Raw genomic sequence first — 288,358 nt, forward strand, 5'->3', positions numbered from 1 at the left:
GGCCAGGGTGGCCGAGCGTTTCTAGGCGCTACAGTACGGAACCGCGCGACCGCTACGGTCGCAGGTTCGAATCCTGCCTCGGGCATGGATTTGTGTGATGTCCTTAGCTTAGTTAGGTTTAAGTAGTTCTAAGTTCTGGGGGACTGATGACCTTAGAAGTTAAGTCCCTAGTGCTCAGAGTCATTTGAACAATTTTTTTGTTACCAACTGTCAATCACAATGGAAGCTGATAGATGGATACCAATGGAAAAAGTCGCTCATACTGTCACAGTAAGGACAGAATTCATTTTTGGCCCCAAAAAAGGCCACATAAACAATACTCGTGGCTATATATTAAAATGTGGTCCATCTTCTTGTCACAGAGCCAGTACCTAGCATTACGCTATGAAATAGTCATGTAATCTCCTGTGCCCCATCCGAAGATGAGCCTGAAAAGGTTCTAAAACCCGTTTATGGAATAAAAATATATTTCAAAGAACCTTTGATAAAGGTCGGATTGTAGCCCATAGCGATTGCGGTTTATCGTATCGCGACATTGCTGCTCGCGTTGGTCGAGATCCAATGACTGTTAGCAGAATATGGAATCGGTGGGTTCAGGAGGGTAATACGGAACGCCGTGCTGGATCCCAACGGCCTCGTATCACTAGCAGTCGAGATGACAGGCATCTTATCCGCATGGCTGTAACGGATCGTGCAGCCACGTTTCGATCCCTGAGTCATCAGATGGGGACGTTTGCAAGACAACAACCATCTGCACGAACAGTTCGACGACGTTTGCAGCAGCATGGATTATCAGCTCTCAGACCATGGCCGCGGTTACCCTTGACGCTGCATCACAGACAGGAGCGCCTGTGATGGTGTACTCAGCGACGAACCTGGGTGCACGAATGGCAAAACGTCATTTTTTCGGATGAATCCAGGTTCTGTTTACAGCATCATGATGGTCGCATTTGTGTTTGGCGACATCGCGGTGAACGCACATTGGAAGCGTGTATTCATCATCGCCATACTGGCATATTACTCGGCGTGATGGTATGGGGTGCCATTGGTTACACGTCTCGGTCACCTCTTGTTCGCATTGACGGCACTTTGAACAGTGGGCGTTACATTTCAGATGTGTTACGACCCGTGGCTCTACCCTTCATTCGATCCCTGCGAAACCCTACATTTCAGCAGGATAATGCACTACCTCATGTTGCAGGTCCTGTACGAGCCTTTCTGGATACAGAAAATGTTCGGCTGCTGCCGTGACCAGCACGTTCTCCAGATCTCTCATCAATTGAAAACGTCTGGTCAATGGTGGCCGAGCAACTGGCTCATCACAATACGCCAGTCAGTACTGTTGATGAACTGTGGTATCGTGTTGAAGCTGCATGGGCAGCTGTACCTGTACACGCCATCCAAGCTCTGTTTGACTCAATGCCCAGGCGTATCAAGGCCGTTATTACGGCCAGAGGTGGTTGTTCCGGGTACTGATGTCTCAGGATCTATGCACCCAAATTGCATGAAAATGTAATCACATGTCAGTTCTAGTATAATATATTTGTCCAATGAATACCCGTTTATCATCTGCATTTCTTCTTGGCGTAGCAATATTAATTGCCAATGTGGAACAACGAAAAGCACCCTCTTCCATGCTCTTTACAACGGTTTGCACAATATATATGTAGATGTAGATCTATTCCGCTGCTTGTAGCTAACCCGAAGAGTCACACTTTATATCCGAGATGGTAAAGTTCAGAGGTCGGTGTTGCACCATACCTTCAGTTGTTCATTGCCATTGTATGGATACGTCAATGTCACATCTTGACTTAAGAGTGTCCTGCGCAATTCCTGAACGTTAATTCATTCTTACACTTACCGTTTGCATGATGTTGTGTCCCCCAGTATCCTGTAGAAAGTAGTTTCCTATTGTCTATTCTTTGACATGCAAAAATTGTATCGTTATGATTCTGTGAATCGAGGTACATGATCCAGTCACATTAATATGACCACCACCTATGTTTGACGTCAACGTGCAAGAACCACTCACAGACAACAGGTGCAGCACTAGCAGTGGCTGTCGTTGTCAGAGCCATTTATCTGACGTCAAGAAGGGCATGATCATTGGCTTTCGGGCCAAGGGCAGAAGCATTTCCGACGTGGCTAAGTTTGTAAACTGTCTGCTTGCTGCTGTGGTTAATGTAAATTATACCTTGCATGAAAAAACAGCGCTACAGGAAAGCGGCGCCGAGGGAATTGTGGTCATAGATGACAGGATTGAAAGATGGCTGCGAAGACGTGTACAGCCGAATAGACTTGCAACTGTTGAGGATCTGACCGCCAAAATTAAACAAGGAACTACCAATAGTGTCACCTCCACGACCGTTCAGCAAACGTTGTTGCGGATGGGTTTCCACAGTATCCGTCTGTTTCATGCATCCATGCTGACTGCTGTTCGTCGACGACAAAGGCTGGAATTTGCTTTCCAGTATTGCAAATGGACGCGCACTGAGTGGCGACAGGTGGCCTTTTCAGATGGATCACGTTTTGTGCTCCATCGGACAGATGGCTGTTGCTGTTTTCGGCGTAAGACGTCTGAAAGCACACAAGGTTGGACCGCTATAGTCTGAGAAATGTTTTCGTGGCATTCCGTGAGTGGTCTTGCCATTCTGGAAGGCACAATCGGTCAACACAGGTATGCTTCTGTCCTTGGGGACCATGTTCAGCCGTACATGCAGTTCGTTTTTCCTCTGCCGATGGCATCTATCAGCAGGACAATGTAATGTGTCACGCAACTCACCGTGTCCTTACATGGTTGAAGGGGCACCAAGATGAGTTTACCGTACCCCCCAGGCCACCAGACTTCCCGCATTTAAACCCAAAAAATGGCTCTGAGCACTATGGGACTTAATATCTGTGGTCATCAGTCCCCTAGAACTCAGAACTACTTAAACCTAACTAACCTAAGTACATCACACACATCCATGCCCGAGGCAGGATTCGAACCTCCGACCGTAGCAGTCGCGCGGTTCCGTAGCGCCTAGAACATCTTGGCCACCGCGGCCGGCCATTTGAACCCAACTCATAATGTATAGGACCACCCCGATTGGGCTGATCGCGCCACGAATCCTCAGCCGAGAAACGTGGCGCAACTGGTCACGGCACTGGAATCAGCATGGCTCCACATCCCTGTCGGTACCTTCCAGTACTTTGCTGACTCTCTCCCTATACATCTCACAGCGTTCCGTGCTGCAAAAGGTGGTTATTCAAGTTTTTGACAGGTGGTCTCATTAATGTGACTGCATAGTGCAACTACTCATATAGGTTTCGCTTTTGTAGTGGAACTGATTTCTGACATAAACACATCAACAAAAGTTCCGCATCACCGTTTTACTTCGAAATTCAAAGCACAGGAAACAAAAATTGGGATTGGATTGGACTGTTTGGGGGAAGAGACCAAACAGCGAGGTCATCGGTCTCATCGGATTAGGGAAGGAAGTCGGCCGTGCCCTTTCAAAGGAACCATCCCGGCGTTTGCCTGGAGCGATTTAGGGAAATCACGGGAAACCTAAATCAGGATGGCCGGACGCGGGATTGAACCGCCCCCCCCCCCCCCCCACAAAATTGGGTCTGAGACGTGTGTATATATTAATATACAATGAATTCAGGTCACCAAATCAAAAGTACAAACATTTGTGTAATGACAAAATCGTCTGTTTCCCATGTGATTTTTTCACAGCACTCGTGAATAACATCAGTGCTTGGCATAACGTCCCTTTGCTCCGATGCAGGTTTAAATCTCTCATGGCATACCATCGATAAAATCATGAAGCTAGCAGAGGTCCAAACTGTCCCACTCTTCAAAGAAGAATCTGCGTAATCCGCCCAGAGTTCGTGGTCGTTGACGATGACCAAAAATAGCTTGTTTCAATAGCCCCACACATGTTCGATTGGGTTCAGGTGCAGGGAACAGGCAGGCCACTCCATTCTGGAGATTCTAGCATGCTAAGGAAAATTGTTCACAGGAACAACACGCTGAGTACGCGAGTTATCATCTATCAAGATGAAATTGTTACCAAAATGTTGGCGGTACAGTTCCCGGTCTTGTAGAGCAGTGAGACTGCCCTCAACAACCACGAGAGATGACAGTGAACCCACGTAATGCCACCGCAGCTCTGCTCCACGACCACCATGTTGCACACGCGGGACACCGTGTTTGAGGTCTTAAATATTACCGGGTTGTCTCCGAACACATTGTCTACGATTATCAGGGTGCAAATAGCTGTGAATTTCATTCGTAAACAACACCCGACGCTAATCCATTCGGCATGATTTCTTACCCATCTATAATGGAGCCCATTGTGTCGTGGTGCTCACCATGGTCGTCGAGAATGGAGGTTCGCATCATGCAGTTTGATGGTATACATGACGTCTTGTAACCCCTTCGAACGCCGAATTCAGTTCTGGAGCACTGACCCTACGGTTTCTTTGAATCAAAAGTTGTAGATATAGATCATTCTGAGCACCTGTCGGACGTGGACAGTCTGTACCATCTAAGTCTTCAGCACCACCTGTGAATTGGAAGCGATTGCATGTCCTCATCACGTCATGTTGACTCCGATACACACGTTGAGCAACTTCTCTGGTTGCCAAGTCTTCTGCACGCAACGTGGTGATGGGGATCCGATCACTGGTAGCGATTGTCCTTCGTGGCATGACGGATGTTCGCTCTACTGTTCCACAGACGTCTCTGATGCGGCCCTGTGAATCTTTACTTTCCACTGTAATGCTGCAATCCGATCGAGTGTACTGTTCTACTCGTAGACTGCGCTCATAGTAACTGTGTGTAGCCGGCCGAAGTGGCCGTGCGGTTAAAGGCGCTCCAGTCTGGAACCGCAAGACCGCTACGGTCGCAGGTTCGAATCCTGCCTCGGGCTTGGATGTTTGTGATGTCCTTAGGTTAGTTAGGTTTAAGTAGTTCTACGTTCTAGGGGACTAATGACCTCAGCAGTTGTGTCCCATAGTGCTCAGAGCCATTTGAACCATTTTTTTGAACTGTGTGTATGTTTATAAACAACGTCATGTGTGTCTTTCCGACCGGTACAGGAACAGTTGCAATAGCAATACACCTGCAAGGCATATAGGGATGATGCAAAACTTTTGTTGACGTGCGTAAATACTACGATCCATCTCCGAAGCACCTCAAAAATTCACTCTAACACTTGTTGGGTACAGAAAACGGGCCTCATTCGCCGAGTAGACTTTCAGTTAGTGTGGTACATTTTATCAGCATAATGTCTTATTATATCCAGAAAACAGCGTTTGACGTGGTCTGCTGAACCTCCTCTCTATGAATGTGTTACGTCAACATCCTGGCTAAGTTATATGCCATTGGGAATCATAACAGATCTCTTAGCAACAGCTATCATGTCCAACGAACTGCAACCCCGTAAGCTATAGCTAGACCTGTGTGTGCGGCCACTCCGACCTATCTGCATCAGGAGTGAGCACAACCGAATTGAAGAAAGCGATAGCATGGAGTTGTTACTCGAATCTCTCAACGCAGCAGGAGGCGAAATGGCATACAGGCTGTATTTATAGATGAAGCGAATTTATTGCTCATTTTGTAAAGTAACTTAATTTTTTTGTTCTGCAACAACAGTATTATTGTTAGCAGTGTGTGTACAAATTGAACAGAGATAATATTGAAAACTAACTATTGCAATGCTTCTAAATTAAGGATGAGTGTATGGTTATGAAACCAAATGACAATAAAAACGACAAAACAAAGTTCTAGCTGCAAAATCAACCACTAAAGTGCAACCAACATTAGTTCCGTTATACTAGCGAAGCGATATCGCTCAATGCCTAAACTACAAATTTGTAGAGAACTTCTAAAGCCTTTTTTGCACACGAATACTTACCTGGGCGATTATAAATCCAATTTCCCATTGCGTAATATCTCTCTGTCACCTCATATCGCCGGTTCAGTTGTCACTTCCCGTGCGACATAAGGGAAATAACAATTATGACAGTCATAAATATTAGGTCGAGAGTTTGTTTTCGTCTTTTGCGAGTTCATTTGGTGTGGCTGAATCTGAGTTACAGTATATACAGACTCTCTTATCTTTTGCAAGGATAATAATTGTGCTCCAGAACGTCTAGCATTTTTTGAAACGTAGGCTGAAAGAGGCTATCTGTAAATAAAACAATAAAGCCAAAATTCGGTAATGAGCCTAGTAGTCGAGCATAAACTAGCTGAAAACAGCTCAAATAGCATTCGGAGACTAAATAACGTATCATATGTTGAGAATCTTAGCTGAGGAATTAATTATTTTTTCTCTTGATTTGATATTTGTCACATTGCTTATTCATTTTGGAAACAAATGATGCTAACGCAAAAGGTAGTAAGTCAGTGGAAAACTGGGGACAGGACATGAAGTACAAATGTCTTAGAGGTACATGATGCAAAAAATTTAAACTGGGAGACTGTAGCTAATACCCAAAAAATGAGGATGAAAGGTCAATAAGCTAACGTATTCAGGGGTGGGTCTAACAGTACTTTAGGCAAATTGTACCTTCGCACGAAAAAGTAAGTATAATCTGAGTTTTAAAACTTCGCCTTCAGCAAAACACAATGTTTTCTCTTTCCCAAATTAAATACGCAAACATGGAAAAGTGGCAACTTGAACTTTCAACCTTAAATTATGTGTGGAGTTGACGTCTTGTACCTCATTGTTAGAACAGTTGGGGATGAAAATTACCAGCTCCCAGTACATTTACTTTGTCTTTAAATTTATCCTCAACAATCCATTCGAGTTTAAAACTAGGAGTGATATTTGCAAATACAATACCAGAAGGAAACATGATCTAAGGCGATTTGTAATTTTGTTACAGCGTAGAAAATATATGATTCCGTTGGCAGTATCCATGCAGCTAGCTACAAGGAACTGAATAAATGGTTAATGGAAAAATACGCACTAAAACTGGAAAGTAATTGAAGATATACCATAGTCAACAAATAACCTTATCAATTTCTTATGAGAATGATTTCGAAGGCTACTGGGCATATTGCCACTTCACGGTACTGTACAGATAAAATAATTTTCAACATAAATGTGTAGTAATTGTGGTAATAGGTTTACTGTAATAACACATTATCCTCGAGACCACTGTGAATTTTTCATGACCATACTAGTTATGCAAATACTTACCCACAAGAACGTAGGTGTGTTTGGCGGGACGCTGGTTCATCGAGCTTGAAAAAACTCAGCGACTGTGTTGTTCCTATAGTGTAGCTCGAACTCGCTTGTGTATGTGAAAGATGTTTGGGTGTTCGCATTATGCAGAAATTTTACTTTGCTGAAGAATTAACGCCTTCAAGTCACTAGTAACTTTTAGTCCAAAGAAGTTCGAAGTAATAACTCAAGGTACCCTCTGTCATGCACTTTACAGTAGTATGTAAAGGAAATGTAGATAACATTGGCGTTTTAGTTGGGATCAAGGAAGGTATATAGCAGTTTTTGAATGGAAAAATAGATTAATTATTAATCAATTAACATCAGAGTAAACAAAATGAGGGAGAAAGTTATGCAATACCACATAAATGTGAATAATAGGTTATTTGATTCTAATACTGAGGCATTACTGTAGAAAATAAAAGAGAATTATATTATTTAAGAAGTAAAACCACACTAAATGTTCAAATTCAAGTACCAGGATTTACTTTGTATTTTACTTTTCAGAGTAAATTTTGAATCCCATTTCCCCAATGAAGTTGGATGTAAACGTGTAAGAACAAGAACGCTGAAAGCATCTGAGGAGTGATCTCACAGAACAAAGTTTAAAATTGGATGCCCTGATGAGGCATAATCTGAGTCATCCAGGAATGGGTGAGAGGAGTGGATGTGAAATTGCCTTAAGGTAGCAAACATAAAAATGAGTGGAGGAAACTGTTTTGGATATAGGGTTGAGACAGGAAGGCGTAAGTTAATGGAAACGGTAAACTGTAAAAGTATAGATACAAGGCTGACAACTAAAAGGAAATGATACTGGTGCTAGGAATTGAAAATTTCGTGTTTGTCGTGTGTGTCTTGTGACACTTTCACTTTAGGCTCAGAACATACCTTTGAAGACAGTGATCACATTTATTTCAGTTTTTCAATTTTTTAATATTGTCATTGCTTGAAGGCCAAACAACTTCCGTTAAAACGATGAAAACATCATGCATTTGAGCGACAGCAGTCGTTAATATTTGTAAAAATTCATAACTCAGTCTGAAAGAATGGCAATTAATTTATTAATAACAATATGCAGAATATGATTCCTTACAAAAGCGAACTTACAAGTAACAAAATTTTCATAGTATAACCATGTGCCAGAACAATAAAAAACATTTGGACTTGATGATGGGCATAAAGGTACATATTATGTCTCCTCAGGATAGCAGGCATCCCATTTACAAATGCATTATGCACGATATTGCTTTAGTAATGAAGACCACTCAGTGGCATCCCCTAAACTCTATAGAATGATAAAAAAGCATCTCTTTTTATACAGTTCACACACACACACACTGAATAACTGGTTGGGGAAGCTTGTACCATCATCCATAACAGCTTCGATTTCTGGTGAATTTCCAGTTAATTGCGAACTCATACTTCTGTTGTATAAAAGTACATCAAAAAATTTGTGATTGTTATATTATATTGCGGAAGGAATTACATCACGACCTGAGATTGGAAATATAGATGTGTACAATATAGAAAGAAATACACATTCTTGAACAAAATAAAACTGGGCTTTACACTAGTTTGTTTTATATGTTTAAATGAGCAGCCTCTGAAGTAGCAAGGAAACAAAATTAATTTTCATGATAAAGTAGTCACTTCCAAATTAGAATACGTTCTCACATATAATGTATGAAAATAAAAGCTAAGTTGCAGTTACATAGTTTTCTATCGAAAACAATTCAAAAAAGAAATTCAAGATTAATCGGAGATATTGTACCTTTCTGCAGCATTCTGGTGTTAAATACATAAATGATACCATACAATCTTCCGGTGTTAAGAATCACATGCAAAGAGATCCAGATACATTGTGGACTAGTCTGGAGTTGCAGTTTATCAAACTGATTATTATGTACATTCCATTTTATCAAGAAACCAAAAGTTAAATCATGACATGAACGCATAACTGCAGATACACCAGAAGTCGTTACAGAAGTATACATTCTCATTAAAAATATTTCAGTGAGGTACTGAACGTAGCTACATAGTTAACAATTCTGTAATGTATGTTAAGCTCCAGTTCCGAAATTGACTGAAGCTGGAAATTGACCTCAACAGCAAAAATGACTCAGCTGTAGTGGTGTGTGGAATGCATTAGCAGAAGAGATTATATCATACAAAAGACTCCACTTCAGTTCCAAATATCAAAAGATATATTAAAAATAAAGGTAGCAAAATTCAACCAACAATGCAAGCGTCAACAACTTCATCAGAAGTATAATAATGTATTGCATTAGCCACATCACTTCCACGTCGTCATCCTTACATGTGCATAGCTACTACCATTCGCAAAATTCAGTGAAAATTTAACGTTCTTCTATTGAAATAGTGAGTATTATTTGCATTCTGTGAGTTTAAATAGACAAGATTTATTGCACTGAATCTGTCACGTTGGCATTCAAGAAGCGGTAGTCACAACACTAATACCACAAACTGGACCACATGTTTATTTAGTTCATAGAATACATTTTTCAGCCTTCTCTTGTGTGGTATAAACATTTTTTGTCGAAAGCTCCACGTACGTTGAATATTGTTCATTAATTTATATAATATGAGTTATAAAAAGCTAATATAATATATTTCACCCGCAAATTCTATGGCTTGAATCCAGAGATAATAATGACCTGTAATCATTTTCCAAACTTCTTTAAATGTCACTCCTGACAGGTATAAATAGTGTTTTCTGACACATGACTCACTTTTGTTCTACTATTATTACTGTTTTCTGGGTCATATATGCTCTATGAAGTTCTAAAATTCTAGGGTACTTAGCTTATTTCACAGCCAGCTGGGTGTGTTTCGATGCACAATTTTTACAGCTATAATAAGGTAGAGATAGTTACAAAAAATTTTTGAATCCATTCCCAGTTTAAGAACGCTTCCATAGAAACAAAGATACGCTCCCATATTTGTGATAAATTATTTTTTCGGAATGGTTAAAAGTTATTAAAAATGAAAACGTTTACAAAAATATATCATGCAACAATGCCACACAGTTTAAGGCTTTCTCAACACAAGTACGTTTCTTAATTTAGAAACAGCATAGCTAGTTGAGATAATTACATGAGAAATGAATTTCAAATTGATTTGCCTGTTACTATTAAGTGCACAAAAATGAGTGAGATGTGACACTACCTGTTTACATTTAATTAATGAGAGCTGTTCTAAAACGGATTTCCGGTATATTTTTAATGTCTATTACTTATATAACTATAGAACAACGTTTGCAAAAGCCTATTGCTTCTATTAGCAGCACAACTAGATGAGATTCAGTTAACTGTTTATATTCATCCAACTATTCTGTCACATTTCTTACTTTGTACAGCAACAAATCCTTGCCACTGTTTTGAAGAGATTTGTAGGATGCAGCTCTGGACGGAATTAAATTTGTATTTAATTAAATGCTTTGAAATGAAGCCTTCATTGCAATTCAACAGGAATTATAGAACGATTAAACCTCTATCATAAGCTAAAATTTCTACTTCTAAGATTGCTTTACACAGTGAATTAGATTTTATTTATGCAAAACATTTATCATTGGAGAACGTTACCAGTGGGCGGTGTCAGTCACATAATAATTTCTAGCTGCTAGTTGGAGATCTGCATAATATACTAGTTTACCATTATTTGCTTACCATTTTTCTAATAGTCACACAGAGTATTTTAAACTGTTTCTAGATCACAGACTTTTTTGTCCTTACTCGATTCAGTGATGAGTAGTTTAATCTTATTTGGTGCTTAAGTTTACACTGAACAAGAGCTACTTATCTAAACGTTCCATCGAGATTGTCAGAGATAACTTCATTTCACTTAATGAAAATGATAAACAACAGATTCATATAAAAAATTTGTTGTTGGGCAGGCTTTGTTTTATGTTACTATAGGAAAACTGTAAATATTTGTTACTAAATCATACATTGCATCAAAAAGCACTAACTGTTACATTACACTTATTACAACAGCATCACTCAGTTTCATCATTCGACTTGTAATTAGTTTTATGTCAAAGCACTTTCATGTTGCTTGATACATATGCAGTATTGCAAGAGTTCGTTGGTTGCATCGATACTAAAAAGCTACAAACTCATTGCATAAAATTATTGTTTCAGTTGTTGATTTTAAAACATTTGTGATATTTACCATTTATGGAACAGTTTCAACAATTAACAAACCAGCACTCTTCTTATAAAGTACCAAAGTTAAAGATTCTGAACGACAGCAACATAATACATCACTCATTAGAATATGTGTTTATGGATAAAATATTTCACTATAAATCATGAACGTTGTGGGTTTTTCTCTCCACTCTTACGACAGAATATGTTCAACAACATTGTAACAGATGTTTCTTTGAAAAACATTACTTCAGAAACCACTCAACTTGTTTGTTTCCACACAAATATTACAAATACAATTGCTAACTTTAGCATGAAAGACATTTTGAAAATATAACAATATGTCCATTATTTAGCAAGATAGCACCTATAGCAGTATCATCCGACAAAGTGACCAAACATGATTCACATTACATTCCTTACTGTGCCGAGAAAAATTATTGTATTTGGAAAGATAAACTGATTACTTATGGTCAGTAACGGAGAATATGGTCTTCAAAACCACTTCCCCCCCTAAAAAATAGAAACATGCAAAAGTGTGTCAAAAATTGTGTATTAGAACTCCTTAAAATTAACCGAATGAAATAGGTATGAAAGACGTGTCAATGAAAGAAAATTACTGTGCTTTCAGCAAGAACCTTCCTTCTCAATCGTTTAGTCTCTTCTGTGGTGTCTCACTCATTTTGGAGTGCTTGTCCTATACATCTGCGATGGGGCCGCCTGGAGTTGGAATACTAGTCGCCATCGTCTTTCCAAGGCTCCTGTAACCAAAATAGTAGTAAATCAATAAAAAAGTCTTAACTCAGAGAACAAGGTCATGATTGTGTAGTATACACAAAAAATTATAATTTTTTGTACTGGATGAAGCCGCCAAAATACAGTGTCTCAATTGCTTAGCACATACTATCTATTATTCTCATCAGATCACATCAAGACCTCCATCTTCATGGAACAGAGATAGCACTTACAGAATAAGGTAAGTAATCCATAGATTTAATGAGCGGACACTCTCCCTTGGCGTTAGTAAGCATACAACATATCTGATAGTTGAGGACAAAACCCACTGGGTTACTGCCAATACCTTGAGTTTTGACAGGTCAACCTCCAAAAGTCGAAAGTGCTTCTGTTGCAAGTAGCACCCGCATGTACACACGAAACACATACGTATATGTATAGGTATTAATCAGGAAAATAAACGGTCAGTTTGGGTGGCACAGAGAAAAGCAGTAATACTGCGACGTATTAATTACAGTGTGTCTATGTAGGCTAGGTGCAATTCTCTGATGGTTTACCATTAAGGTTGGCAATGTTGTGATGAAGGAAGTTGTAAATCGTGCGAGACCTTCTATAATCAGCATTTTCTCTGGTGTTGTGGGTAAGGTCAATTGAGGCACTGACATGGCAAAGGTAGTAACAGCCTTAAAGAAAACTTTTCAGGGAAACCAAACAACAAATGGTTCAAATGGCTCTGAGCACTATGGGACTTAACATCTGAGGTCGTCAGTCCCCTAGAACTTAGAACTACTTAAACCTAACTAACCTAAGGACATCACACACATCCATGCCCGAGGCAGGATTCGAACCTGCGACCGTAGCGGTCGCGCGGTTCCAGACTGAAGAGCTTAGAACCGCTACGCCACTACGGCCAGCTCCAAACAACAAATTTATGGTTTCGTTTCCACTAACATTATTACAGACTGCTTGGAATGGGAGGCATAGACTCATGCTCCGTGCTATAAATAACATCTGGAAAATTTGGCGTGTTTTTGTCTATGAAATCCGCTTTCTGTATATTAAACATTCAGAGCCACTCCTTATCCAAAGTCAGAATTAAGGTTATTTGAATTTTATGGACAAATTTTCTGGTAAAATGCGTGACACTTCTCATCAAGGAAGTTCAACGCAGATAATAAGGGTTTTTACCCCGGTGATTTTCAGATATTTGCGCTCCCTTTTTCTTCTTCTCTGTCACAATGTACAGACATTCGTCTGATAGCCCCAACATATTTTTAAAAGATCTACTGCAAACTTGCTAATGGCCACTGTCGGAGGGTAAGCAGTATGTGACAAAAACTTGCCTCCTACTTAAGGTTCGATCATCGTATTTTCCTTCTCTGAATATTCACGATATGAATGAGACTCATTCCTTCTCTGTACATTAGCTGTCTCTTTCCAAAATTCTGTACGAATTTTCATACACTCTCTCAAGTTAATTCACGACACTTGTACTGGCACTTATACTGTATAGTGCCTAGTAAAGAATTTTTTGTATAAACGAACTTGCTTAAACACACACTACACAGTAAATTAAGAGTAAAGAGTCAGTAATTTCAATTTACCATTCTAAATGGGGGAGGTTTTGGGGGCATACTGATGTAGCAAAACAGATCTGTATCACAACTACTTGTTACCAATACGTCTAGACGCGCTCTGTTGCCGAGACATACTACCTTGTCTGCGCCAACAGCTCTGCACATAACTACTTACGCTATCTATCAATTACGTTTTCAACTAAGTTTGATTATATCTAGACATACTACCTTCTCCGTGCCACTGGCAGGCCCACATACTATCTTCGCGATACAAAACCTGAATATTGGAATTTTTGTCAGCTACGACTATTCATATGTCAATGCCTCAGTTGTTGGATAGGATAACATGGCAGCGGATGTGGGAACTTTTAAATTGCAGATGTGCTTGCTGCTTGTAAGGTGACGAATGATGAGGATGGTGTACATCAGATGTGTTTACTATAATGTTCAAATGGCTCTGAGCACTATGGGACTTAACATCTGCGGTCATCAGTCCCTTAGAACTTAGAACTACTTAAACCTAACTAACCTAAGGAGCCGGCCGCGGTGGTCTAGCGGTTCTAGGCGCTCAGTCCGGAGCCGCGCGACTGCTACGGTCGCAGGTTCGAATCCTGCCTCGGGCATGGATGTGTGTGATGTCCTTAGGTTAGTTAGGTTTAAGTAGTTCTAAGTTCTAGGGGACTGATGACCACAGATGTTAAGTCCCATAGTGCTCAGAGCCATTTGAACCATTTTTTTAACCTAAGGACATCACACACATCCATGCCCGAGGCAGGATTCGAACTTGCGACCGTAGCAGTCGCGCGGTTCCGGACTGAAGCGCCTAGAACCGCTCGTCCACCGCGGCCGGCTACTAAAATGTGGACAGGGTTTTAGGAACAGTACGAGGGCTACAAAATTTTACAATGGAGGTTTGGACAGAATTTCAGAAAGAAGATTTCGCGTATGAGGTCATGTTTGATACGAATAGTCGTCTTGGCTATTTACTCTCTTATGACGTTTATGTCGTTAGAAAAGGAACCTTAGCTCTAAAATGTCAAGAACGGCTAATAGTCCATAGCTTTATTGAATGAAAAATACGCTACAAATGCTGTAGGGAACCTACAGAAAACCTAGAGCAGTGTGATCGGACAGAGATTTATGGCCCCTCCACGCGAATACAAGCTCATTGTCTTAACACGTCGATCGCTGCGAGGCCACCGCCGTCCGCATGCTCCACTCTGGGAGTACAGCATATCGTTCGATATTGTGTAGAGTTGCGAAACAGTAAGTTCAAAACGTTGAACAAGGTATGTACCTGATTTCCTGTAGACCTCGGCAAGAAGTACAAATTAATGCACAGTGCTGCACTATATCTCGTGTTGAACAGTGCGTAGCGTGTGGCTACCGGTGGGCACACGGCGTAGGCGTGAACCTCAGCGTGTTTGCCGGCGGTCTCACGGGAGTCAACGTGTTAACCATTATATCCCGCTCCGTATATTCGTGACGATTCACCAAACAGCATGCACGTACTGCGTCTCCGACGTCCTTTGCAACTTCATGCGTGGAAACGACCTGCTTGGTGTAAGTACCGGGTGGTTATAATCGAAGTTCAGCTACTCACAGACGTCCAGTGTGGGATGTAATTATCGTACGGCAGCGAAACTTGGTAGGTATTCTAATGCGTTAATGCTGAAACAATTTGCGCTGGAAAACAATTAGTTCCAATTTTGGCCACCACGCGCAAATCTGGCGCTGTGAATGCAAGGAAGACGCGTAGGACTGTTTCCATATGTAATGGACTAGGGATGGGACATGGGCAAGAAGGTCAAACAAGTGAGAAACGCATAATGTTAATTTTGTTATTAGCCAACGTTTGCACAGTTTGTTCAATACGAGCACCGGAGACGTCGACGAGATGCCGTACAGCACCAGATTTGCAGTTGGTGGCCAAAATTGGAACTAACTTCTTTCCAGCGTAAATCTGTTCCTCACCGACGCATTAGCGTATCTACCAAGTTTCGCTGCCATAAGATAATTACAGACCACACTGGACCTCCGTGATTAGTTGCACTTGAATTATAACCACCTGGTATTATTTCAGTTGCATGGCTAAAGACTCTGGAAATGTCCGATAGACTGACAATTCACGGACTGGACCTCATTCTGTGAATGGGATGAGAGTGTATGGCGCCTGTGGCATTGCATAAGCGTTGTATCGTCCATGGTTTCCACGGTATAGGCCGAGCGGCATAATTCAGTGAACACGGAGCAGAAAAACATCAGTGAAATCGTGGGTGCGTAGTCCAAAGAGTTAGATAGGTTTGACCAACAATACCACATTACTTAAGAGATGACGTCTGATGTAGAATGTACAGTTATCATTGTTTTTAGGCGAACATGTTTTGGACCAAGGTTCTCAGGCAGTGTTTTGTGAGGAAACAAGAAAATAAAATGTTGATTAATGGAATTGCACAACTGAAGAACTAGCGGAAGTTTTTAAAGTCTTGGAGGTTTAAATCAAAGTACAATATGCGAACGACACTCTCCTACTGCGGATGTTATGATATATCTCCAGAGATTACTGCTAAAAGTGAGTTCTGCTAGCCAACAATACAGATTGAAGATAAATTTAAAAAAAAATTAATACTAATAACAGAACTCAAGGGCATCGCTAAGAGAAGAAAAACGTTGCTGTTGGGGGGGATACAGTGGCACAGGTATATAGGAACATGAATAAATCGTGCGTTTCGTGCTACAGTCGTAGAAATTAAACAGTTTTTCAGAATTAATAACTGGTTGATAATAAACCCACCAAAACGCAAATTCTGTTGAACGATATAGAAACATTACACTTAGAAGACGAAATTTTTTTAAAGACTGAAACTTAAAAACGTGGATATATTGAAACAATCCTGCTAAAAGTTTTGGAAGAGAAGGTCCATGAAAGCGACTGTCCTAAACGTATGTGAAGGAAGTGGAGGTTACAGAAAATCGATGCAAATAAGAAAACTAATAGTCTAGTTCACAGCATGAGAAGAAATCTTTCGTTTTGTACTTGTAAATTATAGATTGCAGCGATCAGTCGTACTTTTTAAATTTTATTGTGCAGATCTAGATTTTGGCTAGAAGCTAGCCATTCTCAATGATATTATTTTCGCTCAATGCATGTAATTCCCTGTTGGTCGGGCTTCATCCACAGTTCAACTGTGGATGAAGCCCGACCAACAGGGAATTACATGCATTGAGCGAAAATAATAACGAAATTTAAAAAGGACGACTGATCGCTGCAATCTATAATTTACAAGACAATATAACAGTCGCTGAGTGCAACAGCTTTCTGAATGGAAGGTAACCTGATGAAATCTTTCGTTAGTTTTAGAGACGATGGAACGCAACTAGTGTTTTCTTCGGTAATAATTTTTATTCTTACAACAACTGATCGATACATTGTACGCATAGGAACAGTGTAAACAGAGGTAATGTAAGCTGAACAAACAAATCACACCTCATTTAGGACAACTGGTAACAACCATTCTGGATGCATCCCATCGAGATAACACAGTGATACGCTCAGGAGTCATGTATGGTTCAGAAACCTGGAGCATGAGTAAACGAGAAAACGGAAAACTGTTAACATTTGAAAGAAGAATAATGAGGGAGATATGAGGCCGATCTTAGATGAAGGCGAATGGAGGGGTAGAAAGAGTAAGGAAATCTACCTCTTGATACAACAACGAACAATCCTACAGAATGCAGGGGGCGGGCCATGTAGCCCGTATGCCAGAAGGAAGACAAGTGAAGAAAGCACTTGAGGTGAAACCAAACAACAGATGTCCCATAGGACGACCAAAGTAGCGCTGGATGTACGACCTGACCAAGGACCTGCCAACTCTGGGGACTGAAGACACCTGGAGGAACCGAACACAAAACAGAAAGGAATATAGGCAGTCTGGGGAAGCAGCGCGTAGTCTTCAGAACCTGTGACTGCTGAATATGTGTGTATGTATGTGTGGAAAATTTGGAAATTTGTGGTAAATTCCTATGGAACCAAACTGCTGTGGTCATCGGTCCCTAGGCTTACACACTACTTAATAAAGCTTAAACTAACTTACGCTAAGGACAACACACACACACACACCCATGCCCGAGGCAGGACGCGAGCATACGACGGGGGGAGCCGCGCGAACCGCGGCTATGTATGTGTGTGTGGTAGGTATCCTCAGATGTCAACTAGCCCGCCCGGTTAGCCGTGCGGTCTAACGCACTGCTTTCCGGGCGGGAAGGTGTGCCGGTCCCCGGCACGAATCCGCCCGGCGGATTAGCGTCGTGGTAAGGTGTGCCGCCCAGTCTGTGGATAGTTTTCAAGGCGGTTTTCCATCTACGTCAACGAATGCCGGCTGGTTCCCCTTATTCCGCCTCAGTTACACTATGTCGGCGATTGCTGCCCAAAACTGTCTCCACGTACGCGTACACCATAATCTCTCTATCACGCAAACATTTGGGGTTATACTCGTCTGGTGTGAGACATTCCCCGGGGGGATCCACTGGGGACTGAACCGCACAATAACCCTGGGTTCGGTGTGTGGCGGCGGTGGGGTGAGTGGACTGCTGTCGCCTATTGTGGGGCTGTGTACCACTGAGGGCTACGGCGGGGATGAAGCCTCTCCGTCGTTTCTAGGTCCTCAGTTCAATACAATACAATACAATACAGATGTCAACTAAATCGCTGTTATATCTATAGAATTTTTCGATAAGTTACAGCATATTACTAGGTGAGGTATGCTGCATGGTCAATACTTGAACCTTCCTTATGTATCAGGTATTAGGCAATTACGGCTTTTTAATTGGAATTATGCACTTATTTTTTACGGGATTCGAGGAAAGAGTACTACAGCAATATTACGCTTGTTACTGTTTCCAATGCAACCTTTCACAAGAAGATGCAAGCAGGTGGAAATATCCCCAAATCAGCACTGTTCTGCAAACTAACGGGTGGATACAGACGTAGAAGAAGACCTTTTAATACCTGGAAACGTTCTCTCTGCAGGGATCTTCAGTATATGGATATAAACTGAGAGGAAACTGAAAACCAGGCAGCTGATTGGGTTCGCTGGAGGAAATTAGTTGCTTGATATCCAACACGGCATTGGAGAAACTACGTTTAGGCCCATGTGTGCTAAAAGTGAAGGCTAGGAATATGAGCGCGGATCAGTCCGGGAACTTAATTTCTTTGCTCTTTCCCCAGACGAAATCTGACTTGTTGTTGGGATTAGCGAGAGATGATTTCGTCTACGAAGGGCAGTCACATATCTTTTAAGCGAGTTTCACCTTCGGTATGAATTCTCAAATCACGTTTATTTACTGTAGTATTTAACATTTAGACACTATTTGCTTTTCAAAGAGGGAAGAGCGTGGTATTTCTCAAGTAGAATCACCTAATCGAAAAGTCACATCTTTTTAGTGGCATATTAAGACAACAGTTTATAAAGTGAAGATCACAAGCATCTATTTCTGTTATCAGCTAAGGAGTGTAAAGGACGAAAACAGATCTTCACTGTGCGACAGCTACGAAGCTTAAGCGAAATGTGCTAGAGAAGAAAATTTGTGGTAAGATCTTATGGGACCAAACTGTTGAGGTCATCGGTCCCTAGGCCTAAACACTACTTAAAGTAACGTACCCTATGGACAACACACACACCCATGCCCGTGGGAGGACTCGAACCTCCTACGGGGGGAGCCGCATGGACCATGACAACGCGCCCCAGACCGCGCGGCTATTCCACGCGGCCAGCTAGACAAGGATATATATTGTGTAGTTACTTAACATTAGAGCCCAGCAACAATAATATCTCATATCTGCATGAATGACCCCACGGAGATTTTGTTAATTCTCATAATTGTAGGAATGTAATTCCTAAATTTCTGGGTACACTTTAAGGAGAAAAATGAAATCGAATAATCTTACCGAACGAGGTGACGCAGCAGTTAAGAATCCTGGCTAACACGAGAAAGGACTTGGTGCCCAAATACTCGACCGGTCATATTAATTCAGGTTTACCGTGGTTTTCCTAAATTTTTGCGACTGAATTGTTTCGTTCAAAAGTGCGCATCGAGCGTCCTGCCTCATCCCTACTCCAACCAGAGGTTATGATCCGTCTCGACATACTTTATCGACAACGTTACTCTAACACTCCAATTTTCCTTCCTTTTTCGTATTACGGTGAAAATAGGCGTAAAAATTGTATTTTCCGCTAAAATACCCTTTTTCGATAACACGCCAGGCTTGTACTCATAGAATCCCTCCTGAGACTGAGATTCATTTATTGTTGATCTCTGAATTGTGACCGAGCGGTGTGGCGCAGTTGTTAGCACACTGGACTCACATACGGGAGAAGGACGGTTCAGACCTGTGTCCGTCCATCCTGATTTAGGTTTTCCGTAAATGTTGTGTGACTAGGGCCTACCGACAGGCAGACCGTTCGCCAGGTGCAAGTCTTTCGATTTGACGCCACTTCGTCGACTTACGCGTCCATGGGGATGAAATGATGATGATTAGGACCCAGTCCCTGAGCGGAGAAAATCTCTGACCCAGCCGGGAATCGAACCCGGGCCCGCGTTGACCATTCAGCTACCGGGGGCGGACCTTTAGGTTTTCCGTGATTTCCCTAAAGCGCTTCAGGCAGACGCTGGGATGTTTCCTTTGAAAGGGCGCGGCCGGTTTCCTTCCCCATCTTTCCCGAATCTGAGCTTGTGATACGTCTCAAATGACCTCGTTGTCGACGGGACGTTAATCCTAATCTCCTCCGAATTGTGATATCAGACGTGGAGGTAACTGAGTGATAAATATATATATGTTATTGTTTTGCTCATGTTATTTTCATCACAGGGTGTACTGCTTGTAACTCCGTGGCTCCTGTGCTAAATGTGGTGCCTTGTGGACTGCAGTGTTTCAGTATGATAACATATGAATACGCATTCCACATCTAGGAATTTACTGTATTTTAAAGTGATCACAACCCGTAATAAACTTATACACTTTACTTAAATAACTGTGTAGTAGTCTGGCTTTTGTATAAGAAATAGCAACAATAACATGTTCTGTAACATTGCTGTTCACTGCTGTTCATCAAGAAAGGTAGATGACGTCGTACTGTCAAAGATTTATACCAAACAATTACGAAAAAAAAAAGTTGTAATAACAGCACAGGCGACCCAGTACATTATTAATAAAAATAAATGTCTGTTTTTCTAATGGTGAATTGTGTGTGTGTGTGTGTGTGTGTATGTACGTGCGTGGGTGGTGTGTGTGAATGTGTGTGCTTTAGAGACAAAGAGGCAGACAGTGAGGGAAAAAAAAGAGAAAGGAAGAAGCGACATATACATTAACTTTAAGCTGCCTACGACAAATCTCAGCAAAGCGCTAGAACTGAGCAACTACAGTTACTTACAGTACGGGGATGCGACTGAGCTCACGTTTACAGCATTGTTGCTCAGCGATCGTTTATCACGCTGCAAAAGTTGTATCTGGCACAACGACAGACACAAACAATACAAAATGTACAATCATGCGCACATTTAACACATAGCTCTCCTAACGTGCTTCATAGGTTAGTTAAGAACAGCTCTTGCGGGACACAGAACAGAAGAACGTACACTATACTATAACGAAAACGATAATACAAAAAAATACTGGGAATAGTAGCTGAACATCTTAAAATAACATAGTTGCGTTTATCTTTGAGGTTCTGACTTTGTTTAGTGTGTGAGTGATACATTTAAACACTAGTAGCTAAAAAGAATAAATTTTGTACTTACGAGGTTATCTGTAATAATAAAAAAGCGACATTACTTATAAAGACTCAAAAATAAAAAATAAATCTACAAAAGTGTTTACATAATTTCGGACATACTTAAGATGACACAGCAGAGAAAGAGATAACAGGTAACTATCTAATACACTGAAACCACACAACAAGCATAAAAATCAAGCTACGACATCAAGCTTGCATACACGTTACAATTCTTAATAGAAGAAAAGAAAGATATAGGTTAGAAGTGACAGCCGACTGGAAGTCACAACAGAAAATGTAGTAACAACTGGAATTACGAATTAACTAAAGATCAGCTACGAAGTCCGACGTGGAAAGATGCTGTCTTTCGTACAGTTGCGATCACGACCTACTGTGTGAGCATGACAAACAGAAATAACTACAGTCTGTACACTGGTCTAACGCTCAGCGTTATTTATCTGCAACATCCACCTTTACTACTGAATACAATTCTTTTAAATATTGGCCAGAAGTGTTTCGGCTCATTTATTTTTGAAGTAACCTCTGTCTTAGGTGTGTGTGTGTGTGTGTGTGTGTGTGTGTGTGTGTGTATGTGAATTCCTAAGGGACCAAGCTGCTGAGGTCATCGGTTCCTAGACTTACACACTAGTTAGACTAACTTACGCTAAGGACAACGCACAAACACATGCCCGAGGGAGGATTCGAACATCCGGCGGGAGGGACCGCGCAATCTGTGACATGGCACCTCAAACCTCGCGGCGACTCCGCGCGGCAGTGTATTAGGTAATACACCATTAGAATGAATACACTGAACAGAAAAATTAAATATTCGTTTTGTAAATAAAAACCACATTTTCTTGCTGCAGTGTATTTTATTTCTTTCAGCTGTGTTTCGCCTTTTACTTTAAGGTCTCTTCTGTGGACTTTAGAATGATATAATTTTATTCTAATATGCGAGATTTGTAGATTATGAAACAAAACGAATTTACGAAACGAATATTTGTGTGCTTGCTCCGGATGATGGCCACACAAACAAACTTATTAAGTTACAGATTTTTTGACATAGTATTTAGATTGGGTTTTCGGCGTTTGCTTCGGTTTTTTGTTGTAAATAACTTTTGAACTTTTTCAAGTTTTTCTAATTTCAGTTATACTGATGATACGTATTTTTATTCAACGAAGATTTGCTCAAAAGATGCACCGGCGCCAATAAGCAAAAAGACAACGAGAGCTTGAACGCTGTATCGAATCTGTTTATATTTATGGCGGTTTTCAGCACCTTTATGTGCACGTATACGAACATTTCATTTTTTATAACTTCACATATGACAGAGACATTAATCTCTTAGCGTTTGCAGTCAAGTAGTCTGTCTTAACTGTGTTTTGGTGTCAACATACACTGCTGAGTAATCTTTTATATGTCATAGCTACAACATGTTTCAGCAGGGACGGAGATGACAGGAACATTAAAAGTTTCTAAATATTAAGTTTTGTTAAATGGCTTTATTTTGTCATTTAGTTTTGTGTACTGGTTATTATTTATTTACCGGGTGAAATTTACAACTCTCAATAAATCATCAACACTTTGAAATAAATTGACAATAGTAAATACATTTTAGGTGGTCCAGTATTAAGTTACTGCAGATCATACCAAATTTTCTAAAACATTCAGCGTTAATTTCAGTTTATTTTAGTATCTTTTGGGAACATGTTTCGTTGTTCGTTTCGCATGGAACTATCCAACTAAAACCGAATAAATATAATTTTAAAATACGGATATGTGGCTGTTCTATTACTCATCAAGTTCGATTATCTATGAAAGTCTGCATTTGTCTAAAATCGATGTTTCAAGATTAAGGGGAAGTTGCGATCGAGGCAGATCAAAAAATGGAATTGTTTCACATAATTTGCATCCCTGAAGTATATGCTTGCCGTACGATTTTTTTATTGTGAAAACGCTTTGGAAGTTACAGCGTGTTGAATGGAACCGTGCGCCGACAGAAATAGGAGCAGCTGTAGGCGCTCGATGAATTGGCTCAAGAAAAGATTCGACCAGTATATATATTTTTGTCCAATGAAGATATGCTTAAAAGATGCACCAGTGCCAATACGCTAAATCACGAGAGTTTCAACGCGTGAATTTCCAAACTGGTACTGAAACATCTTCATTGTGGGGCAAAGACTGTTGAAATAGCAGCATACATAACTGCAGATGTATTAACGAAAGTTATTCATCTGTTCTGAAGATCATAAATGTGTTAGGAATCGTCATGGGGACGAACAGCAATGCCTCAGCGGAGTTATTTGACAAGAAGTCTGCCTCCAGACCTGAGTGTTCAGCACGGCAGAATGCAATGCAAGGGGCCCGGGTTCGATTACAGGCCGGGTCGGAGATTTTCTCCATACGGGACTGAGTGTTGTGTTGCCTTCATCATCATTTCATCCTCATCGACATGCTGGACACCGAAGTGGCCTCATGTAATAGGACTTGCACCAGGCGACTGGTCTATCCGACGGAAGCCCTAGTTACATGCACATTCCATTTCTGACACGAAACGTGTGGCCGCCGAGGAGCAAGAAATGTCTCTTTGTTAAAAGAGCCCGCATGAAAAAATACAGAATCAAATTCAAAACAAGAGCAGGTCTGAAGAACAGGAAGAATGCCTATATGGTACAGCGGTAGCAGATTAACTGTAAGTTTTAAAACAACGTATTTTGTTACTCCAAACTTTAAAAGCGTTTTTCTCGAAACAGCATTTTTCAAAGCCTCGACAGATTAACAGATTCATTTCATTACTTTTTAAGTGAAAGATAATTAAATACAGGAGATCTTCCCGAGAGCTTTTTTGTATTCGAATTTTAGATATATTTTTTTAAACATTTGAACTTATGAAATGTGTTCACATATTGTGAATGTATATTAGCATCAGCTACTTGTGAAAAATGAAAATTTCTGCCAGACCGGAATTCGAAGACCGATTTCCCACTTGCCATGAGCCGTTGACTCAACCACTTTGGCTATCCGAGCACGCCCCCAGTGCCAGTCCAAGCCTCCATACGTCACGCAGTTACAATCCAAATGCTTGCCCATTCGTGAAACTAAGCATAGGAAGACCAATACTATTTTGTTAAAAAAAATGGTTCAAATGGCTCTGAGCACTATGGGACTTAACATCTTAGGTCATCAGTCCCCTAGAACTTAGAACTAGTTAAACCTAACTAACCTAAGGACATCACACACATCCATGCCCGAGGCAGGATTCGAACCTGCGACCGTAGCAGTCCCGCGGTTCCGGACTGCAGCGCCTAGAACCGCACGGCCACCGCGGCCGGCTACTATTTTGTATCGTCATTTTAGCCCCGCCAAGTGTGAGTATATAATTAATGGTTAAAGTGTCTTGTTTACGGAATAACTGCATTTATTGCAGTACAGTGTCATACAGGCATGCATGCATGCATTGCTGCATAAACACTGTCGCCATTAATGACATTTGAACTTAGAAAAAATGCCAAGAAGTTATCATGATTTTGAAATAGCTGCAATTTTACTTTATCGAGGTAGTTTTAAAAACTACATCATGATGCACTATCCCCACAGATTCATTTTATTTTAAGAATTTTCTGTTTTTATGGGTTTCAGAAATAGCCATGAGTATGTACAACGCTTCGCGCAAACCAGTCGCATACTTTCACAAAGGCTGCAGCCACCATTTTTAACCTTTTACAACGTAACAAATTTCCTTTTCACACACATATATATGTATAGTAAATTGGTAAAGCTCCCATTTTAATATAAACAATTCTCGTATGAAAAAATTCTGAACATCACCCATTTTTCATGCCTCTCGACCATAACCTCCCCTTAACGAACCTAACTACGTCAGAAGAACAAATGGCTGGAGACTCAATACCACGTAACATGTATGACCAACAGATTCACAAGACCCATACATGAGGCAGTATTTGGCATAAAGCTAATCGTTTGTCTGAATTATATATATATCTTAATACACACGGTACTTGCAGAGTCATATTTGCCAGTGAAGAAGTTGTTGACCTGACATGTGTTCTTCCCTTACACGTCATCAACTTGCAAATGAAAAGTTTCAATAAAGAGATGAAAATGTGGACCGGAGCAACTCGCGGTAAATGTCTGGATAAGGTGATTAGTGTGGCTTTTGCTATAGAGCTACTGCAGTGTGGACGTATGAGAAATGATCTGGCATATTTACATGTAGTCCTTCTCAAGTTTGCATATTGTTTCATTTCACTGCTTTAAATTATTTAATTGAAACTCTAAATTTGCACTTCGATGACGAATAAGGGAAGCAAGTACCACAACACAGCAACTTCTTCTTTGGGAAATATGAGTCCGTAAGCAATGCATGTTCAAATGTGTGTGAATTCCTAAGGGACCAAATTGCTGAGGTCACCGGTCCCTAGACTTACACACTACTTAAACCAACTGATGCTAAGAACAACACACACACCCATGCCCGAGGGATGACTCGAATCTCTGGCGGGAGGGCCGCGTAATCCGTGACATGGCGCCTTAAACCGCGGCCGCACTGCATGTCTCAAGATGTTTAGCCTTTTAGGAAATACTAGCTCATTTATCAGTCTTGTGTAACTGCTGGTGATAACTGTCTGTTACATGACATTCGACTTGTGCTTCTGCAGTCTTTAAAATGGTTAATCTTCAGACATAGATTTCATACAAATACCGAGCTATACACATAAACGATCTTGATGGGTGGCAGAACAGAAACAACTCTGTGTTTTAAAATCATTTTTGTTTGGTTTTAGCCGTTCGAGCTAAGTACTTCACTTGTCGGATAGACTGACAAATCTTGAGCAGCAAACAGTCGAAGAAAGAAGAAATATATTTCGCAGAAATTTACTTGTAAACATCAAGAAACGATTTATAGAGAAGACTGTACAGGGTGTCACATATTCCTACAGAAGGCAGTATTGGTCAAAACTAGAACTAACTCTTGAGTTATGGGCCATTTCACTTTTGACGAGTAATGTGTAATATTCGATGGTCGATGCTGTAGGCCGTCTTAGTGTCGTAGCTCATTGCGCACTGGCATAGTAAATTACTACAATATATACGTGTGGGCAAGTGCAAATCCTCGAACAATCGTGGAGTCAAGACATCAGGATTGCTTCAGCTTCAGTGTATGGGCAGAAATTGTAGGTGACAGACTCATAAGGTCATACACTTTACCAAGCAGTTTAACAGATGTATCACCTGTTTTTGAACGATGAACTACCAGCCGCATTGGAGAAAGTTACCCTTGAGAAAAAACAACGCACGCAGTTTATGCGCGATGGGTCACCCAGCCATTTTATACGGATCGTAAGACAGAACCCACCGCAACATTTCATGGGCGATGGACTGGACGAGGACGTCCGGTAGCTTAGCCTCCCCGTTCACCGGACCTGAATCGCTTGGATTTCTGGCTATGGAGACATTTAAAGGTATTGTTGTAATTCCAGAGACAGGTGCAGTTGAAAGAGTACACGATTTACTGTGAAGATGGGCTGAATGATGTGTCAGGATGCATCGACAGAGTATGCATGTATAGTCACCTAGTCTCAAATTGCTGCATAAATATCTCCGATGAAATTTTAGTAGCTTCTGTAAAATATTTCAGTATACTTCTTTTCTATTGCCCCTACCTAGTCATTCTTTCTGCTCCTAATATTTGACCCATTTTCTTAGGTATTTAGGTATGTACAAAAAGATCAACATAGGGTCTCCCTTGTTCGCTCAGTGTAGCTCGACGAATATACTGGGTGTCCCTCCTACGAATCATCAGGCTCATTTTCTCTAGTATTTCGGCGCATATTTACAATTTCGCATTTGTGGTGTATATTTGGAAAACCCCAAACAAATACTGGTCATCATGTCTTTCATGCGACGCCTAGTGTCGACGGAAAGCGTCGGTCAACTTGTCGTTACGGTCAAAATGATTTTTAATGCGGGATTTTACGAACCCATTCCATGGACCGGTCAAAAATTAGTCTAGCGCGGTATTCGTTTTGTCGGTGCGTATTAACAGGGACAGTAAAACTGGAAGAATAGCCAGTACTCCAACAGCGGCTGGGTAGAGCCCTGGCCAGCACTGACTACTACCACCACGCAGCAGCGCGTTCAGTCGCTGCTGGTGATCTGGTTATTCTTCGTGTTCTAATATCACTGTTAATATACATCGATAAAACGAATATCGCACTAGACTAATTCTGGACCAAATTCCGCTTAAAGTATCATTTTATTTATAACGGGCACAACCCTGCGCTTTCTGTCGACACTGGGCAACGCACCAAAGAAGTGATAAGCAGTATTTGTTTGGTGTGACTCCAGTTACACATTACAAAAACTGAATTGCAAAAATCTGTCGAAACACAAGAGAAAATGAGCCTGACGATAGGAGGGACACGCTGTGTATATATATTACCTGGGTGACTGATGACTAGACAAGTTTAGTGCTACTTGGAATGGACAAAGTCTTGAAACGGGGCTATAAATTTAACGTCAACAAAGATAAAACTAGGATAATGGAATGTGGCCGAATTAATCAGCTGATGCGGACGGGATTAGATTAGGAAATGGGGCATTAAAAGTAGTCTATCAGTTTCGATAAAAGGATTGCAAAATAATTAATATAAATACAGAAAACTGCAACCAGCCACTTTTTTGAAATATATGTTTATTCCATAAACGGGTTTTAGAACCTTTTCAGGCTCATCTTCGGATGGTGCACAGGAGATTACATGACCATTTCATAGTGTAACGCTAGGTGCTGGCTCTGTGACAAGAAGATGGACCATGTTTTTATATATCGCCACGAGTATTGTTTATGTGGCATTTTCGGGTCCAAAAATGAATTCTGTACTTGTATTGTATTGTATGTTAACCGGGGGCCTAGAAACGACGGAGAGGCTCCGTCCCCGCCGCAGCCCCGGTGGACCACAACCCCACGACGACTACCGCAGTCCACTTCACCCCTCCGCCGCCCCACACCGAACCACTCTTTCAGGGTTATTGTGCTGTTCGGCCCCCGGTGGACCCTCCCAGGGAACGTCTCACACCAGACGAGTGTAACCCTTATGTTTGCGTGGTAGAGTAATGGTGGTGTACGCGGACGTGGAGAACTTGTTCGCGCAGCAATCGCCGACATAGTGTAGCTGAGGTGGAATAAGGGGAACCAGCCCGTATTCGCCGAGGCAGATGGAAAACCGCCTAAAAACCATCCATCCACAGACTGGCCGGCTCACCGGACCTCGACACAAGTCTGCCAGGCGGATTCGTGCCGGGGACCAGGTGTTCCTTCCCAATCCGGAAGGCCGTGCGTTAGACTGAACGGCTAACCGGGCGGGGATTCTGTACTTACTGTGACGATATGGGTGACTTTTTCCATTAGTATCCATCTATTAGCTTCCATTGTGATTGACAGTTGGTAACACATCACTCGCTTTTCACAGTGTATGTATACAAATACCCATAGCTACGAAACTTAGCAAGCATCCAGCATGTGCTGTACAACTGGTGCTTGTTACAAAGTTCTTCATACGAAGATATAATGTACTTTGCTCAGAGACATTATTAGTTTTTGTTTGCGTATAATGCAGTCGATGTATATGGTTGTGTTGGGTGAATGCCCAAAAATAAAATAAAATAAAGTTTTATATATTTGCAGAGAATTGCAGCAATTTATATGTACAAGAATTTTGACTAAAATTTTTGCCCATACATAGACTGTATTATATGCAAACAAAAACTAATAATATTCCTGAGCAAAGTACGTTATGTCTTCGTATGAAGATCTTTGAAGGAAGCGCCAGTGCCGGATGCCGGCTAGGTTTCGTAACTATTGGGATTTATATGCATATCCCGTAAAAAGCGAGTGACTTGTTACCAACCGTCAATCACAATGGAAGCTGAAAGATGGATACTAATAATAAAGCCGCCCACAATGTTGCAATAAGTAAAGAATTCATTTTTGGATCAAAAATGCCATATAAACTCTACTAATGGTGGTACATTAAAACACGTTCCATCTTCTTGTCCGAGAGCCAGCACTCAGCATTATGCTATCAAATGTTAACGTAACTTGCTGTGGACTATATGAAGATGAACCTGAAAAAGGCTCGAAAACCGGTTTGTGGAGTAAACAAGTATTTTAAAAAAGTGACTGGTTACAGTTATATGTATTGAGACAATACGCAGTCACGGGTTCTTACGGTATTAAAATATATTATAAGCTTAATCCGCAAAATAACCGACGATGGCCAAAGTAGAAAGGGTATAAAATAGAGACTGGCAAAAGCAAAAAAAAAAAAAAAGAGCAAAAAGAGTGTTCCCGAAAAAGAGAAATTTGCTGACACCGAATGTAATTGTTGAAGGTATTTTAAATACGTCTTTGCAACAACAAGAAAGTGCGTATTTTGTCGCCAAACGTGTTCCGTTTTATTGATATCAGACAGCATCAACAGTCTGGAATGAAACGTGTTTACAGTTTGGTTTGCTTTCCAGATCGAAAAGCAGTTCATTACAAAACATGTTGATTTTACTTCCGGTATTTTATGTCCAATTTTCGTTCATATCAGGAAGTGTCGTCCGACTGCGCATTTTGCAGGTATTCCCTCGTTTGTCACTGCTACATTATTGCCTAATCCAACATTTCTTTATGTGAAACTCCACACAATGTCGCATCACTATCATCTGTTTACGTACTTGTGGCTAAAAGCTCCTTTGCGTGCCTTTGTGTGGGTACATGTTGCTCACATAACAACTAGTTTTGGCTTCCAATTGATCTAAAAATATTCTCTTCATCTGCCATTTGTCATTTTTATATTATGTCGTTTAATTATGTTATCATATATTTATTTAATATCTAAGTGGAATGAAGGAGTAGTGGCAGAGTAGAAAATATGGAAAGTAGGGGAAAGGGATACTTGAGAAATGTGCAAGCAAATGACACTTCCTGATGCGAGCGAAAATCGGACGAAAAATACCGTAAGTGAAATCAACAGCTTTTGTAACAAACTGTTTTTAGATCTAGAAAACAAGCAAATTGTAAATGTACTTCATTAGAGATCACTGATGATATTTTCTGTCAATAAAATTGATGTATCATTGGTTTACGCCTATTTAGTCAGCAACACACATTACATCCAAGTTATGCGGTCAGCCGGCTTCCTAGCAGACGATACTCGAGGGCTGCCATTGTGCACTCGGCCACCAGATGGCAACCGAATCGCCACCAGAGGGCGCTTGCCCCGTGGGCCTCTTTCTTACGCCGACCACATGACAGGAAGCAAGACAGATTGTATTTTGCCGCCGAGGGCTGTACTTACAGTGGCGCAAGGGACCTGAGAGGCTAGATCACTCAGAGTGAGTCCCGTGGGCCAGGTGCCGAATGCTGCTGCATTTCAACAATCAGGAGATGACTCCAGAGCCATCACCACGTTGGCACCGCCATTAATGCCAGCCTTCGTTTCCTGGAACCTCCACTTGGCCTTCCTTAAAAAAACGTAGCCCCACTCTGGTGACAGGGAAACGGACTTTTAGTATTTCTGTCTCTGTTTTTAAAATCAGCTTCGCTGGACGTTACAAATTTATCGTTCTAAACTTTGACGTTGACTAATCCCATCTCGACTTTGATTCGGCACTAAGTCTGCAAAGACTTCAATTCAGAACTCTTTGTTTTTCACCAATAAAAGGACTTCTGCCTGAAGTACTGTTTTGTTTCCAAATCAGAAGTTTTTACTTTGTTCATGTCTATTTTAAAATTGATTTTCGAGAGGGAAGGCTGTGTTCTCTTATCTCAAAAAACTTTGTGTTCATCTATAACTGAACCTTAACTTATTTACCACCTGCAGAGGATACTTTAAAAACGAAGTGCATTTAGTGACAAAAATACATACTGCCATGAAGCTGTACAGACGGATTTTAAAATACTTTCAGTAATTAATTATACATCCAGCGCAAACGCTATTGCCATAGAAATAAAGAATTTAAATTGAAGTGTTAGGAGTCTTTTATGAAGGTACCGTCTCGACCGTAGCCTTGTAGGAAGGAAAACGTGCAAAATACAGAGTTCGGACACGAAGAGAATGGAAGCTTCTGGAATATGGTGCTCCAAAAAATGCTGTAAATTAGATGGTTAATTCGAATAACTAATGAAGAGGTCTGAATTATTGAGGAAATCAACTTGTAGCAAAACTTAGTCACTCTAAAGAAACTTCTAAAGAAAGAGAGATTATTGCATAACAGGTGTAAAACATAACATACGGCTAGGTATAACGAGGTGAGCACGTTTGGCTGTCAAGGTGGAAATGCATTAAGCCTTCAACGAATACCGTAACAGAATATTATCGAAGCATCTCACACGAAACCCAAAGAAATTCTGATTACCTGTAAAGGCTGTTAGTGGTACCAAGGTTAGTGTCCATACACTCATGGAAGAGACAGGAACCGAAATTAGGTGTAGCAAACAAAAAGCAAAAACGCTGAAGTTGGTCTTCAGATATTCCTCTACAAGCGAAAATCCAGGAGTATTGCGCCAATTTATTTCTCCTACTAGTGCAAAGAGGAGTGATAAACAGTTGAAATAGCTAAATTTGGTCAAAACTCCAGGGATCAATGGAACCCCTATGAGATTCTATACCGAATTTGCGCATGGGCTACCCCTCTTTTAACTAAAATCCACAGCAGATCCCACGAATTAAAATCTGTTCCCAGTTGTTTGAAGAGAGCGCAGGTCACACCAGACTACAAGAAGAGTAAAAGAAGTGATGCACAGAGCTACTGACCAATATCCTCGACAATCACTTGCTGTAGAATCTTAGGTCGTATTCTGAACTCAAATGTAATGCCTTTCTCCATGCCAACCAGAATGGATTCTGAAAACATTTATCTCATGAATCCTAACTCACAATTCTCTCACATGACATCTTGAAAGCATACATCAAGGCAATGAGGTCATTTCTCAGTTTCCGAAAATAATTTCTCTCAGTACCACACTTACGTTTACTATCAATCTTACGATCAAATGGGGTATCATGTGAAATTTGTGTCGAGATTGAGGATTCATTGGTAGGGAGGACGCAATATGTTATTTTGAATGGAGAATCATCGACAGAAGTAGAAGTAACTTCGGGTTTGCCCCAGGGAAATGTGGTTTGGACACTAGCTGTTCATTTTTTGTATCAATGACCTTGAGGAAAATACTAATAGTAACGTCAGACTTTCCACAGATGGTGCATTTATTTATAATGAAGTATAGTCTGAAAAAAGTTGCACAAGTAGGCAATCATATATCGATAACTTTCTAAAGTGGTGAAAAACAGGCAACTTGCTTTAAATATTCAGAAATGTAAAACTGTGCACTTCAAAAAAGAAAAAAAAAATTACGTAGTATCCTACGATTACAAAATCACTGAGTCACAGTTGGAATTGGTGAACTTATACAAGTAGCTGGGTGTAGTATTTTGTAGCTATATCAAATGATACGATTATGTATATTCAGTCTAAGTAAAGCAGGCGGCCCACTTCAGCTTACTGGCAGAATTCTAGGGAAATGCGATCAATCTATAAAGGTGATTGCTTACCAACACTCGTGCGACCCATCCTAGGACAACAATGTTTATAACTGAAGACAGTAATCAGCTACAACTAAGGTTTAAAAAATTTACTTAAATCAAACCATTACCATTTACAGTTTGATTACAGATCCATCTTCAGATGGCTTTTACAGGTTTCCTTACTTTCCTGCGGGGTCCCCGTTTTGTAGTTGTTGTTAGTTTTGTGCAATGGCGTATATTTTTGTACGACAAATTTGTTGTGTATTTGTGTTATACATCGTAAAGCTAACACATTTTTGTACATGCACTATTTGAGTACTGGTAAATAGAATGGTGTGTGTTCAAGCAATTCTGAGTGAATTTGTAATAAATGCGAAACCTGTAGTGATTTACCTTAAATAAACGTCTTAAATCATGCTTGTGGTTGATTGTTGTCATAAATGATAAACCTTTAATTGTACTGCACTAACGGTTCTCAGAATACCTACTTTAGACAAGTTAGCGCCATCCTAGAATATTGCATGAGTGTGTGTAACCTGTATCAAATAGTACTAACAGAGGATATTGAACATATACAGAGAAGGGCACCACAAATGGTGACAGGTTTGTTTGACTTATGGAAGAGTGTCACAGAGATAAGAAAGTGAACTGGAGAGTGTTGAGGCGTGACCCAAACTATCCCGAGAAAGCATACTTAGTTTTCAAGAGCCATCTTTAAATGATGACTCTAGGAATGATCTGCAGCCCCCTATGTAACGCTCCTCCAGGGACCGTACGAAGAAGATTAGATTAATTAAAGCACGCACAAGTTAAACAGTCGTTCTTCCCGCGCTCCATACGTCAATAGAACGAAAAGAAGCTCTAATAAATGGTACAGTGGGACGTACCCTCTGCCATGCACTTCACAGTAATTTGCGGATTCTGAAGTATATGTAGATGTAGACTAAAAGAAGAGATCTGGTGCTCATCCTGAAGCATCGAGGATTCGTCAGTTAATGGAGGGATGTGTGTTTGCGGTAGTGTGGGGGAGGGGGTGGCTGTGTCAAACAGCACACCACTAATACTGTATTCCAGTCTTAAAGGATTCACTGTGTCCTATTCATCTGCGTAAACTTACATTTTTACTGCTTTTACTGTTCTGGTTTTACTGTTCTGTTTTTACTGTCCTGATTTTAATGTTCTGTAAAACATTGCACCAGCCACAACGCAGTCCCATTGTGAATGCTGTTCTCGAATACGTGATGAGTTAGTTGACGTTCGTGAGCAGCTGCAAATCCCCCTGACTACTGTCACACGATTGGAAGCTGCTGCGAAAGGGTTTGTCTGGAGGACCCCCGAGAGTGGAGTACCAGAGATACCAAAGGTACCCAAGTACTATCCTCTCCTGTGGGCCCTGTCTCCCTTACAGGTATTGGTGATGTATCACTAATTTTCCACTTGACTGTAAGTGTGTGTTAGCACAGGGCCATGTGCCATTACGCTGGAGACTGGAACCAGAAGTTACTCAGTGTGTTATACACGTCCCCCTAACAAACAAGCTCGAAGGGCTGACTTCCACTGAAACTGAAACTGGACCAGTGAGGCTCACGTCACCTATCAGAAAACCTGTCGTTCTTGTGTCCAGAGGAGGCAAACGTAAAAGTGTAGGACCTATTAATCTCCGTCAGTTGAAACGTACGGCTAATAATGTTGAATTACTTAAATTAGATTTATATGGTAATTTAAACAATGTTACATGCATTCTTTTCAAAATACAGTATGTCGCATGTAAGAATCATTGCCCATAGTTGACGCATGGGCGTTGCAATATAAAATACTACAATGTTGTTCGTGTGAGAGAAGAATGATTGGTTTTTTCAAGTGGAATGCTCTAAAACAGTTCCTTTTGGCACGAAGCACATTTAACAGTCTAATTGCCCTGAGGGCAAAACTTTCACATTCCCTTTGACCCATACTCTAGCCAGTGGCCAAAACTGTCATATCGAACATCATTCACTGGCACAGAAGCTACTATTTTCTTCTTCTTCTGGATTTGTTGTCCGCCTTCTCTTCCCAGAAAACATCAGTCAATTTGCAACGTCACAGGTAAGAATTAGTTAACAGTCGAGTAGTAATTCACCTCCAAGATTTCATCTTTACGTTTATCAAAGAAATTTTGGTGCACAGTATAAAACATCTCCGCAAGATCGAAAGAAATTACTACACCAGTAACTGATGCTGACCTGGCACGGTGCCTGCCAAAGATGTAAGTTATCCAGAAACCTCGTGCCAGAGAGAAAAGAATATATCTAGATCAGAGATCTTGAACGTTGCTTGGAAGCATCATTGTCCATCCAAGAACGAGCCTGAAACATGTCGAAAAAACAACGTGCAATTTTAACGTTGCTTGAGACCAATACTGTCCAATAACAGACTAAAGGATAGGAAGAAACACCAAGTACACTCATTGTGTATCTTTGGGGGCGTCATTAAACATGTTGAAGATGCTATTCCTGCAGCCACTGAGGAAGCAGGGTGCAATCAACTACAGATTGTGGCCCATGTCGGAACAGCCGATGCCTGTAGTGAATGACAGAACTGTAGGGTCTCCCTAAGTAGGTCAAATGTGCATTACACATTAGGGGCTGTTACCCAGGTAGCTGACGGTGTGTGGGGTGCACACATGGCTCCTTTTTTAGATTAGGTGACTCTCCATCCACACGAGATAACAACAACTGTAGGGAACACCGAATTATAAGCATTAGATCCAAACAAATGCCCACTACAGACGAGGGAATTAAAATTATAGTGATTAACTACCGAAGCATTCATACGAAAGTACCATAGTTGAAGCCCTCCTAAAAAGCAGTGGAATTCACATAATACTAGATACAGAAAGCTGGGTAAAACACGAAACTGATAGCAGTGAGATTTTTGGGACATTTTAAGTGTGTTAATGTTAAACAGGAGTGATGTATTTGTCATAGTAAACGCGAATTCAGCGAGACGGGGATTGAAAGTTCGTGCGAGATTGTCTAGGCAAGGCTCCCCATAAGGTTTGGCTGAACTTACAGTAGGAACCTCCTATCGACCACCAGACTCACCTCCAGATGTAACCGAAAACTTTAGAGAAAACGTAAGTTCACTCTAGTAGGTAAGTACCTTAGTCATACTGTCGGTATTGGAGGAGACTTTAGTCATTCAACAATCAACCGAGAAAATTACAATTATGTAAGTGGAGGGCGTGACAAGTGGTACTGCGAAACATTACTAAATGCTTTACATGAGAACTACATAAAACAGATTTTTCGGAAGCCCATGAGCAATGGAAATATATTTAGATCTAATGGCAACACATGGACATGACCTCTTTGAGGATATCCACATATATACTGGGATGAGTGACCATGAGACAGTTGTAGAAACAATGATTAGCAAATTAGGAAGGGCAATTAAAACAAGTAGAAGGATTTACATGTTCATCAAACTTGATAAAGAGGTAGTAGTATCGTTTCTCAATAAGGACCACGAAATATTTAGCTCTGAAGAGGGACATGCAGAAGAACTGTGGCTCAGATTTAGAAGAATAGTTGACCAAGCGCTTGATAGGTATGTACCTAGTAGAACAGTTCCTAATGGGAGGGACCTCCGTGGTGTACATTCACTGTAAAGAAACTTCTAAAGAAACAGAGACTACTGTATAACAGATGTAAGACAAAGCATAGGGCCATAGATATGGAGATGCTGAATGAACACGTTTGGCTCTGAAAAGGGCAATGCGTGAAGCCCTTAACAACTACCGTAGCAGAATTTCATCGAAAGGTCTCTCACAAAACGAAAAAAATCTTGGTCACAAGTTAAGGCTGTTGGCAGCGAAAGTTAGTGTCCAGACAGTCATTTACGAGACAGGGACTGAATCGAGGGTAGAAAAGCAAAAGTAGAAACGTTGAATTTCGTTTTCAAATGTTCCCTTAAAAATTAAAATCCAGAGGTATCGTCTAATTCAATTCTCGCAATTCTGAAAAGATGAACGATATAGATATTACTCTTAGTGGCGTTGAGAAACAAATGAAACCACTAAACCTGCACAAAACTACAGGACCAGATGGTATCCCCATCAGATTCTATACCAAATTTGGGGCTGAGTTAACCGCTCTTTTAACCGCAGTTCTTCGTCCCAACGAAGAACAGTGCCCAACAGTTGGAAGAAAGCGCAGGTCACACTCATCTATAAAAATGGTTGCAAAAATGATCCACGAAACTACAGTTCAAACTCTCACATGACATTCTGAAAGTTATGGATGAAGGTAGTCAGGTAGATACAGTATTTCTTGATTTTCAAAAAGTATTTGACTCAGTACTACATTTACCCTTATAATCAAAAGTACGATCGTGTGGTGTATCAAACGAAATTTGTAATTAGATTGAAGAGGACGTAGCATGTTATCTTCTATGGAGAGTCGGTGCCGGCGTAGAAGTAGCTTCGATTGTTTATGAAATAATTTCTTGTGTTTCAGGAACTTTTAATTAATATTTAATTGGTACGACGCGTTTCGGCAGCATTCTGCCATTATCTGGTGCATTCCTGTTGCATGTTCATTAAATTAGTCTGAAGTTTGATTAGGTTCATTAGCCGTGTGTGCCTGTGACATTATGTGTCGAAACTGTTGAGCAGCGATGTGTTGGTTACTGTCCTTTGTGTGCCAGGCAACTAAATTTCCAACAAAAATGGTTGTATTTCGACACATAACCTCATTGGAACACACAGAAAGTGAACCTAATCACACTTCAGATTAATGTAAAGTACTTGTAACTGGAATGCATCTGATGATGGCAGCATGCTGCCGAAACGCGTCGTGCTAATCAAATATTAGTAAAAAGTGGCTGAAACAGTAGAACTTATTTCATAAATTTACAATACAGTCTCAGCCCTCATAACATTCCGTATAATATGGTAAACTTAAATTTAGCTTCAGGTATACCCCTCGGATGGGTGTTCGGACCCTTCCTGTTCATGTTGTGTATTAACGATATTACAGACAATATTAATAGTAACCTCAGACTTTCCGCAATTGGTACATTTATCTATAATGAAGTACTGTATGAGAAAAGCTGCATAAATATTCAATCGTATATCGATAACAGAGTGGTACTAAGCTTGACAACTTGTTTTTATGGGAGCACATGACTACAGAGTCAGCAAAGCATAACTGAAAACTATGAACCCATACAGATGCCAGAGTATAACAATTTGTCGGGATATGAAATGGGACTATCACATAGGCTCAGTCGTAGATAAAACAAGTGGCGGAATTCTTTTCATTGATAAAATCAGTCTACAGAGGAGACTGCTTACAAGTCATTCGTCCGAAACACCCCACAACATTGCTCACGTGCGTGGGAACCGCAGGAAATAGGATTAATACGGAATATTCAACGTTTACAGTGAAGGATAGCACGAATGGTGACAGGTTTGTTTGACCAGTGGGAGATGCTCACAGAGATGCTGAAGAAATTGGCAGATACTTGAAGATAAATGCAAACTATCCCGAGAGAACCTACTTACAAAGTTTCAAGAACCGGATTTAAATGTCGACTGTAGGAATATAGTACAATTCCCTAAATATCGCTCCCGTTGGGATCATGAGAACAAGATTATGTTAAATATAGCGGATACAGAGCCACTTAAACAGCCATTCTTTCCGCACACCAAACGCGAATGAAACGGGAAGAAGCCTTAAGAACTGGTACAAGGGAAGCAACTTCCGCCATGATCTTCACAGTGACTTGTAGGGTAGGAATGTAGATGAAGACATACAAGTATGACTGTAACTGGCTTTAGTATCATTTACCTAAAAACAAGTGACTTGTCTAATGGTTCAAATGGCTCTGAACACTATGGGACTTAGCATTTGAGGTCATCAGGCACCTAGAACTTAGAACTACTTAAACCTAACTAACCTAAGAACATCACACACATCCATGCTCGAGGCAAGATTCGAACCTGCGACGGTAGCGGTCGCACGGTTTCACACTGAAGCGCCTACAACCGCTCGGCCACAGCGGCCGGCTGACTTGTCTAACGTTTGTTTCCTGTAATGATAGCAATTTGTTAAAGTAACGTTCATAAGTGAATTTATTATTATGTACTAGCTGTACCTGGCCACGCGTTGCTCTGTCTCAGTCTGATTAAATGGGAAATAAGATAAAGAGAAAGCACACATTTCTAATGCGTTTGGGAATTGGATATAGGTCCTAATCTCCTTCTCCCCCTTATCGCTGTCCATTTCCTCCTCCTCCCCCCCTCTCCCCGCCCATCATCTCCTCCCCCCCTCTCTGTGTCCATCTTATCCTCCTTGCTCCTCTCTCTGTCCCTCGTCTCCTCCCACCCTCTCTCTGCACATCTCCTCCTCCTTCCTCCTCTCTCTGTCCCTCATCTCCCCCACCCTCTCTCAGTCCATCTTCTTCTCCTTCCTCGTCTCTCTGTCGCTCATCTCCTTCACCCTGCCTCTTTTCATCTTCTCCTCCTTCCTCTTCTCTCTCTGTCCCTCATCTCCTGCCCTTCTCTCTGTCCATCTTTTCATCTTCTCCTCCTTCCTCCTCTCTCTCTGTTCCTCATCTCCCCCCTCTCTCTGTCCCTCATTTCCTCCCCCTCTCTCTGTCCATCTCCTTCTCCTCCTCTCTCTCACCATCCACTTGTGGTCCCTCTCTCTGTCCACCTCTCCCTTTCCACTCTAATTCATTTCCTCGCACCCCTCTGTCCCTTTCCTCTTCCACCCCCCTTCCACCTTGAGTCTCGTTTATTGCTATTGCATATTCAGATTTTACAGCAGTTTTGCAATGATAAGCCGATAAGCCACAAATGCAGTTTTCCTCTTTTCTGTTAGAACCGTCTGTGAGGAAGAAAACAAAGCAGCACAGCGTTGGCTGTACAGCTTGGGTTTAAAAATATATGTAATGAGATAGAACATACACTGATGAGCCAAAGAAACTGGTATATGCATGCGTATTCAACTACAGAGATATGTAAACAGGCAGAATACGGCGCTGTCGTCGGCAACGCCTATATAAAACAACAAGTGGCTGGCAGAGTTGGTAGAGCAGTTACTGCTGCTACGATGGATTTAAGTGAGTCTGAACGTCCTATTATACTGGGCACACGAGCATCGTCGAAGTAGCGATGAAGTGCGGATTTTCCCGTACGACCATTTCACGGGTGTACTGTGAATATCAGGAATCCGGTAAAACATCAAATCTCCGACATCGCTGCGACCGATAAAAGATCCTGCAAGAGCGGGACCAACGACGACTGAAGAGAATCGATCAATGTGACAGAAGTGCAACCTTTCCGCAAATTGCTGCAGATTTCAGTCCTGGGGCATCAAGAAGTGTCAGCGTGCGAACCATTCAATCAAACATAATCGATATGGGCTTTTGGAGCCGAAGGCCCACACATGAAGCCTTGATGATTACACGACACAAAGCTTTACGCCTCGCTTTGGCCCGTCAACATCGACGTTGACAGCCAGCCGGAGTGACCGAGCGGTTCTAGGGCGCTTCAGTCTGGAACCCTGCGACCGCTACGGTCGCAGGTTCGAATCCTGCCTCGGGCATGGATGTGTGTGATGTCCTTAGGTTAGTTTGGTTTAAGTAGTTCTAAGTTCTAGGCCACTGATGACCTTAGAAGTTAAGTCCCATAGTGCTCAGAGCCATTAGAACCATTTTTGAACCGACGTTGGACAGCTGATAACTGGAAACATATTGCCTGGTCCGATGAGTCTCGTTTCAAATAATATCGAGTGGATGGACGTGTCGGGTATGGAGATAACCTCATGAATCCATGGACCCCGCATGTCAGTAGCGGACTGTTGAAGCTGGTGGAGGCGCTGTAATGGCGTGGGGCGTGTGAAGTTGGAGTGATGTTAGGTCCTGATACGTCTATATATGATTCTGGCAGGTGAAACGTGCGTAAGCACCCTGTCTGATGACCTGCATCCAATCATGTTCATTGTGCCTTCCGACAGACTTGGGAAATTCGAGGAACGCAATGCGACGCCCCACACGTCCAGAATTGGACAAAGTGGGTCGAGGAACACTCTTCTTGACTTAAACACTTCCGCCACACACCAAACTCCCCAGACATGAACATTATTGAGCGTATACGGGATGCTTTGCAACGTACTGTGCAGAAGAGATCTTCAGCCACTCGTAGTCTTATGGATCTATGTACAGCCCTGCAGGATGCATGGTGTCAATTCCCTCCAGCAGTACTTCAGACATTATTCGAGTCCATGCCACGTCGTGTTGCGGCACTTCTTCGTGCTCGCGGGGCCCCTATACAATATTAGGCAGGTGTACTAGTTTCTTCGGCTCTCCAGTGTATATCGGAGAAACAATCTGTTTAATGGTTTAAATGCTCCACTATCGTAGCTAAAACTGTCTGCAACAGAGGAAACAAAATCGCACATTTTCACAGCAGAGCATTTTCTTTCTCGCAGTCAGTGTTAACATAAAAAGTGAACATTATCGTTTTTAAAAAATGCAGGTTGTGGCAATCTGAATGCTTAAATCAGTAACCTTTAAAAGTTGAAATAAATCGGTCAAGAATTTTTTGAGATTTTTGCTCACAATTTCACTTTTATATTTTTTATGTATATATTTGCGTATTATGTAAATTAAAAACACATATCCTACATTCGTCCAAACATTTATTAGAGTGACGTGAAAAAATTTGCAGTAAATGGCTCAAGTACTTTTTGAGATTGTTTGATAACAATATTATTTATTTATTTATATATTACATTGATTTAAAAGGAAGTATATAAAACATGTGCATATTCGAGTGGAACGTTGTGTCAAAATTTCAAGTCAGTCGACCGACCTCTTTTCGAGTCTCGCGTGCACAAACACACACGGGCTGAAGTTTTATGTATAAAGAAGATGATGTCATTTGAATACGAAGTCGGACTATATGTGGCTGTGAGAATGTATCATCAGGCGGAAGAAATAATATAAAAATGCTCTACCGGCGTAAAAGTAGTGACAATAGATCAATAAAATTCTGTCAAACTGGAACAGAACGGAAATAAAAATCTAATCATTTTACAACCAATCAGATATGTTAGTAATGTATTCACATGTTCGGGACGTGGGTATAGCGTGTCGCATGTCAGCAAGGACGTTTTTTGTTGCCACGACGACGACCTAACACGCGAAAGGATCAATACCCGTCCACATAAGTTTGTTGGATCTTTTTATGACGAAGGCCATGACTCATTTTATAGGGGGAAGATATTCGACACAAGAGAAGAATATTTGTTATTTGTGACCACTGACAAATGCAAAAGTAGAAACATTACAAATAAAAAAATAGTTTGAAGATTCTATAACAACCAAAGCAGTGCAGAGTGAAATTTGAGAAGCAGTAGACGAATTAACAGGCTGATAGAAGTAGTCGAAGATGTAGAACGCATTGAGAAGGCCAAGACACTATACATAATTTAACAGGCGGAGACCTACAGAAAATAACACAGGCAGCAAAGTCCCAGTGCGATATTTTAACAACAGAATCCACAATGGATATTTATTTGTACATAAAACCACCAATTTATGAAACATGTAGTTCTTGATACTTTCGTGATGAAAGAATGCAACCGAACGTCAACAGCAAGCGAATGTAGCAGTGTGGAAACTTGATCAAAAGTTAGCGTGAAGAAAAATGCGGAAAAGCTGCCACTGTATTAAAAAAAAGTGCGTGGGTATGTTAAATGAAAGTCTGAGACACGATTTATTTTATTAGTTAAATTGACCTAAAACATTATTGTATTTCAACGTTGTATATAATGCCAAACTACGACGTCTTATTAAGTTCATGAATTCCTGCGGAGGAAAGAAGGATATTTTCTTAGTCTGAAAAGAAATAAATAAACTCATGTGAGGTGTGGTATATGTTTTCATTTTTTTCTCTCAATGGTCCTTTGAGCTGATCAAAGTAGCACTGATAGACGGAAGTAGATGGGAACACAGACCCATGTGATTCGTGGATGAAAATGACGACCAAACCTCAATTACTCTACAGCCGCATCTATTGCATCGGTAGTACAGAATATTCCGTCATTGTTGTAAAATGACAGCCGACCACAATAATCAGTCCCGCTCCGATTCCACTGCAATACAACGCAAGTATGTTCGGAGATGTGAGTGTAGTGTCCAGTCTATATCTGTACTAATATACAGGGTTAGTCACTAACTATTGCCACCAAGAATAACTCTGAAAGTATGATAGGAGCTGAAAAGTTTGTGGGACAAAAGTTGCATGGGACAACGGGGGACATAATATGACGTTGGTTTTTTGTTGCTAGGTGGGGTCGCTTCAGAGATATGAAGGTCAACTTTGTTTTTTTTAAATGGGATGCTATAGTTTGGTACTTATATTCTGATAGCGGCTATCGAGACGAATCCAATGATGTATAACAGTAAGGTCTTTGAAGGTCAACGAAGGTCAAAAACGTGGCATGAACGTCCATTTACAGAAGGTATTCGAAGTGATGATCATTGGTATCAATGCAGTGTTGCAATCTTCTTATCATGGATTCAGTGGCATTGCTTATCACATCGGCACTTATCGAAGTACATGCTTTGACAATTCTCACTCGCATATCTTCAGGTGTAGTTGGAACGTCTTTATAAACAATGTCTTTTACGAATCCCCACAAGGAAAAAAAAAAAAAAAAACAGAGGCGTCAAGTCTGGCGAACGGGCCAGCCACGACACATCTCCTCCGCGTCCAATCCAATGATTTGGGAATTGTCACTGCAGCTCATTTCTGACCATCAGCGAAAAATGTGCCAGACAGCCGTCGTGTTCGTACCACATTCTGTCCCTTGTTCCTTAGGTATTTCTTCCAATAACAGACCTAATGTTTCTTGCAGGAATGTGTTGTACTTCCTATCACTGTGATTTCCTTCGATGAAATAGGGGCCTATAATTCTGTCCTCCAGAATCCCACACCATATATTCACCGACCACGGTTTTTTGTTTGCAACTTGCCGCAGCCAACATGGATTTTCAGTTGCCCAATAATGCGTGTCATGCAAATTAACATTTCCATGATTCATGAATGAAACGTTGTCAGTAAATAAAATCTGAAGTTGAGCCCATGGACAGAATACTATGCGACGCATACAATCCGTACCAGTTAATTCTTGGTGGAGACTGATATGGTAAGGATGATATTTATGGCGATGCAGAACACGGACAACACTACCTTAGCTCATGCCAGATTCCCTTGCGATTTGACGCGAACTAACACAAGGATCTCGGACAACAGTGGCAAGAGTACCAACTTCCGTTTCCTCGTTAGTAACTTTACTTTGCCGGATATGTTTCCCATGCGTTAAAGATCCAGTTGTTCTCAATTTATCATACACATATTTAAATGTACGACGCTCTCACCGAATTTCGCTGGCATTCTCCGTAAATGAGAAGCACATTGACTTGTTCTTCGAGGGAATACCTCATTCACATTCGCTTGATTCGACGATACTAGTCTTACCGTTCCTATTAGTGTTGTATTGTGAAACCGTCGGATGGTGTTTACATGTCAATGGAACGTTAGATGGATACGCCGTATTCAGCTAATTTTTACTATTTGCACGATTTACGAGAGAAAATTGTGGAAGCATGTGCTTCGATAAGTGCCGAAGTGCTAAGGAATACCACTCAATCCATGATAAGAAGATTTCAGCACTGCATTGATACCAATGGTCATCACTTCGAAGCCCTTCTGTAAATGGACGTTCATGCCACCATTGTGACCTTCGTTGACCTCCAAAGACCTTACTGTTACACATCATTGGATTCGTCTCGATAGCCGCTATCAGAAAATAAGTACCAAACTAAAGCATCACATTTAAAGAAACAAAGTTGATCTCCATATCTCTGACGCGACCCCACCTAGCAACAAAAAACCAACGTCATATTATGTCCCCCGTTGTCCCATGCAACATTTGTCCCACAAACGTTTCAGCTACTATCATACTTTCCGAGTTATTCTAGGTGGCAATAGTTCGTCACTCACCTTGTATATAGACAAGTCGTTGTTTGTTGTTCTTGCCACAAAAATCGAAAAGCAGTTGACCAATTAACTTTATATTTTTGCACGACACTCTAACAAACGTTCGGAAGGACATAGGCTAAACATATTTTTAATATACTTGGTGCCGGCCGCGGTGGTCTAGCGGTTCTAGGCGCTCAGTCCGGAACCGCGCGACTGCTACGGTCGCAGGTTCGAATGCTGCCTCGGGCATGGATGTGTGTGATGTCCTTAGGTTAGTTAGGTTTAAGTAGTTCTAAGTTCTAGGGGACTGATGACCACAGATGTTAAGGCCGATAGTGCTCAGAGCCACTTGAACCACTTTAATATACTTGGTATACAAGTACACGACTGGCGATTAAAATTGCTACACCAGGAAGAAATGCAGATGATAAACGGGTATTAATTGGACAAATATATTATACTAGAACTGACATGTCATTACATTTTTACGAAATTTGGGTGCATAGATCCTGAGAAATCAGTACCCAGAACAACCACCTCTGGCCGTAATAACGGCCTTGATACCACTGGACATTGAGTCATACAGAGCTTGGATGGCGTGTACAGGTACAGCTGCCCATGCAGCTTTAACACAGTATGACAGTTCATCAAGAGTAGTGACTGGCGTATTGTGGCGAGCCAATTGCTCGGCCTCCATTGACCAGACGTTTTCAATTGGTGAGAGATCTGGAGAATGTGCTGGCCAGGGCAGCAGTCGAACATTTTCTGTATCCAGAAAGGCTCGTACAGGACTTGCAACATGCGGTAGTGCATTATCGTGCTGAAATGTAGGGTTTCGCAGGGATCGAATGAAGGGTAGAGCCACGGGTCGTAACACATCTGAAATGTAACGCCCACTGTTCAAAGTGCCGTCAATGCGAACAAGACGTGTAACCAATGGCACCCCATACCATCACGCCAGGTCATACGCCAGTATGGCGATGACGAATACACGCTTCCAATGTGCGTTCACCACGATGTCGCCAAACACGGATGCGACCATCATGATGCTGTAAACAGAACCTGGATTCATCCGAAAAAATGACGATTTGCCATTCGTGCACCCAGGTTCGTCTTTGAGCACACCATCGTTGGCGCTTCTGTCTGCGATGCAGCGTCAAGGGTAACCGCAGCCATGGTTTGCCAGCTGATAGTCCATGCTGCTGCAAACGTCGTCGAACTGTTTGTGCAGATGGTTGTTGTCTTGCAAACGGCCCCATCTGTTGGCTCAGGGATCGAGACGTGGCAGCACGATCCGTTACAGCCATGCGGATAAAATGCCTATCGCGATAGGCTACAATCCGACCTTTATCAAAGTCGGATACGTGATGGTACGCATTTCTCCTCTTTGCACGAGGCATCACAACAACGTTTCACCAGGCAACGCCGGTGAACTGCTGTTTGTGTATGAGAAATCGATTGGAAACTTTCCTCATGTCAGCACGTTGTAGGTATCGCCACCGGCGCCACCCTTGTGTGAATGCCCTGAAAAGCTAATCATTTGGGGGTTTGGTTGTTTGGGGGAAGAGACCAAACAGCGAGGTCATTGGTCTCATCGGATTAGGGAAGGATGGGGAAGGAAGTCGGCCGTGCCCTTTCAAAGGAACCATCCCGGCATTTGCCTGGAGCGATTTAGGGAAATCACGGAAAACGTAAATCAGGATGGCCGGTCGAGGGATTGAACCGTCGTCCTCCCGAATGCGAGTCCAGTGTGCTAACCACTGCGCCACCTCGTTTGGTGCTAATCATTTGCATATCACAGCATCTTCTTCCTGTCGGTTAAATTTCGCGTCTGTAGCACGTCATCTTTGTGGTGTAGCAATTTTAATGGCCAGTAGTGTATATACTCCTATGTAATATATAAAAGGGAAATGTGTTATAAAAATCTGGAACAGTTCTACGATTTATTCCAAAACTATACGTGATACTCTAATGAGCATTCGGACAGACATAGGTTATATATACTTTTAAGTATATGTGATACATAAATACAGATGTAATGTGCAAACAGGAAATGTAGCTCGAAAAGTTCTGGGATGATTTACTTCAGAGTTTTACGCAATAATAAAATTATAAACAGCCGACCAGTTCAATGGATAAAGAAATTCTTTACCTAGGTTTCGACAAATATAAATTTGTCTTCTTCAGAGGGTAACAATTTTACATTAGTAAGGTCTAATGTACCATCGCCGTTTTTACAACTGTCGGCATAGATCCATGTGACAAAAATATAATATATCCCTGGAATTAGGGTTTGTCACGTTAATATAAAATAGCTCATGGATCTTGCAGAGCTCACAACCGAGTCGGTTGCGCTTAAGAAAACATTAAATGTGAAAGGATATGATCACACTATATGGCATTGTGTAGTGCGCGAAGTAGAGAAACAGTTTGGGGACGATGGTTGTTTGTAACAGCCTGCAGTGCACATTGTCGTCTATGAGGCAATGGTTTGTAGACAACAATGTTCCTTAAATGGTCTGGCCTACCCAGAGTTTCGACCTGAACTAATGGAACGCCTTTGAGATGAGTTATAATGTCAAGATTCGCTCCAGATTCCAGCGGCCAACGTCACTGCCTTATCTGGTTTCGGTTGTTGAGGAAGAATGGGCTACTACTTTTCTACAGACATTCAGACAGCTCAGTGAAAGCGTTCCCAGCAGAGTTCGCTCCATCTTAAACGCGAAGGTTACACAACCTCATATTTATATCCATTAATAGGTATACAGGTACTGTTTATCACATAAGGTATATCACCATATCCCAAACTCTTCGATTCTCTTATTTTCTACTTTCCCCACAGTCCATCATTCACCGAATTACTAAATGTTGATTTTACTGCTGTTGCTGATTATTTCTCTCTTACGTTATTCTTGACGTTTTTTGAGTACTCTGGTACATGTTTATGTTATAGTTGGAATTTACAGTGTCTGTGTAGTAATAAAAGAAAGCAATCGTATGGAAACTGCACGCAGCGCTTTTGAGACGGAGAAAATAAACACGTCCAAAAGTGAAGAAAACTGTGCAAATTATTTACGATGCTACATTCTTGTATGCTTATTTATGTCATTGTGCCTTAATACGCTCAACTTCAGTAATAAATCAACTAACAAGGGGAGGCCGCCAATTGTGAAATTCAGATTCGATTCATACTGCGCATAATAAAAGCCCATGGCCAGAGGTGTAATGTGGCAAAGCACCAAGATGCACTTCTCAGCAGTTGTCGAGAAAATCGACAGTTAAAAGAAACCGTTGCGGTGAAGTACTCTCTACGATTAACAGCTTTCTACAGCGTCGTGGCGCAGCGATAAGCGCTCCGGTTCGTAATTCGAAGCTCGCCGGTTCGAATCTCGCGCCATCCAATTTTTTTTATTATTAGTTTTTTGTAATTCAAATATATATATATATATATATATATATATATATATATATATATATATAATTCCCGGCAATCAGTTGCAACAATTATGCATATAATAAGTTGTTGGAAGTTGTTTGTCGTGGAAAAACTGGCGACTTCGAACATCATTATGTTTTCCGCAAACAAAGTTGTATTTCACAAATGTTATTAATTGTCTTCATAATGTTAACCACGTATAGTTAACGGAAGACGTAGAAACGGTATTCCGAAACGAATACGTATAGCGTAAGTCAAACGTTCGAATTAGTATAGAGACCCCACGAACACAAATTTGCTGCGGCATGTATGAAATATAAACTCCGTTACTCGCTCGTTACACTTGAAGGACAGGTGTTGAATGGGCCGAAACGAGCCGCCGCATAACAGCGTAGTTGCCTGCAAACTTCGAAAGAAGGTAGATGCGGTCCCTAGCGCAACTTATAACATCGTCGAAAATCAGTGCCGACGGGAGAGCTTTGGTACACCCTGTTAAAAAAACGAAAAATGGAAGCGGTACAATTGGGGAGCGATCCGCCTTCACCAACATGCATAAGCAATTCATTAATAGTATATATATATATATATATATATATATATATATATATATATATATATATATAAAATTTGCATGGCGCGAGATTTGATCCGGCGACCTTCGGATTACGAACCCGAGCGCTTACCGCTGCGCCACGACGCTGTGGAAAATTATTAATCGTAGAGAGTATTTCACCGCAACGGTTTCTTTTAACTGTCGATTTTCTCGACAACGGCTGAGAAGTGCGTCTTGGTGCTTTGCCACATTACACCTCTGGCCATGAACTTTTCTTATGCGCAGTATGAATCGAATCTGAATTTCACAATTGGCGGCCTCCCCTTGTAAGTTTAGCTTTGTTTAAACGACATAGCTCAAGAAAATCCTTCTGAATGTCTTTTCTTATTTCAGGAGTGGATTAATTCAGTAGAGCAAAATACTAATTGCATCAGGGGACAATAAATAAACTGAAAAAATATTTTGTCCATCCTCACGACGTGCATAGCGTTTTTAAAAATCTGATAAACCGGCTTCAGTACTCTTTTGACCACTACATACACACCTGCGTAACCGAGATAAAAGTAAAACCTGACTGTCAGCGCAGTTCAGTGGAATGCACCATGAACGGGACGATGTGGTCTGTCTAAACTGTTCAGTCTGCAGCGTATCTCAAAGGGTCATTTCAAGCTTAGACAGCGCGCCTGTTGTCTCTTGTCGGCAGGAAGGAATGTCAGCACGCGATGTTACTGGCCAGACCGGTGCACACAACTACAACGTGATTCGAACATTTAACTACAACCGTAAGGCACAAAGCAGTGAAGATCTGCCTCTTAATGATTGCCCACGATCAACAACAGCTGATGACTGCTACCTACAAATTAAGGGTCCGAGCTACCACGATGGGATTGCAATAGAACCACGCTTCAAAAGTAAATAGAGCGACGGTAAGGACGCCAGATCTGGAGGAACAAGGTTCCAATCCCCGCCTGGCAGACAAGGACAAGCATCTCTGGTGAAACATAGGAAGAGTGACTGCCTATGTGCTTTATAAGTCTAACTTTACCTTCACAGCTGCGCGGAATCGAAATGTAGAGTGCCGAGGAATACTTGCAGTTCCCGTCCTTAAAGACGGTTCTTGAAATTTTTAAATAAATTTTTATAACGCACAAAACATCTTTCTTCAGTGTTTGCCAGTTAAATATATCGTCATTTATGTTAATGTTTACCACAGATCAAAACTACCTGTCACCATTCGTATCGTCAGCCTTTGTACAAGCTTGATGTCTTCTGTTATCTCCGCTCACTTGAGCAGTATTCCAGACTGCGTTACACACATGTTTCGTGTCTAATTAATTGTGTAGACTAAGGCTACTTCATAGCCATTTAGTTGCCAACGTTTATAAAAGCCTAATATTTAGCCTAGATATGTTGTTGCAATTTCACTCCGACCGAGTTTTCTCATAGATAAATGCAAATGGTTCAAATGGCTCTGAGCACTATGGTACTGAACATCTGAGGTCATCAGCCTCCTAGAACTTAGAACTACTTAAACCTAACTAACCTAAGGACATCACACATATCCATGCCCGAGGGAGGATTCGAACCTGCGACCGTAGCGATCGCGCGGTTCCAGACTGAAGCGCCTAGAACCGTTCGGCCACTGCGGCCGGCAGATAAATGCATCATACGAGGAAAGTTCGAGATTTCAACTAATGCTATTCACATCATCATTGCCGTATAATAAGAACAGTTATGGGCCAGTTATCTTCCTTCGGGTACTCCACGTATTACTGCAGTGTCTTTAGATGTATCTTTATCCTAGATTACGTGCTTTGTCTTCAAGATATTTTCAATTCACTCGCAGTTCTAATTAGATATCCCACGCTAACACTTTTCACTTAATTAGACTTCAGTATCATTAAAAGCCCTCAGAAAGTTTGAAGAAACCGAATCGTCCTGGTTACGTCTATCCAATGCCTTACAACATTGTGTGCGAGAAGTGCGAGTGCATGAGTGTAGTTCATTAGTAGCTCCCCGTCTGTAAGAGGGGAGTTGTTGTACATAATAGCAAACTTCAAAAAAATTAATTATTTATGCTACGCGGACACGGTTGCTTATGCTCCGCGCCTACAAGTTTTTAGTTTCTTGTATTTAGTCCACCACACTACCCTTAGACTCAAGACCTTTCCACTAGGCCACAATCGGGAGGAGAAAAACATTGTAGCTCTTTTTTGAATCACTGTAACTCGTTAATTATTAACTACAACTAAATTGTTGAGAGGTTTATTGTGTGTTTTCTGTCGACGACAAGCAAAGATTACATCGTCTTTACCCTAAAATACACGTGTGTAAACGCTCATTTCATCGTGTAACTTTGAAGTAAACACTTAAATTTTGTGTGTGCAGCGTGTGTATGGGGCAGAAAGGGACATTTTCCGGCACCATACAAAAACAACGGAAAGCAATGTTCATAACGGTGTATCTTCCAGAGTTCTGGTCGCAAACTCGGCTAATGTTGAATTTGACTGATCTCATGCGGAATTTATTTGATCGTTTCTCGCAGTTAAATATGTCACTGTTTGTAAGTGTTCTGTGTTAATGTACAGTGTTTGACTGTGGACGAGAGGCAGGGATAAACAAACAGACCAGTATTTACGTAAATTCGTATGGGTCTGTAGGTACATAGGAGAGAGTCGGACAAAGTGGCCAGCTAAGGTATTTCTATTTTCTAAGCTGAGTGGCAATAGATGGAAATGAGCGTTTATAATCTACAGCTATCGAGGTATGATATGGAGCAATTTAATCACCTTAGGGTCAAATAAAGTGCTTGAAACAATTCAATTTTCACAAAGTGGCAACATGGCCACTTTGCCTTAAATGAGTGGGCTAAATGGCCACTTAATTTTAAACTAATAAATGAGGGATGAAAAACTGTTTTGCATATTTTTGTTGTGAAACATGATTCGAATTAAATTATTTTCACGTTTCACAAACAAAGGTCAAACTGGGTTCCTCAACTCCTGTACAGAGTTCGTGAGCTCAGAGGAAGCACATATTTGTATTTTAATCCACTGATCTTCTGGCTTTGAATATGAAAATTTTTATTCGCAGTACATGCACTCTGTGTCTCCATCTTTGTCATCAAAAAGAGCTCTTCTAGGTTTCGGATTCTTGCTTTTCGCACTCTTCTTTTTACTGCCTTCTTCTTTGTCGATTTCCGTCTTTCCTTTTTTATTTTCCTTTTCTTGTCTTTCGTTATTTTCCGCTTCTTCACTTCTGAGCCCTTCTTTCGGGCGCTGCTTTTACTCCCCCCCCCCCCTCCCCATCCCCTTTTACACAAAGCGGCCAGATGCCACTTTGTCGCATTGACGCTTTTTAAACGAAAGCTGTATACCCTCTGATAACATGACCGAACTTTCAATAACTAAAGTAGGATTACGGAGTCAAGAAAATACACTTTCAATATAATTTCATTAAAAAGACGTAAGTCACAGTCCCTCTCCATAATACACTCCTGGAAATTGAAATAAGAACACCGTGAATTCATTGTCCCAGGAAGGGGAAACTTTATTGACACATTCCTGGGGTCAGATACATCACATGATCACACTGACAGAACCACAGGCACATAGACACAGGCAACAGAGCATGCACAATGTCGGCACTAGTACAGTGTATATCCATCTTTCGCAGCAATGCAGGCTGCTATTCTCCCATGGAGACGATCGTAGAGATGCTGGATGCAGTCCTGTGGAACGGCTTGCCATGCCATTTCCACCTGGCGCCTCAGTTGGACCAGCGTTCGTGCTGGACGTGCAGACCGCGTGAGACGACGCTTCATCCAGTCCCAAACATGCTCAATGGGGGACAGATCCGGAGATTTTGCTGGCCAGGGTAGTTGACTTACACCTTCTAGAGCACGTTGGGTGGCACGGGATACATGCGGACGTGCATTGTCCTGTTGGAACAGCAAGTTCCCTTGCCGGTCTAGGAATGGTAGAACGATGGGTTCGATGACGGTTTGGATGTACCGTGCACTATTCAGTGTCCCCTCGACGATCACCAGTGGTGTACGGCCAGTGTAGGAGATCGCTCCCCACACCATGATGCCGGGTGTTGGCCCTGTGTGCCTCGGTCGTATGCAGTCCTGATTGTGGCGCTCACCTGCACGGCGCCAAACACGCATATGACCATCATTGGCACCAAGGCAGAAGCGACTCTCATCGCTGAAGACGACACGTCTCCATTCGTCCCTCCATTCACGCCTGTCGCGACACCACTGGAGGCGGGCTGCACGATGTTGGGGCGTGAGCGGAAGACGGCCTAACGGTGTGCGGGACCGTAGCCCAGCTTCATGGAGAAGGTTGCGAATGGTCCTCGCCGATACCCCAGGAGCAACAGTGTCCCTAATTTCCTGGGAAGTGGCGGTGCGGTCCCCTACGGCACTGCGTAGGATCCTACGGTCTTGGCGTGCATCCGTGCGTCGCTGCGGTCCGGTCCCAGGTCGACGGGCACGTGCACCTTCCGCCGACCACTGGCGACAACATCGATGTACTGTGGAGACCTCACGCCCCACGTGTTGAGCAATTCGGCGGTACGTCCACCCGGCCTCCCGCATGCCCACTATACGCCCTCGCTCAAAGTCCGTCAACTGCACATACGGTTCACGTCCACGCTGTCGCGGCATGCTACCAGTGTTGAAGACTGCGATGGAGCTCCGTATGCCACGGCAAACTGGCTGACACTGACGGCGGCGGTGCACAAATGCTGCGCAGCTAGCGCCATTCGACGGCCAACACCGCGGTTCCTGGTGTGTCCGCTGTGCCGTGCGTGTGATCATTGCTTGTACAGCCCTCTCGCAGTGTCCGGAGCAAGTATGCTGGGTCTGACACACCGGTGTCAATGTGTTCTTTTTTCCATTTCCAGGAGTGTAAATACACAAACAGGCATCAGGATAACTAAAAGCCACAAAAGTTATTATAACTCTGCGGTGCGACACAGCAAACAGGTTAGACGTCATGTTGTGACTGGGCCCTCCAGAGAGAGTAAGTTAAGGCATTTTCCCCGCGATGCCAGCCCCTCATAGTCCCCGGGGCCCCAACAGCCAGCCACTTTTCCCACCATGGCCGCTTTGGCTGGCTCTCCCCTAACTGACATCGAATTGCATCTGGAATTGCAGGCTACTCGTACTCCTCAAGAGATAACGTAGTACGCTTTCCTGAGCAAAGTGCTTGACGTCACTTTCATGTCGAGTTCTCTAAAGGAAAAGTGGAAAATGAAGGGAACGTACAGTCGACAACGAGGTCACTAGAGATGGGGCGTAAGCTCGGGTTGAGGAAGCAGAGGGCAGGAAATCGGTCATTTCATTTCCAAAGGAATCCTCGCAATATTTTCCTTAAATGGTTGAGAGAAACCACAGAAAGCCTGAATCTGGATGGCCAGACTAAGATTCGAAGCGCTATCCTCCCGTGTGCCAGACCAGGTTCTTACCACCGCGCCGCTTCGCTTGGTGAGTTCATTAGGGGCAGAGGGCAGACTCAGTAGAAGCAGACAGAATTACCAGCTGATTTTCTACATGAAGTGCTTTAGAGATACCAAGGGGCATCTAAATCAGCCGGATGCTGATTTGAACAATGATACATCCTAACACGAATCGTCCAGCACAGCAGTGTAACTTTTCTCGTTTATTTCCAGAGGTTGCCCCTCAGTCTGCAAGATCCGGGCAGTTGCAGAGGGTGGGCTTACTGGTAGTTGGGAGCTCCAACGTCAGGCGCGTAATGGGGCCCCTTAGGGAAATGGCAGCAAGAGAGGGGAAGAAAACCAATGTGCACTCCGTGTGCATACCGGGGGGAGTCATTCCAGATGTGGAAAGGGTCCTTCCGGATGCCATGAAGGGTACAGGGTGCACCCATCTGCAGGTGGTCGCTCATGTCGGCACCAATGATGTGTGTCGCTATGGATCGGAGGAAATCCTCTCTGGCTTCCTGCGGCTATCTGATTTGGTGAAGACTCCCAGTCTCGCTAGCGGGATGAAAGCAGAGCTCACCATCTGCAGCATCGTCGACAGGACTGACTGCGGACCTTTGGTACAGAGCCGAGTTGAGGGTCTGAATCAGAGGCTGAGACGGTTCTGCGACCGTGTGGGCTGCAGATTCCTCGACTTGCGCCATAGGGTGGTGGGGTTTCGGGTTCCGCTGGATAGATCAGGAGTCCACTACACGCAACAAGCGGCTACACGGGTAGCAGGGGTTGTGTGGCGTGGGCTGGGCGGTTTTTTAGGTTAGATGGCCTTGGGCAAGTACAGAAAGGGCAACAGCCTCAACGGGTGCGGGGCAAAGTCAGGACATGCGGGGACCAAGCAGCAATCGGTATTGTAATTGTCAACTGTCGAAGCTGCGTTGGTAAAGTACCGGAACTTCAAGCGCTGATAGAAAGCACCGAAGCTGAAATCGTTATAGGTACAGAAAGCTGGCTTAAGCCAGAGATAAATTCTGCCGAAATTTTTACAAAGGTACAGACGGTGTTTAGAAAGGACAGATTGCATGCAACCGGTGGTGGAGTGTTCGTCGCTGTTAGTAGTAGTTTATCCTGTAGTGAAGTAGAAGTGGATAGTTCCTGTGAATTATTATGGGTGGAGGTTACACTAAACAACCGAACTAGGTTAATAATTGGCTCCTTTTACCGACCTCCCGACTCAGCAGCATTAGTGGCAGAACAACTGAGAGAAAATTTGGAATACATTTCACATAAATTTTCTCAGCATGTTATAGTCTTAGGTGGAGATTTCAATTTACCAGATATAGACTGGGACACTCAGATGTTTAGGACGGGTGGTAGGGACAGAGCATCGAGTGACATTATACTGAGTGCACTATCCGAAAATTACCTCGAGCAATTAAACAGAGAACCGACTCGTGGAAATAACATCTTGGACCTACTGATAACAAACAGACCCGAACTTTTCGACTCTGTATGTACAGAACAGGGAATCAGTGATCATAAGGCCGTTGCAGCTTCCCTGAATATGGAAGTTAATAGGAATATAAAAAAAGGGTGGAAGGTATATCTGTTTAGCAAGAGTAATAGAAGGCAGATTTCAGACTACCTAACAGATCAAAACGAAAATTTCTGTTCCGACACTGACAATGTTGAGTGTTTATGGAAAAAGTTCAAGGCAATCGTAAAATGCGTTTTAGACAGGTACGTGCCGAGTAAAACTGTGAGGGACGGGAAAAACCCACCGTGGTACAACAACAAAGTTAGGAAACTACTGCGAAAGCAAAGAGAGTTCCACTCCAAGTTTAAACGCAGCCAAAACCTCTCAGACAAACAGAAGCTAAACGATGTCAAAGTTAGCGTAAGGAGGGCTATGCGTGAAGCGTTCATTAAATTCGAAAGTAAAATTCTATGTACCGACTTGACAGAAAATCCTAGGAAGTTCTGGTCTTACGTTAAATCAGTAAGTGGCTCGAAACAGCATATCCAGACACTACGGGATGATGATGGCATTGAAACAGAGGATGACTCGCGTAAAGCTGAAGTACGAAACACCTTTTTCCAAAGCTGTTTCACAGAGGAAGACCGCACTGCAGTTCCTTCTCTAAATCCTCGCACAAACGAAAAAATGGCTGACATCGAAATAAGTGTCCAAGGAATAGAAAAGCAACTGGAATCACTCAATAGAGGAAAGTCCACTGGACCTGACGGGATACCAATTCGATTCTACACAGAGTACGCGAAAGAACTTGCCCCCCTTCTAACAGCCGTGTACCGCAAGTCTCTAGAGGAACGGAGGGTTCCAAATGATTGGAAAAGAGCACAGATAGTCCCAGTCTTCAAGAAGGGTCGTCGAGCAGATGCGCAAAACTATAGACCTATATCTCTTACGTCGATCTGTTGTAGAATTTTAGAACATGTTTTTTGCTCGCGTATCATGTCATTTCTGGAAACCCAGAATCTACTATGTAGGAATCAACATGGATTCCGGAAACAGCGATCGTGTGAGACCCAACTCGCCTTATTTGTTCATGAGACCCAGAAAATATTAGATACAGGCTCCCAGGTAGATGCTATTTTTCTTGACTTCCGGAAGGCGTTCGATACAGTTCCGCACTGTCGCCTGATAAACAAAGTAAGAGCCTACGGAATATCAGACCAGCTGTGTGGCTGGATTGAAGAGTTTTTAGCAAACAGAACACAGCATGTTGTTATCAATGGAGAGACGTCTACAGGCGTTAAAGTAACCTCTGGCGTGCCACAGGGGAGTGTTATGGGACCATTGCTTTTCACAATATATATAAATGACTTAGTAGATAGTGTCGGAAGTTCCATGCGGCTTTTCGCGGATGATGCTGTAGTATACAGAGAAGTTGCAGCATTAGAAAATTGTAGCGAAATGCAGGAAGATCTGCAGCGGATAGGCACTTGGTGCAGGGAGTGGCAACTGACCCTTAACAGAGACAAATGTAATGTATTGCGAATACATAGAAAGAAGGATCCTTTATTGTATGATTATATGATAGCGGAACAAACACTGGTAGCAGTTACTTCTGTAAAATATCTGGGAGTATGCGTGCGGAACGATTTGAAGTGGAATGATCATATAAAATTAATTGTTGGTAAGGCGGGTACCAGGTTGAGATTCATTGGGAGAGTGCTTAGAAAATGTAGTCCATCAACAAAGGAGGTGGCTTACAAAACACTCGTTCGACCTATACTTGAGTATTGCTCATCAGTGTGGGATCCGTACCAGATCGGTCTGACGGAGGAGATAGAGAAGATCCAAAGAAGAGCGGCGCGTTTCGTCACAGGGTTATTTGGTAACCGTGATAGCGTTACGGCGACGTTTAATAAACTCAAGTGGCAGACTCTGCAAGAGAGGCGCTCTGCATCGCGGTGTAGCTTGCTCGCCAGGTTTCGAGAGGGTGCGTTTCTGGATGAGGTATCGAATATATTGCTTCCCCCTACTTATACCTCCCGAGGAGATCACGAATGTAAAATTAGAGAGATTAGAGCGCGCACGGAGGCTTTCAGACAGTCGTTCTTCCCGCGAACCCTACGCGACTGGAACAGGAAAGGGAGGTAATGACAGTGGCACGTAAAGTGCCCTCCGCCACACACCGTTGGGTGGCTTGCGGAGTATCAATGTAGATGTAGATGTAGATGTAGACGTCATAAAAGATCGTCGGAAGAAAGGCCACTAGTTTTGGATTTATGAGAACGTATAAAGGAACAGCTAAGAGCGCTAGACCTACATAAGAAAGACAACCACGGATTCCTACTTGGAAGATTTCACGTGATTATTAATCGAATACTTTATGATACAGATACGTGAAGTGTATTCTAGTAATGCAGACATTGAGCCTAGTTCTGTTCAAGTGTTACCGCTAAGAGAATGTCAGTGATCTGACGAATACACACATAAAAAAATTTAGCATCATCTCGGTTCCGAGAGTTCCGGAATCTGTACAGAAAACTGGAATAGAGATTAACATAAACATCATTTCCGCCCTTTTTATCGCTCATGAAAACCACACATTGCTTGTTGTACCACCATACAGCGAGACCTTCAGTGGTGGTGGTCAAGATTGCTAATACCCAGTAGCACATCCTCTTGCATTGATGTATCCCCGTAGTCGTCGTGGCATACTATCGTCAAGGCAGTGTTGGTCCAGATTGTCCCACTCCTCAACGACGATTCGGCGTAGATCCCTCCGAGTGGTTGGTGGGTCACGTCGTCCATAAACAGCCCTTTTCAACCTATCCCAGGCATTGTCGATAGGGTTCATGTCTGGACAACATCCTGGCCACTCTAGTCGAGCGATGTCGTTACCCTGAAGGAAGTCATTCACAACATGGGCACAGTGGGGGCGCGAATTGTCCATGAAGACGAATGCGTCGCCAATATGCTGCCGATATGATTGCATTATCGGTCGGAGGATGGCATTCACGTATTGTACAGCCGTTACGGCGCCTTCCATGACCACCAACGGTGTACTTCGGTCCCACATAATGCCACCCTAAAACATCAGGGAGCCTCCACCTTGCTGCACTCGCTGGTCAGTGTGTCTAAGGCGTTCAGCCTGACCGGGTTGCCTCCAAACACGTCTCCGACGATTGTCTGTTTGAAGGCACATGCGACACACATCTGTGAAGAGGACGTGATGCTAATCCTGAGCGATCCATTCGGCATGTTGTTGGGCCCATGGTTGCATGGTGTCGTGGTTGCAAAGATGGACCTCGCCATGGACGCCGGGAGTGAAGTTGCGCATCATGCAGCCTATTGCGCACAGTTTGTGTCATACCACGACGTCCTGTGGCTGCACGAAAAGCGTTATTCAATATGGTGGCATTCCTGTCAGGGTTCCCCTGAGTCATAATCCGTATGTAACGGTCATCAACTGCAGTAGTAGCCCTTGGGCGGCCTGAGCGAGGCATGTCATCAACAGTTCCTGTCTCTCTGTATCTCCTCCATATCCGAACAACATCGCTTTGGTTCACTCCGAGACGCCAGGACACTTCCCTTGGTGAGAGCCCTTGGTGGCACAAAGAAACAATGCTGACGCGATCGAACCACGGTATTGACCGTCTAGGCATGATTGAATTACAGACAACACGAGGCGTGTACCTCCTTCCTGGTGGAATGACTGGAACTGATCGGCTGTCGGACCCTGTCCGTCTGATAGGTGCTGCTCATTCATGGTTTTTTACATCTTTGGGGGGGTTTAGTGACATCTGTGAACAGTCAAAGGGACTGTGTCTGTGATACAATATCCACAGTCAACGTTTATTTTCAGGAGTTCTGGGAACCGGGGTGATGCAAAACGTTTTTTGATGTATGTGAAACAGTTAACGCTAGTACAATTCATCATACTATAAAAGAAAACAAAACATTCGAAACCGTAGTCGATGTTTCGACTTACACGCAAAGGCCTTCTTCAGGGCTGCAACACTACTCCACTCATCGTTGCGGGTATGCCTTAACCGAGAGGTGTCTAACATGAGACTAATGCAGGTGACAACATATGCACTGTTAACCACCGAACAAAGTGGCACAGACGTCATGCCAGCTACATTGTTTTATCTGCTGCGAGAAAATGACACTCTCAGCTACAGACATTAAAGCAGAGAAAAAGCTATCATCTGGATTTAATATCGGTGCTAGCCACGTATTCGCATTACAATAAATTAACCCGATGGAACGCGACAGTGTCATCGAATAGTGATATCTGCTGTGGAAAAATTTGTCTTGATGTTGAGTAAATGTGAGATGTGCAATATGGTTCACGCGCCGAGCATGAATAACGAGTAGAAACCACGTAACAGCTAAAGGTAGTATTATCATCTCACATGAAGCACGTGACCTAGCTAAGTGTTGCCGAAGCGATTTCCTCTCGACTTTTTCCCCACAAAAGTTCTGGCGGCTTTCTTAGACTTTGCCCACTAGTTTCAAGAATATAATTTTTTAATGAGAAATTAATGGAACATAAATGAGAATTTCTCTGCGAGTTCGATTACATAACTTACATGACGAGAGAGCACGAATTGTAAAATTTATGGCTACCTTCATCATGTCAGTTGACGAGGGCCATTTTACACTCACTAGGATGTCGAAGTAAGTGGGCCAGGATGTGCTTAGAATCAGGTGTAAAAATAGTATTGCATGATAAGAACTTTGGCACAAAGGTATGTCTGAATGTGACTTTTCCTGTGTTTTCCTACACGGTGTGTACAAACGAAAGAGGCGAGTAGCGGGCAATGAAAGAAGCACACAACCCTATAAATGTAGGTCCGGAAACCAACGGTTCCCCCTGTACGACGTATGCACAAGTGCACTCACTCCAATGTTACAGCGTCAGTGTCTTTTAAGACTACGTTTATTTCGAAACACCGCAAGTGAGGCGTTAATTACATTACTATACAAAAGTGATAAACTTCTCTCGTTTGATTTAATTATCAATCCGGATAGCTAAGTGCTGTTAAATAGCGCCTCGACAATAAGTGTATCGGTCGTGACACGCCAATACCAAGGCCCCACAGGTCACCCCGTTTGAAGCCGTTGGATGTTTTTATTTGGGGACATTTAAAAACTTTGTTGCATTCCAGACCGGCTGACAGTGTCGACGAACTCCGGGAACGAACTGCGGATTGTTGTCAATGATTTCGGAACACGCAAGGGACTTTTAACATGTACGATAATCGATTAGGAGACATAACTTACATGACAAGAGAGCACGCGTTGTAAAATTTGTGGCTACCTTTATCATACCAGTTGACGAGGGTCATTTTACACTCACTAGAGTGTCGAAGTAAGTGGGCCAGGATGTGCTTAGAATCAACGTTTATTGCGTTATTTGTTTAATAATTTCCTAGCAGCAGGTTTGGCGGTGACAAGATAGCAAGATGACAACAGCAGCTATACAGTTGCGCATACGAAACAGATCCACCCACCAACTCTCTCTCCCTCTCTCTCTCTCTCTCTCTCTCTCTCTCTCTCTCTCTCTCTCTCTCACACACACACACACACACACACACACACACACACACACAGAGAGAGAGAGAGAGAGAGAGAGAGAGAGAGAGAGTGAGAGAGAGAAAGACAGAGAGAGAGAGGGGCAGAGAAAAAGCTAGAATCTGTATTTAACAATGGCGCTAGACACGCCTTACTGGACGTGTGGAACACTTGTTATACTATATTTGTTCTTAAATGTATATCTGCAATGTGTATCCTCAGGGATGTACTCATGTGTGTACGTACTAAGGCATAATACGTCCATGGGGAAAATCATTCATTTCCGAACCTTGTTTAGTAGGATTATTTGCTTGTTTCACTGTCTTGTATTGGCCCATTTAATTTGTATCTGTAGCAGTAAAACACGTTGTATATGTTGGGGGATTCTATAAAAGAGTGCAAAAAATAAACAAGTTGCACAGAATCGGGGTAAACTAGTCCAATGGCATTCTCAACTTCGAGAATAGAACATATCATTCCGTACCATGCAACAGTATCTCCAAACGAAAACCAGAAACCTCAAAGGCAAGCAGAAGATCGGTGCACGAGATTTTGTCTTGTTATTTCTGGCATTTCTGCTGTATAAATCCCCAGATTTTCGGTACCAATGTCAGGTTGACTAAAACCATACAGGACATAACACCACACGACTGAAATGTCAAATCATTATAAAACGAGACAATAGCGGATCAGCAGTCTGTTTTCCTGCTCTCATTTATCAAGAACAGTTAAAATGGTCCGCATGCTCACTAGGCTATAGCTCTTCAAGACACAAGTGCAGACGAATAAACAGACCACAAAAGAGAACTTGATAACTGGCCAATGACGTCAAATACATTATTATCACATTACGATCAAGTAAGCCAATTCTATGACTGGTAGACTTGTAAGCCTAAAGAAAGCCACTGCGAATGGGTCGAAACGTCGGCTCTATTTTTCCATACATTGTTCTATTTTACAGTGTGACGCAGAATTACACGTTAATACGATTTTATTCGAATCGTTGTTGCATTTAGACTCTCGCTCCGGCCCCATGTGATGCTATATATATATATATATTCGCCGTGATGTTTTGAGAGCACTGAGTTAGAAAGATACGCTAGGACTTAGGCCGTCTAAGACAGTGGGAGGTGGAATAAAGCGTTTTCCTCTAATCGTGCATCCAAGTAATGTAGCTCTGAAATGGTTGCGTACACCCTCTCGTGAAGTGGTATACTGACAGTCTGCAACCACTCTTATTGACTCGCACTAGCCCCAATTTACACAACATAAACAAGCTTCTACGTAAATGGCTGCATGTACAATGTAGTGTTACGGGCATGTTGCCTATCCCTCTAAAATGGCACCAAGGGGACCACCAAACCTTAACGTCCCAATACGACGGACATATCACCCGGCTACGGATGCATGTACAGCCACAGTTGATGTAAATTGTAGTGATAGTAATATGCGCATATACAGATAGCGGTAGTATTGCGTACACAAGGTATGAAAGGGCAGTACACTGGCAGACATGTCATTTATGCTCAAGTGATTCATGTGAAAAGGTTTCCGACGTGATTATGGAAGCACCAGGGGAATTAACAGACTTTGAATGCGGAATGGTAGATGGAGCTATACGCATGGGATATTCCTTTTCGGAAATCGTTAGGGAATTCAATATTCCGAGATCTACAGCGTCAAGAGTGTGCCGAGAATACCACATTTCAGGCATTATCTCTCACCATTGACAACGCACTGGCCAACGGCCTTCATTCAGCGACCAAGGCCAGCGGTGTTTTCGTGTAGTTGTCAGAGCTAACAGACAAGCAACACTGCGTGAAATAATCGCAGAAATCAATGTAGGACGTCCGAAGAACGTCTCCGTTAGGACAGGACGGCGAAATTGTGCGTTAATGAGCTATGACGCGAATGCCTTTGCTAAAAACACGACGTCGGCTCCAGTGCCTCTCCTTGACTAGCCGCCACATCGGTTGGACCCTAGACGATTGGAAAAAATGGCTCTGAGCACCATGGGATTTAACTTCTGAGATCATCAGTCCCCTAGAACTTAGAACTACTTAAACCTAACTAACCTAAGGACATCACACACACCCATGCCCGAGACAGGAGTCGAACCTGCGACCGTAGCGGTCGCGCGGTTCCAGACTGTAGCGCCTAGAACCGCTCGGCCACCCAGGCCGGCGCGACTGGAAAACCGTGATCTGGTCAGATGAGTCCCAGTTTCAACTAGTAAGAGCTGACGGTAGGGTTATAGTGTGGCGTAGACCCCGCGAAGCAACGGACCCAAGTTGTCAACAAGACACTGTGCAAGCTGGTGGTGGCTCAACAATGGCGTGGGCTGTGTTTACGTGGAATGGACTGGGTCCTCTGTTCCAACTGAACCGATCATTGACTGGAAATGGCTATGTTCGGCTACTTTGCGAACATTTGCAGCCATTGATGGACTTCATGTTCCCAGACAGCGGTGGAACTTTTATGGATGACAATGCGCCATGACAACGGACCACGGTTGTTCGCAATCGGTTTGAAGAACATTCTGGACAGTTCGGGCGATTCATTTGGCCACGTAGATCGTCCGACATGGATCCCATCGAAAATTTATGAGACATAATCGAGAGGTCAGTTCATGCACACAATGCTGCACCGGCAACACTTTCGCAATTATGGACGGCTATAGAGGCAACATGGCTCAGTAATTCTGCAGGGGTCTTCCGACGATTTGTTGAGTCCATACCGCCTCAAGTTGCTGCACTACGTGGGGCAAAAGGAGATCTGACACGGTATTAGGGGATATCCAATGACTTTTGTCACCTCAGTGTTCGTTGAAGTGCGTAGAGACAATACTGGAAGTTAAGAAAACTAATAAACCGAATGGATTACTTAATGCAGTGAAATGCACAATGTACTGGCGAAAAAATTTGAGTGCATCGTATTTAAGCTGATTTATCAGACACATTTAATATCTCAAAATGTCTGGTACAGTAGAGTATTGTCTATATGGTGTTCCTTTCAGTTATGTTGACCTTTACAGAACTGACCTATATCTAGACGTACTGTGAGGTAGTTTCCTTCTTTCGTGGCCGGCCGCAGTGGTCTAGCGGTTCTAGGCGCTCAGTCCGGAACCGCGCGACTGCTACGATCGCAGGTTCGAATCCTGCCTCGGGCATGGATGTGTGTGATGTCCTTAAGTTAGTTAGGTTTAAGTAGTTCTAAGTTCTAGGGGACTGATGACCACAGTTGTTAAGTCCCATAGTGCTCAGAGCCATTTGAATTTGAACCTTCTTTCGTGTCGAACGTGCTTTTCAAATATGAAATCGGCATACACACTCAAATGGATTTACAGTATTCATAGATTTTCTAGAATGAATATGTGTCCAGGTTCGAGTCCCGGTGTGGCACGCAGTTTTAATCTGCCAGGAAATTTCATTCATCGGTTTTATTTGTGCCTGTCTCAATGATGTAACATGACTAAATTTTTTTAAATACTACATTATGTGTGAGAAATGAGCGAATATAGAATGTTCCTAACCACGGCGTACACTAAAATGCCGCTTGGTAAACTGACTAGGAATGATTATTTCGCACTGTGTCTTTTCACTAGTGGGGCTATCACAGTGAAGTATGATTAATGTTAAGCAGGTGACTTGTGCTGTGGTGGCTCGCATAGCTCCATTAGGCCCCGGTGACTTATGTCTGTCACTCTCTTCTTTTATTCCTAGAAAAGTCCGCGTGATTACGGAGGTGGTTGCAGATCATATGCTCTTTGGAGGAGGTAGGTCAACCAGAACATCATTTCATCCATCGTATTAGCTGTCGACGAGAAATTAGGCCGAAAGAAAAGAAAAACGTCGAAGAATTTCATGACATCATATGAGCGCAAAAGCAAATTTGGAGATGACTAGTAATGTACGAACCCTTTTAACCGCGAACATCCTAAATTACATCTAACGGTGACTTTTATGTACATACACAGATAACAGTGGCCATTCGGTTTTATCCATATTTCCACAGGCCGGCCGGTGTGGCCATGCGGTTCTAGGCGCTTCAGTCTGGAACCGCGTGACCGCTACGGTCGCAGGTTCGAATCCTGCCTCGGGCGTGGATGTGTGTGATGTCCTTAGGTTAGTTAGGTTTTAGTAGTTCTAAGTTTTAGGGGACTGATGACCACAGATGTTAAGTACCATAGTGCTCAGAGCCATTTTGAACCATATTTCCACAACGAGTTTCAGAAGACTATACCTCCAATATCAAGTGGGTTTATTTACATTAATAAGAGAGACGCGATTTGACAGACAATCTTTTTAGGTAACTTGTGGCAGTGTCTGGCTGTGGAGGCAGAAAAATATCACAGTACATGGCTCAAGGTTATGTGGATGCTTTGATTGCATAGGTAAGTAACAATGGAAACCAAAATAACTTTCAATGGTCACAGGCTGCTTTCCTGAATCATATTTACATTACACACACTTCATATGAACCGAAAAAAGGAGTGACTGTGTGATAAGATCTAACGATTACAATGAGCGTTTAACATAATAGAGACAAATATCAAACTATTTTGTCATCATCTCTCTCTCTCTCTCTCTCTCTTTCTCTCTCTCTCTCCCCCTCTCTGCATATGTGTGTGTGTGTGTGTGTGTGTGTGTGTGTGTATGTGTGTGTGTGTGTGTGTGTGTGTGTGTGTGTGTGTGCTCGTGCGCAGAGACTGAGAGAGCTTAGATGGGCTGTTGTGTGTTAGACTGGAAACAAAGTTTCATAAATGCTAACATATTGCAAAGCTGTGATTCCAAATGTTGGATACTGGTTGTGAGGATTCTAATGGGTGAACATGTTTAATTATAGTGGAGAAGTTGCCATATTAAAACATATTATTAGACGATGTATATTAAGAAATTTCTTCTATAAATTTTTTCTATAAAAAATATACCCAGAAGACTTTACAAATAAGCTGACGGGCGATACAAAATGTTGATGTACAGGTGTATCTCTTGTGTTTTTACCGTAAGTAGAACTTGAAAGATATATGTTTGGAAATACATCAGCTTAGTATGAAGGAGGAAAGTGGCGTGTTTGTGTCTTTTTGTCCATTAATAATTTAAACAGCTTCTAAAACAAAAATAATACTGTCGTACATATTCATATTTCTATCATTTAACGTGGAATCAGTTCCTTTTTATTTGGTTTAATACATACCGATATTTTGTCATTTAACATGCAATCAGGTTTCCCAGTCAGAGAGCTTCGATATCCAATGAATAGCTACTCTTTCTCAGTGTTGCCATACATTCTTTGAATGTAATATTAAATGATCTGCCTGTCTGATGAATGTAGAAGCAGTCCAATTTTAAACATTCCATTTTGTATGAACCTGCGTGGTTCAGTACGGCTGTTGTGATGCTGACCTGATGAAACGTCTAAGCAAGTTTGTGTTCTGTAGTGAAAGATGTGTGAATGCCTTTGTGTTGTATGATATTTACGATCTGGTATGAAATATTTATGAAAAAATGGCTTATGAAGGTTATATTCCCTTTGATTTTTATATTGTGGGCTAGCCAGCTATATAATGTTTACCATGATAAAGGATAATGTACATTAATTTGAAGTTTATCAGAGACCCCCTATGACACACACAGTCATCCACAACTCTTCTTATTACGTCACAGCACACAAACTGTGAGAATTTGATATAAGGTATACAGAACAGCCCAGTCACCATTATATGAAGAGAATTTTAGTAAAGAGCTGGAAATAATGAAACAGACATTGACTGAAAATGGCTACAACAGTTCCACAGTAAACACACTGAAAAACTCAACCTTGTCCAGACTAATTACGTATAAAATCTTCTCCACAATTAATTTTCTGGGAACTATTTCACACTAGACTGAAAATGATCTAAAACGCAAAGGTAACAGGATATCCTTCCTCTTGCACACAAGTCTGGGCGTGAAACCATGTAAGTGTGTTTAAAGTACAAAGAGGTGGATAATTTCATATTAGGTTTAAAGAACATGAGATAGGACTGTGAAAAAAAAGCACACATTTGAAGAAGTTGCTCACTTACTTGAAACAAAATATAATTTTTTTCAGGGTAAATTTCAGTCATCAGTTGCAAATAAATTTTATTATGCCTTACCGGTTTCGATAAATTAATTTGTCATCTTCAGTAGCTTAGCATAGGTTTGGCAGATGTCAATTAATTTGTCAAAACCGGTAAAGCATAATAAAATTTATTTGCAACTCAAGACTGAAATTTACGCTGAAAAAAATTGTACTACAGTTGCTGAAATTTACGGCCATGAATAAAATAACAAAATATAATGTTGATAACACAGACGTCAATATTCTACATGTCCAACCTGAAACCAAAAATATGATTCATTTTTTCTGCTTACGTATGCAATGAAAGCATCCACACAACTTTGGGCCATGTATGAAAATATTTTTTATTTATTTCGCCGAAAAATCTTCCCTTACGTTTCCCAGAAAGGTCGTATTTCGTATGAACAAATCGTTTATGTCTTTTAATTTAAATAAATCAGTCTGATAATATCGATAAAACCCTCAAAAAGGCATGGTGTGAAGATTAATAAAAGTGACTTGTTATTTCAGCTGGTAAGAGATGTTGTAGAGCAGAAAATGCACATTAATAAGGTTACGAAAAAACTCTGCTCCAACCATCGTAAGCGTTTGTCCCACTCGCGAATGATGGAATTGGATGAGCAGTAAAAAGTTCGTTAAAAAGTCAGGATCCATCTGACGCGACCTTTATCATACCCTAACTTCGCAGGTGGAGGACAGGGCAACAAACATTTCGTAAAGGGAAGATCTGTAGTTACTATTACTGTAGAACCTACTACAAATTGTGTCTGTTCACATATTAGGTGGTCGGTTAAGAACCATCTATGGACAGTATCACAAATGTAACATCCCACCAAGGGTGTTAAAGTCTCTTTCCAAACAAGTTCAACCTAACGAGTGGTGGTAGGCAAGCTACAGTATATTCCAGGGAATATTCAGTCCTTGTTTACTGCAAGCAGTGGTAGAACTGCATCATCGGAGTCTGGAGCGCTCAGACCATTATGTAAGGAAGAACTGGAGTTTCTTAAATCTGCAGTGACTTCTAAACACCAATGCCCTCTTGAAAATTTCCAGATTAAAACAGTTAACGAACGTACCAGTAAGATTTCAACACAGGGAGCCAGAAACATGGATAAGAATGCACGCTATGATTTATCAAAGAAAACCTGAAAACTAAGTTAAACAAAACGCTACAATGCTCTATGCGGCCTGCACTGACACACACACACACACACACACACACACACACACACACACACACACAGCCGGCCGCGGTGGTCTAGCGGTTCTAGGCGCTCAGTCCGGAACCGCGGGACTGCTACGGTCGCAGGTTCGAATCCTGCCTCGGGCGTGGATGTGTGTGTTGTCTTTAGGTTAGTTAGGTTTAATTAGTTCTAAGTTCTAGGCGACTGATGACCTCAGAGGTTAAGTCGCATAGTGCTAAGAGCCATTTGAACCACACACACACACACACACACACACACACACACACACACGCACACACACACACACATACGAACACCTGTAAATATTGCGACTCCAACACAATGGATATTATTTCTCTCAGACAAATAAAAAATACAGATTAAGCTATCATCAGAGCACATGCAGCCATCATCAGCGTCATAAGGAAAGCTAGAAAAAGTTAAGAAATTCCGAGAAATCTTGGAACATAAGGCATAACACACACACAAGCAATGTTTGAAATTACTTGCAGCAGACTTAAATACACAAACTGGCAGAGCAGTGAAACCCAAAGCTTTCGTAGGTGGTTTCCCAGCACACAAACAAAAATGGTGAAAGGCTTATAAACTTCACAGACAATTTTGTTTGAAACTACTGTAACATTTTTGCCGAAAATTTCCAAAGGGGACGTAAATCTAACGCGAATGTAAACCCAACGCTGCCTAAATGCAAATTTATGGTCAGATTAGATGGATCGTTCGACACCAGACAAAGCTGTAGATATATCATAAACAGAAGAGTAAGAAATGGATCAACATAGAATGAGACCACTCTGTATCAGAGAGTAAAACCAAATTTTACCTCAACTGATCGAAGTCAAAATATAAAAATGTTCCTGTAACTGATGAAACATTTTTCAGATAACGTGAAAGAATCGGTAAGATGGCCAAAGAAGAAGAATATGCATATTGCAGACCGTTGCACGTGAAGTAGCAGTGAAATATATACTTAGAGTGTGGAACACATGAAAACTTCGGAACAAATATATTTGTGGAGATTAGAAAGAAAAACATCCAGAAATAAAAAGATACACGAATACACTTCATACAATAAAAAAGGAGGACCCATTTTCAGAAGCAAAAACAACACTGCAATTAGTAAAATATTTTGCTCCTGAAGAACAGTGTGATAGGATACTATGCAAGATGTAGAAGATGACAGGTAAGAGCTTACACAAAATTACCAGCCCATCATTCCACCTATACAAAAGAAGGCCGGCAGGGATAATGGCAGCCTCCTGCAACCAGAAAATTCTTTCAGAAGCACTTTTGAACGTGACAGGAAAACAGGAAGAACACACAATCCATGGAAAACAAGCCGAGTTCAGGTAAGGCAGATTTTGTCCGGGAGAGACATTCAACTAACAAACATATCTTATTATTAGAGCAGCGTATAACCTAAACACAAGCGTTATCTTCCGTTATTAAAAATCATTACGATGCTGTAGACAGAAAGAAGATATTTCTCACATTAAAAATGTTAGAGGTAGAAGAAAAAACAGAACATTTGTTGAACAGATTCTCTCAGTTAGTACATCAAGAAACAAGTTTTTACACGAAATTACGAAACGATGAAAAAAATGAAATGAGCGTATGGCACCGTTGGCCGGGAGGCCCATCCGGGGATGGTCGGCCTCCAAGTCTTCTTTCAGTCGCCACCACATTGGGCGACTTGCACGCTGGTGATGAGGATGAAATGATGATAACACAACACTCAGTCCCCGAGCAGAGAAAATCTCCAACCCGACCGGGAATCGAACCTAGGCCCGCTTGCATGGAAGGCGTGCACTTTACCACCCACCTAAGCAGGCGGACGAAACGATGAAAATTAAAACAGGAATCCAATGAAGTGATGATCCCATACAGATCCGTTTCAATTCGGTATTTAATTAAATCGCAAATGAATAGGAAAAAGCACTGTAACTGAAGTATACTGAAGGACCTACGACTACTCGTCTATTTGACTCAGAGTGGTAAGTCACTTGTAGGTCTAGAGGTCCTGTACAAGGAAGCAGAAACCTGGGAGATATCAAGGTGCTATATTCATCCCCTTACAACAACTCAGATGTGTTGCGTCCTATTGAAACTGAAATTGAGCCAGTGTGACACATTTCACCAACTGAGATACGAATGATTACCATAAAGACTCCTTGTTTTAGCCTGTAGGCCTCCTATGAACATGTTGAAGATATTTTCACGAAATTTCAATGTCTAACTTTCCCCTCTGAATGCGAAAATATTTTGTTGGCGCCATCCTACATAGGGAGGAATGATCATCATAATAAAATAAGAGAAATCACGGCTTGCACGGAGAGATTTAAGTGTTCATTCTTCCGGTGAGCTGTTAAAGAGTGGAACGGTAGAGAAATAGTGTGAAAGTGGTTGATTGAATCCCTGCCAGGTACTTCAGTGTGAGTTGCAGTGTCGTCATGTAGATATAGATGTAGATGTAGAGGCTATCGGTGAAGCTATTGAGAGAAGAGACTGCAACCAGCTACAAACGGTGGCGCACGTTGGAAGGAACGATGCCTGTCAGTTGGGCTCTGAGTCAAACATGTATCATTCCAGCAACTGGCAGAGAAGTCTGACAAGACCAGCTTTATTCACGGAATTTCAATGAAGCTCATAATCTACAGCATTTTCCCAGTACTGTTCGTGGCCCACAGATTCCGAGTACAGTGGAAAGCCGGAATCAGAGACTTCCAAATGTCTGTGACAAGCTATTCTGCAACTTTGAAGACGTGCGCCACAGTGTTGAAAAATTAATGACCATTTAAATGATGTCCTTTTCAGATTAGACGACTGGCAATCTAGTCCAGATAATGATAGCTGCTGGAGACCCCAAAGTTTTAGTGTGTGATTAACGAATTCCTCTTAGATATGAGACTATTAAAATCCTAGCAATGAACTACCAAACCACTTGCAACAAATTCCCAGAGTGCGATGCACAATTAAAAACGCTGTGGAGCTCACATAATACTAGATACAGAAATGTGACGAAAACCCGACATTGACAGCAGTAGTAAATTGGGGTAAAACGAAATATTTGTTGAAAGGATAGACTAAGTGGAAATGGTGATGGCTTGTTCGACGCAGTAGACCAGAAACTGAGACCCACCGAGATAGAAATTAAACTGAACATCTTGTTTAGGCGCTGGTCAACAGCGTGTACGAATCTTACAAAATGCATTACACTGTGCTGTATGTGATAATAGTATGCGACATCCCGAGGGATGTCCCATCCAACAATGCCATACAACTTTTACACTCCTTTACATGAACGTGGAACTTCTCGCAGGAACGGCTACTCGGAGGCGCAAATAAAACTCGCTCTCAGGACAAATAGCTGGAAGAAAAAGGAAAAGACGTCCTGGACAAGCTAGCTTGAAGGTGGTTCGCCGCCTAGGATGCGAACTTAAGATCATACTGTGCACCAAAAAAGATCCCTTAAGACTAGAATAGAAACACCTGGTGCTTATGTCTTAATGTGTCAGTGTGGCCACCAATACACAGGCCAAACGCAACGCTGCACCTCGTGCAGATGTGCAGAACACTCCAGGGAAGACCGCCTCGGTCACACAGAGAAGTCGACGCTCGCAGAGCAGAGCATCACAAATGGGGAGACATACGCTCAACTTTGAAGAAACAATGGTGTTAAGTCGGTCCAGGGATTTCTTAGATTCCGTAATTGAGGAAGCTATAGACATCTAGAAAATAGAAACCAGTTTCCATCTCAGCTCCACTTTGGACAAACTAATATCAACAATTCGCCAGGAGCGTTCCATGAGTAGAGCAACAGATGGGCGGCCTGGAAGCCCGACGCGCGGTCACTCACCCACAGCCTCTACCCCCACCATCTGGAACTCCCGTGCGCCGCGATTGGCCAGCCTCCAGTGACTCCAGGGAATGAGTGAAGCGACTCGGTACGTGAGCGTGAGACAAGAACTTGTCCAAACATAGCTCCGAAACGAACATATTCCTCTGCTTATTTCCCGACAATAATTTATCAGACTCATCAGCAAGAGCACATTCTGAATGCTGACATGCCAGACTCCCAATTCACGTAAATTTGCGAACGCGGACGACCTGCTCATCGCATATCAAAGCAAAATTCGACAAAATGCCGAAAGTATTGAACACCGACTACTCCAAGTGTAATCTACATTTAAACCGTAAGAAAACAAACGGCACCATAATGGACCTTAACAACAGAGATACAAATATAAAACTGCTGCTCCCTATGGATGGCCAACGCATCAGGCCACAACACTAGGGATTGTAATTCGATCGCACTCCGACGTATAGCTCACATTTAGAAGATACAAAACGGAAACTAAAGTTACTGAAATCTGTCATTCCGTTTAGGCTGTTCCAAAAATCTTTATCCTTTATATATCACGATTGCAATTTCAGCATTTTGTCCTCATCATGTGGTCCGGAAGCAATCAGTCTCCACGAAAAAAATCACACGAAGTTTACAAAGTAGACCACGAAGAAAAATAAGAATGTAAAATTACTTACATGGGGCAATGGTACTCACTTAACAACATGAAGATCTACGTTGTTAAGTGGGTATCATTGCCCCACGTAAGCAATACTACATTCTTGGTTTTCTTAATGGTCTAATTTCTCCGCCGCGATAGCTGCGTGGTCAGCGTCATGGATTGCCGTCCTACGGGCCCGGGTTCGATTCCCGGTTGGGTCGGGGTTTTTCTCCGCTCAGGGACTGGGTGTTGTGTTGTCTTCATCATCATTTCATCCCCAACCGGCGCGCACGTCGCCCAATGTGGCGTCAAATGTAATAAGACCTGCACCAAGGCGGCCGGACCTGCCCCGTAAGGGGCCTACCGGCCAATGACGCCAAACGCTCATTTCATGGTCTAATTTGAAAACTTTTTGTGGGGGATGATTGCTTCCAGGCCACCTGATGATGACAAAATGTCGGAATTGCAAACAACACAGATTATTTTTTTACAGCCTAAGCGGAATTACAACCTCCAGTAACTATACCAATATTCTGGACTCAATCCTTATCATAATTTAGAAACTTGTGTCCCGCAATGCTATCCTGTCGAAACTGGCTGGAAAGACGGAGGGTTGTTGAGCGAGGGAATTGAGGACTTCAGGGCTAGCCCCTGTCTGTAGCGTAGCAGAATATTGTACACCAGTCTGGATGAAAGGTGCAGACGTAGACTAAAGTCGACGTCCAACTGAAGGAGGCAATGCGGAAGATTTCTGGAACACTCAGGGCCTGTCCATGTGTCTGGATCCTAGTCCTAGTAAACACGGTGTCTCCTGAAATTGGGCGATTACAGTTAGCTACAAAAGCATACTGAAAAATCGTAGGAAAACCAGAACTCGCTATACATCAAGACCTCGCACCTACAAACAGACTTCAATCTATACCTTTTGAACGAACAGGGCCTATCATATAGTCCTGAATGTGAGTGCGCTGAAATCCAATCAATGAGACAGTTTAGTGTGTGTGAAGTGCATGGCTGCGATGCTGAACTGAAGAACATACACAGATTCTCCGACTCTGCCATAGAGTGACTAAAGAATATTTGTAACGTAGTGCAGAATTATAAGAACATTTGTAAAGATTATTGTAATTCAGGACAAAGCTATAAGAATATTGTAGTTAATACATGGCGCTAAGCATTTAATGTGATGATTGCCTATGCAAATACCGAACGAGTAAGAAACAGTAAGTCACATATTCAAGCGGAATAACAACCACGTTAAGAAACAAAAGCTGAAATAAGCCAAAATGAGCGTCAGGAGAGCAGTGCGAGAAGCGTTCAGTAAATGTGAAAGTAAAATTCTGGCAACCGAGCTGACCAAAAATCCCAAGTAGTTTTCTGTCGGCCGAAGTGGCCGAGCGGTTCTAGGCGCTTCAGTCTGGAACCGCGAGACCTCTACGGTCGCAGGTTCGAATCCTGCCTCGGGCATGGACGTGTGTGATGTCCTTAGGTTAGATAGGTTTAAGTAGTTCTAAGTTCTAGGGAACTGATGACCTCAGGTGTTAAGTCCCATAGTGCTCAGAGCCATTCATTTCAACCAAGTAGTTTTCTCTTACGTAAAAAATTGGTAAGTGGTCAGAAGTTATTTACTCAGTCGCTCAGTGACCATAATGGCAGTGAAATGGAAGATTACAGTGAGTATGACGTAATACTGCGTCGTATTAGTCTTGCGTTTAATCATCGTACGAACGGCAGATACGGAGATAAGTGATGGCGGAATAAGAAATCAACTAAAATCGTTCAACAGGAGAAAGGCAACTGGACCTGTGACGATACCCGCAAGCTTGTACACAGATTATGCGAAGAGAACTTGTTTCCTTCTAACAGCAGCTTGTCGTAGTTTGCTGGAGCAACGAAGAGCACCAAGCGTTTGGGGAAAAAAAGCACAGATTACTCCCCTTTCTCGAAAAGGATTGTCAGACAGATGGACACAATTAAAGGCATATATCACTGACGTCAACATGTTGCAGAATTATGGAAAACATTTTATACTCTTGTATTATGACCTTCTTGGTAAACGAAAATTTTCATAAAAGTCATTATGGATTCTGCAAACAGAATCTTACAAAACTCAGCTGGCTCTGTTCGTTCACGAGATTCAGAACGCCGTTATCGACGACGCTCTGGTTCCTTCACTTACGCAAAGTTCCGTGCTGTGAATTGTCACTGGATTAGGACTCGCCTAGCACATGTAACTCATCACGTCGCTCTGAAAAGGATGAAATGAACAGATGTAACAGTAATTCCACGAGTACTCCAAGAGAATATTATAAGGCTCTTACTGTCTACAATATATACGGTGTTCCATTTATGTTGATCATATCAAATAACTTTTTGTCCTTGTTGACCGGGAGTAAAATAAAAAAATCTCTCAAGCATACGTTAGTCAGCTACAGGACTGTAACTAGTATGATTAACTTTCTTGTAACTTTGTTCGTTACAGCAATACGCCTTTTTTAAATATCATCATATAATCTTTATTCGCTAGCAAACTTCCTCTCCTCAAAATAAGTTCAAAAACTTATCACGTTTTCATGTAATCACAAATTCCACTAAATAATAAACACAAACGGGGCTAGTACTGTGGGTGCAGTAAGGAATATAACATTCAAAACTACTTAAAGTGGTGACCATCGACAGCGATACATTGGTCCACGAATTGGATGAAAGAATTCAGAGTTGCTTCCAGCCTTGCTTGCTGAAATGAATTACAAGTAAGCACGATACGGTCCTGCCCGTTCTATCGAATTGTTGCAATATCTCGATGGACAACACCTTTTATGCACCTCCAAAGAAAGAATTCCAGGGAAGTTAAGTTTAGAGACCAAGTAGACCAATCCATGACCAATCTATCTGGTAGGATACCTTCGAATCAGAACACGGCGTGCACGCAAGGAATTATATGCAGGACAGTCATTGCGTTGGTACCAAATAAGCATTCTGCTTCTTAGTGGCACTTTACCAGAAGACGAGGAAGAAGTCGTCTGAGAAATCTGGCATACGTCCTGCCGTTTATTTTACCATTTCCGAAATAAGGCTCAATAATTATAATACCAAGTGTCCCACAGCAGATACTAACTCTCCATTGCCGCTGATGCGTCATCTCTCTAAGCCATCGTTCATTTTTGCTGAACCAATAATGCATGTTATTGTTCTTCTGGGCAAAACGTTACTTGAAGTGGTCAAAATAAACTGGACACTCTACATAGGAAAGATGAAGAACAGTAGCAGCCAACCTCGTCGCTACTGCCCGCTAGTGGGCGTTTCAACTTTCAAGATGGACAGTAGGGGCTTTAAAAATATTTTCTTTGGGTTTTCACAAAATTCCCTGTGACAATTTAAGTTTCAAAAAATATGTTATTTGTATTGCTCACGCATAAATTTGGTTCATCTTACGTAAGTGAAACTAAATGGGGCTATAATACGAACGCAAACAAAAGAGCCTCGACTCAGAACAACTCGTGCATCTCCCATCTCCCCCCACATCACCCAGCAGCTGTACTAGACAAGTAGAGCTGGTAGCTGGCGTCAATCCCATCCCCAACACAATCCACGACGCGCGAGTGGTAAGCACACACGACGATACACGGTTCACTCTCTTTTGTTTGCTGTTGCACTGATCGCTACGAAGATTTATGGCCGGCCGCTGTGACCGAGTGGTTCTAGGCGCTTCAGTCCAGAACCGCGCGACCGCTACGGTCGCAGGTTCGAATCCTGCCTCGGGCATGGATGTGTGTGTTGTCCTTAGGTTAGTTAGCTTTAAGTAGTTCTAAGTTCTAGGGGACTGATGACCGCAGATATTAAGTCCCATAGTGCTCAGAGCCATTTTTTTTGAAGATTTATGAGAGTGAGCATAGGCCTAAGTTTCAAAGAAAATATTGTGAGCCAATGTTTAAAAAAAAAAAGAAATATGTTCGTGGCGATTTGCCAGAGTGCCTGAAGATGGGTTTCATAGAATCTTTTGTAAACAACACCATCTAGCGTGATTATTGTATCATAAGACATTAGCCAATGAGACAATGAAGCCAAATCAATTGTAAGAACATATGATAAGGATAATCCGAGTGAATGTTTTCAGGAAAAACACGAAAAGGTTCAAAATCGTTCAACAATCGTTGCACCATATAAGGAACAACATGCAGTGAATGAAGATGGATTAATTGCCTCTTACCGCATTTCATATTTAATTAGAAATTGGAGAAACTGTAATAATGTCCTCTGTAAAAGAATTCGTCTGAACAGTAATGCATCATAATATACATGAAATTTTAAAAACATTACCCGTAAGCAACAACATATTAAAGAGACGAATTGAAGAAATGGCAGCTAAAGTTGAAAAAAACTGTAAGATTAAAAAATCTTCATTTTCCACGCAAATGGACGGGTTCTGCCATTGCAGATAACATTTCGTTATTGATGGCATATGAACCTAATTTTTTTTAAAACAGTGCATTGCTTTTTATTAGGTTAATTTTACATACAGAAGTTCGGTGACTGTCAAAGCGCGCAGCCCTGGAGGATTGTATGATACTGTCATACAAGTTTTGGAAAGTGAGACCAATCTGTGTCAACAGTTAAAAACAGTAAAAAATGATGTCTTTTATTTGTCAGATATTTCCAAGAGATTTAATGATGTCAGTTTGCAGTTTCAAGCAGTTAATAGAGTCTTATAGGTTGTGAAAGTATTGTGTCATTTTTTATTGACATACTTGAACTACTTCGTTATAATTTACAAAAAAGAGAATTTTATAACTTCTGTGAATTATCATCCATAAAGGATGATGTAGTGCCAGAGGATATTGACAGATTCAGTAACCACCTCAGTAAACTTAAACCGGAAATGGAAAAATAATTTGAAGATCTATGAACGGTTGAAAAACCCTTTTACCGCAAATACTGAATAGGCAAATACAACTTGCCAAGAAAAGCTGTTAGAAATGAGACATGATGCAGAAAGTAAAGATAAATTCGATAGTGGTGGATATGATAAACTATAGAAAAATTTAAAGAAATAAGTCTATTGTCCAAATATGTGGACAGTGATACCCAGTTTATTGATACCTTTCCCTAGATCACATCTCGTGGAGTCAGGCTTTAGTGTTAGTCATACTATGGCCAAAGAAAGAAACCACCTGAATATTTGCGAAAGAGATGTATGTTTGTCCCTAACAAAAGTTTGAGGCAGATATCCAATATTTTGTTTGGCAGAGCACTCATTAATAATTTGCTTACATAAATGTATCATTACCGGACTTAATGGTTCCATGTATTCTTCCAAACAAGTATTTTATAAGTAATTGTTATTATACGTTTTAACTTGTTGTTACTCTACTTTATAAATTTTATAAAGTAAAGTTACTTCCCTTCTTTATAAACCAGCATTACTGTGAAACCAGTGAGTGGGTTGTTAATAAATTTTATTGCTGACAGAGCTACAAAAGTGGGCGGTAGTTATAAGAAAGTTTACTACCCCTGATCTAGAGGATGTCGTCAGAATCTGCAGGCTGTTCACGACCTGTGCTGTTGTACCTAGCATGGTTGCAACGCCAAAAGACTGAAGCAAAATGCAGGAAGAGCTGCAGCGAATGGTCGATTGGATAAGGACTGGCAGTTCACCCCAATGGAGTCCCATCACTGTTAGATTACGTTATTTTCGATACATGACTGGAAACTATAATAACCGCAAAACACAGAGGAGTAACCATCAGGAGCAACTTAAAGTGGAATGATCACATAAAACTACGATGGCGTGCTGAAAAGTAATGCCTCCGAATTTTTTATTCTGTTCTCAATATCGGTTGAGGTATTACATGCCATGTTTATTACTCAGTCTATTTTTCCGCTTCTTTGACGCAAGTGGCAACCCTCTCCTGCTAAAGGGCTCCGAATTGTAGCGTGTAACGTGGGGGTGTGTAACGAAACTTTTACGGCGTGAAGTCAAGCGCCATCACGCCAGTCGGGAACGACAGAGAAGAGAAGGTTGTGAGAAAGAGTCAGCCAGTCACACACTGAGAGAACCTCCCTTCAGGACAACAACGCGACAGCAGCGGCCCCTATGTGAAGAGGACATAAGCGCCGCGACCGACTGGTGACGGCACAGCTGAACAGCAGCTTCAAGATTAGCAAGTTCAATAGCAGCGTCACTTCGCTTGTACACTCTATGTAGCACAGACTTGGTATTGTTTCTACTGAAGAAGATATATTATTTTGTATGTCGCCCTTTGCTTGCGACACATGTGTGTAATTGCTAAGTTAAGTGTTGTAATTTTCTTTTTGTAATAAAACTCATTTATACGATTTGTTTGAATGTTTATCTGGTTACCCGAGTATGCAGGCTTCCTAGACGTCATAGAAACTACGTCGGTGCGTGAGAAACAGCATACTGTAATCGAGTTTCTAATAGCAGAAAACGTGCCCCCAATTGAAATCTGTAGAAGAATGTAAGCTGGGTACGATGGTGGTAGTATCGACATGAGTAATGTACGACTTTGATTGATGCGTGTTCGTAATGAAGGAAACGATGGTGCTGAGCTCAACGTGTGTAGCAAAGCTCGAAGTGGACAGGTGCCTACTGTATTGCTACTTCAATTACGTAACCATTACGGCACCTCACCTCAACCTCTCGATAACAGCAATATTCTACTGTGTTTCTGAAAAATAGTTAACATATTTCTGTGACAACATTCAGATTTGATTTCATTAATGTAAAGGTACTTCGATACATCGATATGTATATATTGCAATGATATTATTCTTATGTGTATTCTCTCTTTTGTCACTATGATCTTTGACGTACTTGTAACTCTGATTTTTGGGCACGTGAGCGGTTATTAGGGAGTCAGGCTTTGGTCGTCATGTTAAAAAGACGCAAATTGTAGTCAATTTATCAAATGTGAACTTAAACAGTGAGGAAGATATTTTCAAGTATGTTTTATATTGTGAAGTGATGTTTTGGAACAAGTTACGTGAAACTGCAACAAAAGTAATTAAAAAAAGAAGTGTAACTTACATTCGGAGTGCTGATTACTTTTTTACATCACCATTGTCCTAACTTGCAAAAGTTTAATCTTCAAGAATGGTTTATGAAACACATCTATAAAACTTTTGAATATCGCAGAATAACACCTAGGCCTCTTTGCATCCGAGCTTGGAATCATCACTACCTAGATTTTCGACGATTGAGCCATAAATTCACAACGAGACCAGCGTGGGAAACACGAAAAAAATGGCTCTGAGCACTATGGGACTCAACTGCTGAGGTCATTAGTCCCCTAGAACTTAGAACTAGTTAAACCTAACTAACCTAAGGACATCACACACATCCATGCCCGAGGCAGGATTCGAACCTGCGACCGTAGCGGTCTTGCGGTTCCAGACTGTAGTGCCTTTAACCGCACGGCCACTTCGGCCGGCGAAACACGAAAAGATGAGTGCCTAGTTTATCCTTTATTTCAAGAAATGACTTTATTAACTGTGCTCTAATGACACCTGCCACATAATATAACTTTGTTGTTGCCCGAAAATGCAATATTTAGCAGCGTGAGCAACACTACAATCATAACTAATTTTTGACCTTTGTTGTGGTAGGGTTGTTAGACTACCGCAAGCGACAAGAATCATCGGAATCGAGTTGATGAACTCATCTGAGATAGTCGTTGGTTAACACAGACACAGCTATTGGGTAAGTGTGGCATATCACGAGAGAGCGTACATACTATCATTGCATAATTGTGATAGAAAACTGTGCGCAGGGTGGATGCCTCGATTGTCTCTGATGAGTTCATCAATCCGATTACAACAGATCTCGTTGGTTGACATACTACGAGCTCTGTCACATACGTTGAGGTTAACACCACCATTTCCGTCATTAGGAGCACGAACAACCCAATGTTGGACATTACTGATGTCGAAACAGTCTCAAAGTACGCAGCTTTCATATTCTATGGGTCTCAATTGGAGGTACGTTTTCTACAGTTAGAAACTTGATTGCAGCACGCTGTTTCTCAGTCACCGACATAGATTCGTTACGCACCGTCGTGTTACACGCCAACGTTCGTCGCGAATCGGGAAAGACGCCCGAGTAATACGCATGACATGTGATACCGCAACCGATAATGAAAACAACATACAAATTTTGGAGGCATTACTTTTCGACAAACCCTTGTACTTGTAGGAAAAGCTGATGCCAGGTTGAATTTCCTTGGAAAGACCTTAAGAAAATGTAATTAATCCACGGAACAAGTGGCTTAGCGGATAAAAAAACTCTTATGCGTCCGTTTCTTGAGTATTTCTCGTCGTTGGTTCATTTAGTACACACAGATTGTAATTGTAATACTCTCCCGAAAGCGAAAGACATTTTACGACTGCAGTAACACATCCTCGACTCTCTCCATAGAAACCGACCGCTGTGGCCGGGCGGTTATAGGCGCTTCAGTCTGGAACCGCGCGACCGCTACGGTTGCAGGTTCGAATTCTGCCTCGGGCATGGATGTGTGTGATGTCCTTAGGTTAGTTAGGTTTAAGTAGTTTTAAGTTCTAGGGCACTGATGACCTCAGATGTTAAGTCCCATAGTGCTCAGAGCCATTTCAACCATTTCTCTCCATAGAAGATAACGCTGCACTGTAGTTAGACGTCAAAAATTAAATATCCTATAATAAATTGGTTAATTCGATTCCCTCTCTCAGCCCACGTGTCCCACACTTTTCTGTTCACCCTCTAGTCGGCACGGTACGAAGGTGTAACTGAAATTTTGAATCCAGTTTTGCTGTAGCGAGACTATTTTTGTTGCGTACTTCGCGAAGTGCTACCTCATAAGGATAATACGATTAGAACTTGTTCTCCAACATAACATAGCTTTTATTTGTATCAAACGAATTAATGAATTTTGGCACACATACGAGTAACTATGAATATCCTTCAACTAGATTCGTGATTAAATGTGCAGATTGAAATTGTTTAATGTAGTTTTTTTTAGCAATTTTAGGCAAAATTATTTCGAAGTACGTTAATCTAAGCTCGGAATAGGGACAAAATACGAAGTTTCAACTGATATTAATAACTGTGCTGATAGTATTGAAAATGTGATTGACAGTGGATTGCAGTATGTCAACAAGCTGCTTTCATTATTTCGCTGAAAATTATCAGTAACTCAAAATCATCTCACTGAAAATAATTTCGGATTTTATGCTGAATGAATCTTTTCTCATACGAATTGTAACTTTGAAATCGGAAATTTTTCAACACCATTGTTGCACTTTCCATGAGATTTTTCATGTCCCTATAAAAATAATATATAGGGTATTCTACAACTCATATTAAATACTTCTAGAAATTCTAGATGGAACATTTTCGATAAAGTTCTGCATAGCAACATATATAAGAACATAATTAAATAAACTCACTTTTCACCTCTCACGCTAATATAGGCATTTTGACGTGATGATCTACAAAACATGCTACTGGTGTACGGTACCGTGTTACATAATGTAACCAAACACTGACGGAAGTACAAGCATAGTTCTTTCAGGTTTCCACCGGATTTTTTCACTTTATATGCGGATTTATATCAGAATATCATCTTGCGTATTGTCAAATGATTCGAGCTTACTGATGTTAGCTGAATTCAATAAAATGCAAGTCAAACCTGATTACTTTTGTTCATTGCCCCAGAAACGTGACTGTAGTTCGTAATACGAAAAGCAATACTTTCTCTGAGGTACTTCGGGCAACGTTCTCAAGGTATTTGTTTTCTGCCGTCTCCGTGGCCATTTGGACATAGGTTTCGTAAACAAGACTGCTAGTTTTCTAGAACAAGAAACAAATGTAAATACAGATCTCTTGAGGACCAAGCAAATTTTGGGCCTCGACCTATCCTTTTCCTAAAACTGTGTCAAGTTTGTCTCGGATGGGGTCTAAAAAATATGCAAGTGCACCATGCTTTGCAAACAGAGGACATCGTGTTAGATCGTGATCATGTAACGTAAAGCAATGTCATTAATTCCGATGCAGTAGAAAAGGGAGATGATTTTCTTTTCCTCACACAACAGAAACGGACCGTTATCGACCGTTTATTCCCATGTAAAGCATTATACAGGGTGTTACAAAAAGGTACAGCCAAACTTTCAGGAAACATTCCTCACACACAAATAAAGAAAAGATGTTATGTGGACATGTGTCCGGAAACGCTTAATTTCCGTGTTAGAGCTCATTTTAGTTTCGTCAGTATGTACTGTACTTCCTCGATTCACCTCCAGTTGGCCCAATTGAAGGAAGGTAATGTTGACTTCGGTGCTTGTGTTGACATGCGACTCATTGCTCTACAGTAGTAGCATCAAGCACATCAGTACGTAGCATCAACAGGTTAGTGTTCATCACGAACGTGGTTTTGCAGTCAGTGCAATGTTTACAAATGCGGAGTTGGCAGATGCCCATTTGATGTACGGATTAGCACGGGGTAATAACCGTGGCGCGGTACCTTTGTATCGAGACAGATTTCCAGAACGAAGGTGTCCCGACAGGAAGACGTTCGAAGCAATTGATCGGCGTCTTAGGGAGCACGGCACATTCCAGCCTATGACTCGCGACTGGGGAAGACCTAGAACGACGAGGACACCTGCAATGGACGAGGCAATTCTTCGTGCAGTTGACGATAACCCTAATGTCAGCGTCAGAGAAGTTGCTGCTGTACAAGGTAACGTTGACCACGTCACTGTATGGAGAGTGCTACGGGAGAACCAGTTGTTTCCGTACCGTGTACAGCGTGTACAGGCACTATCAGCAGCTGATTGGCCTCCACGGGTACACTTCTGCGAATGGTTCATCCGACAATGTGCCAATCCTCATTTCAGTGCAAATGTTCTCTTTACGGATGAGGCTTCATTCCGACGTGATCAAATTGTAAATTTTCACAATCAACATGTGTGGACTGACGAGAATCCGCACGCAATTGTGCAATCACGTCATCAACACAGATTTTCTGTGAACGTTTGGGCAGGCATTGTCGGTGATGTCTCGATTGGGCCTCATGTTCTTCCACCTACGCTCAATGGAGCACGTTATCACGATTTCATACGGGATACTCTACCTGTGCTGCTAGAACATGTGCCTTTACAAGTACGACAAAACATGTGGTTCGTGCACGACGGAGCTCCTGCACATTTCAGTCGAAGTGTTCGTACGCTTCTCAACAACAGATTCGGTGACCGACGGATTGGTAGAGGCGGACCAATTCCGTGGCCTCCACGCTCTCCTGACCTCAACCCTCTTGACTTTCATTTATGGGGGCATTTGAAAGCTCTTGTCTACGCAACCGCGGTACCAAATGTAGAGACTCTTCGTGCTCGTATTGTGGACGGCTGTGATACAATAGGCCATTCTCCAGGGCTGCATCAGCGCATCAGGGATTACGTGCGACGGAGGGTGGATGCCTGTATCCTCGCTAACGGAGGACATTTTGAACATTTCCTGTAACAAAGTGTTTGAAGTCACGCTGGTACGTTCTGTTGCTGTGTGTTTCCGTTCCATGATTAATGTTATTTGAAGATAAGTAATAAAATGAGCTCTAAAATGGAAAGTAAGCGTTTCCGGACACATGTCCACATAACATATTTTCTTTCTTTGTGTGTGAGGAATGTTTCCTGAAAGTTTGGCCGTACCTTTTTGTAACACCCTGTATACAGGTCCCCTCGATAACCTCTAGAAGCGTGTAATAGGAACTGGTAACGCCCTGTATGTACCGAAAGAATCGTCCAGTGCCGGTTTTCAGATTCTCTAAAGGTATTTTCAGTTTTGGTTTCGCACAACATTGAAATATGGAAAGGTCCTGATTGCACACTTCTTTATTAAGCGTTACACGCTTCAAAATTTCGTCATCAGATTCAAGATTTAAATCAAACTTAAGTAAAAAGCTGACGAAAGTGAGCACATCGACTGAACGTAATACAGATCTCATCTCATATAGGCATATTTGACAGTGCCATTGTCCATTCGAAGAGTTATGCGCTAGTTCTCTTCGAATAGACATCGGCACTGTCAGATATACCTATATGAAATTAGATCTCTATTATATTTAGTCTATGTGCTCATTTTCGTGAGATGTTTACTAAAGTTTAGTTTAAATCTTCAGTCTGATAATGAAATTTTGAAACACGTAACGATTAATAAAGAATCATGCGATCAAGACCTTTTTGTATTTCAAAATAGCGCCAAATGTGAATGGTCGCCTGCCTCTACCAAGGATGTATTTCTTCACCAAGTAATAGAATTCTGTTTTCGTTTGGGAAGTGGGAGGAGGGAGAGTCAACCTAAAAAAATCTGCTTAGGTGTCAATGGGAAGCGTCGTTTCGGTTCTCATACTAAGCGAAATGTTGTCTAAATTGTACATTTTTGTGATCAGTTGACAGAGCGGTATCAAATTACTCTGGAGCGATATCCAGATAAGAATATTTATCGGTTATCATGCGAAAACGCATACCAAAGTTAGTACTACAAGCAGCAGTTTAGTATCGCTGCATTACCACGCACTGTGAAGAGGCTGAGAAGACAGTGAATCGCCGCACAGTAACGTATCCCGTCGCACCTGGAAACAATGCAATCCCAAAGTTTTGTTTATAATGAGAATTTCGTTGCCACTGGATACTGTGCGTAGAGACCCAATAAACAGTCTTTCAGTGGACGACAAAAACAAAACTGAATGTCGAGAAAATCCGAAAAAAATGCATCTGATGACTCTGGCGAGTAACAACTTGTGACTGCATTAATATTTTTTGAAAATAACGATACCTAGGGGGCACGACCAAATTGCAATCTCAGAGAATGCGTGCAACAGCATAATAGCAGTAACAGATTACGGTTACAGCGAGACGGCATACACATAGATCTAGCAGCCGTCCTTCCCGTGTGACCGGCAAAAGGGAAAGAAAAAAGGAAGTTTAGAGTTAAACGTGCCGTCAATGTCGAAGTCATTAAACACCGATCACATGTAATACTTTAGTTGTGATATAATTATGTGAGACGAAGCAACTTCTACCTCAGGAATTCAGAAGTACACACTTGACGAGAAGCGGAAACGAGTTGGCACGCACGTTTTATGCACTGGCTGCTGTTTTAGGAATATTCACAGGAACTCTCAGATAAGCTGAGAGTTACGGATATTAAAGTTATATTAGTTTAGTTGCTTAGCTCGTCCTGGCAACTCTAACACGATAACAGGCGCCATGGGTACTATAGCATGTGAATTTTATCGCCACTGTGAAAATCCCGCAGACGGGCGAACGTAGACAAGGGAATTGCAGGGGGGTAGGCGAAGGCTGTTGATCTTCAAAGTTTTACAGAGAAGGAGAACGTGTCCATAAATCCTACAAGATTGTATTAACAGTTTAGAAGTTTAGAAACAACCAGTCAGGTTGTTTTCCGATAGGGAGTGGGAAAAAGGTGATTGCTGAATGAGGAGGGAAGAGTACTGGGGGAGGAAAGAAAGACTGGCCAGACAGGAAAGTGGCAGTTGCCGAGTGTGTGCGGCCGACGTGAAGGTGCTGTAAAATGGGCGAACGAGAGCAGGGTTGGGCAGAGAGCTGCCATCCGACAGACACAAAGGTAAAACTTGGAACAGCTGCACGTTTGTTAGACGAATGTGATTGGCTGGAAAGTGCTGAGGCATTCTAGAGTAGAGAGGACCGTAGTAAAAGAGAAGTGAACAGCAGAGCTTTCGATCGCACACTGGAGAGAAACGCACCACAGCTTTACTACGTTTCCTGTACTGGGGTAGCGTTCGTAAGCGTGGCGAAAACTGGATTATATTTTACTAAATGGATACGGATTTTATTTGTGTTAAAGAAGATAAAAGTTATTTTGTAGTGCTATTTCTGTTCATGTGTTTCGTTCTCTGTAGTTAGTCTACTGTCTTCGGTTCCCTTAAGCTTTTTTGTATGTTTTATTGTCAACTCGATAATTTCCCTGCATTTATGCGATCCAACGAAAGAGCCGCAGATTTTCACGACTGAAGTAGTCAGAGGGCCTAAAAAAGTCTATAGCTCACACTTCTTAACTCATTACTGTATTAACGCTTCTTAGCAAAATTTATAGTACAGTCACAGTGTTGTGTTGAACACCATGAAGAAGACAGTGTAACCGTTGAGGCCTCTATAAGGTTATTAGACACTGATTTGTCAGGGGCAGTTTAAGTTTCTATGCTAGAGGCTACTTGGCTTGTCTGTTGTGATTTCCAGCACTCAGTGGGGGACCGTGAACTTCTGGAATATTTGTATTATTTTCTTCTGTCAAGTTACGTCTTACTGACTTTAGTTCTGGAAGTTTATCACTAATCTTGCGCTTCACTTGCTGCAGTTATAATTTCCTCCATGTGATATTCTCACTCATGTCTCCACACACAATCCACTCTAATAGCTGATTGTTTGTTTCTCTTTTGCTGTAAGTCTACAGCCACATGTTACCACAAGAGTAGTAAACCACAGCTGTCTCAAAAAATACTCTTTCATGCAGCATCCCCAAACGCTTTTCCCATTCATGACTAACAGCTGTTGACCTAATGAGTAAGTGTTCACTGCAGAGGGGACGCCAGAGCTGTGTGGGACTGTCTATTGATCGTCAGCGAGACGCGGGGGCGTGCGAGCCAACACATCGTGGCGCCCTCGTGAACTCGACGGCACTCACCCAACATTGCTTGACTCCAAGCCTTGTGAAAGCGTTTGCCTCGTTTTTGTTTTAATTTATTTCGTGAGAGCATGGAGCTAGGCCACCGTCCTAATTAGTTTTTGACGTCGATGTAATATGAATCTTGTGTGATGCATTGACTTTTTTGAAGACAAACCAGCCAACTTCGCTTTTACCTAAACAAAGACAGTGAACGTAAAATTTACACTTCCTAACACATTCAGAACACTCCTTAGTGCAACCACTGGCCCCTTAAAATAAACCCTACACATATCTTGTGTCCCATAATATACGTAGTATTTCATAAAATCTTCTTGCACAACGTTTCGATGAGTTTCGTATCCATCTTTGACATGAAATGGTTCAAATGTCTCTGAGCACTATGGGACTTAACTTCTGAGGTCATCAGTCCCCTAGAACTTAGAACTACTTAAACCTAACTAACCTAAGGACATCACACACATCCATGCCCGAGGCAGGACTCGAACCTGCGACCATAGCTGTCGCGCGGTTCCAGACTGTAACGCCCAGAACCGCTCGGCCACCCCGGCCGGCTTTGACATGAATATGATGGGTAATAAACTCATAGAAAAGTTGCTACAAGACGCCACTGGGTTCGTCACCCGAGAAGATTTTATCACTGAAATACGCCGAGAAAGCCTGCAATCACGTTCACGTAGTACTTTACCGTAAATACCGAAGAATAGTTTTCTCCTTGTCTAGGAATGGTTGTAATCATTTTGCAAAACACGAAGCCACAGCTCTTTGAGTGAGGAATGAACGAATAATGTATGCGTGTAGGACTGGTAGCTTAGTATCTCCTCAGAAAAGTGTCGGGTTACAAATCCAAATTCGAATACAGCTCTATCATATACCTCTTCTTTCCACTTAATGACAGTTCTACAGTGCCAAAGAACTATGCACATAAAAAATGTTACAATATGCTGTAGTTTGGTTTACATGTTTGACTATTGTTTTCACTGTAATTGGATAGATAAATTGGTCCACAGGCTTCCGATAGCGCCGGCCAAGGTGGCCGAGCGGTTCTAGGCGCTACAGTCTGGAACCGCGCGACCGCTACGGTCGCAGGTTCGAATCCTGTCTCGGGCATGGATGTGTGTGACGGCCTTAGGTTAGTAACGTTTAAGTAGTTCTAAGTTCTACGGGACTGATGACCTTAGAAGTTAAGTCCCATAGTGCTCAGAGACATTTGAACCATTTGAACCAGCTTCCGATAGTATCAGGCCTAAGAAAACACTTGGATGTTTCAGTTAATCATATAACATGCAGAGATCTGACCGCTTACTTCTTATGCATTAAAAATTTGGTGCTTTTAGTATTCTGCTACTGTTATACCAGAGCCACCGGGATTTTTGCTCGAGTATCATGTCGTTTTTGGAAACCCAGAATCTACTATGTAGGAATCAACATGGATTCCGGAAACAGCGATCGTGTGAGACCCAACTCGCTTTATTTGTTCATGAGACCCAGAAAATATTAGATACAGGCTCCCAGGTAGATGCTATTTTTCTTGACTTCCGGAAGGCGTTCGATACAGTTCCGCACTGTCGCCTGATAAACAAAGTAAGAGCCTACGGAATATCAGACCAGCTGTGTGGCTGGATTGAAGAGTTTTTAGCAAACAGAACACAGCATGTTGTTATCAATGGAGAGACGTCTACAGACGTTAAAGTAACCTCTGGCGTGCCACAGGGGAGTGTTATGGGACCATTGCTTTTCACAATATATATAAATGACCTAGTAGATAGTGTCGGAAGTTCCATGCGGCTTTTCGCGGATGATGCTGTAGTATACAGAGAAGTTGCAGCATTAGAAAATTGTAGCGAAATGCAGGAAGATCTGCAGCGGATAGGCACTTGGTGCAGGGAGTGGCAACTGACCCTTAACATAGACAAATGTAATGTATTGCGAATACATAGAAAGAAGGATCCTTTATTGTATGATTGTATGATAGTGGAACAAACACTGGTAGCAGTTACTTCTGTAAAATATCTGGGAGTATGCGTGCGGGACGATTTTAAGTGGAATGATAATATAAAATTAATTGTTGGTAAGGCGGGTACCAGGTTGAGATTCATTGGGAGAGTCATTAGAAAATGTAGTCCATCAACAAAGGAGGTGGCTTACAAAACACTCGTTCGACCTATACTTGAGTATTGCTCATCAGTGTGGGATCCGTACCAGATCGGGTTGACGGAGGAGATAGAGAAGATCCAAAGAAGAGCGGTGTGTTTCGTCACAGGGTTATTTGGTAACCGTGATAGCGTTACGGAGATGTTTAACAAACTCAAGTGGCAGACTCTGCAAGAGAGGCGCTTTGTATCGCGGTGTAGCTTGCTCGCCAGGTTTCGAGAGGGTGCGTTTCTGGATGAGGTATTGAATATATTGCTTCCCCCTACTTATACCTCCAGAGGAGATCACGAATGTAAAATTAGAGAGATTAGAACGCGCACGGAGACTTTCAGACAGTCGTTCTTCCCACGAACCATACGCGACTGGAACAGGAAATGGAGGTAATGACAGTGGCACGTAAAGTGCCCTCCGCCACACACCGTTGGGTGGCTTGCGGAGTATAAATGTAGATGTAGATGTAGATTTTCAGGTAGAACGCTAACACACGTCATCACGTTGGAGCGTGTGTTTAAAAGGAGAATATATGAGTCTACTGTTCCAATTTTTGATCCAGCCATTCTCACTGTACGGCACTAACGAATATGGAACAAAGCGTCTGCGTCTACTTGGGTTCACTGCTCAGAAGATCAGTAGTCTAATTTTAGAGAGAGTCTACGAAAGACAAAAATTTCATTATGCATGGTGTTAAAAGGCATAACATATCAGCAACCCATCTCTAAATTGATCTCCCTCAATATATTCTGATAACCTCAATGGGAACTTGGCAATACCAAAATGTCCAAATGTGTGTGAAATCTTATGGGACTTAACTGCTAAGGTCAGCAATCCCTAACCTTACACACTACTTAACCTAAATTATCCTAAGGACAAACACACACACCCATGCCCGAGGGAGGACTCGAACCTCCGCCAGGATCAGCCGCACAGTCCATGACTGCAGCGCAGGGATCGCTCGGCTAATCCCGCGCGGCTGAGCAATACCCCCAACACGGTGTTCCTTTGGCCGAGAATATCTACTTCTTCGATGCATCCGAATAGTACACCAAAATGAAAGACACAATGATGTCCATTGTAAATTAACAGCTTCACCAGACATAATATCTGGTATCACGAATATGTGAATGGTAGCATACCTCTACCATTTGAAGAGAGAACGAGCACACAAGTGTCGGAAAGAGAAGATAGCGACGCAAAAGAGAACTGCACAGGGAATGATAACATTCAGCACAAGATAATATGTACAAAGACTTGTACTGCCGAAAAGTGACCGTGCAGTTGCAATAAGAAGCAATTTGCAAGCAACACAGTCCGACAGGCTTCAGGGATTCCAAACTAATATAGATGGCTTGAATGATTCAATATCTTCGAGAACGTGCAAAAAGTAACACCTATGACTCTTTTATTCGAAAATTCTTAAAGATTTTTAAATAAAACAGACGTTATTAACATTCCACGTGTTTTTCTCCTCATGTCTAGATAGTTGCAGCTCTGTACTGCAAATGATTCTGAATTGTAGTGTGTAACATGCAGTGTTAACGTAACTACATCGGTGCATGAGAAACAGCGTACTGTAATCGAGTTTCGAATTCGAAGAGTTCGTCCACATATGTAACATCCTCTCCCTCAGCATGATATTTGGAACATTCGGAAAGCAGAATGGCACAAGATTTCCAGAAGGTCGAGAAGCACGAACGAACTAAGTGAAAAAAAAAATCTTACGCAAATCTCGGGCGAAGACAGAGAGACTATTCACAAGTAAGAAGGAATCTGCGTAGGTTAACTTCAGCAAAAACCATACCTATCTTTGTTATTTGGCAAAGTATTAAGCGATTACGTCGAGACTTGAAGAGTGACAGTGAATGAGCGCTTCCGAAAAAATAGTAGAGTGCTTTCTGTTACGACGGGATCTATTAAGGCTGACCAACTTAAAGAATATTGGAAGAAGTTTTACATGACTGTTGTAAAACTTTTAGTACTACGAATAAATTCATCTTTGACAACACCATGCAAAAAACATCTGTGAAGTGTTTATAAACATACTTGTGCAAATGTACATCTTGAATGAAGTGACATGTACTAAAACGACAGAGAAAAGAATGTTTACCGGTACTAAAACGTTAAAAATTCTTTCCTTGGATTATGTGGTAAGTTTACACTTTTCATTTTCCACTATTTTGCACATATTTTCAGCGTTCGACTTACGAAATTCATAACATAACATTAAACCTTTTCGTGACAGCAATATGCGTTTCACCTCAATCAGGAGAAGAAATAAAACATGTATTAAGTGCAAATTACACCTGACGATGTATCGTGTAGTTAATAATACACGAAAAAGTTGTGACTGAAGGCGTTGTTTAATTCATACCTCTAAAGAATAGTCTCTCACCCAGTGGGTTGTTGCATCGAGAGTGTCATGTGAAATGCTTTGCATTGAGATCACCACACATCAAGATTTTATCAAATCGTTCATATATCGCCAGGAAGTCCTCTTCAACGAATTGCCTGTTAAGGATGAGGTACATGGAGATAAGCGTGATGTGGCCATAGGTAGTAGAAATGGTGTTGGAGGTGGCTTCAAGGATTTACAGTGCTGGGAGATTAATCGGTGAATGCGTGATGGAATTCTTGATAAATATGGCTGTACCGTTGCATCGTCTGTCCTATAACAGGCCATGTCACGCAACGTAACTTTATGTGGAACGGAGGTGTGTTTCAGTAACAAACATAGTGTCTACACGATGAAATAGGATACATTCTTCCAACTCAGTCTTCTTATCTGAAACTCCATTGGCATTAAATATACAAAGTGAAAGGTCCCTTAACATGGTGAGTCTATGGGTCGGTGAAAACGGTGCCATGGCTCTTTCGAAGAGCGCCATCAGTTTGGAGATAATGCCTGGTGCATTTGCAGTACGGGAATAGCGCTGGCAACGTTTACATTGTGGAGGACCCTCCTTAGATATGTATGTTTCCGCTTTCACTTTCGTGTGAATGACATGACGGATGTCGTAAATCAAGTCATTCGTTGGGACAGCAGGGAGTGATACACAGTAGACTGGTTGGCGTTAATCTATTTGTCTTTGCGTCCCTTGTCTTCTATTGTTGCACCACAGCTTGTGTAAAACCAATGGCATGCAAACCAGTCTCAACTTGGTCTGGCGTAATTTCGGCCGATGACGACCTTGAGCAAAAAAATGGCTCTGAGTACTATGGGACTTAACATCTGAGGTCATCAGTCCCGTAGAACTTAGAACTACTTAAATCTAACTAACCTAAGGACATCACACACATCCATGCACGAGGCAGGATTCGAACCTGCGACCGTAGCACTCGCGCGGTTCCGGACTGAAGCTCCTAGAACCACTCGGCCTCCGCGGCCGGCGACCTTGAGCATCTTCTCACTTAGTGGATGGTGTGTAGAACGGAATTCTTGCGTTCTGGAAGAACTGCAGTGCTGTTCTTTGGTTCACCATCTTTTCGAAGGGGTACTTAATCGGATCCCATTTATGGATGGCCTTAATTGGTCCAGCCACACGTCTCCACAGTTCGGAGTTTAGTGGAAGATATTTGCCCATGTGCTGTGTGGTTACTAGAGAAATTTTCGTCGATGGAAGATTAGGAGGCTATATTGCGGCAGAGGTTGAAGGCTGTCGCGCATCTTCCGTTCCTGGTTGAGGCGTCACTTCCATAAGTTCACCCTGTACTTGCAAGGGGGCGAATTGGTTGGAGACTGGCAGTGGAATTTGCCGCTTGGTGGCATCATAGATGTCTTGCGAGTTCGTCTTTCGACCGGTTCGTTTGTTTCGGACAGTTTTAGATCCTTCGTCTTCGGCATTGCCCGATGGATGAAGAAGTTCCGAATCAGATTCGGTGGTTGGTATTGCTGAGTGGTCAGAGTCAGAACAGTCACTGGCGTCGTGTCTTGGCCGTCCGCTGTGATCGAGCTGTTCTAGGCGTTTCAGTCCGGAACCACGCGGCTGCTACAGTCGCAGGTTGGAATCCTGCCTCGGGCATTGATGTGTGTGATATCCTTAGGTTAGTTAGGTTTAAGTAGTTTTAAGTCTATTGGACTGCTGACCTCAGATGTTAAGTCCCATAGTGCTTAGAGCCATTTGAACCATTTTCGTAGTGTCTTGGCATGCTTTCGTCGCGTCTAGCGGCATTATCACGCAGCAGTTGGTCTTGCCTTCTTCGATCGTCGTTTGTTATCGCAGTTCTCGGTGGTCTTCAGTCGGTGTAATGTTGGTAGATAGTGGAGTGTGTGTTCCTAGAGTGACTGTCCTTTCCGTAGAGCTGTGGCGGGTTCCAGACATCGATCGCTGACATGGAGGCCGCTGTCGGAGCCTAGGCCCTCCGTTGTTGTGCGTACTCGCCATTCCAGAGCATGCCTTGTCTGTTGCTTGGGTCGTCGTCGCCGAATTTCCTTCCTCCATGGCCAAGGTCGTCGTTGACGGTTGGTCGATGGGGCCGCTGGTGAGGCAGGCGCCGCCAGACGGCCATAAACCGACCCCTGGGAGCCCGAGGCGGCTGCCTCGGCCGCGCGCAATCTCCGATCCGCTCGCTTGTGCATCGGGTACTCGAATGTCCATTTCTTGTCACCGCGGGAATGGAATAGTTGGGCTTGTCACGTCACTGTAATGTCTTCAAGCCTTGTTCTGGCTGTCAGCTCGACAAGGCGCCCTAAATGAGTGCATTTGATAGCGGTCAGATCGTAGGTACTTGTCGAATGAGAGCCTGCTTCGCCGAGGTCGGTATGTTGCGAGTACCTCGATTAGTGGGAAATCACTGCCTTGGGCAGAGCTGGTACTGAGTTTTACTTTCTTCATTTTCTCTCATTGTCATCAGAAACACAAACATGACACTTTTCTCCACACGCAGGCATCACAGGCATTTAAACGGTACAATGATGCGTAATGAATCCAACTCTTCATAGTGTTGTGTACATATATCCGCATAGTCAGCGTGTACACAATTTTCCCACTAGAGCGCGCCCCGCTAAGCACAACAGTGCAGGCGCAGCACTCGTCCGTCTCCGCACTACGAGATGGTGCTGCCTTAGAGACGGACCAAATTCTGCTTCCGCCGATCCGCGTATGAATATGTAACGCAGCCAATGAGATTGCTGTTAACGTAGAACCTTTTCTCCTCGTGGATTACACTCGCGCAGTGATACCCGAACGCGTGAGGTATTATAACGAGTGTACAGACCTCCGATTAGTCAGTCTGCATAAGTCTGCATTTGTCTGTACCAGTCTGCATTAGTCTGTACCAGTCTATAGTCAAGTTTCAGTCTGCACCTAAGAAGATTATCATATTCCTGTACATAGCCATGAAGATAAATGTATAGACACTTTGTCAAGTATTAGAGATATGTGAGAATAAGATTAACGTACCAAGACCAAAGGAACTTCAGATTGTCAATTGTAAACAGCATCCAGAATCAAGTTACGTAATGTATGCTTTTTGTTATTTTAATAAATGTGTGTGAAAATTAATCAAGTTCTGTTTAAAGTTGGTCACCGTCAATCTGATACTCTAAGCGTGCAAGTGGCATTTCTATGTCTGACCTAACAGCAGAAGATAAACACGCCAGGATAAGACCACGAGACATATTGCTGACACTCGCCTACTTCGTTAGAGCGACAAGTCAAATAATCTGATGGTGTGTGTACTGAAGGTCTTACAGTATGCACACCACACATAGTTAATGTGAATAAAGAAACACGTCCAACCATTGCCGACTTAAGCGGTAGGCAACGTCTCAACCAACACTGTAATATAATATAGTATTGCATAATGTTGTTGCTTCAGTCTTCGTATTTCATTCACGAAGACTTCAACTTGCATCATAGGTTAGATTATCCACGTCTTCTTTGCATATAGTAAATTCTTCTATCCGCCTGTTTACCAGACATGTCGCAGACTGAATCTGACCACTTATTATCACATGACAACTGAATTGTTAATATCGTCTTTAGTAATATATGCTATTGTTCAAAGCGTTATATTATTATTATTATTATTGTAACTATTATTTCGTTTCGCCCGTTAGTATTATATTAATTAATATATTAATTAATATCTTGTTTCTTGCTATCCTTCGAAAACTTCTTCGTTCTCTCACTACTAGTATGTCGCCTTTCACGTGTTCATTCGTTTTTGGGTTTCATATTTTCTTCTGCCAGTTGTTTGGACGCAAACTCAGGAGAGTCCAACTTCTTCTACCTGTATGTAGTCCGCGTAGTTGTCATTAAGTTAACAACGACGTCCATGAGATCATTTTGGGTGCCAGCCAGCCACCGTACGTTGGTATTCCTGGTCCCTTTTATGACGTGAAAATTTTCGTGGTTAATTGTGAGTTGTTATTTCGTTTTGAATCTCCGTAAGTTTTAGATCTCCTTCCCACGTAAGGAAAAAAAAACCGGTCGATCAGAGACTACAGTTCCTTTTACCGTTGCACAAAGAGCGTGAACATTTTCCTCAATACCAGTCCTTCTATTTTGTTGATGGAACTGCCACTGATGGGCATTTTAGGGTTCTTACGGAATAACGTGTGTCTGATAGTGCGAAGTGTTTCTTTGTAGAACGGCATTTCTTGTTATAGATGTTCCAGATGATTGTACAGACTTGGTGCAGTTTTTTTGCACAGCGCCTATGAGTCCCTCTCCCATTGCCAGAGTATCTTTGGACATTTGGAAAGCAGTTTTCATAGCAATCTCATAAAGCTTCGTTTAGCATGAGTGGTTCCGGTGAGAATCCTGGTAGTTATTATCAGAGTCAGTTCGAAAACTTTTCCATAAACTCGTTTTCTCAGTTTGCTCTTTCTCAAACCTAATAATGCCGTCTGTAAGCAGGGAGAACAGCCCCAGACCAACGACCACATTTAACGAGTTCCACGTTCGCCCCAACATAGTATGACAAACAGCATTCGCTTAGTGTCTTCCACATCAACACAAATCAATGTGAACACCTCACTGCTTGCAGTCATTCAGCACTCATACAGCCTTCTTCCACGTCGACACTATCCACTTGAGACACTGTTCGCACCACTCTTACAGGCGTCGTGCTATCATTCTTGTAGTTAGTGGCCTGTTGGTAGCATCGCTAACGTCAAAACCGAGTCCAACTCCGTCTAGACGGGTAGTTCTTATACTGAACTCTGTACGTATGTTGAATAGGGAGTCCTTTGCATTTGCTGATAAGGATATGTGGCGGTTGGTTTGTGTATAACGCTTTAGATTTCGGCAGAAATTAACTGTCATTAACTTTCTTAGATCTATTGCAGTGATGATTATTGTGTTCTGTGTTACACTGACCCTCCCTGTTAGCGGGTCTATGACGAAGTAGGAACGCCACAAGATAATAACTATTTGTAATATGAGCTCCAGAGAATTAATGAATGGTGCAGGCTCTGGCAGTTGACCGTGGACGTAAATAAATGTAACATATTGCGCATACATAGGAAAAGAAATCCATTACTGTATAACTAAACTATTGGTGACAAACCGCTTGAAACAGTAACTGCCGTAAAATATCTAGGGATAACCGTCCAAAGCAATCTTAAGTGGAATGACCATACAAAACAAGTAGTGGGAAAAGGTGATGCCAGACTCAGATTCATAAGAAGAACTTTAAGGAAATGTAACTCATCCACGAATGAAGTGTCTTATAAGGCGCTTGTTCGGCCAATTCTTGAATATTGTTCACATATCTGGGATCCTTACCAAATAGGACTGATCGAAGAGATAGAGAAGATTAAACGAAGAGCGGCGCGTTTCGTCACGGGATCGTTTAGTCGGCACGAGAGAGTTACGAAACTGCTCAATAAACTCCACTGGCAGACGTTACAAGAGAGACGTAGTGCAACACGGAGAGATTTACTATTGAAATTTCGAGAGAGCACTTTCCGGGACATTAAATACCCTCCACCACACACCTTTACGTGGCTTGCTCAGTATGATGTAGATTTAGATGCCTGGTTTGTAGACTCACGCCGACTTCTAAACCATTCAGCTGTCTCTGTTTCATTCGTTCTGATAGAAAACATGTTTAAAAGGGCTAGTTACAAGGTTTTCAATATCACCTCAAAAAATAAATTTACGTAATGATTTTTTGTTTACTTGCAGCTTCATATACTGAAGCGCCAAAGAAACTGGTATAGGCATCCGAATTCAGATACAAAGAAATGTAAACAGGTAGAATACGGCGCTGCGGTCGGCAACGCCTCTATAAGACAACAAAAGTCTGGTGCTTGTAAACTTAGAGAAAGCTTTTGACAATGTTGAATGGGATACTCTCTTTCAAATTCTGAAGGTGGCAGGGGTAAAATACAGGGAGCGAAAGGCTATTTACAATTTGTACAGAAACTAGATGGCAGCCGACGCGGTGGCCGAGCGGTTCTAGGCGCTCATTCCGGAACCGCGCGACTGCTACGGTCGCAGGTTCGAATCCTGCCTCGGGCATGGATGTGTGTGATGTCCTTAGGTTAGTTAGGTTTCAGTAGTCCTAAGTTCTAGGGGACTGATGACCACAGATATTAAGTCCCATAGTACTCAGAACCATTTGAACCATTTTTGAACCAGATGGCAGTTATAAGCGTTGAGGGGCATGAAAGGGAGGCAGTGGTTGGGAAGAGAGTGAGACAGGGTTGTAGCTTATCCCCGATGTTATTCAACCTGTATATTGAACAAGCAGTGAAGGAAACACAAGAAAAATTTGGAGTAGGAATTAAAATCCACGGAGAAGAAATAAAAACTTTGAGGTTTGCCGATGACATGCAATTCTGTCAGAGACAGCAAAGGACCTGGAAGAGCAGTTGAACGAAATGGACAGTGTTTTGATAGGAGGATATAAGATGAACATCAACAAAAGCAAAACGAGGATAATGGAATATAGTCGAATTAAAACAGGTGATGCTGAGGGAATTAGACTAGGAAATAAGACACTTAAAGTAGTAGATGAGTTTTGCTATTTGGGGAGCAAGAATATAAAACGTAGACTGGCAATAGAAAGGAAAGCGTTCCTGAAGAAGAGAAATTTGTCAACATCGAGTATAAATTTAAGTGTCAGGAAGACTTTTCTGAAAGTATTTGTATGGAATGTAAGCATGTACGGAAATGAAACATGGACGGCAAATAGTTTAGACAAGAAGAGAATAGAGGCTTTCGAAATATGGTGCTACAAATGAATACTGAGGATTAGATGGGTAGATGGGTAGTAACTAATGAGGAAGTACTGAATAGAACTGGGGAGAAGAGGAATTTGTGGCACAACTTCACTAGAAGAAGGGATCGGTTGGTAGGACATGTTCTGAGGCATTAAGGGCAGCGTGGAGGGTAAAAATCGTAGAGGGAGGCGAAGAGAGGAATACACTAAACAGATTCAGAAGGATGTAGGTTGAAGTAGTTACTTGGAGAAGAAGAAGCTTGCGCAGGCTAGAGTAGCATGGAGAGCTGCATCAAATCAGTCTCTGGACTGAAGACCACAACAATATACGCTTTCCTCGCTTGAAGGGGAAAAACGAAAGTCTGAAGCAACAACACGCACAGAGGTGCAGACTTTTATAAAGTGCGGCCAAACAAGTCTGAATGACGAAGGGCGAAGTGGCAGACGATCTGTCAATTGAGAAGCGGTAATCGCAAGAGGTGGAGGTGCTGGTGTTCGAAGACTGGTGTATCACAATCAAGACGATATTGAAAAAATTGAACACCATTCATGGATAAGTTTTCAACACCTTGCGTGACATTTTGTACGTGTCAAAGGAAGCCAACCGTCGGGCTGCTCACACCCACTGAAAAACCTCGTCAAACCGTGTCAGCAGCTAAAATGTCGCAGTTGTGTCAGGCGAATCCAGCTGACGTCTTTGGCTACCTAATCACCATGGACGAATGCTGGGTATAACACTACGACCGCGAGACGAAGAAACACAGCAAGCAGTGGGAACATGTGGATTCACCACCACCTAAAAGGGTGCAGTCCAAGTCATCGTCTGGCAATGGGATGCTTAGTGTGGGACTGCTGTGGTTCAGAGTTAACAGATTATGCTCGTAAGTGCAACGCGTCACAAGAGCAGACAACCAGAGTTTGCTGACGATGTTTCGGGAGCCTGTGAAGCAAAGTGTCGCGGGAAGCTGTCTAAGGGTGTGCGTTTTGGTTCCAAGACAATGTCTCGCTCATTCTGGGCAGGACACAGTCACACATGCTCCTTCTTTGGGAGAGAAAAGCTCTAAAATTCCCAGTCTCTGAAAAGGTACGTGCTCCAATAACTAAATTTGACAAGAAGCACACAAAAATTTTATTACTTCAAACGACCTCCTCATACGATTGCAACCAGGGTATCCAACGAGTTATGAAACAAAATTGGAGTATATTAGCAAAAACCTTATTAATGCGGAAACTGAAAATTAAAAGTATGCTAAGTCAGAACGGCTGTGCAAATCCTGTTGGATATCAACAAGAATAACAAACAGAAATTGGAAATTAATTATCCTCTAAGTGGAGAAATTGGTAATAAGCTTCGTAACAGGCCTATTTAACTTTGATGATATCCACAATACTTTCTTGGCAGACAAAACTTTACGTTTGATCACGTTAGTGGATTTATTCCATTATTTTCATGCTGCCTATCTTTTAATGTTAGCTAGCGTAGCTTATGTTGAGCAAAATGTCTTTTGAAAGTTATCTTTTGTTTGTTAGTCTCGTAAAGTCTAGCCTAGGGTAATTATAAGATCAGATGATGATGGGAGATCTCTCAGAATCACCCTCAGATTGGCCGGTAGAACATACCTTCAACAACTGAACCAATTGAGTCCTTGTCTGACGTTTGTCACATTATTGTGCAGCCATGCCAACTGGACTGCAGCAGTCGTCGGACTGCACGTGGCGCTAGGTTCCACCCACAGGAGATCGAAAAGGTCTCAATTCGTGGAGAGAAAATAGCAGTTCTGCAGTTAACGGTTTAGCAGAGTGGCTAACAATAACTGCTGGAAACTGTTGAAAATATTGTAATAAATAAAAAGCCTGTATCTAGATTTCGGAAGGGGGCAAATGCACCCCCCCTAGCCACCCCCCTCCCCCCCCCGCCCGCCAACCAACTCTCCGCTCCGCCTACGGACGACTATGTATAAAATTTTGTCTCACATCCGTATTCTCCTGAGATGGCAACCAGTGACCTCTTCCTCTTACCTTGGATGAAGACCATCGTGTGGCAGACATTTGGAGAATGACCAAGAGGTTTTTTTTTTTTTTAAGTGAAACACTTCCTGAACAAACAAAATGCTGACTTCTACAACGAAGGTATCCGTTATACATTCATCTTGGGGAAAAACGTCTCTTTTGAACGGTGAATATGTAGAGGAGGGCTAGCACCATCACCAGCTTTGAAGGTCGCAGCTTGAGGTTTTCAACATGATAATTAAAACATCATCGCTGCTACGAGTATAACAAATGGTTCAAATGGCTCTGAGCACTATGGGACTTAACATCTGAGGTCATCAGTCGCCTAGAACTTAGAACTACTTAAATCTAACTAACCTAAAGAAGTCACACACATCCATGCCCGAGGCAGGATTCGAACCTGCGACCGTAGCGGTCGCGCGGTTCCAGACTAACGCGCCTAGAACCGGCGAGTATAACAGTTTTTCGAAATTCATTCATCAGAGAAGACGAAGTAAATATTTCAGAATTCGAATCGGGAACAACTGTCAACATGAATAACTTAGAATTAGATATCCTTGGTGTATCGAAGCAGTTTAAAGCACTTAGTAAAGGCAAGTCTCCCAGTCCGGATAACATACAAATAAGGTTCCTTTCAGAGTATGCCGGTACAATAGCCCCACACTTAGCGATCGTATACAACCGCTCGGTCGACAAAAAATCCGTACCAAAAGACTGGAAAGTTTCACAGGTCACGCTAATATTGAAGAAAGCAAATAGGAGTAATCCACTGAATTACTGACGCCGATTTCCAATAGAATTTTGGAACATATACTGTGCTCGAAAATTATGAATTACCTCGATGGTAACGGCCTATTGACACAGTCTACATCTACATCTACATCTACATCCATACTCCACGAGCCACCTCACGGTGTGTGGCGGAGGGTACCTTGAGTACCTCTATCGGTTCTCCCTTCTATTCCAGTCTCGTATTGTTCGTGGAAAGAAGGATTGTCGGTATGCTTCTGTGTGGGCTCTAATCTCTCTGATTTTATCCTCATGGTCTCTTCGCGAGATATACGTAGGAGGGAGCAATATACTGCTTGACTCTTCAGTGAAGGTATGTTCTCGAAACTTTAACAAAAGCCCGTAGCGAGCTACTGAGCGTCTCTCCTGCAGAGTCCTCCACCGGAGTTTATCCATCATCTCCGTAACGCTTTCGCGAGTACTAACTGATCCTGTAACGAAGCGCGCTGCTCTCCGTTGGATCTTCTCTATTTCTTCTATCAACCCTATCTGGTACGGATCCCACACTGCTGAGCAGTATTCAAGCAGTGGGCGAACAAGCGTACTGTAACCTACTTCCTTTGTTTTCGGATTGCATTTCCTTAGGATTCTTCCAGTGAATCTCACTGTGGCATCTGCTTTACCAACGATCAACTTTATATGATCATTCCACTTTAAATCACTCCTAATGCGTACTCCCAGATAATTTATGGAATTAACTGCTTCCAGTTGCTGACCTGCTATTTTGTAGCTAAATGATACGGGATCTATCTTTCTATGTATTCGCAGCACATTACACTTGTCTACATTGAGATTCAATTGCCATTCTCTGCACCATGCGTCAATTCGTTGCAGATCCTCCTGCATTTCAGTACAATTTTCCATTGTTACAACCTCTCGATACACCACAGCATTATCTGCAAAAAGCCTCAGTGAACTTCCGATGTCATCCACAAGGTCATTTATGTATATTGTGAATAGCAACGGTCCTATGACACTCCCCTGCGGCACACCTGAAATCACTCTTACTTCGGAAGACTTATCTCCACTGAGAATGACATGCTGCGTTCTGTTACCTAGTAACTCTTCAATCCAATCACACAATTGGTCTGATAGTCCATATGCTCTTACTTTGTTCATTAAACGACTGTTGGGAACTGTATCGAACGCCTTGCGGAAGTCAAGAAACGCGGCATCTACCTGTGAACCCGTGTCTATGGCCCTCTGAGTCTGGACGAATAGCGCGAGCTGGGTTTGACACGACCGTCTTTTTCGAAACCCAGGCTGATTCCTACAGAGTAGATGTCTAGTCTCCAGAAAAGTCATTATACTCGAACATAATAGGTGTTCCAAAATTCTACAACTGATCGACGTTAGAGATATAGGTCTATAGTTCTGCACATCTGTTCGACGTCCCTTCTTGAAAACGGGGATGACCTGTGCCCTTTTCCAATCCTTTGGAACGCTACGCTCTTCTAGAGACCTACGGTACACCGCTGCAAGGAGGGGGCAAGTTCCTTCACGAACTCTGTGTAAAATCGAACTGGTATCCCATCAGGTCCAGCGGCCTTTCCTTTTTTGAACGATTTTAATTGTTTCTCTATCCCTCTGTCGTCTATTTCGATATCTACCATTTTGTCATCTGTAAGACACCCTAGAGAAGGAACTACAGTGCAGTCTTCCTCTGTGAAACAGCTTTGGAAAAAGACATTTAGTATTTCGGCCTTTAGCCTGTCATCCTCTGTTTCAGTACCATTTTGGTCACAGAGTGTCTGGACATTTTGTTTTGATCCACCTACCGCTTTTACATAAGACCAAAATTTCTTAGGATTTTCTGCCAAGTCAGTACATAGGACTTTACTTTCGAATTCATTGAACGCCTCTCGCATAAGCCTCATCACACTACATTTCGCTTCGCGTAATTTTTGTTTGTCTGCAAGGCTTTGGCTATGTTTATGTTTGCTGTGAAGTCCCCGTTACTTCCGCAGCAGTTTTCTAACTCGGCTGTTGTACCACGGTGGCTCTTTTCCATCTCTTACGATCTTGCTTGTCACATACTCATCTAACGCATATTGTACGATGGTTTTGAACTTTGTCCACTGATCCTCAACACTATCTGTACTTGAGACAAAACTTATGTGTTGAGCCGTCAGGTACTCTGTAATCTGCTTTTTGTCACTTTTGCTAAACAGAAAAATCTTCCTACCGTTTTTAATATTTCTATTTACGGCTGAAATCGTCGCCGCAGTAACCGCTTTATGATCGCGGATTCAGCACGGATTCATAAAATATCGTTCTTATGAAACAACACTAGTTCTTTATTCGTACGAAATACTGAGTGTTATCGACAGGGATTTCTAATCAAATTACGTGCCCATGGAGCATCGCTTCACTTGTCCGACTGGATCCATGTCTCAGAAAGGTCACAGTCCGTAATCGGCGGAAAAACATCGAATAAAACAGAAGTGATATCCTGCGTACCCCAGGCAAATGTTATAGGCCCACTGCTGTTCCAAATCTACATAAACGAATTAGTAGATAATCTGAGCAGCACTCATAGATTGTTTGCAGATACTGTCGTCATGTACCGTCTACTAAAGTCATCAAGAGATGAAAACCAATTGCAAAATGTCTTAGACACGATATCTCAATGGTGCGAAAAGTGGCAATTTTCACTCAGTTAGGAAAAGTGTGACGTCATCCAAACGAGTACAAAAAATCATCCGTTAAATTTCACGGTAAATCACACAAATTTGGAGGCTCTCAATTCGACTAAATACCTAAGAATTATAATTACGAACAACTTAACTGTTCAGATTCAAAGAAGGACAGCTCTTTTTGTATTATCGCGAAACGGGAGAGAGTGTCCCGGGTTTGATAAGCGAGTTGGGATGACAATCATTAAAACAAAGGCATTTTTCGTTTCGACGAGCTCTTTCCGCGACAATTCAATCATCAACTTTCTCCACTGAATGTGAAAATATTTGTTTTGCAAACAAAAACCACCTTTTCTTGCTGCAATGTGTTTTATTTCTCCCAGACGAGTTTCGTCTTTTACTTCAAGGCATCGTCAGTGGTACAGTTCTTCGCGTTTTTGGTTGGCATCTGCGTTTCCTCTCATGTAGTCACATGGTGAAGATCGCACTATAACTTCATTTAGGACACGTAATTGTGAATAAAAAAGTTCATAACATGAAAACGTGCTTCTGTGTCGCAAGTGAAGTTATAGTGCGACCTCCACCATGTGACACAGATGCCAACCAAAAATGCGAAGAATTATTCCACTGACGATGCCTTAAAGTGAAAGGCGAAATGCGTCTGGAAGGAATAAAATACATTGCAGCAAGAAAAGGAGGTTTTTATTCAAGAAACGAGTATTTCTATGCTTGCTGAGAATGATGGCCACACTTAAACTAGTGTAAATATTTTGTTGTTGCCAATCTGTATATGGAGAAATTATCATCATAATAGAACGAGAGAAATCAGAGTTCGTACAGGAAAGATTTAAGTGTTCCTTCTTCCCATGCTCTGTTAAAGAGTAGAAAGGTAGAGGAATAGTCTGAAAATGGTTCGAAGAACCCTTTGCCAGGGGCTTAAGGGTAAACTGCAGACAATCCACGAAGATTTAGATGAATGTTGATGCATTTTAGCTGCAGTTAGACAGCCTGACATCATACAACAAGAATATTAATGGGTTTACCTGGAGGCTTTCAACCACGTATCGAGCATGGGAACAATTACGTGTTCTCCTGATGATTTCTTCATGGTATTCCAGTAGTTTTGCTTGCTAGTGTAATTCTCTGTTGTGTAATTAACGAAAGGAGTACGTGATGAAGGATTCCGGCCACATCCTGCACTGCAAGACAACAGTGAAAATCACTTACTGTTTCTCGGTGCTGTGGAATATTCGTCGCAGACGAATTTTTGGCTGCAGAGGTAAAAAAGATTCTCGTGCTGTAAGTCTAAGTGTGGCATCATTGCACAGGTAACTTGCGGCCAGTATTCCCTGATATTTTAGAGTGGGCAACGAGCGGAAGACACGCGATATGCCATGACTCCCTGACTTGGCTGCTTCGTGTCGCAACAGCCTTTTTTTCCTATCACGCAAATGCGGGCATTCAGTTTTGTCATTACAATAAAGAGGTCTCCAAGTTGTAGCTAGAGTTTCTAAGTATTTTATTTTTTTTTTACGTTCTACGCACTGCAGTAACTTCTTTGGACAGTTACTAGATTTAATTTAACTGCGGTTGCTTAAAACGCAAGAGATTTAATACGACACAACCCGGTAGCAAACGAAAACCCAAATTCGGCCAATATTTCTTGTCTGTAGATCATGGTAAATTTTCATAAACGCTCCAGGCTTATGCGGATAGAAAGGTGTTATGTGGCACGGAAATGATTACGCCTAAAATTCCGAGAACCTATATTCCAAGATGAAGCAAGAAATATATTACTTGCTCTCATTTACCTCTCTCATAAGTACATCGATGTTGTATCTTTTACAGAATTTGACTATACTGAGAAGTAACTACAGTCGTTCGTCTCGTGTAGTTTTCCTGAATTGGTAGCCTCAGCTACAATCAGTGCAGTGATTTCTGGAGTGCTCATGTATTACTCATCGAAGGAAGAACAGTTAATCTTCCGTAGACATCGGAGTTGTTTCAAACGGTGCACTAACTCATTTGGCGCGGAACAGGGGAAGTACTTAGATGTGGTTCCGTTGAAGGAATCGTTCCAGTATTCTGCTGAAGAACTTTTATGAAATTACTACACCAGGTAGCTTCACTGAAGATCTGAAAAAATCTCTTCCATAGAATGAAGCCAGTGTCATAATTACTGTGACATCTCGGCTTTTGTGACGAAATCGATATTAAAATAATGTATGATTTGCAAGTCTAATTTGTTACTAGCGGCCCCTGAATCATTATAAGAATACATATGCATATTTAATTATGATATTTACGATTGAGAAATATACATAGAGTTTCTTAGTTTATAATACTCCACGAAGAGAGTGCTGTCGTACGAATCACTTGTGGCAAATGTCATCTTTAACTGAGGAAAATGTTGACAGCCTTCTAATTATCCACCATTTTGATGAAATTTTTTATTAACATTGTGAGCCGTATACACAAATGAGCGACAACACTATGGCCAATGCCCACCTCGCGACTGCATACCGCCTGGCGACGTTACGAGCACGAGGCGCGGCAAGGGAAATACACAGGGTTTCCCAAAGAAACACCGACAAATTTTAGTGACAGGTTCCTTATACAGAAATAAGTAAAAAATACATAGTAAACATGGGCTGAAAAACGCATACCTTAAAAAGGTACGAGCACTTGTTCATCTTCGATGCTATGAAGCAGATCTCTTCTACTGCAAGGCCTTTGCTTTCCATATTTTGGGGGACGATGTATTGACTAAATCAAGAGAAAAATGTCTAATAAACATGTGGTCTAAAATGCGTACTTCAAGAGCTATGAGCACTTGTTCATCTTCGCAAGTGTGAAACACATCTCTTCTATTGAACAAGTGCTCATACATTTTAGAGGCCATGTATGCTAGATATTTTTTTCTTATTTTCGTCCATATTTCCTCCTCCCACAATATGAAAAGCAAAAAGCTTGCAATAGACGAGATGTGTTTCGTAGTATCGAAGGTGAACAGTTGCTCATAACTCTTAAGGTATACTCTTCTAGAACTCTTGCTTACTAGGCTTCTTTTCGTGTTAGGAACACGTCCCCAAAGTCTGTCGGCATTTTTTGTTTTTGTTTTTTTGGGACACCCTGCATAGTCGGAGCAACGACGAATGGGGAATCGTTCCAGCGACGATACGGGCCGCACATGAGGAAATCCACTGACTTTGATAAAGGACAAAGGGGAGATAGTTATGGCCGACGCCTATTTACGGATATTGCGGGAACAGATGTAGAAGTCCGATACAGACGAGACGAAAAGGGTGCAAAGCACACTCAGTTAGAAATATTAGAAATTAAAAAACACACACAATTAAATTATTCAGCACTTTTACATTATGTTGCAACTGCTACATAGGTGGGGAACCTTAGTGCATTCATTCACAAATAAGCAATCGCACAAAATCCATTGTTATGCACACAGCTCTACTGCAGTGTATGTTTATTCATATTCAGAATATGTGCTGCCCCCAAGGACGTCATAAGGTTATACATCAGAAATCTAACTGTGTGAAAATAGTCAATAGAGGTAACTTTTATAGTTCAAGTCGGGAAATAATGGATGAAGAAGTTGACATGTGTTTTATCATCTCTGGAATTAGTTTTTTACTGGAAAATGGGTTCACACCCGAAACCTAGAACATACAAAAATAATAAAGTTCTTGCACTATGTTTGTAGTTTGCCTCAAGATAATAAGAAAACTGTTCATACATTTAAACTTGCATAAACTATTGCCGTAGGCAACTCAGGTGTTCATATAGTACAACTCAAAATTTTATCTGACTTAGAGTCTATGTCGTGACCAACTCTCCCGTATTTCCCGAGGTCTCCCGTATTTGAACATATCTGTGAATCATTATTCAAGATTTTACGGTGGGCAGCGAGGACGAAGCTAAAACTCCACCAAAACAGAAAACAAAGTATATGTGTACATGTCTTCAAAGTGGGAAGCTTTACATTCCTGGATTAGACCAGCACGCTCAAATTCTTATAAACCAAACTGCTCAATCTGCAACGTTAGTTTAGCATCGCACGGTAGAACAATTGTGTACAGCACATGAATACTGTAGGTAATAAATTACTATGTATTCTAAAAAAAATATATTCCTTACTGGTCGTAGTAATTGGTAATTGGCAATTTTCTGAGTTAGCTTCTTGTATTTGCTTGTAGGTCACACAAGCAAAGCAAATGATGTCACTACTTCATCCAAGATAACTACTTTCTTCAGCTCTCTTCACATGAGCAAAGGCCGAACAAACGACGACGCGAAAACCATTGCTGGTGAATGTTCATAAGTGTACCACTCAGTACAACACAGGACGGTGCGGTCAAACTTCCAAAAAACGTATTCAGTGAGTTTAATGTGTCAATAGATATACACTCCTGGAAATGGAAAAAAGAACACATTGACACCGGTGTGTCAGACCCACCATACTTGCTCCGGACACTGCGAGAGGGCTGTACAAGCAATGATCACACGCACGGCACAGCGGACACACCAGGAACCGCGGTGTTGGCCGTCGAATGGCGCTAGCTGCGCAGCATTTGTGCACCGCCGCCGTCAGTGTCAGCCAGTTTGCCGTGGCATACGCAGCTCCATCGCAGTCTTTAACACTGGTAGCATGCCGCGACAGCGTGGACGTGAACCGTATGTGCAGTTGACGGACTTTGAGCGAGGGCGTATAGTGGGCATGCGGGAGGCCGGGTGGACGTACCACCGAATTGCTCAACACATGGGGCGTGAGGTCTCCACAGTACATCGATGTTGTCGCCAGTGGTCGGCGGAAGGTGCACGTGCCCGTCGACCTGGGACCGGACCGCAGCGACGCACGGATGCACGTCAAGACCGTAGGATCCTACGCAGTGCCGTAGGGGACCGCACCGCCACTTCCCAGCAAATTAGGGACACTGTTGCTCCTGGGGTATCGACGAGGACCATTCGCAACCGTCTCCATGAAGCTGGGCTACGGTCCCGCACACCGTTAGGCCGTCTTCCGCTCACGCCCCAACATCGTGCAGCCCGCCTCCAGTGGTGTCGCGACAGGCGTGAATGGAGGGACGAATGGAGACGTGTCGTCTTCAGCGATGAGAGTCGCTGCTGCCTTGGTGCCAATGATGGTCGTATGCGTGTTTGGCGCCGTACAGGTGAGCGCCACAATCAGGACTGCATACGACCGAGGCACACAGGGCCAACACCCGGCATCATGGTGGGGAGCGATCTCCTACACTGGCCGTACACCACTGGTGATCGTCGAGGGGACACTGAATAGTGCACGGTACATCCAAACCGTCATCAAACCCATCGTTCTACCATTCCTAGACCGGCAAGGGAACTTGCTGTTCCAACAGGACAATGCACGTCCGCATGTATCCCGTGCCACCCAACGTGCTCTAGAAGGTGTAAGTCAACTACCCTGGCCAGCAAGATCTCCGGATCTGTCCCCCATTGAGCATGTTTGGGACTGGATGAAGCGTCGTCTCACGCGGTCTGCACGTCCAGCACGAACGCTGGTCCAACTGAGGCGCCAGGTGGAAATGGCATGGCAAGCCGTTCCACAGGACTACATCCAGCATCTCTACGATCGTCTCCATGGGAGAATAGCAGCCTGCATTGCTGCGAAAGGTGGATATACACTGTACTAGTGCCGACATTGTGCATGCTCTGTTACCTGTGTCTATGTGCCTGTGGTTCTGTCAGTGTGATCATGTGATGTATCTGACCCCAGGAATGTGTCAATAAAGTTTCCCCTTCCTCGGACAATGAATTCACGGTGTTCTTATTTCAATTTCCAGGAGTGTATGTTGCGGACGAACGAAAGCTGAAATGATCATAATGAACGTATTGGCCCCAAGAAGTGTGAACGATTTGTTGGTAGTTTTAAATTACTTCAGAAAGGGTAGCATGTTCTTTTCTTAAGACACAGATGCCTCCAATCACCTAACCAGAAAAATGTTTCCAGTTGTTCAAATGGTTCAAATGGCTGTGAGTACTATGGGACTTAACATCTGAGGTCATCAGTCCCCTAGAACTTAGAACTACTTAAACCTAACTAACCTAAGGACATCACATACATCCATGCCCAAGGCAGGATTCGAACCTGCGACCACAGCGGTCGCGCGGTTCCAGACTGAAGTGCCTAGAACCGCTCGGCCACAGCGGCCGGCTTTCCAATTGTAATACGACATTTTGATCCCTTTAGTGGAATCCAAAACAAATTGTCGGATTTCGTAGAATAGGCAGGTGGAACTGCAATGGATGTCCATTATGTTGTAAGAAAAAAATAAAAAATAAAACCCTCACTGACATTAAATAATTGGAATGTAATATATCATTATACTGTGCTGATGGTGCCAATAAAAATTAGATCAAGCCCAATTCAGTCATGAAACTATTAAGTAATGAGAATGGAAAAATCCTCAAAGCCAGTCTCTTATGAATAATAAGTGGGCAGATGAGAGGAATAGAAGTAGTAAAAACTTAATCAAATCAGAAATGCAAGTTGACATGAATTTTACTTATTCATGTAGTGAATTATTTGAATTTGTTAAAAATGATATAAAACAACTGACTGAGGCAAAATCTGTTGCAAAATTATGTAAGTATTTGCGATATGTAATTAAATAGTTATCTTTTACAAATACTGCTTTGATTTTTGGTGAAATTTCGCCGTCCTCTAAATCTCCCTTATTTTTTGTCAAGAATATAAGTATCTCTCATATTTTCTTTTTAAAAAATTTGTCACCTTAGTCGTAGCATTTTGTATAACCAATTCCATTTATGGATTCAATATTTCGAGTGACACAAATAGCGTTGGAACGTTTGGCGAAGCTGATAAATTAGTTCGAAAACTACACGGGTTGTTTGTCTCCGTAGTTTCAAAGCAAGGTACAAAGCTTGCTTCTTTCTGGTGAATTCAGGCCATTTGATAAATTTACTTTTCAAATGGGAAGATTATACTCGTGAACTTATCGTGTGTCCATTTTGTTAAGTGAAAGGATTGGCTGCTTCGGTTGTCCGAACGACCCAGAGGGTAGGTTAGAGGGTAGGGGAATCCCCTGTGGGTGCTTTCCTGTCCTGCTCACGGAAGCCTCGATACATGCATTTCCCCACAGTCCATTACGTAATTCGTGGAAGATAATTTCAGAACATGTAATAGTCACGCGGAAAGTATGAATTATAATATGAGCTATTTTTATAGATTCCATAAATCCATTTCATTACATCTACTTCTAAATCCGTACTCCGGAAGCCATTTGACGGAGTGTGGTGGCCCCTTCCTACTAGTCACTCAAACGGCAAACCATTTCATTTGAATAGACATAATGAGAGTCTGTATCGATCAAAAGAACGGTCTTTCAAAAACTTCCATCATCGCCTGAATGAAAAAAGTCCAGCGGCTAACAGAAATGCATTACCCATAGCGTAGACCTATAAGTTTTCAGAACAGTTGAATAAATCGTTGAAACCTCCTTAACGATTTCAACAGAAGTTATCGGAAGCAATCGAAGGGATGAGGAAATTACAAATTCTGAGAGTCATGCGTAGAATGTGGGAAACAGAGAAAACTTACTTGCAGTTATGTATTACAGACTCCAAAGTAAAAGAAATAGACAACCTGATTATAGTACGTCGATGACTCATTTATTAATTTATTTACATAACGATACAAGCGCGTATCTCATACTTAAATTAACGTAAATTTTTGTTCGTGTCAAGTTATTATTTAATTATTTCTATACCCCAGTTTCCTATAGTACAAATCCATACAATTTCTGATCTTGGCCTTCCTTTCAAGGTTCTGGCAGAAATACCAAGACAGCTGTTCCTGCAGTTAAATGGTGAATCATCATTAGATGCCAAGTCCTTTGCCTTCCAGTTCGTGTACCGGTCAACCTTCATCAGCTTCAAAGTAAACTTTTCCCTATAATTCAGAATTTGTAGTTAGACTCACTCAACTGCGTTGAGCTGGAGTACGTCATCAGCCTGACGCGACAGACCTGTATGATAAAGTGAATTTCCTCACAATACAGAAATCGGTTGAATGATTAATACAGATAAATCTTAATAGATTCAAACTATGTGCCCACCCTGGATTCAAGCCATGATCCTTGGCATTAGCACGTGGGTGAACAAATTGTTTACTAAGGATTTTCAATGACATACACTGCTGGCCATTAAAATTGCTACACCAAGAAGAAATGGAGATGATAAACGGGTATTCATTCTACAAATATATTACACTAGAACTGACATATGATTACATTTTCAGGCTCTGGTTCAAATGGCTCTGAGCACTATGGACTTAACATCTATGGTCATCAGTCCCCGTGAACTTAGATCTACTTAAACCTAACTAACCTACGGACATCACACAACACCCAGTCATCACGAGGCAGAGAAAATCCCTGATCCCGCCGGGAATCGAACCCGGGAACCCGGGCGCGGGAAGCGAGAACGCTACCGCACGACCACGAGCTGCGGACCATTTTCAGGCAATTTGGGTGCATAGATCCTGAGAAATCAGTACCCAGAACAGCCACCTCTTGCCGTAATAACGGCCTTGATACGCCTGGGCATTGAGTAAAACAGAACTTGGATGTCGTGTACAGGTACAGCTGCCCAAGCAGCTTCAAAAAGATACCACAGTTCATCAAGAGTAATGACTGGCGTATTGTGACGAGCCAGTTGCTCGGCCATCATTGACCAGACGTTTTCAATTGATGAGAGATCTGGAGAATGTGCTGGTCAGGGCAGCAGCCGAACATTTTCTGTATCCAGAAAGGCTCGTACAGGACCTGCAACATGAGGTAGTGCATTATCCTGCTGAAATGTAGGGTTTCGCAGGGATCGAATGAAGGGTAGAGCCACGGGTCGTAACATATCTGAAATGTAACGTCCACTGTTCAAAGTGCCGTCAATGCGAACAAGAGGTGACCGAGACGTGTAACCACTGACACCCCATACCATCAAGCCGGATGATACGCCAGTATGGCGATGACGAATACACGCTTCCAATGTGCGTTCACCGCGATGTCGCCAAACACGGATGTGACCAAAATGATGCTGTAAACAGAACCTGGATTCATCCGAAAAAATGACGATTTGCCATTCGTGTAGCCAGGTTCGTCGTTGAGTTCACCATCGCAGGCGCTCCTGTAACCGCAGCCATGGTCTCTGAGCTGATAGTCCATGCTGCTGCAAACGTCGTCGAACTGTTCGTGCAGATGGCTGTTGTCTTGCAAATGTTCCCCATCTGTTGACTCAGGGATCGAGACGTGGCTGCACGATCCGTTACAGCCATGCGGATAAGATGCCTGTCATCTCGACTGCTAGTGATACGAGGCCGTTGGGATCCAGCACGGCGTCCCGTATTACCCTCCTGAATCCACCGATTCCGTATTCTGCTAACAGTCATTGGATCTCGACCCACGCGACCAGCAATGTCGCGATACGATAAACCGCAATCGCGATAGGCTATAATCCGACCTTTATCAAAGCCGGAAACGTGATGGTACGCATTTCTCCCCCTTACACGAGGCATCACAACAACGTTTCACCAGGCAACGCCGGTCAAGTGCTGTTTGTGTATGAGAAATCGGTTGGAAACTTTCCTCATGTCAGCACGTTGTAGGTGTTGCCACCGCCGCCAACCTTGTGTAAATGCTCTGAAAAGCTAATCATTTGCATATCACAGCATCTTCTTCCTGACGGCTAAATTTCGCGTCTTTTAGCACGTCATCTTCATGGTGTAGCACTTTTAATGGCCAGTAGTGGTTTCTCAGAAACAAAATGCCTTGACCAATTATAATGTTTTTAGAAGTCAGATATTTACTTTAAACTAAAAAGTGAAATTAAATCGCCTTGGAGGTTAATGCCTTTTTGCAATCTACAATCTTCTCGGAAGATAAGCGTCTTTATCTAAAGGAAAGGTATTATTAAATACGCTGTGAGAAAAGAGACAGAGAGAGAGAGAGAGAGAGAGGTAGAGAGAAAACGCGGCGCACCAAGAAGGATTTGTGAAAACTTGTAAAAAATTGATATTCGTGCATCTATCGAGGGAAAATGCAAAACTGTAAACTTTGGTGGTCGATGGATAAGTATATGGCGCAGGTTCGTCGCATAGATGGCATGGATAGTAAACAGGTGACATGTCTGTACCAGAACACCAAGTCTTCACGGATTTCATTCCGTATACTCAGTTGAACACTAACTATGGTTTGCAGTGTAGCTGGGCTCAAAGGAGCAAGAAGCGCAATTGGCACATCGCTCGACGTTTGAATAGGAGCGATGCCACTATTCGACGATGTTGGCAGGTGGCAAGAATTGGTGAAGAATGGACGAAAACAGCGTCAAGAAGGAAGCGGTCTGTACAGCAAAAAGCCCATTTGCGGTGGCGACGGGCACATTAGGTCTGGAATCTCGATGACTGGAGTGGAATTGCCTTCAGTGATGAGAGCCACTTCGAAAGCCCCGATGACCAACGAAGACGTCTCTGGACACGCCCCGGTCAGTGATGAGGCACCAATCTGAATGTCGCCCGCTATACAGCCCGATAACCAAGATTGATGGTCTCGGGTGCAATTCCATTGCATAGCGGGACCACTTTGGTTGTCATCCGAGGCACTCTTACAGCGCAGAGGTATGTCGACGATATTCTACGCCCCATTTTGTTGCCCTCCATGGCAAGCCATCCTGGGCTTTCACAGATAATGTACGCCCGCATGCGGCGAGAGTTTCTACTGGTTGTCTTACGGCTTGCCAAACCCTACCTTGGCCAGCAAGGTCTCCGAATCTCTCCCCAGCTGCGAACGTTTGAAGCGTTATGGACAGGGCCCTCCAATCAGTTCGGAATTCTGACGATGTAACGTACAGCTGGACAGAATTTGGCACGATGTTTCTCAGCAGGCCATCCAACAACTCTGTCAATTACTCCCAAGCCAAATAACTGCTCGCATATGGGCCAGAGGTAGCCCAACGCTTTATTGACTTGCTGAATTTTTTAACATCATTTTCTTGAATAGATCATGCAAGTTTTCTAAAATTGCAATAATTTATTTAACTGTACATGTATTTCACATCTACCGATGTCCGTCCCATTCGGATAGTTCCTTCGTGATGCGTCGTTTTTTTCTCTTAGAGTGTATACGAAAGAAAATAAAAAGTTCTTATTCAGTGTGGAATGAACATGTGTTAGGTATCCAAGGCCGGCCGGAGTGGCCGAGCGATTCTAGGCGCTACTGTCTGGAACCGCGTGACCGCTACGGTCGCAGGTTCGAATCCTGCCTCGGGCATGGATGTGAGTGATGTCCTTAGGTTAGTTAGGTTTAAGTAGTTCTAAGGACTGATGACCTCAGAAGTAATGTCCCATAGTGCTCAGAGCCATTTGAACCATTTTTAGGTATCCAAGCACGACTCACAACCCACCCTCACAGCTTCAGTTCGGCCAGTTCCCCTCTCCTACTTTCCACATTTTGCATGATCTTTGCGGTACCAGCGCACCCAACAGAAATAAATAAATGTCGTGTGACTAGGGCCTCCCGTCGGGTAGACCGTTTGCCGGGTGCAAGTCTTTCGATTTGACGCCACTTTCGGCGATTTGCGCGTCGATGGGGATGAAATGATGATGATTAAGACAACACAGCACCCAGTCCCTGAGCGGAGAAAATCTCCGACCCAGCCGAGAATCGAACCCGGGTCTTGAGAATTGACATTGTGTCGCGCTGACCACTCAGCTACTGGGGGCGGACACCCGACAGAAATGATATCACGCAAAACCGGATTAGCCACAGCCTGGAGGCTGTGTCCAAAATTAATATTCCAGTCTGCGCGGCTTTAGAGGGTACGTGATGTTATTTCACTGATCACAAAATTGGATTAAATTGCTAAAGAAATTGGCAGCAAGAGCCCTCTCATCAGTTCGATGTAGCACCCTGTGGCCTGGATGCATGCACTGATTCGGTTGGGGAGGGTGTCATAAAGAAATTGTATCGTCTCCTGAAATAATCTGGCATAAAACTGTCGTAACCTGTCCTTGATATCCTGAATACTGACACTGACATGGAGTTGAAGCACGAGCTGGTCCCAGACATATTCTATTGGGGATCCATCTGGGGATCTTTCTGGCCACAGGAGTACCTCAGCATCACGTATACAGTTAATAGAGACTGGTGTCACGTGTGGATGAGCATTGTCCTGTTGAAAAATGGCACCACGGTACTGTTGCATGAGAGATACTACAAGAGGACGCAAGATGTCCGTGACGTACCGTTGTGCAGTCAAAGTTCTCTCAATCATCACCAGCCGTGAACAGAGGTTACTCGATGCGTGCCCACACTATGACGCCATGAGTAACACCCCTGTGTCTCTCAAAAAATTGGAAGAACGGGACAGATCACCGACATGCTCACTGATGTCATCCGGGGTAGTGCGGACCACGATTCATCGCTCAACATATTACGACGTCCTGCATCAGCAGTTTCCTTACCGCGACACTATTCCAAGCGAAGCAGTTTGTGTTGTGCTGTCACCAGAAATCTACGCATGGGACGATAACTCCGCAGGCCTGCTGCTATTAGTCTCCGACCAATGGTGCGGCATGACAGAATATTGCAGGCAGTCCATTATTTGTTGTCGGATGGTTGGCGAAGATGCACAATACGGCGATCCTCCGTTGTGGTAGTCAGATGTGGTCGATCGAAACCTCGACAATGAGTATGCCTGCCCCAACGTTCCCTTACAGTACAACATTGGGTCACTGTCACAGCGGAATGCCACACAAACCTGGATATTGCACGATTCGACCAGCCGCCCAAATAAATCGACAATGAGGTATCTTTCAAACTCTATCAGGTGCTGATGACGCTGTCTCAGACGAGTACGCGCCATCTGCGTATTTTCAGTGATCACTCAACATCTGAAGCTGTTCACGCCCCTTATATACCCAACCAGGCCTGGTAAAAATAGTAAACACGGACAACACAAATAGAGTCTCGTGTCCGTTCTATCTGTCACAGAGGATTGGAACCGTAATCATTTACGTACCCGCCGATGACGTGTCCGGTGTAAGAAACAACATTGACATCCGCACATGGATTCTGGGTGCTTCACTTTTTTTGTCCGGCAGTGTAGTTTCAAACAGTACACCCTACACTACAGAATTATGTATTTGTAAGTCGTAAACGTTTGCAATTTCTGTGAAACTACTTATCAGAATTCAAAACCAGAAACTCTGTTGAATTCCTCTCTTTGCGATATGAGATGCTAGCAGCAGAAATAACCATCCTTCAGTATTATAAGGCATTGTTAATACCGGTATCTCTGTAATTAAATACCTGTGACACGAGACTATGTGTTGTTGAGTGAAGACTTTCTTGCAGTTCATTTCGGTGGAAACAGCATCTCGATATCTTAAATCGTTTCTGAAATATTTGAGGTGAAGAGCTTAGTCGAAACTCCCTGTATATGCTGCACACATGTAGATTACATAAACGTAAGCTATCTGCATGTTTCCAAAAAACTCGTGTGTAAATATATCGTGTAGATATAATCAAGTAACAGCGTTTGCCTGGAACGAATACTACAAGAGCTACAAAACAATCTAAATTTACATGGATTTCGACATAATGTGTCTGAAGACAAAATTAGGAACTTTCTGAAATTGAAAATATAAATTTAAAAAAGTAACAAACCCGAAAACATCTTCCATAGGAAGAAAGCAGTTGATATAACAGTATACGACGAAGGATGAATATGGTTTCATTATTATTTCTCTCGTTACGTTTTCCTCTCGAGAGTGGTGTTTGGGAACAACGACAGTTTGGAGGCCATCGTATGTAGTCTAATTTTTTGATTTTATCTATGTAGTCATTACGTGAGAAACTTAATATATCGTCCGTCTCTTCTTGGAACGTATGCCCAGGGAATTTCAATATTAAACCTCTCCGTGGTTCACAGCTCTCTGTTGTAAAGTTTGCCACTTGAGCTCGTGGAACATCTCCGTTACATTAGCACGCTTTTAAATGATCATAGAAGAAAGGTGTCATCCATCGCTGGATCTTCATTATCTCGTATATTAAGTGATAAGGGTCGCAGAGTGATGAACAATAGTCAAGAATCCGGCGAAAGTGTGGTCTGTACGCCACATTTTCATATCTTTAACATCTTTTCAACGAATCTCAGCCTGGTATCTGCTTCTCTTAGAACTTACACTGTAGGAAACACTGCAGGTAGCAAGAACTTTTTTTTTTAATTATTTTGTTGTACCATTACTAGTTTCGGCTCTGGGCGTACCGTCAAATGGTAGCGTTGATTTCTTTGCAAGTTTTACATTTGAGTCCTAAAATATAACAAAAAAACTTGTGGCTGGTTGTAATATTTCCTACAGTGTAATTTACGAAAACAGCTGCAGTGTTCTCTAACCACAATGAATAAAATAATTTTCGTAGAACAATTGTCATTCCAATTTAGGTCACACCATGGACAGTTAACTGCTGTATATTTCATAGTTGTTACCTCTTCCAGCGATTTATGGACAATAGCATAATCTCACAGTAATGTATCTCTCCGTCAATTTATGCGCCGCACCTTACATTTACTCATGCTCCGGGTCAAATACCAGCGTCTTCACATTTTGTCGATACGCTGCAAGTCCTCCTGCATTTCGCTTCAGTTTTCTGGAGTTACAACCTTCGTATAGACAACAGCATCGCCGACCAAACGCCTCGCAGACCTTCCGACGTTGTCCACTAGCTCTTTTATATTGTAAACAGTAAGGTCCTTTAGTAGTTCCCTGGGATATTCCCAAAATTACTTTTACATCCGTCGATATTGTCGCGCTCAGAACAACATGTTGAGTTCTGTCTGCTAAGAAGTCCTGAACCCAATCACAAATGTGGGCGGATACTCGTATTATGTTGACTAATCGAGAGTGAGGGACTGAATGGAACGCGTTCCATAAGGCGACGAGGACGGCATCAACCTGTGTGCAGTTGCCTACAGCATTCTGTAGCTCATGTGCGAACAGAACAAATTGTGTATCACAAAATCTATTTTAGCAGAATCTATGATGAGTTTTACAGAAATGGCAACCCCATTCACGATACAGGGCTGTATGGAGCTGTGCAAGAGTCATTACTGGCAACAGACATGCTATGGCGAACAGCATAGCTCTTGACAGTAGCCTACACAGGTTCAGAGCCTCCGTTTGACACCCATTGCTAGGAATATGGTAACATGCGAGGGATTCATCAACTGGAACAGCTCGATACAGACGGGCATTATGGTCCGTAACAAGGAAGTCTGGGTGAACTTCACAACTGTCAAATTTCCCATATGATTCCGATATTTCATCTCTAAACCTGTGGGTGTTAACGTAACCGTAATCCAACATGACCGGTCCTAGTAACCGATCTTCTCCATGACCAGACCGCTCTCTTTCCATTACGTTTCTGTGACAGTACCTGTTACTACCCTTTATCCATACGAACAATCGACCAGAATCTTTCTGAAACATAGTTGCGGTCTATCTGTTGAACAAAATCTTCCATTCATTCACATACATGTGTTTTCCGCAAACGACCGTACGGTGTTGTATCTAATGTTTGGTTTCCTACACACTAATGTCTCTTGTGGATGCTAGTCTGGTGTTTCTTGACGGTGGCCCAATAAGCCGAAAACCAGTTAAAAGTAAATAAATATTAGCAGAACAAAAACACTATTTGTTTTGTTTTTCAACCTTGTATATGAAATTGCTCTGCCAAGAAGTAACGAAGAATCAATAAACAGGACAACAGATGCATCATCACAACTGCTACCTGCCTTAGATTCAGTTATTCCAGTAAAATGGGGAGACTTTGAGATGCCCTTGATGACTTACACTACTCTCACAGAGGCGCCATCACAATCTCTTATTGTTTAATTAATTATATTGTCACAAAGCAGAACAGGTTGAAGTTAAAATGTCTCAGAAATCATCCGATTGTCATTATATTCCGATTTTATAAATAGTAATTACGATTTACTGCATTGTTTACATGTAAGTAACTTATGCCATGACAGATATAAAGACGGTGAAATAGTGTAACACAATGTCGACCATACTTAACGCCTTCGTAGCAGCGCTTAGACAAATAACTTGGGCTCAGTTCTATTACGGGACAGCTTTGACGCCTTCAAGAGAGGCAACTTCATTAACTCTTGATGGCACGCGAGACAGTATACCATTCACTGCGAGAGTTTCGCAGGTAATGAGCGTGCCTTATACGGCGTCATTGAGTTTGAAGCAATTCTTCCTTACGGCACGTAATGTATGTCCAATTCACTTGCCCCTGTTGTACAGTAGTACTCGCCAACATTAAGCGCCCGTTATTTCACAACATGCCTTCGTTTCCCATGCGCCTTTACATGAATTGTCAGTTATGCTGGAGAAATGACTGTTGTTCTCTAGCCGGTGACAAAAAGCACTAATAAGCCAGGCGTAATAAGTTAAAATAGGAAAACATACGTATTAAATGAGCTAAATTAAATTTGTGGACAGCAAAGGTTCTTAACTGTCCACACTAACGCCAGGTTACAAACCTGGCTATTTAACAGAGAAGGAATTTCCTTTTCGATGAAATCCTGTAGCTAAGCACCTTATAAAAATGTCTGGAGTATGAAACTTCGTGGCAGATTAAAACTGTATGCGGGACCGGTACTCGAACCCAAGACTTTTGCCTTTCGCAGGCAAGTGCTGTACCAACTGCACTACTGAGTTCGTAGAGCACTTGCCCGCTGAAGGCGATGGTGCTGGGTTCGAGACCAGGTCCAGCACACAGTTTTAATCTGTCATGAAGTTTCATATCAGTGCACACTCGGCTGCAGAGAGAAAAATTCATCCTGGAAGACAGACTATGACTTTGTATGTCGAGTGAGGTGTTTTTCTATTTTGCTGCAAGACTGTAGCCGGCCGTGGTGGCCGAGCAGTTCTAGGCGTTTCAGTCTGGAACCGCGCGACTGTTTCGGTCGCAGGTTCGAATCCTGCCTCGGGCATGTGTGTTTGTGAAGTCCTTAGGTTAGTGAGGTTTAAGTTGTTCTAAGTTCTAGGGGACTGATGACCTCAGATGTTAAGTCCCAGCCGGCCGCGGTGGCCGAGCGGTTCTAGGCGCTTCAGTCCTGAACCACGCGACTGCTACAGTTGCAGGTTCGAATCCTGCCTGGGGCATGGATGTGTGTGATGTCCTTAGGTTAGTTAGGTTTAAGTCGTTCTAAGTTCTAGGGGACTGATGACCTCAGATGTGCTCAGAGCCATTTGAACCATTTTGTTAAGTCCCGTAGTATTCAGAGCCATTTTTTGCAAGAATGTGGAAAACAATTGAGACAGCCTTATTAGTTACACTGGTGTGTAAAATGTAAGGACGAAAATAACTTTCGCATGCCAAGTAACATACCACGTTGACATTTTTCCAGAATTGTCCACTGGACATTAAAAATGGAGGGACGTGGTCTTCAATATGGTGCGTGATCACCACGGACGGAATGCACGCTCTGCAACGTGCTTCCATGCTGCTCTCAAGGTTGGTAAGGAGTTCTTGTGCTAGGGCGATCCTTTTCTCCACCTGCGAGGTTGCCTATTTCTGGATGGTCTTCGGTGGATGTGGACGTTCTGCAGTCCTCCCGAACACATCCAACACGTGCTCGATGGGATTTAAGTCAAGAGAACGGGCAGGCCAAGCCACTGGCCGAATGTCCTCTCTCTCTCCAAGAGCTGCTTCTCCTCTTCTTTTTCCTCCTCCTCCTCTTCCTCCTCCACCTGTGCTGTTCGATGCGGTCGCACACACTGTCACCAATTAAAGTGAAGTCAGTGCCGAATGCCCCACTCGACGCCCTTGGGAAGAAGTATAATGTCACAGTAATGTTCACTGGTGAGTGTACAGGAAGATTTGGAGGTCAGTACATCCACACAACATGATGACTCTTCATACCGTAACATCTGGGTCAACAAAACGATCATGTTTGACAATGCTGGACGTACCCTTATATGCCGAGAGATGGGGACACGTAATACATCTAGGATCATTCTTGAAAATAATCGTTTTGGTGGTGCAGGTGTTATGGTGTGAGGAAGCGTAATGTTGCATGGGCTTACTGCCCTCTAAACCTTCGACCACGGCACATTAAGCGGTCAGTGTCATTGTGAGATTGTACTCCTTTTCTAACCGCGTCTTTACAGGGGAGGATTCGGCCCTGATTACATTTTTATGGATGACAATGCGCGACAACATTGAACTGCGCATATGGAAGAACTCTTGGAAAGAGAGGATATTCAGCGAATGGACTGGCTTGCCTATCCCATTAAGAATGTACGGAATGCGTTGGGGAGATGTACTGCATTGCAGCACGTCCACATGCACCAACGACCATCCAGCAGTTGCCAATTTCGCGAGTGAAGGAATGGAACTCCCCAGCATAAGAACTTCTTACCAACCTCAAGAGCAGCATGGAAGTACGTTGCGCGATGATTTCAGTGTAATTATTGTGTTTGAATAAAAGTGTCATTTCTTTCCATCTCACCGGTCCCTGTGGCCGAGCGGTTCTACGTGCTTTAGTCCGGAACCGCGCTGCTGCTACGTCGCGGGTTCGAATCCTGCCTCTGGCATGGTTGTGTGTGATGTCCTTAGGTTAGTTAGGTTTAAGTTGTTCTAAGTCTAGAGGACTGATGACCTCAGATGTTAAGTCCCATAGTGCTTAGAGCCATTTGAACCATCTTTCCATTTCACTGCATATTTCTTTCAGTTACGTTGTGTACTATGCTGTGACAGTTGTTTCTACGGACGCTCCAAATTTTACTGAGGTTTGTTACTTGGCAGTGACACATCATGCGAAAGTTACTTTAGTCCCTAAGTTTTGTACTCCAGTATATTACAGAAGAGTTAAGTTGGCAGTAGGGAAGTCAGTGGTAGAATGATCGGCTGAGATGCGGCAGTTCTCAATTTCCATGACTATGCTGCTGCACGAAACTAGCCACACGAATGATTGTTCAGTATTATTTGAAGTGAAGCAAACAACGTCGCCATTTTTGATTCGGGTATAAAAACGTTTTATTCGTCGCCACTGCTGAGTTTAGCAGTGATGAGTCGCGGTATATGATCTGTAATGAGCGTGTATGGCCGTGGTGAATGGTCAGTGTGTTGTGGTAAGTGTGAAATTATATGGGCTAATGTTACAGTGTGGGACTTTTTTTCCTTTGTATGGGCTCGGACCATTACTTTTGCCCAATGATTTAATGACTGCAGGTGTTTTTGAAACCTTTCGTGACAATAGTGCCCTCCCACATCGTACCAAAAGTTTTTAATCGCACGTTTTATATCGGCATGATAATGATTAAAACCTCAAAGAAATATGAAGCGCATATGGATTTAGTGGACCGATTTGTTCAATGCACATCTAACATCATAGGGATGAACTGGAACGAGGAGTGCAAGCCAGATCAATAGTATCAAAATATGGTTTCACGCGTTATTTATTACGATAAGTAGAAGTGTATGTTTAGAGAGTGCTGCCCATTTAGTGTAAACTATTTGTGCCAAACTCATGTACCTCGTTGCCCTAAAATCAATAATGTTACAGACTGGAATACATTACTGTCAGTGCCCTACTACAAATTCCACTTTTAAATAAACTGTTATTCCGCCTAGAAAGATGGAAGAGTACATTAAGGAATATTGTAACAATAAAATGAAGTGCTTGAGATAAAACAGAGGAAACATCGGAGTATACTATTTATTATACAGAAGCTGATGTGTACATTCATACTCTAGTAACAAGTAAGCCTATCCGCTTTTGTAAGACGAAAGGACTGTTTTTCGCCTCAGAAGGTTCTGTCGACTTCTTCTTATTGTTACTGCTTCGTCTCTGGAAGCTGCGTAAGTTGTCCACACGTATCCTTCTTGCCATTGTTGAAAGTTCGAGAAGTCGGCAAACGAAATATGTTAGAACTAGGGTTGTTGCTCTGACCTGGAAAGTAAATTTTTTGGCTTTTTCCAGGAAAATCTCCCCGTCATTCGTTTCAAAGAGTGTAGAAAAGTCACACGCACACGTAAAGAGCATTGTTCCACCATATTGCAACCCAATTTTTACGCAGCACCCCTACGCTGTAAATCAAAAGTCACAGTGACTCTCATACTTCTCAACGAGCTTTGAAGATAATGTGCTATCCTGCGCACAGTCCTGGTCGCGGTTATTTGATGTTTCCTGCCTCCAACCTCTTGCAAAGTGCCAAGTGCGTATCTGTACCGTGTGGATGAGTGTCATGACAGCTAACGCAGGAAAGCTGTATTATTAACTTGTTGTGGATTAGAATAGAATGATGGGAAGTGCTTCTGTACGAAGCGTTATGTTTATACAGGATGTATCATAATGAACAACGAAAACGTCGCGGGTGGAAGTATACTATAGAAGATGCAAAAGATATTCCTGTTAATATAGGTTTGTTGGTGGACTCATGTTTACTAGAACGTTCTTGCTTCTATTATCATACTTTTCAGCCACGTCAGACTTTCCTATTAATTTGATAAACCTTGTACTACGGATTATCCAACGCAAGGATGTGAAATGCATGGTGTAGTACACAGCATATTCCGCTATAGTATCATCAACGTGGTCACCCTGCTTAGCGTCCTTATCCGATGAAGGATCTCGATAAAAAGCCAAGCCTTCACTTCATGAGACTCTATGAAAATATTTGGGATTCAAAGGCATTATGGTATAATCTTTTACACTACTACCTCCCTTCCCTTGCCGACCAAATAAATATGCTGGAAACTTGTGGCATCACAGGGAATCGAAGAGACCGCCTGGCAGATTGAGCGTACTGCACTACCGTGCATCAGCGCTGTCGCCGGAGGTGGCATTCGTTCGATAAAACATTTCTAATTAACCCGTGTGCCAGACATCCGCCAGAAATAGCTCGATTTAACAGTCTGACGCCACTGGAGAGCCATGTTCAATAGTTCAGACTGCTGTTCAGTCTGACGCCGCTGTCCTGTCGTGTTGAATAATTTTCTGTGTGCAGAGTTGCTGTTTTGGGAGCTGCTGGACCTAGCCTTGCTGCCGTCTTTCACTATGTGTAATGTATAAGGCTGTGCAACTGGCATGTATATGAAAATCTAACGAACAAAATTTGTCAATAAATGGGGTAAAATTAGTACATGAGTCCATGATCATAATAGCACTAATTAATAGAATTTTCCGTGTTGATCGCATTTTTTATTTTATTGAACTATGCAATAGCATGTTTCATTTTCCCAAAGATTTTCATATCTACATGATTACTCTGCAATTCACATTTAAGTGCTTGGCAGAGGGTTCATCGAACTACAATCATACTATCTCCCTACCATTCCACTCCCGAACAGAGCGCGGGAAAAACGAACACCTAAACCTTTCTGTTCGAGCTATGATTTCTCTTATTTTATTTTGATGATCATTCATACCTTTTAGGTTGGGCTCAAAAAAATATTTTCGCATTCGGAAGAGAAAGTTGGTGACTGAAATTTCGTAAATACACCTCGCCGCGACGAAAAACGTCTTTGTTTTAATGACTTCCATCCCAACTCGCGTATCATATCTGCCACACTCTCTCCCTTATTACGCGATAATACAAAACGAGCTGCCCTTTTTTGCACCCTTTCGATGTCCTCCGTCAACCCCACCTGGTAAGGATCCCACACCGCGCAGCAATATTCTAACAGAGGACGAACGAGTGTAGTGTAAGCTGTCTCTTTAATGGACTTGTTGCATCTTCTAAGTGTCCTGCCAATGAAACGCAACCTTTCGCACGCCTTCCCCACAATATTGTCTATGTGGTCTTTCCAACTGAAATTGTTCGTAATTTTTACACCCAGGTACTTAGTTGAATTGACAGCCTTGAGAATTGTACTATTTATCGAGTAATCGAATTCCAACGGATTTCTTTTGGAACTCATGCGGATCACCTCACACTTTTCGTTATTTAGCGTCAACTGCCACCTGCCACACCATACAGCAATCTTTTCTAAATCACTTTGCAACTGATACTGGTCTTCGGATGACCTTACTAGACGGTAAATTACAGCATCATCTGCGAACAACCTAAGAGAACTGCTCAGATTGTCACCCAGGTCATTTATATAGATCAGGAACAGAGGTCCCAGGACGCTTCCCTGGGGAACACCTGATATCACTTCAGTTTTACTCGATGATTTGCCGTCTATTACTACGAACTGCGACCTTCCTGACAGGAAATCACGAATCCTGTCGCACAACTGAGACAATACCCCATAGGCCCGCAGATTGATTAGAAGTCGCTTGTGAGGAACGGTGTCAAAAGTTTTCCGGAAATCTAGAAATACGGAATCAACTCGAGATCTCCTGTCGATAGCTGCCATTACTTCGTGCGAATAAAGAGCTAGCTGCGTTGCACAAAAACGATGTTTTCTGAAACCATGCTGATTACGTATCAATAGATCGTTCCCTTCGAGGTGATTCATAATGTTTGAATACAGTATATGCTCCAAAACCCTACTGCAAGCCGACGCCAATGATATAGGTCTGTAGTTCAATGAATTACTCCTACTACCCTTCTTAAACACTTGTGCGACCTGTGCAATTTTCCAATCTGTAGGTACAGATCTATCGGTGAGCGAGCGGTTGTATATGATTACTAAGTAGGGAGCTATTGTATCAGCGTAATCTGAAAGCGATTTGAGTTGCTTCGCAACCCCTAAGGTATCTACTTCTAAGAAACTCATGCTAGCAGCTGTTCGTGTTTCAAATTCTGGAATATTCCATTCGTCTTCCCTAGTGAAGGAATTTCGGAAAACTGCGTTCAATAACTTCGCTTTAGCGACACAGTCGTCGGTAACAGTACAATCGGCACTGCGCAGCGAAGGTATTGACTGTGCCTTGCCGCTTGTGTACTTTACATACGACCAGAATTTCTTCGGATTTTGTACCAAATTTCGAGACAATGTTTCGTTGTGGAACCTATTAAATGCATCTCGCATTGAAGTCCGTGCCAAATTTCGCGCGTCTGTAAATTTTAGCCAATCTTCGGAATTCCGCGTTCTTCTGAACTTCGCATGCTTTTTCCGTTGCCTCTGCAACAGCGCTCGGACCTGTTTTGTGTACCATGGGGGATCAGTTCCATCTCTTACCAATTTATGCGGTATGAATCTCTCAATTGCTGTTGCTACTATATCTTTGAATTTGAGCCACATCTCGTCTACATTTGCATAGGAAGTTCGGGAGGAATGGAGATTGTCTCTTAGGAAGGCTTCTAGTGACACTTTATCCGCTTTTTTAAATAAAATTATTTTGCGTTTGTTTCTGGGGGATTGGGAAGAAACGGTATTGAGCCTAGCTACAACGATCTTGTGATTACTAATCCCTGTATCAGTCATGATGCTCTCTGTTAGCTCTGGATTGTTTGTGGTTAAGAGGTCAAGTGTGTTTTCGCAACCATTTACAATTCGCGTGGGTTCGTCGACTAAATGGTCGAAATAATTTACGGAGAAAGCATTTAGGACAATCTCGGAAGATGTTTTCTGCCTACCACCAGTTTTGAACAAGTATTTTTGCCAACATATCGAGGGAAGGGCAAGTCCCCACCAACTATGACCGTATGAGTGGGGTATTTATTTGTTACGAGACTCAAATTTTCACTGAACTGTTCAGCAACTATATCATCGGAGTCTGGGTGTCGGTAGAAGGAGCCAATTATTAACTTAGTTCGGCTGTTAAGTATAACCTCCACCCATACCAATTCGCACGGAGTATCTACTTCGACTTCACTGCAAGATAAACCACTACTGACAGACGCAAACACTCCACCACCAATTCTGCCTAATCTATCTTTCCTGAACACCGTCTGAGACTTCGTAAAAATTTCTGCAGAACTTATTTCAGGCTTTAGCCAGCTTTCTGTACCTATAACGATTTCAGCTTCTGTGCTTTCTATTAGCGCTTGAAGCTCAGGGACTTTCCCAGCACAACTACAACGATTTACAACTACAATTCCGACTGTTCCTTGATCCAAGCACGTCTTGTATTTGCCATGCACCCTTTGAGATTGCAGCCCATCCCGTACTTTCCCGAGGCCTTCTAACCTAAAAAACCGCCCAGTCTACGCCACACAGCCTCCGCTACCCGTGTAGCCGCCAGCTGAGTGTAGTGAACTCCTGACCTATTCAGCGCAACTCGAAACCCCACCACCCTATGGCGCAAGTCAAGGAATCTGCAGCCAACATGGTCGCAAAACCGTCTGAGCCTCTGATTCAGACCCTCCACCCGTCTCTGCACCAAAGGTCCGCAGTTGGTTCTGTCAACAATGCTGCAGATGGTGAGCTCTGCCTTCATCTCGTAAGCAAGACCGGCAGCCTTCACCAAATCAGATAGCCGCTGGAATCCAGAGAGAATTTCCTCAGATCCAAAGCGACACACGTCATTAGTGCCAACATGTGCCACCACCTGCAGCTGACTGCACCCTGTGCTCTTCATGGCATCCGGAAGGACTCTTTCCACATCAGGAATGACTCCACACGGAATGCACACTGAGTGCACACTGGATTTCTTCCCCTCCTTAGCAGACATATCCCTAAGGGGCCCTATTACGCACCTAACATTGGAGCTCCCAACTACCAATAAGCCCACCCTCTGTGATTTCCCAGATCTTGAAGGCTGAGAATCATCCTCTGAAACAGGGCAGGCAGCTGCATCTGTCTCAGCCAGAGACAGTACCTGAAACCTTTTTGTCAGACGCACTGGGGAGGCTTTCTGATCAGCCTCCGGGGACGTCTTTCGCTGCCTGCCATGCCTTGGAACGACCTCCCAATCAACCACAGGCGAGGGATCAGCCCCACTGCGGGCAGCAACCGGGGCAACCACAGCGGCAGACCGATCTGGGGACAGACGGGACGAGGTTGACATCCCTGTGATACCCAAGTCCGGCTCCCCACAGTGGTGCCCATTGGCAACAGCCTCAAGCTGCGCGACTGAAGTCAGCGCCGCCTGTAGCTGTGAGCGAAGGGATGCCAACTCAGCCCTCATCCGATCACAGCAGTTTGCTTAAGCACTGAGTCTCACAAGGAAACATTCCCAGGTGCCAATAAACGATCTCGATTAAACTTGGCGGGTGTGCAGAGCGAGCAATATAATGCCATACGTATTTTCTTGTTTCTGCAAAGTTTCCCATTTAAGGTGTAAAATATACCCTGAAAAGTGATTTGGCATATCTGGTTTGGAAGGAATATCTTCGAAATCATTATCTATAAATAATGTTTCTCATATAACAATTGACACATAATTAGCATTCTTGAAAACTGTATACCCTAATTTTGTAATTATTTGAAATTTTGCAAAATACCCCGTGTGGATGGCAAAGGCAATATATGCACTTAAAATTTTCCTCTTCACTAAATGGTTGAATATTCCTCAAAGAGAATTAAAAGCGAATATAAGTAAAATAAATAACTGGATTAATAATGAATGTTTAGATATTGTAATTAGGTATGTTGAAATGGACATTGTGTACAGCTTATTTTCCACACCTGCTATGTCAGAAACCAGCCTTATTACACATGGATGTATGTCGCTTGAAAGTTTCTTTAATTTAAGTTTTAAAAAAGAGTTTTCATTTTTCAAAATTAATTAACAGTGGATGGGCATTTTGCAAAATTTCAGGTTATTACAAAATTCGATTATTCAGTTTTCAAGAACGTTAATTACGTATAAACTTTTATAAGAGAAACATTTTTTGTATATCACCGTTTAGAAGAGATTCCTTCCGAAGCTAATATGCCAAATTATCTTTTGGGGTGTGTTTTACCCCTTAAAATTGAAACTGGATGCAAAAAAAAAAAATACTTAATGAATTGGATTGGGGGTGGTTGGATTGGTTGGGGGAGGAGACCAGACAGCGAGGTCATCGGTCTCACCGGATTAGGGAAGGATGGGAAAGCAAGTCGGCCGTGCCCTTTCGAAGGAACCATCCCGGCATTTGCCTGGAACGACTTAGGGAAATCATGGAAAACCTAATCAGTATGGCCGGACGCGGGATTGAACCGTCGCCCTCCCGAATGCGAGTCCAGTGTGCTAACCACTGCGCCACCTCGCTCGGTGCTTAATGAATTACTTTGCCCCTCTACACACCCGCCAAGTTTATCGATATCGTTTATTGACACTTGTGAATGATCCCTAGTCAGTGATGTAAAAGATATACATGCCAAATTTCAAGAAGTTTGCATAATATTTAGAGGTTGCAGTCATTGATCAATTTTATCTTAAAGTAATGAAATTTCGAACATTGAAGTGTTTTGCACTAATGGGCTTCTCATGTATTTCCTTCATATTTTTGGGGAAATTGAACTTTAAAATGGGAACCAAAAGAGCAATTTCGCTCCTAGAAAAGGTGCCTAGTGATTAGTTTTTAGAAGCTCGGCTCTCTTCAAAGGAACAATTACTTTTAGTTGCATATTTTTTCCGCCACATAATGTTCGGGTTTGGCATGAAGTAACTGTAAATTCATGGGCTCCAAAGAATAATGTGGATATACTACAGCTTCCGAGCATTTACCCAGACGCAGGCGTCAAAAAAAGGTCTCACAGTTGCTAAGACACACCTTTGGTATCTGTCAAAAACAAACGTGGGATTGGCTTCTTTGAAACATATTCAGGCTGTTAATGAAAATATGACTAAATATTTAGAAACCAAACATGTAAATCAAAAGAAACTGAAATGAGCCAGTTTTTACGAGTAAAACAAAGGCGGTCTTTGAACTGACAGAATACTACAGTGATTCTCTGAGAAGCCATGTGAACGCTCCTAGGGTGGCAAATGATAACGCAGAAAGAGGAATTTCTCTGATAAAAAAGTTTAATGAGTAGGTCAGGGATGAACAATAACAACAATTTATTCTTGTTGAGGATAGCCGAGCATCATAGGAAAGTCGTCAGCAAGCGAGCAAAAGAAGGGATTGCATTGCTCAAAGTTAGTTAACATAACACATGTTTTGCTTATCACTATACCTACTAGTCTTGGTGTCTACTTTCAATATTATTTTAAGTTTATGATTTCTATGTTCCCAATAAAAGTAATTAACACTGAGAAATCGTATTCTTTGCCTACGTTTACAAAACTGATAAAAGACCTCTAAACATTATCCAATCTTATTGAAATTTGGCGTATACATTTTTTACATCACTGAGACTCGGGGAGTAAGCAGAGTCTGCAAAAATTTTACATTTTATTTTTTGTCTCACAATAGAAAACATCTTACTATACAACATTACTCTTGTCGGCATAAGCCACCACAAAATCAGTCGGATAATATTAAATTTCTTCTAATTTATTAAACGTATTTAAAATTCGTCTCTGAAACAACGAAAATTGTGTATTTATTTTGCCATTTTTATTAGTTGCAAACACATATTTCAGAATCTTTCAACAATGCAAGGCAACTACGAATACTATGACCACACAAATAAAGAATTTACTCCTGCTTAGTGATTTTCTATCTGATGAATCCTGACAGTAGCTTAAGCCGAAACGCTTAAAGTCGGATAGCTTATAAAATGAAAATTCTGTCGAGTCGGGAAATTATATTAATGAAAGACCAAAATTTTTGAATGGATGGTGATTTCACAATGACGAACGCGGCAAACAGTGGCCCAAGAAATGGGTTTCCATCTACAGGCATACATTTTTTACATCACTGAGACTCGGGGAGTAAGCAGAGTCTGCAAAAATTTTACATTTTATTTTTTGTCTCACAAAATAAAACATCTTACTATACAACATTACTCTTGTCGGCATAAGCCACCACAAAATCAGTCGGATAATATTAAATTTCTTCTAATTTATTAAACGTATTTAAAATTCGTCTCTGAAACAACGAAAATTGTGTATTTATTTTGCCATTTTTATTAGTTGCAAACACATATTTCAGAATCTTTCAACAATGCAAGGCAACTACGAATACTATGACCACACAAATAAAGAATTTACTCCTGCTTAGTTATTTTCTATCTGATGAATCCTGACAGTAGCTTAAGCCGAAACGCTTAAAGTCGGATAGCTTATAAAATGAAAATTCTGTCGAGTCGGGAAATTATATTAATGAATGACCAAAATTTTTGAATGGATGGTGATTTCACAATGACGAACGCGGCAAACAGTGGCCCAAGAAATGGGTTTCCATCTACAGGCAAAGGAAAAATTTGCCTGAAGTTCAACAAATTTTTCCATAACATACAGTTTTGTCCAGAAACCTGCTGATTATGTTTTAAGTTACGCTGCGTCACCATCAATAAATATTTGGTACACTGGAATAATTAAATGTAAATACTTGCTAGGTGCTTCTCGAATCGATCACTGCTTTCTGGAGGTATCACATGGCAGGCAGGCAGTTCCGTGCAATCATATTAGAAGTAATGCATGTAGACACACCGTTTATCCTTTAATAACTGAATTGCCCCAGATGACATTTTTTGGCTATAACTCATAATTTGTAAAAAAGAATGACGAACTAGGAGTCTTATACGACGTTCACTAAGGAGAATATCTAGATCCTTTATCAGTGCTGCGTGAGAGATAAAGTGGACGATTCACTAAAAAACAAGCTGCAGTTCATATTTTGTTTAGATTATATTATAAAGGCCGGGAAACTACAGAGCCCATTTACTGTAAAACGTTAGTGCAAATCTGAAATTACAAGCAAATTTATTCGCTTCTACTCTGTGAAGCATGACAGAAAATATTAATCACACTTCATGCGTTATCGATGGGTTCTTTTATCTTGTTACTTGCTATAAACATGCACGTCGTGTAGGAAGATAAGTGAACCTGTGGAAGTAAGCGCAACTAATTTCGACACATCGCTACCAATACTGCAAGTGGAGATGCAAGTGGACACATGCGCGCATTGTTTAATGCAGTGTCTGCAATATCGGCAGCCTCGGAAAATTTTGATGATGTCAAAGTCTGTGTCGATGCAAATGAGCAAACGCTTTTGGCTCTCACTGACACCACAATGAAACGAAATTGACTCGTTCAGTATGTTTTTCCTTATGTTAAATGAGTAGCATTACGCACATAGTAAATTAGCGCACATATAAATTATTACAGTTTACCTTTTGGAGCTATTCGTAACATTATATTGCACAGAGACATCATTAATTTAATGTAAGACACAAAGATCTACAAAGTTTGGAAAGTAAGAAAAAATGGCACTTATTGTTTCGAGGCCAAATCGAGTCAGTTACCTTGAAATAATTTTTTAAATAGTAACAATTATAACGTTTAAGTGTCGAGCTGTGTGAAGTGATTTACACTGCCTGACAAAAAAGTGAAGCAGCTGGAAGACATGGTCGGATGTTAATGTAACTTCGTGCAATACACACTATCAGCGAGTATGTAAATGATTAGAATTGCAGTTCTCAATTGACGGGTAGAACGGACGCCAGAGTGCATTACTGTTGTTCGTGTTTAGCGTTATTACCAGGCCTGGCGGGGTGTACAAGTAGTGTGAACAACAGCATGCTACGTACCTTGTTCTCCGATTGCCTGTTCAAGAAATTTGAAATCACAATGGTGTGTTGGAAACACTTAGATTAACCAACAATATACTTGGGATCCATTAGAATAACGTATGTCTGTAACAAGCAGCTGAACTCACAGGACCTGTAAGCAGATTATCAGCACCACCCTTCCACAGAAATTTTAAGGCGTTTCCCAACTTCTGTAACCATAATGTCCTAAATCAATCTACTCGCCTAAAAGTAATGTGCCAAAGGTTTAGATAATGCCTCGTAGCAATTTGCATAATGTCCGTAAGGAAGCGGCAAGGGCATAAGAAAGAGAGAGAAGATCTCTACTAAATTAAAAACTAGCACATTATCAATACTGTAGCATGTCAAGTGTATGCATGGCGGATATCTAGTCACAAGGAGAAGTCAAAGTCTGATTCGGTACAAATGAGCAAAATATTCGGCACTCGCTGACACCTGTGCGGTATTGGGTGATGACCACAAACTATACCGTTCTTTTTCAATGAAATAAAGGTAAATTCGCATGTGCCTGACCTACCACGTGCCTTTCTTTGAGAACATAGTCTGGATCCCAAATCTCGGAAAAGAAACTAATATGTTTATTGAAAATTACAGTTTGTAAGTTAATCAGCGACAGTGAAACAGATATATTTTCTTTTATATGACTGGCAGCTCGCCTAAACATCCGAATTACCTTCTCATTTTCCCTAACACGGCGATCCATCTCCCGTAACGGTGGCCCAGATCGGGGATTACAATTACACTTCTTCTCCCGTCCCTTCTCACTGAACTCGAGTCTTTCCCTCTAACACCTCTCCTACGGGTCTACTCACGTACACCTCCATGACGTATACCTCGACCACAGTTTTGTCTGGACCTATCACAAGCCCCAAAAGACTCAGTTCATCCTGTGGCCCTCCTCCGCCTGTTTCTCTCTGCCGCGCGGGATAGCCGTCCGGTCTTGGGCGTCTTGTCACGATTCGCGCGGCTTCGGAGGTTCGAGTCCTCCCTCGGGCATGGGTGTGTGTTGTCCTCAGCGTAAGTTAGTTTAAGTTAGACTAAGTAGTGCGTAAGCCTAGGGACCGATGACATCAGCAAGTTGGTTCCATAGTCCTTACCACAAATTTCCAAGAAAATGTTTCTCTCTATTCTTGAAGCGTCCCAGGGTTCAGAGGTTGTTTACACGGATGGGTCGATGGTTGGTGGTCACGTTTGGTTCGCTTATGCTCATGTAAGACACATTGAACAGCGCTCATTGCCAAATGGCTGCAGTGTTTTCACTGCAGGGAGTCCTTCCACATTTGTAGCGACTCGCTGAGCGCCTTACAAGTTCTCTCATTTACAACGACTCGTTGAGCGCCTTACAAGTTCTCGACCAATAGTTAAAAAAAAAAGTTCAAATGTGTGTGAAATCTTACGGGACTTAACTGGTAAGGTCATCAGTCCCTTAGCTTACGCTCTACTTACCCTAAATTATCCTAAGGACAGACACACATGCCCGAGGAAGGACTCGAACCTCCGCCAGGACCCCAATACTATCCTCGACATCGTTTGGTAATGGCCATCCAAGAGTCCGTTTACATCCTCGAACAACATGGACGGTCAGCGGTCTTCGTATAGAGCCCAGGACACGTCGGAATCCCAGGAAATGAACTTGACGACAGGCTAGCCAAAGAGGCTACAAGAGGCACACCCCACCTCAGTATTACAAGTATATATGCCGACTAGCTCCGCAGATGATGAGGAAGCTTGAAGAAATGAATGTTGAAATAAAATAATTATTCAGTATGTTCAGGGAGATGAAAAATTAGCTGTAATGGGGGACTGAAATTCGATGGTAGGAAAAAGAAAGAACGAAAAATGATTGGAGAATATGGACTGGGGGAAAGAAATGTAACGGGAAGGCTCCTGGTAGAACTTGCGCATAATATAATTTTATTATTGCTAACACTTGGTAACTATCATGAAAGAATGTGAGACCTGAGTCTATCCCGACAGTGTTCAAATAACTTACGGGAATGCAGCCGCGTGACGTCGTCGACAGCCAACCCACCTGCCATTTCAAAAAAACTGCAACAAGTAAGCACTGTGCAACTGAATTTAAAATCTCGGTTTGCAGAGCAAACACACACACACACACAAATACTGTAAAACACTACCGCGAGGACAAAACTAAAGATGACCGACACCAGAAGTTATCGATAGCGAAAATTAATAAACAACGGGTGAGGAGAGAACAGAATTCCACGTGTAATATACACTACTGGCCATTAAAATTGCTACACCACGAAGATGACGCGTTACAGACCCGAACTTTAACCCACAGGAAGAAGATGCTGTGATATGCAAATGATTAGCTTTTCAGAGCATTCACACAAGGTTGGCGCCGGAAGCGACACCTACAACGTGCTGACATGAGGAAAGTTTCCAACCGATTTCTCATACACAAACAGCAGTTGACCGGCGTTACCTGGTGAAACGTTGCTGTGATGCCTCGTGTAAGGAGGAGAAATGCGTACCATTACGTTTCCGACTTTGATAAAGGTCGGATTGCAGCCTATCGCGATTGCGGTTTATCGTATCGCGACGTTGCTGCTCGCGTTGGTCGAGATCCAATTACTGTTAGCAGAATATGGAATCGGTGGGTTCAGGAGGGTAATATGGAAAGCCGTGCTGGATCCCAACGGCCTCGTATCACTAGCAGTCGAGATGGCAGGCATCTTATCCGCATGGCTGTAACGGGTCGTGCAGTCACGTCTCGATCCCTGAGTCAACAGATGGGGACGTTTGCAAGACAACAACCATCTGCACGAACAGTTCGACGACGTTTGCACCAGCATGGACTATCAGCTCGGAGACCATGGCTGCGGTTACCCTTGACGCTGCATCACAGGCGGGAGAGCCTGCGATGGTGTACTCAACGACGAACCTGGGTGCACGAATGGCAAAACGTCATTTTTTCGGGTGAATCCAGGTTCTATTTACAGCATCATGATAGTCGCATCCGTGTTTGGCGACATCGCGGTGAATGCACATTGGAAACGTGTATTCGTCATCGCCATACTGGCGTATCACCCGGCGTGATGGTACGGGGTGCCATTGGTTACACGTCTCGGTCACCTCCTGTTCGCATTGACGGCACTTTGAACAGTGGACGTTACATTTCACATGTGTTACGACCCGTGGCTCTACCCTTCATTCGATCCCTACGAAACCCTACATTTCAGCACTATAATGCACGATCGCATGTTGCAGGTCCTGTACGGGCCTTTCTGGATACAGAAATTGCGTACTAGCTCCGCAATTGATGAGGAAGCTTGAAGAAATGTATTTTGAAATAAAATAATTATTCACTATGTTCAGGGAGATGAAAAATTAACTGTAATGGGGGACTGAAATTCGATGGTAGGAAAAAGAAAGAACGAAAAATGATTGGAGAATATGGGCTGGGGGAATGAAATGTAACGGGAAGGCTGCTGCCCTGGCCAGCACATTCTCCAGATCTCTCCCCAACTGAAAAAGTCTGGTCAATGGTGGCCGAGCAACTGGCTCGTCACAATACGCCAGTCACTACTCTTGATGAACTGTGGTATCGTGTTGAAGCTGCATGGGCAGCTGTACCTGTACACGCCATCCAAACTTTGTTTGACTCAATGCCGAGGCGTATCAAGGCTGTTATTACGGCCGGAGGTGGTTGTTCTGGGTACTGATTTCTCAGGATCTATGCACCCAAATTGCGTGAAAATGTAATCACATGTCAGTTGTAGTATAATATATTTGTGCAATGAATACCCGTTTATCATCTGCATTTCTTCTTGGTGTAGCAATTTTAATGGCCAGTAGTGTATGTAAAAACCTCCATCTCCATTTGCAGGCTTACTTGTTAATTTAATCTCAACTGCTTCCATAGTAACACTATGCCAATAGCTGGAAGTGCGTACTAGAATCTCCGTGTTTTTGTATTCCATAGGATGAGCACTGCCAAGGCATTGCTCTGCAATAGCCGATTTGCTCGGCTGTTGCAATCGAGTATGACGTTTCTGCTCAGTACGCCGGTTCTTTACGGTCCTGATAGTTTGACCAATATATGAAATGCACAAGTGCAACTGTAACTGGAAGACCGGTGCACTGAGCATAAGCGACATACGCTTATAACAGCCGAGCAAATTGGCTATTGCAGAACATTGTCTTGACACAGGTCATCTTACACATAGATTCTGGCAAGCATTTCCAGCTATTGGGATAGTGTTTTTAAGGAGGTAATTGAGATTAAATTAGGAAGTAAAGTTGCAAATAGAGAGGGAGGTTTTTGCGTGAATTCTGCATGGAATCCTGCTCCCTCCCTTGTCAAAAAACAGAGGGACAGAGTTGATGCTACCTCACCTGTTGTTTAATAATTTTCACTGACAATAACTGCTGGCATCAGTCAGCTTTGATTGTATGTTGGTGCTAGTGTGTGTGTGTGTGTGTGTGTGTGTGTGTGTGTGTGTGTGTGTGTGTGTGTGTGTTATCTTTCTGGAATCGCTCTCCAAACCGAGGTTTTAAATTCAGTTCACAGGGCTTACTTGCTGCAGGTTTCGCCTTGAAACTGACAGGGTGGTTGCCTGTTGAAATAGCGACGGTTGTTGACGACGTCAGTCGGCCTCATTTTGAGCATGAAAGAAATGTGTATATGCGGAAAAGACCTGGATATACCAGAAGGTTTGGGGCCGATTATGTAACGGAAAGCCAGAGATAGCAACCTGATTTTAAACTGCAAAACTTTTCCCATAGCAGATGTGGACTCTAACCACAATTTATTAGTTTTGAAATGCAGTTTGAAGCTAAATAAATTGCAAAAAAAGGTAGGAAATTAAGATGATAAGACTGGATTTGTTGAAGAGGGAGAGTATGCTGAGAGCATCAATACTGATTGAAATGAGCTCTTTGAAATTCTGTAGGTAGCAAGGATGAAATGCAAGGGTAGGAAGATCATATACAGCTTGTACAGAAACCAGACTGCAGTTATAACACTGAAAAGACATGAAAGGGAGGCAGGAATTGAGAAGGGAGTGTGATAAAGTTTTAGTCTATCCCCGATTATATTTAATCTGTACACTTAGCAAGCAGTAAAGAAAACCATGAGAAATTCGGAAAGGGAATTACTCTTGTAAGGGTACAGACGATACTGTTTCAGTATCGACTTGGCCTTTACACACCACTCCCTCGTAGACGTAGAGCTGCTGATTCGGGGAACCTTCATGATTACAGAAGCAGAGTTTAGGCGCCCGCCGGTATATAGGGCGCGGGAAGGCAGTTTGGCAGTAGCGAGCGACGTAATAAGACAGAACGGTGGAGCGAATGCCTAATTACTCGGATTATAGCGGCAATGGTGAAATAAATAAAAAGCTCGTGTGAAAGTGCTTGTTAGTATGAAAGATCTAAAGCAGACAGGGAATATAAGTACGATATTAGTTTCTCGAATAATAAAAAGACGGTGTTTCAATATCCAGTCTTTATGTTGGCCGCCCGTTCTCGTTACTGATAATTATTTGGAATTAGCTAAAAATTATCCCCCTTTCAGCTGTAGAACTGAACTTTAGTCCGCTTGTGTAACATAAAACAGACAGCTTGGAAGAACTAGAGGAAATTATTAAAATAACGGAGAGGACAGGGGGGGGGGGGCGGAGATGTTAAATACTTAATAGACAGGAAACAAAAGCTTTGAGGTTTGCCGAAGACGTAATGCTGTCACAGATTGCAAAGAGCTTGGAAGATCATTTAAACGGAATGGATAGCATCTTAAAAAGAGCTTATAAGATGAACAAGGGTAATGGAATGTAGTAAAAAGATCAAATAATGCTGACGGAATGAAATTAGTAAACTAGACACTAAAAGTAGTAGGCGAGGTGTGCTATTTGAGAAGCAAAATAAGTGATGATGGCCAAAGGAGAGAGGATATATAAAGTATACTTGTAATAGCAAGAAAAATATTTCTGAATAAGAGTAATGTGTTAGCATCTAATTTAAATTTAATTATTAGTAAAATGTATCTGAATGTATTTGTATTGAGTATACCCTTATACGCAAGTGAAATATGTACGATAAAGCGTACGGTCAAGGAGAGAATGAGGGTCTTACACAAGAATGCTCAAGATGAGATACATAAATCAGATAATTGTTTATTTAGACACAATTTGCCTTACGTACAGTGTGAAGAATCTAAGTTTTCTTCCAAACACTTCGCTCGAATTTTATCGGCACTGTCTCAGAAAGGAAATGATTCTTGGAAGCATCGTCAGGAAATTATCATAATGGAATTTTAAGCTCTGTTCCCGTGCTTGCAGAAAAATAATAAAGAATTAATTAGCTAAAAAAGAAGAAAGATATTTAGAAAGTTTTGAAATTTGGCTATGTAGAGCAATGCTTACCGTGAAGTGGACTGACAGGCTGAAGAATGAAGAAGTAATGTAAAAAATAAGGTGGCCAAAACAGGAAAAAAAAATTGGCTGTGATATGTACTGTGTAGAAATTGTTCGCATCAAAGAATGAGAGAGAGAAAAGGGAAAAGAATGAGAGGAAGAGATAGGAAGAAAATTGGAATGACAGATGACACTAGAAGAGGACGAACATACAAACCGATGAAGGAAGATACTTTGAACAGGACACGATGGAGAGCCTCCAGTTGAAACCGGTCTCAAGACAGAAACACTAAACGAGAGGAAGGTGATCAGTTTCCAATAAGTGCGCTTGTCGTACAGTGACTTTATGGCTCTTGCAGTGCATGCTGCTACAACAGCGATTCAAGTCTGGGGCCGCACGCAGGAAGGAACTGTTACAGGAATACGCAATGCAACCACGTGATTGTAAACAGAACGTGCAACAATGTCCACAGCGTCAGCTTGACGCTGCAGGACTGCAGCAGGCGTGGACCTGGCTACGTGGCCGTCTGCTTTGAGGAGGGCTAGAGGCACGTGCCCTTTACTGGTGCAGGAAACGCAAATGTGTCGCACAATAAGAGCACTTGAATGTTGTCAAGTACTTTCTTAGTTACGATGTATGGTGTTTTCAGACGAGTCTCGTTTAAAACTATGACACAGTCGTGCTACATATGTGCTGTTGGCGCTAGCATGGTCATCGAAGTATGACACTGCTCATTGGTTTCGCTGACAAGAGAAATGTGTTACGGATTGGTTTACCACTGGATATAATGTGCGATCTCAATTGCAAGTGTTGTCTCTCCTTCAGGCAACTATACTAGCCGTATTTCAGTAGGCCATTGCCTAACCGTATGTGGCGAGGTACATGGGAGACTTTTTTTCAAAGAACGACAAGTACCACTGCTTCCCTCGCCCGCACGTTCAACCTCGATATCGCCCATCAGACATAAAGCCCAAAACATGTACACGAAGATCTCGCTGCCGTCTGATGATGGACTTACGGCCGAAACTGTTTACAGAGAGATAAATCATTCATAAGAAATAATGTAGCTTATTGGAATTTTCCTCCTCACTGTTATTTCCAAAAAACATCCAAGGTGCTTTTAAACCATTATGGCTTAGGGGATACGCAGGATCCTGGTACCATTCATTTCTGTGCTTCGACGTTGAGGAGCTACGTGTGCAGCTCATATTTCTTCACACCATACCATATTCTCAAACTAACAGATCATACATAGGTCTGTGCCCATAATTACATGAAAAAAAAACATTAGCACCTGTTTACCAGCATGTGGGACCAACTTTGGAAAGCAATACAGCAGCTATTCTGCGTGTCGTGGATTCTAAAAGTCCTCGGTAGTATTCCTGAGATGTGTGGCACCGGATGTCTAGGCGAGGTCAGGCATTCCCCGAAAATTACGGGTCGGTGGTATGTGGGCTAGAAGTTGGCGTCCGACAGCTGTCACATGTGTTCCATCCGGTTCAGATGGAGTATTTGGTGGCCGAGACAACAATAGTTCATTATAATGCTCCTTAAAACATTTTTGCACGATTTTGGCCTTGTGACAAGGACAGTTATCCAGCTGGAAGGTGCCATCGCTGTCGGGAGAGACATCAAGCATGAAGGCATGCAGGTGGTCCAAATAATGTTCACGTACTCCACAGCTGTCATGGTGCCTCCGATTACTACCATAGGTCCCATGGGAGCCCAGGTAAATATCTACCATAACATAACTCTGTCCCCCAATCGCGTGATTCCGTGATGCGGTGAATGTTCCGAGTAGCCGTTCACCTGGATGACGGCGTATCCGGACACGACCATCGACTTGGTGTAACAAGAAACGCGATTCATCACACCAAATTACACATCTTCATTGATACGTGGTCCAGTGTCGATATCCCCTGCCGACTACAATCGTAACTGACGATATGGCTGGATCAACATGGAAACACGCAGGCGGCGTCTGCCGCGGTGCCCAGTGACCACAATGTGCGCCAGCATTGTATTCTGTCAGATCTGCCATAGATAGCTGCCTATCCTGCTTAACATAGCGGGAAAGCCTTCGACCTCGACAGTTTGTGATGATGCATGGACGTCCAACATCTTGTCGCCTAGTCGTGGTAAAACCAGCCTTCACTCACTTTCCACAGATTGTCACGACAGTATCACGGGAACAGCCGACCATCTTCACCGTTTCTGATATGCTCCTTCCCAGACACGAAGCAATAACAATCCGCTCTTTGTCAAAGCTACACTACTAGCCATTCAAATTGCCACACCAAGAAGAAATGCAGTTGACAAACGGGTATTCATTGGACAAATATATTATACTACAACTGACATGTGATTACATTTTCACGCAATTTGGGTGCATAGATCCTGCGAAATCAGTACCCAGAACAAACACCTGTGGCCGTAATAACGGCCTTGATACGCCTGGACATTGAGTCAAACAAAGCTTGGAAGGCGTGTACAGGTACAGCTGCCCATGCTGCTTCAACACGATACCACAGTTCATCAAGAGTAGTGACTGACGTATTGTGACGAGCCAGTTGGTCGGTCACCATTGACCAGGCGTTTTCAATTGGTGAGAGATCTGGAGAATGTGCTGGCCAGGGCAGCAGTCGAACATTTTCTGTATCCAGAAAGGCCCATACCTGCAACATGCGGTCGTGCATTGTCCAGCTGAAATACAGGGTTTCGCAGGGATCGAATGAAGGGTAGAGCCACGGGTCGTAACACACCTGAAATGCAACGTCCACTGTTCAAAGTGCCGTCAATGCGAACACAAGAGGTGACCGAGACGTGTAACCAATGTCACCCCATACCATCACGCCGGGTGATACGGCAGTAGGCGATGACGAATACACGTTTCCAATGTGCGTTCATCGGCATGTCGCCAAACACGGATGCGACCATCATGATGCTGTAAATAGAATCTGGATTCATCAGAAAAAATGACGTTTTGCCATTCGTGCACCCAGGTTCGTCGTTGAGTACACCATCGCAGGCTCTCCCGACTGTGATGCAGCGTCAAGGGTAACCGCAGCCATGGTCTCCGAGTTGATAGTCCACGCTGCTGCAAACGCCGTCGAACTGTTCGTGCAGATGGTTGTTGTCTTGCAAACGTCCCCATCTGTTTTCTCAGGTATCGAAACATGGCTGCACGATCCGTTACAGCCATGCGGATAAGATGCCTGTCATCTCGACTGCTAGTGATACGAGGCCGTTGGATCCAGCACGGCGTTCCGTATTACCCTCGTGAACCCACCGATTCCATATTCTGCTAACAGTCATTGGATCTCCACCAACTCGAGCAGCAGTGTCATGATACGATATACCGCAATCGGAAACGTGATGGTACGCATTTCTCCTCCTTACACGAGGCATCACAACAACGTTTCACCAGGCAACGCCGGTCAACTGCTGTTTGTGTATGAGAAATCGGTTGGAAACTTTCCTCATGTCTGCACGTTGTAGGTGTCACCACCGCCACCAACCTTGTGTGAATGCTCTGAAAAGCTAATCATTTGCATGTCACAGCATCTTCTTCCTGTCGGTTAAATTTCGCGTCTGTATCACGTCATCTTCGTGGTGTAGCAACTTTAAAGGCCAGTAGTGTACTTATATCAGTGGATTTCCCCATTTGCGGCCCGTATCTTCACTAGAACAATACCCATTCGTCACTGTCCCGCTGTTGTCCTCTTCTTAGCGCTTCACGTGCCTGTAACACCACCAGGAGTCATTCAGTTTCGCGGTGGGCAGTGGTGATTATGTTTCAGCTCATCAGTGTATATTCGACTTGGTGTTGCAATATTCGTAAGGTCTGGTGTAATTCCGTCTACTGACGTACTGGTACGCCTTCCAGATCACGACTAATCTGATGCTTAAGAATCCTGCGCTTGTGGCATAGCTGGCATCTGTCTTAGAAAGAAGTTGTGATTTCCTTCCACTGGAATCCTGAATCCGCCGTCACCCATTCTTCTGTCAGGAATGATGGGGAAGGAAATTTCCACAGTTCTTCTCTTAAACTTGCTTGATAATTTTAACATTAGGTAACTGAACGCAAAAGAGGAAGTGTTAAGCAATCCGAATTTATGCGAAATAATGTTTTAATCTTGGAGAGAAAACGCATTAGTTCGAAACCCTTTGTGTGCCATATGAAAAGATGGACATCTAAAATACGCACAAACCTTTGACCAGAATTCCTCCATGAAGGGTAGCCACAGAACCACATGATTACCATTAGGAAGTCAACATTTTGCTTCACTGAAAGAAAATTGGAAGACTGACAGGTAAACTACTTGGAAACAATGTGTACACAAATCTTCATTTCATTGGTTCAGTTTTTGTAGGTGTTGCGATCTTCATAGCCGTGAATGTATACTTTCAGTAAGTACCACTTTCTTACGTCAATTTTTCCAAGTGCGGTGACCAAATGAACTTATTTAGTTGACATGAGTCATTTCTTATTCCCCCAGAAGGTCTTTATGTTCTTGCTGAAGCAGCTGCTACGTTGTTTGTCCCAGATTTTATCAGATCTAGTCCTTGGTTCTCCTGCATATCGATGATTGTAAATTAGAGTTTGAATGAACACTAAAGAGCAAAAGAAATTGTTACACGTGCCTAATATCGTGTAGGGCCCCAGCGAGCACGCAGAAGTGCTGCAACACGACGTGGCATGGACTTGATTAATGTCTGAAGTAGTGCTGGAGGGAACTTATACCACGAATCCCGCAGGGCTGTCCATAAATCAGTAAGAGTACGAGGAGGTGGAGACATCTTCTGAACAGCATGAAGCAAAGCATTCCAGATATGCTCAATAATGCTCATGTCTGGAGAGTTTGGTGGCTAGTAGGAGTGTTGAAACTCAGACGAGTGCTCCTGGAGCCACTCTGCAGCAATTCTGGACATTTGGGGTGTCGCATTGTCCTGCTGGAATTGCCCAAGTTCGTCGGAATGCACAGTGGACATGAATGGATGCAGGTAACCAGACAGGATGCTTACGTACGTGTCACCTGTCAGAGTCGTATCTAGACGCATTAAGGGTACCCTATTTAGTCCAAATGCACACTCCTCACACCGTTACAGAGCTTCCACCAATTTGACCAGTCCCCTGATGACATGCAGGGTTCATGGATTCATGAGTTTGTCTCCATACCTGTACACGTCCATCCGCTCGACATACTCTGAAACGAGACTCGTCCGACCAGGCAACATGTTTCCAGTTATCAGCAATCCAGTGTCGGTGTTAACGGGCCCAAGCGAGGCGTAAAGTTTTGTGCAGTCATCAAGGGTACACGAGTGGGCCTTCGCTCTGAAAGCCCATATCGATGATGTTTCGTTGAATGGTTCGCATGCTGACACTTGTTGCTGTCACAACACTGAAATCTGCAGCAATTTGCGGAAGGCTTGCACTTCTGTCACGCTGATCGACTTTCTTCAGTCGTCGTTGGTCCCGTTCTTGCAGGATCTTTTTCCGGCCGCACGATGTCTGCGATTTGATGTTTCACCCGATTCCTGACACACGGTGCACTCTTGAAACGGTCGTACGGGAAAATCCCCACTTCATCGCTACCTCTGAGATGCTGCGTCCCATTCTGCCTGTTACGTATCTCTGTATTCGAATACGCATTCCCATACCAGTTTGTTCGGCACTTCAGTGTATTTCATAGTGTATGATTTAATTCTTGACGTGTGTTTCCTGAAGATCTGTTACTACTTCCCGAAATTGTTGGAAATTATCTCAGTATGAATCACTTGAATGATGACTCATCTGAACACGTTCGTCTACTTTATTCATTGGTAGTATATCTTACAATGCTTCGCCACTATGAGAGTTGTGTTTACGCCTTGTCGGTAGTATTTGGTAGTTTCGAGATTTTTATGCGGCTTCAGATGTTCGGTTTGGGCATCTTGCGTCCTGCCATATAGCTTCAGTTTTCCGGTATTTGTGTCCAACTTTCCAAACCCTACAGAGCACTCCTTGCTAGGCTATTACCCTAATTTGGAGACTTAAAGACGCTCTAACCCAAAGTACGTAGTGTATTCATCAGCTATGTGTCGTACCTTCCCACAACTTACTTCAGGGATCAATGGTGTAGTCCCAGGTCTGTGATACTAACATCGTTACAACTGGGAACGTGCTGACAGATTAAAGCAATGTATCGGGGTTGGATTCGATCCCGGAATCTTGTCCTACTCGGGAAGCGCGCGATAGGACGCTGCTACCCAGCCATGACTCACTATCCGTCATCACGACAGAGGAGAAACTTTTAAAAACGCGTAATGTCGCAGAAAGTACAATTTTCAGGAGAAGCGAAAAACTTGTACCACAAAAAGTATTTTATTATTTTTTTCGAATTTTATATATGATACTCAAGTAGGGCTTGTTATAAAAATATGTTCATTGCAAGATAAATGACCATTCGTTCATCTTCGCTAATGTGAAGCACATCTCCTCTACTGAGCAAGTGTTCATAGCTGCTAAGGTACGCACTTTAGAGCCCACGTTTATTGGGCATTTTTTCTCGTTTTTGTCCACACTACCACCACTGAAAGTTACCAACCCTACACTCTTCGCAACACAAGAACCGGTACATGTATTCAACTGTCAGAGGTATCAGAACGGATTTCGTTTATAACTTTCGACTCGTTCGTTTCCGGTACAGGGATCCTTACTTCAAATTAATAAATTCATCGTTCTCCATCATCCTGGAAAGACTGTAACATCATCAGGGAATCACCCCGTGTATACGTAAATTTACAGACACCCGCGCTTATAACTTTGACGCTCTGTAGTCTAGTTGGATGACGTTTCCGGACATGGCTTCCTGTTTAAAATACGATGTACTCACTCCCCTCTACAAGTCCTAGAAGTCTGTAACGGGAATTTCCGACCACCCTGTATAATGTGAGGAACGTAATGCTCACTGTAAGGATAGACGCCTCTGAGAAATCACCGCAACGCGAGGAACTCTTTAGGCAGGCCAAAGTTCATTTCCACTGTAGCAGTTGAACAGCGGAGTAGACAAGAGCGTCGAGTTCCACTCTCGTCGCCTGAATCGATGACACTCTGGGCGCGCCTTGACAGCACTCGAGTCCCACTCCACTCAGACGTCTGGCCGACAGCCTGAATGGCTACTTGCGATATCACACAGTCACTGGCCGCCGGCCGCTGGAAACCAGAGTGCGCCACTACACGACCACACTTTCATATATCTACTGAACAGCTTTCTTCCTGTTACTTCCCAGTCAAATTGCAGTTACTATTGTTGTTATTATAATTGTGCAATACCGGAACTAGTGTCTATGAGAATGATGTTAGTGATACAACTGCGTCTTGTCACTGCTGTAAGCTACGTTCTTTGACAATAAAAAAGGAAAAAAGACACACATACTGAGTTGTAGTTTTTGTTAACCCAAGTGGGTGTACGTGGTCTGGTGAATAGGACGCAAGACTCTGGTCCTAGATGTTTCTGGTTGAGACCCTAACAGTGGAGGGGATTAATCCTCGCAAGTCCTTCCAGTACGCCCCAGGTCCACTCACCATGCTATCATATGAGTACGAGGATCCTTCCCTGGGTTAAAAGGCGGCCGGGGCGATGGACCCGCCGCCCTCCTCATCCTAGTGCCGCGGCGAGGAAAGGTTATATTCCACCTACAGTCACAGCCCAGTCATCAGCTGTGCACCACACACTTTACCTTTCAAGTCGAGGTAAGGGAACCCAAAGAAGAATAAAATTCTGATGTCTGCAGACGACATTTTAATGCTGTCAGAAGCCGTTAAGGACTTGAAAAGCAGATAAACTGAATGGACAGCGTCTATAAAAGAGTTTATAAGATCAGCTGATGCTTGGGGAATTAGATTAGGAAATGAGATATTTAATTTAGTGTGAAGCGGCGGCCTGTTTGAAAATTGTCCTCACATAGATCCCTTGTTTTCCACATGCGATTAAGTAATTTACACTTTGCATATTTCCCACAACTTATTCTCTCAGATAATTTGTGAATCGGTGACGAGGCTGGTTGGAGCGCAAGTGCAATGGGTGCAATGTGAGGGATAATCAATCGGTATCTTATTAAGCATACATAATATGATCTTATACACTGACGGACAGAGAAATCGCAACGCAAAGGAGAAGTTGTGGGCCGGCCGTAGTGGCCGAGCGGTTCTAGGCGCTACAGTCTGGAACCGCGCGACCGCTACGGTCGCAGGTTCGAATCCTGCCTCGGGCATGGATGTGTGTGATGTCCTTAGGTCAGTTAGGTAAGTTTAAATAGTTCTAAGTTCTAGGAGACAAATGACCTGAGAAGTTAAGTCCCATAGTGCTCAGAGCCATTTGAACCATTTTTTTGACAAGATGTGCGACATAAACAAAAGTTGGTAGGATGATGTCTATTTAAATTTCCCATCAGTCGCATAAGAGTTAAATACACGTTGTGACGGCCGTGAGAGTTACTTACGTCTGCGATTTGACGTGGTGAACAGATGTTAGTGAAGAATGCCTTTAAGTCGACAAAGACGGCATTATCAAGACCTCACTGAGTTTGAACGAGGTGGTGTAATAATACGGCTACGTGAAGCTGTTTGTTCCTTCTGCTGTATTGCAGAAAGACTTGGCAGCCGCCGGCCGGTGGCGCTGCTGCTACGGTCGCAGGTTCGAGTCCTGCCTCGGGCATGGATGTGTGTGATGTCCTTAGGTTAGTTATATTTAAGTAGGTTTAAGTCTAGGGGACTGAAGAAAAAAAATGGTTCAAATGGCTCTGAGCACTATGGGACTTAACTGCTGAGGTCATCAGTCCCCTAGAACTTAGAACTACTTAAACCTAACTAACCTAAGGACATCACACACATCCATACCCGAGGCAGGATTCGAACCTGCGACCGTAGCGGTCGCGCGGTTCCAGACTGTAGCGCCTAGAACTGCTCGGCCACACCAGCCGGCGGGACTGAAGACCTCAGATGTTAAGTCCCATAGTGCTTAGAGCCATTTGAACCATTTGAACTGGGCAGGAATGTAGCTACTGTACATGATTGCTGGCAACGGTGGTCACGAGTATGTACGGGCGCAAGAAGACCAGGCATCGGACGCGGTCACGTGGAAATACCGAGAGGGAAGAAGACCGTCGTGTTCGGCGTATGGCTCTGGTGCATCGTTCTGCATCTGCAGCTTCAGTGACCCAACGAACTGTGAGCAATCGATTAGTTCAAGAACAGTTCCGAGTCAGACGTCCTGTAACGTGCATTCCACCGACCCCAAACCGCCATTTGGGGCTTCAGTGGTGTCAATCGAGAGCTCTTTGTAGGGAAGGGTGGAGATCTGTTGTGCTTTCTGATGAAATCTGGTTCTGCCTCGGTGCCAGTGATGGCCGCTTGTGGCGGTTAGAAGAAGACCAGTTGAGGTCCTGCAGCCAGCCTGTCTGCGAGCTAGATACACCGGACTTGCGGGGAGTTTATTGTCTGGAGTGCGATTTCATATGACAGCAGGAGCATTCACGTCGTTATCCCACGCATCAGGATTGCAAATCTGTACGTCAGTCTTGTGATTCGAACTTGTTGTGCTGGCATTCATGAACAGCATTCCAGGGGGTGTTTTCTAGCAGGATAACGCCCGCCTAGATACCGATGTTGTAATCCAACATGCTCCACAGAGTATCGACATGTTGCCTCGAGCTGCTCGATAATCAGATATGTCTCCATTCTAGCACATATGGGACATCATTGGACGACAACTCCAGCGTCATCTACAAACAACATTAACTGTACCTGTGTTGACCGACCAAATGCAACAGGCATGGAACTCCATCCCACAAACTGACATTCGGCACCTGTACAACACAAGTGTGCTGGTTTGCATGCTTGCTTTCAACAGTATGGCGGTTACACCAGTTATTAATGTATCAGCATTTCACATTTGCAATGGTTTATCTCGCGATGTTAATCACTTAAATATCTCACCGAGACAAATGTATTCCCAAAATTTCATTACTGTAGGTTAATTGCTTTTTGGCTCAAAATGGTTCAAATGGCTCTGAGCATTATGGGACTTAACATCTGAGGTCATCAGTCCCCTAGAACTTAGAATTACTTAAACCTAACTAACCTAAGGACATCACACACATCCATGCCCGAGGCAGGATTCGAACCTGAGACCGGAGCGGTCGCGCGGTTCCATACTGAAGCGCCTAGAACCGCCCGGCCTGTTTTTTGGTTTTGCAATTTTTTTCCGTCAGTGTCTACTGCTGAGTGCATGTTAGTCCAGAGGAGAAAGTTCCTCTTGGAGCGGAGCTGCACAGTATAGAAACAGCGAACCGGGTCGTCCCGAGAATGGGACCGGAGAGCACTAGTTGCTGGCGATCAATGAGCAACACAATAGACCTCGGCCGGCGACCCATTCGCCTGTGCCACTCTGTTGGGCCCTGGACACGGTAACATCCCTTGGACTACCGACTCTGGATGTTTCCACGCAGGGGTTCCCCTTTGTCCGCCTCGAGTGCTGTCTTGCTGCTCTGGATATTTTGCTTCTTGTGAGCTCTAGAACTCTCCTAGCCATAGTGCGTGAGAACGATGTGGGGAACCATTACAAACATTCTTCTTAGAAACGAGCCGAGCGCGGGTTTCTCACAGAAGATGTTCAGTCACTTTCACTGGCGGTGATACGCAGCTCGACTTGGTGGTGTCCTAACAAATTTCCATGCTTTCGACTGGCTGTTCAGTTAAGCCCTTTTTGCTCACTGGCTGTTTCCTTAACGAGATGTGTGGTTCCGATGTGTAGGGGAAACGAGGAGGAATTTTTGTAGCAGTACCGGGAGTGTTAGTTTTTGGACTTAGGCCTTATGCCTAGTCACTGACAATGTTGGATTTATTTCTGCTGCGACTGTGATTTCTCATTCGCACCGGTTTTCTGGGAAAGACAGCGAGGAGATGCCCATGCAGTCGCTTCGATCACAACAGATACAGTAGGGCAGCACTTGCGTTGTAGTTATGACCTTTCAGGGCATGTGCCATGCAAAAGAAAGGGAGGTTTAACCTCTGACCACAACTTTAAATACAGTTTAGAGCTGTGCTGGTCGAGATGTCGCGCAGCTGCTTCCTACTAAATCAGTTCAACTTTGTTCATAATTCTTCTTGTCCGCAACTTAACCATTCATGTCTTAATTATCGCGTGAACCTATCAGTTGTAAACTTACGGCACGACAGTAATTTCCATGTGCACTTTCTATTTCAGATCGTTTCCTGTTCACATTGAGGTTATCATGGGAAAGCGATGCGCACATTTACAGATGGCGGTAGAATCACGTACAGAATGTACAAAACGGCAGTTCATTGGTGGAATTGTCATTTGTATTCAGGTGATTCATTTGAAAATGTTTCAGACGGGATTATGGATGCACGACGGGAATTAAGACTTTGAAGCGGAATGGTAACTGGAGCTAACCGCGTGGGACATTACATTTCGGTAATTTTTAGGAAATTCAATATTCCGAAATCCACAGTGTTAAAAGTGTGTCGACGATACCATATTTCAGGCGTTACCTCTCACTGCGGACAATGTAGTGGCCAACGGCCTCCAGTTAACGACCGAGAGCAGCGGAGTTTGCGTAGAGTTGTTAGTGTTAACAGACAAGCAACACTGCGTGAAATAACTGCAGAAATGAATGTGGGACGTAGGACAAACGTATCCGTTAGGACAGAGCGGCGAAATTCAGCGTTAATGGGCTATGGCAGCAGACGACCGACGCGAGTGCCTTTGCTAACAGGACGACATCGCCTGCAGCGCCTCTCTTGGATTCTTGACCATGTCGGTTGGACCCTAGACTACTGGCAAACCTTGGCCTGGTCAGATGAGTCTCGATTTCAGTTGGTAAGAGCTGATGGTAGGGTTCGAGGGCGGCGCAGACCCCACGAAACCATGGACCCAGTTTGTCAGCAAGGCATTGTGCAAGCTGGTGGTGGTTCCCTACTGGTGTGGGCTGTGTTTACATGCAATGGACTGGGTCCTCATTCGAACGAACGATTTAGCCACCCAGCGCCCGACATGAACCCCATCGATCATTGATGGGACATAATCGAGAGGTCCGTTCGTGCACAAAATCCTACCCTGACAACACTTTCACAATTATGGATGGTTGTAGAGGCAGCACGGCTAAATATTTGTGCAGAGGCTTGCAGCAACTTGTTTAGTCCATGCCACGTCCAGCTGATGCACTTCATGGGGAAAAAGGAGGTACGGCAAGATATTAGGAGGTATCCTACGACATTGTCACCTCAGTTTATTGCATTGTTGGTATTAATGCAGTCTCTACCCTATTTTACATCATGGTCGAGATCAAGAATTGTGTGCCTAGAAATTATTTTTGGTCAGTATTTCAATCAAACTTTCCAGTAAGATACTGGTGACGGTCCTTTTGTTATAATTAATCATACATAAATTTGTCTATGGAAATCACATTTGTAGTCATTTAAATTCACTGCTGTTCATGAGTTTTCCTTCTGTTTGAAATTCGTGAATAAAATTCAACTATTTATTACATCAAACCCCTTTTATTTCGTAATGAATAAGATTACCGATAATTGAATGCCCGAATACTCGAATCATAAACAGGTTGACAAGGCGACTACAAAATGCAAGATACTTAGTTGGCGTTTCACAGTTGAACCTTCTTGTATGTGCTCTTGTTTCGTGGGGTAATTTTGTCATTATTCATGCTCTGTGGTCGGAAAACTGCAAGCCTTGACCATTTGCAAACCGTTTGAGAATTCTTTCAAGAGATACTTCGACTCTATCAACACCGACTTCTGGCATAATTGCCGCCCCTTGTCAGTTCTTAGTGAGAGGATACGATAACGGACATGCTTCTCTGTGATGTAGTCAGACCTCTAATTTTCTTCTCTCTCTCTCTCTCTCTCTCTCTCTCTCTCATTGCTTATGTGAAACATACTCAATTTGGGTACAACAGAGCACACCACTACTAGTTCGAGTCAAAATTTTTCTTCCTCTTCTTTTCATGATTTCTTATTGGAGTTAAGCGCAGAGCGATTTTAAGCTTGTGTGTTCCCTGTCAGCATGTGTTGCCGCCCATAAGGTTGCGACATTCTTTCGGCTTCATTAGGAACAAGGTGCAGGTACTCTCCTTGACAACGTCCGTCACAGGCCTAGGCAGGTGCTACAATACCGAGCCACGCGGGGTAGCGGCGATGTCTTAGGCGCCTTGTCGCGGTTCGCGCAGCTCCCTCCGTCGGAGATTCGAGTCCTCCCTCTGGCATGTGTGTGTGTGTGTGTGTGTGTGTGTGTGTGTGTGTGTGTGTGTGTGTGTGTTGTCAGTGTAAGATAGTTTAGGTTAGATTAAGTAGTGTGTAAGCCTAGGGACCGATGACCTCAGCTATTTCGTCCCGTAGGAAGTCACCACAAAATTCCAAATGTAATACCGCATGAGAGCTAGGAGCCAGGAGGGCAATCTAGCCGCGATGGAGCACAGAACGGCGCTACATCATGTCGATGCGGAACAGGAGGTCGGTGCAGTGACAGTGAAATCGATCAACTTGCAGTCTCAGGGGGAAAGCCGCGCTGAGACAGTCAATTACCTTGTGGGTCAAGAGCAGTCCCAGTGTGCCACAGATAATGCCAACAGGGAAAAACGTGATAGAGTGGTTGACGATGGAAAATCGCACGCATACGGTAAAGTGGGTGAAAACATAGAGTACACGGTACTGAAGACGTAGAAAATCAATTGAGCTCACCCCAAAGATTCGGCCACTCAAGATTTTAGTCCACACATTGGGGAGTTTGATTTCGGTAAGCTATTTCAGCTGCTCTCAGACAAAAAGCAAACATTGAAGCGGATCGTAGAGAAAGTGGCGAACGAGAACAAAAACAGTAGAATATAAACAAAGGACGTGAAAAAGCGTATGTCGCCCTACTCAAGGAACACACGAAGAAAACAGAGGCCAAAATTAAGGAAAACGCAAGGGCGATAGATGACGAAATTGAAACAAGTGTAGCTGTGCAGAAACAGCATTTAAATAAGAATACAGCGCAGATTAAGGAACACAAGAGGTTCACCCAAGCCGCTACTGAATAACCAAAACTGCAGAACAAAGTAGTTGCAGATACTCTTTCCAGCCATAAACAGCGTATCACGCAAATGTCCGATGAAATAAAAGAAATACCGGACGCTATCAAGGAAATAGAAACGGTCGAGACAGCATTAAAAGAAATTCCAACGGAAATACAGTGCTAAGTGTCCAGAGCTGCACGAAACATGTAAACGGGTTCCGATAGGACGTCTCCTGACCCAATCACAAAGTCACAAGAAGTGCACGATCTGTTAAATTATTTATAGGAACACAGTAGAGCGTTAACATGGTACACAAACGAACTGAGGAGGCGCTCATGCCGGAACATGCAAATCTGTAACGCAATTTGTCGCAAGCGCTCTGTGCCGAGAATAGCACAACCGCGCCTAACGGTAACACTCGAGCTTGTTTCAACGCTACGATCAGGAGAATGCGGTCGTTCGCACAAAACTGCCAGACATATGGCGAACTCAGTACAAAGTCCCTTGTGATCTACTAGTCTCAAGGGAGGCAGGCAAGGATGAAACTTCCTTAACTCCGGAATGCACAGTCCCATAAAACACTTTAAGAAAAGTCTCAGAAAAGACAATTATTGGACTGTCCATTTACACCAAAAAATCTTAACTGGATTTGTTGTAGCAAACTTCCACAGACGTACCAACAAGCACTATTTGAGCGCTTCAGGGATAACAAAGAAACGTTCAAAACGCGCTCCAAGACCTTAAACATACCAACTCTAATTTCGGCAATGACAACCCACTGCGGAACAACAAACAACCCATTGTTAGACAACGATATTTCGTCGAAATCAGGGACGAGAGAGGGCGGTCATGGGCAAGGCAGCCTTATCATGCTAACCAGCCCGACAGGCACAATTGGAGGTATGGAACAACCAGAAAAATTGGAGAGACAGGATTCAGGACAACCACAACCAAAAACATTCGCTCAAATAGTGGAAGAACGATCACCCGACCTACGACGTAATCAGTCACAAACATGAAATAACTTACAATTACAAGAGTCGGCCACGGGACTGGTCTCTACAGACGAATCCATGGAATTCAACTGCGAAGATGTTCGTGACCATGAAGACGTGGTAGACAGGGGTAACCTTTTTGGGCTAGGATACAGGGCAGTGACAAAGCACAGACAAATGTCTCTGCTTGTAATTAGTTTTTTTTGTGAGAGGAAATGCTTGTGGGATCTTGTCGCAATAGTTCATTTGATCTGTCTTTGGACTGTCCATATATTTATTGTTGTTCTGTCTCTTGGGGTTTCTACGGTGATTTTGTCTTGCTAGACACTTTTGTAAATTGTTCTCATGGGCTATTTCCTTGCATAACTGATTTTTTTTTTTTAGCCGGCCGGTGTGGTCGTTCGGTTCTAGGCGCTTCAGTTTGGAACCGCGTGACCGCTGCGGTCGCCGGTTCGAATCCTGCCTCGGGCATGGATGTGTGTGATGTCCTTAGGTTAGTTAGGTTTAAGTAGTTCTAAGTTCTAGGGGACTGATGACCACAGATGTTAAGTCCCATAGTGCTCAGAGCCATTTTTTGAACTGATTTTTTTCCTGGTATCTTGTCCCTGTGAGGTACCACCAGTTCCCGTTAGATCACCGAAATTAAGCGCTGTGGGACTTGGCTAGAATTTGGATGGGTGACCGTCTGGGTCTGCCGAGTGCTATTGGGCACGCAGGGTGTACTGAACCTTTGTGAGGCCAGTTGAGGAGCTACTTGATTGAGAAGTAGCAGCTCCAGTCACGAAAACTGACAAGGGCTGGAGAGCAGTGTGCTGACCAAATGCCCCTCCGTATCAGCATCCAGTGACGTCTATAGGCTGAGGATGACACGGCAGTCGGTCGGTACTGTTGGGCCTTCAGTTTTTACTGTAATGGTGTGTACCTCGCAGTTTGAGGTATGTACTGGGAGGCTTGACTAAATATTCTGGCAACGAAATGTACGTGAGTGATAATGGGAGTCTCCCGTGCGTTACATTCTATGGCCTATTTTTACGGTAGTCCTGCGGGAGAAAGGCCTCATAATTTTGGTTTTTATAGTGGGTCAACGCGAAGATACTTCCCCCTGCAGAGCAATCAATAACGCAGCAAAATATTGTATATGAGCGTAGAAGTTCTGCCAACAGAGAATGAAGATGGTTGGATTCTTTTCGCGACTCCATCAAATGTGGATGAAACGCTGACAAGGATGGATATGGATATTATGATGCAGCGTTTTCTGAATTAATTTCTATGTCCACAACCTTATGCAGTACGACTGCATTGACGGAAGATAATCTAGGTAGGTCTGCGCCACAGTACGCTGTGCTTTTTTATGTAACAAAGTGCTGTTCACTCTAGAGAAGCGTCTGAACTGTCAAGTTTTTGGATGAAGATTTAGGGATCCGTTTACGGGATAAACGGCTGTGCCCGTTCCAAGCCGGAATGATCTCACTGTACTGGTTATGAGATGGGCGGCTGCCACTGCTTTTTCCCCTTGATTAAGCTTAAGGTCTTGCTACATGTGTTTTGTTGTGATAATCACTGTCGTACTGACAGTGCACGAGAAGCATTTTATTCCCACCGAATGAACTTCTGTTCCAGAGATGTCTGCTCCAAGCAAAGATTCTGATCCACCGATGTCTGCTCGAAGGAAGCATTCGACTAGAAATGTTCACTCTAGAGAAGCGTCTGATCTGTCAAGTTTTTGGGTGAAGATTTACGGATCCGTTTACGGGATAAACGGCTGTGCCCGTTCCAAGGCGGAATGATCTCACTGTACAGTGTATGAGATGGGCGGCTACCACTGCTTTTTCCTCTTGCTTGATTAAGCTTAAGGTCTTGCTACGTGTGTTTTGTTGTGATAGTCACTGTCGTGCTGACAGCGTACGATAAGCATTTTATTCCCACCGAATGAAGTTCTGTTCCAAAGACGTCTGTTCCAAGGAAAATTTCTGTTCCACTGGTGTCTGCTCGAAGAAAGCATTCGAGTAGAAATGGCCATGAAGTTTCAGGAGGTAAGAATGACAGCCTCTTAATTAAACCATGCAGAAGCCTAGGAATAACACCAGCAAGACCAGGAAGATGGATGACATAACCGAAAAAAAAACGCAAATGACAGGAGGTACATCTACGGAACGTTATCTTCTGTTTCAGGTTTCTTCCCTTGTCTAATGCACAAGCTTCCCTTTTCCCCTTTTCCTCTCTCTCTCTCTCTCTCTCTCTCTCTCTCTCTCTCACACACACACACACACACACACACACACACACACACACTCTTACTCCCTCTTTAGAGTGCGCACACATAGGATGTATGTTGTTTAGCTGTACGGACGTTCTCTCCCGTCTTTTTAGAGACTAGTGAAGTTTTTTTTTATTTTTCTTCTCTCTATCTCCATATTTTCGTTTCATGGGGACCATGTATAGCTTATCATGTGCTTGTATGTTTTTCCACTTGAATTTGGTATTAAATTGTCATGTGCTCGTGCGCTTTGCGCATTTGTAAAAAGTTGTGTTACAGGGGCACCATAATGCAGATGTAATAGGCGATGACACCTTGAGAATCAGGATGACCACGTAGAAGACGTTAGTTTGTTTTGATGGCATGCAAGCAGAGAGCGCTCGAAATAATATTTAGCCAGGGAGTATAAGTATCGCCCCATCGATGTCGGCAGGGAATGGCATGGTACTGATAATGCACACGATCAGCAGCATACATTGCTGGTGTATTTGCATGTCTAGTCAGTAATTTGTGTTGCGTGGGATGCTCTGTGGGCTGCTTGAAGCATGAAATAAACGCTAACCAGGAGTTAACCTGACTTACACTGATGAGGGATGAATGAGGATTCACCTGTCTCTGTACGTTCTTGTCAAGATTTTGTCGTATGATGTCCTTTTGTACAAATCTACTAGCTAATACTTAAATATGCTTTCAAAATTTGTACGATTATTTTCTCATTATTAATGCTGTACAGCATTCATTTTAAATAAGTAACACAATGAAAACATCAGTGTCAACCTTTGATTTCCCATTTAAGTGCACAAGTAAGAACCATGGTGCACCACTTTTGGTTAATTTTTGCTCCTTAAGTTTTGAACTTCAGAATATCAGTTACAGTTCATTGTAAAGTAGTAAGAGAAATCACTACCAATTGGCGTAAGATCTTTCTTTTTCTGAGTTTTTGGGAACATTTTTAGGTTCCCTGTATTACTCGTTAGCCTTCGTAGCGTAAGTTGAAATTTGGTATTTGTAAACATGTACGGAGGGATGCTGACACGATGATGGCACACGCGCAAGCGGCTTCGACTATGGCACAGTGCGGGTCATCTGACGCGGCAACGAGATGGCGAAACAGCAGAGTAGGGTCATGCACCTCCAGGTGTCGACACAGCCGGACACATTACCATTGGGGCCGTGCATCCTGAGCAAAAGGGCAGCTGCACGTGGCCAAACATAGGACCGTATGCGGTCGCCACCACCTGGGCGCTTTGTTTTGGCGGTGGCGCGCCTGGCGCCGGTCGATGATGGGTCAGACCATGGACGCTCAGAGCGGCCGGTGTAAACTCACTCACCAACGGCCAGCCTTATCCAGACGTACAGCCGACAGCAGAAACTCAAGCAATACTGCGCTTGGATCAACGTCGGTCAGTCCAAGGCAATACGACAACAACCCCTCTCCATAGTCTAGCAAGCCACAACACTCTTGGATGTGACGCCTCAAGTTCCCTGCTGTAATACTGCCTTACCAACTGTATTCCAGCCGCGAGGGGTTAGCCGAGCGGTCTGGGGCGCTGCAGTCATGGGCTGTGCGGCTGGTCCCGGCGGAGGTTCGAGTCCTCCCTCGGGCATGGGTGTGTGTGTGTGTTTGTCCTTAGGATAATTTAGTTTAAGTAGTGTGTAGGCTTAGGGACTGATGACCTTAGCAGTTAAGTCCCTTAAGATTTCACACACATTTGAACATTTTTTGAAAGGTATTCCACCAAATGTTCCCCACCTCTCGCGACGTTCCACAACCACTGGATTGGGCGTTTCACCACTACTATAATCCGTGTGTAGTACTTGTGTGAGCCGGCCGGAGTGGCCGTGCGGTTCTAGGCGCTACAATCTGGAACCGGGCTACCGCTACGGTCGCAGGTTCGAATCCTGCCTCGGACATGGATGTGCGTGATGTCCTTAGGTTAATTAGGTTTCATTAGTTCTAAGTTCTAGGCGACTGATGACCTCAGAAGTTAAGTCGCATAGTGCTCAGAGCCATTTGAACCATTTTTGAACTTGTGTGAAGAGCTTTGTTCAATACATTTCTCGTGTTCTGCTGGTGGAAGAGGACGCCGTAAGGTTCAGCCTTTATGAATCCAAGAGCGGAGCTTGTTATTGACTAGTTCTCATAAAGTGGCATTTGTTTCTCAGATTTTCCCGTTTTGTTTTCATGTACAGCAGACTATATTTTCTTTCTTAGATAATCCGGAAGTATCATGTTGCTCTTGTTTGTCTATTGTTCTTACTTGTATTTCATTGTCATTACATGTTTCTTTTACTATCGTTGGTTCTCGCCACACGACTCGCAGATAGCGAAATCAGACCATTTTCAGAGTAAAGACACTTCGACTATCAAAATTTTATCAGTATATTGTCGAAGTATTGGTAACAAAGTGCACGAATTTACTGCCCTTCAGGAAAGTTCTCGCACTACTATTATTCCTGGGGCCGAGAGCTGGCTGTAACCCGAAATAGAAAGCTCTGAGAAACGTAAATAGTCATGGAACGTGTATCGGGAAGGCAGATTAGACGCTATGAGAGGAAGAGTGTTCAGTACAGTTAAAATATTGTCTGTACTGAGGCCGAATTCGAGTGCCACAGTGAAGTTATTTGCTCGCGTATAACAGGTTTAGGCGTAATCAAATTAATTACTGGATATTTTTTCCGGCCACTTGATCCCGCTCTGGCGGTTTTAGATGCATTCGCATAATGACAGTAGTGTGTAAACACCCAGCTCATAGAATATTAGTTAGAGGTGAGTTTAATTTACCGAGTATAGACTGAGACGTCTATGGATTCATTGCGGGAGCTACAGACGAACAGTACTGCGAAGTTCTTTTGAACACGTGCACTGAAAACTGTCTTGAGCAGCTACTTTAACAGAACGCACGCAACGAAACTATTTTAGACCTTGCAGCTACAAACAGGCATGACCTAATGGACGGGGTCAGTATGGAGACAGGGGTTAGTGACCATGATATCACCATAGCTAGTTTGGTCACAAAAATTAATAAATCAATCAAGACGGCTAGGAGAGTATTTACGCTAGAAAGAGCAGATGGACAGATGTTAGCATCCCACTTAGACAGTGAATTGACATCACTGGGCCGGACGCTGTGGCCGAGCTGTTCTAGGCGCTTCAGTCCGGAACCGCGCTTCTGCTACGGCGCAGGTTCGAATCCTGACTCGGGCATGGATGTGTGTGATGTCCTTAGGTTAGTTAGGTTTACGCAGTTCTAAGTCTAGGGGACTGATGACCTTAGATTTTAAATCCCATAGTGCTCAGAGCCATTTGAACCATTTTTGTATTTATGAGTCTGTATGGCTTTAATACTAGCACTGATTATGGTCACGCAGTGATTGAAATCGATTTGCAACAGAAATAAGATTTATACTTCAGCGACCTATGCTGACCCTCCCTTTGTTATTAGTTACAAATAACTTAGGTAGCAACGGTCATATAGATAATGTTGTGGGGAAGGAAAACCAAAGCCTGCGTTTTAATGGCAATACACTTAGAAGATGCAACAGGCCTACTATAGATACTGCCTACACTACGTCTGTCCGTCTTCTGCCAGAGTGCTGCTGTGCGGTATGGGATCCTTACCGCACAGGATTGACATCGAAAACGTTCAAAGGAGGGCTTTCTTTTTGCATTACCGCGAAATAAGGGAAAGAGTGTTGCGGATATGATAAGCGGGTTGGGGTGGGAATAATTAATACGAAGTTATATTTCGTTGCAGCGAGATCTTTTCACGAAATTTGAATCACCAACTGTCTCTTCTGAATGTGAAAATATTTTATTGACGCCAATCTACATAGGAAGAAAGAGAAAACGGAGCTCGTGCAAAAGATGTTCAGTTTTCCCACGCCCTGTTCGAGAGTGGGATGGTTAAGACAAGGTGTGAAAATCGTTCGATGAACCCTCTGCCTGGCAGTTAAGTGTGAATTATAGATTTGTCATGTAGATGTAGAACTGTTACTAGTGAAATGACGTTCATTCCTATAGTGTCATGTTATACAGAGATAGTATTGTATTGGCAAAGGACGAATTATATTCTATAGACATATAGGACGGTGAACAGCCACAAAAGTGTAGGCTCCAGGTAATAACATTGCGCTCGCATCGCAGAGAGGAAACATCAACTATGACACTCCATTCCATTAATCAAAATACATTTTCGTAACAAGGGTTAATCAATCAACTTCATGTGATCAATCTCTCGACCCGTCAGTTCATTATTTCTCTGGTAAAGGAAAACTGTGTCGCTGCAGCTGCAGCATTACTTTATGTTCCGATAAATATAACTCATTTGAGAATGTGATCATTTCCGTTTGATATATGGTAACGTGCATGCCTTTTAGTGCGTGTCACAGCCCCCTTCGATTATTGCAGTTAGGGCATAACTGCTTTACTGAGTGAAACTAACACAATAAATTTAATTAAAAGAATAGTGAGTCCTGATAACTAGTTTTATTCAGCAACTATCGCTTTCAAAATTCTGATACAACTTTGTCGACTCTTACGCTGGCAAACCAGCAAGTTTAAACGTGATTTTTATGGTAATTTCCATTTTCGGCCAAGGGAAGCTAAATAATTTCTTAATTACCAAGCAAATTACTGTTAACGAAGCGAACCTCTTAATTTCTTTCGGGTCAGTTGCTAATATTTATCCATGCTAATAACTTGCAATCATCTGACAGAGTATACGAACACTTTTTTCCGTAACGCTTCATTACAACAGTTTCTGAGGTCATAGGTTACGCAGCTTAAAACGTTGATAAACACTCAGCACACATTTGCTGGTCTTAAGTCCGTTTTACACGAGCGACTACTCGAAATGCGTGCGCCTTTCGTACCTGCGTGTAAATCAGCAACTAACCATGTCTATGACGTCAGTGATCTATAGATTGTGTCGAGTGTGAAGTTGTAAATTTCCGAATATGCTATATGCTACACATGCGCAGGGACAAGGGACTATGGCGCCGTCTGCTTACATCGGAAGTTGTAACCTATCCTGGTCGAGCTCACTCCTATTTTAGAAATAGTTTTTGTGCGTTCGTGTCTTCATAAACTTTATTATGCTGTATGCTTTGCTTTCGTGGCAACTTGAAAAGTTTTTTTTTAATACCAGTGTTCTACAAGAGAGACGAAGTACAGAGTGACATTTATTGAACTATATGAAATAAAATCGTCATAGCTTCTGAACGATTTGCGTTAGGACGTTCAAACAGCACGGTTGGCTGCGGGGTGTGATGAGAATTACTATGTACATGCATGTTTGGTTTAGCGACGAAGCCCACTTCCATCTGGATGGGTTCGTCAGTAAGCAAAACTGGCGCATCTGAGGGACTGAAAATACGCATTTCGCGATCGAGAAGTCTCTTCGCCCTCAACGGGTGACTGCGTGGCGTGCAGTGCCCAGTCACGGAATGGCATGGTGACTACCGAACAGTACATGAAGGTTTTGGAAGATGATTTCATCCCCATTATTATCCAAAGTGACCCTGATTTCGACAAGATGTGGTTCTTACAAGACGGAGCTCGACCACATCGCAGCAGGACAGCGTTTGATGTCCTGGAGGAGCACTAGGAACCGTATTCTGGCTCTGAGGTACCCAGAGGCCACTGGCATGGGCCTAGATTGGCCGCCATATTCTCCGTATCTGAACACATGCGACTCCTTTTTGTGGGGCTATATTAAAGACTAGGTGTACAGCAATAACCCCAAAACCATTGTTGAGCTGAAAACAGCCATTCAGGAGGTCATCGACAGCCTCGATGTTCCGATACTTCAGCTGGTCAGGCAGAATTTCGCTATTCGTCTGCGCCACATCATCGTCAATGATGGTAGGTATGTCGAGCATGTCATAACCTAAATCCGAATATCTGTAGTGACATTTGCATGGTGAATAAAGTTTGTGCACGCCATAGTTTGCAACTAATTTACCTTTTTTTCCTTGTTTGGATGACACTGTTCCTATTCTTTAGGTCTCAGGAGTGTAGAGAAGTTAATTACCACACTACCTCTGACAAGACCTTTCACTATGAATTCTGCTTTGGTCATCAATAAACCCTATTATTCATTGATTGTTCTTACAGTTTATTACTATATACTATTTTTCCGTAAAAAGGATAGTCCTTCATAACCTCACTTTCATCGCTCAGATGCCAAACTGCGCAACAGACAGCTTTCACACACACTCGCTATTTTGGCACTGACGTGTAAACGAAATTGACCTCACAAAACAGACAAGACTCAGTATGGGAATAAAACGCCGGGGGTGCTGCATAGACGCACTTTTCTCGAGTAGTCAACTGGGAAAAGAAGTCGATCGTGTAAAAAGAGGCTTTAGAAGATGATATTGTGACGGCGAAATTAGTGAGGCTTTAACCTGAACAGATCGGTATACTCCATATCGATCATTCTTCGATTTAAGGAGGAATGCGGCGAACCTGCTAACTTGACCGCAAGAATTGTTCCGAGGTTATTTGCAAACAGCGAACGGATCTGTATCAGAAACTGCAAAGTGTTACTTGCCTCTTAAAGGTAGTATTGCCGGCCGAAGTGGCCGTGCGGTTAAAGGCGCTGCAGTCTGGAACCGCAAGACCGCTACGGTCGCAGGTTCGAATCCTGCCTCGAACATGGATGTTTGTGATATCCTTAGGTTAGTTAGTTTTAACTAGTTCTAAGTTCTAGGGGACTAATGACCTCAGCAGTTAAGTCCCATAGTGCTCAGAGCCATTTGAACCATTTTTTGAAAGGTAGTATTTGTGTTTTTCAGGCGACAGCTGTACCGGGAAATTCACTTAGGAGGCGCAAGCAAGGCGGCGGTGTAGAAGGAAGCCGAGTGATCAACTTCAGCACGTCTCTATGGCTGTTTATGAGACAACTAATCAAAACAGTGAAGAGGCCGAAAATGAGTATCGTGGACCGGAGGTGGTAGGGAGCAGAGTCAGTCAGTTTTGACGTTGGCTACCCGAGGATGGACTGGCGATTGTGGAGTGCGACGAGAGATAGTGCGTTGTGCGAAGGAAGGGGCTGGGAGTAATATCTGGAGTGGCGGAGAGCGAAGACGCGCCGTCTGAGTAACTCAAGCTGCAATGATGAGGGAAATTCTTTGTAGTTAGTATACAAATGGGAGTAAAAATCTGTGCTCGGTAAAGGACTGCCTTATCTGTAGTTCTTTGTTACTGTTATTATTTTACAGTCAAAGCTATGAGTTACTAAGTGTGTTACTGAGACTTGGCAATGTTTTAGAAACTACTTGAATGAAGATACGAAGGCAGGAATTGCTGGGCGTTAACTTAATAGTGTAACTTGGAATTTAAAGCTTCACCCTTAATTTATGTTGTGTCTTCATTGATAGTACTTCCTTTCTTTAAAGCGTTTTGAAGTATTGTGTGTTGTCGCTACATTCCACTGTGCTTTGTAATTTTTGTGTGCGGCAGATGTTAAGTGTACGGAAGAATTGTTCATTTAATTATATTTAATTTGTGCATTTCCCGGTGTTGATACCCCTAGGATCGCCGATCTTTTGAATACCGTTTGCGGCAGAGTATCGACTGACACAAATTTTCTTCCAGTCAAGGGCTGAATTCGATCAAAATGTTATTGTTTATCACGGTACTTGTTCTAATTGCGTTGTGTGTACGAAAGAGAATGTAATGAATATTTAAAGTCATCGTTGGCGTTATACCTGCACAGGACGTGAGAACTGTGTGAAACCGTCACAGACGGCACGAATGTTAACTAACTATACTAGTTGACGTTGGGTCGATACCAAAACCGGGGAGATGAACCCTGGAAGTAAAGAATTTCGACATGGGAGTCAGTCTGACGGGGGGCGGTTGGACGGGGGGGGGGGGGGGGGGGGCACAGTGTTGGAACAATGCGTAGTGACGAGCTCGGAGATAAACACAAAATTCGAGCGGCGCGAACGACTGACCACTGGCACGGGGAAACAGAGCACTGGGCGAGGTGAAGGCTAGGTCCGAGGTAGCTGAAATTAACGTAATGACCAAAGACCTTGTAAAAATAACTAGGCTCCTCGAGGGCGCTTCAGTCGCGGGATATTTTGAACCTTCGGCTTGATGCCGTTGTAGTGGTAGGAGTCTGTTGAGTAGAAGTTCAAAATGGTTCAAATGACTCTGAGCACTATGGGACTTAACATCTGTGGTCATCAGTCCCCTAGAACTATTTAAACCTAACTAACCTAAGGACATCACACACATCCATGCCCGAGGCAGGATTCGAACCTGCGACCGTAGCAGTCGCGCGGTTCCGGACTGCGTGAGTAGAAGTGTATCGTGGCTTGTAAGGACAAATATTATATATTTATCGGAGCATATATAGTATTTATTAGTCTCAGTTGTACTGGACACAGATTCCAGTATACGTGAAGGAAAAAGAAGAAGAGTGACGCAGCGTTTAACTGCACAAATAAATTCGAGAAAGGAGGCAATATTACCTTCCATAGCTACATGGAAATTTTTAGGTGTTTTCTATCTTAATGCTCTTGTCTGATAGAAGTATCTACAACGTGATATCAACATAGTGAACACGCATTTATTTCTAGGTTTCCTGTTTCCAAACCACAGGTTTTAGAAAAATGGTTAAATGCTGTCGGAAAGAATGTTTCGGACCGACTGAAAATCATTTTCTATATTTGGAACCTTTCAGGGAAGTTGTTTCTTTGCGGGCTATGTAAATTGCAGAAGTCTGAAAGATGGTACTGTTTGATCTATCTTCTGTGAACCACTGGAATTGACGTATTTTATAGAACGTTAAAGATCCTAAGACGCAAGCAACAGGAGATTTCACGCGAGAGTTTACCACCAAAATAGCCGCTATTCAATTTGTCCGTTGTTCACCGTAGACCACTTACGGGGTCCTTGGTAACAAGTGACAGGCATTGACTTGCCGCACCTCTCTCCCGCGAGACTCACGCCAGCTCATCTGCGACCATATCGATATCCTCTGGCGGGAATACTACAGTTAGAAAGTGCCCAATGAATAATAAAAAACAATTTTTTTGCGAGACATGACGCTTTTCTTGTTCACCTGAAAACGAAGTATGTTGTGTAGTGTCTCATATCGAAGTCCACTGTGTATTTAAGACAACACTCACGTGCCAATGAGGAAAGTAAAAAAGAAAGAGAATCCTACGCGGTTGAAGGTTTTGGCCACATGACGCGGTAAGGAAAACACACATATCAACAAAGCTTTCGCGTCACCCTGATATGCTGTGTACATGCATTTATATTGTGACAGTTGCTGTACCGATCGGAAGATCACACCTTACGTTGTTTATAAACATAGACACAGTTACCATTAAGCGCTCTCTATGGCTAGAACGCCACACTCGAAACATCACGCCAACATGAACAATCACAACCAGCGATCATGTGCACATCATTTCGTTGCAGGCATAAGGCATGTCAATTAGGAAGTTACTCAACAAGTTCAAAAATGGTTCAAATGGCTCTGAGCACTATGGGACTTAACATCTGAGGTCATCAGTCCCCTAGAACTACTTAAACCTAACTAACCTAAGGACATCACACACATCCATGCCCGAGGCAGGATTCGAACCTGCGACCGTAGCGGTCGCGCGGTTCCAGACTGAAGCACCTAGAACCACTCGGCCACAGCGGCCGGCTACTCTACAAGTGCGCTGGAGTCAAAATGATGTGGTATGGACGTGGAATCGGGCTGAATTTTCAGATAGTGCCGATGACTTACACCGCACAGGTCGTCCGAGTGCGAAAAGTGCACAGGATGATCGATATCTACCAGTTCTGAGTCAAGGAAACTGTGAGTTGCGTGCATGAGAACTTGAATTTGGCGTTCGAAGAGGCTACAGGACGTCTTGTGTCGTATCAAACTGTTAGGAGACGACTGCGCGCTGAGGATCTCCATTCCCGACGACCATGGCGAGCACCACGCCGTATACCACAGCGCTGTGGACACGGTTACAGAAAGGCAAGAAATCTTGCAAAATGGTCGCCTCAGGATTGGCGTCGTGTGATGTTTACGAGGGAAACTCGGCTCTGTTTGTGCACTGATAATCGCAGACAACGTATTTGGAGACAACCCGGTTCTATCGAACGCCTTCAACATTGTGTCTAACATGCGCATCAAGGTGGTGGTGTGGTCATGTGTTGGGGTCGCATTACATGGTTACCATACACCTCTCGTGGTTGCTCAGGGCAATCTCACTACTCTACGGTACAGAGACGAGATACATCAACCAATAGTAAGTCCCTGTGCCTAGATTTTGGCGACAATTTCATCTTGATGGGTGAATACTTACGTGCTCATCGTTCTGTTCTCGTGAACACGTTCCTTCATGATTCTAGGATCACCATTATGCCTGTTCCCTGGACATTAACCCAACCGAACAAGTGTGGGATCGACAGGATAGAGCTGTTCTTGAACTTCGACAGCTACTACGTACTCTACGCAGCTTTCGCAGAATCGCCATTAAAGGGTGGGACAATCTGGACGAGGTTTCGCTAACGATCGCATCTATGGTGTACCATGATTGATTCAAGACTTCATCGAAGGTGTGGGACGTTCCACCACGTACTGACGTTGCTCGGGTGTGTTGTGAAAAACTACCCCTTGGGAAACAGACGATTCTGTCTTTACACAATGTTTTTTTTTTCTATCTGGTGATCTGGATAATTTGAAAATGAATGTATACGCATGCCTCAGAGACAGTTTTTGTTTTTAGTGCCACGAATTTCGAAATAAAAGTGTGATGCGAAACTTTTGTTGACGCGTGTATATAAGCGAGCAGAGACTAATGGGGACGATACGGGCCACAGTGGCATAAGCGACTTTGACAAAGGGCAGATTGTTATGACCATTGTCTGGGAACGAGCATCTCGGAAATGGCAGAGCTGGCTGGCTGTTCCCGTGCTACTATCGTGATCGTCTATGGAAAGCGACTGAACGACGGTGAAACTACAAGAGGGTGGCAAGGTGTTGGAAGTCTACGCTTCATCAAACAACGAATAGTTTGGAGGACCGTGCAGTTTGTAAACCTGGACTGTCGGCGATTTGTGACGGATCTGACGACAGAGTACAGTGCAGTACAAGTGTTTCGGATCACAGCGTTCAGCGAACGTTGTAGAATATGTGGCTACACAACAGACGTCTCCAAGGTGTTACCATGTAGTAATTGACGGAAAGTCATCGACTAAAACAGAAGTGATTTCTGGTTTTCCCCAAGGTAGTGTTATAGGCCCTTTGCTGTTTCTTATCTATATAAACGATTTGGGAGACAATCTGAGCAGCCGTATTCGGTTGTTTGCAGATGACGCTGTCGTTTATCGACTAATAAAGTCATCACAAGATCAAAACAAATTGCAAAACGATCTAGAAAAGATATCTGAATGGTGCGGAAAGTGGCAGTTGACCCTAAATAACGAAAAGTGTGAGGTCATCCACATGAGTGCTAAAAGGAACTCATTAAACTTCGGTTACACGATAAATCAGTCTGATCTAAAAGCCATAAATTCAACTAAATACCTAGGTATTACAATTATGAATAACTTAAATTGGAAGGAACACACAGAAAATGTTGTGGGGAAGGCTAACCAAAGACTGCGTTTTATTGGCAGGACACTTAGAAAATGTAACAGACCTACTAAGGAGACTGCCTACACTACGCTTGTCCGTCCTCTTTTAGAGTACTGCTGTGCGGCGTGGGATCCTTACCAGATAGGACTGACGGAGTGCATCGAAAAAGTTCAAAGAAAGGCAGCACGTTTTGTATTATCGCGAAATATGGGAGAGAGTGTTACAGAAATGATACACGATTTGGGCTGGACATCATTAAAAGAAAGGCGTTTTTCGTTGCGACGGAATCCTCTCACGAAATTCCAATCACCAACTTTCTCCTCCGAATGCGAAAATATTTTGTTGACACCCACCTGCACAGGAAGGAACGATCACCACGCTAAAATAAGGGAAACCAGAGTTCGTACGGAAAGATATAGGTTTTCATTCTTTCCGCGCGCTATACGAGATTGGAATAATAGAGAATTGTGAAGGTGATTCGATGAACTCTCTGCCAGGCATTTAATGTGATTTGCAGAGTATCCATGTAGATGTAGATGTTGTCCCAATGACATGGTGAATTACGATTATAGGGACACGGGATCATCGAAAATGGACAAGTGGCTGGTTGCTGTTTAAATTATAAACCTTATAATTAAGGACGAATCTCACGTCGGTAGTCGTGCCCAGATATGCCGCCGTATACACAAACAGTTGTCTGTAACATGCAATGCACCACGGAAGCAGGCTGGAGGAAATAATACAATATTATGCTGTGGGGGACATTCACCAGGGTTTTCATGCAACCTGCGCTAGTATTCGAATGCACCGTGACAGCTGTGATTAGGTGAACATTATTGGGGATCACCTGGACTTCTTCATGCTCAATCCCTTTCCCGATGGCGATGACATCTTCACAGGCATTGGTCGTCAACGCGTCCCGTATACATTGGAAACGAAGTATAGGATCAGTAGTCTTATTAAAACGACGGAAGTAGGCGCTATATGCTATAAAAATGAACAAGTCGTATAGAACTGTTGGCCGGGACGCCCCGAGGTTAATTTCAGCAGCCTAGGGACAATTTTTTTTCTTTGAGCACATTAAGACCTTTCCTTCGCGTAGTTTTGTTGTATGTTAAGTGTAACTGTTCACTGAAGCTGGAATTAACGAGTAAAGAGGGAAGCGTAGCGCAGTGTTTCTGCTGTTTATCACTATGAGACGCAAGGAAAAGAATGAAAACTGCTGCGTAATATGCTTCTCCCACATAACACTTAGGCGGGCACTAAGCTTATAAACGTTTACTCTGTAAGACGCTGCGGATAGGTTTGAGGTGTAACCCAGTACAGTGGAATGTAGTCCGCTGGTGGCACATAATATGCTTCTCCCACATAATACTTAGGCGGGCACTAAGCTTAAAAACGTTTACTCTGTAAGACGCTACGGACAGGTTTGAGGTGTAACCCCGTGCCGTGGAACGTAGTCAGCTGATCACGAACGCGAAGTCACCACCTCTTTTCCTCTTGCCAATTATACCAATGATGAAAATTTCTTCGACCACCAATATTCAAACTGGCTATCTTTGTGTCGAGCACTAACATTCTAGCTTTAGTTAGTGATCTCTTTTAAGGATGTGTGTTAATTGCTACCAGGTACGTGTTTCTAATTAAGTTATTGCGAAATGTAATGTCCCGTGGAGGAGCCTGTAACCCGTAGAGGGCACGTCCCTATGTTGTGGATAGAAGTTGCCTCTCAGATATGGGTGGCTGGAGGCAAATGAAATACCTCTCGCGATACAACAGGCGAGCTACATCCTGTAGTTAGATGGTGGATCAGCAAGGACTAGACCCGTAGCTTGAAAATGTGGATCGGTGACATACATGTGTGAGAGGTGGGCTGAGTAAAACCCTTGTCACGTCAGCCTGGCTACATGTCAACATTTAGGAACCGGAATAAAAGTTAGCCCTGGGGAGCCGTAAAATAGATCGCCAGACGTGGTTGTGGACAGGAGGTCTTAGCATCAAAGAGAGAGTGAAAGAGGAGTACTATCAAAAGTTCCTTGCTTCGAAAACATTGAACCGCGTCAATCAGTCCGCGTCTCATACAATTTTGATGGTTTTGCCTTATCAAGTTCGACAGAGTATCTTTTCTCTACTTGCATTTGCTCGTATTTTACACGCTCATATTTTCCATGCCGAGGACGTCATTTAGGAGCGGCACTGTGCCGCCAGACACGGCCGCGCGTCTCCAGGCGATGAATTTCTTGGCTATTTTCGAATCTGAGGCTTGGGACGCGGTTTTCAAAATTTCAGTCGTTGAACGGAATGAAAAAAAAAATTAGGCCGAGAAAAGCGGACGTTATTTTTCCTGTCGTTTGATTGGAAGAAAAACGCCTGCTTTTTCGAAAAGAAGCAGTTTGGGGATTGGTCAATATTCCCACACCAAATTTCGACGCTGTCTGGGCTCAGAGACGAGGCGATCCAAGTTGTAGAGAAAACTTACCGGGACGAGGAAGAGACCAGATGGTCGAAGTGGCCGTGCGGTTAAAGGCGCTGCAGTCTGGAACCACAGGACCGCTACGGTCGCAGGTTCGAATCCTGCCTCGGGCATGGATGTTTGTGATGTCCTTAGGTTTAACTAGTTCTAAGTTCTAGGGGACTAATGACCTCAGAAGTTGAGTCCCATAGTGCTCAGAGCCATTTTTGAAGAGACCAGTTGCAGCTAGCAGTTGCTACTCTGTGGATGGGAATTGGATAAATTTCGACTTAGGTGTCACCGTGACGATGCAACTCCATCTTTAGGAGCACCACGGAATTCTCGCGAGAAATGATTTCAGTACACTCCGATGGAACCAAATTCATCGTCTGATCTGTCATGAAGCACATCATGTAACGTACGCCGCGCTGATTGTCATGATTATTTTCACTATAACCCACGAGCCGGCTAGTAACGGAAAGTGCTAACCTTGGCTTCCGAACCTTTGTGTGTGAGTAATTGCGCGTCCACGTTGCGTTTTCGTTGTTCACCCAACCCTTTGCTGACAAATAATCGGTGCGTTAGTTGAACCACAGGTTTAGTATTTTGATGTGTGTTCCATGTAAATGGAAAGAGTACGCTCGTTCTGTGCAACAAATGTTAATAATGCAGCTACGTAGTTAGTTAAACTTCGCCCCAAAGTGCGCGCCAGCATGTCTTTCCATACCCCGAAATCCTTAACTTCCTGTATCATGTGAGAGAAGTTATTTAATATGTTTAACAAAGTATGAACCCTGATTGGTCGTTCTGGAGTTCACTAATTAAAATACCGTTACACAGTTTTCACTTTAGGATAGATACTAGAACTAATAATCAATTATAATTCATGGAATATCAGACGGTTTGGCACTCAGGGCTGAATAAATGATGTTAAGCACGTTTTACGTGGACAGTTAGCACTCAGCTACCAAAATTCCTTGTTGTAAGACGAAGTGAACTTCGGTATAAAACCCAAAGCTCACTTTTAACATCGAAAGCTGAACGCTTACTATGATGCTTGACGTGATGCAAAGAAGGCAGTTGCAGCAACCAAATCAGCCAATTACAGTAAGATCTATGCAAGGCTTGACACACTAAATGGTGAGCATGATATCTATCAAAAGCAAAGGAGTGGTATAGGGCTATGGCAGACATAGAGAAATTCTTTGGCATCAGTTACGAAGAAACTCAACTTATCGTTGACTGATTCAAAATGGTTCAAATGGCTCTGAGCACTATGGGACTCAACTGCTGAGGTCATTAGTCCCCTAGAACTTAGAACTAGTTAAACCTAACTAACCTAAGGACATCACACACAGCCATGCCCGAGGCAGGATTCGAACCTGCGACCGTAGCGGTCTCGCGGTTCCAGACTGCAGCGCCAGAACCGCGCGGCCACTTCGACCGGCTATCGTTGACTGAAGAAGGCAGCTGTACACTGGCGACGATACTCTGGAGGAGTATCCAATGAAGAGTTCCCACATTCTCTCCTGTACATACTTGGCACCCTTTCAAGAACTCATCACGTCGATCATCAAGCCTGAAGTTCTAGAAGTCATAGGGGATACAGAACTTGGGAAGGCGAGGTAGCGAGATGATCTGCTAGCAGAACTGTGGAGACAAAGGCACCGGAATATTGCTGAATGGCTGACAGATTCGCTCAAGAAGATACCAAAGGAATGGACAGTGAGCATTACATGCCCAATTTGGAAGCAGAAGGGGAGTCCGGCTGGAAGTTCCCAGTGTGGCTTTGTAGAGGACTGTGGGACCACTGACGCTACTGCAGGCAACTCACTCGTTTATTGAGAAACACTGTAAGAAGTCTACGCATCTAAACTTCGCTTTACTGAATATGGAAGAATCTTTTGATCGAGTACCAAGAATCTAACATGGTTTGCTCTCCAAGAGCATAAAATACCTGAAGAATTAATTGAATTGGTCCGACTGCTCTACCACAACCATAAACGTTGAGTAAATTCTGCTGCTGGAGTATCAAATGACTTTCCTGTTTCTGTTAATAATAGACACGGTTACCAGCGATCTTCAGAAATTACACCTTGGTCCTTGTTGAGTGCTGACGATGTTCTACTGGCTACCGAAGACAAGAAAGACTTTCAGCGAAAAGCCCAATATGGAAGATCCGCCTTGAACACTACGCAATTGTTCGCTATGTAAAGAAAACAAAACACTTTTCAACAGATGCAAATAATACGGACACAATCGAGATCGACGGTATAGACTTGACAAAGGCAAACCTCTCCAAGTATTTCGCTACCGATGGCTCACTCGTTCCTGAAATCCATACCGTTTGAGCAATGCATGGCTTAAATGGCGAGCAACGACTGTTGTGTAATGAGAAGATCCCGGACCGACACAAGTCGAAAATCTACCGCTCTGCAATCCGCCCAGTCAGCTTGTATAGTGCAGGATGTTGGCCCACAATAAAAGAAGCATAGTAATCACTTGCTGTAATGGAAACCAAAATGCTTCTGTGGACAATTCGCCTGACACTTCCTTTTCATGTGATCAGTAGACCACGGATTTTTAGGTCGTAAAAAAGTGTATTTTAGGCAGCTAAAATAGGCTCCTTCAGTAGTTCATTTAGGCTATATAAAACCTAAAATAGGCTCTAATAAAAACGATGTAGAGAAAATAAAAATAAATTAAAATACACAGTGTTAACAGTATGAACATCTTATTAATGGCCGCCTCTTCTGAACAAGCGAATAGAATAGACCGGTGCTTCAGATGAAAACATTTCACTGCTAGTAAATTATTTTTCGACCAGGAAAATTCACGTATAATACCTTTCACGAAACAGAGTAGTTTGATAGGACTGCCTGTAGACAGCAGCGGGAAATTCGCGAAGGGCAGTAATTTAGCTATAGAGGGCGTCTACGATTAACATTGTGATTTTTTAATCCGTGCTAAGTTTAAGGCTTATGAAACCGTTTCTTTGCGAAAACACACAGCTGGCCAGAATCCTACGAACGAAATATTTTCAAATATAACATTTAGTACTCCCACGTTCGATTCTAATATGTAACTCAAATCTTTGACCGGTTCCCATTCGCTCACCGAAGTTAAGCGCTGTCGCGCTCGGCGCGTACTTGGATGGATGACAATTCGACCGTGCCGAGTGCTGTTGGTTGTAAGACAAGCAAAGGATTTGTAAACAGTCTCTAACGACCTTCGACGAGACGTAAAGCCCTAAGTTTACTTCCTTTTTCTAATCTTTGAAAACACAAGAGCTCTATGTCAGATTAACGAAATAGGTACTTTTTATGATTTTGATGCCAAAATAGGCAAAATTAGGCGTCAACATCGAAATACGCAATTTTAGGTCCTATAGAACTAACGGTATTCAGTTTAGTTAGTCATGAAACGCGTAAGTACCAACTTATATGCAAACTGGAGCTTAGGAAAAAAGTAGGTTTTAACCTAAAGATCCATGATCTATTTTTTACATATGAATAATAAAACACCTATAAAGAGTATTTGGTATTAACAGGGATAGCGATATAAAAAAATAAAAAAAGACCGAAGTGTTAGGCAAATACGAAGCATGAGCGCATATCAACTAGCCACCTTGCTGCACGCTGGGCAGAAAATATTTTTTTCTATCTGTCGTATAGTGTGGAAAAACTTGGAACCACGTTCTTATATGATGAAATGGGCACTTTTTAGGATATTAAAGCCGAAATAGGCAAAAATAGGCACTAACGTCGAAATAGGCTTTTTTAGGTCCTATAGAGTTAACGCTATTAAGTGTAAATAGTCATGAAACGCATAAGTACAAATTTTTACGCAAATAGGTACTCAGGAACAAAATAGGTTATTACCTAAAATCCGCGGTCTAGTGATCAGTGATAAAAGTCGCAGGCGATATGGAGTGACTCCTATCGTTGACCGGGTTGGGGATTTTTCGCTGCCCGGGGACTGGGTGTTTGTGTTGTCCTCATCATTTCATCATGATCATTTGTGACAGTGGCTAGATTGGATTGTCAAAAATAGGGCCGTGTAAAAATTGGGACTTTGTACGGGCAGTGATGACAGCGCAGTTGAGCGCCCTATCGTTGAGAAGATGAGGGTAAGTCGTCTACGGTGGTATGGACACTTAACTACAATAGCAAAACGCGAGTTTTTGTTGAAAGTCAATGCAAAACATCTATTGGGACAGCGAGGCAACGGTGACTAGATACCCTCCATACAGACCTCAACACAGCGGGTCCCCGCCCTGACCAAGCGCATGATAGTATCACGTGGAGACAGAGAGCCAAATGAGCGGACCCCGCTACTTTGCGGCACAAACACCGAGGAAGAAAAAGGCGCTGTACCCGTGTGTGGGCAGATAGCTGCAAAGGAGCGCAACATTATGCCTCTGAGGACCCCCACATAGGTGCAGCATGATAGCCTTAATCGTACTGAAACAATGAACTGTCTGGAATCAATTACTTTATTGTTAGTGTCGGCAATCTACCAACGATTGTGTCACTGTAACCAGTAGACATCGAGTATTCACTGTCTGTTACACAAAAACCTAAAAACAAAGCGCTGTGCTATGCCAGCGGAGAACTTGGAACTCGTCCTCCATTAGGTGAATGAGGAGTCAGCTCTCGCTTCCTGTCTGGATCGAAGACGCAGTTGAAGCGGGAGGGCCATTACTTGTAATTACGTAACTGCCGCCTGGCTGGGCACCATCTAAATCCAGAGATCTGCAGCGTAGAACGCTATCGGAATTCGTCCTGCATTTGTGCATATTCTTTTTCGTCATCTTAGAGGACATTGGCGAAGAAAAGAAAATGAGAATAAAAACAAAACAAATATTGTTAAAATTGTATTACACTTTCCGTAGTTACTGATTCACCTCGTCCTATCTCCTCCTTTTTAAGTGCCCTATGACCATTAATGACAACGACTTCATTGTTTTGTCATGCTGAAGGTATAGGTGCCGCGGTAATAATTTATTATTTGGAATGTGCTACTAGTATACTGCCTTTGCCAAGATTGAAATATCTCAATTAAGAAAAACAGTTCCGGAATGTGTTCATGTGTGCTTCAGACGTAATGACACAGAAGATAGAATGAACGCATTAAGAAACGGGTTACGTTAAAAAAAAATCAGGTGCCACAGAAATGTTATACTGAAAACATATTCCAAGTGATAATGCTTTCAAGTTTGTTTGTGTGGCTATCATCCGCAGCAAGCGCTGAAATATTTGTTTTGTAAATGAAAACCACCTTTTGTTGCTGCATTGTATTTTATTTCTCCTAGACGCGTTTCACCTTTCAGTTTAAGGCATCTTCAGAGGGATGTAGAATGATACAGTTTTATTTTGATGTGTGATATTTGTAGATTATAAAACAGTTCAAGTCTGGTTTTTATGTAAATAAGTGATTACTTACAGTTCTTCTTATCGTAGATGAGAGGAAATGCAGATGCCAACCAAAAACGCGAAAAACTGTAAGTAATCACTTATTTACGTAAGAAACGAGGCATGAACTGTTTGATAATCTACAAATATCAAAACAAAACTGTATCGTTCTAGATCCGACTGAAGATGCTTTAAAGTAAAAGGCGAAACGCGTCTGGGATAAATAAACCACTTTGCAGCAAGAAAAGGCCGTTTTTATTTACAAAACACAGACATTGGTTTCTTTGAGAGTTTGTAGTAGAGTGATGGTTCCGCACGACACGTAGCATTCATATGATATATTGTTGCGCGGGGACAGTGAGTTCACTTGTAAAAAAGAAAGTCTTTTTGCATTGTTGCCTGGGATGGCTGGAAGACCCAGAAGGGCAGGTTAAGCAGCCTAACTGGAAAAAATTTTCTGTCTTTCGGGCACAATGGTATTTTTCTTTTGCAGAATGTGAGGCTTGTGTGTTTAAGTTTATCTAATAAGGGGAGGTCACTGTGTGAAGTAGTACCATGTTTGTGTTGGATAATTAAGAAAGAGGGTAAAATCCGGTACCGACACATAGCCTACGCCTCTCGGATAGCACTAAGGGGCCCTTCGAGATTAAAATCCCCATCCGACGAACAAATCACCACCAACAGTGTCACATGTCCTCACTTAATGAGGCACTGCGGAAAGGTTTGGAATTTCGTCCAGAACATTAGCTCAAAGTCAGGGGTTCATTTGTGACAGAGTAAGATCAGTAGAATCTTGGGGCTCTATGGGTGTACAAATGATAGTTATTTAGATTAGTAAGGACAGTACCAGGACAGGATAGTTTATACGTGAATCACGCTAACATCTACATGAAGTATTAAGAACGTAGACACACACTGTACTTGTATAACTCTGGAGTCACATTACATGTGTTTCTGAAAAACGTATTGCCAGCAAGGCTTTTAAAAGTGAGAAGCATCACCACAGTGTACACATAACTTTGTATAAGTCCTGAGGAAACAGTAACGCTAAACTAAACTAAATTCCGTGACACCGTCATTCAAATGCTCTCTGAGCTGCCGAGCGACAGTTGTTTCACCCTCTAATAGGTGTACAGAAGGAAAATTGGAGGGACGTGTAGCTACCTCCCGCCCCCAGACCGCTAATGTCAGTTACCTTGTGACACTATTCCGTATTTTAAACGTAAGCGGTTGAAATCCGCCCGTAGAATGTATCAGCGATCAGTTCTATATGACGTAAAACGCGAGTGTTCCTATAGGTATCTCACACCTGAACAGAAGTCGTCAATTTCATTTTAGTTATAGTTATCTATTGGTCACCTAACTCTTACTTCATGACGTTTCTGTTCAAGCAAAGAGGCAGTTCTTGATTACTTTATAGAAAGTACAAAAAATTAGTTGTATGTGGTGGCTTCAAAATTAATTTTATAGATGACTGTGCAAGGAAAGGACCGTTGAGAGATCTCCTAAGTTCATATAATCCGAAGCAGAGTGTATTCTTTCCAGCCAGAGTGCAGAACAGTAGCACAACTATAGACAACAACTTTGTTCACTCTTCATTAATAGAAGGGCATTTCGTTAGTAAAACTGTTAATGGCCTTTCAGATCACGATAAACAAATTTTAAAACTAGAAAGGAATTTGTGCTCTTACACATGTAAAACATAATTGTAAAGTACACCGTCCAGTCACGTTAACGTGACCACCGGCTATGTTTGGCGTCGACGTGCAGCAACCAGTCACAGGTGGCAGGTGACAGCACTATATAAAGCGTGTCGGGGGAGGGGGGGGGGGGACGCGGAAAACAGTGCAGTCGTCGTAATGTGGAAACGGACCAATTTATCTGACGTCCAAAAGGGCATGATTATTGGCTTTCGGGCCAAGAGTGGTAGCATTTCCCAAACGGTTAAGTTTGTAAACTGTTCGCGTGCCGCTGTGTTTAAAGCATACCGTGCATGGCAAAATGGTGCTGCCCAAAACCGGCGACGAGACAATTGTGTTGCACCACGAGTCATGGATGAGAGGGGCGAACGACGGCTGTATAAATGTGTACGGGGCTACCAACAGTGCCTCATCAACGACCGTTCAGCGAACGTTGCTGCGTATGGGCCGCCGAAGCAATCGCTTAGTTCATGCACTCATGCTCACTGCTATTCATCGGACGCCCACTGAGAGGACACAGGTGGCATTTTCAGATGAATCACGTTTTATGCTACATCAGGCAGAGGGGCGTTGGCATGTAAACCTACGGCGTGAAAGTTTGAAAGCAAACTTCCTGCAACAGCCATCGGAAGGTTCCCGGCCGGAGAAGGGAGCGTTATGATCTGATAAATGTTTCGTCGCATTTCCTGGGTGAGCTCGTCATTCTGGAAGCCACAGTGGATCAACAGATGTATGCATTATCCTCGGGGACCATGTCCACAAATGCCGTTTGTGTTTCCACAGCACGATGACATCTACAACAGGACAGTGCAACACGTCACACCACTCGTACTGTACGTGCGTGGTTGGAGAAGCACCAGGATGAGTGTATCGTACTCTCCCGGCCACCAAACTCCCTGGATTTAAAGCCAATAGGGAATCTGTGGGCCATCTCGATCGGGCTGTTCACGCTATGGATCCTCAAGCCAGAAACGTAGCGCACGAGCCATGGCACTAGAGTCGGCGTGGCTACGCATCTCTGGCGGTAGCTTCCACAGCCTCACTAACCCTCCAACTGCACTTCTTGCAGCGATCCGGGCTCAAAAAGGTGGTTATTCAGGCTTTTGACTGGACAGTGTGCTTATACATGTTAATTCAGTGGCAACAGATACTTTTTATACCTCATTAAAAAACAAGGGCGGCAGGATGCTTATAATGTTGACAACATTGACGGTACATATAATGCTTTTCTCAACGTATGTCTAGCGTTCTTTGAAAGTTGCTTTCCATTAGAACGTTTGAAACACGGTACCGTCACTAAGAAGCAACCAGGGTGGCTGAGGAATGCGATGCGGTTACAATGTAGAAAAAAATGGGAATTACATCAAAGCGTTAGACAATCGAGCTACAGTAGCCCATTACAAAAACGAAGAACAGTAAGCTGCTTAAAAATGTTTTTAGGAAGATAAAAGCATGTCGTATGCAAATAGAATAGCTAAATCTCAGGATAATATTAAAACCATATCGACAGTCGTGAATACAGTATCTGGGAAACAGTACAAGGTCGATGATATAAGCTGTGGCCAAGTGGTTCTAGGCGCTTCAGTCCGGAACCGCGTTCCTGCTACGGTCGCAGGTTCGAATCCTGCCTCGGGCATGGATGTTTGTGATGTACTTAGGTTAGTTAGGTTTAAGTAGTTCTAAGTCTAGGGGACTGATGACCTCAGATGTTAAGTACCATAGTGCTTAGAGCCATTTGAACCATTTTCGATACCGGACGGTGTGGCCGAGCGGTTCTAGGCGATTCAGTCTGGAACCGCGTGACAGCTACGGTCGCAGGTTCGAATCCTGCCTCGGGCATGGATGTGTGTGATGTCCTTAGGCTTTTTAGGTTTAAGTAGTTCTGAGTTCTCGGGGACTGATGACCTCAGATGTTAAGTCCCATAGTGCTTAGAGCCGTTTGAACCATTTTCGATGATATAAAGTCAGTACGTAGTAAAAATGCTTACTACGTTTTGTTACTGAGAAGTCAGATAAATGTACAGTATTTAACAAGCACTTTCCGATTATGGCAGGTACTCAACATTATCATCCCGTGTCGTCGGAACTTCTTCGATGTACCGACATACATATCTTCTCCATCAATTTGGGTCGTTAAACTTCTCTCCCTCATCGATGATATTAGAGGTATGTCCTCTCTGCTCGGTGTCGGACTTCCCCATATCATTGTACCTGAGTGTGGGTCTACCTCTTGGTCTTTTATCTCTGAGTTTTAAATCACACACTACTAATGGCAGCCTGTTAATAACCATGTGTCACATATACACATACCACACCAGCTGATGCGAGGTTATTTTGTCTTGAAGTCGTACAACTTGAGTCTGTTTTCCACATTTCGGATTCTATCCCACCGTATTTTTCCGACAATGCTATGGATAAACTTCACTCAGCTGCCTAAATTCTGCTGATGTCTTTACTGCTACTTACATACACCACCTCACTTACTTGAATTTATCGCTATTATCTCAGCCCGTGAAAAGTTCCAGGCCACAAGAAGAAAGGTAATTTCTGTTTATAAGAAAGTTATAAGAACGGTCCCACAAAATTACACACTATATTCTGGACATGAGTTTGCTTCAGAGTTCTTTAACATATTCTTATGGGGTTCCCCTTAATAGGTCAGGTGTGCACTACACTCAGGAAGCGGCTACTAGGGTAGCGGAGTGTATGTGGCGTACACGTGGGGGTTTTTTAGGCTAAAGCAATCCTCCATTGGGATCAAAGATGACTTGCCTGCCGAAATCGAAAATACACCTTTCATATAATTCTCACAGAGTGCTCGCCGCTACAGATCGGAAACAGAAAAGGTTAATGGAAACAGAAGTAAAAAACTTCAAAATGTCACGGGATCGCTCTTGTAGACCATTTATTCAGATAAGCGTTTCCGGCAAACTATGTTGCCATCTTTGGATCTTATGCTCTACACTTCAAGATGTCTTGTTCACGTGTACAGTAGTAGCTATTAAAATCCATGGAGAAGAAATAAAAACTTTGAGGTTCGCCGATGGCATTGTAATTCTGTCAGAGACAGCAAAGGGCTTGGAAGAACAGTTGAACGGAATGGGCAGTGTCTTGAAAGGAGGATATAAGATGAACACCAACAAAAGCAAAACGAGGATAATGGAATGTAGTCGAATTAAGTCGGGTGATGCTGAGGGAATTAGATTAGGAAATGAGACACTTACAGTAATAAAGGAGTTTTGCTATTTGGGGAGCAAAATAACTGATGATGGTCGAAGTAGAGAGGATATAAAATGCAGACTGGCAATGGCAAGGACAGCGTTTCTGAAGAAGAGAAATTGGTTAACATCGAGTATTGATTTAAGTGCCAGGAAGTCGTTTCTGAAAGTATTTGTATGGAGTGTAGCCATGTATGGAAGTGAAACATGGACGATAAATAGATTGGACAAGAAGAAAATATAAGCTTTCGAAATGTGGTGCTACAGAAGAATGCTGAAGATTAGATGGGTAGATTACATAACTAATGAGGAGGTATTGAATAGAATCGGGGAGAAGAGGAGTTTGTGTCACAACTTGACAAGAAGAAGGGACCGGTTGGTAGGACATGATCTGAAGCATCAAGGGATCACAAATTTAGCATTGGAGAGCAGCGTGGAGGGTAAAAATCGTAGAGGGAGACCAAGAGATGAATACATTAAGCAGATTCAGAAGGATGTAGGTTGCAGTAAGTACTGCGAGATGAAGAAGCTTGCACAGGATAGAGTAGCATGGAGAGCTGCATCAAACCAGTCTCAGGACTGAAGACCAGAACAACAACAAAAAGACATTCCAAGACTATGCATGGCATAGTGTATCGGCAGGCACACAAGAGGAGGGGTTTACTAGTTATCGGGAGCTCCAGTGTTAGACGTGATATGGAGCTCCTTAGACAAATAGCGTTCAGGGCTGGAAAGAGAGCCCCATGTGCGCCTTGGGTGTCTGCCAGGGGAACTCATCCAAGATGTAGAGCCGGCCTTGCCTGCGGCTATCGAAGTGAAGGGTGCAGTCGTCTGTAAGTTGTGGCTCACAGCGGCACCAACGATATCTGTCGCATGGGTTCTGAGGCCATAAACTGTTTATGTAGGGGTCTGGCGGAGGTGGTGAAAACTGCTAGAGTTGATCGGGGTCCTTTGGTTTGGAACAGAGATTAGGGGTTCAACTATCGGTTTCGTCGACTCTGTGACGCTCTTAGCTGCAGATTTCTAGACCTGCGTTATCGGGTGGGGATTTGTAGGACTCCCATTGATAGTGCACTACACGAAGGAAGCAGCTACTCGGGTATCGGAGTACTTGTGGAGTGCCAAGGAGGGTTTTATAGGTTAGACGGTAGTTTGAGGTACTCTGATGAACATCCGCCAGTCCATACGCAGCAAGGGAAGTCAGACCGCTTTCAGAGTAAAGACACTTCAACTGTCAAAATTTTATCAGCAAACTGTCGAAGTATTCGTAACAAATTTCCCGAATTTACTGCCCTGCAGGAAAGCTCTCGCGTTCGAACTACTCGTGGAACCGATAGCTGGTTGAAACTCGAAGTGGAAAGTTCTGAAATATTTAGCACGTCGAGGAACGTATAACGGAAAGACAAAAAAATGGTTCAAATGGCTCTGAGCACTATTGGACTTAACTTCTGAGGTCATCAGCCCCTATAACTTAGAACTACTTAAACCTAACTAACCTAAGGACATCACACACATCCATGCCCGAGGCAGGATTTGAACCTGCGACCGTAGCGGTCGTGCGCTTCCAGACTGTAGCGCCTAGAACCGCTCGGCCACTACGGCCGGCACGGAAAGACAGATTAGTGGCCTCGGGGGTAGGGGGCGAGAGAGTGTTCATTGCAGTTCATAAAAGGGTTGGCTCTATTGAGGTCGAAGTTGAGTGAGCCGAGCGGTTCTAGGCGCTCAGCCCGGAACCGCGCGACTGCTACGGTCGCAGGTTCGAATCCTGCCTCGGGTATGGATGTGTGTGATGTCCTTAGGTTAGTTAGGTTTAAGTAGTTCTACGTTCTAGGGGACTGATGACCTCAGATGTTAGGTCCCATAGTGATCAGAGCCATTTGATCCATTTGAAGTTCAGTGTGCGCGACTGGTCCCGGCGGAGGTTCGAGTCCTCCCTCGGGCATGGGTGTGTCTGTTTGTCCTTAGGATAATTTAGGTTAAGTAGTGTGTAAGCTTAGGGACTGATGATTTTAGCAGTTAAGTCCCATAAGATTTCACACACATTTGAACATTTTTGAATTTGAGTGTGACATGTTACAATCTGGTCGCGCATAACAGGTCCAGATGAAACCAAGTTAATTGTTGGATGTTTTTACCGGGCGCCCGATTCGTTAGCGTCTCATTTAAAGAGTGAACTGACGCCACTTAGTTCCAGTAAGATGGGCGTGAAGAGACTATGGGCAAAGTTAAAGCAGATTGTAAATCGTGGTCTGGAGAGTTGTGCCCAGTAAGTAGATGGAAAAGACCCACCATGGTTTAATAACGAAATTCGGAAGATGCCTAGGAAGGACAGGCTGTTCCACTCTCGGTTGAAAAGAGAACACACAAATGACGACAAGAAAAGCCTGATGGACATTCGTGCGTCTGTGAAAAGATCTATGCGCGACGCATACAGCTACTACCACCGTTATACCTTAACGAAAGATCTGGCAGAGAACGCGAGAAAATTCCGGTCCTATATAACACCGCTAAGCGGGTCTAAGGCTTCCATTCAGTCCCTTGTTGAGCAGTCAGTTGTGGCAGTTGAAGATAGCAGAACGAAAGCCGAAGTTTTAAATTTCAGGTTCAAGAAATCATTCAAACTGGAGAATCATCTTGACCACCGAATAGACTCCCGTATGGACGACATAGTAACAAACATCCCTGGCGTAGAGAAACAACAGAAAGATTTGAAAGCAAGTAAGTCACCAGGTCCGGATGAAATCCCAATTCGATTTTACAAAGGGTACTCTACGGCAGTAGTCCCTTACCTAGCTTGCATTTATTGCGAACCTCTCGCCCGGTACAAAGTCCCAAGCAACGGGAAAAAAAACGCAGGTGACTCTTGTATATAAGAAGTGTAAAAGAACGGACCCGCAAAATTACAGACTAATATCCCCAAACTTCGATTTGTTGCAGAATCCTTGAACATATTTTCAGTTCTAATATAACAAATTTTCTTGGGGCTAAGAAGTTTATGTTCACGAATCAGCATGGTTTTAGAAAGCATCGCTCGTGCGAAACTCAGCTTGCCCTTTTCTCACATGATACACTGCGAACTATGGATGAACACAACAGGCAGATTTCGCATTCCTAGATTTCCCGAAATTATTTGACACGGTGTCCCACTGCAGGCTGTTAACGAAGCTATGAATATATGGAATATGTTCACAGATATGTGAGTCGCTTGAAGATTTCTTAAGTAATATAACACAGTAAGTTGTCCTCGACGGCGAGTATTCAACAGAGACAAGGGTATCGTCAGGAATGCCCCAGGCAAGTATGATAGGAGCGCTGTTGTTCTCTATATACATAAATGATTGGCGGACGGAGTGAACAGCAATCTGTGGTTGTTTCCTGACGATGCCTTGGTATACGGTGAGGTGTCGAAGTTGAGTGGCTGTAGGAAAATACAAGATGACATAGACAAAATTTCTAGTTGTTGTAATGAATGGCAGTTAGCTCTAAATGCGGGAAAATGTAAGTTAAAGCGAATGAGTGGGAGAAACAAACCTGTAATGTTCGGTTACAGCGTTAGTGATGTCCTGCTTGACACAGTCAAGTCGTTTAAATATCTGGGCATAACATTGCAATGGGGTATGAAATGAAACGAGCATGTGAGGACTGTGATAGTAAAGGTGAATGGTCGACTTTGGTTAACTGGTAGAATTTTAGAAAAGTGTGGGTCATCTGTAAAGGAGACCGCACATAGGACACCGGTGCTGCCTATTCTTGAATACTACTGGAGTGTTTTGGATCCGTACCAGGCCGGATTGAAGGAGGACATCGAAGCAATTCAGAGCCGGGTTCCTAGATTTGATACCGGTAGGTTCGAACAACACGTTAATTGTTACAGAGATGTTTCGGGAACTGAAATGGGAATCCCTGGAGGGAAGGCGACATTCTTTTCAGGGAACACTATTGAGAAAATTTAGAGAACCGGCATTTGATGCTGATTGCCGAATGATTCTACTGCTGCCAACATACAGTGCACGTAAGGGCGATAAAGATAAGATACGAGAAACTAGGTTTCATGCGGAGGCATATAGACAGTCGTTTTTCCCTCAGTCTATTTGCGAGTGGAACAAGAAAAGAAATGGCTAGTAGTGGTACACTGTACCCTCCGCCACGCACCCGTTCGGTGGCTTGGGGGAGTATGTATGTAGATGCAGATATCAAAAGTAAAACAATAATTGTATAAAATATCATACACAGTGTACCGAATATATGTGCTCATGCTCGCTTAAAGGCCGGATACAGTTTGTGTCGATTAAGGCAAATACCTGAACGGTTCCTTTGAAACGGCCTCGACTGAATTCGTTCTCAATACTTCTCCGGCTTGAGCTTGTACCACGTCTCTTATGATCTCGTCGTCAATGGGGCGTTAAATCTTATCCATCCTCATCAGCGCTGTAGGAAGCTCTGATTAAATCGCTAATCAGTAGAGAGAAAAGCCATCATAAATTTTAATTAATGATTCAGACCGTGCCTTTCCTGAAGATAACCATTAATTAGAAATAAATTACATTTTTATACAGTGGAACAGGCATAATGCTGATATTTATCTCTACCGTTCACCGAGGATTCTTCTGAGGCCTATGAATTTTTCTTGCCACATGTGAGCAGCTTCTCCTGATCTTACTTATCAACCCGCGAAGAACACTTTCCTAGAGTAGACCATGGGTCTTCTTAGGTCACGCGCCTTACGTTTCTCCTTTAATTCTGTCTTTCTCAACCATTATAATTAAATAAAAAAGGACTGCATTTTGTTAACTGCATTTCCATACTGAATACAAACTTAATGATGTAATTGATGTCAAGGAAGACATACAATTCTTGTGAAAGTATTAATGTGTTATTACAACAAAATTTTAATCGCATGAAATGACAGCATAGTTTATAAAATATAAAATGAGGAAGGTGAAAGAGTACTGGAAGAAAATAACAACAAATAAGGAATTGAAACTGGCACGCGGTCTTTAGTTGGGCTATCCGAGAAGACAAAAATGGGAAAAAGAAGGAAGTACAGATTGTGGTAATATTCTGCATAATGTTGCACACTACTCAGCTACTACATTGGTGCTCCTCTTCCTTGGAGAAATAACAAAGCTTCTGATTCAGAAGTTTTCGGAAAAGAATAGTTTGCAATGACGTAGTTATCGAGAGCAGCCATCACGGTTCACAGCTTTCAGTAATCAGCAAAATGGGGAAACCTGAAGAATGACGACGAAGACTCTAGCAGACAATATAGTGTTAGACGTGCACCACTCATGATAGAAAGTGCGCTTTGACGATTTGTTCATACTGTAGAAGGAATAAATATGGGAAATTAGGGGTCAAATGCCATGATAGAACTAGGATGGGAAAGGATATGTACGATATCTTTTTCACAGAAACTATAACGCCATTTATCTTAACCTGTCTAAAGAAGTCTGAGTCACCGGACTGGGATTTGAACGCCACTTGCCCCAGATGCGAGTCTGGTGTCATAATCAGCGTGATTGTCACTCGGCCAGCTCGTCTGTGTCAGAAAAAACAACTGCAATGGGGACATGTTCGTGCGATCTGTCGGAATCGTTTTTTGGTTTAATCTCAGGGTCACAGTTCAGTTACCGCCACTGTTCCTAGTTTTGATCTATCAAAACGTTTCATTCCAAATACAATTCCGCTGCAGAGGGATGTATTTATTTTGGACTTAGCAATTCTCAGAAGGTACCATGAAAGGGGGGGAGCAGAAAAAATCATTCACCACGCGACTCAGTCCGTGCTCTAACCAGAAAACGTGCAAATCTGTTGACTAACCGACAAAGGCGCACGTGGTTTGGGTTTCAAAGTCCCTCACTCCTTGTTGCTCCAGTGGATGTCGGGACCACCGTTGTGCATTTGGCTGTTCCAGAATACCATATGAAACGTTTCCCACGGTGGATATCATCCACAACGGGCATGGCGCTTTCCATCAGGATATTTTTCTATGCAACAAATCCAGCATCTCTTACAGTGTTTCGAGAAGAAGAAGATACGTTACAGTTCACCTGCATACCTTTGTACAGGAAGTTTCGCGTACGACGCAAGAGATGTGTCGGTGTAGCGCGATTACTAACACGGGAGAACTAGGCCCCCACTGCCGTTGAAGCCCGACCCGTTCCTTAGACTCTGGGAGACTGATTGTCCGTTGTAGCCCAACAAGGTGCGTTATGTGTGGATCTGAAAGGAAATCCAAGAAAATCGTTGTGCCATTGAGCAGCAGCGTCCACTCACAGGACTGAGCACAAAGCAAAACTGAAGCCTTACAAAGAAACAGTAGTGCATCGACTCATCGATTGAGATATTCTTGCTCGACGTCAGTACTGCAACTGGCTATTGCCGTCCTTGCGTGAGAGAGAGGGGTTGACTCTGTTATGCTCTGTTTTTATGAAGAAGAGCGGCTGCATTTATCAGGGCAATTGAATTAGCAAAAATGGTTGAAATGGCTCTAAGCACTATGGGACTTAACATCTGAGGTCATCAGTCCCCTAGACTTAGAACTACTTAAACCTTATTAACCTAAGGACATCACTCACATCCATGCCCGAGGCAGGATTCGAACCTGCGACCGTAGTAGCAGCGCGGTTCCGGACTGAAGCACCTAGGACCGCTCGGCCACAGCGGCCGGCAATGAATTAGCAGACCAGCCGACTTGGGAGTTGTGAAAATCCTCATCAAGAGACTCTACATCATGTGAAAACAGGAGCGCGGTGTGAAATTAAAGTAATGCGAATTATTAGACAGATTTTTTTTCCACCACTTCATACATTTTAAAGGTACAGGGGTTGGACAAAAATATGGGAACACCGCGAGAAATGCATGCTTGATGTAAACGCAGATGCCGGCGAAAAATGCAGGTTGCACTGTTGTATTTGTTCACGAACGGCACCTGTGTAATGCCCTCAGTACGTTGGAAGTGTCAGTCGTGGACAGAACAGTGTCGGAGCAAAGAGACTTGGAAGGTAGAGAAATTGTTGGTGCTCGTACGGTTGATGCTACCGCAAACAAAGTAGCCGAAGTGTACGCTGTTTCTAGAAGCACCATATCTAAGATTTATACCGCATGCAGGGAAAACGGAAAAATATCATCCAATAAGTCACAACGCGGAATAAAGTGTTTATTGAGTGATCTTGACAGACGGTCTCTGAAGAGGAGTGTGACAAAAAATTAGAGTAAGACAGCTGCAAAAGTCACTGCAGAACTGGTTGCCACACTCGCGAGCTCTGTCAGCTCCAATTCAGCACGAACGAGCTCCAAAAGCAGGGAATTTGCAGGGCTGGCTGGAATTCGAAAATCACTCATCAGTGATGCAAATGCCCGCAACAGGGAAACGTGGCGCAGAAGCCACTAAAACCTGGACTACGGAGCAATGGAAGAATATCATTTAGTTGGATGAGTCTTGTTTCTCACTGTTTCCAACTTCTAGCTGAGCTTACGTCCCAAGAGTGAAACGTGGGAAGGATTCGGTGACGATTTGGGCAGCCATATCTCATTATTTTCGTGGTTGCTCTTCAAGGTAGCAGTCTTGCCACGGATTATGCGACCAATTTGGCTGATCTGGTCCATCATATGATTTAATGTTTGTTTCTCAGTGGTGATGCCGTGTTCCAAGATGACAGCGCCTCTGTTCACACAACCCGCATCGTTCAGGACTTGTTTTGTGAGCACGAGGATGCAGTGTCGCAGCGCCCTTTGTCACTGCAGTCACCAGATCTCAATATTATTGAGCCTTCGTGGTCTACTTTGGAGAGGAGGGTACGTGATCACTATCCACCTCTACCATCGTGGCCTGAACTTTCCACTATTTTGCAAGAAAAATAGCAAATGATTCTTTTAAAAACCATACACGACCTGTATTTATCCATTCCGAGACGACTGGGAGCTGTTTCGAATGCCAACGGGTTTCCTATATCGTATTAGGCGTGGAAATGTGTTGTTTTCTGGTGTTTTTAATATTTTTGTCCACTCCCTATGTTTCTGCTGTAATGGAATAAAAAATAACTATGCTTTCACACCCTGTACAGCTCTTGTTAGGTCATCGGGAAAAAATGTGGGAATTCTTTCAGAATAAAAGGTTAGACAAGTATGACAATTCGCAGACACAAATCGAAATTTCATTCGGAATACAGTGTGAAACTGAATCTCTAAGTAGTACAGCTAAACGCAGTTTAAGTACGAGTTATATCATTACACAGTAGTTTGATGCTTAACATTTTGAAGTCTTAAGTAACGCAGAATGTTAACGGAAGCATACGTTAAGGCATTGAGTAATGTGTCGCAAACGATCCACAAGTAAAGGAAATTTTTTTTATAGGTATCAACCTCGAGGAAACGTTCTGATACATTTTCAAATATGGTGTTAAACGTAAGGTTCAATATTCAGACTTCAGTTTCGAATCTTAGACCTTAAAGTGTGTTATTACTGACTCTTACCGGTACTAGCGCATTATCCTAACGAAAGAAACATCAGACACTTAGCTCCAGCGGCGAGAGATGAAAATTTGTGCAGGACTGGGAGTCGAATCCGGATTTCCCGTTTTACGCGAACGGTCGGTTTAACCGCCTCAGCTATCCATGCTCGTAAACCGTCGTACCCAAACCACCATATGCCGCACGATACAGAAGAGCGCCCTCTATCCATTAATCCATTTGATCGCAGCTTAACTGTATTCCCGCAAGGGTACGGATGTTTGGTGGGAATTATGTCGTCAGAAACAGAGAATTTACTGATGACAGCTGTTCAGAAAAGAATGACTAAGACGCATTTTTTTATTTTTTTGGGAAGTCTTGTCGTTGTAAAAAGTACATGAAAGAATATTTGCACTCTAATACCCTGCTTCAGAAGCACTGACTTTCGAGGTGGTATGCACTGAAAAAAGTTTGCAAACGAAGAAGCTGAGTTGAATTTATGGATTACTGTCTAGGGGAAACCAAGTTGGACATTTCATAAATGGGACGATATGCGCAAGCTTGTTAAAACCTCATTAGCACTGTGTTACGCAGGGTATAAGGGTACACATTTTTTGAAATAACGAACCCAGTTTTTTATTCTACGAACATTTCAACCAAGCACGTCTCAAAATTCAAATAAGAACTGGAAAACTGAGATGTTTCCTTATAAATTGCCGGTTCGTCTTGGCACACACAGCAAGTGGGAATTTCAAATACTAGGATATACCAATAACAGGATATTTCTGAAAGTCCAGTGATGTGTTCGTATTCAGCGACTCTGGCAATGAAAAATCTCTACATGAGCGCAACAGGAGATATCACGTTGTTACCGGGTAACACTGCCTGAATCTTCGATAATGGCCTAAACTCTGTGATGAAGAGGATCCACGACTTTTTCAAGTATGCCATACCCAGCTGAAGGCATTCATTTAAGATTATATCTGTAGAGCTACCAACTTATGGAGATGGTGAGTACTCCGTTTCACCCCCTGTTCAAAATTATTCCAGACATTTGCTATGTGATTCAGTTCGATTGTTTTAGCGCGCCCGTTGATATACTACAGGGTACCTGAGTGTTCGACGAATCAGAAACGTGTGCATGAAGCTCTGTAAACACAGCTGTTGTCATCTTTGAAGACAGGATCGTCTGCAGTATTGTCATCCTCAATATATGCCAAAAAATGTGACACTGGGTCACTGAGAATGTTGAAATAAACATCCTCGTTCACGTTCCCGGTAACGTGACTGATTGGGCTCAAATCATGATACGAGAAACACCCCAAAACGTCACAGAACCGCCTCCGACCTGAGCCACTGCGGGTTAAACTCCTTATTGGGCCGTCGATGTACCTGAAGAATTGCATCACTTGCAAATCGTTGTCGTCACTCTTAGAATTATACTACACGCTCCAGTCAGTGACTGTTCAGTTTGTGTTTTTTGGCCCATTGGTGGAGTGCAGCTGTACGTGCCGTTGTGAGCAACGACCTTTAGCAAGGTACCCGACTCAAATGCCTATCGTATGCAGCTCCTTTCTCAACGTCTGCACGGAAAGTGGTTGAGACGGATCTGCATTTACTGACGGCTGCAGTACCTGTCTGATGAAAAACCTGTTTCAATTGACAAAGCGTGACAGTCGTTTCCAGACCCTGTCGGTCAGCGAGTGCACACCATCCCTTGCAGACACGTTGGACAGTTCGCGATGACACACCAACAAATCGCGTAAATTTATTTACGGTGTGATCATGGGTACGTCCATACACAATACTTTCCTTCTGCCCTTCTCTCACGTCCTCACGTCTTAGTGCGACTGACCGACTGACACACAGGCACCGCTTGACTTTCATCATTTATGTCAGCGGTGGAGGTTCACTTGACGGCCTGGTAGCAGTTGTACACCAACTACAGGCCTCCAAAGCGACCAGTGTGCGCTTTTATGGGGTGACTAATACATCACAGAAGTTGGGAAGGAAAACATAGGTACAAAGAAGATAGCTGCGAAGAAACCATGGGTAACAGAAGAAGATATACTTCAGTTGATTGATGAAAGGAGGAAGTACAAACATGTTCCGGGAAAATCAGGAATACAGAAATACAAGTCGCTGAGGAATGAAATAAATAGGAAGTGCAGGGAAGCTAAGACGAATTGGCTGCAGGAAAAATGTGAAGACATCGAAAAAGATATGATTGTCGGAAGGACAGACTCAGCATACAGGAAAGTCAAAACAACCTTTGGTGACATTAAAAGCTACGGTGGTAACATTAAGAGTGCAACGGGAATTCCACTGTTAAATGCAGAGGAGAGAGCAGATAGGTGGAAAGAATACATTGAAAGCCCCTATGAGTGTGAATATTTGTCTGATGTGATAGAAGAAGAAACAGGAGTCGATTTAGAAGAGAAAGGGGTTCCAGTATTAGAATCGGAATTTAAAAGAGCTTTGGAGGACTTACGATCAAATAAGGCAGAAGGGATAGATAACATTCCATCAGAATATCTAAAATCATTGGGGGAAGTGGCAACAAAACGACTATTCACGTTGGTGTGTAGAATATATGAGTCTGGCGATACACCATCTGACTTTCGGAAAAGCATCATCCACACAATTCCGAAGACGGCAAGAGCTGACAAGTGCGAGAATTATCGCACAATCAGCTTAACAGCTCATGCATCGAAGCTGCTTACAAGAATAATATACAGAAGAATGGAAAAGAAAATTGAGTATGCGCTAGGTGACGATCAGTTTGGCTTTAGGAAAAGTAAAGGGACGAGAGAGGCAATTCTGACGTTACGGCTAATAATGGAAGCAAGGCTAAAGAAAAATCAAGACACTTTCATAGGATTTGTCGACCTGGAAAAAGCGTTCGACAATATAAAATGGTGCAAGCTGTTCGAGATTCTGAAAAAAGTAGGGTGAGCTATAGGGAGAGACGGGTCATATACAATATGTACAACAACCAAGAGGGAATAATAAGAGTGGACGATCAAGAACGAAGTCCTCGTATTAAGAAGGGTGTAAGACTAGGCTGTAGCCTTTCGCCCCTACTCTTCAATCTGTACATCGAGGAAGCAATGATGGAAATAAAAGAAAGGTTCAGGAGTGGAATTAAAATACAAGGTGAAAGGATATCAATGATACGATTCGCTGATGACATTGCTATCCTGAGTGAAAGTGAAGAAGAATTAAATGATCTGCTGAACGGAATGAACAGTCTAATGAGTACACAGTATGGTTTGAGAGTAAATCGGAGAAAGACGAAGGTAATGAGAAGTAGTAGAAATGAGAACAGCGAGAAACTTAACATCGGGATTGATGGTCACGAAGTCAATGAAGTTAAGGAATTCTGCTACCTAGGCAGTAAAATAACCAATGACGGACGGAGGAAGGAGGACATCAAAAGCAGACTCGCTATGGCAAAAAAGGCACTTCTGGCCAAGAGAAATCTACTAATATCAAATACCGGCCTTAATTTGAGGAAGAAATTTCTGAGGATGTACGTCTGGAGTACGGCACTGTATGGTAGTGAAACATGCACTGTGGGAAAACCGGAACAGAAGAGAATCGAAGCATTTGAGATGTGGTGCTATAGACGAATGTTGAAAATTAGGTGGACTGATAAGGTAAGGAATGAGGAGGTTCTACGCAGAATCGGAGAGGAAAGGAATATGTGGAAAACACTGATAAGGAGAAGGGACAGGATGATAGGACATTTGCTAAGACATAAGGGAATGACTTCCATGGTACTAGAGGGAGCTGTAGAGGGCAAAAACTGTAGAGGAAGACAGAGATTGGAATACGTCAAGCAAATAATTGAGGACGTAGGTTGCAAGTGCTACTCTGAGATGAAGAGGTTAGCACAGGAAAGGAATCCGTGGCGGGCCGCATCAAACCAGTCAGTAGACTGAGGACAAAAAAAAAAAAAAAAAAAAAAAAAAAAAAAAAAAAAAAAAAAAAAAAAAATTATTACACTGACGGAAAAAATTGCGAAGACAAGAAATAATTAATGTAGTGTAACGAAATTTCGGGAATATTTTTGTCTAGGTAAATATTTAAGTGATTAACATTGCCAGATCAAAGGTTGCGAGATAAGCCATTGCAATTGTGTAATGCTGGTACATTAATAACCGGTGTAACTACTAACACGTTCAATGCAAGCACGCAAACGTGCGTGCATTGTGCTGTATAAGCGCCGGATGTGAGTTTGTGAGATGGAATTGCAAGAGTGTTGCACATTGTCGGTCAATACTGGTTGTGGATGACGCTGGAGTTTTCGTCCGATGATGTCCCACGTGTGTTCGATCGGAGACAGATCTAGTGATACAGCTGGCCAAGGTAACACGTCAACACTGTGTAGAACACGTTAGGCTGCGATAGCGGAGTGTGGGCGAGAGTTATCCTGTTGAAAAAGACCCTCTGGAATGCTCCTCATGAATAGCAGCGCAACAGGTCGAATCACCAGACTGACGTACCATTTTACACTCATGATGCGTGGGATAACCGCGAGACTGCTTCTACTGCCATATGGAATCTCGCCTCAGATCATAACTCCAGGTACAGGTCGAGTGTGTCAAGCACGCAGACAGGCTGGGTATAGGTCCTCATGTGGCCTCCTTCTATCTAACACAGTCATCACTGGCACCGATACAGAACCAGTTTGCATCAGAAAACACACCAACGCTTCACCCTGCCCTCCAATGAGCTCTCGCTTGACACTACTGGTCGCACATGGCGGTGGTTTTGGGTCAGTGGAATGCCCGCTACGGGGCCTCTGGCCCAGTGCTGTCTTTGAAGTAAACGATTTGCAACAGTTGGTTGTATCACTGTGCTGTCAGCTGCCGCTCAAATAGCTGCTGTAGATGTGGCACGATACGACAGAGCCATACGCCGAACATGATGGTAGTGCCACGTGGCAGTCCAAAGCCCGGCCTTTTTGCGACCGTACGTTCTCGTGAACCCCTCTGTCAGCAGTCATATACGGTGACTACACTCCTGCCAAGTCTCTCTGCAATATCGCGGAAGGAACATTCACCTTCTCGAGGCCTCGTACAAACTCAGTGAAGTGCTGGTGATGGCGCCTTTGTCACCCTAAAGGCATTCTTGACTAACCTCAACTCACAACGCCCAATCTCAAAAGGTAACTAACGCTCACGATCGTTACAGCATGCATGTAAAGTAAACCTGATTTGTATCATCATAGTGGCACCAATATTATTACTTTGTTTATGATTTTATTGCTTGCATATGTTTCTCTTAACTGAATCCCTTTTACATTTTCTTCTCATCGTTTGATAATTTTGTTTAAGACCATGTTGAATAAAAGCGGGATCGAGCGAGGTGACTCGCATTCGGGAGGACGACGGTTCAATCCCGCGTCCGGCCATCCTGATTCAGGTTATCCGTGATTTCCCTAAATCGCTCCAGGCAAATGCCGGGATGGTTCCTTTGAAAGGGCACGGCCGACTTCTTTCGTCTTCCTTCCCTAATCCGATGAGACCGACGACCTCGCTGTCTGGTCTCTTCCCCCAAAAACAACAACAACAATAAAAGCGGTGACAGATCAACCTATCTGAGCCCTGTATGTATCTCGAATTGGTCTGAGATTTCTCCCATAAATTTTGTTTTGTATGTGGTGTCTGTACGTGTCTGTTTATAAGTGTCCTAGTTTTTCTGTCTGTTCCGTATTCTTCCAGTGTGTCAAAGAGAGTCTGTTGGTCTATTGAGTCGCAGGCCTTCTTAAAGTCCACGAATGTGACTACAATGTTACTTGTCTGTCTGACCTGCAGGAGCATTCGCAGGTTCCAAATCTGTTCAGTACAGGATCTCCCTCTTCTGAAGTCTGCTTGGTGTTCACCTACCTTTGTATCAGCTTTTGTTTGTAGTCTGTTGAGTAATGCCTTGGACAGAATTTTGTAGGTGACCAGTAATAATGAGATGCGTCTGTAATTATTAGGGGCTGTCTCGTCGCTCATTTTGTGGAGTGGGTGAACAACGCACATTTCCACTCCTTTGGAATTTTATCTGTGCTCCACATTTCTGTGAGAACATTATGAATTTTCTTTGTGATATTTTGGTCTTTAGTTTCCATACCTCAGACGTGGGGTTCTGTTGGTCTTTAGTTGTATTATGATCTCCTCTACCTCCGTGATACTAGGCGGCTTCGAATCTGGGTTTGGTATTGTTTTCGTGAAGTATAATTTTTCTTTAGGATTCTCGCAGTTGAGGAATTCAACAACGTATTTTTTTAAGAATTTTGTCGTCTTCTTAGTATTTGCTTCCAGAGATCCGGCTGTTCTTTTGGAGAAGGTATTTGGGGGCTGATAACCTTTCACATTTTCGCTGAATATTCTGCAGAAATTTCTCGTATTATTTCTCTTAAAGTCGTCCTCGATTTTATTTAGTTTACTTTTGCCATATATCTGTTTCAATCTTCTAATATCTTTTGAGGACTGCTTCTGGATTTTGTTGAAATCCTTCCGTGTTTATGTTTTTCTGTCACTGCTAAACTTCTTCCATGCCAGGATTCTACGTTCAGTGGCATGGTCAGAAGTTACGTTCCACCACCCATGTTTGCGTTTTCCTGGAAATTGATCCCAACGCATTCCATTGTGAATTGCCTTTGCGAGGTCTGCCCAATTTTTTGTTGTATTTTGATTAATTTCTTGAATAGTTTGTCTTTGTTTATCGTCTGGGTCTGGTTTTATAATTTTGTTCTGTGTTGTCTTTCTGTTCTTGGGATTGGCCTAATCTATACTTGTAGCAAGTAACAGTCGGACACTAAGAATCCCTTCCTTGTTCTCACGATCGGAATTTCTCTTGTAGCCGGCCGCGGTGGCCGTGCGGTTCTGGCGCTGCAGTCCGGAACCGCGGGACTGCTACGGTCGCAGGTTCGAATCCTGCCTCGGGCATGGGTGTGTGTGATGTCCTTAGGTTAGTTAGGTTTAAGTAGTTCTAAGTTCTAGGGGACTTATGACCTAAGATGTTGAGTCCCATAGTGCTCAGAGCCATTTGAACCATTTTTTTTTCTCTTGTATTTTTGTTTGTTATGATTATGTGATCTATTTGGAATTCTTCCCATATGTTTTTGGCCATTCTCCACGTTGTGAGTTTTCGCCTTGGCTTTTGGAACTGCGTTGATATTATTTTTAAGTTAAGATTTTGATAGTAATGTCTGATATATTCCCCATTCGTGTTGGTGCGTTTGTGTGCTATGTATGGGCTTGTGATTTGCTCTCGCCTATTATTTGTCTTAGGAAGAGAAAAGTGTATACAAAAAGAAGAAAAAAACGCAAACTTAGCAGGCCTCTAAAACCCCAGAAAAGCTGATCACTTGCAGCGGGTGACCCGTCAACATGGAAAACGCCCGGAGGAAATAAGAAACGAAAAATGTCGTTGTGCTTACCGACACCACCATCACTCCACTCTAAAAATGAAAGTCAGTCAGTCTGTATTTTATCCCATAATATTCTTTCCATCTTGTCTATTTGTTCAAGATTTTCTTTTAGATGAAGTCGCGGAACCACTACGTAATTAGAATATTCTGGGACAAATCAGTTGTGGTACAAAGAATACTTTTCATTCCAAAAGCGAGGAACCATGTCCATATGTGGTGCTGTTCCACAGCGCAGATTTCTCTTCAGCGAGCTTGTGGGCCCTCCACTGACATCCCAGTCTATTTACTCGCTTACAAGATTTCTAGTTGCAAACATGATCTACTGTAAAAAGAACATCAGCATTCATATTGTGAAATAATTCAGGACGGTTATGTTTAGAGCACGACATTAAATTGCGTTTAGGAGATTATTTCACATAAATTTTCCAAAGATTTCTAGAAATATGGGGATTGGTCATACAGAAACACGTTTTTCAAACACTGTTTTAATACATTTCTCCTAGAAAACTCCTTGTATTTTCGGCAAGGCTACTTTAAGTTCACTTAATCACGTTATGGTAATTTTCATTCAGTAAAACGAACGGGCCGGCCCCCCTATGCAATACGAATCTTGCCGAGGCTTGCTTACCTCAACGTTATAGACAGCCGTATCGCAAGTACAACCACAGAGGAGGGGTATCTACGCAGTGACCACGCAAACATGTCGTTTCTAAAGAGTAACAGGAGGCTAATCAGTAGCTGCAGGGGGAGTAGTCTCGATGATTTACTGATCTGGCATTGTAACGCTAGCCAGCATGGCAGGGCTGTGCTGGTACTGTGAACGGCCCAACGCAAGGCGAAACTAAAGCTGTTATTTTTCCTCAGGGTATGAAGCTCTACTGTATGGTTAAACGATGACGTCATGCTCTTCGGTAAAATATTGCACAGGTAAACTAACGCCCTTTTGACCTTCGTGGCGAGACTGTCGAGGAGGACAGCGTCATCAGGAAAACCAGAACTGGTATTCTGAGGGTCACAAAGTTGAAATGTTAGATCTCTTAAGCAGGCATGTAGTTAAAGGGGTTTAAAAAGGGAAAGTGGTTGGTTGGGAATTAGTTAAGTTCGGTGACAGGAGAGTGTGTGGTTAAAAATACAAAATCAAAAAGGGGTATTACAGGAGTAGGTCTAAAAACGAATAGGACAACAGGAATGCTGGTAAGCTACTATGAACAGCCTAGGGAACGTGTTATCTCAACCAAGATGTATACGAAGCTTCTGTACAAATATCAGCTTGGATTTTGAAAGCATCGCTCGTGCGAAACTTAACTTGCCCTTTTCTCACTTAACATCCTGCGGACGATGGATGAAGGGCAACAGGCAGATTCCATATTCCTAGATTTCCGGAAAACGTTTGTCACGGTGACCCACTGCATAATGTTAAAGAAGATCAGAGCGTACAGAATGTGAGTACATCGAAAATTTCTTAAGTAACAGCATCCAGTACGTTCAAAATTGTTAAGGCTCTTTTTGACAAACTGCCTATTGGCTTCTGTCTCGGGTTCTTCGGCCGACGTTCATCTAATGATTTTACTGACGTTTCGCCAGCACGAGTGGCTGGCATTGTCAAAGCTTCACCCTCCACCGGCAAGGGAGGGTGAAGCTTTGACAATGCCAGCCACTCGTGCTGGCAAAACGTCAGTAAAATCATTAGATGAACGTCGGCCGAAGAACCCGAGACAGAAAGAAGCCAATAGGCAGTTTGTCATTCAGTACGCTGTCCTCGGCGACGATTGTTTTTCGGACACAAGGGTATCATCGAGAGTGCCCCAGGGAAGTGTGACAGAATCGCTCTTATTCTTTGTATACATGAACTATCTGATGAACAGGATGAGCAGAAACCTGTGTTTGTTTGCTGATAACGCTGTGGCGTATGACAAGGTGTCTTCCTTGTGTGACTCTAGGAGGATAGGAGATGACTAAGACAAAATTTCTAGTTGGTGTGATGAATGCAGAAAATTGTAGTTTAATACAGATGAGTAGGATCAACATTCTCGTAATGTTCGAGTATAGAATTAGTAGTGTGCTACTTGAAAACGTCAGGTCGATTAAATGTCGAAGCGTAACATTGCACAGTGATATGAAATGGAACGAGCACGCAAAGGTTGTGTTGGGAAAGGCGAATGGTCGTCACTGGTTTATCAGGAGAGCGTTGGGAAAGTAGAACACTAGGACGACCCGTTCTTGAAACTGCTCGGAGGCGTGGGATCGCCACCAGGTCGGATTAATGGAAGACATCGAAGCAGTTCAGACGCGTGCTGTTAGATTTGTTACCGGTAGGTCTGATGAACATGCTAGTATTATGAAGATGCTTGGTGAGCTCAAATGGGAATCCCTGAGGGGGAGACGATGTTCTTCTAGCGAAACATTATTGAGAAAATTTAGAAAACCGGATTTTTCAGCTGACTACAGAACGACTTTATTGCCGCCAGCACCACGACCACAAAGATAAGATAAATAAGGGATCGTATAGAGGCACATTGACAGACGTTTCTCTCTCGTTCCGTTTGCCAGTGGGCCAAGAAAGGAAAAGAGTAGTAGTGCTACAAAATTCGCTCCGCCATGCACCATACTGTGGTTTGCGGAGGATGTATGTAGACGTAGCACAAGTTCAGAATATGTCTGTAGAAGCTACTTACTACCTGTATTAAATAAGTGCTGTTGCTTTCTAATGTCGCAGTAATACCTGCCAGTTCCAAGCTATCGAGTTGTGTATAACGACAACAAATCGTCCCGGAACACAGTACAGGCTGCATCACATCCACGTCATAACAGATGTTCAGAGTATCCTCCATGGGAGTGAAGGTGATAGGGTTAAAAAATGGTTCAAATGGCTCTGAGCACTATGGGACTTAACATCTATGGTCATCAGTCCCCTAAAACTTAGAACTACTTAAACCTAAGGACATCACACACATCCATGCCCGAGGCAGGATTCGAACCTGCGACCGGAGCAGTCGCGCGGCTCCGGACTGAGCGCCTAGAACCGCTAGACCACCGCGGCCGGCTGATAGGGTTAGTAGCGGGTGTCATGCATGATACAAATAATCGTACTTTGGCTAACATCATGGTGGCGGGCCACGTAGCTGGAGTTTGTACTGGGGTTCGTCTCAGTGTCTTGTAGAACACGGTCCGCCAAATCTGGTATGTGGTGTACGTCTCCCTGCTCGTTCGTCTGCCTGAAAGCACCCATGATCACGCAAACGTCCAAGAATGGAAATGTTGTGTGATTTGGTTGGTGTCTGTGAGGGTATTTGTTTTGGTAAAGCCGTGCTACCTCTCGAGCGTTTCCATCTAATTGGCCTTACACAGACACTACCTCGGCTTGTTCCCGACATGAATACCGGATCGTTCTGCTGCTTACAGTACGCTTCGTTAAGCGCACAGCCTGCGACACACGAGAAACACAAGGCACGTTCGCCAGCGCCATCTACTGGGGCAACGATGCATTTCCGGACACATCTTCAGAGGACACCTTTTCCTCCATTTCCGTCCTTGCAGTTTGTCGGTTTTATTAATGTTCAGCCTGCGTACACCAGCCTTTTATACTAAGAGTAGTGTTGCCCATATTATGTTCAACATTAAAGACAAGATTCTATCTTCAGAACAGAGTGGAACTCAAAGGATTTCCTACAATCTGTGTGGCAAATTATATGTAGATCAATCAAGTAGGGCTTAACTACTAGACTTACTGAGCATGAGGGAACTGCAGACTGAGAAAGAAAGATTCCACCAATATTTAACACGCTCTGAATGAATGTCATTCTTATGATATTAAATTTGATGTCCTTCATGGAGGAACTGAAGACAGAAATCTACCATCCTCAAAATTCTGACTATTAATGAATACGAATCAAAGTATCTTGACCTGGTACTTAATGACCAAATACAGTTTCATTATTCACTCTTACTAAAGTGGCAGCATCCATTTAATATTTTCCTCACCATTACATAATATGCTTGTTATAGCTGTTCACTGCCCACATTAAGTTGATTACTTTCTCCCCCCCCACCCCCTTCCCACAGGTTTTTCTGCTTTTTCATCAAATTCACCAGTTTTTCCGTGTAGCATTACTCACTTGTACAACGTTTGTGGCTTATACATTCCAATACTTTTAATCCTTGGGTAAAAGTTATATGAGAATTATTTTTTCAGACTTTCTTTGTGAATATAATTATGCTTGTGTTTTTGTATCTATATATGGTCGTAAAACGTCACACATCTTCGAAATACAATTTCTGTACAGCTATGAACGCTGGCTGATATTGTGCAGAGTATTTGTTTAATATCAAGTCATCTGAGTATTGCTTAGAAAGCCGAAAGCCGGTTGATAACGAACTATTAAATAAATATTATTCAGGAATATCAATACTGTGCGTTTAAGTTTTTAATATGTCTATGTTTGTCCAAGTACCGACGGAATATTCCATAAATATTAAAGTTCCCGTGTTATAGATCAAGCGTGATACGATTCTGCAGTTGGCGTCTTACCTTCCGTTTAAAGATGACGTAGACAAAAATATATTAGAATTTGTATTGAGGTGTCCAATCACTATCGCTCGACTGACAACGGAACCAACATACGCTATAATCTTGTATGAAAGAGAAGGTGGAAAAACAAATGAAAACGTTATTCTATACTTGACTGCGAGAGACAGAACACAAGCAATTGCCACTTCACGAAACAAGAAACGTACAGTGCAGAAGTTCTAAAGCAATCGTCGTCCGGAATGAAAGATCGTCCCATCGATAAGCTATAAAGCACGAAAGGGTAATTGAAATTATGAAGATGGACAGAATACCAGAAAGCAAACTGTATTAACACTAGTGTTAAACGAGATGGGTTTCATGGAAAATTCGAGAACAAAAGATACTGCCCTCATTTTTCATGTCGTACACATTTTGCAACAGAGACATTAGGGCCAGCAGGTAAACCCGAATCAACAGTGTTAATGATCCCATTACCCAACTACCAAACAAGTTGCCGGTGTGTCAACGTGCTGAACTCCTATTCGGTAGCAGCACGCTACATACACGCTGAACTAGGTTATCCATGGCTTCTGGAAATAACTTAAAAGTAAGTGTTAGCACGTCTTATTCGGTACGCTGCCTTGCCATATACCTGTAGAACTGAGCTCGCACTGTGTATCTAATGATCTCAGTATTGGCTAGACGGTAAACTGTGACTTTCCTTCTGCTAAACAACTGTCTCTTTATACTCACATTGTAACCAAATATACCTCTGTTTGTACCTAAAAAATTGAGAAGGTATTCTGATGCCACAGCCTTATGCTTCTCATCGCATCACCGCAAAATGTAATAGGAGAAATTAGAAAATGTTGTTGTTGTGGTCTTCAGTCCTGAGACAGGTTTGATGCAGCTATCCATGCCACTCTATCCTGTGCAAGCTTCTTCATCTCCAAGTACTTACTGCAACCTACATCCTTCTGTATCTGTTTGGTGTATTCATCTCTTGGTCTCCCTCTACGATTTTTACTCTCCACGCTGCCCTCCAATACCAAATTGGTGATCCCTTGATGCCTCAGAACATGTCCTACCAACCGATCCCTTCTCTTCTCCCCAACCCTATTCAGTACTTCCTCTTTAGTTATGTGATCTACCCATCTAATCTTCAGCATTATTCTGTAGCACCACATTTCAAAAGCTTTTATTCTCTTCTTGTCCAAACTATTTATCGTCCGTGTTTCACTTCCATACATGGCTACACTCCATACAAATACTTTCAGGAACTACTTCCTGACATTTAAATCTATACTCGATGTTAAAAAATTTCTCTTCTTCAGAAATGATTTCCTTGCCATTGCCAGTCTACATTTTATATCCTCTCTACTTCGACCATCATCAGTTATTTTGCTCCCTAAATAGCAAAACTCCTTTACTACTTTAAGTGTCTCATTTCCTAATCTAATTCCCTCAGCATCACCCGACTTAATTAGACGACATTCCATTATCCTCGTTTTGTTTTTGTTGATGTTCATCTTATACCCTCCTTTCAAGACACTGTCAATTCCGTTCAGCTCCTCTTCCAAGTCCTTTGCTGTCTCTGACAGAATTACAGTGTCATCGGCGAACCTCAAAGTTTTAACTTCTTCTCCATGGATTTTAATACCTACTCCGAATTTTTCTTTTGATTCCTTCACTGCTTGCTCAATATACAGATTGAATAACATCGGGGAGAGGCTACAACCCTGTCTCACTCACTTCCCAACCGCTGCTTCCCTTTGATGTCGTCCGCAGCTCGTGGTCGTGCGGTAGCGTTCTCGCTTCCCGCGCCCGGGTTCCCGGGTTCGATTCCCGGCGGGGTCAGGGATTTTCTCTGCCTCGTGATGACTGGGTGTTGTGTTATGTCCTTAGGTTAGTTAGGTTTCAGTAGTTCTAAGTTCTAGGGGACTGATGACCACAGATGTTAAGTCCCATAGTGCTCAGAGCCATTTGAACCATTTGAACCCTTTGATGTCCCTCGACTCTTATAACTGTCATCTGGTTTCTGTACAAATTGTAAATAGCTTTTCGCTCCCTGTATTTTACCCCTACCACCTTCAGAATTTGAAAGAGAGTATTCCAGTCAACATTGTCAAAAGCTTTCTCTAAGTCTACAAATGCTAGAAACGTAGGTTTGCCTTTCCTTAATCTAGCTTCTAAGATAAGTCGTAGGGTCAGTATTGCCTCACGTATTCTGATATTTCTACGGAATCCAAACTGATCTTCCCAGAGGTCGGCTTCTGCTAGTTTTTCCATTCGTCTGTAAAGAATTCGCGTTAGTATTTTGCAGCCGTGACTTATTAAACTGATAGTTTGGTAATTTTCACATCTGTCAACACCTGCTTTCTTTGGGATTGAAATTATTATATTCTTCTTGAAGTCTAAGGGAATTTCGCCTGTCTCATACATCTTGCTCACCAGATGGTAGAGTTTTGTTACTACTCGCTCTCCCAAGGCTGTTAGTAGTTCTAATGGAATGTTGTTTACTCCCGGGGCCTTGTTTCGACTGAGGTCTTTCAGTGCTCTGTCAAACTCTTCACGCAGTATCATATCTCCCATTTCATCTTCATCTACATCCTCTTCCATTTCCATAATATTGTCCTCAAGTACATCGCCCTTGTATAGACCCTCTGTATACTCTTTCCACCTTTCTGCTTTCCCTTCTTTGCTTACAACTGGGTTTCCATCTGAGCTCTTGATATTCATACAAGTCGTTCTCTTTTCTCCAAAGGTCTCTTTAATTTTCCTGTAGGCAGTATCTATCTTACCCCTAATGAGATAGGCCTCTACATCCTTACATTTGTCCTCTAGCCATCCCTGCTTAGCCATTTTGCACTTCCTGTCGATCTCATTTTTGAGACGTTTGTATTCCTTTTTGCCTGCTTCATTTACTGTATTTTTATATTTTCTCCTTTCATCAATTAAATTCAATATTTCTTCTGTTACCCAAGGATTTCTACTAGCCCTCGTCTTTTTACCTACTTGATCCTCTGCTGCCTTCACTACTTCATCCCTCAAAGCTACCCATTCTTCTTCTACTGTCTTTCTTTCCCCCATTCTTGTCAATTGTTCCCTTATGCTCTCCCTGAAACTCCGTACAACCTCTGGTTTAGTCAGTTTATCCAGGTCCCATCTCCTTAAATTACCACCTTTTTGTAGTTTCTTCAGTTTTAATCTACAGTTCATAACCAACAGATTGTGGTCAGAGTCCACATCTGCCCCTGGAAATGTCTTACAATTTAAAACCTGGTTCCTAAATCTCTGTCTTACCATTATATAATCTATCTGATACCTTCCAGTATCTCCAGGCTTCTTCCGTGTATACAGCCTTCTTTCAGGACTCTTGAACCAAGTGTCAGCTATGATTAAGTCATGCTCTGTGCATAATTCTACCAGGCGGCTTCCTCTTTCATTTCTTAGCCCCAATCCATATTCACCTACTACGTTTCCTTCTCTCCCTTTTCCTACTGACGAATTCCAGTCACCCATGACTATTAAATTTTCGTCTCCCTTCACTATCTGAATTATTTCTTTTATTTCATCATACATTTCTTCAATTTCTACATCATCTGCAGAGCTAGTCGGCATATAAACTTGTACTACTGTCGTAGGCGTGGGCTTCATATCTACCTTGGCCACAATAATGCGTTCACTATGGTGTTTGTAGTAGCTTACCCGCATTCCTATTTTCATATTCATTATTAAACCTACTACTGCATTACCCCTATTTGATTTTGTGTTTATAACCCTGTAGTCGCCTGACCAGAAGTCTTGTTCCTCCTGCCACCGAACTTCACTAATTCCCACTAAATCTAACTTTAACCTATCCATTTCCCTTTTTAAATTTTCTAACCTACCTGCCCGATTAAGGGATGTGACATTCCACTCTCCGAGCCGTAGAACGCCAGTTTTCTTTCTCCTGATAGTGACATCCTCTTGAGTAGTCCCCGCCCAGAGATCCGAATGGGGGACTATTTTACCTCCGGAATATTTTACCCAGGAGGACGCCATCATCATTTAACCATCAGGAAAGCTGCATGCCCTAGGGAAAAATTACGGCTGTAGATTCCCCTTGCTTTCAGCCGTTCGCAGTATCAGCACAGCAAGGCCGTTTTGGTTAGTGTTACAAGGCCAGGTCAGTCAATCATCCAGACTGTTGCCCCTGCAACTACTGAAAAGGCTGCTGCCTCTCTTCAGGAATCACACGTTTGTCTGGCCTCTTAACAGATACCCCTCCGTTGTGGTTGCACCTACGGTACGGCTATCTGTATCGCTGAGACACGCAAGCCTCCCCACCAACGGCAAGGTCCATGGTTCATGGGGGGAATTAGAAAATAAATATTTTATTAAGAACGTCCTAAACGCCATGCCAGGGAACCGACCGGGTGTAAGTGGCAATAAGAAAGATTTTGTTCAAAGAGCCAGTGAAGCTGAGACACTATGTTTTATTTGTAATAATACGAGTACAGAAATAGAGCAGTAGGTTTTTAACTAGTAGAACTGTAATCAACAAAAACCATTTCTCATATCTTCAAATTTTGGACTTCCAGAGAGAAGCACTACCTGGCACAAAGACCATGCGGCATTTACCAACGCATGTTTTAAACAGTTTCTCCATGATTTGACACCTAGATCAAGGCTTGGGACATGCAACAGAGTACCGAGATCATAATACCACTAAAAACGCATTTTGTGAAAAAAATGTCACGTAGAACGTTTTCAATTTTCACTCTTCATATACAGGGTGATTCCGTGATAATATTACAAGCTTTTAGGGATGATGAAGAAGGGTAAATGTATCACTCTGAGGTAAGGGACCCTTGTCGAGAAACGAACGAGTCAAAATGTATAGTTGTTGCTAAGATTGTAGAGTAGGAAACTTTCGGAGGTGGCTGTATGGACGAAAACAATAAATAAAATGTGTAGTAGACACAGGCTCTAAAATACAAACTTTAGGAGCTATGAGCATTTGTTCGACCTCGATTCTGCGAAACACATCTCTTCTACTGCAAGCTCTTTGGTTTCCGTATTTGTAGGAGGTGTAGGAGGTGTTGTTGACCGTAAGTTACAACGTCCAGCAGATATTGACTCTAAAATGCATACATTAAGGGCTGTGAGCACTTGTTCACCTTCGCTGCTGTTAATCTATTGTACTCAACAAGTGCCAACAACTTTTAAGATATGCGTTTCAGAGAACATGTTTACCACACATTTTTTTCTTGTTTTGATCCACACTACCAATTCCGGAAGTTACGTACCCCTCACTCTTAGAAACAACAGTACTGCTACATGTACAGGGTGCGGAGCTTAAATCCGGACAAATTTCAATTTGAATTTCCCGCCATATCGTAGTTCCGCCGGAGGTCGCAACTGGTGTTCTTGAAAGCCATAGGCATCTAGTAAACAGTCAGACCTGAAAATGGCGGAGATGTTACGGACAAGTGCGGAGTACAACTGCAGAGCCGCGATTATCGGAAGTTCTAGCGCTGGTCGTTCGTCCACTGAAATAGTTCGAGTCTTCGGGTGCCCGAGATCAACTGTTTACGATATTGTGGTCAAGTGTAATGTTTCGGAGAAGTCTGGGGAACGTTCCGCTAACCCGGCGAGGAAACCTCATTCGAGGAAACGCGTGTCACAAACTGAGGCAGCCATCGAAAGGCTCAGCGCTGATTTGGGAGAACCCGGAACAGTCTCTGAGGAAAATGGCGTCAGTATTGCATGGAAGCGAGCGAACAGTGCGTGAGATGGTAGAGGAGGACCTCATACGATCCATTTAGTCCAAAACTGGCTCTCGGATAACGTTGACATGTTCTGGTCAAAGGAGTTCTGGCCGCGAATTGCCTGGATTTGAACCCCCTCGACGACTATGTTTGCAGCGTAGTGCAATGCATTACCAATAAGACGAGGCACCCTAATGTCACATTTCTACGCACCGCTATCGAAGTAGCATTCGCGAATATGGTTCAAATGGCTCTGAGCACTATGGGACTCAACTGCTGAGGTCATTAGTCCCCTAGAACTTAGAACTAGTTAAACCTAACTAACCTAAGGACATCACAAACATCCATGCCCGAGGCAGGATTCGAGCCTGCGACCGTAGCGGTCTTGCGGTTCCAGACTGCAGCGCCTTTAACCGCACGGCCACTTCGGCCGGCTTCGCGAATATGGACAGTGCTGTTCTGAAGAGTGCGTGTGATCGCTTCAGGACAAGATTGGAGGCAGTCATTGCGGCTGAAGTGCGTTGCATCGAGTAATGTTATGGCTCTGAGCACTATGGGACTTAACATCTGAGGTCATCAGTCCGAGTAATGTTACTCGTGAAAGATACCACTACTTATATGTAAAAGAATTTTCATTATCATTTATACACTCCTGGAAATGGAAAAAAGAACACATTGACACCGGTGTGTCAGACCCACCATACTTGCTCCGGACACTGCGAGAGGGCTGTACAAGCAATGATCACACGCACGGCACAGCGGACACACCAGGAACCGCGGTGTTGGCCGTCGAATGGCGTTAGCTGCGCAGCATTTGTGCACCGCCGCCGTCAGTGTCAGCCAGTTTGCCGTGGCATACGGAGCTCCATCGCAGTCTTTAACACTGGTAGCATGCCGCGACAGCGTGGACGTGAACCGTATGTGCAGTTGACGGACTTTGAGCGAGGGCATATAGTGGGCATGTGGGAGGCCGGGTGGACGTACCGCCGAATTGCTCAACACGTGGGGCGTGAGGTCTCGACAGTACATCGATGTTGTCGCCAGTGGTCGGCGGAAGGTGCACGTGCCCGTCGACCTGGGACCGGACCGCAGCGACGCACGGATGCACGCCAAGACCGTAGGATCCTACGCAGTGCCGTAGGGGACCGCACCGCCACTTCCCAGCAAATTAGGGACACTGTTGCTCCTGGGGTATCGGCGAGGACCATTCGCAACCGTCTCCATGAAGCTGGGCTACGGTCCCGCACACCGTTATGCCGTCTTCCGCTCACGCCCCAACATCGTGCAGCCCGCCTCCAGTGGTGTCGCGACAGGCGTGAATGGAGGGACGAATGGAGACGTGTCGTCTTCAGCGATGAGAGTCGCTTCTGCCTTGGTGCCAATGATGGTCGTATGCGTGTTTGGCGCCGTGCAGGTGAGCGCCACAATCAGGACTGCATACGACCGAGGCACACAGGGCCAACACCCGGCATCATGGTGTGGGGAGCGATCTCCTACACTGGCCGTACACCACTGGTGATCGTCGAGGGGACACTGAATAGTGCACGGTACATCCAAACCGTCATCGAACCCATCGTTCTACCATTCCTAGACCGGCAAGGGAACTTGCTGTTCCAACAGGCAATGCACGTCCGCATGTATCCCGTGCCACCCAACGTGCTCTAGAAGGTGTAAGTCAACTACCCTGGCCAGCAAGATCTCCGGATCTGTCCCCCATTGAGCATGTTTGGGACTGGATGAAGCGTCGTCTCACGCGGTCTGCACGTCCAGCACGAACGCTGGTCCAACTGAGGCGCCAGGTGGAAATGGCATGGCAAGCCGTTCCACAGGACTACATCCAGCATCTCTACGATCGTCTCCATGGGAGAATAGCAGCCTGCATTGCTGCGAAAGGTGGATATACAGTGTACTAGTGCCGACATTGTGCATGCTCTGTTGCCTGTGTCTATGTGCCTGTGGTTCTGTCAGTGTGATCATGTGATGTATCTGACCCCAGGAATGTGTCAATAAAGTTTCCCCTTCCTGGGACAATGAATTCACGGTGTTCTTATTTCAATTTCCAGGAGTGTATTTCATTTTAATAAATTTGTTTTGTAAAAAGAGTTTCATTTGTCCGGATCTAAGCGACATACCCTGTATTCCAGTGTCAGAGGTATCAGAACGATTTTCGCTTATATCTTTCCACTCGGTCGTTTCCGAACCAGGGTCAGGTACCTACAGTTCATACATCTACCCATATGCATCATCCATGAAAGTTTTTAACATCATCACGCAATCACTCTGAATATCCTGACTTTTCCTCATTTCCCACTATGTTGTGACTGAGTTAACCATTTCTGCCATTCTAATTCCCCGCTCAAATCAGCCGGCTTGAATTTCACCAGCAAGCGTCTTTAGACACACTACTTTAAAAGTACCGAGAAAGAGCACACAACGAGATTTGACAGCATCTCTTTTACACTGTTTAGTCACATTAATATGATCGCCACCTAAGTTCGATGTCAACGTGCAATAACCAGTCACAGACGGCAGACAGCGCCACTAACAGCTGAGGGAATATAAAACGTATAGGAGGGACGAGGAAAAAGACGCAGTCGTTGTCGTAATGCGTAAACGGAACAATTTATCTGATGTCCATTAGGGCATGATCATTGGCTTTTGGGCCAACGGTGTAAGCATTTCCGAAACGGCTAAGTATGTAAACTGATCGCGTGCCGTAGTGTTTAAAGTACGCCGCGGATGGAAAAATGGCACTGAACAGCTGTGGTTCACCACGGGCAATATATGTCAGGGGTCAACGATGGCTAGGAGATGTGCACAGGCGAATAGACATACAGCTGTTAAGGATCTCACCATCCTGATGAACGAAGGGGCTACTAACAATGTTTCCTCAACGACTGTTCGGAGAACGTTGCTTCATATGGACCTGAGTAGCAGGCGCCTGGTTGATGCACCCTTAGACCCTACGTCATAATGACGTAACGCTACGTCATCGTGACGTAAATAACCTAAATCGACCAAATGAGTACGGATATCGATCTTTGCAGTTGTACCGATAACGTCAAAGCTAAATGTAAATACATGTGTACAAACGAAGTGGCAGGAGTTGTGTGATATGCTCATCCCAGCTGAATGAATTGTTAAATGTAATCCCAACAGTTTGCGACGTTATTGTGTATTTCATGAACATAATTAATGTCTGAGCGAAGGAGCCATAACGAAAGCGAAAAAAGCTTGTCATTCTTTTTAAATCCGATGAATCGTGCATAAATCGTCTGGACAGAAAAGTGAAGTAACTAATTATTAAGCTGCAATCCAAAGAATGTAGGGTGTTATTGTGTGTTTCGTGAACGTAACGAATATCTGTATGAAGGAATCATAACCATAACGAAAGTTAAAAAAGTGTCTAGTCACGTTTTCAATCCGATTAATATTGAATAAATCACGTGTATAAAAACGTGAAATAGGAAGAAATTAAAGTGTTTCGTATTTTTATAAAATCCAATGAATTGTACATAACTCATGTGGGCGGAAACGTTAAACTGAGAAACTTAAGTGGTTCTGAAGATAATTCCGAATGTTGCTAGAAACATTAAACCATCTAGTTCCATGTAATTTTGCCTTCGTGTTGTAAATCAACTAAGAAAGATAGGGAAATCTTTCAGACTATCTTCATGGATCTGCTCGAAAGTTCTCTCATCACCGTTAGAGAACATATTCAGAACGACGTACACGCTAGCAACACCGGACAATAGGACAATGAAAGCACATAAACAAATAACAATGCAGATTCAAGACGCACGCAACAGTCGATATATACAGAATGCACACAACGGCCGATAGGACAACTCGTGAAACTCATGATGACGCGTGCCTACGTCACTATGACGTAGGGCTCTCCTCACCTAGCGTGAGATGAATGCTACCCGCCTGGTTGATGCACCCTTGCTGACTGTAGTCTATGGCGGCGAACACTGGAATTTACACATGCCAATACCGCAGCAGGACATCCACAGAGTGACGCCAGGTCGACTTTTTAGATGAATCACGTTCTATGCTCCATTGAAAAGATGGTCTCTGGCATGTACAGTCACGCAACAGTCATCGGAAGGGGCGTTATGATCTGGGGAATGTTTTCGTGGCATTTCCTGGATGAACTCGTCATTCTGGAAGGCGCAATTGATCAACACAAGTATGTATCTATCCTTGAGGAGAATGTTCACCCCTGTCCGAAAGGTCACAGTTCGTAGTAATAGACGGGAAGTCATCGAGTAAAACAGGTAATATCCGGCGTTCCCCAAAGAAGTATTATAGGCCCTCTATTGTTCCTGATCTATGTTAACGACATAGGAGACTATCTGAGTAGCCGTGTTCGATTGTTTGCAGATGATGCTGTCATTTACCGTCTTGTAAAGTCATCAGATGATTAAAACTACTTGCAAAATGATTTAGATTAGATATCTGCATGGTGCGAAAAGTGGCAATTGACCCTGAATAAAGAAAAGTGTGAAGTTATTCACATGAGTATAAAAAAAAAAAAAAAATCAGCTAAATTTTGATTACGCGATTAGTCACACAAATCTGAGGGCTGTTAATTCAGCTAAATACTTACGGATTCCAATTACAAATAACCTAAATTGGAACGATCACATAGATAATACTGTGGGTAAAGCAAACCAAAGACTGCGATTCATTAGCTGAACACTTAGAAGGTGCAACAGGTTTACCAAAGAGACTGCTTACACCACACTTGTCCGCCCTATTCTGGAGTACTGCTGTGCAGTGTGGGATCCGCGCCGGCCATTGTGGCCGAGGGGTTTTAGACGCTTCAGTCTGGAACCGCGCGACCGCTGCGGCCGCAGGTTCGAATCCTGCCTCGGGCATGGATGTGTGTGATGTCGTTAGGTTGGTTAGGTTTAAGTAGTTCTAAGTTCTAGGGGACTCATGACGTCAGATATTGAGTCCCATAGTGTTCAGAGCCATTTTTGTGGGATCCGCATTAGGTAGGAGTGACGGATGACATCGGAAAAGTACGAAGAAGGGCAGCTCGTTTTGTATTATCGCGAAATAGGGGAGATAGTGTCACAGGCATGATACGTGAATTGGAGTGGCAATCATTAAAACAAAGATGATTTTCGTTGCGACGAGATCTTCTCATTAAATTTCAATCACCAGTTTTCTCCTTCAATCGCGAAAATATTCTGTTGGCACCCACCTACGTAGAGGGAAATGATCATCACGATAAAATAAGAGAAATCAGGGCTTGCACAGAACAATTTAAGTGCTGGTTTTTCCCGAGTACCGTTCGAGAGTGGAACGGTAGAGAGACAGCATGAAGGTAGTTCATTGAACCCTCTGCCAGGTACTTTGTTGTGAATAGCAGAGTAATCACGTGGATGTAGATGTATATGCAGTTTGTTATTCCTCAGCAAGATGTCATCTACCTGTAGGACAATGAAACTTGTCACACAACTCACAGTATATTGGTTCAAATGGCTCTGAGCACTATAGGACTCCACTTCTGAGGTCATCAGTCTCCTAGAACTTAGAACTACTTAAACCTAACTAACCTAAGGACATCACACACATCCATACCCGATGCAGGATTCGAACCTGCGACCGTAGCGGTCGCGCGGTTCCAGAGTGAAGCACCCAGAACCGCTCGGCCACACCGGCCGGTCTCAAAGTATATGTTCATGGTTCAAAGAGCACCAGCATGATTACTGGCCTGCTCACCAAATGCCTCCCCCCTCCCTCCCCCGTCCCCTTTTCCGGATTAAAACCCAAGTGAGAATCTGTCAGACTACCTCAATTGGGCTGTTTGCGTTAAGGATTCTTAACAGTGAACCCTACTGCAGCTGGTCACGGCTGGCGTGGCTCCACATCCCACGAAGTACCTTCCATAACCCTCTTCTTGCACGTCCGCACTGCAAACGGTGGTTATTTCGACTTCTAACAGGTGGAAGGAGTGTATAGAGGGTCTATACGGGGTGATGTTCTTGAGGACGATATTATGGAAAAGGAAGAGGATGTAGATGAAGATGAAATGGGAGATGTGATATTGCGTGAGGAGTTTGACAGAGCACTGAAAGACCTAAGTCGAAACAAGCCCCAGGGAGTAGACAACATTCCATTAGAACTACTGACAGCCTTGGGAGAGCCAGTCCTGACAAAACTCTACCATCTGGTGAGCAAGATGTATGAGACAGGCGAAATTCCCTTAGACTTCAAGAAGAATATAATAATTCCAATCCCGATGAAAGCAGGTGTTGACAGACGTGAAAATTACCAAACTATCAGTTTAATAAGTCACAGCTGCAAAATATTAACGCGACTTCTTTACAGACGAATAGAAAAACTGGTAGAAGCCGACCTCGGGGAAAATCAGTTTGGATACCGTAGAAATGTTGGATCACGTGAGGCAATACTGACGCTACGACGTATCTTAGAAAATAGACTAAGGAAAGGCAAACCGACGTTCCTAGCATTTGCAGACTTAGGGAAAGCTTTTGACAATGTTGACTGGAATACTCTCTTTCAAATTCTGAAGGTAGCAGGGGTAAAATACAGGGAGCGAAAAGCTATTTACAATTTGTACAGAAACCAGAAGGCAGTTATAAGAGTCGAGGGACATGAAAGGGAAGCAGTCGTTGGGAAGGGAGTGAGATAGGGTTGTAGCCTCTCTCCGATGTTATTCAATCTGTATATCGGGCAAGCAGTAAAGGAAAGAAAAGAAAAGTTTGGAGTAGGTATTAAAATCCATGGAGAAGAAATAAAAACGTTGAGGTTCGCCGATGACATTGTAATTCTGTCAGAGACAGCAAAGGACTTGGAAGAGCAGTTGAACGAGTTGAACGGAATGGACAGTGTCTTGAAAGGAGGGTATAAGATGAACATCAACAAAAACAAAACGAGGATAATGGAATGTTGTCTAATTAAGTCGGGTGACGCTGAGGGAATTAGATTAGGAAATGAGACACTTAAAGTAGTAAAGGAGTAGTGAGGAGCAAAATAACTGATGATGATCGAAGTAGAGAGGATATAAAATGGAGACTGGCAATGGCAAGGAAAGCGTTTCTGAAGAAGAGAAATTTGTTAACATCGAGTCTAGATTTAAGTGTCAGGAAGTCCTTTCTGAAAGTATTTGTATGGAGTGTAGCCATGTACGGAAGTGAAACATGGACGATAAATAGTTTAGACAAGAAGAGAATAGAAGCTTTCGAAATGTGGTGCTACAGAAGAATGCCGAAGATTAGATGGGAAGATCACATAACTAATGAGGAGGTATTGAACTGGGGAGAAGAGGAGTTTGTGGCAGAACTTGACTAGAAGAAGGGATCGCTTGGTAGGACATGTTCTGAGGCAGCAAGGGATCACCAATTTAGTACTGGAGGGCGGCGTGGAGGGTAAAAGTCGTACAGGGAGACCAAGAGATGAATACACTAAGCAGATTCAGAAGGATGTAGGCTACGGTAGGTACTGGGAGATGAAGAAGCTTGCACAGGATAGAGTAGCGTGGAGAGCTGCATCAAACGAGTCTCAGGACTGAAGACCACAACAACAACAACAACAACAACAACAGTGTCACAGACATGATACGTGAACTGGAGTGGCCATCATTAAAACAAAGGTACTTTTCGTTGCGACGGGATCTTTTCATGAAACTTCAATCACCACTTTTCTCCTCCGATTGCGAAAACATTCTGTTGGCACCCACCTACGCAGGGAGAAATGATCATCACGACAAAATAAAAGAAATCAGGGCCCGCAAAGAAGAATTTAAGTGCTCGTTTTCCCCGCGTACTGTTCGAGAGTGGAACGGTAGAGAGACAGCATGAAGGCAGTTCATTGAACCCTCTGCCAGGCACTTTATTGTGAATAGCAGAGTAATCACGTAGATGTAGATGTGTATGCAGTTTGTTATTCCTCAGCAAGGTAGCATCTAACTGTAGGACAATGAAAAGTGTCACAGTATATGTTCATGGTTCAAAGAGCACCAGCATGATTACTGGCCTGCTCACTAAACGCCTCACTCCCTCCCTCCCCCCGCCTCTTTTCCGGATTAAAACCCAAGTGAGAATCTGTCGGACTACCTCAATTGGGTTGTTTGCGTTAAGGATCCGTAACAGTGAACCGTACTGCAGCTGGCCACGGCATTGGAGTTGGCGTGGCTCCGCACCCCACTAAGTACCTTCCATAGCCCTCTTCCTGCATGTCCGCACTGCAAAAGGTGGTTATTTAGACTTCTAACAGGTGGTCACATCAATGCGACTGGACCGTGCAAGTAAAACTGTCATTAGCTGCGATTTATAATTTGAGTTCACCAAAAGAAGATTAATAACCCTTACATACTATAATTAGTGATGAAAAATACACGGCGTCCTAGGGCCCCCCAAAAGTTGTAGAAGTGTGTAGACTCACCCGGGGACGGATGTGGAGTTGGCGACGACGTCGGGCACGCTCTCGCGGCTGAGCTCGTCGGCCATGGCGACCTTGAGCTGGTGGCCGAAGCTGGCCAGGTCTTCCCGGAAGGCGTCGCTGGCGGGCGTCAGCGCCGGGGGCAGCGGCGTCGCCGTGCCGCCCTCGCCGTCCACGTCCGCGTCGCCACCTCCGTCCACCAGCGCTTCCTCCGGCTCTTCGTTGTAGATGACGAAGTAAGCGAACGTCAGGTAGATGACGGATATTATGAAGGAAGGTATGGGGATTGCCATGGCGTACACCAGGTTCATGTACACCTGGTGCATGTCGAGGTCGCTGATGACGAGCCCGGGGTCCACCTTGCTGTAGTAGCACGAGAAGTTGGTCCCGGGCGTCTCGTACAGTCCGACGAAGATGGTGCAGTTGAGCATCGGCGGGTAGCCGCAGCCCTTCACGTTGGGGAACAGCTTGGCGAAGGTGAAGTACCACTCGGAGTCGTTGCCCATGAGCCCCGTGCGCGGCTCGAGCGGCTGGTCCTCGTCGCCGGAGAAGTCGGCCTCGTCGTCCTCCTCCTTCTGCGGCTCGAAGTACTCGTAATCGCGCAGCGCGCGCTCCACCCGCGCGTCTCCGTCCTCCTCGGCCTTCCTTTCCTCGCCTCCCTCTTCCCCTTCGGATGGTCTCAGCTTGTAGTTTACCCGGATCTGCGTGCACTCGTACACCTCCTTGGTGCAGCCCTCGCGGCACGAACTCCAGGTGCAGTTGGACACACCTTGTTGCTTTAGCGTGTCGACCGTCTGACACCACGCCGGGTTCGTGTCGAACTCCATGAAGATTGTGGTGAAGGCCGGATCGATCACGAAAGGCACGAGGAAGAGGAAGGCGAAGAGGCTGAAAGTCCCGAGGAGGATGAAGAACGCAGTGGTGTAAAACAGCAGTTTCTGCAAGAATGTCGGTGGGATGACCTCGGGTTCCTCCGCCATGGCAGTGGTAGTAGAAGTCACGGCTCCCGCATCGCCGCGCCCTCAGCGATCACCGCTCCTCCATGCCTGCCACACTACACCACATTCACAATCTCGTACGCACTACTCTGTGGCCCGTACACGAATTCGACGTGCTGCGCATATTAGTAACTCTTACATTAATCGATATCTGATGTACTTCTGTATCGGATAATGCCTAAATGAGGCATAATTCTGTGTCGTTCTAGGGGACTGATGACCATAGCTGTTAAGTCCCGTAGTGCTCAGAGCCATTTGAACCATCTGAACGACTATATGAGGCATACGTCTCTAGATTTGTGACTAAGAAATGCTTCCGTGAGTATAACTGTACATTTTTAGTATTTCCTCGATTATCTGGTGTTGGATGAGTGGGAATCAATGTGCTTGATCAGAGATTTCTGTTGTATCCACGGACCCAACCAACTCGGGCACGCGCGCCCTGACCGTGACATCGCTGGCCACAGTTCCTGTCGGGCCGTCGGCGTCTCAGGGCGTTACCGCCGACGGAAGAGGTCGCGCCATGGCTGAGCTCGGGTCCGCAGCGCCCTCTGCCTTTTGCATATAACGAGGAGCGCTGGCCCCGAGACGGACAGTCTATCGTCGATTGTCTATTGCTAGCCTTTCGTGGAGTTTATAGCGGAGCCATTGAAGTGTGATATTTGCTATTGTATTCGACTAGGCTCAGTACACGGATACTCTTGGATATTACTTGGACTTGTATTGCTGGTACACGTTTCGTCAGAAATAAAGATAAGTTATCTCTTCATTGTAGCTGGCGCAATTCTTGTCATTAATTATTTTTCGGCCAACAGACATAGCTACATCCTGGTCACTACCCACGCTTTATACAATTTGTGGTGGCTGCCCCAAAAGTACCGCCGAGGACCTTGGGTTTGCGAGCCGTCACGAATATTTCAGGTTTTCTTTTCAGATAAGTTTTGAGTTATTTTGTGGTACTTGTGACTTCACCTTGGGGAAATAGTTGTACCTATATACGGTACAAAACAAGTTGTGAAGTATTTGTTGGTTCCATCAACGAAGGAATATCACACGGTGTTGTCAGTTTGTGCCGTGCTAAATAGATTTTCAGTTCAGCTAAACAAAAGGTAAATTTGCCATCCACATTGCTTTCCTAGGCATGGCCCTATTGCTGTTGCCTCCCTCTGACCTTTGAACTGATATACCCAGTCATTTGCAGTTTAATATAGACTCTGAGCCATGAAGCAACTTGACAGATAAAAATCCTAAGACTGACTGGGGATAGAACCCGAGAGGTTTGGATCTGTAGTTTGGCACTTTACAACTGAGCCAGCCACGTACATTCAGCTATGTTATTTATTCTGTTATTGAAATTTTACTCTAGTTGATTTCTGAGATGTAAGATTCCATCTTGAGTCACCCGTAAGGGACGCTTCGTGATACCAAGTATCCGCGTGTGAGTTCTAGCGCAAGAAACCGGTAAAGAGGAATACGTGCATGACTTTAACCTTAGAACACTGAAGAGGGGAAATGTTACGTTGTTACTAAACTATCGTATTTTACAACACCATATTTTATTCGCAGGAAGTCATAATTTATAGTTCGTGCGGTAGTTAATTTCAGGTATAAGATCTCCAACGGTATGTCACATACAAAATAAGTACAAAATATCCGGTTTTGCACTCTATACTAACAAATGGCGGGAACCAAAAATTGATAACAACTGCAGTCGTAAACTTGAGGGAGGTTAGTAATCTAGCGTTAAACAAACGCCAGCATGTACCAGGATCAGACTGCTTTCATAGCAAAGCGGTCAGCGCGTCTGACTGCTATGCGAAGAAGGCGGGCTAAATTCCCGGAACTGCCAGGGATTTTTCCTTAGTAGGAGGACGGGAAAGGGGTCAAATCAGCCTTGTGAGGTCAGCTGACAAGCTACCTGAATGGAAAGTAGCGGCTTCAAGGTTTGTAAAGCCTACAACGCTTGGAAGAGCAATGTGCAGTCACTAGGCAGACACCATGCTCGTACATACCGCATCTGAATGACACCACACGGCAGAGGATGACACAGCGGCCAGTCGGCTACGAAGAAGGAAGGAAGTAAGTTTGGGTTGAACGTTCCGTCGACATCGAGGCCATTAGAGACGGAGCACAAGCTTGGATTGAGGATGGGGAAGGAAAAAGGCCGCGCCCTATCAAAGGAAGTATCCCGGCATTTGTCACAGAAAACCTAAATCTGGATGACCGGACCTGGCTTTGAACCGTTGTCCTCCCGAATGCGAGTCCATTTTGTTCGGTGTCGGCTTAGAGCGGTCCTTTGGGCCTGTTTGCGGATGTATGTATTTTTTATGTACCATATCACCACCAGCTGAACTGATCGTAGTGGGGTCAAGGGGGACACAAGTTATGGAGCCTGGTGATGATTCCAGAACATGCCGGTCTCTGTCGCAGAATGTGCGAATGTTTTCATCCTTTCTGATTTCTTGAGAGAGTGTTATCTTGCGTATTCCGATTTCGCAAAGCGTCCTTTACTGATTCCGTAGGTCAGTAGTCAGAGTGACTGGTTATTACGCGGAGAACCCGGGTTTAATTCCTGCTTCTGCCAGGGATTTTTCCTCGGTGGGAGAAGTGGAGAACAGGACGCACGCAGCCTCTTGATGCCAGCTGGGCAGCTACTTGAATGAGAAGTATGACTCGAAGGGGAAAACACACACACACACATACACACACAGAAATTCTGGAAGAAATATGTGCTGACACAACGCTCCTCCATACCGCATCCGTCCGAATAATGCCATTTTCAGAGGATGGTACGGCGGTCGGTTGGTTCTGACTGGCCCGTCTGCGTCAGAACACAGAGCTTTGCTTTGTCTTTACAGGTGACTCAAGATAGAATCATACGATCCCGATATCGATTGCAGTGCAATTTCAGTATCGGAATAAATTCCACAGCTCAGGTATAACATGGTTGGCCCAATAAATAAGTTCTAACGTGATTTTACTTCTGTGTTGAACTGTAGGTGTTTCAATAGTTGGCTGATTAAGCCTTCTTAGATGCCAGAAGAATGCGAGAGGAAGAGGGACAAATCAATTAAAGCATTATGATATTGATGGCTGCTTTCTTTTTTCGATAGATGATCATCTTTCTTTAGGTCAACATCCAGTTGAATTGTAACCACTCCACTTGTTCCTCGAACTCAAAATGAAGAAAGAAATAAGCTGTGACTTTTTTGAAGGAACCGTTAAATACGTCATTTCGATAGTTCTGTGGAACTAGAGAATAGTGGGACATAGCTATTAGCGGTTACGTGTCTCAGTCGTTTATTCGCGCAACTTGACTTTGTGAGATACACTCAAGCTTAACGACTTTTTTGTAGGTCACATCTATGACTATAACAGAGGAATTGTAACCATAGTAATCCAAAACCAGGTTGAAAAAAGTTGCATTATTCTTGTATTTATTTATTGCTATGGCTGGATGCCCCTAAACGAAAATTTCATACTGTTAGTTCGACATCAGTACGTTCGAGCGATTGATGAAGGAGATTAGAATCACAGACGAAAGACGGTTAATAAAAATATACATCCATTGACTCCTCATTATGCCTTTGCAGTAATTTGTAGTTAAAAAGAGATTCGATCGTATATGCCCTGACTGAAGATTCATGACACTTCCGAAATATTTTATAAATTTGTTACATATGAATACAAAAGACTTTTTGCGACTATATTTTACTGATAATTTAATGGGTGTTCGGTTAATCTGTTTATAATTAATTAATGACTTTAACGTATGTATATTTATGATTCATGTGTCGTAACTAAGATACGCAAGTCCACTCTAACCACAAATGAATGATTCAGCAAAGTAGCACTAGCTTTTTACATTGCTTCTTTGCAAGACTGCATAAACAAAACAATATCGTAAACTAAAGACAAAAAAACAAAGTTTTTAACATCTTGTAACAGACAAGCGTAGTAGTCCGGAGGTCGGAGGCTCTCTACGTCCAATCCAGCAGTTCTGATTTTGGTTTTCAGTGGTTTCTCTAAATTACTTCGCCAAATGTCGGGGTGGTTCATCTCCATCCTTGTCAAACTAGACCTGTAAGTACGTAAATGTCTGTATGTATGAATTATATTTTTTTTGTTCTTGAACTGTAATACCATGCATATCCAATGTCCTTGTTCTACAGTCACGTTTAAGTCGTCTAGGCACACAAGTTACTAATGCAGCTACAGAAACTTAATTTATGGACCGTTCAACGCATCTACGAACAGCTCTTTCCCAATCATCGCGTTAAAACACTGAAGGCAGCTTTACTTTGTCCTACAACATCTGTGAGATCACTTGAGATTGCGCACGACACGTGGAGGCTCGCAGAGGAATCAAACAAAGAGACCCGTAGCTTGACATGATGCAGCTGCCAGCAAGGTGCATTCGCAGACTTAGAATTTACGTGCGCTCTAAACATATTAAGTTCCTCATGAAACAAAATGGTTCAAATGGCTCTGAGAACTATGGGACTTAACATCTGAGGTCATCAGTCCCCTAGAACTTAGAACTACTTAAACCTAACTAACCTAAGGACATCACACACATCCATGCCCGAGGCAGGATTCGAACCTGCGACCGTAGCGGTCGTGCGGTTCCAGACTGAAGCGCCTAGAACCGCTCGGCCACACCAGCCGGCTGAAACAAAATGTTTAAAATTACTCCACCAATTTTATCTCTGCAAAACCGTTAAGTAGTTGAATCCAACGATCGTTAAACTAATTTATAAAATTAATTTATCACAGGAGCAATTTCTCTGAAAAAATTTATTAAAATTCTGTTCCTTTTTACGCGCCTGAGAGAAAAGTTACTTACAGCCATTGATACGATACAAAACGATTAAAAAGCATTAGTAACTAATAGATATAATTGTACGCAGAGTATTTTTATCGGACCAAGAAAGGCTTACATTTCTGTGTTCGCATGACTATCGCGATGTGCGATTTTTGTCTCAGGAGAAAATATATTAGATGAATGAATTTCCAGTTCATAAGAGATTGCCTGTAAGCCACTACTTAAGGTGAATATGCGATCACAAAGGCGCGAGAAAGAAAACTGTCGCAATGGCACTCTGCAGATGGAATTTACTTTACCATTTAGTAAAGGACAGAAAACAATTTGGATAAACCTTTTCGCTACTTACGGAACGTATTTGAGTCTACGTAAACAGCTATAGTTAGTTTTCATTAACTTCCTGCCACTCTTTACAAATTAATATTTTCCTTTTGGAAAAACCGATCACTAAATGAGATATCAGCTTTAAGGTGTAAGAATTAGAGCCACTGTGGATAGGTGATTATTAGCGTGACGAATTCAGCTTCCATTTTGCTGAATGGAAACGTCCAGTAGAGAGCACGTGCTTCCTGCGTCTGTGACAATGGGAAGTGGCTTAACACTTATTAATGTGAAGTTCTGCAGACAGCTCCACGAACACAATGGAGCTGAAGTAAGTTTCGCTCACACTGTATAATCCATCTTCCATTCATGAGGCGGAGTGGAAAAGGAAGTGTCATTTCCGACATGGACAAAAGTATGGGGACACTTCACACCAGATACTCATTAGAACATGCTTTCTTACTTAATACTAATTTCCCATTCCGAAAAAAGAAGACAAATTTTCATCCGTTACCTTTAACCAACAAGTGACGACGTAGTCAGACAGATATTAATGCACTTTAAACATAGTGACCAAGAATGCAAAAAATTATTTGTTATTATTATATACGCCGTAGATGAAGAGGAAAAAATAATCTGGCTTTGATCGTGTAAAGTGCAATCAAATGAACACAAAGATTGAAAGTTTATTTTCCGGATGGGTTTGCGGTTTCAGCCGTGGTTTGGAGCCTACGTTAAACTATAGGTCCGACATAAATTGGTGGAAAAGTCAGCTCGAACGTCGGGGGGAAGGCAACGCATACCACCTCCAGCAAGACCATGCCTAGTGAAGCAGTCTACTACTCAAACCAATCTTCGAGCTGATGACAACATTACAATCTCATCCAAACCTATCACAGCAATATTAGAAAAACTGTAATAAAATTATTCATTGAATTAAATTTTGGAAACAATAGTTTATATTTATCTTCACAATGTGCTTACTTTGGCACTGACCAGTAAATTTTATGCTCGGTGAATGTATTTTTTTAAAAGTATCCTGATAAATTAATTGAGTTCACGAAACGTAAAGTTAGTTAGACATGGAAGGAACACATCAAAAATGGCAGAGGCCTCAAGAGACAATATTTTAACTATGAAAAGTGTTTTACAACACAATAAATAGTGAGGTAATTAATTTATTTTAGATGTAAATTAGCATCGATGCAGTACAGCCAATTACTCGTAGCTAAGATCTACTCAGTTGAAAGAACTATAATCATGTGTGCAAAAAAGAAAACAGGGATTGCTGCGAATAAGGATAATTCCATTGACTGTAGAAGATTACTCTGACTTCAAAGAAGCTGCAACACAATGTGACAAGAGTTTTTGTTTACTGAAACGTTACAATTACATTTCATCGGTCAGAAAACAGAAGAAAAAACGAATCAGACCATTTGCACATATTTTTAGACATCTTTATGTGTTCGTTTCCTGCTGCTAGTTATCAGCATTAAAAGGCTTTTTGTGCTCACTTAGTAGAGTTAGCCATTATTTTAAGGAACATATTCATAACATGTAATTTTCTTAGTTCGAATTTAACAGGAAGAAACAAAACAGATTCTTATAAACATCGCATTCCGGCGACCAAAAGGGAAAATGGTGTTTTGTGTTTTGAGAGGTCTCAATTCTTCTCTCAATTCAGCCTTACACATATAAAACTGATAAGTTATTGTGTTTTGGTGGAGATCAGACTGTAGTATGACATTGAAATTAGAAACAAGGAACTTGAGATTCACAAGTACTGATAAGCCCATATGTTGAAATTGGTCATAAGGCAGTTGCCCATATTTCAAATTTATTCAGGGATAGCACAAGTTTTGTCTGACCCACGTAATTTAGAATTAACCTCTTAATTTCACATAGTCTCCACTAATAAGTTTGAGAAACTCAGTTTCAGTTCTACAATTAAAAAAACACACTATAAGCTCATATATTGGACCATGATCTGCGGATGTCTGTGACTGAGATGACATCACGTGTGTCGTACATAGTAGGCGACGTTCTTCCTTTGTCTCTTATCGTTTCTGTTTATTACACCGTCTATAGCAGGACACAAGCAAGAAGTCCTAAGTACCCGTATTTGAAGCTAATTTCTGTAAAATTACAGTTTTAAGTGCTTCCTGAACTAGTCTTTGACATACAAACGCCAACAGAATGAACATCTAAGACATATGCACAGCACAAAAATTATCTCCATTAGACATTTTGTCACAAATGAAAATAATTTTTTTCATATATGGGCCACAGAATGATTAGTAGCGGTACTTATAAAATAACAAAAATATATCATCTAGAAGTGGCATATGGTAAGTGTAGGAAAGGCGAATAAGTAAACAATATAAAATAATACGCTGTGCAATAGAATAGAGTGCAAGCCAATAAAGAAATAAAAGAAGAGAAAAAAGAACTAAGTTAAGTGCAAGGACACAACTTTGTGTGTTTCCTAACACACAGGTACAAAGAAAGAAAGTTTGATGGTTTAGTTTCTATAGGTTACTTACTCGTAAAATAGTGACTACAGTAACATGCACCTAACGTTAATTTTGCAGTAATATGAGAATTGCAGTTTTCTAAATTGCCCAAAAAACTAATGATATAATCTTTATTTAAGAAAACCAAACCAAGCATAGCACTTTGTTAACAGAGTGTGAAATTTGTGTAGTGTTTAATCGTAATATAACTAACATTCATTATAGTAGCATTTACATTCTGTACACTGAACTGATTGATGGCGAGGTGCATGTTATAACATACAGATATGGAGTAGTCAGAAATCTTGATACGCTACATATCTGTAGGTTATTGGTGCTGAAATTGTGTGTGATATTGATATTAATGAGGATAAGAAACAGTTATTTACTTAAATCACAAGGGGATCATTTATGCATTCCCATAATAGTTGTTCTAGACGATTACAGGACAGCCAATTAAAGAGTAAGAAGAAAGTTCAACGGTAAGCCTTAACGAAATACATCTACTGCCGGCCTCCCTAAGGTTTTTTGGTGTGATGTAATTATATTTAGTGTAGTATGCGCTTACAGCAAAATCTTTAATGCATAACAGTGCTGTGTAACAAAATCAGTGACAATAACTGTTCACTGACGATAAAGCGTTATTTGTAGAAAATTGCATTACCTAGTCACCAAGTAGTACAGTGTGCTATTGCAGATATAGAAAAATAATCTAGCTGACTACAGACGATAGTAAACAGGCGCTGATTAGTTTTGTATTATATTTACATTCTCATATTAATAGATGCAAAGCAAGCTTAATTATATTCATGCTTTTTCAAATGTAGGTAATGTTTTTTCGGTCTTCAAAAAATGATGGTGCTAAATCCTCGAATTTATACTTTTATGGTAAACCAAGAATTGTTAGCCAAAATCGATGGACAGAAATTGGACTCTAGACAGCAACAGTAAATGATCCCTCAGACTGTCGACATTTCAGTAGAGAATAGCTCGCCTATTCGAAAAAGCCGAATACATTTTTCTCATTTCCTTTTTTACTTCAATGTTACTGGCATAAAGTTATAATTCTGCACGAGTTCTTTCCGTGCGTCCCTCTGCTGGTGTTACAAATTTTCGTTCCGTATTATCTACTGCAGCTTGCAGCACACAGGGAGCCGTACATTACTAATGATCATTCAAGCAAATATATTTCAAATGAAGCGGTGCAATGCAGGGGGTGTAATCCTATCATGCACGCATAGTTATAGCTTGGTTTTAAAAGAGCGAGTGGTAGTTTTTACTGCGGTTGCTACAAAGGGAATGTAGTAGGTATATTGACTAAAGTACTTCATCGCTTGTGGGCTGCACCCAACGACTTCCGTTACCTCGTAAAGCTGCATCACGAAACTGTCTGAATAAACTGGAGAAACATATTTACAACGTAAGAAAAGATTATGGCAATACTGTAGTAAAATGTTTAAAGAAGCATTCTGTCGGAGGCTACGTAAGAGAGAGAGAAAATAGTAGTAGGCCTGTACGACTGTTATACTCAACCACTGATAACTGTAATTACGTGTAGGACAGAGATGTTGTGAGTACACTGGCACACAACACAGAAGAGAACAAACCAGTAGTTACAGAGGGAGCAGGCGCGACTGAGAGCCACGGCAAGCTGGCGGTTTGCGGGGCGAATGCGCCGCCGCCGCCACGGCGCTGCCGGCAGCGCCACAGCTGCGCCACGCCGCCGGCTCGGCACGGCACGGACCGCCTCGCCGCCACCGCTCCCCTCACGACCGGCTCGGTACGGCTCAGCCGATCGTCCCACAACACCATCGATCTGCTGCCTCTGCACTTAACCTCTTTTTGCAAGAAAGCCGCGATGTCAGGTATCCTTCACTCGCTGCTCCTCCTAAGCCTATTACTCTTAAATGGCTCTTCGGGCTGCTCGTGGACCGCCTCTTTTCTTTTATGTACACTAGCGCCCGGGCTTATACGGAGTAGCGGATGGGCTGGTGGAAGACCGTCAAAGCCAGTGAGGCGCCAGATGCGATCGATGGATCACTTCGTCAAAGGGTGGCTCGTAAAATGTTTATTTTCACGCAGCGAAGTGAAGCAGGTAGCTACCAGGGTATTTCCACAAGTACGTAGAATTAACCAATTACTTTGTACAGATATTAAGAATCGATATTATGTTTACTGGAATGTACAATTAGAAAGCAACACAGCCGGCCGAGGTGGCCGAGCGGTTCTAGGCGCTACAGTCTGGAACCGCGCAGGTGCTACGGTCGCAGGTTCGAATCCTGCCTCGGGCATGGATGTGTGTGCCGTGCTTAGGTTAGTTAGGTTTAAGTAGTTCTAAGTTCTAGGGGACTGATGACCTCAGAATTTAAGTCCCATAGTGCTCAGAGTCATTTAGAAAGCAACGATTTCCCCGTAGTGCATTTTCGGACTGTTTCAAACACAAATTACGCTTTAGTCAAGAAAAGTATACAAATAACCTTTAGTAAATTATGTATAAATTTATTAATCACCTAATAATGTTAAATTATTGCTATAGAATTAGAGCTACTTATTACTAACTTTACTATCAGACCAATTCATATCTTAGTTTTGATTGGTTCCTCTATAAACTGATGATATATGTGTCAGTTCTGAATGATGATAAAATTACATGCAGGCAGCAACAAGGAAACTCATTACTTTGTAAATGACTATTGTTTCATCCATAAACCATGACTGTGAAAATAAGAGGAGTTGTCCTATATGTATCAGGGACCGATGGCCTTTGTGGTCTGGTCCTGTCAACCCCCACAAAATAACCAACCTATATGTATCACATATCAGTTAGTTGGATAATTGGTTATTGGTAGATATTCAGCATGTTTGGGCTTATTAAAGTAACGTCAGAAACCAAGGGAGCTTGTTTACATAGTAATATCAATATATGACAGATACCTTATTCAGTTATCATATACAAATGAAACCAACAAAATTCGCAATTACACATTTACAGGATGTTGATATGATAATGTATGTCTTTACATAAGAGCTAAACCCTGGGGAAGCAGTGATTCCTAGATGAAGACTGAGATAGTAAAAGCGCTATTCAAAAGACAGTAGAAGGATTTAATTATTAAGGTTTCCATTTAATGCTGTCCTGGAACTGTCAAGAATACCCACTATGGTTACCATGAAGTAAGGATGGTACATCAACAAAGATACAAAATATTTCTATGGAAGTGCTGCTACATAAATATCTGTTGACATATATAAGTAATTTATCTTAACCAGTGTGAAATGCAAATATACACTGTGACATTTGTATATGATTATTTCACTGAAATGGTGATATGGACTGCTACCAAAGGGAAAGTATTGAAAACTAAGTTTATGATTTGGAATATGTTGTATTCACTTTCCCATCAGATTATGAAAAATAAACATTCACTTTCAAACTCATCTCAACTTAAGGAATTACATTTGAAAATTGAATAGCCAAACCCCATAGATTTGTAATACGTTACACTGCTATAATATTAGTCAAAAGGACAGATAAATATGAAAATGATTGTTACATAAACAAATAAATGCTTTAAAGGTGGCAAACAAAACAGTTGTCTTAGGACTCACTTTATCTTATATAAATGAATTATCAGATCTAATATCTGTCGAATAATAAATTTAAAAGCATAAATCATTTATAGGAAAGGAAGCAGTCAAAATGCAGGAGTGAAAAATGGAAGTATCTGTTTGTACACAGAAATATTTATAAAGTTATAATATGAAGTAATATGTTATTATTTGTGATAAAAATATGAATGAATCGTAAAAACCTACACACACATTTCTAGCTATAATTTTGATAGTTAATTAAGATGTACCAACAGATAGATGTGCTACAGATATTTGTTTCCATGTATTCATAAATTTAAAGATAATTTTAATGGGATTAATGTCAGAAATGCATTTTTATCCATTTCAAGTACCGCACCACAGAAATATCTCAGCATGTTGCTTACAGAGTAGGCTTCAAATGGCTCTAAGCACTATGGGACTTAACATCTGAGGTCGTCAGTCCCCTAGACTTAGAACTACTTAAACCTAACTACCCTAAGGACATCACACACATCCATGTCCGAGGCAGGATTCGAACCTGCAACCGTAGCAGCAGCGTAGTTCCGGACTGAAGCGCTTAGAAGCGCTCTTCCACAGCGGCCGGCGGAGTAGGCTATTCTGACTACAACTGTAACTGATTCTGACTACAACTGTAACTGATGACACAATCACACCTCCATGTTCAGCGGATTTCTCGTGTTATGTGAATGGAAACTGGTGTCATGGTGGATAATTTATCCTAATAACCGACTGTCGATCACTTATCTAATTATTACTTTCCAGAAGCTTAAAGAATATTATTTCTGTGCTTCTATGATACATTTCATGGATCAGAGATATAACACAGCCGGAAACTGCGGACCTGTTGGGCTGAACAAGGTATATTCTGAGCAGCACACGTCAATGGTTTGAATGGTGTGCTCTATATAACTCAAACCACGTTATCGGATAATTCTCTACAAACTAAACATCAGAGACCGTTATCAAGCTATGTAAAAGATGCACTGTGGTTTTCTGAGATCAGAAGACACTCCATCCAGTCGAGTTAATAATAACTGTAGGAGATAGCAAAATGTTAGTATACGAACCGTAGAAATGCTCCACACGGGCGTGAATATTATAATCCTAGTGACCAAGTGTCGGAAACTTGGCAACAAAATGATAGATTTTGAAACGCTCTTAGAAAGCAGTGCAGCTCGCATAATACTAGGCAGAGAAGACTGGCTACAACCAGAAAGTGATAACTGTGAGATTTTTGGGGTAAATCTAAATGTTTATTAAAAGGTTATACAAATGAGAAGTGGATGTGGTGTGATGTCCAAGGTTTTCTCAGCGTACTTGTCGCATTAGACATGAAACTCAGATCTGTCGGGGTAGAAATGTAAGTCGCGTACAGGATTGTTTCGGCAAGATAGACAATGAATTGTGGGCATAAACTGACGGTATAATTGTATATTTCTATCGACCAGCAGACTCACCCCCAAGGTGTAACCGAAAACCTTAGAGAAAACTTCAGATCACTAGTACACATGCTCCAAAATCATACTGTCATTATTGGAGAATTTTAATCATCTCAGAGTCAAATGGGATAGTTAAAGCTTTGTAAATGGTGGACGTGACAAGACATGGTGCGAAACAGTACTAAATTCCTTCTCTGAAAACTACCTCGAACAGATAGATCGGAAGTCCATTCATTACGCAAACGTATTGGACATAACGGCAACAAATATATCTGATCTCTTTGAGGATGCCCGCATTTAAACTACTTTTAGTTACCGTAAGACAGTTATAGCAACAATGAGTACCAAAGTGCAAGGGGCAGCTAAAACAAGTAGAACGATTTATGCGTTCAGGAAGCTACTTAAAGAGACAGTAATGTCATATCTCAGTGAGGAACTTGAAACACTCAGCTCTGAACAGGAACTGTGGCTGAAGTTGACCATGCACAGCATACATATGTACCTAATAGAACAGTCCGTTACGGGAGGGACTCTCCATGGCACATAGTCTCTGTAAAGAAACTTCTGCAGGGACGGAGAGTACTGCAAATAAGTGTATGGTGCTATAGATAAAGAGCTGTTAAAACATGTTTGGCTGTCAGAAGTACTAAGCTTGAAGCCTTCAGTGACTACAATAGCAAAATCTCATCAAAACACATTTCACATTCCCCAAAGACATTCTACTCACACGTAAAAGCTGTAAGTAACATCAAACTTAGTGTCCGGAACCTCGGAGATCACACAGGAACTGAAATTAAGGGTAGGTCCTTTGCATGGCAATCAGATATATTGATGGCTCGGCTACTGAGGTTGACTCCAAATTCGTAATGCTATAGCTAATAATAAGGGTGACTAAATACAATCAGAAACGGAATGAGATATCTCTAACAGAATGCCCCCCTTAGTGCCAACCAGGACGGACTGCGAAAAATCGGAAGCATAATGAGATATCTCGAACAGAATAGCTTCCTCAGTGCCAACCTGGATGGATTGCGAAAATATTAGGCATATGAAACAGAGATATACGAGTAGCGTTCAATAAGTAATGCAACACTTTTTCAGGATGGAGGTTGGTTTTATTCAGGATTCCAATACACCATACCATTCCCTGCTGTTTTAGCTACAAAACCCTGTTTTTCATCAGAACTTCTGTTCAATGGGACGGCCTCCGCCACCATACCGGGAGGACCTGTATGCCCTTATGGTGCCACTCTATTGGTCGATGTCGGAGCCAAAGTCTTGCAACATCAGTAAACTCCCTATCATTCACGTACTGCTTTCCCCGGAGTGCATCCTTTATTGGACCAGACAGATGGAAATCGGAAGGTGCCAAATCCAGGCTGGAGGTTGGATGAGGAAGAACAGCCCAATGAAATTCTATGTGCTCCTCGCGGGTGCTCACACTTGTGTGAGGCCTTACGTTGTCATGGAGAAGGAGAATTTCGTTTGTATTTTTGTGGCGACGAACGCGTTGAAGTCGTTTTTTCAATTTCCTGAGGGTAGCACAATACACTTCAGTGTTGATAGTTGCACCATGAGCGAGGGCATCAAACAAAATAACCCCTTCAGGTACCCAGAAGACCTGCGAATGACGGACATCTGCCACGCCGGACATTTGCCAAGCCGGACATTTGCCACACTTGCCCCTTCGCCAGGTAGGTTGAGTAGCGATACCTCAGGTAAGAGATGCCCTTCCTCGTACTTTTTCTGCCGGCTTTCAAATCGCCGTCTCCACATCTTACTCGATACAACCAGTACGTTAAGGGACCTTCTTCTTCGACATCTTGGCGAAATACAGAGATTCTTTTCCGAAATCGAAATATTTATAACTTTTGGGAAACGTAAGCAATACCGACGATTATGTCAGTATGTAATTAGTTCTGCCAAGTATAAATATAGATCCCTCTGTCTGTATGGTAGCTTCCTTTCACGCTTACTGATCACGATAGAAACAGTCCATCGGTAGGGGAGCTACAAGAAAGGAACGTTGTAAAGTGAATGCGAATGTACGCTAATCATTTCTTTTTGATCACTGCATTTGTGCCTGCTTTAATTAATACAACTGCATGCCCAAAAGACAATAAGGAAAGAAGAAGTGGGAATGTGAATGTTTGAAAAGAAGAACGACATACTCCATATTAATTTACTCTCTAAAATCCGATATCCCTTGCGGCGAAACATTAGTTAATAAAGTGTAGCGGGACAATGTTCAAAACATGACTGAAAACAGGTTCACTAAATAGAGATAAGAACATCTATGACTGACATGTCATCTAAAGTCGACGCACAATTTTATAATGTTAGAAATAAGGAAATGAAGTAATACAGAATGCTATGCTTGTAACGTACGTTGTTGCTCTACATTGTTTAGCTTTGGTATTTACAGGGTCACAGAGAAAGCATCCTAGGTTTTGGAGGGAAAAGCCGTAATTGTAATGATTTGCACTACAATGAAACAAGAAGCACAACTGAAGGAAAAATAATGTAATGTGTGTTTGAGCTCACAAGCGACATTGAAGCAGATAGTTCCTGTGACTTAGTATGGGCAGAGGTTATATTCGACAGCCGGAATAAATTAATAACGGGCTCCTTTTACCGACCCCCGGTATCAGATGAAACAGTTGCTGAACAGTTCAAAGAAAACTTTAGTCTCATCACAAATAGGTACGCTACTCATACAATTATAGTTGGCAGTGACTTCAATCTACCTTCCGTATGTTGACAAAAATACATTTTCAGACCCTATTGTAGATAGAAAACAACTTCCGTAATTGTTCTAAATGCTTTTTTTAATTATTTTGAACAATTAGTTCACGAGGCCATTCAAATTGTAAATGGTTACGAAAACACACTTGACCTCTTAGCCACAAATAATCCTGAGCATCACGACGGACACAGGGATTAGTGAACACACATTCGAGCGAGGCTCAACCCCGTAACAAAGAAATTCACCAAAAGTAAAAGCGAAATATATCTGCTTATAAAAGCACCTAAAAATTCGCTTGACGTCTTTCTAAGAGACAGTCTCCAATCCTTCCAAACTATCTAAGTGAAGACCATATGTGGCTTGAGTTCAAAGAAATAGTATCAAAAGCTCTCGAGAGATTCATACCAAATATATTAATAAGAGACGGAACTGCTCCCCCATGGTACACAAAACACGACAGAAAACTGCTGCAGGAGCGCCGAAAAAGGCGCGTATAGTTTAGACGAACGCAAAATCTCCAAGATTGGCGAAGTTTTACTGAGGCTCGAAATTTGGTGCGGATTTCAGTGAGAGATGCATTTAATAGTTTCCACAACGACAGTCTCTCTAGAAATGTGGCGGAAAATCCAAATAGATTCTGGTCCTATGTTAAGTAAACCAGCGGAAAGGCTCAGTAAGTACCTTTACTGCACGACAGCGATGAGGAGGAGGAGGGGGAGACAAGGGACCCAACCCTTCGGAGCAGGTAAAATGGTAGTAAATGTCCGGCGTGGCAAATGTCCGCACACCGACCTGCGCCATAACTGAGGATGCGGCTTTGAACTTTTTTTTCGGAGGAGAGGTGGTGTCTTGCCACTCCATGGGTTGCCGTTTTCTTTCCCATTCGAAGTAATAGTTTCATCGCCTCTGACGGTGTTCGACAAAAAATGCCACGATCAGCCCCGTAACGCGCAGTAGTTCCACACAGATTTCCTTCGTTGCTCTCTAAGGTCTTCTGTTCGGCAATGAGAAATCTAGCGGATACACATCTTCGACAACCCCAACTGGTGGACGAGTGTGTCAGCACTACCAACAGAGGTGTCCAACTAAGCAGTGAGGTGTTTGACTGTGATCCGTTGATCACCTTGAGTGAGAGTGTTCGCACGTTCCAACATCGCAAGAGTCAGAGCTGTGTGCGTCCTGCAGGCACGCGGGAGGTAGGGCATGTTTGCGCGACCTTGTCGCGATGATGGCAGACGCCTCGCCCAACAACTCACCGTGCTTTTGTTCACTGCCAGGTCTCCGAAGGCATTCTGAAAGCGTCTATGAATATCTACGATGCTCTGGTGTTCCGCTATAAGAAACTCCATCACAGCTTTCCGCTTGGAACGCACCTCCATTACAGATGCCATTTTGAAGGTTGTGTATAACGGCGCCACCAGTCGGAACTTCATGAAACTATAGGCGCTGAAGCGGGAATATTCCACGATATCCCACAACAAATTCCGCATTTCTTCAAGCGAAATTGGCAAAAAAAAAATATTGTTGCACTACTTATTGAACGCCCTCGTAAAATGGAACGATCACATAGCTCGGACCTAGGTAATGCAGTAATCAGACGGCGATTCATTGGCAGGACACTACGAAAATGTAATCAGATTGCTTGAAAAACAATTGTGCTACCTGTCCTAGAAAATTGCTCAAATGCGTTGGACCCATAGGAAACAAGCCTGAATGGAGGTACTGAGTGTGTACTAAGTAGAGCAGCGCGGGTAGTCACAGTTTGCAGAATGAAATTTCACTCTGTAGCGTAGTGTCGTTGATTTGGAACGTCCTGGCAAATCAAAATTGTGTGCTGTGGCGGGAATCGAATCTGGGATCTTTGCCTTTCGCAGGCGAGCGGTGCTGCAGGAAGTCAAGCTATAACAAGGGGTCGTGAGTCATGTTTGGATAGCTCAGTCGGAAGAGCACTTGCCCGCGAAAGGCGGAGGTCACAGGTTAGAGTTCCGGTTCGGTACACAGTTTTAATCCGCCAGGAAGTTTCGCTCGCAGGTTTATTTGACCCATGGGAGAACTGACTAACGTGAACTTAAAGACGCTTGAAGATCGACGCAAACTGTCCCGTGACAATCTACTTAGATGTATTATAGCTCCTTACCCATAGCTCCCGTTGGGATCGCGAAAACAAGATAAGACTATGTATAGCGTGCAGAGAGACGTTTAAGCAGTCATCCTCCTCGCGCTCCATACGCCAATGGGACGAGAAGAAGGTGTATGAGGTGGTGAAATAGGGATTACCCTCTGTCATGCATTTCACAATCCTTTGCAGAGTGTCCATGTTGATGTAGAGGCTTTTTTATTTTTTTTATTTTTATATTTTTTTAGGAAGGTAAAACTCACAATGCACTCGGTACTTTTATGGCTCCGCACCTCAGCTGGTAAAAACGGAACCCTTATGAGATCACTTTGTTGTCTGTATGTTTGTCCATCTATCTGTCTATCCGACTGTTAAGAATGCTTTTTCTCAGGAAGGGGTAGACATATCAAGTTAAAATTTATATCACGTATTGCGGTCTACGGTCCCGTGGCGGTGTAAAAAAATTTAAGCGTAAGTCAATTCAGTCAAAAGATATGGCCATTTACGTCATATATTTTGGTACTCGCAAACTAACTCATCAAAACCTATAGAGTACTTCCAGTTGACCTAGAATCATGGAAGTCGACAAGCAGCAAGGTCTCACAGTACAAGTAAGGAAGATTGTTAACTTGTAATTGTTTTTTTTTCGGCCTGTCCATTTATTAAGGCCCGTATTTATCAGGAACGGGCAGACGTATTGGGTTCAAATTTATGTCACATACGACGCTTTATAGTCCCTTGGCGGTGTAAAAAATTTAACCCTCTAAGTCAGTTAAAAGATACAGTCATTTATGTCACATATTTTGCTACTTGCAAATTCACCCATCAAAACCTACAATCATGAAATTAGGAAAGAAGCAAGGTTTTACAATACAAGTAGGGGAAAAAACCGAAAATTGTTAATTTGTAATTATAATGCGAAAAAATATTTTTTTCATTTGTTATTAGACTTTTTTGGTAAACATTTTTGGAATACAGTGATCAATAGATTATTATATTTTGACTAAAGTTCAGTGTTAATCACACCATTTATGTTTCAATGACATAGGTAACCGGTTTCGGTTATTTTTACATAACCATCATCAGACCTGTGGATTAATTTTAGGAAATACTAGAAACCAATCTTTAAATAAAATAAAAGTGTCTAATGACGTCAAAATTTAACAAGATAAAATAAAATTAATTATACCCATGGCTCCCTTAGGATGGTAGGCGGAGCTCTCCTCAGCTGCTACGAAGTCAACTGATGGTTATGAGTGCTACGCACAAGCTTAAATATGCAGAGGCTCCGCCTACTTCCCGTCACACTAGTTCACAACTGCCAATCAGCGTTCATAATATGACGCCATCGTCAAAGTATAAGAATAGGAAATACACTAATAACATAAAATTGATTCATTTAAAATGTCTCATTAACAGATAGTTAGTATGTGTACAGCTTATTTATATTTTAGATAAAAACGGTAAACTACGATGTGTAATAGTTGTGCTCTCTATGGGCAACCTTAATACTATTACAGTGTCAGTTACATCAAAGATGTGAAAGTCCTTGGAGTTGTGGTATATATCGATTATACCGAGTCGCCTACATCACAATTGCATCTTTGTTGGATGTTGCAGAATCGTCTTACTTTAACTGTAGTTTTCATAGCACTATTCTTTATAGCAGTAGGGTAGCAGCCAAGAGTACGTTCCGCATTATGTATGTCTGAATAACTGATGAGACCGCTGATTAAATTTTTAGAACTCATCGATCTAATAGTTTTTATAATAATCAATGTCAATTTAATAAAATTTTTTATATGTTGTACAGCATATTTTACATACATCGCTTTTGCCATGGGCATAACTAGTCTTATATTTTAAAACAAAAGAGTAGGTGCTTTTATTATAAAATTTCGTCAAAAAGGTCGTAAAAATATTTTTCGCGAAAATCTAATTGTTCATTGAGCAGCATTGATGATTTGGTTTTCAGATGAGCATATATCTCGATTTCTTCTAAGATATATATATAAGATTGGCCGATGAATATTTTCTCACAGAGAATGGAAAATTTACCAGATCAGGAGTGTACAAGATCCAATGTAGAGACTGTGAGAAAATATACATCGGCCAAACAGCTCTAAATTTTGCAGTAAGGTACAAAGAACATACGTCGGGTACCTCACGAACAAAGTCTGTACTCGGCCATCATATAGCATTCAATAATCATGCTGAGGGGACAGTAGAGCAGAATTTACAAGTTATTCAATATGCAAATAAAGGCTTACTTATGAATATCTTAGAAGAAATCGAGATATATGCTCATTTGAAAACCAAATCATCAATGCTGCTCAATGAACAATTAGATTTTCGCGAAAAATATTTTTACGACCTTTTTGACGAAATTTTATAATAAAAGCACCTACTCTTTTGTTTTAAAATATAAGACTAGTTATGCCCATGGCAAAAGATATGTATGTAAAATATGCTGTACAACATATAAAAATTTTATTAAATTGACATTGATTATTATAAAAACTATTAGATCGATGAGTTCTAAAAATTTAATCAGCAGTCTCACCAGTTTTTCAGACATACATAATGCGGAACGTACTCTTGGCTGCTGCCCTACTGCTATAAAGAATAGTGCTATGAAAACTACAGTTAAAGTAAGACGATTCTGCAACATCCAACAAAGATGCAATTGTGATGTAGGCGACTCGGTATAATCGATATATACCACAACTCCAAGGACTTTCACATCTTTGATGTAACTGACACTGTAATAGTATTAAGGTTGCCCATAGAGAGCACAACTATTACACATCGTGGTTTACCGTTTTTATCTAAAATATAAATAAGCTGTACACATACTAACTATCTGTTAATCAGACATTTTAAATGAATCAATTTTATGTTATTAGTGTATTTCCTATTCTTATACTTTGACGATGGCGTCATATTATGAACGCTGATTGGCAGTTGTTAAGTAGTGTGACAGAAAGTAGGCGGAGCCTCTGCATATTTAAGCTTGTGCTTAGCACTTATAACCATCAGTTGACTTCGTAGCAGCTGAGGAGAGCTCCGCCTACCATCCTAAGGGAGCCATGGGTATAATTAATTTTATTTTATCTTGTTAAATTTTGACGTCATTAGACACTTTTATTTTATTTAAAGATTGGTTTCTAGTATTTCCTAAAATTAATCCACAGGTCTGATGATGGTTATGTAAAAATAACCGAAACCGGTTACCTATGTCATTGAAACATAAATGGTGTGATCAAGACTGAACTTTAGTCAAAATGTTGTTAGACTGTCTTCTTGTTAACACCCATTTTTCTCAAGAATTACAATAAATATGCGAAATTACACAAAAAATGTAAACTTATTCTCCGAAGTCTTGGAATTCCTGGGATCGATATCTTGGCAATAACGATAGCAATAACAAGCAAAAATCCTCGAGATTTTCAATTCCCAGGATTGGTGATGGCACAATCTCATATGTGGGCAAATTATACAGGGCGGTACAAAAAGGTACGGCCAAACTTTCAGGAAACATTCCTCACACACAAATAAAGAATTTCCATGTTAGAGCTCATTTTAGTTTCGTCAGTATGTACTGTACTTCCTCGATTCACCGCCATATGTGTGGGCTGAAGAGAATCCGCACCCAATTGTGCAATCACGTCATCAACACAGATTTTCTGTGAACGTTTGGGCAGGCATTGTTGGTGATGTCTTGATTGGGCCCCATGTTCTTCCACCTACGCTCAATGGAGCACCTTATCATGATTTCATACGCGATACTTTACCTGTGCTGCTAGAACATGTGCCTTTACAAGTAAGACATAACATGTGGTTCATGCCCGACACGCTCTCCTGACCTCAACCCTCTTGACTTTTGTGGGGGCATTTGAAAGCTCTTGTCTACGCAACCCCGGTACCAAATGTAGAGACACTTCGTGCTCGTATTGTGGACGGCTGTGATACAATACGACATTCTCCAGGGCTGCATCAGCGCATCAGGGATTCCATGCGACGGAGGGTGGGTGCATGTATCCTCGCAAATGAGTACATTTTGAACATTTCCTGTAACAAAGTGTTTGAAGTCACGCTGGTACGTTCTGTTGCTGTGTGTTTCCATTCCATGATTAATGTGATTTGAAGAGAAGAAATAAAATGAGCTCTAACATGGAAAGTAAGTGTTTCCGGACACATGTCCACGTAACATATTTTCTTTCTTTGTGTGTGAGGAATGTTTCCTGAAAGTTTGGTCGTACCTTTTTGTAACACACTTTATATATATATAAAATGACCGGTATATTTGAAATGGCAATAAAAACTAAACGAGCAGCGATAGAAATACACCGTTTGTTGCAATATGCTTGGGACAACAGTACATTTTCAGGCGGACAAACTTTCGAAATTACAGTAGTTACAATTTTCAACAACAGATGGCGCTGCAAGTGATGTGAAAGATATAGAAGACAACGCAGTCTGTGGGTGCGCCATTCTGTACGTCGTCTTTCTGCTGTAAGCGTGTGCTGTTCACAACGTGCAAGTGTGCTGTAGACAACATGGTTTATTCCTTAGAACAGAGGATTTTTCTGGTGTTGGAATTCCACCGCCTAGAACACAGTGTTGTTGCAACAAGACGAAGTTTTCAACGGAGGTTTAATGTAACCAAAGGACCGAAAAGCGATACAATAAAGGATCTGTTTGAAAAATTTCAATGGACTGGGAATGTGACGGATGAACGTGCTGGAAAGGTAGGGCGACCACGTACGGCAACCACAGAGGGCAACGCGCAGCTAGTGCAGCAGGTGATCCAACAGCTGCCTCGGGTTTCCGTTCGCCGTGTTGCAGCTGCGGTCCAAATGACGCCAACGTCCACATATCGTCTCATGCGCCAGAGTTTACACCTCTATCCATACAAAATTCAAACGCGGCAACCCCTCAGCGCCGCTACCATTGCTGCACCAGAGACATTCGCTAACGATATAGTGCACAGGATTGATGACGGCGATATGCATGTGGGCAGCATTTGGTTTACTGACGAAGCTTATTTTTACCTGGACGGCTTCGTCAATAAACAGAACTGGCGCATATGGGGAACCGAAAAGCCCCATGTTGCAGTCCCATCGTCCCTGCATCCTCAAAAAGTACTGGTCTGGGCCGCCATTTCTTCCAAAGGAATCATTGGCCCATTTTTCAGATCCGAAACGATTACTGCATCGCGCTATCTGGACATTCTTCGTGAATTTGTGGCGGTACAAACTGCCTTAGACGACACTGCGAACACCTCGTGGTTTATGCAAGATGGTGCCCGGCCACATCGCACGGCCGACGTCTTTAATTTCCTGAATGAATATTTCGATGATCGTGTGATTGCTTTGGGCTATCCGAAACATACAGGAGGCGGCGTGGATTGGCCTCCCTATTCGCCAGACATGAACCCCTGTGACTTCTTTCTGTGGGGACACTTGAAAGACCAGGTGTACCGCCAGGATCCAGAAACAATTGAACAGCCGAAGCAGTACATCTCATCTGCATGTGAAGCCATTCCGCCAGACACGTTGTCAAAGGTTTCGGGTAATTTCATTCAGAGACTACGCCATATTATTGCTGCGCATGGTGGATATGTGGAAAATATCGTACTATAGAGTTTCCCAGACCGCAGCGCCATCTGTTGTTGAAAATTGTAACTACTGTAATTTCGAAGGTTTGTCTGCCTGAAAATGTACTGTTGTCCCAAGCATATTGCAACAAACGGTGTATTTCTATCGCTGCTCGTTTAGTTTTTATTGCCGTTTCAAATATACCGGTCATTTTTGAAACACCCTGTATATATATAAAGTTTGTACGAACAGGCAAATCGGCCAAGATGTGTCAAGTTTGTACGAAATCCTAAGAGAGCGCGAGTCCTACTAGCACTTGTCCGACTTTTTAATTTGAATTCTTCCAATGTTCAACCTGATGTTGCCCGCATATGAAGTTGTGCCATGAGTTTTGCTTTGTTATCCTCCGTTTCTGATTATTGTTTAGCTCTTTCTGCATGGAGAATCCATTTACTTAAAAAACCAAGTTCACTTACTCAGATGTAAAACTGTCTCAATATAATTATATCGAACTGCAATTTGTGTATGAACCAATGGATGACAGAACCTTGTTGCGTCTATGACGGCAAGATGAAAATTTCTCTCTCTGACACAGAGATGAGTACGATATTAACGTTCTTCCTCATTATGGCGACATGCAGACTCAAGTGTCTGAGACAGACGATTGGGAGCGAACAAAGAACGTAACTGCATGGCAGGGGTATCATCGTGGCCTAGGTGTCATCCGAAAGGACGTGCAGTTTGTGCAGTTAGTGCAATGTTTGCTGTCACTCTTGATGAGATGTGAGTAAATGATGTAACATTAGTTCTGGAGATAACTAGACCCGTACGTAATTTTAGACTAGCAATATGGTAACTACTACGTATCAACTTGGTCTGCAGAATTTCTTTAAACTACTCGCCGTGTGTACGTTTGGTTCTAACGGATAAACCACAATGTCGTTACACAGAAAGAGTATTTATTTCCGTCAATTTATGGCTAATGGAATATCATATGAAGTTTGTGGAGATTTATGAAGAGTCTCATCTTTCACTTTCAGCAACTAATAAATAGGAAACTGAAATAAAACCCGCTTTACCTCTTTTGATGGCGATCACGTGAAAGATGTTCCAAAACTGCAACTTCAAATAAATACATTTGCAAATTGCACAATATGGTATTGGATGATCGGTGATAAAATAGATATACGAAATAGCTGACGCCCTAGTTACATTGTAAGTAATGCTACATAAAGAATTACGTAGGAGAACACGTATTTCAAAATATGTGCCACATTTGTTGAATATTCACAAAAATGCAAATAATATGTTCTATCCGTTTTAAAATCAACCCAACTGATTTTATACGCCCATTCGTTATCTCACACCACAAACGAAATAATAATATTCAGAAACTTTAGAGAAGCGGGATTTGCGGATGACTACTGAATGATTCAACTGTCGCCAACGTGCATTTCGACATCTAAATCTACATTTATACTCCGCAAGCCACCCAACGGTGTGTGGCGGAGGGCACTTTACGTGCCATTGTCATTACCTCCCTTTCCTGTTCCAGTCGCGTATGGTTCGCGGGAAGAACGACTGTCTGAAAGCTTCCGTGCGCGCTCTAATCTCTCTAATTTTACATTCGTGATCTCCTTGGGAGGTATAAGTAGGGGGAAGCAATATATTCGATACCTCATCCAGAAACGCACCCTCTCGAAACCTGGCGAGCAAGCTACACCGCGATGCAGAGCGCCTCTGTTGCAGAGTCCGCCACTTGAGTTTGTTAAACATCTCCGTAACGCTGTCACGGTTACCAAATAACCCTGTGACGAAACGCGCCGCTCTTCTTTGGATCTTCTCTATCTCCTCCGTCAACCCGATCTGGTACGGATCCCACACTGATGAGCAATACTCAAGTATAGGTCGAACGAGTGTTTTGTAAGCCACCTCCTTTGTTGATGGACTACATTTTCTAAGGACTCTCCCAATGAATCTCAACCTGGTACCCGCCTTACCAACAAATAATTTTATATGATCATTCCACTTCAAATCGTTCTGCATGCATACTTCCAGATATTTTACAGAAGTAACTGCTACCAGTGTTTGTCCCGCTATCATATAATCATACAATAAAGGATCCTTCTTTCTATGTATTCGCAATACATTACATTTGTCTATGTTAAGGGTCAGTTGCCACTCCCTGCACCAAGTGCCTATCCGCTGCAGATCTTCCTGCATTTCGCTACAATTTTCTAATGCTTCAACTTCTCTGTATACTACAGCATCATCCGCGAAAAGCCGCATGGAACTTCCGACTAGGTCATTTATATGGTATATTGTGAAAAGCAATGGTCCCATAACACTCCCCTGTGGCACGCCAGAGGTTACTTTAACGTCTGTAGACGTCTCTCCATTGATAACAACATGCTGTGTTCTGTTTGCTAAAAACTCTTCAATCCAGCCACACAGCTGGTCTGATATTCCGTAGGCTCTTACTTTGTTTATCAGGCGACAGTGCGGAACTGTATCGAACGCCTTCCGGAAGTCAAGAAAAATAGCATCTACCTGGGAGCCTGTATCTAATATTTTCTGGGTCTCATGAACAAATAAAGCGAGTTGGGTCTCACACGATCGCTGTTTCCAGGATCCATGTTGATTCCTACATAGTAGATTCTGGGTTTCCAAAAACGACATGATACTCGAGCAAAGAACATGTTCTAAAATTCTACAACAGATCGACGTCAGAGATATAGGTCTATAGTTTTGCGCATCTGCTCGACGACCCTTCTTGAAGACTGGGACTACCTGTGCTCTTTTCCAATCATTTGGAACCTTCCGTTCCTCTAGAGACTTGCGGTGCACGGCTGTTAGAAGGGGGGCAAGTTCTTTCGCGTACTCTGTGTAGAATCGAATTGGTATCCCGTCAGGTCCAGTGGATTTTCCTCTGTTGAGTGATTTCAGTTGCTTTTCTATTCCTTGGACACTTATTTCGATGTCAGCCATTTTTTCGTTTGTGCGAGGATTTAGAGAAGGAATTGCAGTGCGGTCTTCCTCTGTGAAACAGCTTTGGAAAAAGGTGTTTAGTATTTCAGCTTTACGCGTGTCATCCTCTGTTTCAATGCCATCATCATTCCGGAGTGTCTGGATATGCTGTTTCGAGCCACTTACTGATTTAACGTAAGACCAGAACTTCCAAGGATTTTCTGTCAAGTCGGTACATAGAATTTTACTTTCGAATTCACTGAACGCTTCACGCATAGCCCTCATTACGCTAACTTTGACATCGTTTAGCTTCTGTTTGTCTGAGAGGTTTTGGCTGCGTTTAAACTTAGAGTGAAGCTCTCTTTGCTTTCGCAGTAGTTTCCTAACTTTGTTGTTGTGCCACGGTGGGTTTTTCCCGTCTCTCACAGTTTTACTCGGCACGTGCCTGTCTAAAACGCATTGTACCATTGCCTTGAACTTTTTCCATAAACACTCAACATTGTCAGTGTCGGAACATTTCGCGTAAGGACCGCAACTGCTAACACAGGCACTGCAATATCGTATTTATCCGGCGACACCGGGCAAGCGACATTCAAGTAAAATGTCTCCCCTGCACGGGAATATACGTAATGGATGTACGAGTACAGGGTGAAGACACATTGTTGACGACATGTGGAACATTTGATCTGGCTAAGAGTCGTGCTCGGATAGCCAAATGGTAAAGCGACCGCTCGGGCCGAGTGGGAAATCCGGGTTCGAGTCCCAGTCTGGCACAAATGTTCGTTGTCGCCATTCGTTATACAGCTGATGGTTGACCGTATTCGCAACTGCGAATATATTTAATGCAAGGGAAAATAGGATTCGTATGGAGCCGTATAGATAGTCGTTTTCCCTCGTTCCATTTGCGAGTCAAACGGGAAAGGGAATGAAAATTAATAGTACAAGGTGCCCTCCACTATGCACAGCATTGTGGCTTGCGGAATATCTATGTAGAGGCAGATATAGATATACAAGATGGTCATAAACAGTCTGAAAAGCCTGTAAAGGTGATGCAGGGCAGGTTGTGCTGAGAAATAATTGTTAAGAAAAAAATCGATACGTTGTGCCGTTTCCGAGTTAATTATCATCGAAATTAGCTGATCAGGGCGTTGTGCGCGCAAATTCAAGCGACCCCACGATGACAGCGTCGCCAAACGTGTGCTTCGTTGGATTTCCTAAAACTGAACAAGAGGGTGACACAAAAATTGGAGATGGGACAGTAATGAGGACGGAACTCGGGCCAAAGACTGAGCAGTCTCGTGCGCTATCGCCTACGCTATCAGTACAACTGACACCAGTTGCACCTGGCCGACCGCTTGAACTTGAGCACCCGACGGCCTGATGGCTAACTTCAGTGTAATTAACTGTCAAACGGCTCAACGTATCGTATTTTTTTTAACAATTATTTTTTAGCACAACCTAGGCTGCAACATCCTTACACCCTCTTCAGATGTTGCTCACCACGCTGCAGGGTACTCAAGCAATGGGTGCAAGAGGGTGTCTCTTCACCATAAGAAAGTGAAACTGATTTACTCTGCCGCAGAGGTTATGGTCAATATTTTGTCGGATCCGACACGGGTTTATTTCCCTGCTAAGGGTAAAATTGTAATTATGGAATATTACGCTATTGTGCCGGACTGGCTGCATAAATAATTACATGATTGCAAAATGCAAGATGTAGTCTATCTTCAGTACAATGCAGCTGCCCACAAAGACCGTTTGGCAAGCGGAAAATTTAGGGACTAACTGTCGGTACATCAACCATACTGACCATTTTCAGCACCATTAAACCTTTTGTAGCTGGAACATGTTTTGCCCCCATTAAAACAGAGATGGCACCTGAAAATGGGTACTTTACCGACTTTCTTCAATCACACTACCGGGACGTACTACTCACTGAAAGTGTTGGACAAAGTGAATGTCCAAAAGAAGGATTACGTTGGAGAGTAAGTGGATTCTGGTCTACAAAAACACAGGGGATAAATATTTATGTCGTCCTTGCCCCTAAAAATTATCCCAAGATGCTATTCACTTTTCGTCATAACAATACTTTCTACACTTAAGACTTGTGAGACAATGATTAGTGATGCGTATGCTGCGACAAGCACAAGCGCAACTGAAATTACTGTGTAGGCCACCCGCCGAGCAGTCCTATGCACTAGCCGAAAAACGTTCCTGTTGATTAATCGTACCTAACCTGAATTTTCAGTCCCAAATTCTTCATAATGTTTCTGGTGACAACTGTCAAGCCAGGAACGCTGTGTAATTAATTTAAAAAATTGAAGAAATGTAAAATTTTTTTTTTCAGTATACGTTTACAGCACAATGACTAGTTTCGGTTGCTTTCTACAATCTTCTTCAGATCGTTCCGATCGTAAAGAAAGCGGTGCACATGCGTTGACAAACAGCATCACTAACTGTAGTCATGCAATGAAATACATTCGTATTGTGGGCCAACAAGATTATGACAGTATGTAGTTGAAAATATCATCATGAGCGAGCCACGTTGTAGACCAAAATATCGAAAGATGACGGTAATCAACAAGGAAAATTGCCAGGTGCCTTAGTAAAACTTGCATTACATGCCCATCATTTGCAATTCTGCAGCAGGTTTTATAGTGAGCACAGTATATGCAATGATAGAAGAATTGTCAGCTGTTCCATAGGCTGCGTTACAAAGGAGTGACCCAGCATGCAGTATAAAATAGTCATCTTCGAATTGTGCACAATTTAAAGAGATCACTATTTTATACGCCTAAAATGGAATAAAAGGTTTTTTACATTTAAACTTTTAAGTTTTTGCAATAAATGTCGTACACGTTCATAAACATTATTCAGCTGCTAACACGAGATAGAATTATCAACTATCACGTCACGTCATTCTGTACTGTCAGCTCTCACACCCATGTCCTAAAAATGAGACAGCTAAATTTTTCAGCAATTGTACTACAGTTAACAGAATAACAATCACAGTCTGTTGTCTGTGAAACTGGGATGTCTTGGAAGAGAATTTATTAAAGTGTGTCATCCTATACTGGAAGCATCGCAAATAAAGGTAATATCAGCGGTAGGGACTGAGTGATGTGACGCAATGTTAAGGCCCCAGACTCGTGTTTGGTAGTAGCAAGTTTTAAATCCTCATCTGCTCATCGTGATTCAGGGTTTTCGTGATTCCAATAAATGGATTAGGATGAAAGCCAGGATGGTTCCCTTGAAAAGGACACGTCTTGTCTCGTCGTTGTCCAGTCTGACCTTTTACTGAGTGTCTAATGATTTCGTCGTCGACCCTAATCATCCTGAATTTTGGGGGAGATAATTCCTTATTTAAAAATATCATCGAAATTCTGCTTCAAAATTAAAATCAATTTGCTTTTCTCCGAGTCGAAGATTTATGGACCTTCGTAGAATTCAGAGTACGGTAGATGTAATGATAGTACTTGTTGCAACAGGCGGCAAATCACTTACCTCGACTCCCTGTAATCACCGAGGACAGTGGTCTTCAGACTTTGTAGTTCAAGAGCGATAACTCGGCTCACATATGTACCGAACTAATTATTAATTGATAACCTGCATAAATGTGCACGATACGCCGGCCCCAAGTGCTGATCGTCAAATTCGGTACTAATCGGAACACTTAGTGTCGACTGTTCTGTTTTCAGATTTCTTCCACCCTCAATGACCCCAAACTTGTGACGATGTAACTGCATGATGAATATTGTGTTGTCTGAGTGAGCGGATGATTTATGGATTAATAACATGGCTCTGAGCACTATGGGACTTAACATCTAAGGTCATGAGTCCCCTAGAACTTAGAGCTACTTAAACCTAACTAATCTAAGGACATCACACACATCCATGCCCGAGGCAGGATTCGAACCTGCGACCGTAGCGGTTCCGGACTGAAGCGCCTAGAACCGCTATGCCACAGCGGCCGGCGATTAACAGCAATAACAATCTCACAGCTTTACGAAATATTTTGGATGACAGTTTCCGTCTCATTGCATTTTATTTCGACAGCCTTAATTTAATTTCATATTCTTGCCTGCAAATATTTACCTCATTTGAAGATGGCCGTACCTGTATTCACGAGCCCATGTTACTTCCGTTGGAAATTATTACCACAGCACGTGATCGATACGAATCGCACATGACCTTCAGTTGTCAGAAGATTAACAATGAAACATTCCTCCTCTCACACCCCTCTAATCCTAGTTGTGGTCGCGTTACTTACCCCTTTGTTCTTAGGTAAGCGGCCAACTTTAGTTAGTTCACGGTCGAATTCACCAATGTCAATTACAATTACGCTCATCTTGACATATTGCTGTCTCTGTAGGTATTTTTGTTAATGAACATCCCTGAGAAGCTCTTCACGATATTTAATGTTTTTGTATTCATCTACTAGTCGCTAGATGCATAGCCATACATATTATAAAAATGGATGTATGTGAATATGTTCCACATCCCCTCCTCAATCACTAGACCAATATCAACCAAACCTGGTGCATATATCACGTACTGTCAGGCAACAGTCGCTTTGGGGGTAAGAACCACCTGTCTATCATCGTTCAGATGATGTGACGTCATAAAAAAATGAGAAGCGTGGAAGAATGCAACATCACGCATGAAGTTTTAATACATTTATTCTTTATTACTAAAACGCTCCTACAGTGGAGTCAACTTAAGAAAATTCCTGGCACCTGACAGCTTTCAAATGCGAAGCGTTAACGGCTGCAGGTGAAAACAATAGCCATCTATAGAGCTAAGAAGAGGCGTTGCCACAGAGACTTTTACAAAATGCCGTTGTAGACACGCGAACCAGCTGCGCCCAACGTATAGAAGTAGTCTGCGCTCTTTTACGACTGTTTCATGGTTTCAAAGATGTCTTCACGAATACATGGAAATGAATTTTTTTTATATTACACTACAAACACAGTTCATTTTTTTGTTTTCGTTTCTAATAGAACATTGGCAAAATGGGCCGCACTAATACTTGGCTTGCGCCGCCTGACGACCACTGATCTAGGGCTATGCTTGGTTCCTTCTGGACACTGGCGGTTGTGTCGAATACAGATAATCTCACTCTTGGGGTCACAGGACAGCTGTCAATTGGAAGCATCGTCGCTATGGATGATAGGGTACTCAGGGCTGCAGCTGAGTGAATAATCTAAACCAGAGACTGGAATAATATTGGCGGCAGATTCTTTGACCTGTATTACAGGGCAGTGGTTGCCACAGCTGTTTCAATGTATCACACGTGCACTGTACAAGGGAAGTGGCTGTTCGGATGCCCTTTGTCGTTCTTATGTTAGACGAAACTGAGAAATTCAAGAAGTATACGCAAACAGAATAGTGCAGTGAGTGACTATTATCCGTTCATACGCCATTGAGTGACTAGGTGAGTATATACGGCAGTGTAGATGATTCAACTGAGATATTACGACTGACAGACTCATACCGTGGGAACTAACCATTTTTGATTCACGTTAACAATTTCTCTCATTTTTAATGATGGATCAGTTCTTTGAATACTGAATTTTGTTCCCAATGCAATCTGTGTGTCAACAGTAACTAAAGAAACAAAACAACAACTAACTAAATAACTTTCACCATAGATTCCCTCCTGTAGTTTTACCTAATGAAGGATTAGTGAGTAGCTCGCAAAGCTCGAAGTTTCCCATACCTACACAACCTGTAAACAAATCTCCATCAAAACTGCTGTTGTACTATTGTACATGGTCCCCATTGGTATACGAGTGCGTCAGCAATCCTTGAGTCTCCTTTTTGTTGATTACCATTCAGAAATGATTAAAAATTACAATTACGTATTATGCAATCTTTACATCAATAGTTCGAACTGCAACAAAACAATAGTAATACTGTTATAGCAATAATAACGGCGTTTTGGTGACTGAAGCAATAATTACATAAAGAAACTTCATCTTATATTTAGTTTTCGAATGGAAAATACTGCTAACAATACACTGCCGGAGAAAATCGCATCTCCAAAAAATAATTAATGTAGAGTAATGAACTTACAGGAATACAGTTGAATAGGTAACATATTTAAGTGATGAACATTGCGCGGGTTAATGTACGAACCAGGTAAGCCATTGAAAATGGGAAATGCTGGTACATTAATAACCTGTTCAGCCGACAGAATGTTGATTGCAAGCATACAAATGTGCATGCATTATGCTGTACAGGCGCCGGACGTCAGTTCGTGGGATGGAGTTCGATGCCTTTTGCACTGCCGGCCGTGGTGGCCGAGCGGTTCTATGCGCTACAGTATGGAACCGCGCGACCGCTACGGCCGCAGGTTCGAATCCTGCCACGGGCATGGATGTGTGTGATGTCCTTAGGTTAGTTAGGTTTAAGTAGTTCTAAGTTCTAGGGCACTGATGACCTCAGAAGTTAAGTCCCATAGTGCTCAGAGCCATTTTGAACCTGTTGCACTTGGTTAGTCAATACATGGACGGTTAATGTTGGTTGTGGATGACACTGGAGTTGTCGTCCGATGATGTCTAATATGTGCTCGATTGGAGACAGATCTGGTGATCGAGTAGGTCAAGGCAACATGTCGACACTCTGTATAGCATGCATGTTGGGTTACAACGACTGTTATGTGGACGAGAGATATGTGTGTGTGTGTGAATTCCTAAGGGACCAAACTGCTGAGGCCATCGGTCCCTAGACTTACACACTACTTACACTAGTTTAAACTAACATATGCTAAGAACAACACACATACCCATGCCCGAGGGAGAACTCGAAACTTCGACGGGAGGGGCAGCGCAGTCCGTGAAATGGCGGCTCAAACCGCGCGGCCACTCCGCGCGGTGTGGACGAGAGATATCCTGCTGGAAAACGCCCCCTGGAATGCTGTTCATGAATAGCAGCACAACAGGTCGAATCATCAGACTGACGTACAGATTTGCAGTCATAGTGCGTGGGTTAACGAGGAGGGTGCTCCTGCTGTAATACGAAATCGTATCCCAGACCTTAACACCAGACGTAGGTGCAGTGTGCCTAGACTGTAGACAATCTGGTTGCAGGGGTTCACCTGGTCCCCTTCTAGCCAACACGCGACCACCACTGGCACCGAGGCAGAACAGGCTTTCATTAGGAAACATAATAGACAGTCACCCTGCCCTCCAATGAGCTCTCGCTTGACTCCACTGAAGTCGTAAATGGTTGTGGTTTGGGTTCAGTGGAATGCACGCTACAGAGCGTCTGGCTCTGAGCTGACCTGGAAGTAACCATTCTGTAACAGTTCGTTAGTCACTGTCGTGCAACCAGCTGCTCAGATTGCTCCTGCAGACACAGTACCATGCAACAGGACCACTCGCCGAACACGAAACGCAGCGAGTTGCTGATAATGACGTCTTTTTCACCTTAAAGGAAGGCATTCTTGAATAACATCAACTCACCACGTCCAGTCTCAAAGATAACAAATATTCACGAGCGTCACAGAGTGTATTTAAAGCAAACCTGATTTGCATTCTCGTAATGGTCCTACCAGCGCCTCTGTTATGCGGCTGTTGCCAATTTTCAATAGGCATCATCTTTCAGATGTAGAAACACGTCAACCAACTTTCGTCTATGTCGCACACTTCTTCTATGGGTTGCGATTTTTTTCCGTTAGTGTAATAATAATAATAATAATATAATAATAATAATAATAATAATAATAATAATAGGTTAGTAAGGGACTACGAGATTTTGGTGAAATCTCTAAAAAATTTTGTCTAAACAACAAGACGGTCATATGTAGAATAGTATATACACTGGTGTAAAATTTTGATGGAACCTCTCTGAAGGGATTTGAGGCGAAAACAGGGATCACTTAAGGTGAGTGGTCTCCCAATTTATGTACAATTATTTCCTTGAAATAAGAGTAAGGCAATGGTGCAGGAAACTAGCTAGTTTGAATGTCTAAATCGGAATCCAATTGACATAAGGCGGGATAGTAGACTATTGGGCTACTACAGACGATATAGTACTGATGGTTGACTTTCTGGAAACAACGGTAATTCAGATCAGTTACCTGAATAGGTAAGGGGGCGGGCTCCTCAGTATAAGAAGCCCAAAAGTATGGTATCTACGAAGAAAGTTATGGCAACAATCCTTTGGGACATGTAGGGTGTATTTGGCGACTTTCTGCAACCAGCAACAATCTAAGTCTATTATTTGGGTAAGTGAACAGCCAATGGAAGATTTAAAGTTTCACTAAATGGAAACGAGTGCTTAACCCACTTCAAATAGGATGACAACGTACTATCACTGGAACAGGGATAAATCAAGAGAACCGAGAAATTTCACTATCTCTGTGAATACGCTATAGGTCCACTACAACCGGCTGAGTAGGTAGATCAGAGAAAGACGAGATGTGTATCTATCAACATACTATGGTTTTAAAACCAACCCTTCTGATTGAATACCACTTCACTTTGTTCCATTTGTGTCTACATACAGATGTTTCACTTCTTCTTCACCTCCCCCCTCCCCACTCTCTCTCTCTCTCTCTCTTTTGTTTAATTGCCATAAAAGAGTGCCGCTAGAAGAATTATTGCGTTCTCGTGTGGAAATGAGCTTTAGATCAGATACTCAAGATAATTTTTAGATTCAGTCAAGATTTTGCTCTCAGGTGGACAATTACAGCGCTCCGCAGCACTATTGCCCCACGCTATTGTTGCTGAGCGTTTCTGTCAAGAGCGAACATGTCTATACTTGAACGACCACCACTGTTTGATATCACAGCGCTGGCACGCTTCAATTTTAGCTGTGCTTGAACATTCTATATTGATAGGATCCCATGGTCATGGATCAAGTATCTGGAACGAGATCAGTGGTATTATTCCAAAGATAAATTGTTCCTATCTTTAATAGTGTTAGGGTTGCGGATACCATTAATTTCCAGGATGGTTTCTAAACCAGGATGGTGTGTGCAGATAAAGCTAATTGGCCCACATGGAACGGGTGACATGCGTGGAATAAGCCTTAAAAAGGAATAGTAGGAAATTCCCTTCACAGATTTGATTCGTATTGACATGGTGTGCAGTGAACGGCTAGAACTGAAACGTATGTAAACAGGAAGACGCAACTCTCAACCGTTTTCGAGAAAACTCGATTTTGAAAATTTTAGGCGTACTTATATACTTTGTATGTTCGCTAGTATCCAAGATGTCCGCAGCAGAACAAGTAAGCACGTAGTTTCATAAACACCAGGTATTTGGACTGAATCTTGCTACCAGTACCTGTTTCCTCATTTCCACGTAATTCTAACAATAAACTTATTGTGACTGTGCATATCATCAATATTTAATGAGGTATTTGTTATTTTTCTAATCTTTATCCTGAAAAAAGAAGAAAAAAATTTCTTGAGAAGAAAGGAAATAAAAAGGAATACACGAGAACTTTCCATTAAATCAGTATAGTCATTTTGTTTATATTATTCTATTTACACTTGCTACAAATATGATATACACATCAAAAAAAGTTTTGCATCACCTCGTTTCCGAAAGTTCCGGAACCTGTACAGAAAATTGGAATATACATCAACATAAACATCATCTTTGCCCTTTTTATTGCTCATGAAAACCACACATTGCATGTTGTACCACCATACAGCGAGACCTTCAGAGTTGGTGGTCCAGATTGCTGTACACACCGGTACCTCTAATACCCAGTAGCACGTTCTCTTGCACTGATGCATGCCTGTATTCGTCGTGGCATACTATCCACAAGTTCATCAAGGCATTGTTGGTCCACATTGTCCCACTCCTCAACAGCGATTCGGCGTAGAACCCTCAGAGTGGTTGGTGAGTGACGTCGTCCATAAACAGCCCTTTTCAGTTTATCGGAATGTACTAGTCCTGAGGGCATATCTTAGACGCACTGTATCAGAAAACGACCGACGGGAACTGAGAGAAGGGCTTTTCTCACCTCTTAATTTAGATGGGACGAGAAATGGCCGCAACATGGATCAGAGTAGTGTGTTAGCGCGCATTTTAAGTCATCTAAATGACATGAAAACGGAACTAGGGAAGAAAGTAGATAAAACACGCACTGAATTACAGGCTGAAATAACTAAAACTCACAACAAATTAGATAAAACACGCACTGGATTACAAGCGGAAATTAGCCAGTCACGAAATGAGATAACTAAAACACGTTCGGACTTGCAAAAAAAGATGGATAGAATTGAAAGCCAAATGAAAAGTTACCGTGAAGAAATGAAAACGGAGGTTGCGAAAGTGCCAAAACGAGCGCAAGAAGCCAAAATAGTAGCGCGGAGTGCAAAGCAGATTTCACAAGAAACTAGGACGGAGACACTCACGACTGCCGAAGCAGGCAAAAGAGTACTCAACAGAACGCATACAGTATCAGGAAGTTAGAAGAGGAAAAGACACATTCTTCGGAAATGTCTGCCGAAAATCAGCAAGAAAAGTATAAAGAAATAAAAAGAAGTTTAGAGGGTAGGCTGCGCCTTCTCTTAGAAAGAAATGACGCGTCTATTGGCTCGAGGGCAGAGGCGCAAGAACAAGGGGAGGACAGGCGCGACACTAATGCTGACGTTGAGTCGCAGAACAGAGAGAGAGGTCAACAGTCAACGGAGCTAGGCGACGAAACAAGTTCAAGACAAATGTCAGTACAGGTGGCCGGAAGCAGGTACGCAAGAATCCGTACACATGCACACATACGGTAGGCAGTTCGAAGGAAGGACGCGACAGATGTGAGTACCGCATTGGACAGAATCTACATCACAAAACACCTTATCTTGTACGGGAAGCAGGCAAACAACTGAAATAAATATAGAGCCAGTGATGCAATCAGTTTCCAACTGCATACCACTGCGACGTTCAGACTCCGACGTTACACGTGTGACCTCGTCACACCCGATTACACAGAGTACGCGAAGGAACTTGTGTCCCTTCTTGCAGCCGTGTACCGTAGGTCTCTAGAAGAGCGAAGCGTTCCAAAGGATTGGAAAAGGGCACAGGTCATCCCCGTTTTCAAGAAGGGACGTCGAACAGATTTGCAGAACTATAGACCTATATCTCTAACGTCGATCACTTGTAGAATTTTGGAACACGTATTATGTTCGAGTATAATGGCTTTTCTGGAGACTAGAAATCTACTCTGTAGGAATCAGCATGGGTTTTGAAAAAGACGGTCGTGTGAAACCCAGCTCGCGCTATTCGTCCATGAGACTCAGAGGGCCATAGACACGGCTTCACAGGTAGATGCCGTGTTTCTTGACTTTCGCAAGGCGTTCGATACAGTTCCCCACAGTCGTTTAATGAACAAAGTAAGAGCATATGGCCTATCAGACCAATTGTGTGATTGGATTGAAGAGTTCCTAGATAACAGAACGCAGCATGTCATTCTCAATAGAGAGAAGTCTTCCGAATTAAGAGTGATTTCAGGTGTGCCGCAGGGGAGTGTCGTAAGACCGTTGCTATTCACAACATACATAAATGACCTTGTGGATAACATCGGAAGTTCACTGAGGCTTTTTGCGGATGATGCTGTGGTATATCTAGAGGTTGTAACAATGGAAAATTGTACTGAAATGCAGGAGGATCTGCAACGAATTGACGCATGGTGCAGGGAATGGCAATTGAATCTCAATGTAGACAAGTGTAATGCGCTGCGAATACATAGAAAGAAAGATGCTTTATCATTTAGCTACAATATAGCAGGTCAGCAACTGGAAGCAGTTAATTCCATAAATTATCTGGGAGTATGCATTAGGAGTGATTTAAAATGGAATGATCATATAAAGTTGATCGTCGGTAAAGCAGATGCGAGACTGAGATTCATTGGAAGAATCCTAAGGAAATGCAATCCGAAAACATAGGAAGTAGGTTACAGTACACTTGTTCACCCGCCGCTTGAATATTGATCAGCAGTGTGGGATCCGTACCAGATAGGGTTGATAAAAGAGATAGAGAAGATCCAACGGAGAGCAGCGCGCTTCGTTACAGGATCATTTGGTAATCGCGAAAGCATTATGGAAATGATAGATAAACTCCAGTGGATGACTTTGCAGGAGAGACGCTCAGTAGCTCGGTACGGGCTTTTGTTGAAGTTTGGAGAACATACCTTCACCGAGGAGTCAAGCAGTATATTGCTCCCTCCTACGTACATCTCGCGAAGAGACCATGAGGATAAAATCAGAGAGATTAGAGCCCACACAGAAGCATACCGACAATCTTTCTTTCCACGAACAATACGAGACTGGAATAGAGGGGAGAAGCGACAGAGGCACTCAAGGTACCCTCCGCCACGCATCGTCAGGTGGCTTGCAGAGTATGGATGTAGATGTAGATGTAGATTAGCCGCGAACGGATAGAGTTGGAGATGGTAATCAATCATGAGCAGTATCTTGCAATTCGAAAATTCTTTCATTCAGAGAGGAAGGAAATACGCTCCATCCTCGTCGCTTCCTAGTGCAGTTCACAGAAGCAGTACCACCATATTGGCCGAAACAATAAAAAAATAGATTTCGTATGCGCACACCTAGACGGGACGGTCACAGAAACGATGAGAAAGACAGCACAGTCGTGCAAAACGTATGATGAATTCCGTAATGCAGTCTTGAATCGGTACTGGTCGAGAGTAACACAGTACAGGATCAAGCAAGAACTAATGATGCATAAAGACGTGGAAGGGTCAGGCTTCAATAGCGCAATAAAATTCTTTGACCAAATGGTTAAGAAAAATCACTATTTAGATATGCCTTCCGGGGAAATAATCCGACTGTGTTATGTGAAGCTGCCTCCAGCGTACCAACATGTCCTTGTAGGAAAATGCGGAGATGACATTGAGGGTTTTCGAGCGATATTACGAGAAGCAGAATTCGTGATAACGCAAGAGCAAACAGAGATCAAGCTTAAACAGGAAGAGAACAGCGGCGAGCAGTCGCAAGGTAAGAATCAGCAGAATAGTAGTAACGGTAATCTGGTAAATAATCTGAACTGGGGGCCAAATAACTGGAGCGGTAGTGATAATCGACAACAGTATAATGGCCAAATGTTCAGCAGACAAAACGGGCAAAACGGCAATTGGAACGGTAACTGTAGAGACAATAACCAGTACCGGAATAGTAGGTTTAATAACCAAAATGTACGGGACAGAAATTGGAGCGGTAACCATGGACACGGGAACCAATTCCAGTACAATTGTTTACCGTACCAAGCACAAGAGGGCGGACAGGTTGTTGAGATCCGCCCGCCACACCCTGGGCGAGTGTAACAACCGAACAGCACGCATAATTGACAAAGACTGACAACAGATGGACTACACCTCCTCCCGGATACCAAATCGGTAATAGTCACATTGGAATGCTAGATTATGATGATGTAGATGACCTACTTATGGAAAAAGCGGAAATCAAACAAAACCATGATTTATACCCCATGGTAGACATAATAATTGGGGATGTTAAAGTCAATGGGATTCTGGATAGTGGTAGTCAGCTGTCCGCTATCTCAGAGCAACTATATAAGTCATGTGGTGCGTGAACAAATGCACCAACGCTAAAAATTCAGAGGACGAGAATTCGAGGGGGGGGGGGGGGGGGGGGGATCTCTGGCAGAAGCACGAAAATAACGCGTCAGATAAGATTAGAATTCATGTGCCAGGGTAACCCTATCGTGGCAAATCTTTTTGTCGTGCCCAACTTGACTACAGGCGTCCTCCTAGGAATGGATTTTCTTACGGCTCAAAAAGCAGTAGTGGATATGGGTCCAGGTACCATTGTATTAGGAAAATGTGGGGATATCCGTACCCGGTTTGACGAGGAAGTCGCCAGAGGTCAAGCTCCGAATCACTGTTTAAGAGTAGAGAATCAGGATAATGAACAAAATGACCAACATTCACGCTACAACCGAGGGTTAAGTATCAATACCCAGGCTGATACACCGGTGTGTGAAGTCCATCATGCCATTGATGAAAAATTGCATAAGTTGAAATAGGCGAGAGAGATAGGGCAGAATTAGAGGAAATACTCAGGCGCAACGCCGAGGTATTTCTACCGAAACCTGGGTCCCTCAAAGTATTTCAGTACCGGTTCCAGGTAAAAGAACACTAACCATTTCGGCTATTCCCCTGGCGTACCGAGAAAAAGTACAGCTGGAATTCCAGAACATTATAGAGGATGGTACAACAGAATATACATCAACTTATAATAGCCTGGTGCGGGTCTTAGATACGCGAGATAGGAGTAGCCGCCTAGTCCTCGACTCACGCCAGATAAACACAATCATTGTAGAGGAAACTGACAGGCCAGATAAACTGGAGGAGCTACTGCAGCGTTTCCATGGCGTTTCAGTACTCACATCCATCGACCTTCGGAGCACTTTCTGGCAAATCGAGTTGGCGCCGGAGTGTCGGAAGCACACAGCCTTCATTGCGTTCGGACGATGTTTCCAATTCAAACGATTAACATTCGGCCTAAATGTATCCCCTGCAGCGTTTATTCGCGGTCTGGGAACGATTTTGGATGATAATCTTCGGGAACAGATAACTTGCTATGTGGATGACGTTTTGATAGGAGAACGCAATTGGAGTAGGCACAACGAAGTACTTGGTGCACTGCTAGACAAGATGAGAGCACATGGGGAAACAGTTAATATCACAAAGTCTAGTATAAGGGCCAATCAGGTACTTTTCTTGGGGCATATAATTTCAGGTGATGGAATATCACCAGACCCAGAAAATTTGGCGGCCAAAGCGGAATTCGGAATACCCCAGATTAGAAAAAAGCTCCGCCGATTTTTGGGAATGGTCAATTTTTGTAAAAAGTTCCTTTTTATAGAACAATTAGCCACCCCAAAACTATGTTCCATGACCAACAAGGAAACGCCATTTGTGTGGGACGAGATAGCGGACCGAGAATTTCTCAGTTTAAAGGCAGCTTTGGTTGCGGCCCAGATCTTGTCACACCCGAACCTGTCGGAAGACTTCTGCATGGCCACAGACAGCTCACAAATAAGTCTCGGTGTTATCATCTTTCAGGAATACATGGAGAATGGGAGAATGACACACAAAACCATCGCCTTCGGAAGCAGAGAGCTCTCGAAGTGCGAACGAAACTATCCCGTAACAGAACTAGAAGCTCTGGCAGTGGTCTGCGCATTCCAGAAATATAGATATTTTTTATTTGGGCGAAAGACGCGAGTGTACACAGTCCATAAGGTCTTGAGTTTCTAGTGATGGCGAAGTTGACGACAGGGAGACTGGGACAGCGGATTTCCACACTCCAGGAGTATGACCTCACAAAGATCTACGTCCCCGGCCCCACAGACATCATCGCTGAAGCTCTGTCTCGATCTCCCATCGGAGCTACGAACCGAAAGGGTAGAGATGCTGAGGACGAACTCTTCTCCATTTATTATATCAAAAAGGTGGCATTCGAAAACTTTATTATAGCATCAACGAGGAATATACAGGCGGAACAAAATGAGGACCCAAACCTCCTCAGTGTGAAAGAAATTCAGTCTGGAACCGCGTGACCGCTACAGTCGCAGATTCGAATCCTGCCTCGGGCATGGATGTGCGTGATGTCCTTAGGTTAGTTAGGTTTAAGTAGTTCCACGTTCTAGGGGACTGATGACCACAGATGTTGAGTCCCCTAGTGCTCAGAGCCATTTAAACCATTTTTTTGTGAAAGAAAAATATGGAGATAGGACACAGTCGCAGCTCAGGCATCATTACCTTCTCAGGAAATGAGTGCTTTTCTACAGGCATAGCGTGAATAGCTCTGTCTGAGTAGTGTGTGTGCCAGATGACATTCTAAACAAAGTAACCTGTTACACCCACCTCAGTAGTGCTGACTTTGTCCCGAAAAAGTGCTTCTTGAAGTTGAAGAACCTGTGTTATTTTCGAAACATGGAGAGGAGAATACGCAAAATACTGGACATTTGCAAACACTGTGAAAGGGCAAAAATACTAACGGTACTCATGCAGGCGCCAATGTTGTTCCCTCCAAATTGTGGGAAATAGCAGTGTCAGATCTCAGGGGACCACTGCCTAGAACATCACGAGAGTATATATACACTGTGGTTGTACTTGAGTTGACGGCCAAGTTTGTGACGCTGACACCTCTAAAAAAGGCAACAGGTACGTCCATCAGCAACGCATTGCGTCGGGACTTCTTGAAGCAAGTGGGGCGCGTCGAAAGAACCTTGTCAGATAATGGTCCCCAATACCGTTCCCAGAAGAGGCAGGACACATTGCAACAGTACAACATCAGACCGATATACATCAGCAGATACCATCCTAGTTCCAATCCAAGTGAGAGCGGTATGAAGGACCTGGGGGTTCTTTGCAGAGTGTGTTGTGCTAAGAAACACGCGACCTGGAATGTGTACTTGTGAGACTTACAAGACGTAATCAATGAGTTGCCACATGGCACGACAGGTTACCCTCCGGTCACAGTGCTGAACAACAAGCACCCTCTGGAATTAATACGTGGCATTGTAGACTTCCCACCAAGACCCAGACTTAGGCACAAGGAAACAGTTCCCCAGGTGCTCCAGAATATAAAAATAACAGGACAGAGACGCAAAGAACAAGCAGAGAAAAAGGCAACACTCAGGGAATTTCAGATAGGTCAGAAAGTCCTCGTGAAATCCCACCGTCTGTCTAACCGACAGAAAAGACTGTGTCATAAATTCTTTACGGCCTACTATGGACCAGTACGTGTATGTAGGATCGCCCATGCAGATTCTGTTCAGCTCGAAAGCCTGCAGGCCGGAAAATCTCTTGGTGTACGTCATGTAACCTACGTAAAGATATACGTAGAATAAATGTGTAGTAGTTAATAAGTTAGTTATTTTCTCTTTTAGTATTAAGATACATGTAATTCTAGGTAAATGTGAAATGTAAGTGTACAGATGTGCAAGTCAGGATTTTGTTTGAGTAAACATATCACCAAAAAATTTTTTTGTGTATAACGTTGTTGTTTAGGGTAAACTATGAACTGAATAATTTTGTTTTTGAAGAGTAAATTCATATTTTTGTTTTGTGTGGGCACACTGGGTTACGTAGTTCTCTCTCTCTCTCTCTCTCTCTCTCTCTCTCTCTCTCTCTCTCTCTCTCTCTCCCCCTCTCTCTCTCTCTCTCTCTTTTTATATGCATGGTACGCCTTGACAAATACGGTTTTGCAGAACTACGAAGAATTCGGGCTACTGAATAGTCAACAAAGATGTTTGGTGTGCCTTGGGCAAGTCAGCGACTTGTGTTTATTTATTTATTTATTTATTATCATAAAGGGTACCTTCACTGCCAAGACCCGGCATAAGGTAGCTCAATGGAAATAGGTAGGTCTTTGCAGAAGCAGGAGCGAGGTTACGGTTTGCCTCAATGCCAAGACCCGGTAAAGACAACCACGATGTTCTAAGAAGGTGTGCAGGAGGGCTTGACGCATTGCGCGGAAGCGACAGAAGAATGTAAGGTCACAGGACATTAGACAGGAGAGGAAGAATAATTTGTGAATGGCAAAACTGTGTAGTCAGGTGCACTAATCGTGGGGATAATTAGAAATTTCGGGGACATATCTTTATGTATGTAATCCATCACCAATTCGACAACTAATGTTTAAACAAATTCATTTCACAGGAAAAAGTACATAACAGTGTAATTCGTATAAGCAGAGGAAGCAGTGGAGACAGCTGTTCTGACCATTGGAGTAGCTGCACATTAGACAGCAAGAGAGTTGTAAAAGGAAGTTTACATTTATCTTAGAACAGGACTAACTAGTAGTTTGTGTGCATGACTTGCATGGTAGATACCACTAACACATTAACATCTGTGTATGAATGTGACGGAATGGAGGGTCCTCACCTTGTGTCTTTTCATACTTTTACTAAATATATTTTCTTAAGCAGTGAGACGTTTAATTTTTATGTTTTGAGCACGTTACCATTACTCTGTTATAAAGCGTAACACATGTTGCCATAACAAAAGTTCACGATTAGCATTGATGTTTGGGGCACTAATTGCCATTACCCTGTTATAAAGTTTGGGCATATGTCGCACATTGCAGAAATTCAATATTAATTTTGATGTTTTAGGGTAATATTTGTGTTTTTAGTTTACAATACGAATTATATGTTTCCACAAGTTTGTCTTGTTTTGGGCACTAGTTGCCATTATCATGTTATAATTTCTATTAATTCTGACGTTTTGTAGGGTTATTTCCAAAGGTGTTTCCATAATGTTTTTACACATGTTTTTGGACAAGAGTGATTTACATTTGGGATTTGTAATGTCTTGTCAAACATATTTTGTTTTACATGGGAACATTTTCACATAATTTCTTAATGTCTCATCACAGATGTTTTTTTGTTTTACATGTTACCATTTTCATATAATTTCAAATCTTGTGCAAAATGTTGGCTGTATTTTGGTGTTTCCTTATACTTTTGTTTAATGTTCCATTCAGTTCATGTAAACTACTTTTATTTTATGTTTCGATACAGATATTAGATTTAAATGCTGGCTAGTAGAAGCCCATATTCTTGCAGATAATACTGGTAGCGCAAATGTGCTCTGTTTAGGATGTTTGCTGGTGATACTCTTTCAATCCACGTAACACCTTTTCAATCATTCAACAAACGTAAATGCACATCACGTAAGAAAATGCCATGTAAAGTTGTTACCAGCTGGTGATGTTGCTTGTTTGACGATTTAATACCGCTCCAGAAAAGGTATGCAGATCACCATAGAATCATTGTTTTAATTTAACTGAAGTGGTACTGTTTGGGTGTAAAGTTTAAATTTTGAGTCACATTCAATATCAAAATAATAAATTTAAGGGTGGATGGCGACAGTTAATAAGTAGTCATAGGTATTAAGCTAAGTGAATGAGTGTGGGAGCTGTTATGTATGAGGTACGTCTGATGCCTCACATATGTCGGTGGGGGACTACCATTGCAGTACAGACAGACAGCTACATTGTTTACTATTAGTCTGATATGTTTTAAATATTTTTGATACTTTATTGCTCTGGGTCATCTGGATAGACATGTATCCATGACGAGTCACAGAACAAGATGTTCTATCAAGAGGTGACCAGTAGACAAGTAATTGATGACCACGGTTTAAATTTTTGAATGTAGAATCTTTTGGAGGTAGTCTCCATGCAAATCTGGATGAATGTGGTAGATTGGCACAATGGAAGTCAGTAAAAATAAATAAATAAATAAAATAAAAATAGAGTAATTTCGAGCCTGATCAGACAATACTACCAGTATTCGCCAGATTCAAGTCGAAATTTGTTTGCTAAGCGGTATGTTATGTAAGGTGGCAGATTTTAGCACCTTACATGATATTTATTCAGAAAATAATATATGACAAATACCACGCGGATAGAGATGGCCATTTGACAGAACGATTCTAGTATCAACATATCAAGGTTAATACTGGTACGTAAGATTTCAGAACCGTACATATTATCATTGGGAAGGTGGTTTGGACGGACACAGGAAAGAGTTGTTTGTGATGTCGAAGAAGCGAGGTGGCCGGTAGATGGCCGCTGCTTTGTCGGTTGAGTGGCACTTGTGATCACAGGGGCTATTGGGGGAGCCTGAGACCTGACAGGTGGAAGAAGACAGAGAGGGCTATGTGCGAGACAGAGAGACTGTTTCCCGCCGTTGCGGCTAATAGGAAGCAAATACGGCGCGCCCATGAAAGGTGGGAGATTCGCGCGAAATTTTAGAATACTGATTGGCCGAAAAGCGTAGGTATACATGTGCGAGGAACGGCACAGTTTGGCGGCAAGAAGGTCGGGACTCTGGTATGGGCGGTGGCACTAGGCGGACGCAGAGGGTCTGCTCCACAAGAGCTCTGACAGGGGAAAGGCGACATCACGCTGGTGCCTGCGACGACTGTTGTAATCTACGTGCTGAATTATGGTGGTATTAGAGCAAACAGCTGGAAAATTAAGGCACTGTAACTGAAATTGCGTACGCGTTCCACTAGCTATTTGCTTGAGCTCTCTGATTCTGTGTCCGTCTAGGTGGAACTTCAGTAAAACCACTTGCGTGGCCAGTTTTAACCTACGTAAATTGTGGAAAGGGGCGATTAGGGATAGAGTCTCCATTATGCCGATGGTAGGATAGTTAGTTTAGGGAATTCATTTGACTGTAATGTTTTAGGTTAGAAATATTGCTCATCCTGTTTCTAATGAGTAAATGTAAGATTCAATAACAGACCATAATCAAAGTATTATCATTTCTGTAGGTAACTAACTACTGATAGAATAAGAGGTTTATTAATAAAATATATTATCATATTAATTCTTTGCAAAAGATACTGGGGGTACATTCGCGCACTGAAACACAACTGAGGCCAGGTAGCAGTAATGAAACAAGACGTTTCATATTCATTATATACCCGTACGTTGCAGGAGAATTGTATTCACGTATCATACAGCTGTTACGGCGCCTTCCATGAGCACCAGAGGCGTATGTCGGCACCACATAATGCCACCCGAAAGCAGCAGGGAACCTCCTCCACCTTGCTGCACTCGCTGGGCACTGTGTCTACGGCGTTCAGCCTGACCAGGTTGACTCCAAACACGTCTCCGACGATTGTCTGCTTGAAGACATATGCGACGCTCATCGGTGAAGAGAACGTGATGCCAATCCTGAGCAGTGTATTCGGCATGTTTCTGGACCCATCTGTACCGCGCTGCATGGTGTCGTGGTTGCAAATATGGACCTCGCCATGGACGTCGGGAGTGACGTTGCACATCATGCAGCGTATTGCGCCCAGTTTGAGTAGTAACACGACGTCCTGTGGCTGTACGAAAAGCATTATTGAACATGGTGGCGTTGCTGTCAGAGTTTCTCCAAGCCATAATCCGTAGGTAGCGTTCATCCACTGCTGTAGTAGCCCTTGGGCGGCCTGAGCGAGGCATGTCATCAACAGTTCCTGTCTCTCTGTATCTCCTCCATGTCCAAACAACATCGCTTTGGTTCTCTCCGAGACGCCTGGACACTTCCCTTGTTGAGAGCCCTTCCTGGCAAAAAGTAAGAATGCGGATGCGATCGAACCCCGGTATTGACCGTCGAGCATGGTTGAACTACAGACAACACGAGCCGTGTACCTCCTTCCTGTTGGAATGACTGGAACTGATTGGCTGTCGGACCCCTCCGTCTAACAGGCGCTGCTCATCTCTGTGTCAGTCAAAGTCTCTGAACAGTCCAAAGGGACTGTGTCTGTGATACAATATCCACAGTTAACGTCTATCTTCAGGAGTTCAGGGAACCGGGGTGATGCAAAACGTTTTTTGATGTGTGTATGTAACCTACGGGGCACTGCACGAAATAGGATAATACTGACCGTGGAAACATGAAAAGCAATAGTTATTGTGACATACAGCACATATCTCATGCGTGTACTGAAAAAAATAAAAAGCCTTAGCTTAAATCCATAAACGATTCTTGGTCGTCACACAGATCGAAGCATACCAGCAGAAATGTTCGATCCAGAGACCTCACGCTTACGAAACCAAGCGCTTATTCGCTTAGCTATGGACTCCTTAAATACTAGCGATCACAGAAGAATATAAACGCGCCTCAAATTTTCAAACTAGATTTTTTCGAAAACGGTCGAGAGTTGCGTCTTCCTGTTCACGTATCGCACACCGGCAAGAAAATTGACAGAAATAGAAAAACGGCAATTTTTAGTTTGTGTCACTGAAAAATACGTGTGATGTGCCCCAGTGTGCACGAAGAACTTCAGATCTCAATGTCGCAGTTTGTCCACTTTAGGGCAGTTGTGTCAGTTTTGTTGTAGGTTGTTCACGATTCGCCTCGGAAAAACAGTGTCGCTTCAGCGATGGTACTGGCAGAAACAGCGCGTGGTCGACATGGCCTGTGACCACTGGATACGTACCTATGTGTGTATGTATTTATAATTAAAATTTCTCTGTTTGTACAGTGTCTGGAGCTTACGTTACAATGTTCCTCAGCCATGCATGCATGTCTGAAGAAGCAGACGTTGTTTTGGATATTAGAACTGTTGTAAATATTACGAAATTTCGTGCGTTGGAACGTACAAGGAAAAAAAAAATGAAACTTTCTGCTATAAAGGAAGTTCATATTGAATCCCTTTTCTCGGTGAAAGGTATTCCTATATTACATAAGACCATTCCTGATTCTATGCTTTCGTACAGTGTGTTCTTTAAATTAGACCGAATTGATGTTTCTTATCAAATTGTATTAATTTTCATAAATTATAATTTTGTGTTATTCTAATAAAACATTTCTAATTTGTTTTTTATTTTGTATTCTATCTTAAGTACTAATTTAGAATGTCGTATTACATTACATTAATTAAAAGAAAACTATTATTTTGGGTGGAAAAGTGGCAAAAAGTATCACAAGAGGGGTCATAACACAAACAAAAAAGTTTTAGAAAAGGAAGAAAAGTGACAACCCGGAGACATAATTAATTATTTTCTGATAAGGCCTCACATTCGACAAGAACAGAACTACACGCCCATATTACTGTTCTGTACAATATAATCGAATTTATTGCCAAACATACTTACTTAAAATTTACTATTTCAATTTTGTAGAATTCTTTAAATCGATTTTTCTCAAGTGCTGCATTTTTGAATTGTGTCACTGTTCTTGCGGCGCACACACGGCAAAATGACAACTTTAGGCGGCCAACATTCAAATATGTTAAATAATATGTGCTTTTATACTTAGAAAGGCTTCTGACCTTAGGGTTGATGTGTATTCGGACTTGCCAAGATTCTGAAAGTACCTACCAACCCAAAAAGGTGATTTATAGGTAGCTAAGAATGAAAAAGTAGAATGAAAATCAAATTAGTATATTTTACTTAAAGTTTACAGACAGTAAGACAGTATCTCTCATCATAATCATCCATTGTTCCGTCGTCGTCGTCGTCGTCATCGTCATCGTCATCGTCATCATCATCATCATCATCCATTAATTCTTCGTTACCATTATCTTCAAGCATTTTCACAACAGGTTCTTCTAACATTAACAGTACCTCCTTAGGAAAGGGTTTTCTTTTTTTAATGTGCCTCCTCCTCTTGGACGCAATGATAGGATCTGATGCTATCAGCATCCAGTGGACAATATCCGCATTGGTATGTATTCTTGAAGTTTTCCTTGCATGGAAAAGTCTTAAACCTTTATATTCTTTCTGACTAGATTCCAAGACATCTTCTGAAAAAATTCCCACAGGCAAAAGTAGTTCCTTTATTATGTCTGCACCATCTATTAGCAGCTTGTGCACAGATGCAATCATTTTGTACCACTTGTACGTTTCTAAACAGATTTTTGCTGTTTCGAGGCAATAATTTTTAAAATTACTGTATTTAACATTAAATCCGGAAGACAAAACGCTTAGGATGTTTGCAAATCTTTGTATACTTTCGGGTTCTAGACCTGTTATAGTCGCAGATTTCGTGGGCTCTGCAAAACATTTTCTTGCAGTATTCCCGTCATTGGTGTTACCTCCTTCTTGCATAGACTGATCTACCACTAATCCCATATCACGATAGAATTTAGTGGTTATTTCTTCTTTTTATGTTTTCTTTGGCTTCTTTGCCTCTTGCTTGCCACTGCTTCAGTTCCAATTCATATGGTATATGTAACAAGTACTCGTAACATCTAAGGTATGAGTGTAAAACAGATATCTCAAACTTAAATGAACTAGTCGTAGAATATTGTTTCTGCAAAAGTAAGTCAAGGTTGTTGAGATCTTTGGGTGTTGCCTTGCACACATTACACGCTTGTGTTGACGAAGTGTCTGTGAGCACATTACACGTTTTTCCGTCCATCATTGTACATACAGCACGATGTTTAAATGTGTAAGATTTATCCCCAAGGGTCACCTCAATAGGCTGCAAACTTGATATTTGTTCCTCAGTTACTTCGTAATGGAGCTTTACTGATTCCTTTGTCTCCTTTTCAATCTGCAGGCGAATGATGCGATTATATCTCGACGAAGAAGGACTCGGGCTTTGTCAGAAAGTCTGTTTACCATTCGTTGTGACCTCTGACATTTGCAATGGAACTATAGTACATAGAATTATGTTGAGATCTCCATACAGTGAGTTGCTGGCAAACATTGTTTGTAAATGGAATGTCCACCACTACCGTCAAGGACCCACTTGTAGATGACTTCAATCGCTGAGTTTTCAGTGTGACCGTGGTGTAACAGAAGTACATCCTGCTGTACATGGTACAAAATATCTTGAACTGCAATTTGCACTTCGGTCTCCGTGATTGTTATGTTACTCGGGTAACATTGCTTCTTTGTTTGTGCTATGACATTATAAGGTGGATAGATGTTCGCGCCCCGAGATTTTGCCCCTTTTTGTCAATGAATATAATCTTCTTTTCCCATGTCAGAGTCAATAATGAGCGCTAAGGCTTCTTCGGGTGAGTAAGGCTTCATAACCGAATATGATGGCTTTTCGTGAATGTGTTTCATGCGTTTGTATCTGCGAGGGCTTGTGATTGGGGCTAAGTTTACTACTTGTGCAGCTGTTCTTTTTCCACTCTTATTAAGGCTGCTTTGAGCAGCAGTACACAAAAGCTCTGGGATTGACTCAGCAATAATTAGTTGCACTATTCTTCCTTCTGATCGCTGAGAGCTCTCTTCAAAAGATTTTGCAGGTCTTCCTCTGAGTTTTTTCACGTGTAAATCTTCGTTTGTGGTTGTAGTGCTTAGAGCTGGCAAGACCAAGTCGTTTTTTAACCATTCTGAATTGGATTTGGTAAATCTTTCCATATTCTAATTGGATTTTTTCCACTATTGTAGCAATTTTGAGACAAACACTTTTAAAATTGACTTAATTTTACATACATTGTCTTTTGACATTCACTAAATTTATCCAATATGTGAGTCGTTAATCGTTCTATACACTTATACTGTGATTGTTTGTAAAAGTTCTCCTAGATCCATATTCCTCATATTTAATTGCGAGTGACTTGGTCCACTCCGCCTACCTGTAAAGGAAAGAGTCTGGTGTCACAATGCGTTGGTTTGAGTTCCTAGAATTTACAATACTAATACTCAACAAATGCACAAGTGTAAATATTTAGGACAGAAAGCGGTACTAAGCGGAACTTTTTTTGAAAGTCTAAGGACAAATATTTTTTATAAAATCGTCATTTACTATTAACAAGGGTAAAAAAAAAATTGTAACGTTGTCTATTTAATAAACACACCTGTGGCTTCCACCTCCATGATAAATATTGAGATTTTTGTATGACATGATCAAAAAATTCACGTTATAATACTTTCGAGTTTCGAATGCAACTTGCCTGTCAGACCCTCACACGCATTTGTTATCAACATAACTAAGGATATGTTACAGCAGTGCGATTGACCAGTTACCTGAGGTGAAGAATATAAGGACGTTTAGACCTAATCTGTAAGTGTGAAAATCGATTTTTGGCCGCCTAAAGTGGTCATTTTGCCGTGTGTGCGGCGGTGCGATAAGTTGAAGTCCTAGTCGCACACTACACACTGTGTTAATGTGAATTAAATCGGCGACGAGAAGATCGTGCGGTCCCTTTGTTAGCGCTGGTAGTAGTCGAAGTCAAGGCTCTGAACGGCTTGTATTTAGAGTGGCTTTAACCAACTTTATTGTGACAGGGCCCATTTTCCGTCACGTACGGACACATGAGGAAATTTAGCTCGCCGCTGTGTCGGCCTCCTCTCGGGTTGTGAAGTCTGCACGAGGGGTGTTGCTGCAATGTAATTTTTATTAAGACTACTTGTTATGGAAATTGTACCCAGATAAATTTTGTAACAAGCTGAATTTCACAAAGAATATAACGCTCTTAGTTAACGTACTCCATGGTGACGAAGTCCAAACAAGCACTTTAGACTCTGTAGGATCGACCAACGTTACGTCATAGAACTTAGCATTCCTACGAGGGTGGTCACGATGCTTGATCACAGCCCCGCAAAAATAAGGTTACGTAATTAATTTCTTGTTGTTCGCAGCTACATTTCTGGAGTTGTGAGAAACAGTGGAAAAACCTGTGTCAAAGTACCGCCGCTCTCCCCTAGAAGAACCAAAACGAAAAGGCGCAGGCCATCTGCGCGTTATCAGTGGGCTGCGCCAACGTGCTTTTTCATCTCCAGCGGTGGCTGCGGTGCTGTGGCGAATGCATTACGACGTGTGGCAGGGCTTCCAGGGTTGCTTTAAGGTCAAACCGCGAGGGACACTAGAAGTACCTGAGTGCAAAATTTACGTACAGGGTGCACCACAGTTAGCATCTTCTACGGATGAAAGTATACGGTAACACAAGCAAAAACGATCCAGTAAAGATGAGCCCGAAAACGAGCCGTGCGGAGGATGTTTGTGAATATGTGGTTACGAGCCGTGTGCAGCATGTTTACGAATATGTGGTTACGAGCCGCCACTGAGTCCCCTATCAAGTATTGCCCTAGTTAGTTATTATTTATTATTATTTTGAGCGTTTCCTCATTACATAGGCTTATCTCCAACATAATAATTTACTTGGAAATTACAATACAAACAATAAACGTTCTTAAACTATAATCTCAAAATATTTCTCCAGGTGTTTCGATCTTGTGTGTCTTCTTCCTCTGCGCCCATTCTCCTCATTGTGTGCTGTACATTTTGGAGCCAGGTGGTCATAGGTCGTCTTCTTCTTCTCCCCTCCGGTTCCCACTCCGGTATAAATTTTGGTATTCTGGTTTTCTCCATTCGTCGTACTTGCCCGTACCACTCTAATTTCTTCCTATCCATTACGTCATATATTCTTTCTTTTATTTCCATTCTCCTTATTACTTCGATGTTCCTTATCTTTTCTTCCTGGAGATTCTTGCCGATCTTCTCCAAAAGTCCATCTCTAGAGCTTGTAATTTTTTAATGTGCTTCATGTTAATTGTCCAGGTCTCCGTTCCATACAGAACCACACTCTCTAATATGGATTTGTATATTAGTTTTTTAGTTCTGCTCATTACATTCCTGCTCCATAAGACTGAGTTAAGCATCCCAATGACCCTCCGTCCGCTACTAATTCTTTTATTGATTTCTGACTCTGATTTTCCCTCGATTTCTAAAATGGATCCTAAATAACAGAAACTGTTTATCTTTTTGATTTTCTTTCCTTCAATGTATAGCTCATCTGAATCATTAGTCAAGTATTCTGTTTTTTGGTAATTAATCTTCAAACCCCAAGTTTTGTATGCTACTGCTAGTTGATTGCACATATAGTTAGCATCCTCCCCATCCTGTGCTACGACTACTTGATCATCAGCAAATAATAAATGATGTAGGTAGACTCCATCTCTTATTTCTAATCCCATACTATTACATTTACGAGACCATGTTCTAAGGCTAATATCTATATAGATTTTAAATAATGATGGTGACATGGGACAGCCTTGTAAAATGCCTTTGCTTGTTCTAAATTTCTGTGAAAGTTTATTACCAACTTTCACTTGGCAAATGTTATCTTTATACATCTGTTGTATTATTTTAATCAAGGGAGGGTTTATGTTTGCCATATGTAGTGCTCTCCAAAGTAATTTTCTTGGAACAGTATCATATGCTTTTTCTTGATCTATGAAAATTAATCCTATATTTTTTGATTTTTCCCTATGTTTCTCCAAAATCTGTCGTAATGTGAAAATATGGTCTACACATGATCTCCCAGCCATGAATCCACATTGTTCTTCTTGGGTTCTAAAATTTTTTTCCAGTTTGTTTTTAATTACTTTCGCAAAAATTCTCATTAATGTGTTCGTAACACAAATTCCTCGATAGTTTGAACAAATTTTGCGATCCCCTTTCTTAAATATTGTATTAATGTAACCTAGCTATATCTCGTTGGGTATTGAATCTCCATGTATCATTTTGTTGAAGAGCTGTGTTATTAGTTTCACAATTTTGTCACCACCATATTTCAGACACTCCAGATGATATTGCCTGGTCCCGGTGATTTACCGTTCTTTCCTGTTCTCAACGCCTGAAGTACTTCACTTTCTAAAATATGGATCTCATCATCTTCATGTCCTTTATCTTCCCCTGTTCCTTCTTCTAGATATTCTTCTCTGTCCTCATTTAATAATTTTTGGAAATACTCTTCCCATTCCTTTTGTGTTATCAGTTGGAGATTAGTTTTGCTTTTTGTATCCTGTCGAAGCCCTTTCAATACTGACCATGCTTCTTCTGCTCTCCCAAATCCTAATTTGTTATTCACCTTGGCACATGTTCTTTCCCATGCTTCATTTTTTGGCATCCTTATTTTTTTCATCACTTCATTCTTCTTTTCCTTGTATATTGATCTTGTTTCTTCTGATTTATCATTCAACCACTGAAGGAACGCATTTCGTTTTTCTCTAACGAGGACCTCTAGTTCCTCTGACCACCACTCTGCTGCACGGTTGTGGTTGCTATCTTTTTTACCCAACACCTCCGTTGCTATGATTTTCACATTAGCTTTTATATAGTCATATATTTCCTCTGTACTTCCTTCAAATGATTCAACCAGTTTCCTTTCCATCCTGGCCGCAAAGAGTGTTCTGATACTTTCGTCTTGTAGGCTGTCAATATTAAAAGGTAAATTTTCATCTTTCTCAGTCTGGTTTGTTTTATTAATGTTACTTGTATCACTCCTTGCATTCTTCCATGGCCAGAAAGACTTCATTTTAACTAGATAGTGGTCTGATCCACACTGGGCTCCTCTATAAGATCTGACGTCTACTGCTTTGAAACTACTTGTTTGCCTAATGATAATATAATCTACTATAGAACGAAGTTCTTTGGTGTTCTGTTGCCAACTATATTTATGAATGTCCTTATATTTGAAAAATGTGTTGGTGATTTTTAGATCAAATTGTTCACAAATTGCAATCAATCGTTCCCCATTGTCATTATATTCGTCCTCTCCATGTTTTCCTACTATTATACAAGATTCTCTAATTCCTACCCTTCCATTCAGATCTCCCATGATAATCAGTTCCTTTCTTCTTGGGATTTTTTCAATAGTCTCCCTGAGGGTGTCCCAAAATGTATCTTTCTCCTTATCTTTTGTGTCGTTCGTGGGTGCATATACGCCAATAATCACAACTTCCCTAGCAAATAATGTCATTTCAACAGTTATAATACGTTGATTGATGATTGTCCAATTTGTGATTCTTTCTTTCCATGATTTCTTTATCATAATGGAGACTCCTGCTTTGACTCTTACTGCTTTTGATACCCCACTCCAGATATGTACATAATTATCCAGTTCTTCTTCTCCTTGGCCTTTCTTCTTTGTTTCATAGAGTACGACAACATCCATGTTGAACATGTCAAGTTCTGCAGGTAGTAAATTTATTTTAGTGGAAATACCTTGCACATTCCAGCATCCAAACATAATTTTCCGTTTCTCATCGCCAGTTCGTCGTCCAAAGTTCCAATTTTTCCGAGGCATATTATTAGGTTTTTTAGCATTTTTATGTTTTTATGTGAGTGAGGAGCTGGCCCACTGCACAACCCCCAACCCGGAGGACCAGGTAATTTTTACTCAAGGTTTTCTTCCTTCAGCCTTTGATAAGCCAATATCATACTACAAGGCAGCAGTTGCTAGTTTTGGTCCACCCCGGGTATTTTATTTCCCCGGTACCCACCATATCTGGTGAGCATTCCCCTATCCGCCACCTGGGGAGGCGCCCGATGGGAGACCAGCAAACTCCACACGGGCCTAGTTAGTACAAGTGCATGTGAAATGGAAACGTATCTGCTAAGGGGTAAAACCAATGTAGAATTTTCAAGAAACCATTTGTATTGCCTTAAAAATGCTTTGAATCTTCTAAAATATAACGCAAAAAATTTAAATTATTCTATGGAATTCCGAGCTGCTCCTTTAGTGCTTCGGGTGACCCGAAACGACCCACCTGCGCCAACTCGGTACCCCGTGTAATGTCAAGGTGTAGTTCGAAGCATTCAGAGCAATATTGCGTTAGCTTGGCGTCAGCACGTGTACGAAAAGACAATTCTTTCTCTTGGAATTTTGATTTTTGTGTGCAGTATTGACCGTTGATAGTTTATTTGTGATCTTATGGTTTACAGTTTTGTCTTTCAAGGAAGAAGGAATGGTAAGAAAGTGTACTCGTGCAGAAAAGGTACGAAAACATCGTATCCAACGCGGCGTCGAAGCAGCATGTCATCAAAGCGTCCAAAGAATAGGTAGGAGACAGAGCAGCTCGGAGGGAGTCAGTGCCTCTGTTAAGAAACTGAAAGACAGTGACCAGGATTTTGATGTGAATTGCGGGTTAGGTTATAGGATTGTACATTTTCGCCGTTTTCTCTGTAATTTCTCAGTACGTGAAACGTGCAGTGCAGACAGCAGTCCTAGACTTATTATTTGTCCAAGTAGCAAGTTAATACGGAACGCATATGAAATCAACCGTCGAATCGTTCTAGCAATGCCCTTACTTGGAGTAGAGCTGAACGGAATTGTAAAATTTTGTGCCATTCATAGTTTTATTTTATCAAAAATTGTAATTGTTATTAGCCTGGTGAAAGACGTACAGAAATGTGTAAGGCTCTGGCTCTGACAATATTATCGTTACCTATACTTTTTATCTAAAAATTGCAAGGCTATCTAGTGAAACTTTATCGTCGTTATCATATGGCTCTAAGGACTATGGGACTTAACATCAGAGGTCATCAGTCCGCTAGACATAGAACTACTTAAACCTAACTAACCTAAGTACATCACACACGTCTTTGCCCGAGGCAGGATTCGAACCTGCGACCGTACCAGCAGCGCGGTTCCGGACTGAAGTGCCTAGAACCGCTCGGCCGCAGCGCCCGGCATCGTTATCATAAAATCAGATATGAAGCCGTACAATTTGTATTATGAAAACCCTTATTACGACTTGTAAGTATTCAAACATGTTCTGGAATCTCCTACTATAGGACATGTCAGTATTCTGATAGAGAATAAAACCAGAAATAATTACTCTTCCTATAAATCATGGAAAATCAGTTCTCTAGTATCTGACTGCGATTTTAAAAATATCCTCTAACGTCTCCTAACAATTATACTGCAGTGCTCCTGTGCGCAAGAGGCAACTTACCTCGTCTTGCTGCTGCAACTGCATAAATACACTCCTGGAAATTGAAATAAGAACACCGTGAATTCATTGTCCCAGGAAGGGGAAACTTTATTGACACATTCCTGCGGTCAGATACATCACATGATCACACTGACAGAACCACAGGCACATAGACACAGGCAACAGAGCATGCACAATGTCGGCACTAGTACAGTGTATATCCACCTTTCGCAGCAATGCAGGCTGCTATTCTCCCATGGAGACGATCGTAGAGATGCTGGATGTAGTCCTGTGGAACGGCTTGCCATGCCATTTCCACCTGGCGCCTCAGTTGGACCAGCGTTCGTGCTGGACGTGCAGACCGCGTGAGACGACGCTTCATCCAGTCCCAAACATGCTCAATGGGGGACAGATCCGGAGATCTTGCTGGCCAGGGTAGTTGACTTACACCTTCTAGAGCACGTTGGGTGGCACGGGATACATGCGGACGTGCATTGTCCTGTTGGAACAGCAAGTTCCCTTGCCGGTCTAGGAATGGTAGAACGATGGGTTCGATGACGGTTTGGATGTACCGTGCACTATTCAGTGTCCCCTCGACGATCACCAGTGGTGTACGGCCATTGTAGGAGATCGCTCCTCACACCATGATGCCGGGTGTTGGCCCTGTGTGCCTCGGTCGTATGCAGTCCTGATTGTGGCGCTCACATGCACGGCGCCAAACACGCATACGACCATCATTGGCACCAAGGCAGAAGCGACTCTCATCGCTGAAGACAACACGTCTCCATTCGTCCCTCCATTCACGCCTGTCGCGACATCACTGGAGACGGGCTGCACGATGTTGGGACGTGAGCGGAAGACGGCCTAACGGTGTGCGGGACCGTAGCCCAGCTTCATGGAGACGGTTGCGAATGGTCCTCGCCGATACCCCAGGAGCAACAGTGTCCCTAATTTGCTGGGAAGTGGCGGTGCGGTCCCCTACGGCACTGCGTAGGATCCTACGGTCTTGGCGTGCATCCGTGCGGTCCGGTTCCAGGTCGACGGGCACGTGCACCTTCCGCCGACCACTAGCGACAACATCGATGTACTGTGGAGACCTCACGCCCCACGTGTTGAGCAATTCGGCGGTACGTCCACCCGGCCTCCCGCATGCCCACTATACGCCCTCGCTCAAAGTCCGTCAGCTGCACATACGGTTCACGTCCACGCTGTCGCGGCATGCTACCAGTGTTAAAGACTGCGATGGAGCTCCGTATGCCACGGCAAACTGGCTGACACTGACGGCGGCGGTGCACAAATGCTGCGCAGCTAGCGCCATTCGACGGCCAACATCGCGGTTCCTGGTGTGTCCGCTGTGCCGTGCGTGTGATCATTGCTTGTACAGCCCTCTCGCAGTGTCCGGAGCAAGTATGGTGGGTCTGACACACCGGTGTCAATGTGTTCTTTTTTCCATTTCCAGGAGTGTATATTGCATCCAGCAATGTGCTAACGTACGAAGGTTGCCCAGAAACTAAAGCACCGCATTTTTTTCTTCAACAATTCTTTATTGAACATAATGAGAATTACACGAAAGAATGGTGTTTTATCTACACACCCTATTTTTCCACGTAACCTCCGTCGCGTTCTATGGCCTTCCTCCAGCACGAAACAAGGGCATGTATGCCCTGTCGGTACCAACCCTTGTTCTGGTGACGTGCTTCACTGTGTGAATCACTTCCTCATCGTCCTCAAAATGTCTTCCACGAATGGCATCCTTTAACGGCCAAAACAAGTGGAAGTCTAAAGGGACTAGGTCAAGGCTGGAGGGTGGATGGGGTAACACAGTCCAACGCTGTTTTGCGATTTGTTCAGCTGTCCTCAAACTTGAGTGGGACCGAGCACTATCGTGTTGCGGTAAACCATCTTCTGGGTTGCTGTGGCGCCGAAGTCGTCGGAAGTGTGTCTTCAGTTTTGTTAATGTGTTGACATATGCTTCTGAATTATCAATACTGCTTCTTGGCACCACATCAATGAGAATCACACCTTCACAGTTCCAGAACACGATGATCATGGCCTTACCGGCGGAAACAGTTGCTTTGAATTTTTTCTTCTGTGGGGAATGAGAATGGCGCCATTCCATCGACTGTCGTTTTGTTTCGGGCTCAAAATGCTGAACCCAGGTTTCATCTCCTGTCACAATTCGGGACAAGAAGGCCTCCCTCTCAGCTTCAAAAGTTGCAACAAGCCAAGACAAATGTTTTTTTCTGTGCGATTTGTGATTCACCGTTAGACACCGCGGGACCCCTCTTGTACACACTTTTCAATATCCAAGAGTGCGGACAATTGCATCCACACTTCTTTTGCTGATTGACAGATGCAGCGCGATATGCCGAGTCGTAATGCGTCTGTCCTCGCGATTGACATCAGCTCGCTGCAATACGTCAGGTGTGACAGCCGTGGATGGTGTCCCCGACCGCTGCAAATGGTGGAGCTCCGCCGAACCACCTTCTGATGACCTCAGCCTTCGTGCCCAGCGACTAACTGTACTTTGTCGGCAGCTGATGCCCCACAGACTTAGCACAAGCGTTTTTGAATATTCCCCACAGTTTCTTTCTCTGCAGTGAGATATTCAATTGCAGCACATTGCTTGCAACGTACATCACCTACAGACGCCATTTTGTAACTGTCTTGCAGCTACGTTATCTGTCGGAAGTGACGGAAAGTTAGCGCGCTCACTCAGAAGACTTCAAGTAGCATTGTTTTCGGCTGAGGAAAAAAAAGTGGTGCATTACTTTCTGGGCAACCCTCGTTAGTCAAAGGAAATAGTGCGATCGACTCAGAGTGCATTGCATGGTCACAATTACTGATGCAACTATTCTTTTGTTTTATTTTTATAGAAATAAGTTATCAGGAGTAGGTTAGTCAAGAAGCGTTAAGCAGTGTCAAAAATGAAATGAATCAATAGGAACTTTTAATTTACTATATTCTGAAAACTGAAGATTCATACACTGACAAACTTCACTCACACCTTTCTTTTCGTTGTACAATTTGATCTGCAAAAACTTTAAGTGTTCCACAATGCCCATAATCAATAATCACGTATCTGGTCACAACAAAGACGTGAATATCACTTTCAATGTACGCACACACAAATATGAAACAATTCCTCCAGTGCACAAGCGAGTAACAATGTACAGCAAAAAGGCAAATTGCCAAAAATCCTCGCTTAATACCAAAACCACCTCTGTCGCTACTAGCACACAGGCTGCGACCTCTCCTGATGTGGCTTCTTCCTATGCAACACAGCGTCCGACAACTAAAACTGTTCCCCCGCTACCACTCGCATTTATAATACTCGTATATGAGGCACAGAGTTTGTGTATGCACGCAACAGCAGCATCTGTGGTCAGCTTTCCAAAGACTACATGAACGTCCATCTTTTACGTTCATGGAATTGCCCCGGCCGATATTTCAATCTTTCTATGACAAACTAGTGGATACGATTTCGGTCGCAACGGCATCACTAGACAGGCCGTTCTCGCATAACAGATTAATGCTGAGTTTTCTAAGTGTAGAATTTTTTCACTTATTCGTGTTGATAACACATTTCAAAACTTCAAACACGTTTTTCTCGGAATATGAGTTTCCAAAATCGCACACAAGAGAACTCCAACAATATTCAATCATTTTACTTGAAAATTTAATGACAACTTCGAAATAACATTTCAAAGTGAACCACGTAGGTGATTTTTGATTAGTTAATTTGCAAGGTGGCTATAATTCCGAACCTCACAAGCACTAATCTACATACTTTGCCGTGGTTTACAACCGGAATTAGGTATCATTTGATAGGTTGGGTCCTGGAGTCACGTGGCCTACTGGTTCCATGTCAGGGTGGCTTCCGCCAGGGTCGCTCTACCACTGGTAATCATTTGATAGGTTGTACATAATATATACGAATATTTAAAGAAGACTGACATTGTCACGTACACCTTGTAAGTAGTTGTTAACGCTTATTGCGTGAAAAGTGATGGAGTGTCTTTATAATCAAAATGGCGTAATGAATGATTGCTTGTACTAGTAGAGGTTGGAACGCCAGTGTAAATGAAACGGCAGGCGGAACTCAGGCGTAGGGTGGAAAAGCCCACACAGGTGTGTCGGCCCTGCTTAACACAAGAAGTAGCCCTAGATCAGGGCTTCACAACATACGTGCTCGCGGAGCAAGCTGTGAGCAGCAAGGCGCGAGCACGGAGCACGCTACCCCCACTACCGGACCAGAGCGGAGAGTGGGGAGAGTCACGTGGGGTACACAACAACTGCCGCCAGTCGATGTAAATCCGCGGCCACCTGCAGGGATATCACTCACGAATTATTACTGCGACAAATGAAACAAATAAAGGAGAATGTACACGTGCCACATAATTTTATTAGCTTAGTGTATGCCTCTACCATCTGTAGACACTGTAACTAAAGAATTCCACGACAATCCTATATTTTCAACACTTTCTTCAACACTACTTAAAATATCACCTCCGGTTGTAGTGTTCTTCATGGCTACTACATCGAGGAGCTCCTCCCTCACCTGAAGATCTCTATTAACACCTCTAATAAATATGGCAAGCTGCGCTGTTCCAGTGATATCAACACTTTCGTCCAGAGCTAGAGAATACGCCATAAAATCTTTACAGATATTTGCAAGCTGGCTCTGGACGTCGTCTGCCGTGTCCTGTATGCGACGCATAATGGTCATGTTAGATAATGGCACAATACGAAACTGTTCAACTTGAGATGGACACAAATGTTCCGCTACAACTACCAAACATTCTTTTATTAAATCGCCATCAGTTAAGGGGCGCAAGGATTTTGCTAAAAGCAAAGCAATTTTGTAACCCACTCTGAGAGCTGCCTCAGTTGATTTTTCTTCGTCGTCCAGATCTTCTTCGGATAGCTTCCTTTTAAGTTTAATAACTTCCGGTGCACGATCTGGTCAATCACATTTTCCACGTCCGTAGTCTTTCGCGTGGTACGACATATAATGTCGCTGCAAATTAAATTTCGTAAAAGAATTCAGCGTTTTGTGACATACTAAACATTTTGCAACACCATCTTTTTCGTAAACAGATACAATTCCTCCCAATGGGGGTTGAACTGCGAAAGCATGGTTGGGGTTACACAACGGCGACTTCACATGATTCTTAACCAGCGAAGTGACTGTTAAGAGCTGATCGTAGTACTTTAAACGTTAGGCTAGGCGCAAATTGAGAAGCGTATAGCACGTGTGACGTGACACTAGACTACAGCACGACACGCACGTGCCGCACGGGTCGCGCGGGTGCAGCGCATATTGCGACGCGTACACCATACTTCGCACGCGCCGACTGGCGACGCTCTGCGCTGGCTGAACCGAAGCGCGCGCGACCTCTTATCTTTCTCAAACGATTTTACAGAAACTATTCTCTGAAAATATATGATTTTTGCCTTACTTGTAGCGTTTATATGTCAGCTTCGTGACGAAGTGCCCATCACCTCGCTAATGACCATTCTTATTGTGATGTACACATTTTAGTGAGACACTACGCAAAACTCAAAAAGTTTGCAACGAAAATTAGGGGTCGCTATGATTTTGCGTCTGGTGCGTGTTACACCATATGTTGCTGCGTATGAAATTCAGCTTACATGCTGACTTTTTGTTTAGACTTGGGAGGAGATCTCTATCTGCCTCCGATCTCGAGAAAATGGATCCCATGTAGCGCGCTCACTTCCGATCTCACGCCCGCGAGAATGAAATACTTGCAACATCTCTCGTATCTCCTAAACCGCTCGAGACATCGAAACGAAAGTTTGGCGAATGATTGCACACAAGGAGGAGAGTGTTTTGCCAATTATTAAACACACGGAACTTTCTTATCTATGGCGATATATCACTACTTATACTTTTTTTTATTTATTTCACTCCAGTGACTGTAATTTTTTAAGAGTTATCGACAGCTAGCGAAACAAGAGCTTCCTAGTATGAAAATAAACATGAAATTTCTTCTTTTATGTTACTGCAAACCGATACTACGAGGTTTTTCGTAAGCTATTGAGCTCTGTGATTGCCAATTACTTGTTTAATGAGGCCCTCCGTTTCGGAATTCTGTCTGAATAGCTGATGTGAGATGAGTTTGGCAAATTACATTGTGACAAAAGGAAGTACAATTAAACCAGTCACCAAGAGAAATGTGGCCTTTACTCATAAATGGCGATGCTTCTTCGAATGAGAAAAGGTTAACAACTCACACAAAAACAGATTGGCAATTCTGTTGGAATTTTGGTGGAATCCCCGTAACCCATCGTATTTTTAACACTGAGCGACTGGAATGGAAACTTACCAAAGGATTTTATTCCTTCTCTTGATCTGAGCAGTATTAAAATAATGACGAGCGTTCCTTCAGGCGGAATGATAGGCACATGCCAGATACTGTTTACTCACCTAGGGCTTGCCAAACTGACAATGCGTGATCGCGAATAAAATAGTTGTTATTGAGAAAAGTAAACAATTGATCTGTCACACAACACAATGGTGAGTGTATTGTCAGCAGCGAAGGATAATGCGCGCGACAGGAATGCACAAGCTAGCCATGTGTGCCTTGTGAGATGGAGTTTGAAAAACATTGCCATGAAAGTAGATCTGCCTTTGTCAGCAGCACATTTCAACAAATTAAATATATCTAATCATAACACTCTTTTAGGATATTCCTACTTTCGTAATAATACCGACAATTTTCTTCATTTGTGTAGCCTGTTGTTGTATAATTAGTTTATTAATGCTGATAATGTCCATGCAACAATTGAAATGCTTTTTCTCATCACGGCGAACCAATTAAAACATTGTTATTTGTGACTGCTTTTCGACTGTTTCTAGCTTGCAGTGGAAATATGTTGTTCACATGCATGTAGTACAGTGTGTCGTATTACATTATTACATCCATATCAGAGTAATCACAGTGAAACGTCTATACTTCAGATCTTGGACGCTTTTTACCAGATGCACAAAGGGATCACATCTGTGGAGATGATCCCTTTCTAAATTTTTGTAACAGATCGTACAGATACGCTAGCTTACTAGGCAGCGAGAAGATAACCTTGCTTTACTTTCCTGCCTTGATTCTTAATCACATGATTTTATAATATTCCTTGCTTCCTTATTCACTACCCTCAGTCCCTTCTTGCGATCTGAAAACATCGCGGAGGCATATGGTGCAATTCCAGTAGCCAATGGCTCATCAGTTACTGAAGTATACATTTTTCTTGACAGAAGAAAAACAAAACAAAACTATGCACAAATAAGTAACAGAAAAGTATAACGTGCTAACGAAGAAAGCTGGAGCGTTTAAATGGCGAAAAACGAAATACTACCCAAAGGCAATAAAATTCAGTACACAGTAAGGCAAAATTTATCGTATGGGCAATATTACCACTGCTCATGTGCGCCTTTCCGATGTGAGCATATGGCCGTGCTACTTTTCCGCTCCCCGCCTCAAATTTCCCACGGTGCTAGCTAGGCAAGCGCGAGAAACTGTGCCTCAACCACAACGCCGTGCGACCTGGCGCAGGCGCGTGTCGCGTCCCAGTCGCGTCGCAATTTGCGCGGTCCCATTTGAACCTGTGATGTTACAAAAACACGCGCTGCGCTGCGTCGCGCCACACGCGCTATACGCGTCTCAATTTGCGCCTAGCCTTACACAATCGGCGCGAATTCAATAGGCACGCTGCGGCCCTATTTAAACGTGCGCGCGCATTTCCCCTCCCTCCCCTCTCTCCCTACTCAGCGACCTCGCACCTGCTCGCGAGCACGTGCCTGAGCAGGCGCGAGTACTCGGGCTCAAAACCGGCCAGTTGTTAAGCCCTGCCCTAGACGTACGGTCGAGGCACCTGAGCACTGAAGCGCAATAGAGTGGCGGCTGGCCAGTATTGTTGCTAGGCCGGAAGGATAACGGGAAATTCTGAAAATCTTGGACAGAGCAGAGAGGAACAAGAAAGCGTTACCTCGGACATCACGCAGACAGGGTTATTTCTGAAGATTTTTACTCTGAGAACCGCACCATTGTATGAATTCATAATTAACGGGTATAGGTATTTCCTTGCAAACTTTCTGAACTGGACTACAAAAGACTAAAATATGGTTGGTTGGCGTTCAGAAGACTCTGTAGAGAGGGAGAACATTCTGTGGTTTCGAGGATATGATTCGCCTTTTGCAGTTACGACGGAGGGGAGCTGACCTTCGCTGGGATGCCAGCAGTGGAGAGAAAGAGCTTCTGCTGGTACAGACGGACTTGCTGTCTTTGCTCTCAGGAGATTTTATAGATGGAACGGTTAGGCATTGCACTGTTGCGAACTTATACGATTTTGGACTTCGCCTGTGTGTAGGGAGTCGTCGTTGAGTTCGCAACATTCAGTGATTGAGAGCAGTTCTTCTGCCTATGCTCACGTTGAGACGTTACCTGAACTCCGTCCTTGTGGTTGTGAGTTCGCGTTTCTCGTCTATGGAACACAGAGAGGAGAAGAGAGTATTAGATTATACTAGTCAGAGGATCGTCTTCTGCCGTCCTAGTGCCGGCCGGAGTGGCCGAGCGGTTCTAGGCGCTACAGTCTGGAACCGCGCGATCGCTATGGTCGCAGGTTCGAATCCTGCCTCGGGCATGGATGTATGTGATGACCTTAGGTTAGTTAGGTTTAAGTATTTCTAAGTTCTAGTGGACAGATGACCACAGAAGTTAAGTCCCATAGTGCTCAGAGCCATTTGAACCATTTGCCGTCCTAGTGGTTGAATGAGTTTTTTATATTTTGTGGCTGGAGTTGTTCCATAGTCGCAGATGTAAACGAGAACCATCACTCAGATGCACCGGATGCAGTACGTAAGGTGATATTGCTAATTGCTTCGCCTTATTAGGGCTATAAAGGTAAACAGCTGTGATCACGTAAATTTTGTTTCCACTGAGGTTGCACACCACTGTAGATCACCTTTGAAAGTAGCCGTCTCCTAGTGTTTGGTACGTACATGATGTCAGTCATCTCGCGTTATTTATATTAAATCGCGTAGCCATAGTAAGGGGCAGATTTGGGCAATTTATGAATCATATTAGTTAGGAAGTTCATTTGTATCTTTATGTCCGTTGGACATCTCTAATATATAAAGGTTTTTTAATCTACAATAAATGTATAAGCATAAACAGCATTCATCATTTTGTAGTTATTAGTTCCCTTAATCATTAATTTATGTTCATGTTGTAATTTATGTGTTAAAGAGCAAGAATGAGGAGATAATATCACAACGAAGAGATCCTAAGATCTGCTTCAAGGGATCGTCAGACAGGTCCAAATCTTCATCTTCGCGGTCAGTGTTTTCCGTTGCGGACATTCATTTTACACCTGCCTGGAGTAGCATCTTAGAAATTTAAACAATATTTGTTAACAAACGACTGTCCTTTTTTGATGAAAACTGGACGGTTTTATTGAAACACTCGCAAATCAAACAAAACTCAATATTTCATGTATCCCCTGCGTGGATCACTAGCTGCACTTACGTAGATCATATAGACTTCTTTTCTTTTTGCCAGATTCAAACTGGACCGGTTATAGTACGTGCCGCAGATCGCCTCAAATTCAAAATGCCCTGGGAGAACTACCGCAGTGTCGCCATTTTGTGACATTTTCTAGAAATCTATAGGATCCCTCTCATACTCAATTGCTTTTTCTCAATTGCTCATTGGCCTTTGCCACTTGTTAATTGTATGCAGACATCGCCAGCCATTGTTTTCTTTGGGCTTGACATGTCAATGATAATCTGTGTCCGCACTCCTCATTCCTGCCCTAATCCACCAAATATGGATAACCATGTTGACGCCAAACGACAAAGAGGTAAATTAATAAAAAGAACGTGGGAAGATGCTGGCGTGTGTCTTAGTAAATGCACTTTGACTGAGGCACCCGCCAGCTGTGATTAAGTATCCGTTACGATTGATTTGTACCAGTAACATCAGTGTGAATGTAGCAGAAACAATTATGATTACCTCGTAATTAGATCCTTTTATTGTTTCTAGATAGACAAATAACAGGTGAAGGGGGGCAAGCAAGTCAGTAGTAATTGAAACAATAGTTTTCGTTCTTAAGCGGTAATGTTCGGAAGGCCGAAATTTTACACGAGTGTCGCGCGACCGTCCAGCTAGGTGACACCTTACGTCTTCTGTGGGCAGCAGAGCCTCCAGTGAAGTATTCGACAGGGACAACGCTCGGTGCAGCCGCCTTTCCAGAAACTGTGGGACTTCATCACGGCGAATTACAGTGAGGGAACAAAAGTCATGGGATATCACGTGATATCGCGTGGACCACCTTTTGGCCGGCGTAGACCAGCATCTTACGCGGCATGGGCTCAAAAAGTTGTTGGAAGTCTCCTAGAGAAACATTCTGCCATGCTGCATCTGTAGCCGTCCATAATTGCGAAAGTGTTACCTGTGCAGGATTTTGTGCCCGAACTGACTTCTCCATTATGTCTCATATGTTCGAGAGGAGACCAAATCATTCGCTCGAATTGTGGAGAATGTTCAAACCAGTCGCGAACAATCCTGGCCCAGTGGCGTTTGGCATAGTCATCCATAAAAATTCCAAAGTTGTTTGGGAACATAAAGTCCGTGAATGGTTGCAAATCGTCGTCAAGTAGCCGAACATAACCATTTTCAGTCAATGATTCGTTCATTGGGTCAGAGGATCCAATCCATTCCAGGTAAACACAGCCCACACTATTATTGAGCCACCACAGTCTTGCACAATGCCTTGATGACAAGTTGGGTCCATGACTCCGAGGTGTCTACACCACACCCGAAACCTACGATCAACTCTTACCAACTGAAATCTGGGCTCATCTGACGAGGTCACGATTTTCCAGTCGTCTAGAGTCCCACCGATATAGTCATGAGCCCAGGAGAGGCACTGCAGGCGATGTCACGCTGTTAGCAAAGGTACTCGCGTCGGTCGTCTGCTGCCATAGCCAATTAACACCAGGTTTCGCTGCACTGTCCTAACGGATATGTTAGCCGTACGTCCCACATTCATTTCTGCGGCTATTTTACGCAGTGTTGCTTGTCTGTTAGCACTGACAACTCAACGCAAACGCCGCTGGTCTCGGTCGTCGGACACTACGTTGTCCGTGTTGAGAGTTAATGCCTAAAATTTGGTATTCTTAGCAGACCATTGACATTTGGGATCTTGGAATATTGAATTCCCTAATGATTTACGAAATGGAATGTCCCATGCGTCTAGCCCTAACTACCATTCCGTGTTCATAGTGTGTCAATTCCCGTCGTGCCGCCATGGTCACTTCTGAAACATTTTCACATGTATTACCCGAGTTCAAATGAAAGCTGTGGCCGGCCGGTGTGGCCGAGAGCTTCTAGGCCCTTCAGTCTGGAACCGCGCGACCGCTACGGTCGCAGGCTCAAATCCTGCCTCGGGAATAGATGTGTGTGATGTCCTTAGGTTAGTTAGGTTTAAGTAGTTCTAAGTTCTAGGGGACTGATGACCTCAGATATTAAGTCCCATAGTGCTCAGAGCCATTTGAACCATTTGACAGCTCTGCAAATGCAGTGCGCTTATGCACCCTGTGTAAGCGGTACTACCTCCATGCGAATTATGTGCCTATTGCTGTCCCATGATTATGTCACCTCAGTGTAAAGGCGATATGCATCGCGGACGACACACCGCTGGTCGGCGGTGGGTAAATGCCCATCGCACACTGCCTGGCTTCAGGCCCAGAAGACAGCTACAAAATAATGTCCTTTTTACGTCCACTCACGACATAGTGGTGCCAGGAGAAAGTAGCGAGTTTGCTGATTAAGCTGGAAGGTATACCCCCTGCAGACGTACTGAAGGCTTGGGTGTTTGCCTAAAACCATGGGAAGACTTGAGATGCCTTCGAGAAGTATTCGGGATGGTGGGGAAAAAGCAAGCATTTGCTCATTCCTTATAGGCTACGGCTAAGACAAGAGCTTTCGTTGTTCACCGATATGCGACGTACTTGGCTCTGGCGCTGGCAACACGAGAGGAGGGCACTCTTTTGTGGAAAATTTTCCGTTTTTCTAGCCATGCTTGGCTGTCACGAGTTTTGGAAGAAATTGGGTTTGTTGAGACGCTGGAATTAGAGAAGCGAGGAGTAAGAAGTGCTTTCTGTTTTCGGTTTCGGAGAGTGGAAGGGGAAGGCTGAGGCTGTTCTGGAGAGAGGTATAACGGCTTCCCGTTTGAGGGATCGATGGAGAGCTGTTGACCATTCTTTCGGGATCCGAGACTGCAGCTAAAATGGTGAGTGTTCTTGCTGCTGTGCTAGGATTTTGGTCGAGTGAAATTTAGGATCTTTGAGATCAAGTTAGAGCTTCTTTCATAACCGAAATCATGGGTTTTAAATTTGCACTTAAATTCTTCGCATTTGGGCTACAGTGAATTTCACCTGACCATTGACTTTTTCGTTAATTTGTCCGGTGCATGCATTAATTCTGGTACCTGCCTAACCCCTCCCTAGGTCCACGAGTAACGTAACTGTTTCTGAGAAGTCACGTAAAGCATATTCAGTTGCGATCTTTGGAAATGACGCCTCTGTTACACGATGTTCCCAATAAGTTGCGGACCCACCATTAATACTTATTAACTGTAATTGAGGTAACTTGGAACTTCATCGTATTTCAACTGATATTTTTAACGAAGACGTCGCAACGTTCAGTTTGTCCGTTGTGTGCAAATGTTTACAAAATAAATGTGTTTTTAACTGAATTCCTATGAGTATCATTTCAGTACATAATAAACACCATGTCAGTTCAATACTGATTAACGAAAGCTATCAGCCATATATACACGTGGAGGACATTGTTTTTCTTACGAAGATTAAATGGTGCAAAACTTCTCTTCTAAAACTGCAGATAGCTTTCGATCAAC

The 288,358-nt window shown here is 42.8% G+C and overlaps 1 protein-coding gene across 3 annotated transcripts; it reads right to left on the bottom strand.

Annotated features, from left to right (window-relative positions):
* Positions 1 to 8,246: 8,246 nt before the first annotated feature.
* On the bottom strand, positions 8,247 to 227,456 carry LOC124721506 (protein tipE). 3 transcript variants are annotated; one of them, XR_007006342.1, is made up of 4 exons: positions 227,169 to 227,456; positions 217,151 to 218,193; positions 12,007 to 12,147; positions 8,247 to 11,899 (listed from the first exon to the last, which is right to left on the bottom strand). XR_007006342.1 is itself a non-coding variant. In XM_047246523.1 (3 exons), the coding sequence occupies exons 2-3, from the start codon at positions 218,125 to 218,127 to the stop codon at positions 12,084 to 12,086; spliced, it is 1,041 nt and encodes a 346-aa protein (XP_047102479.1). In that variant the 5' UTR covers positions 218,128 to 218,193; positions 227,169 to 227,456; the 3' UTR covers positions 8,247 to 12,083. The 3 variants fall into 3 exon arrangements, 2 of the variants coding, with proteins under 2 accessions (XP_047102479.1, XP_047102478.1); XM_047246523.1 differs by having other exon boundaries at positions 8,247 to 12,147; XM_047246522.1 differs by lacking the exons at positions 8,247 to 11,899; positions 12,007 to 12,147 and adding an exon at positions 216,822 to 216,950 and having other exon boundaries at positions 217,151 to 218,201; positions 227,357 to 227,427.
* Between the last annotated feature and the right edge of the window lie 60,902 nt (positions 227,457 to 288,358).

The sequence above is a fragment of the Schistocerca piceifrons genome, chromosome X (genome assembly GCF_021461385.2).
Source record: "Schistocerca piceifrons isolate TAMUIC-IGC-003096 chromosome X, iqSchPice1.1, whole genome shotgun sequence".
NCBI lineage: Eukaryota > Metazoa > Arthropoda > Insecta > Orthoptera > Acrididae > Schistocerca > Schistocerca piceifrons.

What these genes read in the sequence shown, in the direction of transcription:
- LOC124721506 (XM_047246522.1), bottom strand. Translation starts at nt 218,127, where the DNA reads ATGGCGGAGGAACCCGAGGTCATCCCACCGACATTCTTGCAGAAACTG. An exon ending in AACTCCACATCCGTCCCCGG is followed by an intron (nt 216,951 to 217,150) that starts GTGAGTCTACAC and finishes CACCTTTTGCAG; the next exon opens with TGCGGACATGCAGGAAGAGG.